A 288,358-nucleotide genomic window follows, 5' to 3' on the forward strand; every position below is an offset into this window, starting at 1 on the left:
GGGAGATAATTGAATTATGGGGGATAGTTCTGGGAAGGACCTAGGGGGAGATAATTGAATTATGGGGGATAGTCTTTCCCATGATGTTTTCTTGATAGTGAATAAGTCTCACGATATATTCACTATCTTACTATCAGGGGTTTCCACTTTTGCTTCTTCCTCATTTTTTCTTTTACAACTGCTATGTAAGAAGTGCCTTTCACCTCTTGCCATGATTCTGAGGCCTCCCCAGCCATGTGGAACTGTTAAGTCCAATTAAATCTCTTTTTGCTCCCAGTTTCACGTATGTCTTTATCAGCAGCGTGAAAATGAACCAATACAGATGGGGTTTCACCATGTTTCCCAGACTGTTCTTGTAACCTGAGCTCAAGTTATGCATCTGACTTAGCCTCCCCAAATGCTGGATTACAGGAGTCACCATGCCTGGCTTGTCAGTGACATTTCTTTTCTTTTTGAGAGGGAGTCTCACTCTGTCACCCAGGATGGAGTCTAGTGGCATGATCTCAGCTAACTGCAACTTCTGCCTCCTAGGTTCAAGTGAGTCACCTGCTTCAGCCTTCCAAGTAGCTGGGATTACAGGTGTGCACCAGTTTGCCTGGCTAATTTTTGTATTTTCAGTAAAGACAGGGTTTCACCATGTTGGCCAGGCTCATTTCAAACACCTAAGTGCTGGTATTAAGGTGTGAGCTGCTGTGCCTGGCCCTCAGTAGCATTTTTATACACCAATAATGTTCAAGCTGAGAGCCAAATAAAAAATCTATCTCATTTACAATAGCCACAAAGAGATTAAAATACCTAGGAATACATCTAACCAAGGAAGTAAAAGGTCTATAAGAAGAGAACTATAAAACAGTGCAAAAATAAATCAGAGATGATATAAATATATAGAAAAATATTTCATGCTCCTGAATTGGAAGAATCAATGTTATTAAAATGACCATATTGCTCAAAGCAATATTCAGATTCAATGCTATTCCTACTGAACTACCAACAACAGTTTTTTTTTTTACAGAATTAGAAAAAAACCATTTTAAAACTCATGTATAACTCAAAAAGAGCCTGAGTAGCCAAAGCAATCCTAAGCAAAAAGAACAAAGCTGGAGGCATCACATTACCTGACTTCAAATTATAATATATTGCTGCAGTAGCCCAAACAACATGGTATTGATACAAAAACAGACATATTGACTAATGAACTAGATAAAGAACCCATAAATAAAGCTTCCCACCTACAACCATCTAATCTTTGGCACAGTTAACAAAAATAATCAATGGGAAAAGGCACCCTATTCAATAAATGGTGCTGGGATAGCTGGCTGTCTATGTACAGAAAAAAAAAAGAAACTAGACCCCTACCTATCAGGATATACAAAAATTAACTCAAGATGAATTAAAGATTTAAATGTAAGGCCTCCAACTATTAACATCATATAAGAAAACTGATATAGTTTGGCTCTGTATCCCCACCCAAATCTCACCTTGAATTGTAATAATTCCTACTTGTCAAGGGCAGAACCTGGTAGAGGTAATTGAATCAATGGGGGTGGTCTCCCCCATGCTGTTCTCATGTAATGAGTGAGTGTCAGGACATCTGATGGTTTTATAAGCATCTGGCATTTCCTCTGCTCATTCTCATGCTCTCTCCTGCTGCTCTGTGAAGATGTGCCTCCTGCCATGATTGTAATTTTCCTGAGGCTTCCCAACCCATGCGGAACTGTGAATCAATTAAACCTCTTTTCTTTATAAATTACCCAGTCTTGGGTATTTCTTTATAGCAGCATGAGAACAGACTAATACAGTAAATTGGTACTGAGGTGGCAGGGCATTGCTGTAAGGATACCCAAAAATGTGAAAGTGACTTTAGAATTGGTTAACAGGCAGTGGTTGAAACAGTTTAGAGGGCTCAGAAGAAGACAGGAAAATGTGGGAAAGTTTGGAACTTCCTAGAGACTTAGAGGGCTCAGAAGACAGGAAGATGTGGGAAAGTTTGGAACTTCCTAGAGACTTACTCAATGGCTTTGACTAAAATGCTGGTAGTGATATGGGCAATGAAGTCCAGGCAATGTGGTTTCAGATGGACATGAGGAACTTACTGGGAACTGGAGTGAAGGTCACCCTTGCTGTGCTTTAGCAAAGAGACTGGTGTATTTTTCTTTTTGCCCCTGACTTAGAGATCTATAGAACTTCAAACTTCAGAGAGATTATTTAAGGTATCTGGAGGAAGAAATTTCTAAGCTGCAAAGCATTCAAGAGGAAGCAGAGTATACATTTTGGAAAATTTGAAGCCTGATGATGATACAGAAAAGAAAAACCCATTTTCTGGGGAGAAATTCAAGCCAGCTGCAGAAATTTGCATAAGTAATGAGGAGCTGAATGTTAATTACCAAGACAACAGGGAAAATGTCACCAGGGCACATCAGAGACCTTCATAGCATCCCCTCCTATCACAGGCCTGGAGTCCTAGGAGGGAAAACTGGTTTGGTGAGCTGGTCCCAGGGTCCCCCTGCTCTAGACAGCCTCAGGACATGGTGCCCTGGATCCCAGCTACTTCAGCTCCAGCCAAGGCTAAAAAGGGCCAACATACACTTAGGTCATTGCTTCAGAGGGTGCAAGCCCCAAACTTTGGCGGCTTACATGTGGTATTGGGCCTGCAGGTATGCAGAAGTCAAGAATTGAGGTATGGGAACCTCTGCCTAGATTTCAGAGAATGTATGGAAATACCTGGATGTCCAGGCAGAGGTGTGCTGCAGAGACAAAGCACTCATGGAAAACCTCTGCTAAGGCAGTTCAGAAGGAAAATGTGGGGTTGAAGCCCACACATAGAGTACTCACTGGGCACATACTTGTTGACCTGTGAGAAGAGGGCTACCATCCTCCAGACCCCAGAAGGCGGATCCACTGACACTTTGCACCTGGAAAAGCCACAGCCACTCAATGCCAGCCCATGTAAGCAGGTGGTAGAAGTGCTGTGCCCTGCAAAGCCACAGGGGTGGAGCTGCTGAAGACTGTAGGAGTTTTTCAAGGATGTGGGCGCCCACCTCTTGCATCAGTGTGACCTGGGTGTGAGATATTGAGTCAGAAGATATTATTTTAGAACTTTAAGGTTTAAGTACTGCCATATTGGATATCAGACTTGCATGGGGCCTCGGGCCCCTTTGTTTTGGGCAATTTATTCCATTTGGACAGGTGTATTTACCATATCTTTGTATGCCCATTGTATCTAGGAAGGAACTGATCTGCTTTTCAGTTTACAGGGTCATAGGCTAATGAGGCTTGCCTTGTCTCAGATGAGACTTTGATCTTGGTCATTTGTGTTAGGGCTGAGATTAATTAAGAATTTGGGGGACAGTTGAAAGGGCATGATTGTGTTTTGAAATGTGAGTACATGAGAACTGGATGGGGCCAGGGGTAGAATAATATTATCTGCCTCTGCGTTCCACCTAAATCTCACCTTAAATTGTAGTAATCCCCACATGTCAGAGCCAGGTGGAGGTAATTGAATCATAGGAGTGGCTTCCCCCATGATATTCTCATGGTAATGAATGAGTCTCATGAGTTCTGATGTTTTCATAAGCATCTGGCATTTCTCCTGCTCACACTCATTCTCTCTCCTACTGCCCTGCAAAAAGATGCCTTCTGCCATGATTGTAAGATTTCTGAGGCCTCCCTAGGCATGGGGACCTGAGAGTCAATTTAACCCCTTTTCTATATAAATTACCCAGTCTTGCATGTTTCCTCATAGGAATGTGAGAATGGACTAATGCAGAAACCTGGGGAATTTTCTCAATATCAGCTTTGGAATATAATTTATAGCTAAGTCCCCAAAAGCAATTGCAACAAAAACAAAAAGTGACAACTGGGACCTAATTACACCACAAGCTTCTGCACAGCAAGAAAAAAACTGTCAAGGGAGTAAACAGACAATCTACAAAATGAAAGAAAATATTTACAAACTGAGCATATGACAAAGGTCTGATATCCAGAATTCATAAGGAACTTACATAACTCAATAAGCAAAAAGCAACTAATCCCATTAAAAAGTGGCCAAAATACATCAACAGATACCTCTCAAAAGAAGACATACAAGTGGCCAAAAAATATATGAAAAAAATACTCCAGATTACTAATAATCAGAGAAAGCAAATCAAAATCACTATGAGATATCATCTTCTATCAGTCAGAATGGCTTGTGTTAAAAAGGCAAAAAATAACATGTTGGCAGGACAAAGAAGAAAAAGGGAGGCTTACCACTGTTGATGGAAATGTAAATTAGCTCAGCCACTGTAGAAGTTTGGAGATCTTTCAAATGACTTAAAACTACCATTCAATCCAGCAATCCCATTACTGCATCCATAAACAAAGGAAAATAAATTGTTCTACCAAAGACATGTGCAACTGTATGTTCATCACAGCACTATTCATAATAGCAAGGACATGGAATTAACTCAGGTGCCCATCAATGACAGACTGCATAAAGAAAATGTGATACATATACGCAATAAAATACTACACAGCCATAGAAAAGAATAAAATTATGGCCTTTGCAGCAACATAGATGCATCTACATATCATTATCCTAAGTGAAGTAATGCAAAAACAGAAAACTAAATATTCTGTGTTTACACTTGTAAGGGGAGCTAAACATTGGGTACATATGTACACAAAGATGGGGAAAATACACACTGGGGAATACAAGAGGAGAGAGAGAAGGAGGAGGGAAAAGGTTGAAAAACTACTTTTTGGTTACGATACTCACTACCTGGATGATGGGTGCTTCAGTTGTACTTCAGACCTCAGCATCACACAATATGCCTTTGTAACGAACCTGCACATGTATCCCCTGAATCTAAAACTTTTAGTCAAACTATTAAATTTTGTCAAAAAATTAATAAGTAAATAGGAGTGGTAAATGAAAATAGTTATAAGATAGTAATGACATCAATGAAGGAATAAAGATTCAAAGCAAATATTTTGGGCAAAGGTAATAAATTTCTATGTATTGAAAGCATCATGTCTAAATTTCATATGGCCTCAAGCCCTTTTGGTAGACTAGAATTATCCTTTTCAGAGAGTGTGGTGAGGGTCCCCAGTATGAACCCAGGTTTAGTGATTCACTAGAACTCACAGAACTCAACTCATGATTATGACATTACAGTACAGGATTGCCAAAAAAAAGCCAAAACAAACAAAAACATGGGGCAAAGTACAGAGGAAATCTGGTACCAGCTTTTAAGAGTCCTCTGCCAATAGAGTCACACTTCACACATCTAATTCCTCTAGTAAGGGGATTGTGACAACATATATAAAATATTTTCTACCAAGGAAGCTTACTAAAGACTCAACATCCAAGGTTTTCATTGGAGATGGCTCACATAGGCACCTTCTGCCTAGCAGATAACTACATTACAAAATCCCAAAGGGAAAGCATGTATTCAGCATAAACCACATTGCGTGTAGAAAATTTTTAGGTACAGTGAGCTATTAAGAAAATTTTATATCCATGTAGAAAACTCTTTATCAGCTAAGTTCCCAGATGTCAGCTTAGGGTCAATCTAGCAAGCAGGACTGTCTAAGGCTAGACAAGCTCAGGCCTGCTACATTAACTCTTTTCAGCACAAAAAGTCACTAGAAGAAAGAAGTTCATAATTTGTCTGGTAAAGAATATTGCCTTCTATATTGAGTATGAGATTCTAAGTGAAAAAGACATCCATATTTTATTTAATATATTAATTTATTCGATGTATGCTTGTGATATGATGGAGTTATCAAATCACAAGAACCAAAACTGATCTAAGTGTAGACTGTGGCTGAGGCCTTAAAGCTGAGAATAAACAGCTGCAAAACCCCCTGTCTTAGTCCATTTTGTGTTGCTGTAACAGAATACCTAGGCTGCATAATTTATTTAAAAAATTAATTTATTTCTCACAGCTTTAAAGCCTGGGAAGCCCTATATGGAAATGCTGTCATCTGGCAAGGGCTTTAGCAGTGCATCATCCCATGGCAGAAGGTGAAAGGGCAAGCAAGGGCAAGACGGAGAGAACAAGAGAGGGTTAAATTGGCTTTTTACAACAACCCACTTACAAAATAATGAACTAATTCCCAAGATAACAACATTAATCCATTCATGAGAACAGGCCCCTCATATCCTAATCATTTCTTACTGGTCCTAATTCTTAATATCATTACAGTGGCAATTAAATTTCCACGTAAATTTTGAAGGGACAGTCAATCCCCATAGCTCCCCCTTCATGTTCTTAAGTGTACTGCAAGAGATTCTTGCAAGCCTTGCAAATAGGGTGGTCCAAATGAATTGGGCAAACCTTAGTCTATCTCATACCTCAAGAACTGATACACATCAGTGTAGTGTGGGATGTAAACATAATGTTTTGTTTTGTTTTTAAAGGAGAAAGAAAGAACCTATAAAGTTTATTGGTAGAGGGTTTAGTGAGATTTGGAGGCTCAGAAGATGAGAGGCCTCTTTTTTTCATCCTCTGGGCAATATACGACTCTCCCACAGATGGCTAAGGAAGGATAATTTCCACCCAGCAATTATTGTGGTATTGGAGCTCACAGGTTTAATTCAGAAAAAATAAATGTAAGTGGGGTTTCTGAAACACCTAAATTTTCTGAAAGCAAATCCATATCTGGTACAGTGGTCTACAGGTTGAAGAGAAATCAGATATATTATGGAAAAAAGAATTGGTTGGCTTTGAAATATGCTAAAACTCAAGAATGAAATTGGTGAGATGAAAAAATAACTCTAGTAATGTTTTTAACTAAAATGAATGAATATATGACACTATAAATGCATAATTAATTGGTATGATGGTGTGCAGGGGAACCTCTTATGTTTAATAAGAATTACTAATTAAATGCATAGTTGCAGATATCCAATACTGGATTAGATTTGAAGGAAAGGCAGATTAGATTTGAAGAAAACGCTTTCTGCCTAAAAGTCAACCAACAATGGACACAAAAGTAAACACTAAATTTTAGTATCATTATATCCTACAGACTTGAAAAATAATCTTCTGAATCCTGTTACAGATTTGTGCTTAATTCATTTAAGGTTATTAATAATGTTTGCCAAATTTTCTTTTAGAATTATTCTAGCGCTTTTAAAACATTTTTTATTTTTTAACACGGAGGAAATTCTTACAAGCCTCAATAGGTTTAAATTGATGCATGACATGCCAGCCATATTTTTACTTAATGGAATTTGAACACAATAGATAGCAATATAGCTAATAGAATATTAAAATCGCTTACTCATATCTGACATTGTTTAAAAATTTCCTATCCTGGTCAAGATGGTGAAACCCTGTCTCTACTAAAAATACCAAAAATTAGCTGGGCATGGGGGCAGGCACCTGTAATACCAGCTACTTGGGAGGCTGAGGCAGGAGAATCCCTTGAACCCAGAAGGCGAAGGTTGCAGTAAGCCAAGATCACGCCACTGTGCTCCAGCCTGGAAATAGAGTGAGACTCTGTACCCCCTAAAAAAAAAATTCCTAATACATTTTATTCTTGGAGTTTTAATAGTAATAACACATTTCAATGTGGAAAAAAGTTAACATTTCCTCCTGGATGAAATAAAATAAGTGAATAAATAGTAAACCACTTACATGGGAATATTAGTGATAAATTTTGTTATGCCATGCTTCCACATGTCTATAACCTAGAAATTTAACAATAAAAGACTCTGTTGATGTTGTAATTATATAACCTTTCTAATTCTACTGCATATGATACTTTGTGTTTTGTATATATCTTTTTGTACATATATAATCTTTTGCATATATTCTTTGTATACAATATATATTTTGTATATAACATATTCTTTTGTACATAGCACATTCTTTATAATTTTGTATATACTATATTCTTTCTAATCCCATTACATATGATACTTTGTGTTATATATTCACATACATTTCTACACATATTAAACAAATATTTTTATTTTAATAAAAACCTGTATATATTCTTACAGACATATTCTGTTATCTAGTGTCTTTTATATTTTCCCCTGAAATAAAATATGCTACTAAAAGAAACAATCCAGAAACTCAATAATTTTGCATATTTCAGTTCATATATCTTCTCAAACATTAAGGAGGATGAATTAATACTATGTTTGAATACAGTTAATTACAGGTTTAATGCATCCCAACAATTGTTAAGCACTTTACATTTATAAATGCTCGTATGTAAAAATATTTTCATTACTTTGTTCCAAATATTTAGAATACTAGTAAAAGTTGCATCTCTATAAATTTGTCAAAAAAATGGCTTCTGCTTTCCTTGTTTTTATCATTTATACAGTGTTAAATCCATTATTGTACAATAATTATAGTTCTACTAAAAATATGTTATTATTCTCTCTAAAAAATAGGTGACCCCCAAAATAAAAAAAGGAATAAAGAAGCAAAATAAGTTAAAAAAGCTAAATTTATATCAGTAAAACAGGTGGTGTAGAGCAAAGCTTCTCTGTTTTTTTATTTTTAAATATTTTCCAGCCCTTTATCATGGTAGCAAGAACACTGATTTTGTGTGTGTGTCTTCCTTTTGCCAGGGACTCTTAAATTCCTGAATAATTACTCCTCTAAGAACAGAAAGATAAAAGTATAGGAACATTAAATGTCACAAACATTAAACAAAAGCTTAGGGCTGGCTGATATTATTTTCATTGTGGTATTCCTTTAAACATTTTTTTCAATGAAATCCTTTTAAGGAAGTCTTCATTCACCAATATCTCTCATTCAGGTCAGGTTCCTAGAGACAGGAGATATGGGGGGCAGCAAGTAATTGAACTCACAGCTCCTTTTGTACCAAGCACATCTAGACTTTATGATAGCTTAATGAAATCAAAACTTTGCAATATAGTCAGCATCAATCTAAGAGGGCAACTGGGCTTACTCTGATAGCTTATGAAATAACCTGAACTTCTAAAGTTTATTAACATTTATTGACCACCTACAATGTTACCTACTGAGCAAGGATTTGGAGTTTTAAAGATGACTCAAAATATAGCTAGCTTTAAGTTTTTTCCTGACTAGTGGGGAATGCAGACACATAACAAATCATTTCAGTAGGATTTTTAAAGTTTTAAGTATTAAAATTACCTTGTTTTTTTCCAAAGTCTTACCCATTTTAGAAAATGGTAATTCCATCCTTCCATTTACTCTGGTCATCTTGGACTCCACTCTTTCATATCCCTACATTCAAACTGTGGGTAAATTCTGATGACTCCGCCCCAAAATGCATACAGAATCCGGTCACTTCTGATTAACTTCAGCTCTACTCTTCAGCCCAATCCACCAACATCTATCTGGATTGTTAAATAAAATCCAGTCTGTTTCCCTGCTTCCACACTTGTGCCCTTTAACTCTATGTTTAACATGGCAGCTGTATTGCTTCTATTAAAATACAAATCTGACCACGTCACTTATGAAATTGTTGCGAATTGCCAATTGCTTTACATCTAACTTGAGTAGAAATGAAAGTCCTGAGAGTGATTGTCAAGTCCCGTCAAGACCTTTTCTCCCTCTGAAACTTTCTCCCTTCTTCCCCAGCCTCTTCACTAGGCACATGGCTTTTTTGTCTTTCTTTGAACTCAACATGCTCACTGCATACCTTCCCCTTATTTTCTTGTCTCTATCAGTACTTTACTCAAAAGTCATTTTCTCAGTGAGGCTTTTTTTTTGTATATCCTATTTAGAAATGCAATCCCCACAACCCCACTTCTCCTGCTTATTCTACTCCCTCATTTTTCTCTCTTGTAGTGCTTCCTGCCATGACACGATAACTAATTTGTTTATATTTTGTTGTTTGGTTTCCCTGACTTGAAAGCAGTGTGTTTTTTGTTTGTTTTACAACTTTTTATTTTCTTTCGTTCGATTCACTGCCATTTCTTTACCACTCAGTAGTGACAGACTCATAGTAATTGCTCAATAAGCGATTGCTGAATTAATGACTTTTCTTTCAAAAGTGCCCTCTGAACCTTTAAGGCAAACTGGCATTCTCTCTCAGTAATTATATATATATATAGTAATTTTTATGTTCATAAAAATTACTATATATATATATATATATATAATTTATTTGTTTTTATGTATGGCTGCATGACTGGACTCCAAATATAACTACAGGGACAGGGGCAGCTCTTTGCAAAGCTACTTACATGGACCTCTTCTAAATGTAGGTTGCATGCCCATAAAGTCAGTCCTGTATATCTTTTCATCTTCATATCCCAATAAGTAGCAACATCACTGGCGAATAATATTATATGTTCTCCATAAATGCCTGTTGACTGAATGCATATATCCTTATCTAGGATAATTTGAAAATATTCTACTTATATAGTACCATCTCAAAATAGCCCTGTTTTTTGAAGCATAATTAAAATGGGGAGCTTGAAGCAAGTTAAATGCTTTCGTGTAAGTGATACGACCATTTGACGGGAAAGTCAGAATTAGATGTTATTCTAGGTTCTAATTCATTGTTTCACTTCTGATCCAGATTAATTTTTAGGCCTTTAAAAATTTTCTATCTTTGACTTTAGAAAACAAGATTAATATGAGAAACATGTCTCTGATATATTCCATTTTATTTTGCCAATAAGTATTTATTATATTCAGGGTATAAAGCAACTTCCTTCAAAACAATATTCCCTAGAATCATAAAGGTGATTGATTCAGTCAGTGGTGCATACAATTTTTGAATTAACTGTATTAACTATGAATAGGCAATCTACTATATTGAGACCTTTTTGATGAAAATCAAATAAAATGTAATATTTATTTGATTAACATTAGTTTGGTTTTCAATTCCTATTAGAGGGTTTTTTGCTATCAGTGTGTTATTGTGACATACTGTAGAGAAAACAGAAATTTGAAGATGAGTTTTAAATCCTAAAAGAATATTTCCCAAAAATAGAAGATATATCTACTTGACATATCTAAATCTAAAAAAGATTGCATCAAAGAAAATGGTTATTGTATTTTCTTTTGTGCTGACATAAAAAAGTCCAGAAGTCTCTGAAACCTTCACTGTGCTAAATAGATGGATGAAAAGATGTATTATTGAATTCGTAAATGAGAGTGAGCTTTCTATAGGAGTTGGAGCAATGCAGGATCTTCAGTTAATCTATCTTTTCTTTACGTCCTCAAGGTCAAGACAGCCTTTTGCTATTAAGGGACAACAACCATAGTACCTCACATCTGTGTAGCACTTACTTTTCAAAGAATTTATTTTTTCACAGTAACATTGTTAGGAAAATAGGACAGATGCGTTACTTTTATATTCTTCAGAGAATTGTATCAACATGTATTGAATAAAATTTAAGGAAAAAGAGAAGGAAAAATGAGCTAGTAAAGAGTGTGAGATTTCAGTGTTTAGAATGGATTATTTTTGCTACAGTTAAAACTTAACTGCTATTTTAATATTATGTTATTGCCATAAAAGTATAACCAAGCCTTTAAGTTTATTATCCACTTTAAGTTTATTATCCTGATAATGTAAACATTATCAGGAAACACAGATAAATGATTTAGCACAGATGTTAATGTCATGAAGGTTTAATACAGATGTTAGTGTCATAAAAGATCTTTCTTTTAAATGTACTATAAAATCAGTATTGTTTTCTCAAGATCTGCAAATAAAAGGTACATGATATGATTGATTACTGAATTAGTATTTTCTGAGCATCCTATAGGTATTTTCTCTACAAAAGAAACTCAAAACATATGGTGATATTTTGAGTTTTGTAAATATGATGATACCCTTTAAATTCAAAAAATAAGGTGAAGTTCTGAACTGTAGAATTTAATATTTTGAAAAACAAATTAATATAATTTCATGAATGTTTAATTATAATATTCTGTAATTCAATATAGCATATAATTAATAATTTGAATAGATCTCTTATTTAATGCAATTCAAAACTTTTGGAATAAAATAATATAGTGTGATTATTTTAAGAATTAACTAGTTTCTTCTGAACAAATTGAAATCCAAAGGTCACATTTCTGCATGAATTATATTCTTGATGTGTTTGAAGAAACAAACTGTTAATAAGACCTGTAAAACCTGGAAGAAAAGGGAACAATAAGAGATCAAAATTTAATCAATGAGTAATTTGTAAAGTTAAAACTATATAGTCACCTAAATGCATATTGTAAAGGGAAAAGGAATCAAAATGGGTGAAAAAATTTCAGAGTAAGGTACATATACTTGTGAATAAGAAACCTGCAAAATGAGTCTTCAAGAATAACCCACCTGTTACCTAGTTCATGTATGGAGGAGAATAGGGAAAAACCCTTAGGCTTTAATTACATGAGCTATCACTGAGCTAGATGCCTTGACAAACTGCTGATGGTTTTCTTGTTGTTGTTATTTGGCATCTTCCTAACTATGTCCTTAAATGTACAAAACTCCTTCTTTTTGTTATAGATAATGAAAAGTGGTATGTAAAGGGCAGAAGATAAAATGGAGCATGGATATTATCCACTCCAGTTTTGTCTTAAAATATTCCAGCATGAGCACAATAAAGAATAAACATTTAAAAACAATGATACTAATGTGTATAAAGAATGTCTTGGTTTACTACCATTCTGAGACTACAATTGTTACCAGCTGAACATATGGAAACTTAGGTCAGGAGCTTCATAGATCAATGCAAAGTCAAATGCAAAACCCTTATCCCATCTGTCAAAAAATGCATTATGTATTTATTTTAGTGGTATAGTAACCACTATAACACTCTATTCACTCTCACTGTTTCTTTGAATCCATAGCCTGCACTTAATAGTCTTCACTGAGACTGGAGAATAGTGTCTTGAATCCTAAGTCTGCAGTTGTTACCTAAAGGTCATGGAATGTGTCTATTTTGCATCTCATTGTATATCAACATGACACACAATAAATGACCTCCTTCCTCCAAATACATTGAATAAGTCAATATATGAGTGAATAGTGGATCTTATGTCAAACATCTGGCTAGATTTCAGAAGTCTGCCAACTTGCAGACTGCCCAAAATGATGCTTTTACTGCCAATATATGAATATACATATACATATATATGTGTATATATACATATACATATATATGTGTATATGTATATATACATATAAATATATCAATACATCTATAGATTTATCTTTCTATCTATATAGAAAGAAAGATAAAAAGATAGAGAGATCAGTATTAGAGATCGCAAAGTAATAAAATTATTACCTCCAGGATGACCACTTATTAGCAGGCTCCACACACCTGGCTGATTAAGGGATCACCTATACAACTCTAGGGTGTAAAGAGTCTCAAAGTCCCGGCTCCTATTATATGAACTTATCTTATTAGGTCTCTACCTGATCGCTCTGCAGTCTATTCTGTATAACTTATACTTAATATTTTTCATTTTTCAAGTTAGGATCTTCACCGTCTTTGAAAAACGCATTTATGTAGTCTCACTTTGTTTCTTTCATTACACTCTACAATGATTTGTCAATTAAGTGATTTTTATCTTAGGCAAAGTGTGTATCTTTTAATTCATTAACTTATTAATTTTATAATGCAGTTTTATTTTTGGAAACAGAAATGTCACACTGTCCTTGACTGAAATCTTGTTTTTGGTTTCCAACACCATGATGAAACTCTTGCTTTTTAGGAAGTAGTTAGTAAATTCTGCATGAATTGTAATAAACATTAAAAAATAGATCTTTCCCTAAGAAAGAATGTTTGTAGCACTTAAAGTAGACAGATGCCTGTTGGGATAAAATCAGTTGCAACTTCTTTGATGTTAATTTTTTTCCCTGTGCATTTATAAACTATAAGCAAGTTAAGCGACAAGCAAATGTAATAATGACTAGTTTTAATGTGGAAAAATTTTTTTTTCATTTTTAACATATGGACAAAAACTTACCTCTGAAGTTAAAAGTCCAAAGTTAATTCCAATTAAAGTTAACACATTGACATTATACCATGTACTGATTTTATTTTCACAACCCTGAGGAAAAAAAGTTATTCAGATTGACTTAGAGATGGAAATGATCTTATACATAATTCTTTACACAAAATAAAAGGTAAACAGAGATTAGTAATTTACCAAAATCTAAATAGTAAATCAACAAATATCTAACTGGAGACTGGACTTTTAGTCCAGAAAGCTTTGTATGGCAGCAGGATACCTCAGTTGCTAATTCTAAAGTTGCTAAGATGTTATCATGTAATTAAAATCAGAACTTTATTAAGTTTTAAAAAGGGATTTTACTCTTCTGCAGACTATTGTAATTCATCAGGTTACAGTAGTCTCCCTGCTTACCCACCAGCAATACCCCCAATGGAGGCCTGAAACCACAGACAGTATAAAACTCTCTAAATGTATTATGTATTTTTCTAGAGATACATAATATAATAAAGCTTAATTTATAAATTAGGCACAGCAAGAGATTAAAAACAATAACTAATAATAAAATAGAACAATTATAACAATATGCCAGCATCACTATTCTTACACTTTGGGGTCACCATTAAGTAAATTAAGGGTTATTTGAATACAGGCACTGTAATACCTCAAAAGTCGGTCTGATAATGAAGATTACTACTAAGTGACTAAGGTTGGGTAGCATCCACAGCATGAATACACCGGACAAAGGGCTGACTCATGTCCCAGTGGAGACAGGGAAGAAAGGCACGAGATTTCATCATACTACTCAGAATGATGTGCAATTTAAAACTTATTTGTTATTTATTATTGGAATTTTAAATCTAATATGTTCAATGGTTGAACTTTCAGAACGTGAAACTGCAGATAGGGGTGACTACTGTATATACCATCACCTAAAATGGTTATTTCCCAAATAGTAGATGCTTTTAAAAAATGTATTTACCATTTATTTATTAATTAATTTTGCAATTGAAACAATACATCTTAAAATTAGGATAAGTCTAGCATGTAAACTATACAAAGTATTAGCAGTTCTTGGGAGGGAAATATCTAATTATCTATATTCCACACTCGTAAATCGCAGTTGCTCCAGAGAACCCTTTACTCTTGCTTCTGCCACACTTACCTGAACACATTCGCCATTGCTGGGACCCATTCCCTTCAGTTTTTGCTTACCCTTTTACTTCTGGCGTTATAGCTCCCTAATCAATCGTATGCACAAAGGCTTTGACAAAAGTGCCTCCTCTTTCTGCAGGGCTTCTCAAGGAAGACTGGGGAGAAAGACTGATGATATCCCAAGTTTCAAGAATACATAAATCATATATTCCCAGGAAGTTTATTTACTTTTTGTACTATACCTTGGAAATAACACTAAAATTTACCTGATTATGTGTTCAGTTCAAGGAAGTGGATTAAGAATGTAGCCACCACAAACAACACTATTTTTATATAAAAATTTGCTCGGAATTCTAAATTGACTTACACAGCAAACAAACAAAATACTATAAACACTTGGAGAAGCCTAGACTTATCTTTACCTCAAGATATGTTGCATTCAGTGGCTCATCACAAAACCATTTTCTTAGAGTAGACTTTGTGCAAGAACATGGCACCTGTCCTGGATTTTCTTTATTCTTATTCTTTATCCAGTCTGTGTAATTATGTTGGCCACAACACTGTAACTAGAAAAACGCTTATATAAATTTTAACATAAAATATTCAAATTATAGCTAGTTATATGAGATTAATATTAAAGTGGTTTTTGTGATGAAGATAACTCATTAATTTTCCCCCACGAATATGCAATGGATTAAATAAATAAGCATATTTGTGTTTATTTGCTTAATTCATTACTTTTTTTTCCCTGCTATTATTGTTGTCAACCATAGCTAAAGATCTCTGCTCACATTAGTGGCATATGGTTGGATAGAATTATTACATCTGAATTTTTAGGATAGAAGATATACTTGATATGCTTACATATAAATGATGCTTATCATCACAATATAAAACTGACAATCACCTGAGCCATATCTTCTTCCTTAACCATAGCAGTTCTCTTTGTATTTATAGAATATGCAGTCACAAATATTTGGCAAACTTGAAAAAAGATTCAGGGTAAGATCTACTTTTCTAGGATTAATGTGGGATGTCAACTTTCAATTTTGTACTGTGTGAAAATTACCATAAAGAACCAAAAGAGGATAATAAAAATAGTTATAGAAATGATCCAACTTTTAAAAAATGTCTCATTTGCAGTGCTGATTCTGGAATCCTATCAAGTAGAGTTAGGAGAATATGAAATAATCAGTTTACATATTTGTCACAGGAAATAAGAAAAAGGTGAAGTAAGTAATTGTTTTCTAAGCTTTTATAGGTAATGAAAACATTAGTACTGCCTATGTTTACAAGATATAACAGCAATCTTAGCACAGTTCTAGGAAATGCTGATAACCAAAATAATGCTTGAGATTTAGGTTAGTACTGAAAGTTAGTTTAAACAAACAGACCTACATATATTATCTCAGTTATATTAATGGCTAGTAACTGGAATTTGAAATTTCACTAATAGTAGTATGAGATACAGAATTGTTTTCATGTCATTTTCTGACCATAGGAAGGTTCAATCCTCTGCTGTAAGTTGTCATGCAGTCTGAAAATACAACGCATGTATGGATCACATATGTAAGGGAAAAAGACGATGAGTAAAAGTGTTTTTAAATTACATTTCAGTTCTCTTAAGATGATTTCCATTATTACATGTGCTAAAAATAATAACTATTTTTTGTGTGAGGCATGTAATATACCTGTAAAGGATACAGAATCTAGTGTCAGATTGTGTTTGTTTGAATCTTGGCTCTGACACTTATTAGCTGTGCAATCCTCATTAAATTACTAAATTTCTCAGTTTTTCATCTATAAAATGAGGATAACAGTTCCTATGTTTTATGGTTTGGGAGGATTGAATTAGCGAATATATGCAAAGCACTTACAAAAAAGTTTCAGACTATGTAAATGTTTGCTATTTTTTTAATTGGGCACTTACTATATTCCAGTGCTGATCTATTTCTGCAAACTATTTGTCTGACAATACCCTTCTCTTACCCTTCCACTGCAGCTGTCCAGAAAAACAACAACAACAAAAACAAAACAAAACAAAAAAAAAAAAACCCTGCACTGTGAAATAATAATCTTAATAAATTAGCTAAAAAGTATTAGTTGCATTTATGTCCTGGATCCAAGACTTTCTATATATTCTATATATTATTTCATTTGTTCCTGCCAACTGGAGGTAGGGGTTAATATGCCTATTTTACAGATGTGGAACTTGGGGTTTAAGAGGGTTACTTGTCCAGAGCCACAAAACTATTACACAGCAATCCTGGTATGGAGGCTCAAATGGTAACCACCATGCTGCCAGCAGAGACTACGCTTAGACTTATCTCCCATCAGGTGCAGCGGGACAGACTATCTCACTTGGCAAAAGACCACCAGCACTTTTCGAGGTGAAACCAAGTTAAAATGCACATCAGTTAACACAGAAAATAGGAGTTACGAAAGGAGGATATAACTCAAGATTTGTAAATGGGGACAATGCGCTTTTGACCAGTTTGTTTCAAAGAAATACAACAAACCCTCATTCCTCTGCCCCTATTCCCTGCCCCAAACTTTTCTCTCTCTGTCCCGCAGTGGTCAACATTGACATCAAATTTTTTTAGTTAATTTCATCTTACTGTTTTCTGTAAAGCATTCAGAATAGTCCACTTGGTTATATCTTCAGGCTTATCTTTAGATCCATAGTCAGAAATGACACAATCAATTTTATCATGCCATAGTTGCCAAACCTGTAGAAAATTGCATTAAAAGTGAAAATATCATAGAAATTTATGCATAAAAATTTCATCAAAATTGATAGTTCCTCAAGGGTACCATCATGAAGATAATATTCAATATTATTTTTCTGTTATCCATTTATTTCTTTTTAAAATAACTTTAACAATCTCAGTGGGTATCAAAGCATATGGTTTTTCAATTTGTAATTTATAGGCTCATTTTATGAGCAAGGAAGAAGTAATGTGCTCTTCTCTCATACTCAGAAAAACACTTTAAAAGTCTTTTAAACAAATCAAAAAGCAAAATAAGTGTCTTGTCAATGGCATCAAGCTTTTTCTGGCAAACTTCAACATTCCTTAATTCCATGGGAGGTCTGTACTATACATTTCATGGCTTATAATTTATTTTATCACTTTAAAAGTTGTAGAAAACTGTAGTTATGCAAATTCTACTTGGTCAGAGAAATAGAAATACATTTTTCTTAGTAAGGGTATATTTAATTCCTTCTCTCTCCAAGCCTGTTTTGCATCTATTAAGTGATGGCCTATATAAATGTCCTCTTTGGATTCTCCTTTCAATTAGTTTTTATATCTTACTGGTTTTCTCATTAATTAAGATGTTAAATAAAATAATTGACTTCTATCTACTATGTATTTCTAAAAAATGATTTTTAAATTTTAAATATTATCCTCTCATAATACTATCAGGGCTCAGAACACAATACTCCAAAATATAGCACCTCGGTATGCTGAATATTTTAAGCTCAAAGAAGTTGAGAAAACTACAGAAGCAGGAAGGTCACTGTGTATATGGGACCTTTCTTCTCCTGCCTTTATCCCATGAAGCAGGTCATAAAAGAAGTATCTGACCCATTTCCCCTGAAGGTATATCATAAGATCCTCATTCCAGAGGGGCCCTGTCCTATACCTAGAAGCCAAGAAGCATCTGAACAAACAGGCCTTGCTAAATTTCCCCCAGGTTTATTACCATTAGATTATATGCGTTTGCCCTCCAATCACACTTTCACATGACTGTCCACAGAAATAGTTTTCATTGGGTCTTTGAGTCTTTATGTTTTGGTTAAGTAAATTTGTTTTGCTTTTTCTTTGTTAGTTTGTCTTTGTTATAGGGATCTCAACCAAGAGCCTTGTCATGAATGAGATATAACTTTATCTCTCCTACAATTCTAACACAGAAATGATCAGATCTGAATGGGGAGAAACAAAATTCTGCAACCTCAAAATCCAGATAATGCAAAGGTAGAATGATTGTTGTAGTAACTTAGCATTTACAAATTTATATAATTTTTAGAACGAATTACTAATTTGGTCCTCAATAATACCAAAAGCTAGGAAGAATAGATATTATTCCCATTTTATGAATGGAAATACAGACACTCAGAGAATTTAATTATCTACTTTTGTTTACAAGAAGCTAAGACATTTAAATAAGATCATTTGAATACTAGTCTAATGATTTTTACTGAATCATGTTGTCTTTGAAAATAAAAACTAACTGGTGAGAATATTACAATAATTATAAAAGGCTTACAAGCTAAACTCTTACTCAGTTACTTATATATTTGCATTTTAATACATTTAAGAAAATTAGAATAATGTCAGGGAGGATTTAGACCTATTTTATTCTGCTTATTTTTAATTAGAATAAAAAAATATATAGTGCTGTTGGCAAAATTATAAAAAAAATAGTGCTGTTGGCAGTGTGTGGGGGATAAAACTTATGGCCTTGTATAGTTTCTAAAGCATTATTCGGGAGATCTAGACTACGAATACAAATGACAACTTCATACATAAGTACTTTCATGTATAACCTAATGTATAAGTAAAATTCTCTTACACTTACTCAATTTGGTAAGCATTGATTAAAGGCCTAGTGTATCTTCCACACTGAGTTAAGTACTGGAAATGACATAAAAGATTTAGAGGCTCTTAAGAACTTAAGCCAGTTTGAATGCAGAAAACAAACTGATGTCAACAAAGCTGTTAGCTCTGGGGTCAGCAAATGAGTATTTGAGTCCAGGCTCTGTCATTTGGTCATGAAATACTTTAACAAGCATTTCTCATCACAAAGCCTCAGTTTTCTCTTCTATAAAGTAGGACTTACAGCTTCTAGGCGTTGCTGTGAGGATTAATAATATGACGCCTATAGTGTTTATTACAGTCTCTGGCACATGGTAGTTATTCATTAGTTCTTATTCTAATATATAGAGAGATTCAGGAGTCTGTGCGTAACACTGAAGCAAATATGGGTAACTCTGATAAACTATATTTACCTATTGATAACTCTTATGTCTCATATTTCTGTTCTATCATCAGGTTCAAAAGTTTGAGGCTGAGAGATTGGGATTTGGTGTTTTGCCACCAAAACAGCTTTCCAAAACTTACCTGCTGTGGCCAAAATACTTTTAAAACTCCCATAAACACACACACACACACACACACACACACACACACACGCACACACAGATGATTAACTGTCCAGTAAAGAATGAAGTTGAAGGGCAATGGTGTCATACAGGAAAGATTTTTTTTTTGAACTTTGGCCATTGCAGAGGAATATAGATAGATATAAAGAAAATCTAGGAACCATATCAATTAATCAGAGCTCTTTTAAGATTAATTAAGGTGAGGAAAGAGAACTCTTAAGTGACTACTTTACAAATGCAACTTGATAAATTTTCAGTTAACGACAACTCTGTAAGGTAGACAGGTATTATATTTTACAGATGAAGACATTGGCTCAGAGCCGTAAAGCAGCTTGTTGATCTCTAACCATATTCATGTCTGTATGACTTCGAGTACGTGCTGTTTTTACTATAGGACATTAATCTCCCATGATACAAGACATACCTTCAATAAGCTGAAATATTGAAATGTCTTAAAGAAATTAAAATAACTGTAGGTTGTAATAGGTAAGTTTTATTGCCCAAAAGCTTTTTCAGGCTTATTGTATGCTTTTTTGAACTAAATTTGATAAACCTAAATCTTGCTCTAATTAATTTAATCTCTCATCACCCTACCTGTGGAAAATATAGGAATTATTTAGTATGTCTTAAGTGAATTGCTCAATTTCAAATTAGTTATAGTCTAAATTTGTTTCTTTGCAAAAACATAATACAGTGATTGGGTCAGTAGTGGTAGTCAGAGTTGGTAGGAGGAGAAGGGGAGGAGGATATAACAATTTGGACTCCTAAATCTCAATACCATTTCCTCTTCCCCAATACTGTTTGATATTTAAAACTACTTTTTAATCATATGCAAATGGAGTTAAAGGCAAGTTTCCCTATCTACCTCTTTCAATCTGACTCCTGGCCCCTTCCTATACTCTAGTACGTTCATTGAATATTATTTTCCCCTAAATACATTTACCTTCGACTTTTAATATAGGCTCAGTGGTCTCAGTACTCTAAGGTATCCAATTTCCTTTACAGTTCAAATAACACGATGCATTGATAAGGATTTGTTTTCCATACCTCCTCTTTCTTTGTGAAGATGAATGCTGAAAGTACAATCTGAACACCAAAAGCCCACGTTATCAATACTGCATACTAAAACAAAAGAAAAATAGGGATGATTACTATGCTTCTAATATATTTTGTATGCCCAAATAATGGGAAAATGCACACCACTGGAAATATGCAACCATAAACTATATATGGGTATTGTTGATGCTTCCTGCTTTCATAAATATGAGTGCAATTAGTGAAATAGCAAGGCAAAGTAAAAAAAAAAAATGAACATTTGTATAAGAATAAAACAGAAAAAGTGATAATAATTAATGAGCACGTTGGTCCAATACAGTTGTCAATGACACCATCTTAATTCAGTTCTAAAACTATTATAGAGTGATTTTAATTATCTTCACCTCACACTATTTTGCTAAAACTAGAGAACTACCAAATTCGTGACCTACTATTTAAACATACACGGAAAGTAGAAAGTATAACAAAAGCAACTGCAATAATAAACTTAAATCTGTATGTACAATTGGGCTATTTCCCGAAAGCTGAAAAAACTTCTATCCACACCAAATAAAATAATTTTTACATTTATTAGACTATTTTTTTAAAATATGGACACTTTAGTCAACCTAAAAAAAGCACAAAATAAAATTAAAGAATAAGAAATAAAGATTATCGTCCAGATTGCATGAAATGGCAAACTACCAGTTCATTCTGTGAGGGCAGGGTAGAGAGAGGCATTTAGCAGCAAAAAGGGAGAGATTTACATAAACTGCTTGGAAACAGAGTGTATTGGTTTCAAAGTTTCAAAGCTAGAGTTGTTGCCAGTTCACTGGTAGAGATGCCATGACTGGGCAAGGGCTCTTTCAAAACATCTGATCTGAGTTACTGCAGTCCTAAGGAATATCTAGTTATAAACCTTATCAAAGCAGGAGATGACTGAAGACAGTTTCTAGCTGGAGGTTTTCAGAAAGTCCTTAAAAACAGTATTTATTTCAGGCATATAAGCATGAGCCTCCTCTCTTTTGGGCTTTTCTGGCCCTGATTCTTTTTTTTGTTGCTGTTGTTCTAACAAAAGTGATTTCCTGCTAGTATCTGCAACTTTTACACAGCATATATTAATATATAAGATTTAGAATTCAGCTGGGCATGGTGGCTCACGGCTATAATTTCAGCACTTTGGGAGGCCGAGGTGGGTGGATCACTTTAGGTCAGGAGTTCAAGACCAGGCCAGCCCCCGTCTCTACTAAAAATACAAAAATTAGCTGGGAGGGAGTGGTGGCGCACACCTGTAATCCTTGCTACTCAAGAGGCTGAGGCAAGAGAATTGCTTGAACCTGGGAGGTAGAGGTTGCAGGAGCCGAGATCGTGCCACTGCACTCCACACTGGGCAATAGAGCAAGACTCTGTCTCAAAAAAAAAATTGAATTAATAGTAATTAAAAAAGTAAGTGGTCTGAATATTTACCAAGCAAAATGTAAGTACTAATGATTTACTGTTAGTATTATTTATTTACTTTTTACTTAGCTCTCACAGGGATAAAAATTATTTACACACATGTTAAACATTAAATAATTTAAAATATCAGATCAAAATCTTCTTCTTGGCATAAGTTATGTTTCCTAGTTTCAGGGAAAAAAAATTTCACAGACAAAAACATGGTCTTACATCTATTTAGATGTTTAGATTTTTAAATTCTAAATGCACTATCTCACTTAATCTTTTATATTAATAAGGGATTTGTAGAAGCAGGAAAAATTGTATGAAACTTTTATTTTTTTTTTTTTTGAGATGAAGTTTTGCTCTGTGGCCCAGACTGAAGTGCAGCGGCGCAATCTCGGCTCACTACAGCCTTCGCCTCCCAGATTCAAGTGATTCTCCTGCCTCAGCCTTTCTAGTAGCTGTGATTACAGGTGCCCTCCACCATGCCAGGCCAATTTTTATGTTTTTAGTAGAGATGGGGTTTCACCATGTTGGCCAGACTGGTCTCCAAGGACTGACTTCAGGTGATCCTCCCACCTTGGTCTTCCAAAGTGCTAAAAATGATAGGAGTGAGCCATTGCACCTGGCACATGAAACAATTTGTTAAATTACTGGTTATCTTAGAGTAGGTGTATGTAAAATCACCTTTAAGACATGGAATATTACCATGTCTTAATCAGACAATGGTAATTAGACAACTGGTAACTACCAATTAGATTGGTAATATTTGCCCATAAATTGACTGTGTGAATGAATTAATTTGGTTCAGGGAAAAATATATTCATCAGAAAAGTATTGGTTAATTCAGAGGAGAATAGCAAAAGTGTCACGATGGTCAAATTAGCAGTACCCTTCCAGGGAATGTCCAGAAGGGATGGATGGTGGCATCTTGGTTCCAGGCCCTAACCTGTCAGATCCTATGTTCATGTATATATCCTTATGATGGTGTCTATCAGGCTTTCTCATTCAGATTCCATTAATACTTGAATCATGTGAGGCAAAAACTTAGAAAATGTTTGTTTTTCTCCCTCTACTTTCCCCTTTTCTTTCCTACCTCTACCCCATACATTGTATAAGCAGTAGGCTCTGCATTTCCTTTGCCTACATGGAAATTTGTGACAAGAAGAAAAAAAACAAGATTTTCTTGCAAGCCATTTCTGTCCTGGTCACTATAATCAAATTCTGAAGCTCAGTGAGAAAATTAGGCTAAGGATCCTAGACAGAGAGAAAGATAAGGTTTGAGAAGAGAGGGTTGGCCTTGGAGGAGATTAAGAAGAGACAGTAAAATCTCTTCTTGGACTAAAAAGATTTTGAGACGGATTCTGGAAGTCTGTGGGTTTCCAGAGCAACAGAGCATAGTTGTTGGAATCCTGGCACTTCCCTGGTAAGGTGGTAAAGCTCCAGAGGGAAATCAGGGGCCATATCTAAAATGCCTGTGCCAGGGTAATATTCAAACAAGAGTAACTATTAATAGGCAGCAACTGATTCCTATGCCAGGTGTACCTCCTAATTGCTGTGCCATTAGGGAGGTCTGACTGTCTCAGGGAAGGAAGACTGAAGGAATGGAACTGAGGTACTGGTTATTTACCAATATTTCACAAAAGGGTTTCACTGGTATGCCTGTACTGGTAAATACTGGATGAATAGCAGGCTACCTTTGCCATCCACAGCCATTTAAAGAGCAGAGTGAGTAGACCTGAAGAGACCATGTGACCTGGGAAAGTTAGTGTGTTTGTTGTAAATGGCATAGACTGATAACTAGCATCCAGGGTGACTAACCACCCAGACTTTCAGTGCTCCACAAAAGCTGAGTATCTCTACATTCTTCCTGGTAAGGGACAAAATGACAGCAGCTGAACTTCCTATCTGCTTGGCTGCAAATTAAAATCAAGTTGATTTAGAGAAAAACGTAAAGGCTATATTTCATCTGAGTGTGTGAATTGTGATCCATACCTGCCATATGTATGGTAACTGGCTCATGTCCAGGTCAGTACTCTGAAATATAATTTGTCTTTTCACATCAAAAGCCTCAAGAGAAATAGTGTGCAAGCCAGATGCCAGAGTCTGCCTCTTTCAGTAGAGTTCCCATTTACAAATAAAAATTTGTGATCTCAATTATAAGTTACCTTTCATGGCAATGACAGACACTAGGAACTAATAAAGAGAGGATGGAAAGAGGGGGGCAAGGGTTGAAAGAGTAACTACTGGGTACTATGTTCACTATCTGGGTGACAGGATCAATTGAAACCCAAACCTCAGCATCGTGTAATATACCCATGTAACAAACCAGCACATGTACCCCTAATATAAAATAAAGGTTGAAATTATAAAAAAATTAATTCATGGGAGGCCGAGGCGGGTGGATCACGAGGTTAAGAGATCGAGACCATCCTGGTCAACATGGTGAAACCCCGTCTCTACTAAAAATACAAAAAATTAGTTGGTCATGGTGGTGCATGCCTGTAATCCCAGCTACTCAGGAGGCTGAGGCAGGAGAATTGCCTGAACCCAGGAGGCGGAGGTTGTGGTGAGCCGAGATCGCGCCATTGCACTCCAGCCTGGGTAACATGAGTGAAACTCTGTCTCAAAAAAAAAAAAAAAAAAAAAAAAAAATTCATGCATAGGTTACCTTTCCTCATGTAATGCCCACAGAGAGAAAAATATGCTGACTATAGAACATGTCTCTTTTACCCTGATTTACTACATTGCTCACTGACTTGAATAAACTTTATTCTAATTCTAGCCTTCAGATTCTTAAGTTTGGTGAATTGTAGTTTACCCTAGGAGATGGATTCCTATTAGGTCTGTGTTAAAAATGAAATGTTCAAATGTGCTGAGATACAGATTCAATTCGTAGAAAACTCACTAAGAAAATCATACCTGGAAAAGTGACTTTGTTAGAGGGAGGAGGGTGTGCTTCATTTGTATTACTCTAAGGACATACTCTACTGCAATGCCACAGTAACATAAATCATTATTCATTTGTGTAACTTAGATACTTAAACATCTAAGATAAAAATTCAAACTATTGATGTGAAATACGTACCATAATTAGGAGCCATCTGATTTTGTTGTGAATTCCTACGTAACCCAAAAGACAAAAAAGAACAGTAGAAGATCCCATTCCAATCAAAATTTGAGAAATAGATACTATAAGGTGATTATTTTCATCTGTGAAAAGCACAAAGTTACTTATTATGAAGTGGTATTTTTAAAAATTTTCTATTTAATAATAATTTCAGCGACCAAAAGTTTTTCTAAGCAGCTGTTGCCAAACCACTAGGATTCTCTCTCTCTCTCTCTCTCTCTCTCTCCTCTCTCTCTCTTTCTCTCTCTCAATTTTTGACCTCATGTACCACCTCTTACTTTTAGAATCAACTTTCTTCCTTTTCTCACATGAAGAGAATTTCTTAAATTTCAGAAGATCTCTTTACCCTTATTTTCCTTGTTTTCTATGACAGAAGAAAATTGTTTCTAAGATCTCCTCTATGTCTAATGTATATTCAAACATTCATGGATTTAATCGTTCATCAAAAAACTTTAGAAACTAATATGTGTGATTTAGATGTATACATCCTGAATTTATTGCTAATATGATCCCTTTCAAACTATATTTTATTTTCCCCCATCTAGAATGTGAGCCCTCAGTGCCAGAGATTATACATATTTATCCAGTCAACAGGCTGACTGCTGAATGCTTGGTGCTGTGGAATAGACAGCAGGACAGTAAATGCTCAACAAATAATTCTTTTAAAAAAAGAAGGATGGATAAATCAATTAAATATGTGGGGGGGGTGTTATGGGAGAACAGTGTAGGTGGTGGTGTGCTAAAGATAGCTTATACTGGCTCATAAAAGCCAATTGTGATATTTCCAGGAAATCTGAAAACCAACTGAATTCACTTTGACATCTTGAAATTGGCCATTGGGGAACTGTTTAAACCATGGAAATGGGCAGATGCCATAAATCAAGACTCTCCATTCCAGAACTGGTTGTTAAATGTTGGCCGGCATACTATAGGAAAAGAGGCACCTAAGCCAGTTGGGGAAGAAGGTTAGAAGGTTTGGGCAAGGTTGCTGGAAAAGGTAACATCTGAGCATAGGCTTTATTGATCATTGGAAATATCTAGGTTGGAATGGTGCAGCATTTCTGAGACATACAGCAGCATAGTGTGCATAAGAAACTCAACTTTGTTGGCACATACAGTTGGAGTCAGATGAGACTAAAAAGGTTTGCGGGGGTGAAATTATAGGCACTTTGTTTTTCAGTCTTCCTCACTGAAATAAAGCTCCATGAGAATAGGAACTTTATTTTGTTGTTCACTACCATATCCTCAGCTCTTAAGACAGTGGCTGACACACAGAAGATGCTAAGTAACGTTTGCTATATGAGTAAATAATGGCAATGGGGAGTCAGGTAAAAGCTTTTAATAGGAAAGTTACATGGTTAAAATTGCATTTAAAATTTTATTTTTAAAATGACAACTAATAATTGTACATATTCATGGGTGTTGTTTTGATACATATAATATATATAGTTGATCAGATCAGTGTAATTAGCATATCCGGTCATCTCAAGCATGCATCATTTCTTTCTGTTGGGAATATTCAATATTCTTCTAGCTATTTGTGACTATGTAATACATTATTGTTAACTACAGTCATCCTACAGTAATATAGAACACTAGAACTTTTTTCTCTGATCTAGCTGTAATTTTGTAGCCTTTAACAAATCTCTGCAACTGATTAAGACTTTCAGAGGGAATGCTGGACAACACTTAATAAATTCTAAGGAAATACTGCCACCTGCTGAATAAATTGTGTATACAACTGTTTAAAACGGAATGTCTATTTCACTGAGAAAAACAAAAATACATACCAAAAGCTGTTAAAAAATTATTTCTGTCTAATAAAAGCCATGCACCAAATCCCATGAATAAAAGTCCAAGAACCTAGAAAAAGAATGTCAATGCTTATTTTTTATAATTGCCTATAAATAGATTACATTTTCTTTAATATACAATCATGAAGATTCTTACCAAGAAAACTCCATTAATGAGATTAAGAAAGTACTTAATAATTATTGTTTTGTTATTTTTTAACATCTTTTTCTTCCAGGATACTGATGATTCTGAAAGACAACCACAACTTTTTTTTTATAAACATTTCACAAAACAACTTTAAGTATTTCTCCCTATTCATGTTCTTTATTTGCACATTTTTCTTCTTGAATCAATTATCAGTGTAGCATACTCCCATTCCTAAATGAAAGGAAATATTGAAGGTATCTTGAAACTGTATGTTTGTCTGCATTTTTTTGACTAGAGAGTATCTGCACTTAAAATAATAAAAATATATCTGCAATGCTTTGACTAGGCAATCAAGACTAAGAAGACATTTATATAAAATTCAATAAGCAGCTTTACCAAAAATCCTGCAGTTTTCAGAAAGTATATTTTGTTTTCAGTCTTATTGTATTTTTTAAATTTTTATTTTAATCCCAACAATTAGATGGCTGGGACATTTTCCATTTTAATACCTCTTGTTATCCTGGCTGGAAAGTTTTCCTCACTTCTGCCTGCCCTTTCCCTTTCTCAGAATAGTATTAGCTCCTCATTGAGGTGTTGTTTGGAGATCTTTCTCTAAACCCAATTTGTTGCCTCTCAAATTTCTCATTGATCTGTCTTCTTCCCCACAGAGAGTCAAGGGTATTTAAATGGTGAGATAGGCCTTATATACCATTGTAATCTCCAAGTTTAGTACACACTAGGTATTTTATATATGTTTGTTGAAAGTATGAATGGATAGATATATTAAATTACTTAATTCATCTATAATTTAGTTTGGTATGCAGTATAAAAAACTCAATTAAAGTAGCTTTCATTAAAACTTATTTTCCAGATAGCCAATTTTCCTAAAACTTTCATGGAAAAATACGTACTTACTCCATTGGGTTTTGGTGCTGTTTAGTAGAGATGAAAGTTTCAGATCTAATTGTATGTTCCAAGATTTTCTCTTTTCTATTTTCATTGTTTTAATTCTAACTAGTGCTATACTTTTAAACGTACTGAAGTATACAATGTTTTAATATATATGGTAGATGATTGATATGATAGAAGCAGATTTAGCAAGATTATTTTAAAGTTATTTGTACGTCCCTAATTAGGCAGAAAGTAATTTGTTTGTTGAATTGAAGGATGCTTTGAAAAGTAGAAAAATAAGAGATGTCTGCATTAGTCTATGTACTACCTTCCCTACTTTATCGTAAATCATATTCCTCCTAAAATCTCCCAGTGTTCTCAGTTTGAGGAGTCACTACAGGTTACATATTCTACCTATGTTTTGAATTCTTTTGCTGTCATCTGCTTTTTCTGCTTTCCATCCTATTGTCTTATTCCTTTATTCCTCTAATGTTTGGCATGTTTTGATGAGATACTCAGAAAGACTGCCTGATTTTTATTTCAGTTTATTTCAAAGATGCATTAAATCTACATTTTCAGTTCAAATTCTATTTACTGCAGCATGTGGAAAGCTCCCCCACAGCCTGAACAAAAAGATAGGCACAAGGTCTTGGCCTCTGTCTATGAACAAGAAAGAGAATGGAGATTAATGAACCAGAAAGCTCAGAAGTAACTCTGATGTGAAATATTGAAGGCATGGACTTGAGTGTTGATGTGGTAATAATTAGCATGTTAGGTAGGGTCAAGCTGAAATGCTTTATCAAAGGACCCAAATATAGAGGGAAACTTTTATTTATCCCTTAGTTCAAAGTAGGTGATCTATTCTCTTCTAGGAAATCACGTAGAAACTTGGGGCTAATGCCAGCCTGTTCAATATGTGCTTCCAAATTGTCTCCAGGTGGCATCTTTATAGCTAGCAGAAAGAAAAGGGGATGAGTAAACTCAGGGATGCATCTTTTAAGCAAGTCAGGTTGAAGTTGTAAACTTCTCTTCTGTTGATATTCCACCAGCACAGACTTGGTCCCACAGCAGTACTCATCTTCAGTTGAAGGCAACCATGTACCCCAAATAAAGAAAAGAAATTAATTAGAGTGGTGACAGTCAAACAAAATGCCAGTCAGAAAAGGGCAGTTACAAAAGACAGTTAGGAAAAAAGAGAGCTTGGATAAAGTTTTAATATGTTTTACTATAGAAAACAAAGACAATTAGAAAGATTCCTATAGAATGGGAAAATAAAAGAATAATGGTAGTCACTGGAAATTTAAAAATTGGGGAAATGGTTTCAAAGAAAAATTCATAAATTTAATATTTCACAATTGAATTTGAAGTGGTAAAGTATATGTCTCTTAGGCACTGTAAATGAAGTTCAGATAAATGGGTAGCATAGGCTATACAGCCTTGAAAGCCATGGAGAACCAATGTAATGGGTGTGAATAAAAGAGAACATGGATTGTCTATAGATGTAAATGGGCAGAGGTTTGATGGTAGAGAATGAAATGATACAATGAATAATTTGAAATTGTTAAAGCAGATTTTTACAAACTGAGAAGACAATCAAGGCATGATCTCATGGAAACCAATAGAGAAAGACATTTCTAGATCATGGTGTCATATCATGATGTTACATGATATAGAAGTCAAAAGGAGTGAGAATTTAGTAACATCAAAGGCAGGCAACATGGTAAGGAAGATGTTTATGGTAATTTAGAAATAGTAGGTCAAGGCTACAAAGTTAAAATACAACAAACTGTGCATCCAAGCAACAAGACAAAGAAGCCCATGACTATGTTTACAAAGAATGGTAACAAGAGATGGTCATGTGTTGGCTGTTTCAGCCATAAGCTCCACATACTAGAAACAATGTCAATGAGAAGAATGATGTGTCAACACAAAGATTCACAATATGTTAAATGCAGTTCTTATTTAAATATTTGTAACGTGAAAGATCTATATTTTCTTTTGCTATAAACAGAGATTTTGTTTCCAATTTAATTAGATAAGGTCCGTATGTGTCCTTTCTTTTGTTCAGTTCCTGACTAATTAATTGATGGTTCAACAGCAGAGATGCCATAGGAATGGACAACTTAGAATCATTAATCTATTCATAGGTATAATTTTTCCTTAATTTAATAAACTCTAATTGCTTGTTGTTATTGTTTTTTATATTCTTTCTAAGTTCCAAGAGATGGGAGCACACAAATGAATAACTCAGAGAACATCAAGGAGTCAAATATTAAAACCTGTGGCTGACTCTGAATTATGTGTTGAGGTGAGGACAGGAAATAAAGGAAACAGGTAAGTTTCATAGTGAAGATGATTTTGAGAGGACTCTTGAAGGAGGATTAAGAAGGTTCTAGTTAGACAAAAATGGGAGAGAGGTAGGAAATATTCAAGACAGAGGGAACAATGTAAAGTTCACAAGCTTTACAATGAGATGTAAGGAGGAACGGATCAGCGTGGCAAGAGATGAAAGATAAAGTAAAAGAAGTAGACTCAGTAAAGATTGTGACAAATCTTGTGTGCTTTACTAAAGATTTTTTTTTTCTGAAAGTAATAGGGAGCCATAATTCTGGAATAAATGTGGAAGCCAAATTAGAAAATACACTTAAGACAGGGAAATAATTTATAAAGCTAATGCATTAGGTCGTAAGAGAAAAATGTGGTCTAAACTGCAAAATGGCTACGGGGATGGAAACAGTATCAGAATATGAGAGATGTAGCAGGAAATAGGATTGCCAGCATTGGGAAAACCAAGAATCAAAGTTGGCACTTAAGTCTTTAGAAACTATATAATTAAACTCTGGGCATTATTTCATATACTTCAATGTGTCATTTAAATTGATTCCTTATTAGATAAAGACTCAGGAAGGCAAAATTACTTGCCAAAGGTCACTAAGTTAATAAATGGCAGAGATAAGATTTGAATCCAGAGATAGAACCCACACTCTCAATAACCTTCCCAAGCCCCAGTGTCATCATCTGTAAATGCAGCTTATAATAGTACATGCCTCAAAGGGATGTTGTGAAAATTGGATGAGAATATGTTTGTAAAGCACTTAGCCCAATGCCTGGCATGATGTAAGTTATGAATCTTGTTATACCATATCTCAGTATAGAAATACTAAGATTATACAAGAGTCATGCATGTGAGGATGGGTAATGGGATGGAAACTGTGGGAAGGTGATAAATTCTCAATTTTCTGTGAAGTAGTTGGTCACGACAGCTGCTGGGAGGAAGAACAAAGAGTTAGAGAATCTGAAGGCTTGAGACAAAAGTGGTACAAGAGAAGGAGAGGTCTAAGAATACAATATGAGGCACTATGAGGTAGATATTAAAGTATGTTTACTCAATAATCACTGTGCCTCAAGAAAATTAAACAAAGAAATATGTGCTATGCAGCTATTTTGAAGATGACAATAATATTCTGGGATATTTAAATTATATCACTGTCATATAAAGAATAAAGCAGTTGTTGAAAAATGGTATTAAACTAAAATGATTTCACTACTCAACATTTTCAAAGAAATATTATTCTTGTCAGATAACAAAGAACAATTATCTCTCATTCTTTCATTCTCTCAATAAATATTTATTATGTGCTCTCTAAAGGAAATATGTATTGTTTAGTCAATAGGGTATAAATCAACCACACCTACAAATTGTTTTCAAAATTTAAATAAAATGAAGTTAACATGTTCAAAAGAAACAAACTTGTATTCAGGTTAAAGGGTCATAGGCAAACTAGCATACTCAATCTGAAGTTATCAATCTGAAGTTGCCATTTCTAGGAAGACTGAAATCAAAATGGACTTCTAAATGCTACATGGTTGATAAACAATAAAGAAAAGCAACTAATGCATTATTTCCAAAATTATTTGATTACAAAAACTAGTTATTCAAAATTAATTTTGAAATTGATTATTAAAGAATTTATAATTTTTAGAAGTCTGAATAGTAATCACAAATAAAACTAATCTTAAGATTCTTACATGTGAACTTCAACACAATATGAAAATCTACTTTAGATGAAGAGTTTGAGGTTCCAACACAGTAGCTCATACCTATAATCCCAGGGTATTGGGAGGCCAAAGAAGGAGGATCACTTGAGTCCAGGAGTTGGAGGTTAGAGTGAGCTATAATTGTACCACTGCACTCCAGCCTTGGCAATAGAGAGAAACACTATCTCTAAGAAAACAATAAAAAATAAATAATTTTAACAGTCTATAAATCAGTAATAAAACCAAACTTAAAGAACAAATGCCATTTGAGCATGGACTATGATAATGAATATACTCTGAACTTAATTAGACCTGAAACCAAGAATAGTTTATTATTTTTTAAAATTATCTTTCTGAAAAAGGACCCTAATATGTGTGCTTTTAATATGAAAAGTCTATTAACTTCTCACTTTATATTATTAGTTCTTATGTTGATGCAATTCAAGTGTATTGTTACCAGGAAATGTAGTCTATTTTTTTTCCAGAGGCTCAATGGAATATTTGCTTTTAGCTTATTTTATAGCAGATATCTTTTACAATTATTACTACTTCCTTTTAGAATTTAATGCCTTGTTTGCAAACTTTAAAAGAAAATTAAAAACTGTTATTAATTAAAATGTCATTTTGTAAACTATATGTTTGCTCCACAAAAAACAATAAATTATGTTAATATTAAATAGCATGGCATAAACTTAGAAATTAAGGCTTTATATTGAAATACTATCTGTCAATATTTTTACAGTAAAATAGTTCCAGAAAATAATTTTTCAAACTTCACACCCACACCCCTTCAGTTAGAGGCTTTTGATGGGCACTGATTGATGATTGATTTTTAATTTAATTTTTTTCTTTCTTAAAAAGCTGTTGTCATAGAAGCCAAAAAACTTTTGCCTGCCCCTCTATACTTCTTCGCACAAATCACGGTTCAGGATTAAGGTTTTGTGTAATGTACAACTTATATACATGAGCAAATCACTAGGTGGAAAAATAAATATAGGTAGCTAAGAAACAATTTAAACAATTTAGAGATGAGGTTACATCTTCTTGGGTAATTATAACAAAATTTCATTTCATTAAATATTTTCCAAAAGCATTTAAATATTAAAATCTACCTGTAAAAACACTTAAGTTCTTCATCCAGCCTCTGAAATGCTGCGTTCAATTTAGAAGCGAGATAGTTTGTCCTTCTGGAGCACCTGTAAGGAAAAAACCGGTCTCTCTTCCTTGGGATTGGCTGTTGCCATGGATACTCTTGTGTTTCGAGGCTATGGGCGCTGTTTTACAACCAAGCTGAGGAGCCTTGCTGCTCGGGGGGTGAGCTGGGGCCCTCAAGACCGGAATTCATACTGAGGGAGGTGAAGCAAATGTGGGACCTCCGGCCGAGCCGGGACCCTCTCTGCCATGGTCAGGCTTCCGGGGAAAGGGAGAGACCGCGGCTCCGGGGAAGGCTGCGCGACTCTGCGAAGCTCTAGGCTCCCTTCAATTCCGGAGATTTTGGGAGCTCACTCAAAACTTAAAGGAGCTGTCTTGGCTATGTGGGGAGCATTCGATGGTTACTCACTCACCGTTCCCCACAAACCAATTGACATTCTTTTCCTTCCTTCTTTCCCTTCTTGTCTCCCTCCTTTCCACTCTTACTTTTTTTTTTCTTTTCTTTTCTTTTTTTTTTTTTTGTAATAAATAATGTACATGCCCTTATAAAGTAGATTTCTCTCCCATTTCTTTACAGGGGTTGAAGGGTGGAGTTTCTTAAGCTTTTCTACTTTTGACAGCTTTAGTCAACTCCAAGTTATTCGTTATCAACTTAGAGCACTTTAATGTAGTCTATTTATAACAGTGAGATCCATCCGTGGATGCACGTCATGTACAGTAACCACTGACTACAGGTGGCTATTGAAAACTTGAAATGCAGCTAATCCTAATTGAGATGTGCTGCAGGTGTAAAATACACAACAAATTTCTAAGAATTTGTGTGCAAAGAAAGAACGTAAATTTTTTCCATTGATATAATTAATTTTGTGATTACACGTTGAAATATTTTGGATATATTGGGATAAATAAAATATATTATTAAAATTAATTTCACTTGTTTCTCTTTTTAAAATGTTGATACTAGAAAACTTAAACTTGCATAAATGTTCAAATATGTAATTGGACAGGGGTGATCTAATGAGCCAGTAAATGAACAGTCATATAAAGGGAATGACTAACCTCCACCATACTCTCCTGCGTCTCTTTCTACATAACGTTTAATATACCTGTGTATTTTGCATTGTAGGCATAGAAAAAGAATATTTAACTTTCCTTGTAACAAAGCTTTCGAATTGCACTTAGAGTTCTGTTGCTGGATAACGTTTTGCCCCGGTTCTGTTTGAAGTGTCATTTCATTTTGTTTTTCTTTTCTCTCTTTTTTTTAATTTTTTTGAGTGACGAGGTTGTGAGTAGAATTTATTTTAAAATGATTGAGTAGAGTGAAAGAAAGAATTAATGAAAGGGAAAGAGGATGGAGAGAAGGAATGAAGAAAAGAAGATAGGTGGAAAGACAGGCCTTAGAGGAAATAAAAAAAAAAAGAAGTTTAAACCAGTGTCATGAAAAATAAAATGATAGCTAACTAATACTTTTTCAAATTTTTTGGGGGACTAAGACCAACAGTGAAAAACAACAAGCAGAACATTAGCGAAACACATATTACACTGCAATTCGTGCATACATGCATACTGAAATATGTGTACTAAAATAAATAACAAACAAAAATCTTATTAAACAATTCTGATGTTTATTATGTATGGTGCAATTATATAAATATATAAATCAATGAGAGTATTAGGGTACTATTCCAGTCGATCACTTCATAGTCAAATTTTAAAAAGAATGAGTGAAGAGATAAAACAATGTTTGGTGTAACCATAATAAGATGTGATAAAAGTTTGTTGAAACATGTTTACATAAATATGATGGATTGGTATGACAAATTAGAGAACATTTAATTTTTAGTGATATATGAGCCTCTTCATTTTTTAAGCAGTTCTGTGTTTTATTATAAAGAATAATGGATGACGATGATGCAAAGCTCAAAGCAGAAATAGAAGCTGAATTGGATAAACTCAGCATTTCCTCCTTGGAAAATGAGGACATTGAGAGTGAATCAAAATCAGAAACCCAGAGTGATGATAGTGATACAGTAAGTATTGCACTTTTGAACCTTTTTAACAGGAGTAGGGTTTTCAAGAGAAATATTACTTTCCTTAGGATGTTTTTGTATACTTCTCATTTTTTAGAAGCATTTTTATAAACAATTGATATAAATGTAAATTATATTGAATATATATAGTCACCTATAATTCCATGTTGCTAGATGTGCATCTTTGTAAAATTGGGATAATAATATATACATATTTGTATTTTGATTTTTGTTTTTACTTAATTATGAACATTTTAACATGATCAGGTTATGTGGAAAGAAAAATGTATATGATATCTTTTGACCTATCAAAATAGTTATTTTTTGGAATAAAACAAATTATCCTTTTATTTGTGTATTTTTACCAATGTTTATATGCTTATACAGTTTATTCATAGATTTCATCATTTATACCAATATCCTTAATCGAGTTGGAATTTATTCTCAGGAATTTGTGAAATGTAGAACTAATTTGAAAATCTTCTGCACATACTGATCTAATATTTCCAGTGTCTCTTGTTTAATAATCTACTTTTTTCAATTGATTTGTCATGTCTTATGGATAGTTATTGTACATATATTCTGTCCAAGGCTGTCTATTTTTTCTGTTTCTGTGTTCATTATTTTCCTACTGTTGTATATTTTTAAATATTGAATGAATCAAATTCTTCACATTGTTTTACCATTTTAAAATCTTAGCTAAGCTTTTTTTTTTTAAAAAAGCATTTTTTTAAAGATTTCATACAATAATTTCACTTTGTATTTTATTAGGATTGCACTAAACCTACCTATTGCTTTTAGAAAAATTAATTTTGTTACATTATTATGCCTTTTATCCAGAGTTAATTTAAATGAGAAACAAATCTGAAATTCTTTATTTGAATACGAAATCCCTCAGAACAATGGATTTTATTAAATTTTATTGTACCTCTTTATATTAAAGGAAGGAGAAAATTTTAAAGCCCTTCTCTTTCAATTAAGATAGCTCGCAATTATTTATGTTGCTTAGAATCAATGTAAATATTATAACCAGGGGAAGAAATTATTAACTAAGGATATAGAGATTATAAATTATATTTCACAGGACATAATAATCTGTATAATCCAGGTAGCTTAAAAGACTTCTTAAACAAGAAATAGAAATTTCAATGCAGGACAGATGTCATAAAAGTAGAATTGATATTTTTGTCAATATTTTTAATACACTACTGTATCAGGACTCATTTTATGACATAATTTTACATGCTTTTCTGTAGTACTAAGAGAAAGGTATTATTTTCTCATTATTTTCTGATGTTTATTCTCAAAACTAAACACTGAATTTCATTAGGATAGAGAAAATAAACTGGCTGAAAATCCTATTAAACACATGAAAACCCAGTATGGCAGAAACTATTTGTTTTTAGTTAGATAAAAGCAGGTGCATATCATGTTCTATATGGAAACATTCATTTTGTTTCATTCATGCCATGCTTGAGGTCCCTCAATGAAGTTTTGTAGTCATATAAATATATGCAGCTTCAAGATTATTATTAAAATCATTTCTAAATGCTTCAAGTATTTTGTTGTTATCAATATTATTTATTTGCATTATGTTTTCTAACTAGTCATGGTATTTATGGAGGAAGGAATTTATTTTCACACTTTGCATATCAATATATTTAGTTATTTAGAAAATTTACAAATTGATTTACATAGGCTATATTGGCAGATATTTTGTAACAGCTAACAAATGTGACTAAATTTGTGTATGATAATCACAAAGCCAGTTTTGAATGTCATAAATAATTATATCTGGTATTAGTTTTACATTAAATGTTTTGAAAAATAATCTTGCAGTTTCAATTAATATTTGATAATATTTATTTGAAGTTGGAATTAGTCTAAAACTATTGAGGGCACTGAAAAATAAACCGCCTCTAATAAAGTTAACGAAATTGATGTGTAGGTAACTCTTTTCATTTGGTTTCTTAGGGTTTTCTAGAAATGCACAACCACCTGAAAATTAAAAGCAAACTTTACCCAAATATGTTTGTCTGAAGTATGTTCTTTATATGGAACCCTTTGACTTCATTTACATGTTTTGGTCAAATTTTTGATGTGGAATAAAGGGTTAAATATTTGACACGTAATTTTGATAATAAACACTTTTACAATTTCTTTTATTATTCAATTTTTTAGAATTCAGTTAAATTACCGGAGTCAGTTCTTCATTGTATTAACATTATAAAGAACAGGAGTAAAACTGTTGAAGAGCTCATTCTTCAGGACTTGGAAGACACTGATATTTTAAGTAAGTACTGTTTTCATCTATCTGACAGATAAGCTTTCTGTAAGTATAAACAAATTATAATTTAGAAAACTAAATTGCTTAAAATTCTTATCTCTTACTGTGCACATGTGTATGCATTTAGTGTATTTCTAATATAATATCTATAGTGTATTGGACCGATGGGTTTAGTTCATAGAGTTGGGTTTAGTTCATTCTATACATAGTTCAGCCTATGTGTAGCCTAATTATGAAAGAAAATAAAAAATTCTTTTACTGTATTTCTTATGTCTTCAGTAAATACCATCAATTTTTTATTTCCCCAGGCCTAATTCATACCAGACATCCTATTACTTTACACTAAAGAATATAAAACTAATCATGAGACTCTTCTAGCAGTATCAGTATATATATCTTTTTGGAAAAAATATAATCATTTGTATGAGAAGCCCAAAAGCATTTTGCTTGAACTGTGCAAATTTGCCTCTTGGAATTATTCTAAGACTAATGGAAAGATCAAAGATTTAATTAGAATTAATCTTGGCTTGGTTTATATTGAGAAATGTCAGCAACGTAAATGTTCAACAAGACCTTGTTTTGTTGAATAATAAACCTATTTTTAAAAATGACTTAGATAAATATTTAATGACAAAAATATTCATGATATGTTAAAAGTTATTTTAAAATTAAATGGCATTTATGTAAATATTAGTATAAATTACAATGTAGATATTCATATTCATTCAACAAATATTGTTTTGTGATAGAATGTGTTATAGTCACTGAGAATACAGCAGTGAACAAAACAAGCAAAGGTTCTGCTCCTCTATTTTAATGTTCCAGTGTGGGGAGAAATATAATAAACAAATATGCAATATTTCAATAGTGATAACTGCTATGAAGGGAAAAAAATGTAAGGAGATAGAGACTGGAGTTTACTATTTTAAATAGTCAGGGAAGGTATTTGTGTCAAGGTGGTATCTGAGCAATGACTTAATAAATGTAAAGCTGAACCACGTGGTATTTAGGAAGCCTGTATTCTAGAAAGAGAGAAGTATAAAAGCCCACTGAGTGGGCTTAATATGTTTGAATTACATTAAGTACATGTTTCTGGTTGTATCTGAGAAAACAAGGGATTACATGATATAAGGCTCTTCTAAACCGTTTTGTGGACTTTGGATCCTATTTTCAGTACATAAGGGATTTTCAGTAAGCAATGATAGTATCTGACTTATTTGGAAACAATCATTCTGTTGACTGTGAAGAGAAGATGCCTTGAGGTAGTTAAGCTACAGGACTATTGCAATAGTGTGATTAGAGATGAGAGTGGTTTGAGTAGACATGAAGAAATATGGTCATATTCTGGAAACCATTTTAAGGTGAAAAGAAACAAAAGGATATATTGGAGGACTGGTACAAAATGAAGAGAGGAAGGTGGCTCCAAGATTTTTGTCCTGAACATCAGCATGAGTTGCTATATAAAGATTGACTGTATATTTTGACAGTGATTATCTGTGATTGAATTCTGAGGAATGTTAATGACATGATTTGTTTATTTTATTTTACTTATGGTTTAAACAAATAATATATAAATGCATTGACAGTGATACAGCCTATTTATAGCCTAATTATGAAAAAAATCAAAGGAAACACAATTGTAGAAATTAGTTACATCAAATTGGGATACAACTACAGTTATAGCAGTGGTTTAGAAAATTATGAGATCTTGTATATGACTCTAATCTAATTTGTTCTCTAACAAGATCAAATTAGATTAGACTTTATACAAGAGATTTGATAATCACAATAAAAAAATGATTTTCTCAGAGAATTTAAATTAAATGGTTAATTATTTAAAATTATTACATTTATATTAGTAGAATTATTTTTAAATTATAAATTATTAAAATTAATTCTTTTAATTTATCAAATTATTAAGTTAAAATAGTAATTTTTAATTAATTATTATAAGTTTATTTATTACATTATTTCTAATATTTATTAAATTTGAATTTATTGAAATTTAATTTAAATTATTATCTGGTATAATAATTTAATTATGTATGTATTCATTATTATATGAACTATTAATTTAATTTAAAATATTTATTACATTATTTATTACACAGGATGATAGATTAAATGAAATTAAAATTAATTAATTTTTCAAGGAAACAAATTATCAAAATTATTTGAAAAATTGAAAAAAATTAATAACATGGCAAGGAGGTGGAAAGAGATTTCTCAAATATTGCTAAACTAGGAAAGATTTTACAGCTGGATTCTTAAAACCCATTAAGGAGCAAAAATGCTTTATTTCTAAAAGCTGTATATTTTGGATCCCAATTGTACAAGCAAAGCATAGACAAAAGAAACTAGAAGATAGTTTCATTTATGAATATAGATGTATTCATTGGGGTTCTCAGTTGTAGAAAACAGATACTCTAGCTACTTGAGGCAGTAATTTTTTTTTTGTTTATTTTTATAAAGAGAGATGTTCTAAATATTTACTGCTGTGAAACAAAGAAAGTTAAAATAATTTATTATTATAATTTTGGTTCCCTTTGGTACACTGGGCTCACCTGAACAGTTCTTGCTTGGATTTTTCATGCGTTTATAGTCAGATGTTGATTAAGTCTGTAGTCATCTGAAGGCTTGACTGGATTAGAAATCCAAAATAGCTCATTAAAATGGCTGGCCTTTGATGCCACTTGTTGGCTGGGGAATTCAGATGTGGCTTTCAAGTGGTGGCACCTATATGTAGCCCCTCTCTTTGGCTTTTGCTCCTCAGATCATCTTACCTAGATTCTGAGGAGTGTTCTACAGCAAACTACCAAGAGACCAAGGTGGAACCTTGTAGGGCTTCTCATGATCTCTTCTCAGACATCATGCATCATTTCTGCCACATCCTGATGGTCATACAGGGTCAGCCTATGTTCTATGTGGGAGGGAACTATACAGGGTATGTATACCAGGTATGCTTCTTTGGAAGAAACATCTTTGGGGACTATCTGCTACAATAAATATCCGAATTATTATAATGAGACTGAAGAAACAGTCTCTAGTCTAAACATCTAAGGCGTAGAACAAACCCCACGCATATATTGTAAAACTGGGCTGCATCAGAAGCTGCTGTGTGCTCTTAAGAAGTTCAGAGACATTAATCCTCTACCATACATTCCTGTCTCCCAACTCAGAGCTCCTTCTACCACATTCTGGGGCATAGACATAAAAATATCATCACCTGCCTCTCTTTAGACATAATATTTTATGAAAATAAAGAGTTTATGTAAATATATTTATGAACATAAACTAAATCACTCTCAGAAACCTATCTGCAAAGGAATCTAGATGATGTCATTTTTTTCTTTTTGACCTCTCACACAGGAAAGCATGCCAGAAAGGTAGTGAATAGGTGTTCAAGGAAAAAAAATCTATAATATCTGACAAAATAGGTGTGAATAATCAGCCAGCAGAATGGTCCTCTGTAAAGTTAGTTTACTATTAGGAAACATCACCATGTTATAACATATTAATTGAATGAAAGAAAAGAAACATAATTACGTCTGCACAGTTAATTAAAAATTATAAAATTCAACAAATCATAAAATAAATATAATTTCTCTTCACTTAAATGGTAATAGTTATAATTTTAAAATTTAAATTTATATTTTTCTTAATATAAATTTTTTTTTCAATACCTTATGCAAAGTCATAATGCTGGTTTGTGGCAGATAGAGTTGAATTTTTGTTGATTTCTAATCAAGGTGTCATTGCACTGTCAAGCAAAGCATGATTCTTTATGCTTGGGAAATAAACTAAAGGCACTAGAATATGGGAAGTGATAAAGAGTCAAAGTGCTTTAGAAATTTATTACTTTTATTTTTAGAGTAAATATAACAGATTTCCTCTATTGTTTATTCTTTATTATTTTTCTGTTGTTTTGAGTTTCCCTTACTGATCAACAATATACCCTGATAGAATTTGAGATTAAAAATTATGAAAGGCTTTGAGATTTTGACATGTTGTATTGTACTTTAATATTTGAAGTTATCATTTTTTTCTCTAGGCTGTAGTTATGGAGCAGTTTCTAATAATCATATGCATTTAAGGACAGGACTATCAACTGAATATGAAGAAAGTTCGGAGCAATTAATGAAGGTATATATTCAATATTTGACTTAAAGTATTCACTATTGCAATTAGAAATTTTCTCTCTTAGGTTGATGCTTTGCTAATTTTAAGTTCATTGATTTAAATATTAAAAATTATTTTTTAAGCAAATCATCTTTGGTTTTATGTTTTTCTCTGGCATGTAATATAAAAACACTCATATTTCAATCTTCAAGAATATTGAAAGTGGTGACTTGAACCATTTATACCTGGCAATTTAATATGCTTGTAGATAAAACAGTAGAACTATATTACACAATTTTTGTTTTCTAAAAATTCTGAGGAAAATAATGAATATACTCTAATGTACTCCTTCTTAGGACTGTACTATGTTCCAGCAGAGACCTTACTCTGTAGAAAATTTAAATTTAGAATATCATATACTAATTTTTAGAAACAAATACAAGAAAAACTTACTTAAAACATAGGAGTAAAGGAGAGCCTATCATTTTATTAAGTTAAAACCCCACAAATGTATTTAAGAGAAAGTCTCTTGTAGAGATTCACTTTTTAGATTGATTTTTACCTCTCATTTTATCCAACTTTCTCTCCTTTTATCCAACTGTATCCCTCCTCCCTAACATGTTTAACATAATTTGAAAATTGCTTACATATCTCTCATTTGTTTTGAATGTTTTACTCTTTTGAATGTATTTTGGTAACACAAATTTGAAATATTAATTTTAAATTATTATACTGTTACTTCCTTGCAATAAATATCTTGTATCTTTCCAACTAAAGTATGGTGAAAATAAAATTACAGAAAAGTATTGATATAAATGATGTACATATAATTTAGGTTAGAGTATAGTTCTCTTTTTTATCATATGGAATATATAAAAAGTTTGTGTATGTGAACAGTCACTACAGTCAGAAAAATACAAATATATTAGAAGGAAAACATTACTAGAAACATTGTGAAGTGCTTATCAAACAGTTTAATTGAATATTGTAGAATAATATTAAATAATATTAAGACTCAGAGTTATGAAAAACAGGAAGAATTACTTATGCTTGTGTGGGAAAAATTTTTTATTCATTGCAAAGAGAATAATTATCAATGCGCTACAGGTTTTTATTTGAGAGAAGTCTGGAGTAAATTAAAATTCTTAGTATATACATAGAAATATTTAACGTATTGTTAAAATGACAGATTTACTCTCTATTTTGGTTTTCTTTAATCATTGATACTCATTTAATCTCCCAGATACTATCTGAAATAGAAAAAGAAGAATTTATTAGAAGTAAAACCAATTGTGCCAGTCCTGATTTTGTTCCTGAGCCGGATCCTGATGACTTGACTATGGATGAACATGTTTTAACAGGTAGATTAAATTGCTCAATGATGTGTTTTTTAATTTTTATGTGATTGATCATAGTTATCTAAAAAAACTGGACAGTTATTTTTTGTTCTTTTGATATTTAGAAAAACAATTACAATATTTTAAAATTATTGTGCCTTTGCTATACTTATTCAATTACATACCCTCATAGGCTTCTGTGACTTCTAAATTAACTTGATTTAAGTAATTTTTTCCACATGTTTGCTGATTGCAGTAGATATGCCTGTCCCTGATTTTATTTAGTATCTCTTCACTATCTCTTAACTATTTCTTAATGAGACACACACACACACACACACACACACACACACACACACTCACAAACTTTATTTTCATATTAAGTTTTGTGGAATATTTTAAGGAAAGTTATGTGACTTTATTTACTTCAGTAGAATTTCCACATATATTAAACAATGTATTTTATTGCTGCATATTATCATTTTGGGAATATGTTGACATTATTTTTTCCCTTTAAAATTATTTTTATACTTTAAATTGAATTAGTTTGACAGTTTTGATCTTACAAATAATGATGTTATTTTTCTTCATAAATGCAGATGATGCTGATATAAAATTTGGATACTGTGAAGTGGAAGAACAATGTAGACAGTCTTTTGAAGCTTGGCAAGAGAAACAGAAGGAACTAGAAGATAAAGAGAAAGAAACTCTTAAAGCTCAGCGGGATAGAGAAGAAAAACAGTTTCAGGAAGAAGAAGAAAAGAGACATTGCTGGATGGAACAATTTAAAGTTGAAAAGGAGAAATTAGAGAACATTCAGAAGGTATTTTGCTCTTGTTTTTCATACATTTTAAAAATCAGTAGCTACTTCTGAAGAATATTGATATTTGGATTGCGGTGTAGATTGAGCTTAATAGTATAGCTTTTAATTACTTTCTGATAGAGAATGAAATTGACTGTGAATTAACAGTATTTAATATGGACACCTTTATTAGTTTTTATTGACATTCATTCGAAGTTCAGACACACTTTTAATCTTGGGGACCAGAGGAGCCTATGAAGTTTCAAGGGTCATCCTGGATAGTCTGAAATTTATAATATAAACTGTTGTTTTTCTTTATACCATTCTAAACATTGTAAAAAACAATGAAAAATTATTGAGCATGCTTTTTCCATAGTGTGTCATATGCTACGTGGTCTGGCATATTACATATTATGTAAAACATATTTAAAAGTAGTTCGGCCATTTAGGTGACAGTCTGTGCCCCACCTTCATAATTAAGCTACTTTCTCCAACTGGAAATTTTTGATGTGAAGTTTTGTGCTGTTTTATTTCTGTTGCATGTGTTCTTGTTTTTTTTTCCCCCTGGGAGGTCCACACAATCATGTCATTGTAGTGGTGTATCGGTATTGAGAACCTGGTGGATTTTAGGACCCTAATTGCAGGTCATCAGAATATTTGGAAAATATCCAGAATATCTGGATAACAGGCATGACTGACATTTCTGTCTTTCATGATTAAATATATATTATCCAGTACTTGCTGGTTTTGAGTGTTGTGTATTAAGAACATTAGCTTGTTCAGCATTTTTTAGTCCTGTATGTTGAGTACATTTCATTTATTGACTACGTAAAAAAATAAACATATTAAAAGAAATTGTAATATTGTAGAACCAGTTATGCCATGACTATTTCTAATAGTAAGATATGAATATTTTCCTTTAGTTATGTTTTCTTTCCCATATATCAGAATGACATAGTCATTTCTGAATTTCAAAGCTTTTAAAAAAATATTCCAAAATAAGATTGGATATAATGATTATTGGAAAAGTATTTGCTGGTTTGTGTTAAAATACGTAATTGCTATTGAGTGTTAGTAGTATTTTCAGATTTAGAAAATATCTGATTTCAATCCTGTTCACTAGGGTTGTCATTTTTATTTGTTTTATAATCAAAATTTTCTGACTACCTTAAGGGGAAAGCATTGAACTATGTGCTTAGATGATGCAAAAGAGATCTAATACCAAATCTTACCCTCAAAGAATTATAGCTTATTTTTTGAAACACATTTGCAATCTATGGATAAAATTATGATTTAAGAAAATACAATATTGTTAGATATAATGATTTACTAAATATGTCCTTTATTATGCCTTGGAGCTTAAAAGTTTCCAGTAGGACTAGTCGCAATTTTATGATTGACTCTAAATATATAATTTACTTTCTTTCAGTAGTTCTTTCCTGGATTCTTAGCTGTCTCTCCATTTTCCAAAATAGCAATCATAAATCTCATAAGAATTATACCGAATTCCTCCTCCCTCATTATTATCAAATAATCACATAACATTTTTTTGCCTTAAGCTTTTGCAAACTTTCTTTTCCTTTTAATTCCACAGCTATTTAGTATCAACATCCATACTCATCTTCTTTTTAATTATTAATGGCCTTCCCTCCTATCTCAGAAAGAAAGGTTTCTTCCTTCTGCCAAAGTTTAGCTTTTCCTCCTTTACTTTATATTTTATCATTTTTCAACTTACCCCTGCTTTTTCAATATGCCGAGACACCCCTATCATCTTCTCCTTTTCTATTGTTCATAAGCATGTTCAGTTTTCTCCTATCCCAAAAACAAAACAACAGAATAATTATGAGATCATTCTTATATTTCTCTTTAGCTGTTCTTTGGTTGGCTTTTTAAAGGCTGTGTATGATAGGCCTCTTAAAGAGTGGTTATTTATACTATATCAATTTTTTCATTTCTCATCCAATTCTAATCCTATTTAAACTGATGACTGTTATAAAAACAGTGCTGTAATTATTTTCCTAGCTCAAACATGCTTAATAAGTGCTGAAAATATGTTTCTTTTCTTGAAAACATAGTCATTTCAAATGTAATATTCTTCATGAAGCCTTTCATGATCTAATTATCATACTCATAATTTTTCATATTTTTTCTCTTAGTAAACTTAGTCTGCTAAATTTGGGATAATGTGTAAATTTATGCTAGTGTTTTCACATGATCAGAAGAGTTTTTGAAGAAAGGGGTTGTATTTTACTGATCTTTATTTATTCTGAGGAGTCTTATCAAATGTGTTGATAAAGAGTTACTGAAAGAAAATCATTGCTTACTGAACTGATTCATGTGCGTTAAATGGTATGACGTGGTGAGAAAACAATTGTATACAAAACCCATTCTACAAACATTATTGTAATTTTTCTCATGCCCAACAGTATTTCAAGCCAATAAATTATATGCTGTAAATAAACATACTCAAATGAATATAACAACTTTCCCAGGTTGCAAACATCTTTATGTTCTGAGAATGGAAACTTTAGGTATTATTTATATGACACTTCAGTTTGAGATTAAAGTTGTTATTCCAGTAAAAATCAAAAGCCATTGGGTGTGTTATCATCTTTAACTATTGTTTACAAATATATTTTATGAGAATCATATATAATTAACATGATATATTTGATATTTGAGTATAGCCATATTTATTATTATCATATGTTCAGCAAGAACAGGACAAGATGAATGATGAACTCTCTAAGGAAGAGAAAATGTGGAAAGAGAAATTTAAACAGCATGAGGTACCTATTTGTTGTTTTTAATTTGCACATTAAACTTTGCTTATTTGAAATACATTACTTTGCTTGAAATGGTTATTTTTAGATAATACTGCCTAAGTAGCATAAGATTTAGTTTATTTAAGCATTAAAACTTTAGTAATCCTCAGAAACACTTCTTGAAATAGAATATCTTGAAAATGAGGGTTAGCTGGTTTAGTGAGTGTTGTCCATATAAAACTGTAATTCTAAAATTTATTTTAAGGTTTGAGGAAAGGTACCATTTTGAACATTTCTTTATATTGAAAGATTGTTATGAAAGCTTCTTTTCTTAAACACAATTTATTTTGTTTTGAATGTAAGATTATTCTGATGATACATTTATTGATGAAGTTTTAGTTTTTTTATTCCACAGTTTTATATACAATTATTTTAAGTAATTACAAATTTAAAGTATATATCTCCCATAAACTTGTTATTTAGCTAAACATTATCCTTTTTTGTATTTCTTTCAAATCTTTTTAAAAATTTATATTAATTCACTCCTGCAAAAGTAGGTTTCTGCTACACGTAGTCAAATTAAAAAGCTGGTTAAGCATGTAAATAGAGTCATATCAATGACAGGTGACAAAAAAAGACAATAATAGCTTGCTTGTATATAATTCAAATGTTAAATTTAATAGAGCTGTCAAAATACCTATAAATATAATCCAATAACAAAATACTTAAACAGGTTATGTGAAAAGAAACATAGCACGTATAATGAAGTACCAAGTGTACATTCTGGAGTTTAAAAAATTCAGTATATAAAATTTAAAAATTCAGTGGATGAATTTGATTGGACAAAGCAGATGAGACCATTAGTGAAATGAGACAGTTCCATAGATAATATCCAAATTAAAGCACAGAGAATAAAAAAATGAGAAAAGAGGAAAGGAGCTCAAGAAATACGCGATACATAGTGAAAAGACATAAAATTTGTATCATATCTTAAAAGGAGAGAAGAGAGGGATTGGAGCCGAAGCAATGAGGTAAAGAGACAGTGGTTAGGCATTAGGAGAAATACCTAATGTAGATGAGGAGGTGATGAATGCAGCAAACCACCATGGCACGTCTATACCTATGTAAAAATCCTGCACGTTCTGCACATGTACCCCAGAACTTAAAGTATAATTTTAAAAAAATTTAAAAAAGAGATAATGGTTAAAAAGGTTTCAAATTGTTTTTAAAAAATCAACCCGAATAGTCAAAGATGAAACATAATTTCCAAGTAGGATAAATACAAAGAAATTACCCCCTTGGAATAAATAGTACAATTATTGAAATTCAAAACAAAGGATAAACAAAGTCTTAGAAGCATCTGGAGGATAAAAGACACACCACCTAAAAAGGAGTAATAGTAAAACAAATAGCTGTCTTTAAGTAAAATGATGGAAGAAAGAAGACAAGTCAAATATTTAATGATAATGGTTTCTTTGTTCATTTGTGTCCTTTGAATCCTAACTCTTCTTCCAATTTTCAGACTCATTTTTTAATTTCCTGGAGTATACATTTAAATAGTTGTCAAAAAAATTTTTGGATGCTAGATAGTCTCAATCTTTGTTTGCATAGTTGAAAATATTATTATTTTACTTTAAAAAATTAATGGTCAGTTCCTTTGGGTGTGTAGAATACAGGTTTATTACCACTTTTAACAATGTAAAGATAAGACTTCATTGTATATTTTTGCCTATGCTATCTATGATTAAAAACTTGCTGCCTTTTTCTTACATTCTTTTGAAGCTTTTGGATTTTTCACTTTATGCATTCTTCCACACATATTTACTGGTTTTCTACTATGTCAGGCACTTCTCTGAGTGTTTAAGATATGGCAGTGTATAAAACTGAAAATAATATCTACTTTCAAAGATGATACTTAATTCCCAAGGAAGATAGATACAAAGAAAACCACATCTTGAAATTAAATAGTACTATTCCAACTGAAGACAAAATAAAATAAAGTGTTGATAAATAAAAAGTAAAATAAGAAAAAAGAAAAAGTGTTAGACACATCCAGAGGTAAAAAGAGACATATTACCTAAAAAGGAGCAACAGTAAAACTAACAGCTTCCATTCCTTAGAGTTCTGAAATATTGCTAGCATCTGTCTAAGTGTGTTGTGTATGTGTGCAGGCAATGTTCCGTTTTTCTCCCATGGCTTTTTGTTGTTGTTTTTAAGAAAATGTATTTTTCTATTATTTTCTTCCTTTCAGTTTTTCTCAGTTCTTTGTTTAGGAACTCCTACTAGTCATGTGTTGGAGTTTCTGTGTTAATCTTCTTTACCTCTGACATATATATTTTTTTATCTTTGTTATTTATTGTTTTGGGAAAACACCCATTTTTAAGTTTTTTTTTTTTTTTTTAAAGTAATCAGCTGTCCAGCCATTCTATTTTGATTATCTGTTTAAGTGAGTCATTTTTATTCAAACACTTGAAATATGAGCTTATTCATGTTTAAATATTTTTTCTAAAATATCTTTATTTAAATTTTTATCTAGTTTATTTTATAGTTCTATTTTCTCAGAAATTGGTTCTTCCTTCTGGTGATTAAAATATAGTCTCATATCCTTTGTATTAGTTTCCCTTAGATAATTGCCTAGTTTTGTTGATCTGCTTACTTTGGTTTCGGACTCTTGTGAAAATAATATTTTCTCACCTAACTCCAAATATCTCATTAAATGCAGTAGTATGTGGTTATCAACTATTTTGATCATTGAGAAGGGAGAAGATAAGCGAGTAGGTTTTTATATTGTTTGTATATAGGGACTACCTGGCTTTCTTGGTATCATAAGTTTTACAAAATAATTCCTATTTTTGCAGTCTCAATACTAGCTCTGAGTCTTCTTTATCAGAACTCTCAATCCAGAAAATTTGAAGTCCTCTTCTTCTATGTTTTTTAGCCTGTGGTTTCCCTTTTGTTGTTATTGTTTGTTTGCTTATTCTGTGTCTTTCTAATTTTATATGCTTTCTATCTTCAAGGAAATCTTCAATTTATTTCTGGGTGGCTTAGTATACACATAACATTAATGTATCAACTTAACAACATGATTCAATCTCATAAATATTAAAAAAGTAATACTCTTTAAGATAAATGACTTTAGCTTCACTAAATTTTATAGGAACTTTATTAAGCCTTAAGTTTTAGTATTTGTTTTCAATCTACATTTCAGATGACATTTCAGCAACATCACATATTTAGTTTACACTGACTACCATCTATCCTACTTTGTTTTAGGAGTATATTAGAAACTTGCATTTACAAATGGAAGAAGAAAGAACAAGATTTAAAGACCTACAAGAAAAAGAAAAAAATTATCTGTTAAAACAACAGAATAATGCAGCTGTTAAAATTCAAGCTAAATATAAAGCATTTGTAGCCTATAAAAAATATAGCCCAATTATAAAAGAGCAAATTGAAAGTAAGAAAAGGAAAGCACAGGAGTGGAAGGAAAAGAAAGCAAAAATACTACAGGAGGAAGAAGAAAAACAAAAAAGATTAGAGGAGAAACAAAGGATGAAAGAAGAGAGAAAAAAGCAAAAGGAAGAGGAAAGGAAAGGGAGAGAAAAAGAATATGAAGAAAAAAAGAATGTTGTGAAACAAGAAAGAGAGCAACTAATAAACAAGGAAAAAACAAGATTAAGAGAAGATGCAAGCCAACAGCTAATACTAAGTAGTACGTTAAAGAAGAGAGGATATATTAACAAACATTTAATTCATGAAGATATTTCATATAATAAGGGTGATATAGCCAAAAAGCTAGTGGGTGAAAATTCAAAGAAGCAGGAAGATGTTCTCCTTTGGCTGGTTGAAGAATCAAATAAGAAAGAAAATGTAGATAGACAGATTATATTAAAAGAATCAACACAAGTAAAATTAAAAGAATCTATATCAAGCCAAACAATTGTGGCAGATTTTAAAATTGAAGAAAAAAATGAAAACTTAGCAAAACAGCAATGTTCAGAAGAATTGGTCAAGCAAGCAAGAAAATATGAAAATATAGATAACAAAACTGAATTGGGAAACCTTGATCTAAAAGAAAATGTGAAAGAACAGTTTCAGCTGCAAGAAGTAAAGTTGGATATACAAAAAGAAGAAATCATGGAACATGTTGTAAATGAGAACATGGGGAAAAATACCCAAATAATATTAGGATATAACCAAGAAATCAGTGAGGTGAAAAACAATGAAGAACAGAAAATAATTAAAGATAATCAGCAGAAAAAGGTACAAATAGTAGAAAAAGAAGAGAATGGATTGTTATATAAAGATAAGGATACTTTAATTATTTCAATGAAACAAAAACCACTATCACTAACATCAGAAAATTCTGAAGATATAGGAGAAAACATACTACAAGAAAAAGAAATTGATTTAAAATTTAAAGAAATTGAGGAGAACCCAAAAGACAATGCATGGAATAGTGATGTGATTTTTAACACAATTGATACCATGACAAATATAGAAGGCAAAAGAAATGACCAAGATTATGTGTTAGGTACACATGCTCCTTGTGAAGAATTGAGTGACTGTAATGCAGAAAGCTCCATGGTGTCTAAAGAAGTGAACTCTCTTAAATCTGAGATTAAAGAAATTTCAGAAAAATGCCATGAAAATGGAGCAGAACCTGAAAGCATGACCTGCTCTGTACCAGAGTCAACCCTTCTATCTTCTATCGAAGAAAAGAGACTAGCCTGGATAAAATCATTTAAACCTTGGCTTGAAATTTTCAAGCAAAGTCAACAAAAGAAAATTGTTAGAAGAAAGAGACCTGTGAAATGCCCAGCCAACATGGCACCTGCTTTGGATACACTGGAAATTCTTCGGTGTGGCCCTTGGGATACTTTACAGCAGGTATTTCTAGTTTTATAATACTTTTTCATATTTAGTTACATTTAGCTCTTTAAAAGATAACTTTTCAGATCTTAGAAAAAGAAATATTTTATATACAAGAATTCTGTCTCTTGTTTAATAAAGCTAGGAATGAAATATTACCCAATTTCAGAGGGGATATATGTTAAAGATCTCAACTAAAATTGTTTGAGGCATCTTCTCTAAGTACCATTCTATAAAAAGCTTTGATTTGTATACTTTTTAATATCTTGAACCCTATGTCACGGGCCCTATGGTCAATATTTAAGCCTCTAAGAATAAAGCATCTAGAAATGTAGGGTTGGAATTAGAGTAGGCAACTCCTAAGTTAACAGTTTGCTTTAGACTTAAGCCACCACACCACCTAGTGGCTTCTTTTGGAATAAAGTGGATTTCCTGCCCATGACCACTGCTGTGGGCTTACAATATACAGGACCCTAGAATTCCTACCTAGAAACAATTATTTAGTCATGTGCTACTTAAAGGTGGTGCATATATGTCTAAATGTAAAATAGTTTTCATCAAATGTTACTGATTTTCTATGGTTATGGAGAACATAGTTTAAACCAAAATTAGGCACTGAAACTAACTTACAGAAAAACAGAAAATATTTTAAACACTGTAACACTAGAAAGGACTTATGATTAAAATACGTATGTTTAGTTAAGGACTGAAAATCAAATGTATTCAATAAAGTTTAGTTTTATGACAGGCTTTCTTACTAGACAGATGCCTAGGAAAAGGAGCAATCATGTTAATAGATAAACATTATTTTGTTCATTCACTCAGCAATATGATGAGCGAATTATCTTTCCAATATGATGATCAATATTTATTGGTGGACTAAATAAATAAAAATAAAGAAAACCTAGTCTTTTCCTTCACAGAGCTTAAACAAGTAAATATGCACATGAATACATTATTATGAATCTTCAGAATTGTTGTAAATAAGACTTCGGAGTATCCTGTGAGGTAATAATAAAATAGTGGGATTTTGAAGAGATCTGTGATATATGAAATAGCAATAAGAGACAAGATATACACTTTTAAATGTCTTTTGTTTCCTAGGTAATGTATTTGCCACATCTTTCAGGTCTTCAGAGCTGTATATAGAATCTTTCATCTGCTCTCCCCTAATTTTTTCCTTGGGCATGTTATCTCTGGAATTATGTTTTAGCACTTTTCTTTCTCTAACGTATTGCTACAGGCCTTCCAATATGATAACATCAGCAATTATTTAATTTTTCTCATGAATATCTGTTAAAGCTAGGCACAAGTGATGGCTTCATGCCTATAGTGTACTTGGTTGGAAAGTGAAAGTAAAGTTACAGAAACAGTAGTTTTCCTCCCTTTCTTTGTAGGTCTCTGTTCTGTCCAATGAGAAGGAAGTTAAGATATGTGAATCTTAACTTTTTCTCCTTGGCATTTCTTTTCCAGTCCACTCTCTGTTCCTTCTTTTGAACTCTTGTCAATGTACATAAAATGATAATTAACTCTTTCTTTTCCTTCTTAGACCAAGGCCTGGCAAAAAAATCTATAGAAAACCTGAAGATTTGTTGAAATGTGGATTCTGATTCAATAGGTCTGGGAATCCACCCATTCTGCATGCTTGCAATTATTCTAAATGATGATGTTGACACTAGTGCATGGACTAATCTGAGTAGTAGTGTTCTAAAGGGCACCATCATCCTCTCATCACTTCTTAAACCAACTATCGCAAGCTTTTAATTTGGCTTTGAAGCATCAAATAGAAAATATAAAGTTGAAAAATACATGTGGATGTGCCATATAGACACTAAAGTGTTAAGAAAATATTATCTTTTATTACCAGAGAACTCCTGTAATGATTGCATTTGGTAGATGGCTTACCCTCATGTCTTCATTCACCACTGCTACCACTGATCCATGGCTGGCTTTCTTTTTGACTTTATATTCTCTTAGCTTCAGATCTTTGTTCTTATCCTGACCACTCACTGCCATTCTTGGAATGTCCTTCTGGAGATAAACTTAGAAAAGTTTATTGTCCTCCAGTAATGCATTCATTTTCTTTATGTTAATCTCTCACTTTGAGACTTCAGGATATAAATCAGATCTTCTTTTTGTCAATACTTCTTTACACATTTCCAGGCAAATAAAGATACTCCTTAAGTTACAATTAGGTCACATCCAGATACACCTGCATAGTGTACAATTGGGCAAAATCATCTGGCCACATGGTACATTGTAGAGTATTTGTTGTTTACCCTGGTGTTGCTGACTGGGAGCTACAGCTCCCTGTTATTGCCTGACATTGTGAGAGATTATTATAATTTATATTGCTAGCTTGGGAAAAGATCAAAATTCACATTTGAAGTATGGTTTCTAATAAATGTCTGTTGCTGTCACACTATCATAAAATTTTTTAAAATTCTGCATTACACAATCTTATGTCAGGAACCATCTGTAGTGGCTTTCATTACCTGATTATAGGATGGATGGATGGGGAGATGAATAAATAATTCCAATTGAATGTTAATCTTATCTTCTCATTACTACCAGTTTCACAGTTTAGATAAAGGATATTGACTGAAGAAGAAATTAATGTAAAATTCCTATTGTTGGAGTGTAGTTTATTAGACTGCTAGTAAGTTCTATATTAAGACTGTTTCTAATTTCATTTCTGCCATTTACTGACTGTGTCACCTTATGCAAATGCTTGACTTCTATGAGCCTCAGTTTTGTCTTTCACAAACTGAAAGAGCACTATCTATTATATAGGATTGTCGAGTTTTAAAATGCTGTATGTAAAGAACATGGCCCAGGATTTCTAGTATCACTTGTCAAATGTGGGTCTCAAGCAAGCAAAGAAAAAGGCAAATGATTTTTTTTTGATGGCGGCTTAATAGCCTGTTTCATCAAAAAAGTGATAAAGTTGAATATACTAAACCATTGGGTTGTATGTAGTAATATCTCAAAAGAGAAAAGAGCAATAATTGTAGCTAATGAATATATTTTTATTTTTAAATGTTTTAACTATTTTGTCTTTTAATTTTGGCATTTTGCTACGAATAGTAACTTGTTTTAAGTAACAACAACCACAAAAAAGGGCACTGAGCTTAACGATTTTTAAGTATTGCTTTATACCATAACATGAATGATAATATTTTAGGTGTTTTTTAACTTTTAGATCAAGAAGTCTCACTTCTCTTATACAAAGTAAACTGTAATGTACTGCTATTAGAATGACAAATGAATTGTCTGAAATTATTGTGTAGCTGTTTTATTCAAGCCACAGATCATACCTTGGACTCGGTCCCTTTGCAGCTGGTTTTACAAACAGTATTATTTTTCCATGCTGAATAGGTTTGAGATTAGACCACTGAATAAATGTTCTGAAAAAGTAAAACAAAAAAAATAGACTTGTTGCTTTCATTACTTTTGTAATTAGAGTTTACCATAGATGACTGATACTTCTTAGGTGAACTCCAGAATAATTGAGAATAAAATCTCAAAAAAGTATATTGCTGTGTTAGGGAATTTTATCTACAATGGGCTGTCAAAGATTTGGGAAAATACTGATGATTAAGTAGAAAATTGATTTGGAATCTGTAATTAAAATATAATAAATGTTTCATAGCTTCTAAAGGTGGGATAGTTTATTTTCAAGTCATGAGACCTGAAAGTATAATTTTTAAGTGTTTTTACATAATTCTTTATAAGAAAAAGAAAGTATGAGTGCTATAAATATAGTTGAGTTTTGCCACAGGCCAGGAAAGTTTATTCATTTATTTATTTAAGAAATATTTACCCAACACCCATTATGCTCCAATTGCTGTTTTTCAAGTTGACCATGCAGTAATGAACATATATGATTACTAGTTCTATATTGACCTTAATTTTTGAAGCATAAAGTGATTTTATGTATGTGATTATTTTCATGCATGTATGAATAATTAATACAAACATTTATTTTGATCTCGTATGTTTGGAAAAATTATGGTCGAGTAGAGAATATATTGCTATAGTATAAAGATTCTTTTTAAATGTTCAGTGAAAAGGAGGAAGCTTCAATTAAAGAATATGAATCTCCTCATATTCAAAAGTAAGTACCACTAACAGGGATGCTGTAGCAGTTACTTCTGTGCTGTAATAAGATTAAAGGACAGAAATTGCCACATCATAAATAACTAGAACTTAATTGCTCTTGTATAGTTGATTGAAAGCAGCATGTTATTAAATCACACTGAATAATATAAATTATAAAGTTAAATAGCATTTGTTACTATACAGCTGTAATTGTTGAATTTTCCATTTTTAAGGACTCAATTCTAAATAGTGTTTTCATTTTTAATGTAGGGCCAGTTTTCCAATTACAGAATTTATATCTGTTTGTTACAGATTAAATAGGCAATACATAGAAGTTATCTCCATAGAAATTGATGAATATATTTTCTTTCTGAAAAGATTATTAAAAATAAATTTGTTTCAAAATTGCTTTAGATGATATATAATTAAGACATTCCTAATTGATTTTGAAACTGGTAGTCTTATTTATCTGAAGTTTTAATTATTGCTTTTGCTACTTAAAACAGAGTAGGCTAATTCTTTTCTTTATATTACCATCAACGCATGGTCCTTCAATTTACTTACATAAATATGTAAATTTAAAACTTTTAGTTAAACTTAGTGCACAGGAAATGTTCTATACAAAGAGGAGTTACTGCATTCTAAAATTTTGTACTTTTCCAGTGTTGTTTGAAATAATCTTCTAATTTTAATATTTTTATAATTTTAAGTATGATATATACAAGATTATTTCTATCAAGCTAATGATTTTTTTTCTTAATGTATTTATTTTTAACTTTTATTTTAAGTTCAGGAGTACAAATACAGGTTTGTTATAAACATATATTGTGCAATGCTGAAGTTAGGAACATGATTGAACCTGTCACCCAGGTCTTGAGCATAGTTCCCAATAGGCAGTTTTTCAACTCTTGTCCACTTCCTTCCACCCCTTCTTGTTTTCCCCAGTGTCTATTTTTCCTATCTTTATGTCCTTGTTTACCCAGTGTTTAGTGTTTAGTTTACACTTACAAATGAGAATATGTGGTATTTGGCTTTCTGTTTCTGTGTTAGTTGATTTAGGATAATGGTTTCTACTTGCAGCCATGTTGCTATACATGATTTCATTTTTTATGGCTATATAGTATTCCAGGCTATATATGTACTATCTTTTTTATTTATTTTTATTTTATTTTATTTTTTTGTTGCATTTTAGGTTTTGGGATACATGTGAAGAACATGCAAGATTGTTGCATAGGTACACACATGGCAGTGTGATTTGCTGCCTTCCTCCCCATCACCTATATCTGGCATCTCTCCCCTTGCTATCTCTCCCCAACTCCCCATCCCCCGCTGTCCCTCTCCTATTTCTCCCCAACAGACCCCAATGCGTGATGCTCCCCTCCCTGTGTCCATGTGTTCTCATTGTTCAACACCCGCCTATGAGTGAGAACATGTGGTGTTTGATTTTCTGCTCTTGTGTCAGTTTGCTGAGAATGATGGTTTCCAGGTCCATCCATGTCCCTACAAAGGACACAAACTCATCGTTTTTGATGGCTGCATAATATTCCATGGTGTGTATGTGCCACATTTTCCCTGTCCAGTCTATCATCAATGGGCATTTGGGTTGGTTCCAGGTCTTTGCTATTGTAAACTGTGCTGCAGTGAACATTCGTGTACTATCTTTTTTTAAAAAATCTAATCCACTGCTGATGAGCACCTGGGTTGATTTCCATGTCTTTGGTATTGTGAATAGTTCTACAATGAACATACTGGTGTATGTGTCTTTTTGGTAGAATAATTAATTTTCCTTTTGGTATATATCCAGTAATGGGATTGGTGGCTTGAGTGGTGGTTCAACTCTCAGTTTTTTGAGAAATCTCCAAATTGCTTTCCACAGTGGCTTAACTAATTTTCATCTACACCAACAATGAACAGATGTTCCCTTTTCTCTGTAACCTTGCCAACATCTATTATTTTTTAACTTTTTAGCCAAAGCCATTCTGACTGGTGTGAGATGGTATCTCATTGTGGTTTTTAATTTGCATTTCTCTGATGAGTAATGATGTTGAGCATTTTTTCATGTTTGTTGGCCATGTGTATGTCTTCTTTCAAAATATCTCTGTTCATGTTCTTTGCCCACTTCTTCATGGGGTTATTTACTTTTTCCTTGCTAGTTTAAGTTCCTTGTAGATGCTGGAATTTAGACCTTTGTCCAACATATAGTCAGCAAATATGTTTTCTTTTCCTCATTCTATAGGTTGTCAGTTTATTCCTTTAATAGTTTCTCTTGCTATGCAGAGAAACTGTTAATTAGAAACTGTTTCTAATTAAACTGAAGCTGGTGAAGAAGCATGCAGCGCAGCGGAGCACGGAGACCGCCTTGTACCGGAAAATGCTGGGCAACCCCAGTCGGCTGCCTGCCAAGTGCCCTGGCAAGGGTGCCTGGTCCATCCCATGGAAGTGGCTGTTTGGGGCGACTGCTGTTGCCTTGGGGGGTGTGGCGCTCTCTGTGGTCATTGCTGCCAGGAACTGACCGCCCAGGTGGCCAGCACCCCCTCTGCACACCATGGACCCTGCCCTGCGCTCCCCAACTCCCCCAGGCTCCCTGTCCACTGCCCTCCCTGGTCTGGCCCCCTCCTCCGGGTTGGGGGAGCAAGGATTGGGGGTCGTGCAGTCCAGCCAGCAGGAGGGACTAAGGCCCTCAGGAGGAAAGCCAAGAGGGAGGGGGCCCTCATTCCTTCAGACCCAGTTCTCCCCTCCCCTTACCACGCTGGGCTAGGTCTCCACCAGGGCCGGCCTCAGTTTCTCCTCAACAGGCCTGGGGGCAGCCCTTCCCCTGCCTCATCCCACCTGAGTGCCAGCCCTCCTGCCCCGCCTGCCGCCCCTTGTCCAGGCTCCCTCCCCGCCACAGTGAAATAAAGCCTCCCACCGTGCAGTCAAAAAAAAAAAAAAAAAAAAGAAACTCTCTAGTTTAGGCCCCACTTGTTAATTTTTGTTTATGATGCAATTGCTTCCGAGGACTTAACCATAAATTCTTTGCCAAAGCTGACATAAAGAAGGGCGTGTCCTATGAAAATTAATTTAAGATAGATGAAAGATTTAAATGGAAGGCCCAAATTATGAAAATTCTATAAAAGCTAATGATTTTGTTTAATTTTTAACTTTTGTGGGTACATAGTGGGTATTCATATTTATGGGATGCATGAGATATTTTGATTCAGGCATATAATGCATAATAATCACATTATGGTAGATGGGTTATCCATTATCTCAAGCATTTACCTTTTCTTTGTGTTACAAATAATCCAATTATATTCTTTTAGTTATTCTAAAATGTACAATAAATTATTATTGACTTTAGTCACCCTGTTGTGCTATCAAATACTAGATCATATTCATTTGTCTTATTATATTTATGCACCCATTCACCACCTCCACTTTCCTCAACCCCACCCCACTACCCTTCCAGCCTCTGATAATCATCATTTTACTTTCTCATCCTATAAGTTTGTTTCAACTTTTAGCTCCCACAAATAAGTGAGAATATGCAAAGTTTATCTATCTGTGCATGGTTTATTTCACTTAATGACTTTGAATTCTATCTATGGTGCTGCAAGTGGCAGGATCTCATTATTTTTGATGGTTGAATAGTAATCCATGGTATATATGTACCACTTTTTAAAATTTATTCATCTATAGATGAACACTTACTAGGTTGTTTCTAAATCTTGGCTATGTTGCATAGTACTGCAATAAACATGAGAGAAAGTACAGATAACTCTTCAATGTACTGATTTTGTTTCTTTCAGATATATACCTAGCATTGGTATTTCTGGATCATATGGTAGCTCAGTTTTTTGAAGAACCTGCAAACTGTTCTCCACAGTGACTGTACTAATTCACACAAACAGTGTATGAGAGTTCCCTTTTATTCACATCCTCTCCAGCATTTGCCTGACCTTTGCACATAAGCCATTTTTACTGGGGTGAGATGATATCTCATTGTAGTTTTGATTTACATTTATCTGATGATCAGTGATGTTAAGCACCTTTTCACATGCCTGTTTACCATTTGTATATCTTCTTGAGAAATATCTATTCAGATTTTTGCCAATTTTTAATTGAATTATGAGACATTTTCCTATTGAGTTGTTTGAGCTTCTTATATATTCTGGTTATTAATCCCTTGTCATATGGATAGTTTGCAAGTATTGTTCCCTTTTTTTGGGTTGTCTCTTCATTTTGTGGATTGTTTCCTTTGCTGTGCAGAAGCTTCTTAACTTGATGCAATTCCATTTGTCCATTTTTGCTTTGGTTGCCTGTTCTTGTGGGGTATTACTCAAGAAATATTTGCCCAGTCCTATGTCCTGGAAAGTTTCTTCAATTTTAAAAAATATATTATCAGTTTCATAGTTTTAGGTCTTAGATTTAAGTGTGTTTAATCTGTTTTGATTTGATTTTTGTGTGTGGTAAGAGATAGGGGTCAAATTCCATTTCTCTGCACGTGGATATCCAGTGCTTTCCAGTACCATTTATTGAAGAGACTGTACTTTCTCCAATGTATGTTCTTGGTGCCTTTGTCAAAAATGGGTTCACTGTAGATGTATGGATTTGTTTTGGGGTTCTCTGTGTTGTTTCATTGTTCTGTGTTTCTGTTTTTATGCCAGTACCATGTTGTTTTGGTTACTATAGCTCTGTAGTATAATTTGAAGTCCATACCACTTTAAAAATAAAAAATTGGTGAAAAATCAGCAAGTGAGCAAATGCATGATTATGTTGTTGCTTCTATGTGTCTTACCTTTGGACTTGAATTTGTCATAGATGGTTGCAATATTTTGTCCTTTTGTGTGGGGAACAAAAGAGACTAGGTAGCTTAACAAATTGAGTTGTTAATAAATGTAGGTTTCAACATAAGGTATTACTTTTCTTTTTTTCTTTTTGAGAGTCTTGCCCTGTCACCCAGACTGGAGTGCAATGATACGATCTTGACTCACTGCAACCTCTGCCTCTTGAATTCAAGCGATTCTCCTGCCTCAGCCTCCTGAGTAGCTGGGATTACCGGTGTGCACCACCACGCACAGATAATATTTGTATCTTTAGTAGAGATGGGGTTTCACCATGTTGGCCAGGCTGTTCTTGAACTCCTGACCTCGTGATCCACCCATCTCAGCCTCCCAAAGTGCTGGGATTACAGGCGTGAGCCACGACGCCCAGCCAACATATAGTATTAGTTTTCTTAAATGAATTTTTAAAACAGTTTTGTAAGACTAATATTGTTTACGTTCAGTTTTGTTAAATAACACCATACACTCAAATTTTCTTGATTCCTCTAGGTTACAACAGTTACATTTCAAGATTTGCCAGGTTGTGTTCTCTCTACCCTGGCAGAATGTACAAATCTTCAATTTCTATCCCTTCGACGCTGTGGATTAACTTCTTTGCACAGTCTGAGTAATTGTAAAAAACTTAAGTACATTGATGCACAGGTATGCTCTTTGCCCTACTGTTATTCTATAATAAAATACAAAATGGATTCATGTTTACATTTCAGAAATGACACTTTTGAAAAAATAATTACTAAACTAACTTGCAATTCAGGGTCTGAAGAGATCAGGTAGTATGCTAAAGTTTCTAGATGCAGAGAGAAGTGTATTGAATGGCATGACCTAAAATGACTTAACTTTTTTTGTAGCTAATACGATCATTGTTTCCATTACTTTTTGCTACACAACAAATGACTATATTACTTAGGAGTTTAAGCCAACAACCATCTTATTGTTCATGGTTCTGTGGGCCATTCATTGTGCCCAAACGTCGCTGGGCATTTTTTTCTGGTTTCTATTGTATTTACTGGGTCTCTTATGTAACTGCAGCCAGATGGAAGCTAGAGCTAGAATATCCTAAATCACTTACCTTATGTCTGCTGCCTTGGCAGGAATGTCTGGATATGGGAATCTCTCATGGCTATCTTGGGCTTCTTTCCAGGGTGGCAGGATCTCAAGGGCGAGTGTTCCTAAAAGACAAGCTGTAGTATGCAAGTGTTTATAAAGCATCTGCTTACATCACGTTGGCTAATGTTTTATTGGCTAAGCCCTGAGGTCATGTAGAAGGGGACTGTATGGATATCCGAATATTGGTTTGTGAAGTTTACTAGGAGCTACCAAAGTAGCAGCCTATTCAAACTTCTGCTCTGGCTGCTAATGACTCACATCCATCCCACATGCAAAACACATTCATATCCCAAAGACACCAAAGTATCATTCACTTAAGACATCAGGCTCAGGCTTGAAGCACAGGCTTTTCTCATCTAAATCAGATCCAGGTGAAGATGACGCTCATCAGGTCCAGTTCCTTGGATTCATCCACCAAAGTCAAGCTCTCTCAGCTCAGATATCTGCAATCTAAAATTAAAAATTATCTACTGCCACCCCACATACAATGGTGAGACAGCGCTTGATTAACAACAGTAGTCATTCCCATTCAAAATGGGAGAAAAAAGAATGACAATATATTCACTTTTTAAAACTTATATTGTTTAAAATACTTTGTTATCCTCTGTATTTTAAAACAGTATTTGTAAATAAATTAAAAATTAATTATTTATTAGTTTACTTAATATTTTCATCCAAATAGTATAACGGAGTTATACTATTTGCCGGATTTGCAGGATTATCTTAGAAATTAGAGGCTCAGATACTAATTTGGAGATCCTTTCTCATCTTTCCTCTTTTTGAAAGCTTTAAATATTTCATTAATAAGCCATTGAAATAAAACTAATTACATTTATTCTTTGCTTCAGGAAAACCATATTGAGGCTATCGACTGTGAAAATTTGGAAAATCTCTGTGTTCTTCTTCTTAATAAAAATCAACTGACTTCTCTTCATGGTTTGGATGGCTGCACTAATATTCAATGTCTTGAACTTTCACATAATAGAATTACTCGAATTGGTAAGAACAATGAAATTTTAATATTTAAACATTTATTTCTCATAATTTATTTTGTTTCATCACCAATCTGCATATTTTATTTATCTTATGCTTTTAAAACCTAGATTAGAAAAATAAAATTACTTTTAACATATATAAAGGGAATATGCTCTCTCACCACTGGGAACTCTGCAGTTGTTAGCAGGCCCCTAAGTTAGTATATTTACTTCTCTGTTTCTCTTCCTACAACCAGTAGTGATCTGAGCTCTACAGGAATATAACACCTTGCTATTATCATACCATGATGTTTCTATGGATCACATGCTTTCCAAATGCCCCAGCAATTTTAACTGTTTGCTGGTAAACCGTTTTCATCACCACTCTTCTTAGCTACATACCTCACTTGTACTAATCTTTCCTTCTTTAGATAAAGTTGCTAAACCACATGAAAGGGTTCATCAGGCTGAATCTCCCTAAACTTCTCAGTCCCTTCAGAGCTATATCTGCATATCTATGTAACTATGTTGACTTCCTTCCTTATATCCTATAATTTATATAGGTGGAAATGAAATTCTCTTTTCTTACTTAAAGACCAGTCTTTCTATTTTCTTTTTTTAGTAAATTTTTTGTGGACCCAAGTTTATCTTTTTTTTTTTAATTTTGTTTTTTTGATATGGTCTTGCTATGTTGTCCAGGCTTGTCTTGAACTCCTGGGCTCAACAGATTTGCCTGCCTCAGCTTCCTGAGTAGCTGAGACTACAGACATGTACCACTACAGTCGGCTAGTCCTATTTTTTATGAATATTCCCATCAGACCCTCTGGACCGTGCTTAATTATTTTTCATCAGCCTTCTGTCAAAATGTTTCTATTGCTGTGCCCTTTCTCTCACATTTCTAAATGAACATAAAAACAAAAAAAGAAAATGAAAGAAAAACCTTTCCTTTTACCTCACATTGAGTTCTATCATTGCCTTCTCTCTCTTCTTGCCCTTTATTGTCAAGTTTTGGTAAAGAAAGAATGTTTTGTGTTTGCTTTCACCTCTTATCACCCAACTTCCCTCTTCTACCCACTGAAATTCAGCTCAAGTTACTTCTGCATTATTGCCAGCGTGATGATTCTGAAACAAAAAATGTATCATATTATTCACCTCCTGGCTTGAATTTCTCTATTGTTTTTTATTATTTCATTCATTATGAAATTATCAAGGGCCTTGGTAGGTGCTTAATAATGGTTAATGAAAAATCAAGGATTGCCAAAAAGTTGGGGACTGGATTAAAACTTTACTTCATTATAGCACAAATGCCTGAAATATTGGACTCCCAGAGGATACCATACTGTTCACGTTTTCAGTCCTATAATCACTACAATGTCTAATCTAGACTGAAGTATCAGAGTAGAATGAGTATAGAGAGAGGAATAGAAGCAAGCCTAATTTCTATGTTTAGGCCTGGTTCTACTATTAGTTTTGCTTGCTTGCTTATATTTTGTTTTCTTCTCTTTTCATTGTGGAAAATTTCAAACATTTATAAATGTAGAATAATACATAGAAATTCCATATAATAATTACTTATATTAAACATTTACATCATCTTTACTTTTTTCTTGGTTTTGATTTTATTTTTTCTTTGATAATGCAGATCCCCAAAACCGTGTAATTCCAGTCCTTCATACTTCAGGAGAGAGTTTTAAATAATATGGCCCTCTCTTTCTTAATGCTAGTGCATTATAACACATAATGGAATTAATAATGAATATTTACATCAACTGACAGTACATAATCAAATTTTTCTAATTTTCTAAATGTTTGGGTTTATTTGAATCATAACATCAATAATGACTATATGTTACATTTATCTGGGTCTTTGAAGTCTCTTTAAATCTGCAGCAGTCCTCCCACCACTTTTTTTTTTCCTGCACCATTGGTTTGTTGCAGAATCTGTGTGAATTGTCTTACAGAATATCCTGCCTTCTGGCTTTGTCCATTTACTTTTTCTTAGTTTTATTAAAATTGTTTCATTAAGCCCTGTATTTTCTATAAATTGAATTTAGTTAAAAAAGGTTTGATTAAATTCAAAAGTAAGCTGCTTTCATAGGAATTCTTTATGGGCAGTGTTCTGTGCTTTGTATTTCATTACATCAGCATTCATACAGTATTCGACGGTTTACTTTTATTGATGGTACAATTAAGTGTTGGGTATAGCTGATGATAGCTTAAACACTCCGTTATAAAGTTCTCTATCAACCTTTCATCTAATGTTAATTCATTGATTAATATGACCTGGGTCAATTAATGCAGCAGCAGATGTGATTTGTGAGTTTTCTATTTGATCATTTCTTTAATTTGATTTTGTAAAATCTTTAATTAATCAGAACCATTTTGTTACCCTGAAATGGTTTGTAGCAGAATGACAGGCCTAGTTGCTTACTATTGTATTGACAAATTCTTAGAGTAAGGTCTTAGAGACCCTATTTACTTTCAGTGGTGCCAAATTTTTTGTTTGTTTATTTACTTTGTTTTATTACTTGTTCTAGTCTTCTCTCTCTCTCTCTCAATATTCTTAAGAAAATATAAATTTTTTTATAGCTCAGAATATTTCAGTCAGTTGCTTTGTTTTTCGTTTTGATACTCTAATTGTTTTGTCTTGTGTACTTGAATGGAAGATAGCATATATGCTTTAGATGTTATAGCGGTATTCATTTTTTTCTTCCACTATGTTCCTTGGTTTACAGCAAGATAATATAACCAGGTGCCTATCTTATCTATAAAATATCATTAAAACAACAATGCCACTATTACTATGGATGATATAACTTAGTAATTTTAAGATTTCTTTAAATTTTTTGTCCTTGCACTGTCCCAGACAGATGCAATTAAAACAGTATGTTATAAAATCATTTAGGGATATGCTATAAATTTGATAATTTAGTTCACTAAGTTAACTAATTTGATAAATTAATTCACTTTTCCTATTTGATTGTGTTTAATTTTTATGTGTAATACTGATTCATGATTCCAAAATTAAAACTATATTAAAAAAGCATACTCAGGATATTGTGCTTTAGTCCTTGTCCTTTTCACTATTCTCCCCATTTAGTTTTATATGTGGAAGTTTTATATAATATGTACATACATAACATATATCATATGTAAAACATATGTGTGTGTATCTACATATGTGCACATATCTAAGGAAATATATGTATGTATGTTAGTCCTCTCACAAAATGTAGCATATTTTAAGCTCTGTTTTTTATCTTGCTTTTTTTAACTTAACAACATTCTTTTGCCATAGCTACTTAATATTCTTGTGTGAAAGGACCAGAGTTTTCCCATTTTTGCTTTGCTGATGGATATTGCATGGTTTCCAATCTTCCACGTTACCACAATGAATATGACATCTATTTAATTTCATACTTGATCAGATATGTCTTCAGGTTAATTTCCTGCAATTTGTATCATTGGGCCAAAAAAATCTACAATTTAGGAAGATAGTGTCAGACTCCCTTTGTATATGTTGTGACTGTTCTCATGCTGCTAATAAAGACATACCCGAGACTGGGTGATTTATAAAGGAAGGAGGTATAGTGGACTCACAGTTCTACATGGCTGGGGAGGCCCCAAAATCATGGTAGAAGACAATGGAAGGGCAAAGGGACGTCTTCCATGGTGGCAGGCAAAGGGCTTGTGCATTTATAAAGCCATCAGATCTTGTGAGCCTTATTGACTACCACAGGAAGAGTATGGGGGAAACTTCCCATGTGAGTCAGTTATCTCCACCTGCGACCGCCCTCGACATGTGGGGATTATTACAGCTCAAGGTGAGATTTGGGTGGAGACACAACCAAACCATATCATTCCATTTAGTACTTTTACCACAAATACATGATAATACTAGTTTCTTGGCTTTTTTTTTTTTCTGTTTATTATGCTATTCTTTTCTAATTTTGAGTTAAATATTTAATTCAATTATTTTTAATTTTTTTCAATCTTATTGACATAAATACTTAAATCTATAGATTTTCCTCTGAGCAATGCTTAGTCTGTAACTTCTGACATGTAGATATTTTCATCATTTTTGTAATTTTAGGGTTTTAAAAAATATTTTACCTAAGATTTAAAATTTCCATATAAAGATCATTTTTTGGTGATTCTTTTTAGTTTTATTGCATTATAGCCAGAGAATAATTTTTGTGCTATTGGGTTAAAGAGTATATTTTGTATCTATATGGTCTACCTCACTGATTTTTTTAAAGGTGTTCTGTTTGCTTGATTTACTTTGGACTGAAGAAGTTGAGTTATTGTGAATTCGCCTGTTATTAATTACCCTATTTTTTGGTAAATCCTTTGGTTTCTGTTCTATGAAAGTTGCTGCCGTTTTATCTTTGACTATTATGTTTCCTTCATTTTCTTTTTAATGCCTTTGAAACTAAATTCTACCTTGTCTAATATGGTTTATTTTTATTTGTGTTTGCCTATCTGCCCATCTTTTTAATTTTTAACCTTTTGAATCAAGTTTAGACATTTACTTTTATACAGTATAGATTTAGGTTTTATTTTTGCTCTAAATTAAAATGTTTTTTTTCTCATATAAGCTATAACCACTGTGTTTATTAATTCAACTAATATATTTGATTTCAGTTCTATCATCCTACTCAGGGTATTCTCTCTTTCTGGAATAAAACCTTGTTGCCAATACATGGTGTCTGCCATCACTTGGGCACCTCCACTTCTTATCCCTTGCACAGGTCTGGATTCAAACTGGATTATGTTGGTCCTAGATATTACCTCACTTACAAAAAATTCAGATAATAATTTTATTATCTCCCACTTATAATGGAATTATAAATTGCATTTATTTTTTATTTTGTTACTGTTTATGAATTTTTGAAGGAGGTCTGGGGAGAATCGGATCTAGGCAGTAACCATCATCTCCTTTATTTTTTTAATATGGGTAAAATATAGCTGTTTTCACAAAGTAAGCTTTATTTTGCAACCATTTCAAGGCACACTTTTGAAAATATAACATACAATATGCTCTAATGTGTTTATTTGCCCATGTTCTTGTGCTGCCTGCTTTGGGATCACTATAACTTCTCCAATATGGAAATATAAATAGTTTTGGTACAAATATTTTTACTCTAAAATTTTAGTTTAAAATAATTTTGTTGTTGTTGGAGTGAAGGCAAGTGCATTGATAATGTATGTTACCATATTGGCACATGCTGAAGGAAACTTATAAAAGACAAAAAGGCTGTTTGTAAAAAAGAAATGCTTGCATTCACATTTACTTCATTTTCATTGCCAGCAGTGCAGTATGGGATTTTTTTGTAAGTAGTGGATTTCCTGGGATAGGATATCAGCAAGATTTATGTGAAAACTGCCATAGTATTAATTGACGAACCTGAGGCATCCTCACAGAGCAAACAAGGTAAAAGACTTCTTTGATGTCTGGTGGGTACTACAATGAAAACACTATTTATTGAGTGAGAGAATAGTATACATGAGAAAGTAGATTTTCTGAACAGCAGTTGGAGTCTGTTTTTTATCTTCAGGAACTGCTTAGAGATTCTGGTTAAGCTAAGTGAAAACCATAGATTTTGTCTTTCAGTGATATATTGATGCTAAGAACTCTTATGAAGGGACACAAAGATGGATTTGTGTTTATAAGGTAGTGAGTTACTATTCCATGCTATAATATTTCTTAAGGAGGTGAAATAAAATTGGAAGCAATACCACAGTATTTCACATTTGTAGTTTTAGGTTTAATTTGTTTCTAATTCTTACTGTGCTATAGTTATCACAGTAGTTAATATGCAATGCTAACTTTTTATTAGAATATATTAATGTATATTTTTATTTGATATATACTATTTGCATTTAAGTAAATGAGAATAATGAATGTGTCAATCTTTTTAAGGCAATTTATTTGAAGTTAGTTATGAGTGTTTTCCATTCTAATTAAACTATGCAGTTGTAAAATAATTCAGCACTTTTTCATAGGTTTGATTGCTATGTCATCGTTCATAGTGCCTAGAATAATTCTTGCTTTCAAATGTTTTTCAATCATTGGGAGGAAAAATAAATAAATCTCTAGACATTTTGCTTATAAGAATCTTTTTCAGTTACTTATTTAGTGATTTTTTTTTGACTCCACTAGATGGTGCTAGCTTACTTTTTAGTTTTGGAGGGCAATACAATGCTTAAGCTGAAAGGGGTCTTAAGTATCTACCAGTCTAGGCTGCTTAGTTTACAGACTAAAAAACACAGACCCTTGTAGTTTTCATCTAACTCATGGCAGAGGTAGGGCTGGGATCCAAGTTTCCTGATTCCTGTTTCAGTATTACTGTTTCTATACAACATGTATAATCCTGAAGTACTTTTGCCCTAAAATTCAAACGTCTCAAATGCGACTTATATATTAGTATTTTTCATGTCTGAAAAACCATCAGACATGGCAATCAGTGAATAGCTGAAGGAGCTTGATCTCCATCAAACATTTGTTTAGTGAAAAACCTCCAGCCTAATTTAACATTTTTAGTTTTGCTGTTCCTTACAGAATCTTCTCTCCTGTGGCGGGAATGTTTGATTAGACCATTAGCTCATTTCTGTGGGAAGAATTATTTGAAATTGATATTTGTAGAAAGTATGGCTGAATGCTAATTTTGCCAGGGGCATGGGCCCTTTGAAGAGTAAACACACTGAAGTTTTATTCTGTGAGATCTAGGTAGCTTTAAAAGAGCTTTTAAAAGAATATATTTAACCAGTAAACTAAAGAATATTTAAGCAAGCCTCTATATTTATTTTTATTATATTTAAGTCCTTTGAAAAGGCTCTTTAATATTTTTGTGTCTGTTGTTTGTTTTGCTTTGTATGGGGCAGGGGAAGAAATATTGAATATTTTAACTGGGAAAGAATAGTTTTCTTAGAGGTGTTAAGGAATTAATGGTATGCTAAGATAGGACTTGCTATAAGTTTATTTTGCTCAGTTGTCAGCCTCTATTTGACATAAAGAATGTTTAAAATTAGGACAGGTACGGTGGCTTACGCCTGTAATCACAACACTTTGAGAGGCCAAGCTGGGCAGATGGCTTGAGCTCAGGAGTTTGAGACCAGCCTGGGCAACATAGTGAGACCTCATTTCTACTAAAAAAAAATAATAAACAAAAAATAACCTGGGCAGGGTTGTGCATGCTTGTAGCTACACCTACTTGGGAGGCTGAGATGGGAGGATCACTTGAGCCTGGGGTAATCAGGGCTGCAGTAAGCTGAGATCACACCACTGCACTCCAGCCTGGGTACCAGAGTGAGACCCTGTCTCAAAAAATAAAAAAAATAAAAAATAAAGATTTTTTTAAGATTTAAAGGCAAAGGGTGACAACCTACTCTAACTTCATTAGTATCTAGCACCCCCTCGCCTGCTTTCATCCAAGTGCATTTATGGATTCAGTTACTGTTTAATTAGTTGTGAATAGACTTTTTTGAATGTATGTTAATATTCTTTTCCCCTTTAATATTTGACTTTAATAGCCCTCTTTTAAGCCTAATATAGTTACCACAAATTTATAGTTTTAAACTCCTTGTTTTATTAAGAATATTATTGAGAAATAATAATAGCTATCATTTTCAGTAGCTATCATGTGAAAATCCTGTGTATCCTACTTTAAAATATTATTTTTAATCCTCATAATGAGATGAAATCACCATCACTCTATAAATAATAGAGCTGAAGCTTGGAGAAGTTAAGTAACTTGTCTACCTTAAAATACCTAGTTTGGGAATGGGCCTGTTTTTTCAAAACTCAGGACAGCATACTTCAGAGCCTACATATTTTTGTTATGCTACCTGCCTGTTGATTAAGTATGATACTGATAATATTAGCAATGACTCTCATGATTATTGTAGTTCAATCTTTATTCATATACACATATATATATTCACCTTAAGTATTTTTGAGGGCACGTTGTTTGATGCCTGCAAATTTATAACTGTTGTTTGTTTCTGTTAATTGACCAATTTCATCATTTTAAATTGTCACTTCATCTGTAGTAAAGCTTTCTGCTTTAGTCTTCTGTGTCTTATGTAACCAATCTTTCTTTTAAATGCAGGACTGTTTTATAGTCTCAAAAATTGAGGACTTCTCTCAAATAACTTTTATTTTATGAGTTATGTCTAGCAATATTGCCAGGTATCCAAAAAAAAAATTATTTTTGGCTGGGCACTGTGGCTCACGCCTGTAATCTCAGCACTTTGGGAGGATGAAACGGGCGGATCACCTGAGGTCGGGAGTTCAAGACCAGCCTGGTCAACATGGAGAAACCCTGTCTCTACTAAAAATACAAAACTAGCCTGGTGTAGTGGTGCATGCCTGTAATCCCAGCTACTCTGGAGGCTAAGGCAGTAGAATCACTTGAACCTGGGAGGCAGAGGTTGCAGTGAGCCAAGATCACACCATTGCACTCCAGCCTGGGTAAGAAGAGTTAAACTCCATTTCAAAAAAAAAAAAAAACAACAAAATTTTTACGTTTTATTAATTCATTTAGAATTTCAAATGATAAAACCTTTACATTCACAAAAAATTTGTAAATCTTAATTCTATTTTCTAAACAAAAAGTTATAATGAGAAGAAGGGTATTGTTACACAATTTTGTAAATCCTTTTAATGTCTAACTTAACACAAGACATCTTGGTTCTCATATTTGCCTCTGCAGTCAAGTTGCTATAATATCACAAGTCATGCAGCTTCTGGAAAACTCCACTATACTCCCCTGAGCTAATGAGAGTGAAAAACATAAATAGCATCTTAGAATTGTTATGAAAACATTATTGACCTTACAGAACCTTTAAAAGCACCTCTGGGAGGTCTCTGGACCACACTTTGAGAACCACTGGTTTAGTGTTCATATGATATATCTTTTTCTATTTTTTTATGTAAAATATTTCTACAAGTTCTGTTTCCAGTTTGTCTCTTTTTTGTAACATGAAAATTTGTTGATTTTGTTGTTGTTTTATCTGTACTGGCTAACAAACTCTAGCTGTGATTTGTAGCCATTAGTCCTTAGCAATTAATTAGGTATAATCAGTAATTTTGTGTAATCATTGATATATTTGAGATTAAATCAACTCTCTTACTATTTTTTATTCTGATAGCGCTACCTTTTTAAAAATTTTCTTCCCCTTATTTGGTTTGATTGAGGTTTTAAATTATTTCATTTTTCCTCTTGAATTGCCAGTTATTTATTATTTTTCTATTTTTTTAGGTTACTATAGATATTTCATCAATAGTAATATAATATTACTGTACTATAGTTGTATTACTATGTAATACTATGGTATAAACTTTCCATTGCTCTTTATTTTGTCTTTCATCTACAATGTTCCTTCTGCCCAAAGGATGTCTAATAGTATTTTCTTTATTGTAGGTCTGCTGGTGATGAATTCTTTCAGATATTATTTGCTTAAATATGTTTTTAATATACACACACACATACCCACAAACACACATATATATGTGTGTGTGTGTGTGTTTGTGTGTGTGTCTATTTGAGATATAGACATATCATTTGTATTGCAATGTTTGCACTGGAAATATAGTTTATTGTATTCTAGCTTACCTGACTTAAGTTGATCCTTGAAATACTATTTTATTTTTCAATTTTTGAGATTTTTTCTTTGTCCATTTTGCTTACCTTAATATTCATTCTGTTTCGAATCATTGTGCCTCCTAAATCTGTGGCTCAGTGTCTTTATTCAATGTTGAAAAATTCCAAATATACATGTTTTTAATTATTTAATATATTTTAATAGTTATTATATGCAGCAATACATATTTAATGTAATACAGAGGGCATAATATATTTTATGTCTTTTATATGAGATGCGTGTCCTATAATTCTCTTATATGTGTATATTTCTTATAATTATACTCTTATAATTCTCTTGTATTTCATTTGTCTCTCCATGTATTTCCCTGAATATTTTCTTTTAACTCAACTTACAGTTTCCTAATCCTGTCCTTCAACTGTGTCTAATATAATGTTCAATCTAGCCATGAAATTGTTGTTTGCATTTGTTGTAGTTTTTTGGTTTTAGAATTTTTACTTGTTTCTTTTATTTAACATTCAGTTCACATTTTTTATAGTATCTAGTATTTGGGTATTTAATTTTAACTTTTTAAATATTTAACATGTTCATCAAAATTTTGTTATGTTCTGTGTCTGTAACTTCATTATCTGGATTACCAGTGGGTAGTTTCTATTGCTTGTGGTTTTTCTTTATTTTTGGTCACATAGTGTTAATTTCTTGCTTATTTTTTATTTTTTGGCAGACATAGAATACTGTGAATAAATAAAACTGTAGACTGAATTTGAGGCTAGTATATTATTATTTTCCTCTAGAGGTTCTTACTTTTTACTGAGGGCAATCTCTATGTAGTTTAATCTATACATTGATATATAGAAATTATTTCAAGTTTGGCTTCAGTCCCTCAGAAGCCATTCTATATTTGAATTATTCTTACTCTTTAATGGATAGTACATGCTGGTCCAAACCAATAGTATGGTAGGGTTTCCTTAGGCCTACTCTGCTGAAGAGGGCTCTGGAAGCCAAATTGTGACCTCTTAAGTTTGTAAGCTTCCTTTCTGAGAATTACTAGATATCCTGAAAGATGTGATCTTCTTACTTCTGGATCTTAATCCTATTATTCATTAGTACCATTTAGTCTTAATGTCTTGAGCAGATGTGTTTATATGTTTTTCAGTTTTTCTTTTATTATACTTTACGTTTTGGGGTACATGTGCAGGACGTGCAGATTTGTTACATATGTGTACATGTGCCATGGTGGATTGCTGCATCCATCACCCCATCATCTACGTTAGGAATTTCTCCTAATGCTATCCCTCCCATATTCCCAAACCCCTGCTACCCCTCCCCTAGACGCCCCCATCCCTCACCAGTGTGTGATGTTCCCCTCCCTGTGTCCATGAGTTCTCTTTGTTCAACACCCACTTATGAGTGAGAACATGCGGTGTTTGGTTTTCTGTTCTTGTTTCAGTTTGCTGAGAATGATGGTTTCCAGCATTACCCATGTCCCTGCAAAGGACATGAACTCATCCTTTTTTATGGCTGCATAGTATTCCTCAGAATATATGTGTCACATTCTTCAGTTGTTCTTGTTCTCAACAGATTAACTGTTCTTCATTACCTAGTCCGTTATTACTATAATCAGAAAGCCTGTGCAACGTATTCTATTTCTCCTTCTTCTCCTCTGTTGTCTTCCTTTGAATTGATGTTTTTTTTTCTTTCCTCTTTTATTCATCAATTCCTTTAGTAGCTATATACTTTATTAATTTAACAGTCACTACAGAAACTAAAAATGGACACTTAATTTAACTCAAGTTAATAAACATCTTTACCTCCTGTGTCCTTACTTAATTGTATGTGTGTTGTTCAGGATTTTAAATGTATTTTTATTTAACTTTGCAAGGAAAACATAGTGGTTATTTTATATAAAGCTTAATTATATTTGCTCACATTTATCATTTTTATGCCCTTTATTATTTCTTCTTCTCCTTCTCCTCCTTTATACTTCTTCTTCCTCCTCCTCTTCCTTCCTCTTCTTTTTCATCTTCTTCTTCTCCTTCTCTTTCTCCTCCTCCTTCTTTCTATTTTTTTTTTTTTTTTTTTTTTTTTTTTTTTTTTTTTTTTTTTTTTTGGTATCAGAGTCTCACTCTGTGGCCCAGACTGGAGTGCAGTGGTGGGATATCAGCTCACTGCAACCTGTGCCTCCCAGGTTCAAGCAATTCTTCTGCCTCAGCCTCCTGAGTAGCTAGGACTACAAGTGTGTGCCACCATGCCTGGCTTAAGTTTTTTGTATTTTTAGTAGAGATGGGGTTTGACCATGTTGGCCAGGCTAGTCTCAAACCCCTCATGATCTCAAGTCATCTGCTTTTCTCAGTCTCCCAAAGTGTTGGGAGTAGAGGCATGAACCACCAAGCCCAGCCTCTTCTTTTATTAAAATCTTGTATCACTTTTCTTCTTCTTAATATAGATCCTTTACATTTTTCTCTAGTAAGAAAATTGGTAGGTGGAAAATTCTACTGGATTTTGTTTGTAAATGTCTTTCCTTAACATTTATTTAAATCATAACTTAACTGGCTGTATTTTTCTAGGCTGAAGTTTATTTTCTTTCAGTAATTTGCAGATATTAATCTATTATTATTATTATCATTATTACTTTTACCAATGCTGTTAAGAATGCTGTCAGTTATTTTTGGACTTTTGAGGATATTTTCTGTCTTCTTCAAATATCTTTTCTTTGTCTTTGCTGTTGTGCACCTTTACATTGACGTGGCTAGGCATGGATTTCTTTTTGATTCATCCTGCTTGGGGCTTATTGCAATTCATGAATATGTGGATTGCTTTTTTATTGTATCTATTTTAGTCTGCCAGTATGTCTTCAAGTATATATTTTTTCATCTTGCTTACTCCTTCTGAAACATTATGTGATATATATATATATATATTTATATAAAATATTTATATATATGTATATTTTAGATCCTTGACCCTAGCCTTCATGTTTCCTGTATTCTTTATCTCTACCTCTTCTTGATGCCCCTAGAGAATTTATATGTATACATCTATATTCCAGTTGAAAATTTTGAACTTGCTCTTAATCCAGGTCATTGAGTTTTAAAGCTTCAGCTATTTCTGATTTCTATGTAGTTCTGTTTCTGTGCGTTTTATTATTTCTGCTAACATTTATGATACTGTATTGGATTGTGTATTTTTTGCCTTTCATTGTTTGGTTTTGGTTTTCTTGTTTATTGTTATCTTTTTATTTGCCCTGGAACATAAACGTGGTTATTCTTAGATTTGGAATGAATATTTTGTCTGTATAAAGAATTTTTCAGGTGGCTGGAGACACAAACGATCTACAGTCATTTCTGGTACATTTCTGGTGGTGGTTTTCTGATCACTATCTGAGCAAATCTGAGCTACAAACCTATAGGAGTGTCAGCTTGTGTTTATTATTTTAAAAAGGAGATTTTATCCCACTCTACCGAATATTGAGATTCGGGATAAGACATTTAATTTTCGGCAATGTATAGCTGATTGATGTTCCAGGTTTACGTGGGATTGTCAGTTATACCTGTCCACCTTAGGTGGATTTTGAATTTTGTTTCTTTAAGTTCTAAGGCTGAAAAAATGGCATGTCATATCCATCAATTTAACAATTTTTCTCACATTAAAAAATAGCTTTACTGTTCTGCTTATCTCTCTTTGCTTACCATATTTATTTAGATTTTTGAATGAGAATTCATTACTTTCATAGCAGCTTATTTGGAAATATTCTAAAAAATAATGACTATTTTTAGTTATTTTCAGAGTTAAGGATGATCAGGCTATCTGGCCAGCAATTTCTGAAAATGAATTTTAACTTTTTTCTAAGTAACTTTTTATCTACATAATTAATGCATGCTTATTGTCTAAAATTATACTGTAAAATGATGATAGTAATCCATAATTATACCATCCAGATATAGCCAGCATGTATGAACCTTCCAGATTATTTTCTGTGCATTTAAAAAATCACTGCTCTAATTATCTTAACAATAAATTGTATTTTTAGATGTCAGTAATTAAATATTTTTCTAGTTGAATTTATCAGATAAGAGATACTTGAAAGCAGAGATTCTCTCTTGTATTATTTTCTGTCTCTCAGTCAACATGACACAGTGCTGAAACTAGTAAAACCTAGTCTCTGATGAGTTTTATGTAAGGGTAAAGATATTTTTGGAAAAATGGATTTTCATATTTGTAAACATGTGGAGAATATAATTGTTTTATATTTATTAACATAACATTCTATGCCTATTATTTCAAAAAATTATAAACAAAAATTACATAAAACGATTATGAAAATAAAACTAATAAAAATAGCAAACACTTGAATAGAAATTCAATAATCTTTGAATATGAACAAATGTAAAACACTAAACAAAATACATTCATATATGAAAAAGACATAGCATATGAAGAAATGTTGATCAAAATAAGAAATTGTTTGGAATGAACATTGTAATTCAACAATGATGCCTACTTTTTCTATATAAATAAAGGTAGTTAGGATACAGTTTAATTAGAAAAAGTTCAAGTAGATAATTAGATAACTTTTCATTGAATGTTAGATAAAATTTAATAATACCTGTGATTGCTAGAGTTTATGTAAACTGATATGTTTTAGGGATAGATTTTATATTTTAATATTAAAGAAATGTTTAAAATTTTAGTACTGCTTTTGAGAAATGTGTTCAGAATTTTAACACTACTGAAACAGAATGTTGATTTTATTTTATTTATTTTTTATTTTTTTGTGATGAAGTCTCCCTCTGTTGCCCCAGCTGGAGTGTAGTGGTACAATCTCGGCTCACTGCAACCTCTGTCTCCTAGGTTCAAGTGTTTCTCCTGCCTCAGCCTCCTGAGTAGCTGAGGCTACAGGTGCATGCCACCAGGCCCAGCTATTTTTGTTGTATTTTTAGTAGAGATGGAGTTTCACCATATTGGCCAGTCTGGTCTCGAACTCCTGACCTCGTGATCTACCTACCCCAGCCTCCCAAAATGCTGGGATTACAGGCGTGAGCCACCGTGCCCAGCTCAATTTTAATTTTTTAAATATAAAATGAGGTTAGGCATGGCGGCTCATGGCTGTAATCAAGCCTATGATAGTAATATATTAATCTTTAATTTTCCCTTAGTTATACTCTCTGAGGATATTTTGTAATTTCTCTGGGATTGGCTGTAATATCAGGTTTGTTGTTTCTAATGTCACTTATTTGGAACTTCTTTCATTTTTTCTCGTTAATCTAGTTAGTAATCTATTTATTTTGTTTATCCTTGTAAAGAAAGAGGTTTCAGTTTTGTTTATTCTTTGCATGGATTTTTAGGTCTCAATTATGTTCAATTCTGCTCTGCTTTTAGTTATTTCTTTGTTCTACTTACATTTGGGGTTTGTTTGTTCATGGTTTTCTAGTTCCTCTAGACATGTGTTAAATTGTTAATTTGAGATTTTTCTAACTTCTCAATGTAGGCATTTAGTGCTATAAACTTCCCTCTTAACACTGTTAAATTTCTGCTTTAGTTTCATTGTTTACCCAACAGTCATTCAGAAGCCAGTTGATTTCTATGTAATTGTATGGGTTTTGGGAGACCAACTTGGTGTTGATTTGTATTTTTATTCTACTGTGGTCTGAAAGTATGATTGGTATGATTTCTGTGTATTTTATTTCATCCAGATATGCTTTATGGCTGAGTATGAATTTGATCTTAGCATATGTTCTGTGTGTAGGTGAGAAAAATGTATACTCTGTAGTTTATGGATAGAGCATTCTGTAGATGTCTATTAGTTCCAGTTGCTCAAGTGTCAAATTTAAGTCCAGAATTTCTTTGTTGGTTTTCTGCTTAAATGATGATCTGTCTAATGCTATATGTGGGAAATTGAAGTCCTCCACGATTACTGTGTGGCTAAGTTTTATTGTAGATTTAGAAGTACTCTTTTTACGAATCTGGGAGCTTCAATGTTGGGTCTGTATGTGTTTAGGGTAGTTATGTCATCTTGTTAGATTAAACCCTTTATTATTATGCAATGCCCTTCTTTGTCCTTTTTGACTGTTGTTGATTTAAAGCATATTTTATCTTACATATGCATAGTAACTCCTGCTCTTCTGTGTTTTCTCTGGCATGATAGACTTTTCTTGAACCCTTTACTTTGAGCCTGTATGTTTTATTACATGTGAGGTAGATCTCTTGAAGACAACAGACGAGTGGGGGCCTTGTTTTTATTCAGCTTCTCAATTTGTGCCTTTTAAGAGGGGCATTGTATTAGTTTATTCTCACACTACTATGAAGAACTACCTGAGACTGGGTAATATTTGAAAAAATGAGGTTTAATTGATTCACCATTCTGCAGGCTTAAGAGGAAGCATGACTGGGAGGCCTCAGGAAACTTAAAATTATGACAGAAGCTGAAAGGGAAACAAGCATGGTGGCAGGAGAGAGAGAGATAGCAAGTGGGGAACTGCCACATGCTTTTAAACCATTTGATCTTATAAGAGCTCAATAACAATCATGAGAACAGCATGGGAATATCTGCCCCCTGATTCAACACCTCTCACCAGGTCCCTCCCACAACATTGGGAATTACAGTTTAATATAAGATTTAACATTGGAGGCTGGTCCGAGTGCAGTGGTGTTTACAACTAATTGATCACAACCAGTTACAGATTTCTTTGTTCCTTCTCCACTCCCACTGCTTCACTTGACCAGCCTAAAAAAAAAAAAAAAAAAAAAAAAAAAAGATTTAACATTGGTTAGGGACACAGCCAAATCATGTAATTCTGCCACTGGCATCTCCCAAATCCCATCTCCTACTTACATTTTAAAGCACATTCATGCCTTATTAACCGCCCCCCAAAGTATTAACTCATTCTAGTATTAACCCAAAAATTCAAGAACAATGTCTCATCTGAGACAAGGTACCACCCTTCTGCCTATGAGCCTGTAAAATAAAAAACAAATTATACAGAAGATACAAGAGGGATACAGGCATTGGATAAATGCTCCCATTCCAAAAGGGAAAATTGGCCAAAACAAAGGGGATACAGGCCCCATGTAAGTCCAAAATCCAATAGGCAGTCATTAAACTTTAAAGTTCCAAAATGATCTTTGACTTCATGTCCCACTTTCAGGACATGCTGATGCAAGATGTGTGCTCCCATGGCCTTGGGCAGCTTTACGTCTGTGGCTTTGCAGGGTACAGGCCTCCTACCAGCTGCATTCATGGGCTGATGTTGAGTGTCTGCAGCTTTTCCAGGTGCACAGTGCAAGCCTTCGGTGGATCTACCATTATGGGGTCTAGAAGATGGTGGCCCTCTTCTCACAGCTCCACTAGGCAGTGCCCCCATGGGGAATTTGTGTGGGATCCCCAACCCCATATTTACCCTCCACACTCCCTTAGTAGAGGTTCTGCAGGAGGGCTCTGTCTGTGCAGCAGACTGCTTCCTGGATATTCAGGCATTTTCATACATTCTCTGAAATCTAAGCAGAGACTCCCAAACCTCAACTCTTGCCTTCAGCACAACACAGTCCCAAACACCACGTGGAATATGCCAAGGCTAGGGATTTGCACCCTTGAAGCCATGACCCCAAGTGTACCTACGCCCCTTTTAGGCACAGTTGGAGCTGGAACAGCTTGGGCACAACTGTATCCTGAGGCTGCACAGAGCAGCTATATCCTGGGCCTGGCCTACAAAATAATTTTTCTTCTTGGCCTTTGGCCTCGTGATGGGTGGGGGTGCTGTGAATGTCTCTGAAATGCCTTGGAGACATTTTTTCTCATTGTCTTGGCTGTTAACATATGGTTCCTCACAAATTTCTGCAGCAGGCTTGAATTTCTCCTAAGAAAATAGGTTTTTCTTTTGTACTACATTGGATACAAATTTTTCTAACTTTTGTACTGTGCTTCCCTGTTAAATATGTTTCACTTTCAGGTAATCTCTTTGTTCACTCATTTAAGTATATACTTTTAGAAGCAGCCAGGTCACATCTTGAGTGCTTTGCTGCTTAGAAATTTCTTCTGCCACATTTAAATCATCTCTCGCAAGTTCAAAGTTTCACCAGTCTCTAGGCCAGACGCAAAATGCCACCAGTTTCTTTGCTAAAGCATAGCAAGAGTGACCTTTACTCCAGTTTCCAACAAGTTCCTCATCTCCATCTGAGACCACCTCAGACTGGACTTCGTTGTCCATATCACTATTAGCATTTTGATCAAAGCCACTCAACAAGTCTCTAGGAAGGTGTCTTTCTGTCTTCTTTTGAGCTCTCCAAACTGTTCCAAACTCTCCCTGTTACCCAGTTCCAAAGTTGCTTCCACATTTTTGGATATCTTTGTAACAGTACCTCACACCAGGTTCCAATTGTCTGTATTAGTTCATTCTGACACTGCTGTAAATAACTATCTGAGACTGGGAAATTTATGAAGAAAAGAGGTTTAATTGACTCACAGTTCTGCAGGCTTAACAGGAAGCATGACTGAGAAGCCTTAGGCAACTTAAAATCATGGTGGAAGGCAAAGGAAAATGAAACACCTTTTTCACATGATGGCAAAAGAGAGAGATAATGAGGGGGCAACTGCCACACAGTTTTAAACTATCAGATCTTATGAGAACTCACTCACTATCACAAGAACAGCATGGGGGATATATGCCCCCATGAACCAGTCACCTCTCACCAGGTTCTTCCCCCAACATTGGGAATTAATTACTGATTATAGTTTAGCTCTGTGTTCCCACCCAAATCTAAATTCAACCTGAGATTTGGGTGGGGACACAGAGCAAAACTATAATCAGTCGTTAATTCTGTTTACATTCAAGGTTTGTTTTAATATGTAAGCTTTTGACCCTATTGTGAGGGTGTTAGCTAGTTAGTCTGTAGTTTATTTTGTGTAGTTGCCTTAAAGCGTCTGTGAGCTATATACATAGCCATGGTTTGGTGGTAGCAGTTATTATTATTTCATCCCCATGTTTAGATTTCCCTTAAATATCTCTTGTAAGGCTGGTCTAATGGTAGTGAATTCCTTTAAATTTTGTTTGTCTGAAAGAAATTTTATTTCTTCTTTGTTTATAAAGCTTAGTTTGGCAGGATATGAAATTCTTGATGTTTCTTTCTTTTCTTTGAGAATGGTGAAAATAGTCCACCAATATCTTCAAGTTTGTAGGGTTTCTGCTGAGATATCTGCTCTTAGCCTGATGAGCTTTCCTTTATATGTGATCTGACCTTTTGTTCTAGATCCATTTAAGATTATTTATTTAGTGTTGACCTCACTTTTTGACCATATGCCCTGGTGATATTTATTTTTTATATTATCTGGCAGTTGTCCTTTGGATTTCTTGGATCCAGATGTCTACCTCTCTAGCAAGATTCGGGACATTTTCTTGAATTATTTCCTTAAATATGTTTTCTAGGTTGTTTTCTTTTTCTGTTTCTTTCCCTGGAATTCAAATTTATAGGTGGGAAGTGACTGGTTTGTTTGCTTTAGATAATGACATAGTTCCTGGAGAATTCATTCATTGTTTAAAGTTCTTTTCCCTTTTTTTTTTCCTTACTGTGTTAGTTTGAATAACTTGTCTTCAATATCCAAAATACTTTGTTCACTTTGGTCTACTCTATTGATGAAGTTTTCAATTGTATATTGAAAATCCTTAAGGCAGTTTTTCAGTTTTATTGTCTCTGACTGATTTGCTTTTACAATTTTTATATCTGCCTTTATTTTCTTTATTGATTTAGAGATTTCTTTGCATTGATTTTCAACCTTGTCGTGGATCCCATTGGACTTCCCTGCAATCCAAGCTTTGAAATATCCATCTGTTATCTCTGAACCTCCATTTTGTTTGAGAACTATTGCTGAAGAGCCATAGTGATCCTTTGATGGTATCACAACATTCAGATATTTAATGGTGGCTGATTTAATTTGGCTGTGACTCCACTAAAATCTCATCTTGAATTGTAGTTCCTATAATCCCCACATATCATGGGAGGGACCTGGTGGGAGGGAATTGAATCATGGGGGTAGTTGCTTCCATGCTGTTCTCATGATAGTGAATGAGTTCTCATGAGGTCCGATGGTTTTATAAGGGTTTTTTCCCCTTTTGTTTAGCACTTCTTCCTAAGCACTTCTTCCTGCCATCATGTGAAGAAGGATGATTTTGCTCCCCCCTCCACCATTACTGTAAGTTTCATGAGACTTCTACAGCCCTGATGAACTGTGGATCAATTAAACCTCTTTCCTTTATAATTTACCCAGTCTTGCACAGTTCTTTGTAGCAGAATGAGAATGGATTAATACAGTAAATTGGTTCTGGTAGAGTTGGGTGGTGCTGTAAGGATAACCAAAAATGTAGAAGCAACTTCAGAACTGCGTAACATGCAGATTGGAACAGTTTTGAGGACTCAGAAGAAGAAAGGAAAATGTGGGAATGTGTGGAACTTCCTAGAGACTTGGATGGGTCAGAAGACAGGAAGATGTGGAAAAGTTTAGAATGTCCTAGAGACTTATTAAATCAATGGCTTTGACCAACATACTTATAATGATATGGACAATGAAGTCCAGGCTAAGGTGGTCTCAGATGTAGATGAGGAACCTTTTGGGAACTGGAGTAAATATGACTCCTGCTTTGTTTTAGCAAAGAGACTGACAGCTTTTTGCCCCTGCTGTAGGGATCTGTGGAACTTTGAACTACAGAGAAATGATTTGGGTTATCTGGTGGAAGTAATTTCTAAGTGGCAAAGCATTCAAGAGGAAGCAGAACATAAAAGTTTGGAAAATTTGCAGCCTGAAGATGCAATAGAAAAGAAAAACCCATTTTCTGGGGAGAAATTTGAGCCAGCTGCAGAAATTTGCGTAATTAACAAGGAGCTAAATGCCACCAACTCAATAGGGAAAATATCTCCAGGGCATGTCAGAGATCTTCAAGGAAGGCCTTCCTATCACAGGCCTGGAGGCCTGGAAGGGAAAAATGGTTTTGTGGGCCAGGCCCAGGGCCTTACTGCTTTGTGCAGACTCAGGACTTGATACCCTTGTCCCAGCCATGGCTAAAAGGGACCAACATACAGCTTAGGCTGTTGCTTCAGAGTGCAAGTCCCTAGCCTTGGTGGCTTACATGTGGTGTTGGGCCTGTAGTTACACAGAAACCAGGAATTGAGGTTTGGGAACCTCCACTTAGATTTAAGAAGATGTATGGAAATGCCTAGATATCCAGGCAGAAGTTTGTAGCAGGGGTGGAGCCCTCATGGAGAAGCAGTATCATGTGGTTGCATATCATGAGAAACATCTGTTTTGTAACTCTCCATTGGTGTGGTTTCAGAGCATAACATCATCACTCAGCCTGATGCAGACAGCTTTATTGCTCACCTGTTCTCCAGTGTGTCAGCCTTTCGCTTCTTCTCAAATGAGGGGTCTACCTTTGGGCCCATGACAGTGAGTGTTGGTTGTGGTGGTCTTAACTGGTTGTGTTGCCTGACATCAGACCCTGGGGGAAGTGGTCAGGGGCCAGAGGAGTTGGACTGGTGTAAGTATGTTACCCATTCCAAAGCCTCTAGATAGCCCTCTGAACAATGCATATTAGTCCTGAAGGGGCTGTACTGGAGTCAGGCTAGCCCAGAGTTCAGGTGATGACTGTGATTGGGGATGAAGGGTGGTCCCTAGGCCTGAAGCCATGCTCTCAGGAAGTGGCAGGCAGCACACTTAGGTGGTGGGAACCCAAGGGAATATCACAGGCCTGTGGGGGTTGGGTTTACAGAAGGCTTTGGGATTTAGGTGAAATATTTCAGGAGGGCAGGGTCACTGTGCTATGTGGCTTTAACTCTAGCTCTGACCTATAGCAGCATTAGATCTGTATGAAACTGAGTCAGTATGTTAACTGGCCTTTTCATTTCTTGCTTGTCTGAATTATGTAGTGTAGTTGAGCTTTTTATAAAACTTACTTTCCAAATGTGGTCTAATGGATGCCATATTTTTGTAATTCTTTCATGTTTGAGAATATCTGTCAGTTGCCTTTATACCTGAATGAGAATGTAGCTGTGCATTCTATTTTTTGGTCACACTTTCACTTGGTACTTCGTGGTCATTGCTACATTGCATAAATGATATTGTGTGTTGCCATGGTAATTCTTGAGGCTAACTGAATATTTCTCTCCTCATGATTGATTTCTTTCTTTATATTCAAGTACTATTTTCTTTGTCCTTAAATAGTAATTTAATCAATAAACATTTTATTGTCCACACATTCATAAAAGTTTTCTTTGGAAAGCAATGTACTTTTCAAACTATGGATTAAGTTTTTTCTTTATTCCTGTAAAATTTTGATTTAGACATAGTTGGAAAACTTTTTGGTTTGGTTTTATTTTTTAGTTATAAGTGATTCATATTTTGGTTGTATTTGTCTTTCATTCATGCATGTTATTATTTAGTTGATTTAACCTACGTCTTTTCTTTGTCTGCTTCTTCACTCTTAATTCCCAGTGTGATTATCTCCTCTTTGTGGACAACTCAATTCCTAGCTCTCTGTTCCATATATGTTGTTTCTAAATTATTTATTAGCTCTGTCATGGTGTTACTTTGGTACATTTGCTTACCTACATCTGTTGTTTTAATATCTTTGGACTCGAGTCATATTAAATTTTTTAAAATGTCCTTCTATAGCCCAAAGTATTTTCAACATTTTGTCTTTCTTGAGTTACGTTTTTTTCAGAACAGAGAATACATATTGTTTTCCTCATATATTGCTGTCAAGCAAATTACCCCAAACCTAAGCAACAAATATTTATTACCTAGCATTTTCTGAGAGAAATCTGGGAATGCCTTAGTTAGCTGTGTGGTTCTGGCTCAGGGTCTCTTGTGAGGTTTCATGTTGTAGCTGTCAATCAGGACTGTCATGTTCTTAAGGCTCAAAAAGAATCAAAAATTTACTTCTAAGCTCACTCAAATGTTTACAGACCTCAGTTTCACATATTTTAGATAATTTCCTTTTGAAGAAAAAACTAGGCTGACTTTACTAAAAGTTTGCCTTTCTTAAATGCACCTCCCTTCTCACTGTGATAGTTAGACCAGTGTTTTAGAGACCAAACTAAATCTTTTAAAAATATTTTTTACTGAATTTTCTTTAAATCTTTCATCTTAAAAATCTATATGCCTTTCTATGTAGCGAGTTCTCCCACTTTGGCTATATAACAAAATCATATGATAGAGAATAGCATCAGGTTTTCCTAAATTTTTGAATCGTTCAGTTCAATAACCATGTTTTGCTGCTGTTGGTGGTGGTGGTGGTAGTGGTCAGAATTCAATACAAAATGACAGTTCTTTTCAATACTGATCCTTTCCCCAAATATACTGTTTTTAAAAAACACTACACAAGAAGTTAATTCTCATTTTAAAAATATTAAAAAAGAGAAGTGTACAGAATAAGTGGTGAAACTTTATCTCTCATTTTGTAGGAGTGACCACTGTTAGCAATTGCTTGTGAATCATTCTAGACCTTGTCCTATGCAATACAATGAGAGATATGTAGATTTAGGTTAAGATTCATGTATATATTTAAATTTAGGTTTACTCGATAGCTAAAAGCCTATGTTTGCAACTTAGGTTTTACATACAGTAATATATCATGGACATTCTTCCATTTTAGTGCTGCTGCACATTGAAGACTATAAATATTCTTTTTTGATATACTCTGTAATTTAATTGTTCCCTTACTGATGGACATTTAATTTGTCTCCATTTTTTGCATTTAAATAATACAGGCAAGAATATCATTATATATTCATTTATATTGGTGTATCACTATGTAGTAGATTCATAAAAGTAGAAATGCTAGGTAAAATATTTCTTAATATTCTGAGGCTTGAAATCATGTTTATTCCATCAGATTGGAATCTCTAAAAGAATGTTGAATAGGTTAATTGTACGTTTCTTGTACATTGATTGAAAATTATGATGCCTTTAAAAATTTGATATTAGCAGATAATTCTTATTAATTCCTTCTAGACTAATATGTGGCACACTGATGGTTGTTTTTAACGTGTACAGCCCTAAGGTGGAAGCACATGTAGCAATTGTGAGGAAAAGCAACGAGACTAGCAAGTTAGAATGAACTAAGAAAAGGAGACAGTAGTAGAGGATGAGTTCAGCGAGATTGTGAGAGGGAGATCATGGAGGGTCATGTAGGCCACCTTCAAGGCTTTGGAGAACCTTCTCTTCATTATAAAAAATACAAAAAGTAGTCTACAATTATTGTCTCCACCTCTACTGCACTGTGGTTTTCATCCTTTAAGGCCTCTATTAAGCTGTTTTAAGCTTTTTACACCATTAAGGCCTCTAGTAAGCTGTTTCATCACTGTCAAAACACTGACCTCTTCTGATTCCTTGTCAACTATACCTGATACTGCGGACTGTATATAATTTCATATAAATAAAAATGCCTTTCGCAATACAATTTTATAATTGTATACTATTTTATGTTTATTCTTACTTACAACTTTCTTCATCGCAGAATTCCATTTGCCTTTTCCTTGTTTCTTCTCTCCGTTGTTCTCCTGCTTTACCTGCTTTCTTCTTTAAGCTTTCTTTGCCAAATCCTGCACCTTTCCTCATTATGTAACCTAATGTTTCATTCTTGGTTCTCTTCTTGGATAACCCTTGAAAAGTCTCACAAAATGTTCCCCATTCCAAATGACTTAATAGAAATTTCTATTTCAGATTAATTCTGGAAAACTTAAGAACTATGTATATGGTGAAAAAAATTAAGCCTATGAAAGTACATTGCTTAAGACATTTAAATATTTAATAAAGGATATTTCATTTTACACAACTACTAATCTGTATTAATCGGTATTTTCTTTTCCCTGGGCTATCTGCTTCAGTGGATTAATTGAGGCTCATCAGATATTATTGTAAGGCTTACAAAATTTCAATACATTTTCTGTTTTAGCAGACCTTAAATTACATGACAGCCAATATATATTTATTACAACATATAATAAACTATTTCTAATCCATTGACATTTATAATAAAGAATTGGTCTGTTTTTTCAACTCAGTCAAATATTTGATAAGGCAGAAACATTTATTCCCAGATAATAATAGCAATTTTCTCTAAGTCATATTGCTATTTTACATTACAGGAAAATATCATTTACATCAATAATAGATTCAAAATTTAAAAATGTGGGAGTACAGCCTGAATTTGGATTTCAGTTTGTTTTTTCTTCTATGAGCCTATTAAGCATTTTCCTGCCTTATTTGATATTACATGATTTATTTCTCATTATCGGAAAATTTACTTTTTCACATAAAACATGTTTTACCAGAAATTATATATATATAACATTGTTACTTTATTTCACTCAAACTGTTAGAGATACTGTAATCTTGAAATTTATTTAAGATATATCTTGAAATATATCTTTGTGAAATAGTTTATAGTGCACCCATTATCCTATTGCATTATCTGAATTTTCTAAATATATGCTGAATTAGATTTTCTTACAAGATTTCATAATATTCATTCTTTTATTCATTTATTAAAAGCAGACTGTTCACCCTTTTATTTTGTGAATTTATACATAATCAAAATAAATCTTGGGTTAGATGTTCTAAATTCCCCCAGGATACATATATTTCATAAATTCCAGATATCAATTTTTAGACATAATATTAATTTTGAAGATTATGTATCTCAATTAATTATCAAGTAACCTTTTTTGATTAAACAAAAACTCATGTTTGTGTCAACATTTAATTGAATAAAACTACTTTGTAGGAGTTTGACAAGAAAAACGGAATGAAGCACATTTCTCCAAAATGTAACCTCAGGGACTCGTGTACAGTTTTCACTGAAGACATTCTGCTTACCAGTGCTTACTTAAGACCTTAAACTTTATATCCAGTTTCTAGAATTGCTTCTTTTAACTAACAGAGTAACACCCACAGAAAAGATGAATAGTCTAGTATCTAATTTAAAGAATATTTTCTAGATTTGTAATATCTTCCATGAAACTTTTAGACTTGTTTAGCATATTTTTCTCATGCTAACTCCTGATGGCTGATTTAAACAACCTTCTTGGATTTTTTCCTTATGACCGCTGAGCTTCTAAGGCTCATCTAATATTTTTTAGATAGTATTATACTGATTTTAAGTTTCTCTGGTCAAAGAGGAGGTCCCTTATGACAATATTGAAATACCTGAAGAATATGCTACTAATTCATTCCTTCTGATATGATTGTACGTACTTCATTTGGGAATCTAAGGTAAGTATTTACATAGTAGGAAAAATGGCATTCTAATGTTATGCATGCTACCTGAAGCAAGGATTCAAAAATCAAAGGCTCTGGAAAGAATTGAAAACTATTCTTTTAATAAACAAGTCCTGGTGTTTATCCCTTGTTCCATTCTTATTTGAATATAAAGCATTCATTCCCAGAGTATGCCTTTTAGTACTGTGTGTAATTTTCAATTGATAGATAATTATGTCATTCAAAAATATGTCACCCAGATGCCGGTTTAAATAGTAACATAGTTTACAAGATATGTTTCACCAGGAATTTGGACTGAGTCCTCACTTGTAATTAATGATAATGAGAAATGCAAAGTTGCTATTATTTAGAAAAAAAAAAAAAAAAAAAAAAAAAGGAAAAATTCCTCTAAAGTCTGGAAGACTGTATGACATATGTAATCTTACAATTTTTTTCTTGTAGGTGGTTTAGAATCTTTGAAAAACCTTCAACAACTAATTTTGGATCATAATCAGTTAATTAGTACAAAAGGTCTTTGTGATACACCTACCATTGTATACCTAGATTGCTCCCATAATCATCTTACTGATGTTGAGGGCATTGAAAATTGTGGATTGCTCCAAATATTGAAGTTACAGGGAAATTATCTGAGTGAGGTAATTGCTTTGAATTAATTGATTTCTATGATTAATGCAACATTTTTCTTTTGATAGAAATGCCAATCACATTTTAAAAGCAATTTTGAGTAACTTTTTTGTTATTTTATTTCTCACCATGAAATAACCTTTATCAAGAATATTAAATATTATAAAGTTAATTAATTGAAACTTTATTCATGTTGTAAAAGTCTGTTATACTTTATGATATGCAGTTTATTCAGAATGTATTTGTTGTTAGTTTTGGAAGGCTTTATATTTTTTAATTGGGTTAAATGATAAAATATTTTGCTTAATATAAACTTATGAACCAAATTTAAATATAGCTTCCATACTTGGAGAATCTTGTTTTACTAAGAGAATTGCACTTGGATGATAACAGCATTTCAACTGTGGAAGCATTCTCTTCATACTGGCTGCCTTTACTGCAGAATCTTACTATCTCTCAAAACAGGTAAAGACATACTCTACTTATGAAATAAATCCAGTGAATGATTGTTTAAAATAAATGTGTGATGTTCATAAACTACCATAAAAGTTAGGATTCTTTAATACTTCAACGAGAGCACATCAAAATAAATTAGTAGATAAATTATAAAGATAATATAAAATTTTTAAAAAATTAAAATGATTTCTTGGCATACCCTATAATTTTAGTCGAATTTTAATTGTCCATTTATCTTTCTAATTCTACTTCTTCTCAAAGATGCACTTGTAGAAATCTCTCAGGGCAGATTAGTTTGTTTATGTTTATAAAGAGCATAGTCCTTGGAAAATACAGGAGGTAGTTAATTTAATTCAGAAGGATGTCTCATTCTCTCAAATGGTACTTATTAAGTCCTGGAAGGACAATTTTTAATCTGCTCTCAACTTGCATGTCTTTTTGTAACTGTTAGGATGAATTTAAATTTGATTTTCCTAAGGATATAAAGTAACACTTAAAAAAATACCTTAACATTAAATTGAAATGGGTACCTGCTTCAGAGATCTATTTGAGACCACCAGACATCTGGATCTTTGCTGAGAATAACTGGCTAAACCAAAACAGGAGCGCAATATGTGTATTTCTGTTCTGCTTAATATTTCATTGAAATCTATTCACTCTAATGTAATTAATTCTTCATCAAAGGCACAAGGATTAGGGGAAGGAAACCACCTTTAACAAGAAATTGTTTCTTTTAAGTTATGCAGTGCTCACAGAACACACGAATAAGGACAATATAATTTTTACATATATATCTATTTTCCCCCAAAACATATAAAATCATCTCTCAATCTCTTCCACAATAGTGTTCATCTTTTAAGCAGGTATTTACTAAATGACTTAACTTTCAGCTATTAAACTTTGGCATTGAAAACCAAATCTGTATTCTAAAATCTCCTCAAATTATTTTAATCCAATCTAAAATTTAAAATTTGACTTGAGTTTAATAGGACATTTGTTCCTAGAGCCAGCACCATCAGATAATACTGTGTAAGTAATTTAGGCAATTCACAAACTCATTGGATCTTTTCAGAATATTTTTCAGGTAAGAAATATACTTTCAAAATGAAATATTCAGCTATATTTTGGACATATGCAATAAGGCATTGAGGAATAGACATACCTAACATATTTCATAGAAATACCTAACATATTTCATAGAAGTGAATCTCAAGCCACATTAATGAGAATAAAATATTTAAAGAGATTTTAAAGAAAATCAATAAAATTTTTTGACAAATAATGCCTATAATTTCTTTGGCAATTTAAATTATCAAAGACAGTCTATTTCTAAAAATTAAATTTAATACTAGCTGATAGACTTTTGCTCTATCAGTATGATATGGCTTATGCATATTAAGCTGATAAAATGGCACTTATATAAACTAGAGAATTAAATTTTTTTTTAGAATTGATCATGATAATTAGAATGTTTTCTATTTATAATTTTCTTTGCCTAATATTAAAATCTTTGAGTATTGAGATGGGATTTACCATTTGGGGGATAGAAAAATGAGTAATATATGTCCTTACCCTCACAGAGCATTTTGGCATAAAAGAACTTAATTTTTAAAATTCATCTGTACCAAAAAGTAAAATTATTATATAATATATGTGATTTTGAAATTTTAAATAATATTGTCACTGATATTGGAATATATTTCTTCTGGGTCTCTCAGAGCTCCTTGTACATGTAACCTTCTACCATTTTTGAAAGGATGAAGGGAGAAGGTCCAAGAGCGTCAGGGAAATGTCATTGATAGCAATGGATATGTAGAATACTAAAATGATTTTGTAATATCATAGTGTAAAAATAGTCTTCAACCTTAGGCTATTTCACAAGTCTGTTTTCATTAATTGTGGAAATTATCTATTTTAGATTATGCTCTTACATGTTAATTGGTGTTTTTAGACCTGTATTAGGTTTGATAAAACTCAGTCAGCAAATCTGTGTTCAAATATTGAACCTATAACTTGAACAGTGGATGTTGAGCAACTCTGCCCTCACTATCTGAGCCTCAGTTTTTTTCTCACATGTAAAAGTGATAATGCCTACCTTATCTATTTTATGGGATTTTAATGATGATTCAAGAGGAAAAGGAGAACTTTAAATATGTGATATTTGGATTTGTGTTTTATAGGGATTTTTAAATAACATATCATTTCCTTTATTTTTTGATATTTTCATCACAAGGAAGACATTATTTGTCAATATGCCTTTCTTCCCCAACAAATGGAATACATACAAAGAATGATACTTAGTACATATTGTTTGAAATAATTGTTTTATCCTGACTTCTGTTTTAAATTTTCATTAAGACATGTGACTGTTTTAAGTTTGACTCAGTGGAGTTCTAACTAGATGACTCTCTTACTTTATAAGCCTTTTTACTTCCAATGAGACTCTAAATAGGAGCAGAAAGTGGAAACTATTACCCATTGGCTGTTCATTGTACAAATCTTTTGCTTTTTGTCGTCTTTGAAATTTATATCTTTTTAATGCCCAGGGCTAATGTGACAAGGTCAAATGGTATTAGGTTTTCACTAATGTCCTTTGTCTTTCTGGTTTGAATTTTCTTGGAAAAAATATACACAGAATGTCAGTAAAAGGAAAAGTTCTAGAGGTTTTTTTTTTTTTTTTCTTTTTTTTAAAAGGATTATACTATTAAGTTTCTACCATTCTAATGAATAGTTATAAAAGTGAATGAGTAGCCAGTTTTTCTTGATTAAAATTTCAGAAGAAGAAAACAAACATGATTTTAACAGCATGGTTATCTGAAAATATTAATTTCAATATTACAAAAAGATTTTGTCAAAACAGATATTTCTTTGACTTATTTTTGAAAGATTTATTGATTTTTAATTCTAAAAACTTCATTAGTTATTTTCATTTGAGGTCTTTTTGTAACCTATATGTTACCATATAACTTATTGGCTAAAAACATGAGATATTCTGAAAAAAGAAAAGAAAAACTGTATACTGAAAGGTTTAATATGTCATTACTACTAATATTTCAAAATCCTTTCACTAGATGGGTGAAGAGTTAGTATTAGAAATACATTAAAGGTAGAACACAAAAAGAATATTCGTGTTAATAAGTAAATTTATTAAAATTTTAATTTTATTAAATAATTTATATATATAGAAATTATAATTATTGCAAGATACATACATATATATATATATATATATATATATATATAAACTCACTAATTTTGTATAGATAAAGCTTGAAGTTCCTCTATCCCTCCATCTATCTCCACCCTTTTTCTCTTCCCTTGAGCTTTTTTTCTTTCTTTTCTTCAATATCCATGTGAGATTTCAGTAAATTTCACTGTTATGGAGTATATGTACAAATAATTCAGAGTATGTAATGGCCAATATTTTCTCACTTTTATTACCTTGGATAATCTTCTCCTGGACACTGCTTTTAAGAAGTGGCATCTTATATGTTTAATATGAATGGTAATATTGTATATTTAGGATTGACAACATTTAGAGAGATCTTCTCCCAGCTTCATTATATAATCTCCTTTTTCATCAGTAGAATATCTTCTTTCTCTCTGCTAATGTAGAAAGGGATAGTACAAGAGAAAAGTGAAGGTCAATACAAGGGTTAATCTTCTGCCAGACCCCGTGATGCTTCCAGTCACAGTGTTATCTTGTGAGCTTCTTATCTGAGAATCTAAAAATAATAGATTTTGTTGTTGGTGGTGGTGGTGGTGTTTTCTATGGCAGGGAATTTGTAGAAATAAAGAGGTAAAGGATCCTTCCAAGACAGCTGGAAAGAGAAAATAAAAAAAACACGAAAGCAATAAAAGTGAAAATTAGTGCATACTTATTTTGTACCAGAACCAAAGGATATTTTGAACAGTTATGGAATTCCGACATTTTATAGTGGGGATTAATTCTGAAGACTTTTCTAATTGTGACATATATATATGTGTTTCACAAAAGAGTTTTTATCTTGCTTAAAGATTCAGTTGAACTGGCTGAATTTTAATTTCCAAATAGCTACAGGTAATGTGATATTATGTTACAGAGTAAGTGTAGAATGTTCCTAGTTGCAATGCAAATCAAACGAGTTAATTTACCCTTTATAGCTTTTGTTTCCAATGACATGAGTATTTTGAATATCACAGTTTTTGTTTGAATATGGGTTTTTGATAACAATCATAACTTAGAAAACAATAAAAACCTTTAAATGTAGGAGGAAGATTTATTATTAGATTTAATATGCATAATTAATATTAATTTTAAATATCAATGTATTTTGGCTAAGTTTAAGTCCATTCTATTGAGGTAACTCATTTTATATTATTCTGTTCTTAGACTAATTTTTTAATATATTGAGTATATTTTCAATTTAAAAGTAAGTCCAGTTTAATTTTGGATACTTACAGTACTATAATACTTTCAATTAGTAAAGAAAATAATTTGAAAACAAAGCTAGTGCCTAGTCAGTTCTCCTGTTGAAAAGTGGTAATAAGTGATATTTAGTTTTTACCTTAAAAGTTTAGGTTACGTGTTTCGGGCGGGGAAAAAAATAAATAACAAATTCTTTGTGAATTTGGCCTTATATGAATACAAAACAACATAATTAGAACAAAAACACAGTTATTCTTATTTAAATGGCAAATACACTTCAAAGTCTATGATTTTTGTGATTGAAAATACTAATCTCACAATTTCTTTTTTTTTTTTTCCATTTATTAAATTTTATTGCATTTTAGGTTTTGGGGTATATGTGAAGAACATGCAGGATTGTTGCATAGGTACACATGTGGCAGTGTGATTTGCTGCCTTCCTCCCCATCACCTACATCTGGCATCTCTCCCCTTGCTATAGTAATCTCACAATTTCTTTTAAAAAATGAATAGAAATCTTCCATCATAAATACTTAGAAGTCTTTAAATATGCATTTTTAAAAAACACTGTTGGCAAATGCTATAATTATATTGTACAATTATAATTGTATATATAAAATTGCATAAAGTGTATTTAATTATATCATTGTATTATATAAATGCATTGTTACGTAGTTAGAATGGTGACATTAAGGACATTCCAATTTAGAATTTTGATGATGTTTATGTTTTTGTTTTCAGTTTAACAAAAATTGTACCACTTTTTCATTTTGTTTCATTGGAAAAACTAGATGTCAGCCACAATTGTCTTTCTGGTAAGTTTAGCATCATATACTATACATATATACTTTAAATAATAGACTTTTGACTTTCTGTTTCAAATATGATAAGGGGTTGTTTTAAATGCATAAGTTACCATCTAATAAACCTGTAAAATAAAGCTGCTGAAATAATTCACTTCAGATTTTCTCTTCACTTTTACAGTCATATTATTTCCATGTCTTTCTGGTAGGCCTAGCCTAAGTCACAATTATGTTTTTATTTAAAAGTCATATATCTTTTACTTATAAAATAAATAGCCTAATGAAGATGAGTAAACAGTGTATCTTTCTAACAGGTATAGAGTAGTCACCCATTAAAAGTTTATTAAAGAATCATGACTTGAATTGACTAACTCCTTTCCTCAAAATTTCCTCAGTCCCATTCCCAATCCCTGTCAGTCCATTCCTAGAGGCAACCACAGACTGAATTCGTCACCACAGATTAATTTTGTCTTTATATTAATAGGATCAAACAGTACATTCCTTTTTTCCATAGTTTCCTCTGTGTGATATTCATCCTACATTCCACTACTTTATATATTCATTAATGGATTTATTTTTCTGAAGTGTAATTTATTGTATGAATTTATCACAATTTGTTTACTCATTCCCCTGTTGAACATACTTTGTTTCTGGTTTGGGGCTTGTGGATACAAAGTTCCTGTGGTTCTTGTATGAATATTTTTGCCGACATAAGTTTTCTGTTCTCTTGGGTAAATGTGTAAAAGTGTAATTGTTGAATGATAGAGCAGGTGTAACTCTTAAAGAAACTGACATATTATTTTCCAAAGTAGTTGGAACATTTTACAACCCCATCAGGAATGAGAGTTATAATTGCTCCATTCCTGAGAGTGTTTAACAATTTACTGTGTTATCTCATTGTGGTTGTAGTTTGCATTGACTTGATGAATAAAGATATTGAACCTCTTTACAAGTGTTTATTGGTGATTTTTGCATCCTCTTTTGTTGTGTCTATTCAAGTGTTCACCCATTTTGAAAATTTGGTTTTTATTTTTCTTACTGATTTACAAAAATATTTACATATTCTGGACATCATTGTCTTATAAATATTTTCTTATAGCCCCTATTTTAGTTATCAATTTTCTAAATGGTATATTTATATGAGTAGATATTTTTAATTTTATGGTTATTTTTGTGTGTCCTTTGTAATAAGCTTTTCATTTCCAGATTGAGAAGATAATTCTCTATGCTTTTTTCTAGAAGCTTGTGTACTTTTCGTTTTTACTGTTAGGCCTATGATCCATGTCAGATTAATTTTTATGTATGGTGTGAAGTAGAGGTTGAGTTCATTTTTTTATATGGATATCCAGTTGTTCCAGCCACACTGATTGAACAAGCTTTTTTCATAATTGAATTACTTTGCCATCATTGTGCAAACATTGCTTTACATTTGGTTTTCTTTGGGATGTGTTTTCATTAATTGCTTTTCTCATAACTATGTTTTTTTTTTTTTTTTCTGTCTATTTGGATGTCTAGTAAATTTTAATTATATGTTGAACATTGTGGGTAATTCTACATAGAACATTGTAGATATTTCAATAAGTCAGGGTGTTGCTGTCTTCCATTAAAGGATATTAACTTTTATTCTTGCAGAAAGTTAAATTAATGATGAATAATTTTGTTCCTGCTGGGATTAGTTTTGTTCTATTTTAGAACAGGTCATTTTAGTTTTCAACTCTTAGTGCATCTCCCTACCCCAGGACATAGCCTTCAAGCCTGAGGCATAGTCCTGGATTCTAGCCAAATCTCCAAAATGCTCAATTAGGTCTCCTGTTGGCTGGGCTGCAACTCCAATATCTTGCATTGCTGCGTGAACTTTAGTATCAACTTTCAGGTTTTATCCCTAGGGCAGATGATCTCTGGTATATTATGCAGAGCCTTTTCCTGCCTGTGTAACACCTAGTACTTTTCCAAGGATCTATGGTAGATCCCCATATGGACTTTTTCCTGCTCCCTCCCCAACATACACAAATGCAGCTTCTCTGTACTTTTCCCCACAAATTTCAGCCTCAGTTTTAATCTTTGCCTCTTCAGCTCAGCAAAACAGTCTTTGTTTGGGCTCCACTTCGTGAATTTGTATAGAAAACCACTGTGATTATAGAGTGATTGCAAGCTCACCTGTGTGTTTTTCTTCTCTGAGTAAGGCTTGAAAACAAGTGCAACACATGGATGGATAGATGGATAGATAGATAGATAGACAGATAGTTCAGTTTTATGGTTATTTTCTGTGGGAAAACAATTCAATGTAAATTTCCCTGTAATGTACCCCAGATTTATCTGCCATATTACTCTTTTTTTTTTTTCTTGTTTTGAGATGGAGTTTTGCTCTTGTTGCCCAGGCTAAAGTGCAATGGTGCAATCTCGGTTCACTGCAACCTTCACCTCCTGGGTTCAAGCGATTCTCCTGCCTCAGCTTTCTGAGTAGCTGGGATTACAGGCATGTGCCACCACATCCAGCTAACTTTGTATTTTTAGTGGAGACGGGGTTTCAACAGGTTGGTCAGGCTAGTCTCGAACTCCCAACCTCAGGTGATCTGACCTCCTCGGCCTCCCAAAGTTCTGGGATTACAGGCATGAGCCATGCTCCTGGCCTATATTTACTTTTTTAAAGGTAAAAAGGTTCATGTAATTCTATTTAGGTATATATTTAATTTTACCACTTAACTATTACTTTATATTTCACTTCTTCAGATTTTTATCTCATTTAATCCTCACCCTGTGAGACAGATATGAGCCTGAATTGTGAAGCAGATTTCCATAAAGTTCACACAGCTGCTAAATGGTAGAAACAATATATGCTGATAATAGCCTATGTTCTTAATTCAATATAGTCATCTTTAAAAAGCATATAGTATTCTGCAGAAGAAATAAAATGCTGCTTTTCTTCAATAGCTAACCAGTAAATACAATGGTCATAGATGTATGATATTTGTTGTAAATCTTTGATACCTTTCCAAATGATGTTATTTATTTTCTGTAGATCTTACAAGTGCCGTAAAGTGGTTTGATGCATGCTATTTTCTCCGTGAATTGTCTCTTACTGGAAACCCACTTCTTCAGGAAACAAACTGGAGGTAAGGAAGCATTGTTGCACCCCATAAATATCCTTTATTATAGTTGCAGAAAAAACAATTTGATAAAAATTGTCCTATGAATAACAATTACCTGGGAAAAGTTAATTAAAAACTTAAAATTATTTTAAACCAAAAAAGTTTTGTAAAAGTAGTTTTAAAAATATTTTTATTCTAAAATAATTTTCTTGCACATGTGAATTAATACAAATTGAAATTAAAATTATAATGCAAACTATTCATTATGTTACAAGTTTAGCATGATATTAACTTGGGCTTTGTATTTATAGAAAATATATTTGTTGAGGATTTTTTGTTTTTGTCAGTCATTTAAATTACATAGCTTCCTACTTAAATTATTTCCTTTTTGAGAGTAATTTGGTTTTATTTTCCTAAAAGAGAAGGTTGGTGTGTTAAAAAGTTTGTGTTATAAGTATGTATAAATTCTTGCCCCTCTTTGAAATATTGCAATACCTAAAGCCTAATACCTATTGTAAACCAAGAAAAATACTTTGTAATTTTTAATAAAGTTTCATAGAAAAAAAATGTTCTCTCTCTCATGTACACCTCTAATAATATACTAACACCATTTCCCCCAAAATGACCACAAGCTTTTTTCAAAAATTATCTTTCTTGTGAGAACTTGCATATCATAATTTTTATCATTTTTATGAGTATGAATATTTTGTAAAAAACTGGACATTTTTATCATCTTTAAAAATACCTCATCCTTTTTTGCAATAAGTCCCTCCCCTAGTATTGTGAAAATATCTCTCCAGTCTCTATAGCTTTCCTTGTTTCTGGTGAGAAATGTCTGCTGACATTCTTGTCTTTCTTTCTTTGTCTATGGATGATTTAAAAATTTTCTCTTGATCACTGGTTTTCAGCAATTTGATTATGATATGCTTTTGTGTCGTTACATTTAGTTTACTTGAGATTTATGAATTCTCTTGGATCTGCCATTTTCATAAAATTTGGAAAATTTATGGCCATTTTTTTCAGATCTTTTCTTCTTGTTTTCACTACCTATTCTGTCCTAGTAGGACTCCAGTTTCAACAATATTAGACCATTTAAATTTTCCCAGAAGTTGCTGCTATTGTTTTCTTTTACTTCTTATTCTTTTTTCCCTTTTTGTGCCTTACTCTGAATAATTTCTATTGCTATGTCTTCAAATTCTCTGATATTTTCTGTTTAAATATCTACTCTGTGTTCAATCCCATCTACAGTATTTTTCATTTCTGACTGCAAATATATTTTTCATCTTTATAAATGTATGTATTTCTTAAACATTTATAATTTATCATCTAAGCATGCTCATGTTTTCTAGAACCTTATTGAACATGTGGAAAATATTAATAATGGCTGTATTATTTTAACATCCTTATCTGTTCTTTCCATCATCTCTATCATTTGAAGGTCTACTTGCATTGATTTTTTTCGCCAATTCTGGGTCATATTCCTCTGCTTCATTGCATGCCTGATCAGTATTGGTTATATTCTGGACATTTTGAATTTTATATTCCCAATGCTTAATTTCATTGTATTACTTTAAATAGCCTCCATTTTGTATTTGGTGTCCAGCAGCTAAGTTACTTGGCACTAGTGAAATACTTTCTAGGCATGTTTTTAAGTTCTGTTAGAATGGTCCACTTTCTGAGTATTTTTCCAGATGTATCATATACAGAGACACGCTGGTCTTGAAATCCTGGGCTCAAGAAATCCTCCCACCTCAGCCTCCTAAAGTGGTGGGATTACAGGTGTGAGCCACTGCACCCAGTTTTGTATGTATCTCTTTAACTTTGGCTGTGGAAACTAATATCATATGTCAGTTCCTATAGTTTTGCCTTAAGTTTCTGTTGGTTCTTTCTCCTGACCTTAGATGGGCTTTTTCTTATACATCAACAGCACATTACTGATTTGCCCAAGCTTAAGTGAATTACCTATCAGAATATTGAAATAATTTGCATATGTCCACTATGAAATTTTCCACTGTGGAATTGGTGATCATTCTACACTTTTGTCTTTTTTTATGCTCAGAACATTCATTTGTGAGATGGTTTCACATTATTTATTGTACATTTGATATTTTTATACGGTCACTTCCTGGCACATCAAGGCAGGACAAGCCAAGCATAAACAGGGCTATAATTTAGGAAAGTGAGTTTGGCAATACAAACATGCTAAGTATAGGGGAAGGCACACATTTACTAAAATACAGGTAGCAAAATATATATTGGGACCATTAGAGTTTAAATGAAGTCAGAAAAACTTGTCAACTTGTTCAGACAGTGAAAATGCATATATAGACAAAACATAGACAAAAAAAAAAATTGCTGTAACACCTGATCCTAGTGCAAAAGCTGTTGACTCTTTGCCCTGATTTGGTTTCTCTGCAAGGTGTAGTCATGTCCAGGAAGACCCTCAGATCTAACAACTTTAGAGGAGTAAAAGATACATTACAGAATAATTAAATGTCTGGTTATGTTTAAAAGTCCTGTATCTGACTTAATGTACCTAGAACAAGCTACGAGAGTCTGGGGAATAGTCTCTCTTCCCACTCTTGTCTGAGGCTACTGCTAACCTCTGATGCTCTTTCTAGATTAATTGGTTTCCTGGATTTGTTACTTGGCCTTTGGTTAAGAAGATAGAAGCATTTTTACACCAACTTAAACACCTGTGTAATTTACTGCATATTGGTATCTTGTGTATCTTAGAAGAGTTATCTTGGCCCAGAAAGCCCGTTCTTTCTTTTTTCTTTAGAGCTCGGTTTCCAAAAAAGTTTCTAATTGCACACTGTTATCTAGGGAAATCTGGCATGTTTCCACATGTTTTAGAAAAAAATTTGTCAACTTACTGTTTAGAAATATCTTTTCCATGTGCACATTAAGCTGTGTTATATTGCCTCACATATAGCACAGAGGAAAGCATATGACCTAGTACAGTGGTTCTCAAAGGTGTGACTCTTGACATCATTCATCATCACCTGGAAAACTGGTAGAAATGCAGAATTTTTGACACCATCAAAACCTACTGAATCAGAACCTTAGGAATGGTGTTCAGCAATCTGTACTTTAACAAGCCCTTTCGATGATTCTGATATATACTAAAGTTTGAAAATTGCCATTTTAAAACAAGGATATTCTATCCCTACACTATACTGTATGATCCTGGACAAGTAACATAATTTTCTTTTTTAGATATGGGGTCTTTCTGTGTTGCCCAGGCTGTCCTTGAACTCCTGGGCTTAAGCATTTCCTTTAACAAAGCATCCTGAGTAGCAGGGATAACAGGTGTGTGCCATCATGCCCAGTTCTGATTTAACATTTTTATGTCTCTGAATCCTCAGTAGTAAAATGAGGATGATCATCTCATGGGGTGGTTATGAGAATTGAATGGTATAATCCACATAATTTATTTAGAACAGTACCTAGAACTTGGTAAGCTAACAAAAATTTACTATTTCCCGTTACAATATTAGCCAGATTATACATAGGTTCTTGTTCAATCACCAAGTATTTAGTGAACTCCTGTGTGTAGTGTCCTAACATATGGGACATTATGAATGAAATTTAATGTAACCCATAATTTCAAGTCATTTTTCTAATCATGTTAGGGATACAAAATATATGACAGAATTGATAACCGTGAAAAATAATAATGATCAAATACACTAATATAACATTCACTCTATGCTTAACACTGTTCTCATTTAATCTATACAATATGCCTAATCAATATGTGTGTAACCCTGCATCCAATTTTATAATTGAGAAAACTGAGTCACATAAAGGCTAAATAACTTGAGCAAGGTTACACAGCTATCAAGTAGAGGAACCAGGAAATCTAACTGATGCAGTCTGGCTTCAAAATCTACACATTTAACTCTTAGATTTTTGTACCTAATAAAACACTAGTGTCAAATGATTATTGTAGACAACACATATGCTTTAGAAATTTGGAAAAATCACCTCAGTTTAGTGTGACCAGGAGAAACTGCCTTGGTTAAAGGGGCACATTTTGAGTTAAACCTCAAAAGTTTGCTAAGATTTAAAATCATAAAGAAATAATAAAAGTTCTGGTGGAGGAATATCCAAAAAAGGAAGCTGTGATATGTAGTTAGGCTCTGTTTGAAGCTAGTTGATTCAGATGTAAAGTGGGTATACTGGAGGGAGATGAGAAATCAAGTACTTACAGTGTGTCAGAGAATAGACCAAGTATTCTCTCTATATTACTTTATTTCACAGCAAGTTGGGTTCTGTAATTGTCATTCTCATTTTAAAAGCCTCAATACCTTATGATTTGAATAGTACTTATCTCGTAGGGTAATATAGGTTAGGCTTCATAACAAATAACCCAGAAATCTATGTGGTTCAATACAAGATTATTTCTTGGTTAAATTCCATTTGATGTGGGTTCAACCTGTATAATGTAGGCGGACTCAGAAACTCAGGCTGCTTCCGTTTTGTAGACCTGTGTCATATGACTTTAGTGTCACCTGGCTTTTGTAAGCAGTGGATTGTGGTAGGAAAGAGAGAAAGGGACCATAGGAAAGGTACTACTGACATATAACCACTCGGCTTTCAGAGGTGGCAGTGATCACTTCACTCATATTCCATTCAGTTGACTAGTTTCATTTATGTAACTAGTCATATCACCAAACTCACCGCAAGAGAGCCTAGAAAAGGTAAAGAACAAGAATATCAGCCAACACTAACAGTCTGGGTGAAGGCTAAATATGCTACCACATGAAAGCATGTTATAGAGTGCCTCTCACGTGGCACACTAAGAAAATATTAGCTATTATTCTTTCCATGAACTGTAGAAAAAATTTGAATATATGTGTGGTTATAAAAATGGTAGATTATATGTTTAGTTCTGAATATATTTCTGGCATCGTCCAGAATTATGTCTACCAGAAATAAGCATTTGGGGAAGATATTTTTCATCAGCAAACTGACAAGAATTAGGAAACAAGTGACCAAATTTGTTAATTAGAGTTCAGGGATTATAAAGGAATAAAATTCAGTAGTGGAAATTGCCCCAAATTATTGTATAGATTCTTCCAGAATGGAGCTGGGAGGGAACATATGTACCTTATACATGTATATGGTATTAGACATACATACATATATGTGTGTGTATATATATATATATATACACACACACACACACATACTCTTTCAATTTTTTAATTTTGATAATATATAAAAATTGAGGTGCAGAGATTAATTAGCATACATTAGATACAACAGGTTTGCATGCACAGTTTTCTAAAAAATGTCAAAATATCTAAAAAATAATTCCTAAAAACATCTAAAGTATAAAATTTTCCAGAGATGGAAAGGTTAAATAAATGTTCATTTTATTATGTCCTTGGATAGAAAATACTTCAGTTTTGTATAGGTTATCATTTCCTGAATAGCTGGACTACATTTTCTTAGCTTTGGATCTATTTTCTCTTAAAATGATTTTTATAGGGTTATATCCTTGATATTATTTCTACTCTTTTATTTACACACAGTTTTAAAAATCAATATTAATATTTTCAATTAATATTAAAGTTAATGTATAGACTATTTCTATACTTTTTATATTAATGGCATAAGAAATATTTTCTAACTTGGAATATATATTGTTTTCCCAGTCATATTAAACATATACTATTTTTTTCTCATGGCTTTCTTTTACTTTTTAAGAGTTTTGCTTCTGAAAGACAAAACAAGAAGAATTTTATGTTCTGAAATAATCTCTTTGGGCAGTGAGGTTTCTGTAGTTATAAAAATGACAGTTTACATTTTTAGTTCTGTATAGATTTCTGGCATTGTCACAGGTACTTCTTATTTCTACCAGAGAAAATTGGTCACTGCCTCAAGGCATGGGTTATTTTAGGGAAGTTTCTAATATTTTACGCATTCAGGTGTGATTTCAGGAAGGCAATTAAAAATACCTTAGTAGGACTCATGCAATGAGAACATACTCTTCCTCTCTCGTTCTCTTATAAATTAGATCTTTTAACTTACTAACTAGCACACAGGCTATCTTTAGGGCACAAAATCCCTGTCCTCCTAAATGTCCAGATGGCTTTTCTTCTAATCCAATTTATAATAAACTTATGGCTTCCCTCTTGCTTTTTTGCTTTAGCAAGTTGACATTTTGTTTACTCAGAGATAGATAGCTCTCTTCATTTCTTGGGGAAAGGATATCAATCATTTTTCCTTGCTAGCATTATACATTAATCTTTATCATGTGCCCTTTGGATGTATATGGTCAATTCTCAATCTGGAGACATTTGCAGCACCTTGAATACAAATTTTCAGACCAGTTTCCTTAACTTTTGTTGAATGCAAGAACAGAATTTTAAAAATAACAGAAGGAAGCATAATTGGTGATGATAGAATTACCATTCAGATCTTGGAAACAAATTCTGGAGGGCGCAATGGAGTATATTTCCTTTATTTTTTAAAGGGCATGTATTCCTTTGCACCGAGAGTTTAACAGCTTGATCTGCAGTACTGAATTGTGTAGACTGCACTTAGTTTGTCCATTTCAGGTGTGTGTGTGGTAGCATTTCACTGAGATCTGTTAAATTGAGAAATTTCATTTATATCCATTAATTTTCAAAATGATATAATCTGAAACAGCCAAGTGAAATGTTATATCCCTAATAGAAAAAAATTGTTTATTATTTTTCCTTCTGGTTACGTAGTACCAGCATAGTCCCTTATATATAATTCTAGACCTTTCGAGAGCTGGATGGAGGATCCCCTTATCTGAAATTGAAGCAATATTTCCACTTACCTGTAGTGGCGCAAGTTCTGAGGCTATCCTTCTTTTTTACATTGGGTTTAAAGTACTCCTAATCTCCAAGTTTTGGATCCTAATTTTTAGGAGCTAGATCTTAAAGTGAAACTTCTTATACAAAGTCAAGAATATGATTACATTTAAAAGGCACTGCTTAGGGAGGATCCAAGATGGCCGTTTAGGAACAGCTCAGGATTGCAGCTCCCAGTGAAAGCGCAGAGGGTGAGTGGACACCGCCTTTTTATTGCCCACAGACTAGGAAATTCCCAGGCGGAGAAGCTCCACAGGTCACCAGTGCGGCTGTTTCGGGCAGCGGGCTGTGCCGGCGGGTGCCGCTGCTTTGCCCCCGCGCGGCTGCTTTGTCAGCGCCCCGGGGCAGCGGTTCTCCGTACTAAATACGCCGGTCCGGGTGCCCTTTTGGCTGGCGATTGGAGCCACAGGAAGTCGCCCATTTGTCTGTTTAAAAAGGGGACTGAGCAGGGAAGCAGGACAGTATATTCCAGGGCAAAAAAAAAAAAAAAAAAAAAGCACCACAAACCTCAGTGCCGCTGTTTAAGCCAGCGCAGTGAGTGGCTGGCCACAGGGGAAAACAAACAGACCCCCACGCCTCTTCAACAGGCGACTGGAACACAAACTTAAAAAAGGCTCTGAGGCAGGGAGCCAGGCGATCAGGCTCGGCTGGTCCCACTCTCACAAAAGAACAGCAATCAGAAACTCTGGATTGAGAGTTTCACAGCAAGCGCAGCTGAACCCGGGACGGTCCAGCTGTGTGGGGGAGGGGCGTCCACCATTACCGAGGCAGCCTGCCATGACGGAGGTAGTCGGCCAATGCTGAGGCAGCCTGCCGTTGCCAAGGCAACCCGCCATTGCTGAGGCAGCCCGCCATTGCCAAGGCAACCCGCCACAGCAGAGAGACTCCACCTCAACAGAGGCGGGCCACCATCGCCAAAGCAGTTCTAACTATACCCATATAAACAAGACTGCAGGGAAGTTCACTCGGCAGCTGGGCGGAGTCCACAGCAGCTCAGCAAAGCCTCTACAGGCCCACAGTGACTAGGCTGCCTCCTTGCTGGGCAGGGAAGGTTTGAAGGAAAAAAAAAAGAAGGCAGCAGCATAACGGAAACTCATAAATAAAGCCCTAAATCCCTGCGAACAAAAAGCACCTGGGAACAAAAAGCAGTTTATGAGTTCTGCTGCAGCAGACCTAAACGTACCTGCCCAGTAGCTCTGAATGAACAACAGAGCTCACAGCTCACCATTTGAGCTCCTATAAAGAAGAGACCATCTCCTCAAGCAGCTCCCTGACCCCTATATATCCAGACACCTCATAAAGGAGAGATCAGATTGACACTAGGCGGGTATCCTTCTGGGACAAAGATAGCAGAAGAAGAAAACTGGTAACAACCCTTACTGTTCAGCAGCTGCTGCAGGTGAACCCCAGGCAAGCAGGGCCTGGAGTGAACCTCAGCAGACCTACAGCAGAGGGGCCAGACTGTCAGAAGGAAAACCAAGAAACAGAAATAACCTCATCATCAACAAACAGAACGTCAATCTGAAAGCCAGCAACTACAAAGTCGACAGGTGGATAAATCCTTAAAGATGGGAAGAAACCAGCACAAAAAGGATGAAAACACCCGAAACCAGAACACCTCTCCTCCTACAAGGGATCACAACTCCTCACCAGCAAGGGAACAAGGTTGGAGGGAGAACGAGTGTGATGAAATGACAGAATCAGACTTCAGAAGGTGGGTAGTAAGAAACTTCTGTGAACTTAAAGAACATGTTCTAACCAAATGCAAAGAAACTAAGAACATTGAAAAAAGATTTGACGAAATGCTAACAAGAATGGACAAAATAGAAAGGAATATAAGTGAATTGATGGAGCTGAAAAACGCAACACGAGAACTTCGCGAAGCATGCACAAGTATCAACAGCCAAGCAGAAGAAAGGATATCAGAGGTCGAAGATCAACTCAATGAAATAAAACAGGAAGGCAAGACTGGAGAAAAAAGGGTAAAAAGGAATGAACAAAATCTCCAAGAAATGTGGGACTATGTGAAAAGACCTAATCTACGTTTGATAGGCGTACCTGAATGTGACGAAGAGAATGAATCCAAGCTGGAAAATACTCTTCAGGATATTATCCAGAAAAACTTCCCCAACCTAGCAAGGCAGGCAAACATTCAAGTCCAGGAAATACAGAGAACAGCACAAAGATATTCGTGAAGAAGAGCAACCCCAAGGCACATAACCGTCAGATTCACCAGGGTTGAAATGAAGGAGAAAATACTAAGGGCAGCCAGAGAGAAAGGTCGGGTTACCCACAAAGGGAAGCCCATCAGACTCACAGCAGATCTCTCAGCAGAAACCCTACAAGCCAGAAGAGAGTGGGGGCCAATATTCAACATCCTTAAAGAAAAGAACTTTCAACCCAGAATCTCCTATCCAGCCAAACTAAGATTCATAAGTGAAGGAAAAATAAAATCATTTGGGAACATGCAAGTACTCAGAGATTTCGTCACCACCAGGCCAGCTCTACAAGAGCTCCTGAAAGAGGCTCTACACATATAAAGGAACAATAAGTACCAGCTCAACTAAAGGGCAAAACACCCAGCTAGCACCAAAATGGCAGTATCAAATTCGCACATAACAATATTAACCCTAAATGTAAATGGACTAAAAGCCCCAATCAAAAGACACAGACTGGCAAATTGGATAAAAAGACAAAACCCATCGGTGTGTTGTATCCAAGAAACCTATCTCACATGCAAGGATACCCAAAGGCTCAAAATAAAGGGATGGAGGAAGATTTACCAAGCAAATGGAGAGCAAAAAAAAGCAGGAGTTGCAATTCTCGTCTCTGATAAATTAGACTTTAAAGCAACAAAGATCATAAGAGACAAAGAGGGACATTACATAATGGTAAAAGGATCAATGCAACAAGAAGAGCTAACGATCCTAAATATATACGCACCCAATACAGGAGCACCCAGATACATAAGGCAAGTTCTTAATGACTTACAAAGAGACTTAGACTCCCACACAATAATAGTGGGAGACTTTAACACCACATTGTCAATATTAGACAGATCAACCAGACAGGAAATTAACAAGGATATCCAGGACTTGAACTCAGACCTGGACCAAGCAAACCTAATAGACATTTACAGAACTCTCCACCCCAAATCCACAGAATATACATTCTTCTCAGCACCACATCACACCTACTCTAAAATTGACCACATAATTGGGAGTAAATCACTCCTTAGCAAATGCAAAAGAACGGAAATCGTAACAAACAGTCTCTCAGACCACAGTGCAATCAAGTTAGAACTCAGAATTCAAAAACTAACCCAGAACCGCACAGCTTCATGGAAACTGAACAACTTGCTCTTGAATGTTGACTGGATAAACAATGAAATGAAGATAGAAATAAAGATGTTCTTCGAAACCAACGAGAATGAAGACACAACATACAAGAATCTCTGGGATACATTTAAAACAATCTCTAGAGGAAAATATATAGCAATAAGTGCCCACATGAGAAGCAAGGAGATACCAAAAATTGACACCCTATCGTCAAAACTGAAAGAGCTAGAGGAGCAAGATCAAAAAACCTCAAAGTCTAGCAGAAGACAAGAAATAGCTAAGATCAGAGCAGAACTGAAGGAGATAGAGACACAAAAAACCCTTCAAAAAATCAGTAAATCCAGGAGCTGGTTTTTTGAAAAGATCAACAAAATAGACAGACCACTAGCCAGATTAATAAAAAAGAAAAGAGAGAATAACCAAATTGATGCAGTAAAAAACGATAAAGGGGATATCACCACAGATTCCACAGAAATTCAAACCATCATCAGAGATTATTACAAACAACTCTATGCACATAAACTAATAAACCTGGAAGAAATGGATAAATTCCTGGACACTTGCCTCCTCCCAAGCCTAAACCAGGAAGAAGCCGAAACCCTGAACAGACCCATAACAAGGTCTGAACTTGAGGCAGCAATTAAGAGCTTACCACCCAAAAAAAGCCCAGGTCCAGACGGGTTCACAGCCGAATTCTACCAGACATACAAAGAGGAGCTGGTACCATTCCTTCTGAAACTATTCCAAACAATACAAAAAGAGGCAATTCTTCCCAAATCATTTTATGAGACCAACATCATCCTGATTCCAAAACCAGGCAGAGACTCAACAAGAAAAGAAAACTTAGGGCTAATATCCATGATGAACATAGATGGAAAAATCTTCAATAAAATACTGACAAGCCGATTGCAACAGCACATCAAAAAGCTTATCCACTATGATCAAGTAGGCTTCATCCCGGGGATGCAAGGCTGGTTCAACATACGCAAGTCTATAAACGTAATTCACCACATAAACAGAACCAAAGCCAAAAACCACATGATTATCTCAATTGATGCAGAGAAGGCCTTTGACAAAATTCAACAGCCCTTTATGCTAAAAATCCTCAATAAGCTAGGTATTGATGGAACTTATCTCAAAATAATAAAAGCTATTTATGACAAACCAACAGCCAATATCATACTGAATGGGCAAAAACTGGAAGCATTCCCCTTGAAATGTGGCACCAGACAAGGATGCCCTCTCTCACCACTGCTATTCAATATAGTATTAGAAGTTCTAGCCAGAGCAATCAGGCAAGAAAAAGAAATAAAGGGCATTCAAATAGGAAAGGAGGAAGTCAAATTGTCTCTATTTGCAGATGACATGATTGTATATCTAGAAGACCCCATCATCTCAGCCCCAAATCTCCTGAAACTGATAAGCAAGTTCAGCAAAGTCTCAGGATACAAAATCAATGTGCAAAATCACATGCATTCCTATACACCAATAACAGACTTAAAGAGAGCCAAATCAAGAACAAACTTCCGTTCACAATTGCCACAAAGAGAATAAAATACCTAGGAATACAACTAACAAGGAATGTAAAGGACCTCTTCAAGGAGAACTACAAGCCACTGCTCAACGAAATAAGAGAGAACACAAACAGATGGAGAAACATTCCATGTTCATGGTTAGGAAGAATCAATATCATGAAAATAGCCATACTGCCCAAAGTAATTTACAGATTCAATGCTATCCCCATCAAGCTACCAATGACCTTCTTCGCAGAACTGGAAAAAACCACCTTAAACTTCATATGGAACCAAAAGAGAGCCCGCATAGCCAAGTCAATTCTAAGCAAAAAGAACAAAGCTGGAGGCATCATACTACTGGACTTCAAACTATACTACAAGGCTACAGTAATCAAAACAGCATGGTACTGGTACCAAAACAGAGATATAGACCAATGGAACAGAACAGAGGTCTCAGAGGCAACACAACATATCTACAACCATCTGATCTTTGACAAACCAGACAAAAACAAGCAATGGGGAAAGGATTCCCTGTTCAATAAATGGTGTTGGGAAAGCTGGCTAGCCATGTGCAGAAAGCAGAAACTGGACCCCTTCCTGATACCTTACACTAAAATTAACTCCAGATGGATTAAAGACTTAAACATAAGACCTAACACCATAAAAACCCTAGAAGAAAATATAGGCAAAACCATTCAGGACATAGGTGTAGGCAAGGACTTCATGACCAAAACACCAAAAGCATTGACAACAAAGGCCAAAATAGACAAATGGGTCCTAATCAAACTCCACAGCTTCTGCATGGCAAAAGAAACAGTCATTAGAGTGAATCAGAAACCAACAGAATGGGAAAGAATTTTTGCAGTTTACCCATCTGACAAAGGGCTGATATCCAGAATTTACAAAGAACTAAAACAGATTAACAAGAAAAAAAACAAACAAGGCCATTCAAAAATGGGCAAAGGATATGAACAGACACTTTACAAAAGAAGACATACATGAGGCCAACAAACATATGAAAAAATGCTCATCATCACTGGTCATCAGAGAAATACAAAACAAAACAACATTGAGATACCATCTCACGCCAGTTAGAATGGCGATCATTAAAAAATCTGGAAACAACAGATGGTGGAGAGGATGTGGAGAAATAGGAACACTTTTGCACTGTTGGTGGGAGTGTAAATTAGTTCAACCATTGTGGAAGACAGTGTGGCGATTCCTCAAGGACCTAGAAATAGCAATTCCTTTGGACCCAGCAATCCCATTACTGGGTATATATCCAAAGGATTACAAATCGTTCTACTATAAGGACACGTGCACACGAATGTTCATTGCAGCACTGTTTACAATAGCAAAGACCTGGAACCAACCCAAATGCCTATCGATGATAGACTGGAATATTATGCAGCCATCAAAAACGATGAGTTTGGGTCCTTTGTAGGGACATGGATGAACCTGGAAACCATCATTCTCAGCAAACTGACAGAAGAGCAGAAGATCAAACACCGCATGTTCTCACTCATAGGCGGGTGTTGAACAATGAGAACACATGGACACAGGGAGGGGAGCACTACACACTGGGGTCAGTTGGGGGGAAATAGGGGAGGGACGGTGGGGGTTGAGGAGCTGGGGAGAGATAGCAAGGGGAGAAATACCAGATGTAGGTGATGGGGAGGAAGGCAGCAAATCACACTGCCACGTGTGTACCTATGCAACAATTTTGCATGTTCTTCACATGTACCCCAAAACCTAAAATGCAATAAAATAAATAAATGGGGAAAAAAAAATAAATTAATTAATTAAATAAATTAAAAAAAAAAGACACTGCTTGACAGGTGATATTATTTATAATGAAAATATCAGATGGGGTGTTTTTAGGTGAATTTTTTTCCTAGTAATTATATGGGCCAAGTCTAGATGACAAATAAAAATTAGCTTTTCCCATTCAGAGCAAGCCCTTTACAGGCCATGATTTTTTTTGTTAGGTGTTGGGCAAAAAGGACATGAATTATCTTGCTGATTTGGTGTCACTTTCCATCCAAATAGCTTTCACATTGCCAATTTCAACAACCAGAAACAAATTTAATGTCTCAAATAATCTTTCAGTGTGTCTTTTTTATCATTTTGTTTGCATGAAGCATGAACACTTATTTTATTGAATGAAATATGCTTGCAGAAAAATACATTGACATATTTTATTACAAATTTGTAAAGATAAATATTCACATTTTACTGCTTTTCCTAAGTTTATGTACTTTAGAGTTTTACAGAAAACATTTAATGAGAAATAATAATGTATGAAAATAGTATTTATATTATAGGTATGAAAAATTATTTGGCTATTATAATTTCTATGTTTAAATGAACTTTTCTGTACTACAGTAATTCTTACTTAAGAATGTTGGTTGTCAAATTTCATTTAGATCAGTTGGCCCATACTTTAAGAAATTCATTTATCTAAAGGGTTTTAAATCTGGAAATCTATAAAATATGGATTTATTAATCAGAGGATCAACTCAAACTTTAAGCAGTGTGTCCCGATGAACTTTACATAACCCCTTGATACCAACAAAAGGATTAGTTATAAATTTTCCCAATTGGCTTCTTACTTTCATGTCTAGCCAGTGATAACAGGGACAAAGCTGATGTACTAAAAAATCTTTTTAAAACTTAATCCATCGACTCAGTTTGAAATCTCCTTTGGGAATTTATTTCATTCACTAGTGATTAATAGAGTTTCTTAAGTGGTAGAATATTCACCAGGAAGCTTTCACCAAATGAAATATTGGTTCAACCCTTGATTAGGAGGAGCCCAGCTGGAAAAACTAATGTTGAGATCTCACTGTAGTCTTATACTTCATTTCCAACATTTATCAACTGGTGATAGCACTTTCTAATATATTCATCACAGACTCTTAGAAGTCTGCTTTTAGAACTTGAGGCCAATCCATGTGTTGCTCTATTATGCATTTCTGAGGATTGTTCTTTAATAAGCAAATAACATGAAGAAAATGTTTAAAATAAAACACCAACTCCAATCTCAATATTGATTATATAAGTCACAAATTTCAAGATATTGTTATAGTCTCAAAGATGCAAGCAAGTTAAATATATACATTTAAAAGAATTCCAAATGCGAAATCATTTGGGAACTTTTTATATAAAAGTGATGAACATAATATCAAAATATACCTAATATAAAAATTCAAATTCTGTTGATTCACACTGTCTAGAATTGTTCCCCAGACCTGAAATGTTGTATGTAATATTTATATCAGTATCTGTGTCCAAAATATAGTATTTCATGGTAAAGTCATTACTTTTTTCCTTGCTGATCTGGTATCAGTTTCCATCTGAACAACTATTGTGTAGTAACAGCTGCAACAACTAGAAACAAACCTATAGTTCCATATTATCTTTGAATGTATTATTTTTATTGTGTTTGTTTTTGGGAGTATAAAATATTTGTTTTATTAAATAAAATATGCTTGTAGTAAAATATATTTATCTGTTCATTCTTCTGATGAAAAAAATTCTTATATTAGATTATTTTGTTAAAATGGCTCTTCATTTTCTCATTAATTATTCTGCATAGAAGCCCAATGTCTCTATGTATTTGAAATGTACACACATTTTACATAAAGAGTATGAATACTCAGTATATATTTACATAAATATACACTGTTTTACATAAAGAGTATGACTGTGTCTTATGTGTCTTATCTGAAATGTGCACAAATTTCAAATAAGCCACATTTATGCTCTTTATGTAAAACAAATGTTCATTGCAGCAGTACTCACAATAGCAAAGACATGAAGTCAATATAAATGACTATCAATGATAGACTGGATAAAGAAACTTACCAGAAAGATGTGGAAGTAATATGACTGGACAAAGAAAATGTGGTACATATACACCATGGAATATATGCAGCCTTAAAAAAAAATGACATCATTTTTTTGTGGGAACATGGATGAAGCTGGAGGCTATTATCCTTAGCGATCTAAGGCAGAAGCCAAATACTCCATGTTCTCACTTATAAGTGGGAGTTTATAACATTATAAGTGAACAATATTAACCAGTGAACAAATTATTGTAATATAATTGCCACCATGCCACAATATTTCTTGTTGTACTTAGCAAATTCTTCTGATATCATTGATATATAAAGTATTGTACAAGTTCACAACTAAGCTTTTTTTTCTTGAAAATTTAAAACAGTGTTCAAATTATTAGAACTGCAGATTTTTCATTTAAGTTTCCAATTTAAACCGGGCATCTCTTGTTTCAGCATAACATGTGACAGTCTGTTTTCTTCTTAATGCAGTGGTTCTTATTCTTTAGTGTGCATAAAGAAGGCTATATTTTAAAATTACAGCTTACTCCAACCTATCAGCAGAGTTATTTCATATAATCAAAGACTGCATTTTTCTTTTTTTCTTTGTTTTATTTTAGGTTTGGGAGCATATGTGAAGAATTGTTACATGGGTAAACACATGTCATGGGGGTTTGTTGTACATATTATTTCCTCATCCAGGTATTAAGCCTAGTACCCAATAGTTACCTTTTCTGCTCCTCTCCCTCCTCCCACACTCCTGTCTCAAGTGGACCCCAGTGTCTGTTGTTTTCTTCTTCGCATTCATAAGTTCTTATCATTTAGCTCCCACTTATAAGTGAGAACATGGAGTATTTGGCTTCTGCCTTAGATCGCTAAGGATAATAGCCTCCAGCTTCATCCATGTTCCCACAATAGAAATGATGTTATTTTTTTTAAGGCTGCATATATTCCATGGTGTATATGTACCACATTTTCTTTGTTTAGTCATTTTACTTCCACATCTTTCTGGTAAGTTTCATTATCCAATCTATCATTGATAGTCATTTATATTGATTTCATGTCTTTGCTATTGTGAGTAGTGCTGCAATGAACATTTGTGTTCATGTGGAAAGACTGCATTTTTCAAAACATTCCAGGTGCCATTGATACAGTAGTTCATAAACAGTCATTTCAGAAAAACTGTCCTGCAGTGCTGGAGGCACACTGTAAGGATCTAGCCTTGAATTTCTGTCTCAAGAGATTTAGAGAGTGAATAAGAATTAGTTTGTTAGACCTTGGGATTATGGTAGCAGCCTGAGTATTTTCTTGCTTTGATGACGTCTCCTCAATCAGGCAGAATGAGACCTGAAAGACGGCTACTCAAAAGAGTCTCACAGGTGTTATTGCATTTGCACTAGCACTGGGGATCCAGGATCACTTTTCCTGGTGAAAAGTATAGAAGTTTCAACAGCCTACTGTTACTATTTAGCTAGAAATTATTAGACTATAGGAGAAGAAAAAGTCTGCTTTATATAACTCCTAAAAGATACAACTTAAAAAACAAAATATGCTTTATTAATTTTCCTTTTAAGAAATATCTGTTTCAAAGACTGGAACATGACATTAACAGACCTCCTTCTTTCATGTTCATTCAGTCAGGTCCACTCTAGAGATCAAGGTGTCAGACAAAAATCTGGTTGACATACAAAGAATTAGAATAAACTGTTGGTTATTCTCATGGGCTATTTCCAGCAAGTTGTTGAAGCTTTATGTTTAGTCTTCAAATTTAGGAAACTGAATCTTGAAAAATGTCCAGCAACAGAATCAGAGTATCTTCTTTCGATACTGAAGAGATGCATTGTTTACTGCCAGTACCCTTTATCATCACATCTTTAAAACATCATTATTTCATGCCTGACATTTTGTTGATATTGAAGTCATGCCTTTAAAAAAAAACTTGCATGAGTACTTTTATGGAGATTTAGAATACAATGTAGCTTCATTAGTAATAGAGTAAACAAGTTCATAAGGTGGGACATGGATAGCTGATTTCTTCATTTATTTTTGCTTATTAATAATTTTATTTTCAGAAAGTAACTTTTCTTTGTTTTGAAGAGAGCCCTGGTCAAAGATTATCCCTGATGATTATTTCTGACTATCTCATAACCTCTGTGATGAATAGCAGTTATCTTAATATAACATTTTGCCTTTGAACCATGTCTTAAAATTAATACAACCAGAAACACAATGTATGTTATTTATTTATTACTGGTGAATATTGTAGTTTATTATTTGGTAAACATAGGTAGCTTGAAGACTACTAAACAGATTCAAAATATATGAACTCATATTTTCTTACCTTGATCAAACTATTTATTAGCAAAGCATCAAGTTTTTATCTGCTTCATAATGTTGTATCTGATAATTACCTTGAAGAAACAAATCCAATTGCTTTTCCTCTTCCCTTATTTAAATATTGATAAGAAAAAGTTTTGGTTTCCTCTCAGGGGAGGGAGCAGAGTGGGGGTTGGGAGCTATTTCTATTCGCAGTACATGAAAAACTCTAGTGTTTTTTTTTTTTTTCTTTTATTGAGGAAACCGTATTTATCTCTTGTGATTATTTTTTATTTAATATTACTACCCAAACTACCAATATTATAACTATACACAGAGATACACAATTACTTTTGTTGTTCCTAGGCATTTTTGTCTTCATAGACAACTTCTATTGTAATATATATACACATGCTAAAATTATATTTCACAACTGTTTGTATAAATGAATATTACATCTCAGACTATACAGTCTAGGTAGAGATCTGCCTGAAGTTTTATTTCTTAAATCTTAACATTTTAATAATCTCACCTTGTCATTCTTCATTTAATGTTTAGAAACTATTAGTTTCTTTTTTTAATTAATAAAATTTATTTTAGATTAGTCATAGAGTAGCAGCAAAACTGAGAAGAAAGTACAAAGTTCCCACATACCTCCTTGCCATATGTGCATAACCTTCCCTGCTATCAACATTCTGCACCAGACAGGTGTATTTGTTACCATCAGTAAATCTATGTTGACATTGTCACTCAATGTCCATGGTTTACATTAGGGTTGACTTTTGGTGTTTTATATTCTATAAATTTTGACAAATGTATAATTACATGTATCCACTGTTATAGTATGATAAACTATAGTTTCACTGCTCTAAAATCTGTGCTTTGCCTGTTTATCTCTGCCTCCCACCAACCCTTGACAACTAGTGATCTTACTGTCTTAATAGTTTTGCCTTTTCTACAATATCATTAAATTGGAATAATATATGCATTTTTTTCATATGACTTCTTTCACTTAATAATATGTACTTAACTTTTCTCCACTTCTTTTCATGGCTTCATAGTTCATTTCCCTTTAACACCGAATAATATCCTATTTTCCATTTGTATCACAGTTTATTTCATTGTCTATTCACCTACTGAATGACATCTTGATTGCTTCCAAGTTTTAGCAATTATGAAGAAAGCTACTATAAACATCTGTTTACAGATTTTTGTGTGAATATATGTTTTCAATTCATTTGAATAAATACCAAGGAATATTATTTCTGGGTCATTTGCTAAGATTTAATTAGTTTTATAGGAAATTGTCAAATTTTCTTCCAAAGTGGCTGTACCATTTTACATTCCCACCAGCAATGAATGTGAATTTCTCTTGCTCTATATCTTCACCAGCATTCAGTATTGTCAGCATTTCTGGATTTGAGTCATTCTAATAGGTATATATTGATATCACATTGTATCATTGTTATTTTAATTTTCAATGTTCTAATGAATATCATGTTGAACATCTTATATGCTGGCTTGTCATCTGTATATCTTCTTTAGTAAGGTGTCTGTTGAGATCTCTTGCCCATTTGTAAATTAGTTTGTGTATTTTCTGATTATTGACTTTTGTTCTTTGATAGGTTGGATAACAGTTCTTAATCAGATATGTCTTTTGAAATGTTTTCTCAAGTCTGTAAGTTGTCTTCTCATTCTCTTGAGATTGTTTTCCATATAGTAGAAAATTTTAATTTTAATGAAATCAAAAGGAATATTTCTTTCCTTGATTATATCTTTAGTGATTTTTGAACCCTCCTTCCTGCACACTGACACACAGTTTGCTTTTTCTTTAAAAAGTAATCACCGTACCAAAGGTCTTCTAGATTTTCTTTTGTTATATTCTAGGAGTTTTAATATTCTATATTTTACACTTAGGTCTTTGATTTGATTCCTTTAGAGTTAATATTTTGTGAAAGGTGTAGTTTGTCTAGCTTCATGCTTACTTATGTAGATGTTGAGTTGTTCCAGCACCATTTATTGAAAAGACTGTCTTTGCTCTATTGTACTGCCATTGCTCCTTTGTCAAAGATCAGTTAGCTATATTTGTGTGGGTCTATTTCTGGGCATTCTATTCTGTTCCATTGATCTGACTATTCTTTCACCAATACTATACTGTATTTATTTCTATTGCTTCATATTTAGTCTTGAAGCCAGTTAGTGTCAGCTTCTAACTATTGCTTTCCTTCAATATTGAGTTGGCTATTTTGGCTCTTTGCCTTCTATATAAATTTTATAAACAGTTTGTTGATATCCACAGAATACCTTACTAGTTGGCTATTTTGGCTCTTTTGCCTCTCTATATAAACTTTAGAAACACTTTGTTGATATCCACAAAATACCTTGCTAGAATTTTGATTGGGGGTGAGTTTAATCTATAGATAAATATGGGAAGAACTTACATCTTGACAATATTGAGTCTTCCTATCCATGAACTCCCCATTCGGACATCTCTTAATTTATTTAGTTCCTCTTTGATATCTCTCATCAGAGGTTTATAGTTTCCCCATAGGAACTGTTGGTTTTAACTAGGGGATTAACTTTATTGAAGTTCACTTTGCTTCTATAACCATCAGCAGCCTGTTGAAGAGACCTACAGTCTCCTTGAGAAGGGTTATGGCTAGTATTTCTAAATGGCTGAGCTTGATGGAAAGCTCTTGCTGTCTGACATAGCTTTTTCACAGTATTAGTCTTTTTTGTTTGGTTGGTTTTTTGGTTTTTGTTTGTTTGTTTGCTTGTTTGTTTTTAAGATGGAGTCTCACCCTCTTGCCAGGCTGGAGTGTAGTGGTGCGATCTCAGCTCACTGCAACATTCACCTCCTTGGTTCAAGTGATTCTCCTGCCTCAGCCTCCTGAGTAGCTGGGACTGCAGGTGCACACCATCAAAAATTGACATAGACTTTTACACATACTTTGAAGATTTTTACCGTTATAATCCTTGGCAAGATTTAGGAGAAAATATAATTTTAAATGTGTCAGATCATGATACAGAGGGTAATATCCTACCTCTCTTGTTTCAGTCTGACTTTTACTATGTTTTACTAAGAGAAACAGTCAGAATTTACCTCTATTTCTGAAATAAAAGACAACTTTTAGTAAGTTCATTTTAGTTATCTTCTGTTTAAAAGTGTATCTAATATTATTATTCTTTTCATAATGCATATTTTTACACTCCAGATTTCAGCTTGAATTTCCAAGTTTCAATCTTTCATTTGTGTTTTAGAAGAAAATGGTTAAAGAACTAACTCGTAAAACTCGCTTTGTATATGACATGATACCATGCTTTTTAAATAAATGTAGCTCTATCATTTTCTCTACAGTCACATTTTGTGATTTATATATCCTATGCCTGTGTTATTTAAATGATCAGCAGATGGTTATTTAGATCTATACTTTCCTTATCAAGATCAGGATTATTAACTTTTTTGTTGTTTTCAATAGGTATTCTCTGCTTAAAGTGTTACCTGCTCTAAAAATGCTTAATGGCGATACGCTAAACCCTGATTCAGAAAGACACACTGAAGAACACAGTCAACTGGAATCAGCAGGTTTCCTGGTACTTTGTCAGTCTCAGATTCGAGAATTCAACTTGCTAATAGAAAATTATGTAACTAGAAAGGGGTAAGATTGTGATCTTCCCACTGTTGTATTTAAAATCAATAATGTAATTTATAAATATTATATAATTTATAAATATTAATTACAATTTTTTAAGTATTCTGATTAACACAATTATAATTTTTTGGATTAGAACAGTGTGTTTAGGGAATATTCTACCTTTGAAAAACTTTGGGCATCATATTTTATTCTTGAAATATATTAATATGTATTTTGAATATGATTCCAAATATTTAAGCTACAATATTTGATAAAGTAAATGAAAGCATGTGGCTATCATCAAGACAAGAAGGAAAAATTCAATTATTCAGTCATAATTTTATTCAGCAATTATTGTGGACAAGACTATTTATCCCCAAATAATTCACAAATTAACATAAGAGAAAAATGGGTAAACAGCTAGAATAGAGTGAGGCAAGTTTTACAACACACATTAATTATATATTAAAATACCATACATATACTTAGGTATTAAGGTAGTGTGGGAGAACAGTCCAGAAGAGCAATCAGCACTTGTACCCATTTAGAGGACAGAAGTTGACAGTAATCAGAATCAAATTTTGAAGAAAGAAAACTTCCTATTCCCCACCTCAAATTCTGAATGCATTATAATTATCTTTCTATAACCGTATTTTTGAATTTGCATTGTGTCAGAAAATATAAATTATAAAGGAAAATGATTCCATATTGTTTCACTTACAATGACTCTCCATTGTAACTGGAAAAATAACATGCACTTCCAAATGTCTTAACTTTCATACTAAATTATATTCTTAAACTATTTCTATTGATACTTTTATACATGCTTGTCTTATGTAAAGGTTGGTTTTCTGTTTAAATATTTTTGAACATAGTCTATTGAGATGAAAAACAAGTCTTACATTGTTAAAAATGATTTCAATTGTTATAAGTAATGTTTAATGTAACAAATACTGATTGTTTACATTTGTCTTTATGCAAATCTAAAATAACATTTATTTGTATTTGTGTGGTAACATACAATTTTGTATGTAAAGGTGACCCTTGACATTGCCTTGAAATCTAAATTTCAACCTGAGATTTTAAATGTAGTCCTTTGGACTATTTATTTCACTTCAACTTAAGTTTTATTTTAGCATTGAAAATGGAAAGACTATATGAAGAAAGAAAATTCTTACTTTATAATATGTAAAATAGGCTATATTATATGTTTAATGCATAAGTGGTGGTGAGTTCAATAAGTAATTATAAACATTGGATATCCTAATATCAAAATATTTTTGCATTATTCACCAACAAAATGAATGAAATACAAAATATAAAACATATATTAGATGAGCCTGTGCCAGTTTCTAAATTACCTTTGTGAATGTAGGAACTATCAAATTGTCTCTACATTTTTTATAGTAATTGTAACTTTCCTTTTGTTTGATGTGATTGACATTTTATTTTTTATATACTGTATTTTTTCAGAGAAAAATTAAGGCAATTTATGGCAATATATTAAATATAGCCAGGAAATGTAAGTTAGAAATAAGCAAATTTTTTAAAACACAAAACAAAAATAAAAAGATAAAATGTAGCCAAGAATAAGGCTCACACATATGCAAAGTCCTTTACATTTGTTATTGAGAACTTCAAATCTGGCCAACATTAAAACTTGATTAATTATGCAAGTTATAAAATTCAAAAGCTAGAAATCCAATAATTAAAGAGAATTTTAGCCATTTATGTCTTAAAGTACTTGAATTCTCTTTGCAATGGATTATTATTTTTCCAAAGATAAGTGGGAATAAAAACTTTCCCATAATATAAGTTCTTTGTTTAAAAGTCCAATACAAATATTTTGCATGGCAAAAGTCAATGTAGAAAGCACTTTAAACTTTATTTCATAAATAACTTCTCCAAATTTAGTCAGCCATGATTTCTCATGTTTATGGTAGTAAAAGCATGAATTTTTCTCATTCATTTGTACCAAAAATACCTAGAATAAAAATGGTCCTGAAATTTCCAGACATTTGGTCTGGACTGATGGAACTAAATTAACTAAACAAATGTTTTCAAATTTTATTATAATTGAGACCAATTTTTATATAAACAACTAGAAATACTGTATAATGCATGTTGTAGTGAAGTTTAATATTCATTTCAGGCCATACAGTAAAATTTACAAAACCTGTACAAGTTTTAATATTTGCTGATATAATTCTTAGTAAATGTCCTCATCATTTATTTGTTCAGGGATGCATTTACCTTGGATACTGCAGAAAATCTCTGTCATTATTTTAAAAAATTGATGATACTTAGTACTGAATACCGACATGCACACGAACGTGGGGATGTAAATATCACCAAGAAAGATGAATCAGAAGCCCAGAAAAGTCATTTGGCCCCTACAAACAGTGACAGCACACTGCAAAATGGAGTCTTCTACTCTTGTGCACATGAACATAATCCAGACTCATCAGATATTCCTGAGAAATGGATGGACTCTGGCTCCAACCACTCCCCGTTAAGCAACTCCTCCACATGTGAAGATATGGAAGGAAGACATCAGGAAAAATTAGTGTGTCAGAAGAGAGAAGACAGCAAGGCAAGCAGTATTCCCACTAAAATAATCCCATTTAAGGAAGTAGTAATGACAAATTCTCTACTGAGGAATCACCAAAATATTGAGCCTAGTGAAAAAATGTAAGTTATATAAATAATTTTTCTTTTATAGATATATATTTACCACTTTGGATGGATGGTGTTAGTCAATGGTATCAAATAATTTGCTGAAGGATTTAAATTACTATCATATTTTTTACTGATTCCATTGGTTATATTTTCATGTGATCCACAAATCATTAATTACAGAGCAGATTAATTTGACTAAATTTTGGTTTAATTTCCATTAGTATTTAAATAAGTAAATGTGAAATTTTTTCACCTTCTAATTCCTAAATCATGTATTTTAAGGAGAAATAAAATCCCACACTCTAAAAATAATAAAAACAATATTTTCTAAGTAATCAAATAATTTCATTTTTAAAAAATACACCTTTATACATGCCATTTATTTGCTCATTGATTTAGTACATATTTAATGAGCGTCTTTGCAAGTATTTGAATGTATGTGCTATTATTTTTGGCATTAATAGATCTATAAGGTAGGGCAATATTCTCCATGATTAATCAAGGAAACCCCTTATAACCATTAAATAATTCTAGAAAGCTAATGGCTAATTGTTTGTTAAACCAGCAAAGATTAGCTTACTTTGGCCTGTCAATTTATTCTTGTTCTTTTTACTTTTGGCCTCAGAGCCAAGCTAAGAAAAGAAAAATGGCTCAGATTTAGCTTCTTCTATAAATGACTGGTGCTGAGCAGGGCAGATGTCAGAATATCACAGTAGGTAGCTAATCTTGCTTTTCCCACTCTTCCATTTTTCAAAAGTTATCAGAGGAAAGTGTAATATTTTTTTCCTGAGAGCTAGGTTAATTAATTTGATATGCTGAAACGCATTTCCTAATGTAAATTTTTAGTATTTATCAAAAGTGGCTTTAATATTTTCTGATTTATGTTTTATTAATTCATTCACTTGATTGCCTTTGCCCCAAACACTTCAAATGTTGCCTATTGGAATTTCATATAAACAATATTTTGAACTTCTTAACCCTAAATAAAATAGCCAAATGATGACAATAAGTAAGGATGAAGAACTGAAAATATAGATAAACTAAAGACCCAAAGAATAATGGTGAAAAAAATGTATACCCACTTGCTGAATCTTAACATTCAGTGATTCAGGAGATTCACTGTCAATCGTATAAGTTTCCTAATTATTATTCACATGTGCCCTTATTCCAATGACACTTTTGACATTATCATTTTTACCAAAATGGTGATGATGATGATGTTTTTCTCAAACTGGAGTGCCCCCTACATTTAGGAAACCATAAAGTCAGCTTCTTTCCCTGCTTTCAATATAGTGAAAAGTAGTCCATGTTTGTGTCACTGAAGAAAATACCCCGCATCTACCTTTTGTTTTTGTTTTCCCTGGGGAATTTTGATGATATTAGACTGAGGAATTCATGCAATCAATGACTTTACAGGAAATTCACAATTACAGTCAGTGAAACTTGTATATGTCTATAAAGAAATACAACATACTGTCTCAGGTTTGATGTGTTTTTCCATAAGCCTTTTAATTTTGCTAGTTACATATTGCAAATGTGTTTTCTGATTCTTTGTCACTCAGAATGCCCATTAAAATGTTCTGAAATCCCCTAATCCGTTTTCGTTCAAAAGATGAATGAATGAATGAATTATTAAATAAATAAATGTGAATTATATCTTTATCAAAATTTACAAAGTTCTGTTTACCGTAGGAGGAGGAGTAAATGATTTTTGGAACATGAATATTTTTTCAAAGTATTGGGCATTCAAGTAGTTTATCTTAGACCATATATTTTAGCCATTAACTTCAATATCCTACTCATAGTAAAACAGACTGAAGCCTTCTACTGACTTTACATAAAATGGTGATGATGACAATAACAATGATGATGATAGTAATATGGATAATAAGGCAAAACAGCAATAGAAAATGGCTTTATAATTCCTTTCTAACTTTCCAGAAATGTATTGCTATGAGGGGAAAAAAATGTATGGTCAAGTCTAGCAGAATTTACCACTTCATTCCACTTTGCCTTAAACTAAATTGTATGAGGAATGAAGAAATTTCATTGGATTTGGCAATTATAAAATTATTAAAAATGATTTCAAGGGAACATTGGAAAATGAAGATAGGCCAAGAATTAATTCTCCTCTTTTTAAGCCAAAGTCAGGAATTTGAAAAGAGATTAAGACAGAATAGTCAGGACTTTGACAACACTCTTTACATTGATAATATTTCTCTAATAATCTATGTTGGGAATTGAAAACATTTCCGATAAGTAAGAGTTAAATTACTAAACACACTGAAAATACACTTTTATAATCAATGTACATTTTAATTCAAATATTGCTAATGTTGCTGGGCAACGTAGGGAGACATGAAAAACACATAGCATTGATTCATTCAGTGCCTGAAATTGGCAAATAGATCTGGACCTGAAAATTTTAAGTATTTACTACTGTGTCTCTAAGAGTGTAATTTAACTATTTGTGTGTGGGCAGAGAAGAAAGTGAAGCTCCTAAGCACCTGATAGGGTGCTTTCTCTTACAGTAAATTCCAAGGTTACTTCTCCAGAATGAATAAAATTTTACCCTCTCTTGCCAAGTCAACTTTAGCTCCTGTATTTGTCCTCTCTCTTCTGCCTCATCACTTTCTCTCTTGTCTCTGGAAACTCCGAGAGAAGAAAGGGTTACATACTTAGCAGAAGGAAGGAGTTTCAAATCCTGGCAGTCTACCACAGCGTTCACTTGAGACTACACAGTACTGCTTATGAAACGAAACTGGCAGAAGTTTTACAGATGAGAAAACTGAGTGTGAGCAGGGTGAAGTATATGGCCTACGGTTGCCCAGCAAGGACAAAGTGGACTAAGGGCTCCAATCCAGATCTTCCCCACTCTAAATTCTCTTTTGTGAGCATCTGTGGAGACAGCTATGCAGCATAAAGGCCTGCCAGGGACGTGGGACTGCACAACCCCAGGGGGCGCCATTCACCAAATCCACCCTCCCAGTATCATTCCTTTTTGCGAAGAGGACCATACATGGGAAATAAGAGCAACAGTGGGGGTGGGAAGAGCAAGGAGTCTGAAAGGTCTTCAGTAAAATGCGATATAACATGAGCTCTCAATGTGATAAAGTAATATTCATGGAAAAGCACAAGGACATCCCAACTTTTCCTGTGGCGAGCTCCGCGCAGGCATCAGTGGCAGTCAGCTCCAAGTATAACCATTTAAATGAATTTACACTGCTCCTTTATTTACTTGAAGAATAAAGTTGAAGAATAAAGAAAAAAAATGATACAAAAACTCTATAAATGATACAGAATGATACAAAAACTCTGTAAATTCCAGAATGATACAAAAACTCTATAAATCTCCCTCCTTAAAAGAAACAAATGAAAATCCCTTTTACTCACATACCCAACTACTGGCACATTTCTTTTCTTCAGATTGGAAGATTTTCTTACCATTTTTACTTCTATGACAATGATAAAAGAAGTGGTCTTATTTTTAAATAATACTTTATATGTTCTTTGTTTAAAGTATTGCTCATGAGGACCTTTTATCTACAACTGTGTATTTACAGATAATTTAAAATGTGTTTTGTTTTGTTTTTTTCTCCTTCTAATAGTATGGCAGCTGTGGTAATCCAGTCATACTTGCGTGGTTACCTCATCCGCAGACAGATTCATTTCTCCACAAGGCTACATACTGCTGCAACGGAAAGCCTGCTAAATTCTTCCATCAAGAATCAGACTATTTTAAAGAAAGAAAAAAGAGAAAGTATTGTGAATATCCAAAAACAGAGGGAGAAGGCTGCTATTCTTATTCAGGTTAACTTCAATCCTTGGTAACATAGTCACAAAAGATATTTTAGTCATCTTTCATGATTTATTCTGTATGAAAAGTAACCTCCAAATCTCAGTGATTACAGTTACGTAGATTTATTTCTTTTTTGCTTATTGTACTTTAGGTTCTAGGGTTCATGTGCAGATCATGCAGGATTGTTGCATAGATACATACATGGTAAGGTGGTTTGCTGCCTCCAACCCCCCATCACCTATATCTGGCATTTCTCCCTATATTATCTCTCCCTAACCTCCCCACCTTCCACTGTCTTTCCCCTAGCCCCCACCAACAGACCCCAGTGTTTGATGCCCCCCTCCCTGTGTTCATGTGTTCTCATTGTTCAACTTCTGCCTATGAATGAGAACACACAGTGTTTGATTTTCTGTTCTTGTGTCAGTTTGCTGAGAATTATGGTTTCCAGATTCATCCATATCCCTACAAAGGACACTAACTCATTTTTTTTGTGACTGCATAGTATTCCATGGTGTATATGTGTCACATTTTCCTTGTCCAGTCTATCATTGATGAGCATTTGTGTTGGTTCCAGGTCTTTGCTATTATAAATAGTGCCTCAATGAACATACGTGTGCATGTGTCTTTATAATAGAATGATTTATAATCCTTTGGGTATATACCCAGTAATGAGATTGTTGGGTCAAATGGAATTTCTGTTTCTAGATGCTTGAGGAATTGCCACACTGTCTTCTTCCACAATGGTTGAACTAATTTACACTCACACCAACAATTAAAAGTGTTTCTATTTCTCCATATCCTCTCCAGCATCTGTTGTCTCCAGATTTTTTAATGTTTACCATTCTAACTGCCCTGAGGTGGTATCTCAATGTGGTTTTGATTTGCATTTCTCTAACGACCAGTGATGATGAGCATTTTTTAATATGTTTGTTGGCCTCATATATGTCTTCTTTTGAAAAGTTTATGTCCATGTCCTTCACCCACTTTTGAATGGGTTTGTTTTTTTTCTTGTGAATCTGTTTTAGTTCTTTGTAGATTCTGGATATTAGCTCTTTGTCAGATGAGTAGATTACAAAATGTTTTTCCCATTCTATTGGTTGCTGGTTCACTCTCATTATTGTTTCTTTTGCTGTACAGAAGCTCTGGAGTTTAATTAGATCCTATTTGTTTATTTTGGCTTTGTTGCCAATTCTATTGGTGTTTTAGTCATGAAGTCCTTGCCTACACCTATGTCCTGAATGTTTTTGCCTAGGTTTTCTTCTAGGGTTTTTATGGTGTTAGGTCTTATATTTAAATCTTTAATCCATCTGGAGTTAATTTTAGTGTAAGGTGTCAGGAAGGGGTCCAGTGCTTTCTACACATGGCTAACCAATTTTCCCAACACCATTTATTAAACAGGGAATCCTTTCCCCATTGCTTGTTTTTGTCAAATTTGTCAAAGATCAGATGGTTGTAGACATATGGCGTTGCCTCCAAGGCCCCTGTTCTGTTCCATTGGTCTATATCCCTGTTTTGGTACCAGTACCATGCTGTTTTGATTACTGTAGCCTTGTAGTATAGTTTGAAGTCAGGTAGCATAATGCCTCCAGCTTTGTTCTTTTTACTTAGGATTGTCTTGGCTATGAATGCTCTTTGATTCCATATGAAGTTTAAGGTGTTTTTTTCCAGTTCTGTGAAGAAGATCACTGGTAGCTTGATGGGGATAGCATTGAATCTGTAAATTACTTTGGGCAGTGTGGCCATTTTCACGATATTCATTATTCCTAACCATGAACATGGAATGTTTTTCCATCTGTTTGTGTCCTCTTTTTTTCCTTGAGCAGTGATTTATAGTTCTCCTTGAAGAGGTCCTTTACATCCTATATTAGTTGAATATCTAGGTATTTTATTCTCTTTGTAGCAATTGTGAATGGGAGTTTGCTCTTATTTGGCTGTCTATTAGTCTGTTATTGGTGTATAAGAATGCTTGTGATTTCTGCACATCGATTTTGTATCCTGAGACTTTGCTGAAGTTGCTTATCAGTTTCAGGAGATTTTGGGCAGAGATGATGGGGTTTTCTAAATATACAGTCATGTCATCTGCAAATAGAGACAACTGGACTTCCTCCTTTCCTAATTGAATATCCTTTATTCCTTTTTCTTGCCTGATTGTTCTGGATAGAACTCCTAATACTATATTGAATAGTAGTGGTGAGAAAGGGCATCCTTGTCTCGTGCCATATTTCAAAGAGAATCCTTCAGTTTTTGTCCATTCAGTACAATATTGGCTGTGGGTTTGTCATACATAGCTTTACTATTTTGAGATACGTTCCATTGATATGTAGTTTATTGAGAGTTTTTAGCATGAAGCACTGTTGAATTTTGTCAAAGGCCTTCTCTGCATCTATTGAGATAATCATGTGGTTTTGTCTTTGGTTTATGTGGTGGATTACGTTTATAGACTTGCGTATGTTGAACCAGTCTTGCATCCCTGGGATGAAGTCCCTTGATCATGATGGATAAGCTTTTTGATATGCTATTGCAATTGGTTTGCCAGCATTTTATTGAAGATTTTTGCATCTGTGTTCATCATTGATATTGGCCTGAAGTTTTCTTTTCTTGTTGAGTCTCTGTCGGGTTTTGGTATCAGGATGATGTTGGTCTCATAAAATGATTTGGGAAGGATTCCCTGTTTTTGGATTGTTTGCAATAGTTTCAGAAGGAGTGGTACCAGCTCCTCTTTGTATACCTGGTAGAATTTGGCTGTGAACCCTTCTGAACCTAGACTTTTTTTGGTTGGTAGTCTATTAATTACTGCCTCAACTTCAGCCCTTGTTATTAGTCTATTTGGGGTTTCAACTTCTTTGTGGTTTATGCTTGGGAGGTTACAAGTGTCCAGGAATTTATCCATTTCTTCCAGCTTTACTAATTTATATGTGTAGAGTTGTTTGTAGTAATCTCTTATGGTAGTTTGTGTTTCTGTGGAATCAGTGGTGATATCCCTTTATTGTTTTTTGTTGCATCTATTTGATTCTTCTCTCTTCTCTTTTATTAATCTGGCTAGTGGTCTATTCTGTTGATCTTTTCAAAAAACAAGCTCCTGGATTTATTGATTTTTTGAAGGTTTTTTGTATCTCTATCTCCTTCAGTTATGTTCTGATCTTAGTTATTTCTTGTCTTCTGCTAGGTTTTGAGTTTTTTTGATCTTGCTCCTCTAGCTCTTTCAATTTTGACAGTAGGGTGTCGTCACTTCTCATGTGGGCATTTAATGCTATAAATTTCCCTCTAGACACTACTTTAAATGTGTCCCAGAGATTCAGGTACATTGTGTCTTCGTTCTCCTTGGTGTTGAAGAACTACTTCATTTCTGCCTTCATTTCATTGTTTATCTAGTCGATATTCAGGAGCCAGTTTTTCAGTTTCCATAAAGTTTTATGGCTCTGAGTTAGTTTCTTAACCCTGAATTCTAATTTGATTGCACTGTGGTCTGAGAGACTGTTAGTTATTATTTCCATTCTTTTACATTTGCTGAGGAGTGATTTACTTCCAATTATGTGGCCAGTTTTAGAGTAGGTGTGATGTGGTGCTGAGAAGAATGCATAGTCTGTGGATTTGGGGTGGAGAGTTCTGTAGATGTCTATTAGGTCTGCTTGGTCCAGATTTGAGTTCTAGTCCTGGATGTCCTTGTTAATTTCTGTCTCATTGATCTGTCTAATATTGACAATGGAGCGTTAAAGTCTCCCACTATTATTGTGTGGGAGTCTAAGTCTCTTTGTAGGTCGTTAAGAAATTGCTTTATGTATCTGGGTGCTCCTGTACTGGGTGAGTATATATTTAGTATTGTTAGCTCTTCTTGTTGCACTGATCCTTTTACCCTTATGTAATGCCCTTCTGTGTCTCTTTTGATCTTTGTAGGTTTAAAATCCATTTTATCAGAGACTAGGATTGTAACTCCTGCTTTTTTTTGCTCTCCATTTGCTTGGTAAATCTTCCCCATCCCTTTATTTTGAGCTTATGTATGTCCTTGCATGTGAGATGGGTTTTCTGAATACAGCACACCAATAGGTCTTGACCTTTCATCCAATTTGCTAGTCTGTGTCTTTTGATTGGGGCCTTTTGCCCATTTACATTTAATGTTAATATTGTTATGTGTGAATTTGATCCTGCCATTTTGATGCTAGCTGGTTGTTTTGCCTGTTAGTTGATGCAGTTTCTTCATTGTGTTGATGGTCTTTACCATTTGATATGTTTTTGGAGTGGCTGGTACTGGTTGTTCCTTTCCATGTTTAATGCTACTTTCAGGACCTCTTGTAAGGCAGGACTGGTAGTGATGAAATCTCTCAGCAATTACTTGTCCATAAAGAATTTTTTTTCCTCCTTTGCTTATGAAGCTTAGTTTGGCTGAGTATGAAATTCTAGGTTGAAAGTTCTTTTCTTACAGGATGTTGAGTATTGGTCTCCACTATCTTCTGGCTTGTAGGGTTTCTGCCGAGAGATCCACTGTGAGTTTGATTGGCTTCCCTTTGTGGATAACCCGACCTTTCTCTCTGGCTGTCCTTAGCATTTTTTCCTTCATTTCAACCCTGGTGAATATGACTATTATGTGCCTTGGGTTCCTCTTCTTGAGGAATATATTTGTGGTATTTTTCTGTATTTCCTGGACTTGATATTGACCTGCCTTGCTAGGTTGGGGAAATTCTCCTGGATAATATCCTGAAGAGTGTTTTCCAGCTTGGATTTAATCTCCCCGTCACATTCAGGTACACCTATCAAATGTAGATAAGGTTTTTTCACATAATCCCATATTTCTTGGAGGCTTTGTTTATTTCTTTTCACTCTTTTTTCTGTAATTTTGCCATCTTGTTTTATTTCATTGAGTTGATCTTCAATCTCTGATATCCTTTCTTCTGCTTGGTCAGTTTGGCTACTGAATCTTGTGTATTCTTCTCAAAGTTCTCGTGATGTGTTTTTCAGCTCCATCAAGTCGTTTGTATTCTTCTTTAAGCTGGCTATTCTAGTTAGTGTTTTGGCTAACCTTTTTTCAACGTTCTTAGTTTCCTTGCATTGGGTTAGAACATGTTCTTTTAGCTCAGATGAGTTTGTTGTTACCCACTTTCTGAAGCCTGCTTCCGTCAATTCATCAGACTCGTTCTCCGTCCAGCTTTGTTTCCTTGCTGGTGAGGAGTTGTGATCCCTTGGAGGAGGAGAGGCATTCTGGTTTTTGGTGTTTTCATCCTTTTTCCACTGGTTTCTTTCCATCTTCATGGATTTATCTACCTGTTGTCTTTGTAGTTGGTGACCTTCACATGGGGTCTCTGAGTGGAAGTACTTTTTGTGGATGTTGAAGCTATTTCTTTCTGTTTTTTAGTTTTCCTTCTAATAGGCCCCTCTGCTGCAGGACTGCTAGAGCTCCACTCCAGACCTTGCTTTCCTGGGGATCACCCACAGAGGCTGCAGAACAGTATTATAACAGATAACAGTTGTTATCTTCATCCCAGAAGGGCACCCACCAGATGTCAGCCAGAGCTCTCCTTCATAAAGTGCCTCTTTGGATATATGGGGGTTGGGGAGCTGGTTGAGGAGACATTCTGCCCCTTATCAGAACTCAAGTGCTGTGCTGGGAGCTCCATTGTTCTGTTCAGAGCTGCTGGGCTGGTACATTTGAGTCTGCTGCAGCGGAACTCATAACCACCTCTTTCCCAGGTGCTCTGTCCTGGGAAAGTAGGGCTTTAAGTTCCTGATGTGCTGCTGCCTTTTTTCAGAGATGCCCTGCCCAGCAAGGAGGTAGTCTAGTCACAGTCCACCAGCATAGGCATTACTGAGTTGCTGCAGGCCCTGCTCTGCTGCTGTGTAAACTTCCTTGCAGTTTTGTCTACAGAATTACAGTTAGAACTGCCTCAGTAATGGCGGACTGCCTCAGTAATGGCGGATTGCCTCCATAATGGTGGACTGCATTGGTAGTGGTGGACTGCCTCAGTAATGGAGGGCACGCTTCCCCCCACAGTGAATCATCCTCGGTCCAGCTCCACTTGTTGCAAAACTCTCAATCCAGAAAATTTCAAATTGCTGGTGTTTGTGGGGGTATGACCTGCCAAGCCAGATCACCTGGCTCCCTGCTTTCAACCCTTTCTTTTTCAGTTGAATGGGTGGCTCTGTCTCCAAGGCATTTCAGGCACCAGTTGAAACAGCCACCCAGATTTGTGTGAGTTTTTGTATGGAAACCCACAGTACTGGCTGAAACAGCTGTGCTGGAAATTCATGGTGCTTTTTGGTCAGGGAATCCCCTGGTCTGTGGTGGATAAAAACTGTGGAAGAAGCCCAGTATCTGAACCAGAGTGCTGGAGTGGATGGAAAAGCCCCTGATGGCCTCTGTTGAGTAGGGAGGGGGGTCCTCTGGGGATTGCAGTGCCCTACCCTTCCTCAGCTCGCCTTTCTTGGACTACACCCACTGTGCAAACAGTCCCTTGAGATGCCCCTGGTACCTCATTTGGAAATGCGGTAATCACTTACCCTCTGTGTTGCTCTGGCTGGGAACTGCACTCCAGAGCTGTTCCTATTCAGCCATCTTGGATCTCCTCATGTACATTTATTTCTTATTCAAGTGACATGTTGGCTGCAGGTTAGCTGCAGGTTGGCTGTGGCTCTGCTTAGTGTCTGGATTGAAGGAATAGTCCTTAAATACAAAATACCATTTGCATGACTGAGGGTCAACCTGGACCATACAACCATATTTAAAACTTCTCATCAAGGTTAGATGTGGTGGCTCAAGCCTGTAATCCCGGAACTTTGGTACACCAAGACAGGAGAATTGCTGGAAGCTAGGAGTTTGAGATCAGCCTGGCAATAACATGAGACCCCAAATCTATGAAAAATATAAAAATTTATGTGGGTGTGGTGGTACACACCTGTAGTCCTAGCTACTTGGGAGGCTGAAGCAGGAGGATTGCTGGAGCTCAGAAGTCTGAGGTTGCAGTGAGCTGTGATCATACCACTGCATACTAGCCTGGGTATAGAGTGAGACCTTGTCTCAAAAAACAACCACAACAACAACTTCTCATCAAATATGTCATTTGTTACATCTGCTAACATTTGATTAACCAAATCAGGTCTTGGCCTTGATAGCTATTTCTATGTGTTTGGAAATCTACCAAAATAATTGTTAAATTTCTTCAAATACTTTCATTTAAATATTCAGAAAGCAAATAGTTAATAGATTTGACTGAATCTCACTAAAACCAGGGTTTTGGTTTTTGTTTCGTTTTATCAGTGTAAAATATTACCCATTTATTATCTAAAAATTTCTGTAACTCAGAAGTCCAAGCACAACATGGATGGATTTTCTGTTCAATGTCTCACCAGTCTGATATCAAGGTATTGACTGGGGCCTTAGTTCTCATCTGGGGCTTGGGACCTTTTCCAATCTAACTTGTTGCTAGAGGAACTCATTTGCCCACAGTTGTAAGTCTGAGGTTCCCAATTTCCTCTTTTCTTTTGACCAGGGACTTCTTTCAACTCTTAGATGCCACTGGCAGTCCTTTGCCACATGGTCCCCACAGGCAGTTCACAAAGTATATTCCAAGACCAGGTCCTAAAATGAAGTTCATCTTGATCACACTCATTAAAAATTTTGTTACTCATCAATTTTTTTTAGAAGCTATGCCTTCTCAGGAATTGTTCTACGATCAGGAAATAAAATGTAAAACCAACACGATGCCTACCTTCATGGAATTTATCTCCTGGTGGAGAATGCAAATATAAACTAAATAAAATAAGATCTATAGAAATTCATCATATTGTACCTAAGTTAAATGATAGCAATTACACAAGATTTAGCATTTTCCTTTATTCATTCTGCAAATATTTCTTGCTACAAAAATCTTTCTAGTTTACATGCTGTTGGAACATGCAGTTAATAAATATATTAGCTATGAGAAATACTGTGGGTGAAAATATAAAGCAGGAAAAGCAGGATAGGAGTATCAAAGGGAAGTTTATCATTTTAGATAGGATGGATATGTAAGACTAGGAAATGTGACATTGGAGAGAGACTTAGCCATTAGATATCTGTGGGAAGAATACCCCAGGCAAAGGAACATCAGATTCTAAGGTCATGGTTCAGTAGCCTACCCACAGTGTTTAGGAAGTAGCAAGAGGCCACTGTGACAAAACAGTGATGAAAAGGAGAAGAGTAGGATTTATAAGTCAAAGGTGTTATATGATAAGGAAAGGCATTGGTGGAATTTGAACAGTAGATTGACGTGGTCAAGTTTACTCTGTGTCACAGTTATACTGTAAGAGGGCAGAGGCAGAAGTGCAAAATCAGTTAGCAGCCTATTGCAGTAATCCAGGCAAGAGATAATATGGGCATGGACCCAAGTATCAGCACAGGAGGTGGTAAGAATATCACATTACAGAATATATGTTGATTTTATCTTGAGAGTAAATGCCTTAGAGATAGAGGAATCAGGGATGTCTCCAAGGTATTTAGGAAAAGGAACTGGAAGAATGGCCTTAAAATTAAGAAAAAGAGAAATTACCTTTCCTCTCATGTTTCTGGCTCTTAATATTAAAGACATAATATTTCAAGAGAAATACCTCTGCTGAGTTGCTAATGGATGTATCCAGTATTTCTGTTTAATTAATTAGTCTATTCTGTATTCCTCCTGAGAACAATGCATAGGCAAAGCTGTTTTCGTTGCTTGCTAGGGGTGGGAGTGAGGAGACAGCGATTGATTCAAGGAAACTCTGAGAAAAAATAGAAAGAAACTTCAGTTACTATCTCCAAATGTTATTTTGCTACCTAAGGAATGTAGATGCCATGCATCCAAACTCCTGCCTGTCATCACTGGACAAACAATACATTTTTCAGTATTGAGAGGAAATAACTATTCAGCTTTTGCTTCCCTTCTCTCAACAAAAAGAAGATTCATTACTTTATCAAATAGTCTAGTTGTGGTTGATATCTCTGTTGTGAGTTCTTTGGTTGAGGTTCTTTGAAACATAACAAAAAGAAGCATAATTCAGTCTTTCTTTTTAACTTAATATGTCTCTTTTGTGCATCCTAGTACTTCAAATCATTGAAGTGTACTCCATTTCCACATCTGCTGGGAACAATCATCTATCTTCTTAAATGACTCATTGTAAAATATAAATCTTAGACTGCCTAATCATTCTAAGGGAGTAGAGCATGATATAGCAGAAAGAGCCTGGGCTTAAGAAGGATTGAAATGAAAGGTTTCACGAAGTATGTGCCAGAGTCTGCTCTTTTTTCACCAAAACCACATTCTTCTCTTCTTCCTAGCATAGAGCCAGATTAGATTTCCAAGCTTTCCTTGCAATTTATTTTGGCTCTCAGAGTTCTAGTCATTAGAATGTGAGTAGTAGACTGGGTGCAGTGGCTCACGTCTGTGATCCCAGCACTTCGAGAGGATTACTTGAGGTCCAGATCTCAAGACCAGCCTGGCCAACGTGGTAAAACCCCATCTCTACAAAAAAAAAACATTAGCTGGGCATGGTGGTGGGTGCCTGTAAGCTACTCGGGAGGCTGAGACATGAGAATTGCTTGAACAGAGTGGGGAAGAAGGTTGCAGTGAGCTGAAATCACACCACTGCACTCCAGCCTGGGCAACAGTGAGATTTTGTTGCAAAAAAGAAAAAAATGTCAATGGTAGATTTGTGCATCATTTTCAGGTCTACCCCATAAAATCTTCCACAGACACTCCTTCCTTTCGTTTTCTCTTTCTGGTTGGCTGAAATGCAGACAGCCTCTGGGGCATACTTGTTGAGATTGAAGAGTACAAAGTCTGGCTACTCGAGTCACCTAATGTTAAAGTGCTGTCCCATTGGCTTGTTTACTCTCAGTGTTTGTTATGTGATCAAGAGCTAAAGTATTGTTGTTGGATTATTATACATTTGTACTCTGTTATAACATTTATCCTACCCCACTTAAAGGGTATGAGCTACACCTTAAGGAATAGTAGGACTCAATGTAGATATGTAAGAGAAAGGAATTCTAGGCATAAAGGACAGTAGAAGTTAAAGAACATAGGATTTCATGTTACTAGAATAGTAGTAAGGTTCAGCACAACAAGAATACTATAAGAACTAGAATATTAAGAAAATGTAGGAATAACATGGTGAGAGACGTGTGCTGTTTCAACAAGGAGCAAGTAAGTATATAGTATACTATGGGGGGTAGGAGTTGATAATAGTTGGAAAACAAAAAGATGTTAGGTATGCCCAATAGAGAGAACTGTCAGCCAAGAGACTTGATTTCACTGTGTGAGAAAGAGAGATGAACTAATCATAGATAGATTACTAGGATAAAAATGTGACTTTCTCATAAATAAATAGAAGAAGAATCTGAACATTACTTACCAACATGTTTACATGACCATTATTTCTGATACTATATAGAGATGGCTGGGACTTGACCCCAAGTAGATTCATGAGGGAGATATCTGTCACACCAGAAAACACACACACACACACACACACACACACACACACACACACACACACACACTCTATGCATTTTATAGTGTGGAGCTTTGCAGAAGCCCTGACCCTGATGATTTGAGCAGGAGTCATTGTGAGCCACAGTGAATCAATCCTTTGGCTCATGTCATTTAACGCTGGATTGAAGGTTGCCCTTGCTAGTTTTTTTCACTAGGTCTGTACTTAATCTTGATATCATTATGTTGATATTTTTAAAAGGGAGGAAGTTTGGTAAAAAAAGATAAGATGACCTCAGAAATAAAGATAAGAGAAAGAAAGCATGTTTCCCTGATTCTTGGAACCTTCTCAGGACAGGATTGGGAAGGAAGGGATATGCAGGGTACTTCCCTAGCAGGAAGAAGCCACTTGGCCCATTTACCATGTTAGGGGGAAGGCATTCTGAAAGAAAGCAAGTAACCAAGAGAGCATGAATACCCAGATATGAAAATCTAAGGCCCAGCATAGTGGCACACACCTGTAATCTCAGCACTTCTGCAGCCCAAGTTGGACAGATTGCCTGAGCTCAGGAGTTCAGTACCAGCCTGGGCAACATGGCAAAACCTTGGCTGTACAAAAAATACAAAAATTAACTGGGTGGCATGTGCCTATAGTCTCAGCTACTCAGGAGGCTGCTGTGAGAGATCTCTTGAGCCTGGGAGGTCAAGGTTACAGTGAGTCAGGATTGTACCATGCATTCCAGCCTGGGTAACACAGCAAGACCCTGTCTCAAAAAAAAAAAAAAAAAAAAAGAAAGAAAAATGTTTAAAAATTCAAAAATCAGAGGTAAAATTAAAATAGTATTATTTATCTCTGTGGTAGCTTGCATGCATGTCATCCAGACCATGTGACATGCCAATCATAAAGAGGGCAAAGAGCTGATGGTGTTCTCCGTCATAAGTATGTTAAAAAGAGGAAGGCCAATTTCTTAATCAATGCTTTCAATTTTATTCCTCATTACACAAAGTTGTCCTCTCTGTTTTTTTTTTTTTACCACCCAATATTGTTCACGTTCTTGCCTCATATTGCCATCCTTTCTCCTTACATTAGAAGAACCTTAAACTCCCTGAAGAAGTTAGAATTTATTTATGAAACTTATGAAACAGAGGAACATTATATATATTGCAATTCACTGTTAGAGGTAAACATGATTAAAATTAATCAACTATATTTTTGAACATACAATGTTAAATATTACATGATTTTCTTATTTGTTAAACTAAGTTAATAAAGTTATTAGAAGTGTCAATGAAATTGGGGGAAATATATTTATTGAGTGCATATTATGTGATAATCATATGCCTATCATCATGTTTAAATTTTCTGGTTCAACCTACATGGCAATCCTATATAATTTTTATATTTTTCCTTTTACAGATAATTTTGACCTCTCTTGAAAATATTGATAACAATCATAATTTGAGTTAGAATTTTGTAGGTTGGTAAAAAGAAAGATGTATCAGTAAAAAGTAGAAAAACATAGTTTAGGCAATAAATCTACTACATACCACAGCGCCTGCTGGACTCTCAAACCAACTGCATGTTTTCCTGGAATGAGATGTCAGTATGTTTAAATGGAATCTGAAACCTGACACATAAGCAAGACCAAACAAATTGTAATTCTTCTGAGGGAGTGACAATATCCTAATATATTTCTTATTTCTGTAGTGAGGTTGCCTTGCAGAAAGCTAAAAAGGAGGTTGTTGAAATAGAAGGTGAAGTTTGATTGAAATAAATTTCTTCCAGGAAGAGAAAGTGGGACCATGAGTAGATGAAGTGGATATGTTTCAGGGTTTGAAAAAGGTAATTGAATTTTTAAGCCAGACATGTTGAATGTGTAAAAGAGTAGAGTTATGGGGAACTAGTCTCTTTGACACTGCTCTCTCCCCCACTCAGAAAGTAGGGTACATAACTATACCTATTCATAGAAACCCGAGTTTCTCACAACTTTTTCGGAAGAAGGAAGGCAACATTGAAAGGCTCAAGTATTTATCACAGGCTGGGAAAAGAAAATCTCTACTATACTGCATCAGATAAATCATTCTATTAATAAGCATAACTAAGGACTGGGCCCACCACTTGTGAAAAGATTGTAGATTCAAATACAGGATTATCACTGAGTCACGGAGTGCCTGTCTGTATCCGCATCTTTCAACTCCTGCTCAGGACCACAGGCTCAAGACTACTGGCAGCAGTAGAGGCTATAGCACAGCTTCTGATTTGAGTAGTGCAAGACCAGTTGGCCACAGAATGGGAGTTCAGGAATGCATGGGAAATAGCAGTTGTAGGCCACTGCGGAAACCTTGCTCTACTGTTTTAAGCAGAGCAAAGGTGTAAGGAAAACATTCAGGCTATTAGTTTTGCCTGCTGATGATATCTTTAGGTTGGTGGCTCATAGGATCCATTATGCATGTATATTCAAATGTTAAATAACAGGGGGAGGTTCTTAGGTTACCCTATTTAAAATAGCAATGCCTTCCCAATGCTCCCCATCTCTTGTGACTGTTATTTTTGTCCATAGCATTTATTTAGCACACAGTTTAGTTTTCTTACATATTTTGTTTATTTTCAGTCTCAGTCCCCTTTAAAATGGGAAGTCTATGCTTAGAGATTTTTTTTGTCTGTTTCAGTCTCTGCTATGTCATGTGTGCCTTTCATATAATAGATATTCAATAAATTTTGAAATCCATGCTACGTATTTACCCTCTTTGATTTGTATATGATAGTCTCCATGGAAGAATACTGTTCCTTTGCATTTACATCAAGAATCATGATCATATCCTTAATCATTGGAAATTATGAATGACAACCAGCAAAAGGAGCTTGTAAGGTCACATGAAGCTTGATTTCTGACTTGATATAACTATACTGATTGTAAGAAAAAGAATAAGTATACCATCTGTGACTTTCTAAACATTTAGTTATAAAACACTTCAAACATACAGAGAATGCCCAAGACCCCATATAACTACCTTTAACATGAGTCGAACTACTGGTCAATATTGATTCTTTTAAAATCAGCTCACATCTCCCTCCTCATCCACTAGATTATTTGAAATAAAGTATTTCCTTATAAATATTTTACCATGAATTTCTGTAAGACCTATTGCTTTGAATAGAGTTGCAATACATTATCAACCTTAAAAATAACAATTATTTTTCACTATCACCAAATATCATATTAGCATTCAAAATTTCTGTTCCATTTAATACACATTTGTTTACAGATTTTTCTTAATCAAAATATATCATCATGACTCAAAGTTTCATTTTATATGTTACTTAAGTCTTTTACTGTATAGCAGCTCCCTTCTTTTTCTTGCAATTTATGTATTGAAGTTAGCAGGTCATTTGTTCTGTAGGGTTTTCCAATTTCTGAATTTTGCCAAATGCATCCTCATGACATCATTTAACATGTTTCTCATCTCCTCGTTTTCTGTAAATTGATAGTAAGATACAATGTTTGTTCTGATTCAGGTTTGATTTTTAGCAAGAATATTTTATAGGTGGTGGTTGTACTACGAAAGTGAGGTACATAGTATCTGGTTGCCTCTCTTTCAGGAATATTACTGGACATTGATAAACATTGCCTAGATTAATTATTTTATTAATGGTTTGCACAATAGTGATATAGTGACTACTTTTTATTTATAAAGTATATAAAAATACAAAAAAAAATCTTTATTCAGTTATCCTAAGGCACAGTTCATATTGGAAAGGCAGGTTAAATGCTTGATATCAATAGTTTTTCTTTATTTAACAATTTTTAGATTAATGAGGTCTCCTAACATCCTCCAGAGGTCACCAAAATGAGTACTATGATAATTAACACAAATTTTAAAAATACAGGTTTAATTCCATTGCAGTTAGTATTCTTATTGCTGCTTAAATGGTGGTCTTTTATATGGCCAGTGGTAGTCTCTTCAAGTTCACTTTATGATACAATTTAGTAGTCTTTAAAATTGTCCTTGCTTTATAACATGACACAATATTCCAGGTTCATTTGGCATAGATTTTTGCCCAAGCCTAGAATCAGTTATTTCTCTAAAGATCCTTGGTTCCTTTAATGGAAATGATATATAGAGCACCCCGTGTGGATTTTAGGAATACTCATTGCTACTGGTGTGGTCATTATTTATATAAAGTACTTTCAATGTACTTAGTTTGTAAATAGATACTTTTAGAGAATATATGCAATGGGTGCATATTGATATTTTTAAATTATATTTAGGGCTATGGGATTTTTACTTATTTAATTGTATATTTGCATCTCTTTTCTGCTATAGGCAATCCTGGGTTTTACTGACATTGTCATAATTGCTTTTGTTCTCCTCGCTCTCCTATGTGTGCATATGTATGTGTATGTGGGTATGTACACACATACATATACAGTAGAAATAAAGTTGGTACAAATGAGAAAAAAAAATGTGGTACTCAGAGTATATGCTAATAAGGGAGTCAGCCATCATCACTTGCCTTTGGCATAGGCCCCCAAACAGGGAAGGGAGTGGGAAAGCCTTTAGTTGAAAAAGAGAAAGCTTCAGATATGCTCTATTGGAGGTTGTTGGCATGGGGAAAGTAGGTGGTGGCGGGGACTGGAAGTAGAGCATCTTATGTGATTGGTTTGGGAAGCATATTTGGCTTTCTCTGGTTGTTCCTGAGTTAGAAAGATGGGTCATAGATCAAGTTTTGACCATTTTTGGCTAATTGCTGCAGAGATTGTGACTTAGACTCTTGGATTATTGGCTGCAGAGGTGATGGTTTGGCTTCCTAGGCTGGCTGTTAACAAAGATTGTGGGTAACTGCTATTGTCATACATAGTTTTTCTTTGTGTGTGTGTGTGTGTGTGTGTGTGTGTGTGTGTGTACATTTCAGAAGGAAAATATCAAAATTATACTAACAATATGATTACCGAAAACCATTTTAAGATCTCTTTTATGGCCACATTTGTCTTTTGAGTATTTTTCACCTGGTTGTAGTCAAATAAATCTATTTTAAAGTCACTTTAAGTAACATTTTTTATATTTTAGATATTTCTTTCTATTTCATATTATTTAACTTTGTTTCATGATTCTCTTAAGCATGTGCATAGTTTGAAAGTCAAATCCATGCAAGAATTATTTAGAGAAGTCTGGCTTCTATTGCTATATATTCTACCTCGTTTGTTATGTTCATAGGTAACCATTATTAAAATTAATTTTATAATTTGAGCTTTTTAAAATGTGTATCTATACATATATACTTCAATATATATGCTTATGTAACATATATGTTTATATTTATACACAGTTTTCATAGATAAGCAGTAACATGAAAAACACTTATTTCTCCCATGGTTTTACACAATATAATCTGAAGCTCATTCCCCAGCAGCCTAAATATATTCTTTATATTTATAAATATAAAGATATTCATTTTTTATGAACTATATTTTTCTTTAGAGTTACAGCTATGAAAGCTCAACTTACTCCAGGATTATTGAGGAATCTGAATGTGTTAAATTCTGTTCTTTTATGTTTAATTTATTTAAAAATGAAATTAGTTTATTGTTATAGGCCATAATATTCCCTGTGTAATATGGCCTTTTATATATGTTGATGTTTTCATAATTGTACTTTATTTTATACATAATCATCTGAAAATTATCAAAATTGGTTTTCTTTTGCGTCTCTTTCTTCTTAGTTTAGGATGGGTCCTGGAGGAATTGTAAGATAATTGATTGGTTGACCTACATGTGCAGTTGAGGGAGTTTTAAAGATTCTTTTCTGCTTGCTACAAAAAAAGTCTCCTGAGATTCAGAACTTTAGACACATGCCATCATTTAATTTATCTTTCAGTTTTAAGTTTCACATAAAGTTCAAAAAACAGATTATTGTGTCATTAAACTTAGGTCTAAGATGTTTTATCTTCCTAATGGGATAACATAGAGAACCTGTTTTGGAGTTTGATCTATAACCTTGTATAACATACTTTACATTTTTGTTTAGGCAGTTTGGAAGGGCTTTATTTTGCGAAAGAAACTGACAACAGCTCTAGAAGCTATTAAGAATGACGAATCCGATGAAGAATACAGAGAAATAGATCTAGAGGATTTTGCATTTAATGAGGTAAGTACCAACTACAGTATGTAAATATTTTTCTTAAAATAGTTTAGTGTACTATTTCGAAGCTAAACCAGTTTCTAAGGTTTTTATCCTATTAACATTGTTACAGATCTTTTTCAAATAACACGTTAGAAAGTGTCCTACTACTTTTCCTAACATCATCTTCATTTATCCTACATGCTTGTGTAATGTGCAAAGGCAGCAGTAAAATATTTACAAGAGTGTCTTTGTGCCTGTCAATCATACACTCCAAGGTTAATACCTTATTTAACTACAATACGGTTACCAACATTAGGGAATTAACATTGATGCAATACAATGATCTAATCAACCTTATCAAATTTGTGAGTTGTCCTACAAATGCTCTATATTTAGTTTGAGATCTCATCCAGAATAAATTGCATTTGGTTGTCATTTTTCCTTTAGTCTCCTTTAAAATGGAACAGTTCTTCATCTTTTCTCTGTATTTTACAAACTTAATACTTTAAACAATTACTGAAAAATTATTTTGTAGAATATCTCTGAATTTGTGTTTGTTATATAGTTTCTTCTCATTGTATTCAGGTTATGTTTTTTTGGCAAGAATACAACAGAGGTGGTATTGCGTTCTTCTCAATGTATCATTGGAAGGTGATGAAGTCTCTTAGGACATAAAATTATCCTAAACTGCATTTGGCTTAGCTACCCAGTTATAGAAGCACTGCCTTAAAGCTTTTTTGTAAGTGGATGGGATATGAATTAATATAACTCATATAATATAAAGCAGATTTTTATATGATGTAATTACGTCATTTAAAAACACTTATCTTTTATGCTAGAAAAAAGTCTATGTCAAACAAACATGAATCATACAACTTTCTCTTTATTATTTGCACCTACCTATATGGTCATCATTTTTCCCAAGTTCTGCTTATCTTTCTTAAAACCTGTCCATGAAGTTTATACTCTGATCATTGTAATCACAGTAGTCTTATGTAACAGATGTGTGAATGGGGTTCTAGTTAAATTTTTACAACACTTAGCCAAGGCTCATGAGAAATGAACAAGGATGTGAATGTGATGGTGAGAGAGAAACCCTATGAAGAGTCAGTGGCTCATCACAACAGTGGAATTTCTAAGAGTGTAATAAACTGGGACGTGCTGGCATCACCTCCAAAGTAAAGGATGGATTGTTGCTTTGTGTAGTTTCTACCACTAAGAAGAATGTGTTGATAAATCTCTTTAGGCTCTAGAAACTGCATAGATCATACTTGGGAATACTGCTCCAGGTTTAAGAGGGTCCCAGAGCAGGGAAGATCTCTTCAGCAGGCCCAGACTATGTAACAAAAAGGACATCAAGTGTAGACATTCTGTTACTAAATTATTCAAAAACATGTGTAATGCATTTATTGTATCTTAATGAGCTTCAAGACTCTCTTACTAGATGCCATCTCACAATAACTCGTCAAATTTATTTCTGGCAACTTTCATATGTTGATAGAAAAATGAAATGCGAGTAATATCACCACATTCCCTAACTGCAAGAGGTAAATATTGTCTTATGGTTGCCTGTATGCATATGTGACATGTCAGTGAGAATTTTGATATTCAGTTTTATGGTATTTTTTGAATTTCAATTAGGAGACTTGAAATCTATTTTATGTATTTTCTTATTTTTTTCTGTCAAACGTAATTTACTGAAAGTCTCCAAATTTCATTGCAATATTGAATTACGAATTTATGAAAATATTTTCATTAAGACTATGGAGGTGAGGCTGTTGTAGAGACAGAGCACTATTGTCCACATCTGAATTATTTTCCTAGGCATAAGCATACCTTAATCAAAAAGAAGCCTTTAAAAATTTATCATTGTTCTATTAGGTTAGTTAAATGCTTTTTTGGAACATGCTGCTGATTAGCATGCTTCTAAAAATGTCAGCATTAGTATTCTTTAGTAGATATTTGGATAGTATAATTGTAAAATATACTACTATTTTATATTCTTTATCTCTCAAATCTTAAATAAATTGAACTGTTTGTTTCTTCAAATTCCTTATAAGGTCGGCTATTTATTCTTAGGAAAAACCGTGTTTTTACTTCTATTTAATTAAAAAACCTAGCTCTCATGGAAACAATTTAAATGCTTTTAAGATACACTTATCTCCAAAATCTTTCTAGCATACTCTCAATTCTAAATATATGTCCAATGTTTTTCAAAACTGAATTTATCTTATTTTTGAAGAAATTGAGTAAATTGAAGAGTGAGTAAATCAAAGGCTTCTTTTCTCACTTCAGTTTCCACAACTTCAGTATGGAAAAGTACTATTTCTTAAGGAATTGTGTTAATGAGAGGTCAGTTTCTGTTCTTTCTGATATGTTAGTACTGACTAAAATAAAATATTTGAAACTTTTTGGAATATCTACAATAGCAAGAAACCACGAAGATTTTGTTCATAGTAGTCTTGTACATATTTTTAGTTAGATTTGTTCCTAAGTATTTATATAAATATGTTATTTTTGTATATTGACTCATATTTAACCACTTTGCTGAAATCACTTATTAATTTTAATAGCTTATCTGTCAAATCTTTTGTATATACTGTATACACAATCGTATCGCCTGAGAATAACAGTTTTATCTTTTTTTTTTCTGGTTCTTATACCTGTTATTTACTTTGCTTGCCTTATTATCCCGATTAATACTTCCATTACAATGTTAAATAGTGGCGATGTTAGCAAATGTCTTTTTCTATTTCCTTGTCTCGGGGTGAAGGCTTTCAATATTTCACCACTAAGTTGTTTCCTATGCATTTCTTACAGAAACTCTATATGCTTTAAGGAAGTTAGCTTCCTTAAGTATCTTAGAGATTAAGATGCTTCTGCTGCTGCTGATGATGATGGTGACTCTATATATGATTTGGATTTTTACTTTTTAATGCATCTCACATTGACTTTCAAACATTAAACCTTGTATTTCTGGAATAAACTGACTTAGCTATAGTGCATTATTTTTTTTATATATAACTAGCTTGTATTTGCTATTATTTTGTTTAGGATTTTCTCATTTTATTAAAAAAGAAACTGACTATAAATTATATTTCTTATATAGCTCCAGCTTTGGGTTTTAGTATCATATTATGTTGGCCTTATACATTTGGTTGGGAAGTGTCTCCTCCATTTCTATTTTCTAGGAGAGTTTGACATAAGATTGAGGTACTTTGTTAAAATTTTGTCTCAATATACAATATATTTTTTGGAAATGTTCCATGTGAACATAAAAGGAGTATGTATTCTGTAGGTAAGCATATTGTTATTAAAATCTCAATTACTTTGAGTTTATTATGTTTTTTCAAAATCTTCTGTATCCTAAGTAATTTTCAGGAGGGGCATTCTAAAATCTCTTACTGTGATGGTGGACTTCTCTAACTTGGCTTTTACTTCTGTCAAATTTGGCCTCATACTTTGAGGCTGTGTTTTTGGGGCATACACATTTTGAGGCTAGCTTAATCATGTGTCACTGATCCTTCTATCATAACATTTTCCTCTTGAACAATAATTTCCCTCTTTAATTGTTTAGGAGCTATTTCCTTTAATATTTTTATACCTACGGCATCTTTCTTTTGGCTACTATTTTCATAATGTATATCTTTCTAACCATTCTCATTAACTTTCCTGTGATTTCAGATTTAAAATGTATCTTATAATAGCATATAGTTGGGTTTTACTTATTTTTATATTTTATTCTGGCATTATTATTTAGATTATTTTAATTGATTTTAATTTAGAATATAATTTGGTTTATATAATTTCCATTTGTTTTCTATTTGTTCTGTTGATTTTTCCCTTTTTTATTACCTGCTTTTGCATTTATCAAGTTTTCTTGTTGTTCTATTTTTTCCCTTTATTAGTTAGTTAATTAATTCTGTTTTGTTTTTTCATACACTTCATTCTTTTCTGCATTAACATGTTTCTATCTAGGATCATTTTCTTTTGCCTGAAAGACCCTCTTTGATAATTACTTTAGTATGGGTCAGTTTTTGATTGCTTGAAAATTCGTTTCTTTTTAAAATATTTTGGAAGGGTATCTTCTCTAAGTATAGAATTCTAGTTAGGCTTTCAATTTGTAAATATACCATTTTGTTAGTATTTCTGGCTTCCATAGTTCCCGTGGAAAAGTCAGTATTGTCTTAATTTTTCTTCTCTGAAGATATTGGCTTCTTATCCCATCTCCCAGGTAACTTTCAAGGTTGATTTTCTGTTTTTGTTTTTCAACCTGGGTATGATTTTCTTTATTTGCCCTACTTGGAGCTGGTGAGGTCATATAGCTTCTTGAATCTGTGGTAAATATCTTTCATCAGTTTTGGAAATCTATTGTCCAAATTTATTTCAAATATTTGTTCTTTGATGTTTGAAGTATATACACATTGTGAAATGCATAAATCTGGCTAATTAGCATATGCATTACGTCACACATTATTTTTATAGTGAGAATACATTCTCTCTTAACATTTTTCAAGAACACAATATATTGTTAGCTATAGTCATCATGTTACATAACAGATCTTTTGAACTTATTCCTTCTATCTAAGGGAAATTTTGTATCCTGTGATCAAGATCTCCTGCAACCTCCACCACCACCCCCACTGAGCACCTCAACCCCTAGTAATCATTATTCTATTCTCTACTTCTATGAGATCAAGTTTCTTAGATTCCCTGTCTGGGCAAATGAGGCATTCTCTTTCTGATTCCTGGCTTATCTCACTTTACATAATGTCCTCTACATTCATTCATGTTGCTGCAAATGATAAGGTTCCCATCTTTTTTGGATGAATAATGTTCCATGGTGTGTTTTCTTTGTTAATTTATCCATTGATGGACACAAGTTCATTCCATATTTTGTTTATTGTGAATAATGCTACAGTGAAGACAATGATACAGGTATCTCTTTGACATACTGTTTTTATTGTCTTTTGGTATACCAAAAGTAGTGTAATTGCTGGGTCATATTACAGTTCTATTCTTCTTCTTCTTCTTTTTTTTTTTTTGAAGAGCCTCCATAATGCTTTTCATAATGGCTTATACTAATTTACCTTTCCACTAATGGTGTGTGAAGTTTCCCTTTTGTCCACATCCTTACCAACACTTGTTATCTTTTGTCTTTTTGATATAGCCATTTTAACATGTGTGCGGTGATACCTCATTGTGGTTTTAATCTGCATTTCCCTGATGGCTAAGGATGTTAAGCATTTTTTCATATACCTATTAGCCATTTGTATGTCTTCTTTTGAGAAATGTCTATTTAGGTCCTTTGCTCATTTCCAGTTGCTTGATTTGTTTATTTGCTATTGAGTTGCTTGAGTTCCTTATGTATTCTGGATGTTAACCTCTTTTAAGATACATGATTTGCAAATATGTTCTCCCATTCTGGAGATTATCTCTTCATTTTCTTCATTGTTTACTTTTCTGCACTGGAACTTTTAAATTTGATGTAAACTCATTTGTCTATTTTTGCTTTTGTTGTCTCTTTGTGCTTTTGGGTTCATATTTAAAAAATCATTCCTCAGACAAATGTTATGAAGTATTCAAATTTTAATTTGGATGTTTCCTACTGACCTACTTTGTATTCCTTAATCATCCTCTATACCTTATCTAATGATGTTTTTAGCCTATCTATTGAATTCTTAATTTGTTATTCTATTTTTTAGTTTTAAAATTTCTACTTGATTCTTTTTTGTAAATTCCATTTATATGAGATTTTCTATCATATCCATTCTTTTCTTTAACATACTGAATATTTTATTTTCAAACATTTCTCATTTAATGCAATACCTGGATCACTTGTAGATTTCTTTCTATCAGCTCTTTATATTTTGATTTTTTTGTCAGCTAAAAAAAGAAAATATGAGAGAGAGAGAGAGATGTATCCCTGTATTGATCTGCTTTTCTAGAATGTAGTCTTTGATTAAGTACCAGACTTTATATGTATTAAAAGTATAAAGACCCTGGAAGATATTTTTTTTCTCTAAAGAAAATTTAATTTTGTTCTGGCACAGAAATATTCTACAGGCAGAGATCGTTTTGAGGCTTATATTCAAGCTTCATTATGACTAGTCTGTTTTTGCTTTCTCTTAGAGTTGAACCAATTTGATGTCTAACTGAAACCCTGCAGTATTTACTGGATTTCTTTCATATTGTTTGTCCCTGAATTCCCATTTCTTTCTTCACAGCACCAAGTGACTGAATAAATTTCTTCTTAGCATTTTTGACACCCATTTGTTGCTATTGTACCTTGATTTTAGTTATCTTGTCTACACATGTACTCCTTGGATTTGGCAAACACATGAAGGGAAATTGTCTACATGACTTTAAGCTCACATTTCTTTGGTTCTCTCCTCCGTGGGATCTTGGTATTACAATCCTAGCTGTCTTAGCATTTCTGCACTTCAACTCCTGTCTTGTCATGCCAGTAAAACTGCTATAAGCAGGCATCATATGTATGCTTGGCATTTCTTACCTGTTGTTAACACAATTGCAAATTGCCCTGAGGGAAAATGTGGAGGAAAATATAAGGTTTATATGAGCATGAGACACTATTCTCTGGGTTCTTGGCTGCTCTGATTGCTCTTGAGTGCCTCGAGCTCCTTTTCTTAGATATTGTTTTTCAGAATATTTGTACGTGTTCTGGGAAAGATCTTCATTCCAATTCAAGCTAATATCATTATGGCCAGAATTCAAATATTTAAAAAAAATTTTAAATTTTAGTTTCAGGGGTACATGTGCAGGTTTGCTATATAGGTAAATTACGTGTCATGGGGTTTGGAGTACAGATTATTTCATCATCTAGGTAGTAAGTAGGGTACCCAACAGCTAGTTTATCAATCCTTACCTCCTCCTGTCCGCCACCCTCCAGTAGGTTCCAGTGTCTGTTATTCCTTTCTTGATGTCCATGTGTACTCGTTGTTAGCTCCCACTTATAAGTGAGAACACGCAGTACTTGGTTTTCTGTCCTTGCATTAGTTCATTTAGATTGATGGTCTCCAACTCCATAACTGAAATATTTATAAATGAGTATTTCAATACTCAACAATCATTTTAGATCTTCTAGGCATTGTTCTTACCACTGTGAAGAAAAGAAATAAGATCCCCGACTTCATAGAATTTATATTTTAGTGGAGGTAACAGACAATAAATACATATATAAATATATATGTATAAAATAAGATGTTGAAAATTACTATAAAAATTAAGAAAATTTAAGGTATTGTGTTTAATTGATTGATCAGGAAAGGCCTGTATAAGGTATAACACTTTAATAGAGATATGAAAATAAAGTGAAGGAATAAGTTTTGTATAAACAAAACAGTATACTGTTTTGGTCTAAAGTGTAGACAAGTATGTAAGGCTTGAAATAGGAAATTGGTGTATTTAAAGAACAGAAAGTTTACAACAGGTAGACTGATCAGTAAAGAACAAAAAATAGAGAACAGAAGAAATACAAATGTAGCCAGGGATTAGTCCACATCAAGCCTAGGATATGATGTCAAGCACTTTGGATTTTATTTCAAATGTGATAGAATATTATTGAGTTTCAAGTAAGGGAGTTAAATATTATTCATATTTAAAGTGGATAACTTTGTTTGCAATGCAGAGATTATTGTTTAGGGAAGCTAGTGATTAAAGCCTGTACCAATAAGGAAAGTAATATTGCTTTGTCTTCCTTTAATATATATTTACCCCTTTTCCATTGCCATCACTTTATTTTAAAATCACCTTAAAACTTCAGATGATGTAATCAAATTGTCTTTTTTTTTGTCCTTGCTCCAACTTTACTTCATTTAAAACTTACTTGATGAAGATTTCCCTTTTTTCACTGATTTAGTTGAAAATATAGTTACCTTTAGGATTAAAACTTCTGGAGTTTTAAGACATATCCTTATGTAATTATATAAAATCTTTTCAAACTTATTTTTTTCTTTCCTGCCAACAATGCTTACAATATGGCAGACAGTATGCTTAGTCATGATAGGTAAATAGAATAAATATGGCTCTAGGTTTAAGGGATATCAGAAGTATATTAGAATAATTTTAGTTAATTATAATTTTTATAAGAGAAGTAAATATAAAATTATCTTGATAAATTAACCAGGATCCAAAAGCCTAGATCAACTGGCCATGCAATGTTTCCTTATATTGACTTGTTGCCTGTCTGAAATGTGATTTCATTTAGCAAGTGATTGACCAAGGAACACTAGTAACCAAGGGTCATTTTATTTTAGTTTTGTTAAGTATAGTTTACCCTAATTTATTAGTGCCAAGAACTATAAGTAATCTGAGATTTTTATCCTACATGAACTCCAACAAGTTAGGATGCTGATAGAATAAATGAAACTTCAAGTAAGAGACAGAAGCACTTATTACCTATGACAGCAGGCAGCAGGAGCTTCATGTACCAATTCTTTTCCTCCAAGTTCCATAAGAGGAAATATGAAGAATGTCTTACCAGTAGTCTTGAGCCTAGGATGTCCTGTACCTTCTAAAAGGCTATTAACCACCCTGCCCATCCTAATGCTCCAGAGAAAGTTGTTACCTTTATTAAACCAAACAGTAAGCAAATTTTTGCCCTCTACCCCAAAGGGAAACAGAGTCTCTGCCTTCCTATTCTGTTAGTTTCACGAACATCTTTGGAAAGATGGTTTGTAACAAAAGCTGTCATAAGTCATGCAGAATTGTTAGCGATCGTGGAGAATTGTATCCCAAAAATATCCATTTCTTGTTTTTACATGACAAATTTTATCGTAAGTATACAATTCCAGGGCTACCCTGAATAATCTGACAGGGGCTGGGACAAAAATCCATTAGATTTATCTCACGGTACATGCAATTAAGGTTACTATCAATAGCCCAGGTGGTTTTCTCCTTAACTTTTTTTATCAATCTTCCTAGTAGGCTTGAGACTTTAATCCAGCTATAGATGGACTCCTTCTTGTCCCTCAGGAAGGAAGTATAAGACAATTCTGCCATCCAAAATAACCCTGGTAGATGAGTTGAAGCTGACCTGAATGCTTTTTAGGGTCCTAGTGCTGTTGGCTTACCACTTAAAGGTATATTATGACCACCACACCTTCTAGGTGGCATTTGTCCACCCCATGGAATGGTTGATGATGGAGATGGGAAAAATATCCACATGTATTTCGCAAGGGAAGTACAAAATCTAGGGCCATGCCCTACTGTCTTGGATTTCTTAGTAAAGTTAAATTGAATTACTATCAAATTGTGTTCAGAGGCCCTGGAAAGGGATGGTAGATCCATTAGTAAGTTAAATGTAGATGCTTGCAGCAGTTTGAGAAAGTCCTGCAAAAGTTTTTTGTTTTGTTCTGGGAAGGATGCTATAGGGACAGTTCAAAGGACCAAAAATCCAAATGTTTCTTTCTCTTCTATGCTTCACAGGATTTAAAGTATCCCTTTCAAGCATTCTGGGTTTTTGTTCTCCATCTACTCCCTCAAAATTAGGGTGTTAAATTTCAGTAGCTATAATTTCACCATTTTTTCTAATCATTCTCTATTGACACTTAGACCTTTCATTTTGAAATTCAGGAACAAGGAACAAGTGCCTTTTTATGAAACATAACTAAGATTAATTTGAATACTCTTACTCCTCTTTTGGCTGGCTGTACCTTGTTTAATCATTTTGGCCTATACTTGCTATTAGAGAGAAAAGATACTCATCATACCCAGGAATGGTTAGGATAGAATCCTGAGTTGTCCAAATAGATCTATATTACCCTCAATGCATTTTACCAAATAATTTCTTAGGAAGTGGCTGCAAGAATATGATATTTTGGAGGGAGAGCCATGCTCACAGCTCAAATTGCTTTAACTAGGTGTGTGGATAGAAGGAGGTGGTAGAGGTAGGCACAGACTATCAGTTCAATGTTGATTAGCTTTTGTGATAACTACCACACTCAAATGGTCCAGAAAACTGAAAACTTGGGCAACTAATTTTAAAGGCCACATTTGTATGGCTAAATTCAGCTGATGGATAACCTAAAAGATAATAACAGTGGCAAAGATTTGAAGGTATAATATGTAGTCAATTTTCCAACAGGAAGGGGCGGGTGTCCACAAGATGATATGTCCTTCACTATAAGACAAATGAGCAAATTTTTCAGGAATCACAAGTCTGGTATAAAATAGTAGGCTCTACGTTAGAAATAAAGTTAGACCCAATTAGTGACTTAATTTCAGTCATTTTCATTAGAGAATGGGCCCTTACCATGGGCATCTGTACGAATAACACAGACAGTTCTATAGGCAGCTGTGATTTGTTTTTCCTGTTTGTGTGCCCAAATCAGGGGGTCTTTAGTTTTTCACATGGCAGTTCCAACTGTTAAGCCATTTGCAACAGTCCAAGAACCAGCTTGGTTTCAGCATAGCCAAACTATCATGGAACCAGGCCCAAGAATTTAGGAGAACTTAGATGAATTGAGGGCCCTTCAAAATGACAACTTTGGTTCAGGCAGTGAAATGTAGATAGGTTTTCCCTGAGAAAGAGAGCAGCTATTTTTTTTTTTTTTTCATGTATAGTGAATGCTACTGAGGCCGGCTGGCTGCATTTTTGAGTATACAATTTTCTTTTTACAAGTGAGGCCTTTTTGGACCTTCTCACATTGTTAGTCATTGAATTAAAATTTTCCCACCCAAAATAGGAATTATCAGGGCAGTGAGTTACAAGACCTCTAACTGCCAGTCATTTGGTTTCTAAAGGAATCAAGTAGAATGAAAATAGGTGCTTTTCCATAGGAGTGTACCTGTTTGCTGTAACAGAAAGGCTGCAAATCCAAAACTAGAAGGGATGTCTCCAGGAGAAAGTTGCCTCCATTGACAGAGGTTCCAATTGGAAACATCATCAGTTACAGGGACCTGTATTATCTAGTACTAAAGGGGTCTGATCAGGTGTTGAGTCTCCTTTTTCAGTAATAAAGGGCTAAAGAGACAGTAGTTTTTCTTTAGTTACTGGAGGGACTGAGCATTGTACATTATCTCACTAGTCTCAAGAAACTTTACTTGATGAACAGGCCCTGGAATTTTGTCCAGATTTATCAGCCACTCCTTGCTGGCAGAGGTGTGATAGCACCCACCCTAATTAGAATTGAAACTAAGATTTTTCTTTTTTATAAAATTGAGATATTATTTACATCCATTTTGACCTAACAAACTGGGTGTTCTTCAAATAGTGAAAGCTTTGGACATCAGATTATAGAGGTGCCTTAGGTGGCAAATCACAGGAAGGTTTGTCACATTAGAACTTCTCTGTCTGCAACTCTTCCTCTATTGGGATAATCTCCTCTAGTACTTAAGGAATGGAAAAGTAACGCATGTTAACAGGGCAAGTTCTACTATACATTCAGATGTAGAAACAACAATAATTGAATTGTTTTGAATTGTCCTAAAAGACCTCACATACAAGGTAACTAATTTCTTCCTCCACTGTGAACCATGCAGTTGAATCCATGTTCTCTTTACCCTAGAAGTCTTGATAGTATAGTGCCCTCTGCTATGGAGGGAAACCCTATCTCTGTCTTCCCAAGCTGTCAGCTATACAGACGTCCTTGAAAATATAGTGTGGAAAAATGCTGTCATGAGACATGCAGATGTGGGAGACACAAGGAAAATTATCTCCTACTATCAGGCTCCTTTTGTATACTGGTGATAATGAACTTCTGAAACAATAATGAATAAGACATTTCCTTTATCCTCAAGTCAAAATGTGTGACTTTTTTTTTTTTTTTTGAATACAGAGTCTTGCTGTGATGTGTAGGCTGGAGTATAGTGGTGCAGCTACCTCAGTTCACTGCAACTTCTGCCTCCTGAGTTCAAGCAATTCTCTTGCCTCAGCCTTCCAAGTAGCTAGGATAATAGTCGTGTGCTACCACACCTAGCTAATTATTTGTATTTTAGTAAAGATGGGGTTTCACCATGTTGCCCAGTGTGGTCTGGAACTCCTTAGCTCAAGCAATCTGCCCACCTCGGCCTTCCAAAGTTCTAGGATTACAGGCCCACTGCACCCTAATTTTAGCAGCAGTTTTTATGAACTAGATCCAGTCTCCTTTAGGGGGAAGCTTTACCACTTTGTCATTAAATATCTATAATATATTTAACATCTAAAATAACAGGTGTGAGTATTACAGGGCAGACAAATCTGCATAGGCACTTTCACTTTTCATCTTTTAAATTGTGAATTAGGTCATGCACAGTACTAGCATTTTGGGAGGCTGAGAAGGGAGAAAGTTTGAGCCTAGGAGTTTGAGACCAGCTGGGGCAACATGGCAAAACCCCCTCTCTACCAAAAAAAGACAAAATAGCCGGGTATGGTGGTGCATGCCTATAGTTCCAGCTACTTGGGAGGCTGAGTTGGGAGGACCTCTGGAGCCCAGGAGGCAGAGGTTGTGGTGAGCCGAGATTGTGTTCTTGTACTTTATCTGGCCTGGTTGACAGAGTGAGAACTCGTCTCAAAAATAAAATGAAATAAATTAAATAAATCAGTTTTAGTTAATGTTTTTATTTGTTGACTTAATTTGACAGACCTTATTTTTGCCTTTACTTTTACAGTATAGAAGCCAACATATAAAGAACCAATTCAATTGTCTTTAAATTTAAACAACCAATACTTCATGAGTCCTTAAACCCAGAGAAGGTGAGAAAAGCTATTAGCATACTATAAATGCAGAGAACCACAACATTCAAATTTTGATTTATTTTTGTCCCAGCCCAAAGTCAAATTCAATAAATTTGAAGGAATAATTTTTGAGAAGGCAGCAAAATATGTTAAGTTGGGCAACTTTTAGCTCTGGAGTTTATGTTTGGCATTGTCTCAAATTAACTTCTCAGAGTTTTACATACTATGGTACATAGAGGGAAAAACAGACAAACAAAAGTGAGCCAAAGGAAAAGACTAAAGAAAAGTGATATATTTGATTTAGTAAAAAGAAACATTAGTAGCACATAATGACAATCTCAAATAATATGAACAGCTATGCCTTCACATTGAGGATGAAAGAGTGGGTTTAGAAAGTGAAATTTCAGATTTATAATGGGCCACATTTCTGAACTGTAGGGATTGTGAGATTCTACAGAAAGTGCCAGGATATATTAGAAAGAATTATTTTTGCTATTGCAAGAGTCAACTTGAGTGGAAGAGGAAAGTGTTGGGCAAGTGGGAGGGATAATGAAGCAAATAGAAAAGAAATCAAGCTATTACTTTTAGAATTTCTAGGACCTATTCAACATAAGCATTGTGATTTGGGGCAATTTTGTGTCAAATGAAAGGCTTATATTAGATGGCACAAAAAAAATTGCATATATAGATGCACATTAACTTCTATGTTATTTATAGCTCATCTTTCTGATAGCCTTATTTGCTATTATATCAAAATTTGATTAGAACATTTTTCTCCTCTGATCAAAAGCTATAATCCAACTTTGATATAATAGAAAATATGTATATCTGATCATGTGTTCAACCCTTAATATACAATTACAAGTGTATCCAAGTTTAACTTCATTTTCAATATATAAGTAAATTTCATGATAATCCTCAAGTAGCCAGAAAGTTTTCCAGATCCTCAGTTGTAAGTTAAAAGAATATCTGAACAGAAGACTTTCTTTTTTAAAAAACAAAAAAAAATGTATGTATTTACTTTGCTTTTAGTTCGGGGATACATATGCAGAATGTGCAGACTTGTTACATAGGTATACGTGTGCCATTGTGGTTTGCTACACCTATTGACCTGTCCTGAAAGATCCCTCCCCTCACCCGTGAATCCCCCAACAAGCCCTGGTGTATGTTGTTCCCCTCCCTGTGTCCCTATATTTTCATTTTTCAACTCCTGTTTATGAGTGAGAACATGCAGTGTTTGGTTTTCTGTTCCTGCATTAGTTTGCTGAGGATGATGGCTTCCAGCTTCATCCATGTCCCTGCAAAGGACATGATCTCATTCCTTTCTATGGCTGTATAGTATTCCAAGGTGTATATGTACCACATTTTCTTTATCCAGTCTATCACTGATGGGCATTTTGGGTTGCTTCTATGACTTTGCAATTGGAAGTAGTGTCACAGTAAACGTGTGTGCATGTCTTTATAGTGGAATGATTTATATTCCTTTGGGTATATACCCAGTAATGGGACTGCTGGGTCAAATGGTATTTCTGGTTCTAGATCTCTGAGGAATCACCATACTGGCTTTCAGAATGGTTGAACTAATTTATAGTACCACCAACAGTGTAAAAGTGTTCCTATTTCTCCACAACCTCACCAGCATCTATTGTTTCTTGACATTTTAATAATTGTCATTCTGACCGGTGTGAGATGATATCTCATTGTGGTTTTGATTTGTGTTTTTCTAATGATCAGTGATGTTGAGCTTTATTTCGTATGTTTGTTGGCCATGTAAATGTTTTCTTTTGAGAAGTGTCTGTTTATAGCCCTTGCCCACTTTTTGATGGGATTTTTTTTTTCTTGTAAATTTGCTTAAGTTCCTTGTAACTTCTGAATATTAGACTTTTATCAAATGGGTAGATTGCAAAGATTTTCTCCCATTCCATAGGTTGCCTGTTCACTCTGATGATAGTTTTTTTTTTTGTTATAATTATTATTGTACTTTAAGTTCTGAGGTACATGTGCAGAATGTGCAGGTTTGTCACATAGGTGCACACGTGCCATGGTAGTTTGCTTCATCCATCACCCCATCATCTACATTAGGTATTTCTCCTAATGGTATCCTTCCCCTACACCCCCATCTCCTTCTATCCCTCCCCTAAACCCCACCCCATCTTTTGCTGAACAGAAGGTCTTTAGTTTAATTAGCACCCATTTGCCAATTTTGACTTTTGTTGCAATTGCGTTTGGCTTTTTCGTCGTGAAATCTTTGCTTGTGCCTATGACCTAGATGGTATTGTCTAGGTTTTCTTCTAGGGTTTTTATAATGTGAGGCTTTACATTTACATCTTTAATCCATCTTAAGTTAATTTTTGTATAAGGGGTAAGGAAGGAATCCAGTTTCAGTTTTTTGCATATGGCTAGTCAGTTTTCTCAACACCATTTATTGAATAGGAGACTTTTCCTCATTGGCTGTTTTTGTCAGGTTTGTTGAAGACCAGATGGTTGTAGCTGTGTAGTGTTATTTCTGAGGTCTCTGTTCTGTTCCATTGGTCTATGTGAGCAGAAGTCTTTATTAAGCAGTAACTGAAATTTGTATAAATCTGCAGTGGAAAGCATGATATATTAACAGACATTTTCACACATAGTGGTATGTTTATAACTCGTAGCCAATCCTCCTGAATTTTTGAGATTTTTATTTCCCTCGGCATACTAGGTAATGCCAAATCTATGTGATATCAATAAGCATGAACACATAACATATAAATTTATTCTCTTGGTAGTATATTTTTGGTTGTGGTTATGTAATTACCAAAACATCTTTAAAATTTATATAAAAACTTCTCTTTATGCTTCTAGAAATTTCTAAGAGACAGTAGTTGAAAAATTGTTCTGGAATTCTATAAAAGTTTCTATAAACTTTCTATTCAACCAAGAAAAGCTATTCTCAAAGTTTTCTGTACTTTTAGATATTAATTTTAAAATGAAAATTTTCATCAGACTTTATGTAGTCTTTCCAAGGAAGAGCACTCCATCAACATTTATATGATGTGGCAAAGAGGTTTACTCTGCTTTGTGGGATCTAGTCCTGCTGAAGAGCAAAAACAGCTGGATTTCCAGAGAATATTAAAAGAAGATGATTTGGCAGTTGTTTAAGAAAACAAAATAAAAGCTGTTTGTAAAAAATCAGCATAAGAGTCAGGCAACTTGCTTGACAATGATGGCCCTTTTCCATACCCACTCCTCAGGTGGCATGCTGCCTTTGTAATATTATCTTTTTCACATTTTCTCATCAATTTAGCAGTTTTCACCAGAATAAGAATACTAATTCAATTACAGCTGATATGCTGTGGCCCTTGATATTCCCTGAGGTATGACTGGATTTTCCTTTGTCATTCAAAACAAAAAAATTAAAACTCCAAGTTCTGAATCCTGTTTACAATTTTACATCAAATAAGAATATCCATTCCCCCTTATTTTAACAGAACAGTCATTAGATTTATTTGTCATTCATGATGAGCTAAAGAGAGAATTTTGATTGTATAAATCAATAGGAGTTTACTGAATTACTAGCCTGATTTAAGAAGCAATCAACATAAATGACTTAAATATATTAGAAATAAATGCTCATATCTTATTTTCCTATAATTTTCCAAATGTACCAAAGCATGTGTGCCTCCTTTTATTTTGGAGCCTCCCTGAACTGTAGCCATTGTTTCCTGACTCCCATTTTCAACCCTTTTCTTTCTGTGAGGATGAGAAGAAGAAATGCTTATGGCTCTGGTGAGAGAGTTTTGTCTCTCTAGGCTGCTGTCTCTTTTTCCAATAACACATTTTTTTTTTTACAAATATTGAATTATTTACAAATACCGAAATTTGAATATTTTAATTAACAAATACAAGTTGTATATGTTCATACATTGTATACATTAACATGTACACTACCTCACATAGTTACCATTTTTTTTGTGGTAAGAATGCTTAAAATGTATTCTCTGAATAATTTTCAAGAATACAATGTATTCTTATTAAACATAGTCACCATGTTGTTCAATAGAGCTCTTGAATTTATTCCTCCCATGTAACTGATAAATAGCAATTCTTCAACCAAATATGTATTTAAAGACATATATAACTGTGATATATACGTTAATGTTCACTATCTAGAAGGAACTTAACAATTGACCTGTCTAATAACTAACTAGAGGCGCACTATTTACATAACATTTAAATAGTGTGAGTTTGGTTAGGTTTCCTAAGACTAAATTCTATTAAGTGAAATTCTATCATTGCACTACCTGCCTGTAGTCAGTATGTCCCAGGCCTGCCTTTCCAATGGTCTTTCAGAAGAGGCAGTCAAGACATACTGTAAATGCATAAATGAAAAATTGCATTTACATCCCCTCAGAATAAATTATTCTAGTTTTAAATTATAAAATGTTCGATTATCTTAGAACCTTTTAAAAAAATAAATTGGTATTCTATGTATCTTTTTCCCAAAAAAAAAATGAAATGCAAAACCACAGAAATTGATTCTAAACCATATTAGATAATCGAGTAAAGATCAGATAATTACATCCTAAATTATGCAATGATAACCTAATTAGCAGGTTCCATTGTAGTAAGAGAGAATAAATTTAGAAATTCCATAAATTGAAGAAAGATGTTTTAAGGTAAAGAGAGAGAGAGAGTTTAAAATAGGAATTTCAAAATTTTGGTTTAAATTTATATTTTTGTTATTTGAAGAGTTGAATTAGAGAATATAAATCAGGGACCATGTTGCTTGTATTGTTTTATTCATTGCCACAAAATTTATTTATTTTTCTTCTATTCAGAAAATTTGCAACTTTTTTTTTAATTAAGAAAAAGCTGGTTTATAGACAGTTTATCGAAAAAGTGATACTAACATTAAAATACTATAAATTTTCAGTAGTGATGTGTGTATTTTTAAAGAGCTAAAAGATTACTTCCTCAGTTCCATCTATATTTGGCTCAGAGTCATAGTTACAAACAGTTAAATATACTGAATAGTCTGTACCTCATTTTTTAGAGCATTCAAATATCAAGTTTTCTCTTTATCCAAAGTGTAGGGATGAAAGTCTTACTCCATTTTTAGCATGTTTTCATTAAACATGAATATCATCTCACAGTAGTAAGTCACAAATTTTCTGTAAATAAAAATTCTGATATACTTTGTTAGCATTTATAGTTTATAAGACAATTTAAAAGAAACATTATAAACGTTATGCAAACTAAGTTATGTACATTTTAATATTATTTGTGCAGGCTGCCTTAGAAGAAGAATGGCTAGCTTTAGATTCCACCCACTTCCCTTCACAAACACTGCTTCCCTCAAACCAGCTGCATTGGCCAAAGGTAACATGTCATGGAAACTTCTGAGTGCTCCATCTTTGCTCATTTCTTAAGGTTATGCTATGTTGCAGTGATTAATAATACAATTTATTGACTTGAAAAACATAATTACTTTTAGAAGCCTCTGACTTCCTCCTCATCCCCAGATGTAATTTTTCATGTAGCTTTTCTTTCATTTGCTCCTACTTTTTTTCTTTATTTTGGATTTCTTTCAACACTTTATTTCACAGTAGCAAAAAAAAAAAAAAAATGAAATGCTTCAGCTGCATATTTGGCAGTAGACTAAAATCACTAGTTGACAGCACTTTAAAAATACAAAAATATGCATTAAGAGGGCAACAGCTGAAGATTTTCAGTCAGAGGTCAATGGACTGCAATATTTGTTATTTATTTGATAATCTTTGAAGTTTTAGTTTTCTGAGATTTTTAAAGATCTTTGCAATTAATCATTTTCTATATGAGAGCTATCCCAAAAAGCATAGCTTCCACCACTACAACAAAGAACATATATAATATTTTCCATAAATTTCATTTTATTAACATTTTAAATTTTATAATGAGTTTTGCTTAGGAGGCTATTTGGTAATATGTATGTAAAGTAATACAAAATAAATGAAGTTTTAAAATTTTTAAATTTACTTCACACTTATTTACTTTTTTTTTTTTTCTAAAAGATTCCTGGAAACTTAAAACGGGATGATACTTCATTTAATTTGCCAAGTAATCCAGCTCAAGCATGGCTATGTAATGACAAAGAAAATTTGTTTTCTTCAGAACACACACAATTTAATAGCAGGTAAGCTGAACTACTGTTTTAGAGAATCAACCTGTAAATGACAAGAGTATTACATATCATACAAAAGTAGTACTGTTATAAAAATAGATGTGAATTTACTTATTCAGAAAATGGAACATTTAGTATTAAAAACATCATGGTCATACAGAGTTTTCCATGTAAGGAAAATGTATGAAGTAGGTACCTTAAAGCAACTACAAAATTTATATGTCAGGGAAATAATGTAATTAATTATTATAAACAAGTAGATCTTTAAATACTGCTATATAGGTACAGATAAGGATTAGACTAAAAATTCCAGTGCTGTGTTACTTTTGACAAAGGAATTGAAATATGCTTCAAGTAATTGAAATGTAAACATTTTAAATTAATGGCAGACTTTTATTGCTTTTCAAGATAATGTTTTTTGCTAACTTAGATTTTATTTCCAAGTTTGAGACAACATAAATAGCTTGTAGTTTTAAAAAGTGCTGATATACTTCTGTGGTAAAGTGCTTTTTACTATTGCCAGATCAGAAAACAGAACTTCTTCCTGGACACCTGAATCAAAGACCAGTAGAAAGAGTTTGCTAAAATCTGAAAAAGAAAAGAAAATTTCAGAAGAATGGTATGTAGTCAATTTGATGCTAAAATATTAAATAATTGAGAGACTGCTAAATGTCCAAGACAAATATTTTTCAAGATTTTAAGAATACCTATATTAGTTTTTAAGAAACCATCCATCTGATTAATTTAGTTTCTTAAATGGGAATTCACATTTATTTTAGTATGCTATAATTCAGATATGCATGTATATATGTATGTGCATATCTAAATATGATCTGAATATTTGTTTTGCCTTTATTTAAACTTTTAATAGGGGCTTTAAGGATATTTCTACTGCTCAGCAAATGTTGAAGAGGGCACAGAAAATGAAATCAAAGAAACTAAAGAAAAATTTAGGTGAGTAGTTAATGTTCTTTGAATAATAACTATGTATGCAAAATTGAAGATAATTCTTTAAAATATATTTTATAAATTATGTTCAATAGGAACAGTATTCAATTCACAGATGTATATTTCTAAGATAATTACTCTGAAAAAAAATCTTAAAACCTAAGAGAAAATTATGCTATACCATTGAATGATTTATACTTTTAAACACTATTTTTACTTTTTTCGCCTCTTTCTTATATACTTCACAATTGATTATTCTGTCTATTTTGTACTAAGAATTATAAGTTGTTTTAAACTGGTTCATGTTGTGAAATGCTGATTCTAAAGAGTATCTGCTTCACTGCTTATTCTTTTGTGTTCTTTTAAATTGATTGATTTTTCAATAAATTATATAAATGTATCAGTTACATGGATTTTAGTTATGAAGATGTCACAATGTGAAATCTTGGAAAAGCACTGTTTATATATTTTGTGATTTTGTAGGACTTGGGAAATGTTAAAAAATATCTTTTATTTATCCCACTTATGAGGCTAGCCTTTAAATCATTTGTCTTTCTTTGGACACCTCTAATCATTTTAGTATAATTAACCTATGGAGTCAGAGAAAAAATAGGTTATTATAATATTTCTTATTAAAACTATTTAAAATTATTGAATATAACTTTGTATTTATTTATAACTGTAAATATTTACTCATAAATATAAGAACATGGTTATTTATACTGGTTTTGAGTTTTTTTATACATTACTTACTTTTAAAGTTCTTATTGTTAATAAAAAGTTTCCATAAAAGACCTGTTACTCCTGAGCAATGCAATAAATTTATACTTTTCCTATAGTTCTAGCTTATGTAATCATATGAAGGAGTATTTCATAAAATTATTTTTATGTTTTTATATTAATCATATTTAAATTTTTTCAGTAGAATTCTAAGAACCACATATAAATATAAAATTTTTAATCAAGTAAATATTGCAAAAGTGCTTTTGATTTTCAAGGAATAATTGATATTTATTGGCACATCACTTAATAGCCATTGATAAATTACTGGTGATTCATTTTTATATACAGAAGTGTTCAACTTGCATATCTTACTGTAATATTAGTGATATCATAATTTTTTACTTTTTTGTGATAACTGATTTTTAGTTAGTAAAACTTTTCAGATTTAAAACATTGACATTTCAAGCATTTTTAAAGAAAATATAAACACTGTGCTTTGTAATTTGTTTGTACCTCCTGCACTGTCATTTTGTAAACTCCTGTTAAGCTCATCAGGGTTCTCTGAACTGAATGCTATGTGATGGTTACCCATTGAAATAATAGCTCCAAACTCTTAATGGTAGTGAGACTCTTTCAGTTCTAGAGATATAGAATCTAGCAGTGTAAATCAGGTGGTTTGATAAACTCTATTATTGCTCTGATATATATGTTTCTACCCATCTTCAGCAGTATCAAAAACAGTCTTTAAACACCTGTTTTGAGAATAATAAAAATTTCTGAAACTCCTGGGGCAAGTTCAAGCATCAGAGGTGGTTTAATAACTGATTCAGCCAATATTCAACAAATAATTACAACATAGTTGTATTAAAACAATTTTGCTAGGCCTACTTTTAAAGGTATTTTCAGTGTTTGCAATAAATAGCTTTCAGTATGGAAAGCAGAGGAAAAGCTTAGCTTGTCAGACTTTCCATATGATTCTGCCTCTGGGAAATACATAGGTCTTTCTTGCTAACTCTTGTAATTGAGGGTTTTGGGGGATTGAAAAATTTTTGATAGAGCAGCATAGCAAGTGTTTTAGTAAAGGTTTCAGTAAGGAATATATGCTAATACATAAAAATTATTCGTTGAATGGCCATGACCAGATATAATTATCAGGCAAAAATTAAGCCTCTTTTTATCAGTCACAAGGGGGCATGGCAGGGTAACAAATGAAAGAGGATAACCAACTTAATGACCACATCTTTACCTTAACGTTTTGAGTTAGGTTAAAATCCTAAATGGCACTTGTGTAATATTTATGGGGATTATTATTCTAATAATATGATTATAATCTAAATCGCATTATTACTGTGTAAGATTTTGTTTCTCTATGTATCACTTTTGTTTTGCTTTTTTAAATAAAGATATTAGATTAATGAAACATAACATTTTATCTTTAAAACCTGAATGCTGCAATGTAAAATTTAGTGATAAGTTCTATATTCTTACTTTTTTCATTCTATTCTTTGTTCACAAGAGATATACAGATTAGAAACATTAAAGGGAAGATTCAAGATGAAAAGCATGAAAAAGAAAACCTGAGAGATTTTTTTCTTTATCACATGATGTATATCTTCTGTTCAGTTGATGATGTAGCATTATGGCATTTTTTTTATCTGTGAGTGAATCATTTAAGATTCTGTGCCTTAGGTTTTCTTCTTATAGAATAAAAAATGTTTAGTACTTTCTCAAGTTTTATAATTCAATCGATCTGTGTGATACACTATTAATTTGCATCTGTCTCAGATAATGACCATAATTTAAAATTTTTACTCACTAATGAGCTAAAACAATGTTTAAATATTTAAATTTGGTTAAGCACGGAAAGATTTACTAGTAATTTTTAAATATACTTGGAGATTTACTTCTTACATAGGCAACTCACCAACTTGAAATTTTTAAACCACCAGAGGGCAACATCGTCTATAAAACTGCTGTGATCTAGCTCTGTGGGGGTGGGGGGCATGGCAGGAGGGGTGACAGAGAATAGGAACTATTAACTAATATAATAAATTATGTCCTACAATCTAACCAAGTAGTAATCCTCAAGGAAATGGGGCACATTTGCATGAAGTATGGTGGGTTTAAGTCAAATTTCTGCCACAGAAAACCTTAGAGCAAGTTGCTCAGTGGCAAGCACTTAATATTTCCTGTTTGTATTGTGTACATATTTTTAACAGTCAAGGGATATGAGTCGATAATATTTGATTTATTTAAGATGAAAAGGAAAATACAGCAAAAAGTAGAGGGTCAATGAATTTAAGAAAATAGAATGTAATGGAATCAGTTGCAGAGCGAGGGGAGAATACTTATGAGGAAGTTCATTAATGAAGAAGCAAGAAACTGAGGAAAGATATGTTATGGGCAGCTATTAGAGGAGACTCAGTATTGATGACTTCTATTGGTATAAGTGAGGACATCTGATTAAAAGAGAAGGAGGGTGGAGATGGAGGAGGAGGGTGGAAAGGGAAGAAGAGGAACTGATTGGAAACCGCAGGGTAAAATCTAAAATTGTGAGGAGTTGTCATTATTTACAGTTTATGTTTGGGTTATGGTAGTTGTTTTTCCTAGTAATTGCTTTTAACCTCTTGACTGGCGTAAGCTTGAACCAATAATGACTGGTCTTGGTGATCTGTATTGAAATTTAGCAGATATCCAGGAAAGTATAGGACTAAGTCCTGCAGTGAAGAAGATCCTTTGTAAGGTGAGAGTTACTGGTTTATTGAAAACATGCAGGGTCAATAATCTAACAGTATTGAATATAACTGGTAACAAGACTGAGATGAGGTGGATGCAGAAAGGGAGTGGGTGTTTGGTTTTGACGTGGAGCATTCCTCAGAGTGCTCAGAGAGAATGGGGTCTGAGTACAGGAATTTTGGTAGAGAGTAGCTAGTAAGAGGTTTAAGGGCTGGGAACATAGGACAAAGACATAACATGGCTTTTCTGCCAGGAATTAAGCCAGCATTAAGAAAGGCTAATTTTTTATGTAAAGTAAGCAATTCAGGTTGCAGAATGATAATAAATGTATCTAAGGAATGTTAAGGGGGAGGGACCAACAGGGAAAAGTATAGACAAAACGCCACCAAAATGAAGTTTATTCAAGATGCATTTTGTTTACCGCATTAATTTCCAGAAAGATTTTACAAGAATTTTGATCAAATGTTACTGTGTTGTGCTGTCAACAAACAAATAATGAAACTTATTTGAATAGTAAGATCCTTGAGGACTGAAACACACTTGATATTTCAGACCTACTACCATGCCTAGCACCTGGTGGATATTCAATAAATGTCAATTGACTCAAAAAAACTAGATAGAAGTCACTAAAACTAGATAAAAGTCACACATTTTACAGTATGTGTGGACATTTTGGTCGTTTAAATACATGCTTATATTTGGGGAAGTTTAAATTACTAAATAGTACTTCTTGTAAGATGATGAAATATTGGTAGTTAAGCTTATTTTACAGCACTGCTATACTTGGCAGCTGCAGAAAATGGGCAATAATACCAGATTTATATGTGAGAAGAAAATACTAAAATAAAAGGGCGAGATAAGTTAGAATCATAGAAGTTAAACAGGGATTGATTATACAAGGAATTAAATAATATTTTGGATATTCTAATGCTTAACTAAAATTATATTATTTAAATGAAATACTAAACTGTTAAGTATAGAGACACATGCATGATAGGGACATGGTTACTTACCTAGAGGTTTCTTGAAACATTTTTTGAACGTCTGTTTAATACCTATTTTCCCAACGCTGGGAAAGTCATTGCTGGGGGATACAAAGATTATTTTTTAAAAATGACATAAACCTGCTGCTGATTATTACAGAGGAGTAGACTTAAGTGTACAAAACTGACTTTATAATGAATAAAAATGTGTCACAAATTATACTGTTTACAATTACCTTAACCCTTGGCTTTTTTAAAAAAAATACTGATCTTTCTTAGAAATACTGCATAATTTCACCCACACTCTCTAGCCAGTCTATATCATATGACTGATTTATCAATTTATGGCCTTTTTTAATATTTGAGGCGATACTATTCATTTTGTTTGGTTATAGGATCATTATCTTTACCTCAAGACACCATGGGAAAGTAGATATCTCTTTATAAGTAAAAATATCCCAAAACTTTGAGCACCACGTGGCCCATATTCTGTACTCTGTATATGCCCATTTGATTAAAGATTTGGAAGTTGCAACCTACTTAATGTGAAAAGCTTCCTAATTATGTGATAGAAATAATTTTCCTGTAAGTCTAAAAAGCAGAGCCAAAACTGTAGCTTGAGAAATGTTTATGGTAATATGAAAAACTAACAAGAAACCACAAAAAGCCATGACTATTATTTTTTTTCTCCCTTGGAAAAATCATTGCTGATCATCAAGCAAACAAACAAACAAAACTTAAATTAGCTAGAGTTTGTTTCTATTACTTGCAGCCCCAAACTCTTAGACATTATTATAGAATATTCTTTACTGGGATCAGCTTCTTCTTAAGATTCATTTCTTTCCTAGAACCTATAAATATTGTCTCTGCAATTGTTTATAGTTTTTACAATATTCTAATTATCTTCACACTTTAATGTGTGCACCTGGTCTTCACTATATCTACCTGTGAACAATGCTCTTCCAGAAATCCTTCCTGGCCTCTACCAAACAAAGTCACTTCCATTCTCTGCTCTTCCTCAACATTTTATTGGTAGTATAGTCCATGTTATGCTATATTTAATAAACAAATGTAACATCTCAAAAAAAAATACTGAGTTGTGTTTTGATTTATTAATTCATTTTTTATTGAGGTAAGAATACTGTCTTATTACCAGTTACTTCCAGGAACTATCAAAAATCAATTGATTTTTTTTTCCCCATGTAAAGTACTGTTTCTTGCTTCTTATAATTATCCTTTTGCAATTTGAATTAGTTCAAGATTATATCAATCTGTGCTGATGCAATCATATGTTTGAAAACAAAAAGAAATTGATAATGTAGCACTCTTTATTGCTCTTGGGGAATAAAATTATTTTAAGTAAATCGAGCTTGGTAACCTTTCTAAATATTTTAAACGTATTACATTATTTGGCCTTGACAATAGTATGAAGAAAGTATGATTGTTATCCCTATTTTACATATCAAGAAATCGAGTTTATAAAATCAATTTCTTGATTTTACAAATCAAGAAATATAAAGATAATTATTTCACCAAGGAAATGCCAAAGAACTTAAAAAATATCCATAGCTTCTGTTCAGTGCACTGTGTTGAATGAAATGGAACCAACTATGAGTCTATTTTTATATATTCCAGTAAATTTTATGAAAAATGTAAGTTTTTTAAAGAATATAAACTGGAAATATTTCATTGTTTATGTCGTAATTATGTCTATGAGCTGTTATTTGTTGAGAACCTACACAAATGTGGGCATGGGACTTGATGCTTTACACACATGATCTCATTAATTTGTATAGTAGCACTAATACTTCAAAGACAATACAGTATTATTTCTATTGGACAGAGGAAGAGGCAGAAGGTGAGAACAGTTTTTCCAGAGTCATACAACTAGTAAAAGTTGAAACTGGGATCTTACCCAGGTCTGTTGAATTGTGATGTTGCTGTCAGAAAATACATAGATCAAATGAAAAGACAAGAGCAAGAGAGTAGAGAGATGGTTATAAGATAATAAACAGGTTGTAAGCCCATGTTAATGTCTTTCTTCATTGACTAATGGTTCTTTGACATGCCATTTTTCTTGTAAATGACTTAAATGATATATAATACTTATTTTATGAAATATCTATACACTGATTTTTATCATTCTTACTGATAATTCATAGTGAATGCATAAGAAACATTTAACTACTATAGTACCTGAGATTCCATATATTAATATTTATGAGATGTACCTAAATATTGTCAAACATTTTCCCTAATCTTGAGAAATACAACCGTGGCAAAACTTGTAAATCATACTTAGTAAAGATGTGTTATTAATAGAAGACTAATGGAAATTGTCAGGTTGCTCATGCTGGAGAATAGCTATGCAAATTCTGCTTATTTTGCTTCTCTAATTTGGATTAAAAAATTCTACTTTAGCATTTAATTATAATACATAATTTGGTACTTGCAACATTAAAAATATTGTTTTTTAATTTAATATATATGATCTACATTCACTATCTTTTTTGTAAAATTAATAGATCTTGAATATTCTTGGCTTTAAATATATGGATAAAATTTATACATCATTGTTATCTGAAAATACATTAAGGCAAATGTATTTTAGGTGTTAAATTGATGAAATAACTTTTACTATCTGTTTCATATCCCATTAGTTGTTTTGCTTCCATCTTTTATATTCCAGTTCCCCATAGTTTAGATGGAAAAGAATTAGAGTATTTCAGTTCGTTTAAGTATTGGCAATGTGTTTAATTCGATAACCAATAATATGTACATGGTTGGCAACCTTTCCGTGTTATGAAGCTTAACATAACATCATCATCAATTTTAGAAAGCCTTATAGAGTGGATATTGCTTTTTTACTACCACAATATAGGAAATATATGGCCACTTAGAGAAGGAATTAACAAAAATGAACATTGTTCCTTTCTCGCTCATTTTGTCTAGATTCCACTGTGCGTCTAGCCTTATTCAAAAACAATGAAAATAAAGTGTCTGTTTCAAAATCACCAAAGAAGGCACAGCCCAAAGGAGATGGTTACTTTGAAGGTATGGCTTAATAACAGATATATAGAGAGGTAAATAAAGATTAAAAATTGTATTTACAATAAAATGTTTAATTCTTAATAAATCCTAAAGTGTGTGTGTGTGTGTGTGTGTATACATATATATATATATATATATATATATGAATTATGTATGACATATACTTGAATAACTCAAAATGTGGTTCTTACAGCTGAAGTACTAATTTAGTGTGCTGAAATATTAATATAGCAATTGAAAATTTGTAACAATGTTTACATAAATTTTATTTTTTTATTTGTATGTAAAAGTTTTATAATGCTATATCTTCAGAGACATTAATATTATTTAAATGTTACAGTGGTAAATGTATTAGCTTGTATCAGTGGAAGTGATCACACCTTGAAATATTCTATTTACTGCCAGTTTACACAATTGTATTGCCCCGTAAATTATACTCTGGAATTTAAAATATTTTACAATATTTGAAGTTTTGCCCAACTCACCGTTGGGTGAAGGATTTGCACATCTAGGTGGTGATAGTTCTGATTGTATCTCTGATTTCAACATTCAGAAGAATTAGGAACTTAAATTATTTAACAGAAATATTTAAATGTACTAAAGCAGCAAGCTTGATCCAAAACTTCATGCAGCGCATGACTTAAAACATGCCATCTGCTTTCCTTTTAATATCAACTTTTTTACTAAAAATTTACATGAAATATTTTTAGTATAAAATATTTAGTTTAAAATTTTTATTCTCGTATAAATTTTTTTCTATATTTTAACCTATAGTTTGAATAGTAATTTTAATAGAAAAAAGGAATCATATTTTAATGAAAAGGACCTATGAACATTTTCGATATTTTTATCTTCTATAAGATTTAAATAAATCTTAAAATTTAGGCATCTTCATAGCACAACTGAAAATGGAAACATTTTGATTTTCATTTCTGTTTTGTAATGTCTCAAACTAAAGAAAAGTTTGTTAATCACCTAATTTATACTATCCCAGAAATGCCTACTGAAGTATGTAGGGGTAGAAGTCACAGAGTGTAGAATTTTCCTTAAAGTAGATAGCAATGAAAACATGTATAGAAAGATAAATAAAGCAACTATGGGAAATTATTGAAATTGTTGGACCAATAGATGATGATAGTATGTAGAGGTTTGCTTTACATTCTTCTTTTATATTAAATATTTTCCATAGTAAAACATTTAAAAATTTTAGTACCCATTAACCCGGTCAAAACATAACATTGTTTCAACAAATATTTATGGTTTAATATTATAAAATATATTTCCAATTTAAAATAAGGCTTGGGTTTTAATCAGAGAGTATTTCCTTGTTTGTCTTAACTTTACCATTTCACTGTCTTTTAAAAAAAATCTAGAAATTCTGCTAAAATCACTAACAACTCTACAGATATTGTTTGTTAAATAGGAATGTTGTTACTTTAGAATAAAGAACTGCCTAGGAAGAAAGATAAGCAGTGTGTTTTTTTTCCTTTAACATGTATCTCAGACTCATAAATGATACATCTACCATAATAGGTTCTATTGAATCCTCTTTTCTTCTATTAAATTCGAAGATACATTATCATCTAGAATAGTGTAATATGTCTATGTATGATATTTTTATTGAATTGTGAACTGGTATAAAATATGCTGGGAATAGTTTAAAGTAGTTACAAAGACAAAGTGGCTTATAGAATATAGAACATTTCCACATAAGCTTTATGATGTGATGTTCTGTGATTTTGTTTTCTTTCTCCCATATGAATTGTGTTTAGTTTACTTTTTTTGTTGGAACCAAGTAAAGTATATTTGGCATTTCATAATTTCATTGAATTAGTTTTATGTATGTACCAGATTTTCTAATGTACTATTGGTTTTCATTGTTTGTTTGTTTGTTTGTTTAGGAATAGGCTTAGCAAAAACAGCTTTACATGGAAGATTTTTTTTTTAGCAGTTAATGTGTTTATTTGTGTCCCTTTTTTTTAGGGGGAAAAGAGTGAGTAAAAGTGAGGCAAAATAAATTGTTCATTGCTGGCCAAGTTGAACATCATGTTGTACAAATATTTATGGATTAATATTTTGATAGAATTAAAATATATTGTACAACATGGGATTCAACTTGGCCAGCAATAAACAAATGATTTTGTTCACTCTGGAATTACTCACCTCAGAGGCTCACAGATATTTTCTGATGCCATGGAGTGCAGCTTCCAAAGAAATATTCCAACTAACTACCCCTACCACCCAACAAAGGGTGCCTTCTTAACCCAATTCTTTAGACATACAATTTTCATATTATAAAATGCACCCCTTTTAAAAGTACAATTCAGCGAACTCAACTATATTTACAGTTTCATAACCATCACCAAATCTAAGTTTAGAACATTGGAAGACCTTTCATTCCTTAAGAAAAAAAAGAGCAAATAAAATTAGTAATTGGGCATCTGATGCCTCCCCAGAAAAGTGAGGAAGATCAAAAGTAAATTTTGCTGTAGGTTCATATTGAATGATTCCATGTGGGACAGTATCTCAGCACAATGGTATGCCACACTGTCTTATAATTTCCTGATTTTATTGAAATTGGAACGTACTATAGAATTGCTTGACTATTGCTTTCCAAATTCCACGTTGATTTTAGTAACATTGCATACATTTTTTTAAAAAAACAATATTACTTTCTATCTTCACTCTGCAATATTGACTATAAGGGGTTTCCATGATTCTTATACATTTGATTATTATTGCGGCTTTTTCTGAACATACCTAGCAAAAACATAAGTAGTAAGAAAGGATGGTAGAGATATATCTGTTTGTCTATGATTAAAAATATGCTTACATTTGAGGGATAGTTGATATTAAATATCAAATTATATTAAACAATATAATATAAAATATACCATTTTAACAGTCCATGTTTTATAGGGTATCCTTCTGTTTTTCCATATTCATAAAATGTTGACCATTTTTGTCAGGCTACGAGATTAAGATCTTTAACCTACAAGTCAGAGGAGCCTTTGACCACACCTGTCCCCAGAGTTACTTCATATATGTGCCATATGCCAGATATAAGCCAGTTATTCCTATGAGACAAGACTGAGAGCATGAACTCTTTGCATATTTAACATTGGCCTGTTTTATTTAATTGTTTATTTACATTTATTTTGAATCAGTTGCCTGTCTTTGTTTACCTTTGTTATCACCTGTAATACCTCCTTGGGTTTCATTATCCGGTCTTGTTTTAGAACTTGAAACAATTTCTTGAAGTTATTGCCTTGAAGATCTCCAGCCAAGTTTCTCTTTTTCTGTTTTAATTATTTAGTTTGGAGCTCTGACATCATTTATATTCATCACTGGCATAAGAGCAAGCCTAGCTTAATGGACATTAGTGTAGATTCTGGAGTTAGTCCAACATAGTTTGAATCTTAACTTTATTGTTTATTAGCTGTGTGACCTTAGGGAAGTTATTTAACTTCTCTGTTTACCATTATTTTTCATCTATAAAATTGGAGGCTAATAGTACTTAGGTATGGGGAGTATTGTCAGGATTCCATGAGATTTTTCTTGTGAGACACTTGAAACACACAATGTAAGTACATAGTAAGTGCTCAAAATGTAATCATTAGCAACAGTCATTTTAAAAGTATGGCATTCCTTTTTGTTCTTGTTTACAATTAGTTATCTTTATTTAATTTATTATTAAGTACTCTGCTAAGAATTTTATATTCTCTGATTCAATGCTTTCAGAAACTTTGAAAAAGGTATTATAACTGTCAACATTTTATAGATGATAAATGTGTAGTATTGAGAGATTAATAAGTAATTTGACCAAGGTTCCTACACAGAAAGCAGGTGGCAGAAGGCAAATGGTAATAATTTGTTTGACAAATAAAGGTAGCAAATCAAAACAAAATACAATTGACAGAGAACAAAGATTATCATATAACCCTGAAATTTATACAATTAAAATTAAAGTACTTAGGAAAAAAGTAAAGAATAGTTATTAAACTAAGATAAAATTCTGAGAAACCCATAATCAATTTTGGTTTTTATTCCTTTTCATAGTTGCATTAATATAATTTAGGATGTCATTTAGTGTCAACATGGTAGTAAATATTTTATTTGTGACCTAGAGTTAACTGCTACCTTAGATAATATTATTTATATTATTATGATAACCTAATATTATTAAATATTAAATCTATTAGATTCTTAGTAAAGAGTGACTGTTTTTAAAATAATTCAACTTTTATTTTAGATTCAGGGACAACATGGGCAGTTTTGTTACATGGGCATATTGTGCAACACTGAAGTTTGGGCTACAAATGATCCCATCACTCAGGCAATGAGCATAGTAACAAACAGGTAGTTTTCCAGCCTTTGGTTTCCTCCCTCTCTTCCAACTCTAGGAGATCCTGGGGCCTATTGTTTCCATCTTTGTGTCAATGTGTACCCAATGTTTAGCTACCACTTGTAAGAACATATGATATTTGTTTATCTGTTCCTGCATTAATTGGGTTAAGATAATGGCCTCCCTGTTGCTGGAAAGGACATGATTTCATACATTTTATGGCTCCATAGTATTCCGTGGTGTATATATACAACATTTTCTTTATCTGATCCACTGTTGATGGGCACCTAGGTTGATTCCATGTCTTTGCTATTGTGACTTGTGCTGCAGTGTACATACGAGTGCATGTCTTTTTGGTAGAATGTTATATTTTCCTTTGGGTATATACCCAATGATAGGATTGCTGTGTCGAATGGTAGTTCTGTTTTCAGTTCTTTGAGAAATCTCCGACATTTTGAATCACGTTTTAATTTTCAGATATATGAGAACCTCCCCCACACAGCCTATATTTTTGCTTCCTTATTCCTATTTTTATTTATACATAAGTCACTTGCCTGCCCTAATCTACTGAAACTTCCAAATTTGCTACTTCTAAAGTCAAGGCCAAATTCAGACTTCTGGCTTTGGTCAGGTAAGGAAGTTAGTCAAGTCAGAAATAAAATTTAGTCTGGCCCAACAACCTTCTCAGGAATGCCAGTTTATTCTTAGCTCCTCCATTCCCTGGGACAATTATACGTGATTTTCAAGTCAGGTTTTCTTAATTCCCACTCTGTTGCTGTCATCATTAACATACTTCCTACTTGTTCTTTTATAAAATAGAAGATTTACAGATAACTCATGGTTTTATAAACATATATTCAAGTATCTTTGTATTAAATGTTTAAACATTAAAGGTATTAAGAAACCTATAACTTCTATAATTTTTACTCCAGAGCATTTCTTTTGTAATGCTTTTTACTTTATGATTATAAGCATTTTCTCCTCCTGCCTTCTCCTTTTTAATTCCAGCTTAGAGAACAGAATATATTGTGTAGATTCTTTTAAAGTAGCTCTTGCATTTACCTAGCCGTATGTAGTACTTGCTAATATTGCCAATGACTATGTATTAAGAGCTGGCAGAATAAATGCCAAGGGCATAAGTAGGCAACAAAATACCTGAGGGCAGCCCCTTAAGAAGAGATGCTCATAATTTTATTCCACTGAGCAAGATTCAACAGTCAAAATTATTATGGATGCAGATTTATAAAATGTGATCTATCATTATGTCAGTCTCCAACAAACACTGTATTTTAAATTACTGTTTTCCTACTAAATTTTGAGCTCCGTGTATCCCTTTAATACTCCTGTCCCTTAGCATAATCCCTAGTGCATAATGAACATTTTGCATTATAAATATTTATTATAAATGCATAATAAATGTTTTTTGGTGAATAAATAAAAATACAAAGGACCCTGACATTAAAGAGTTTTAAATATAGATGGAGTTGCAAAATGCTTATATAATGTTTTTAATGTGCTGTTTCCTTTGCCAAATTAGACTCATCATCCTATGCAACCCAGAAAAATCTCTTCACTTGGCTAATTTGTATTATCTCAGGCACTTAATTTTTTAGGAAGACTTTTCTGATTCTAGTTTAGAACACCACTCACTGTGTTTCTAGGATATCCCTTTTGAACTTTTATATGCCATGTGTTTTATTAGTCAGGGTTCTCTAGAGGGACAGAACTAATGGAATAGATGTATATATAAAGGGAATTTATCAAGGAGTATTGACATGCACAGTTACAAGGTCAAGCCCTGCAACAGGCAGTCTGCAAGCTGAGGAGCAAGGAAGCCAGTCTGAATCTTCAAAATTCAAAAGTAGGGAAGCTGAAAGTACAGTCTGCAGTCTGTGGCTGAAGTCCCAAGCGCCCTGGCAAACAACTGGTATAAGTCCAAGAGTCCAAAAGCTGAAGGGCTTGGAGCCAGACGTTCGAGGGCAGGAAGCATCCAGCATGGGAGAAAGATGAAAGTTGGAAGACCCATCAAGTCTCTCATCCATCTCTTCCTGCCTGCTTTATTCACGCCAAGCTGGCAGCTGAATAGATGGTGCCCACCCAGATTGAGGGTGGGCCTGCCTTTTCCAGTTTACTGACTCAAATGTTGATCTGCTTTGGCAGCACCCTCACAGACACACCCAGGAACAATACTTTGCATTCTTGTGTCCAATCAAGTTGACAGTTAATATTAACCATCACAAGCCCACTCCTTGTCAACTTGAACCCATACACATCTTCTGAAATCATACATAATCATCAAATAAAGACAATAATAAGGTCATAATAATGTCTAACATAATACAGCTAGCCTTCATACAACAGGAAGCACACTAATCCTTAACCTAAATGCTATTAAATAAAGTTAACAACACTTAAATGATGGTAGGAAGTCAATAAATTTTTTGGCACATGATAAAGGAAAAAGAAAGGAAATAAAGATATTTTCTTAGTACAAGTGTATACATGCACAACATGTTCTTAAAAAAACAAGGGGAAAATACTCATGACAATCACAGTCCTCATTTTCACCACTGGTCACATGATCATAGCTGGTATTGATGACTACCTTCTTCTACTACCCATTCTGTATTCCCTTTGCCTTCAGCAAGCACCTCAGCATGTCATGGTTTTTTACCTGGTGGAGTGACACAAACCTTCATTCCTGAAGGGTCTGCACCATTTGTAGTCCTTCCTGGAGTGGGTTGTTGTAGTTTCCTATTGACCTTAATCACAGGGCATGGTAATACTAAGAGATGCCATAAGATAGCTCCCGTATTTCACACATACACTTCCTTACCTACATTATGAAGTAGTAGTCTTCATCTTGATAAGCTGGGCCAATCACCCCACCCAACACAGCAGCTCCCTTCTTAGCCTGTTGACTTAGAGGTAAGAGGAGCCCAAAGTGGCCAGGTGGCAATCTTAACTTCCAGTTTAATGGAATCATTGTTGCATCTGCTGGTGGCAGCATTCCTTTCTTTAGAACTAAGACCTCTAGGCCATCAGAACATAATGTCATAGGAACAGGAAGCAAAAAGTTTGCTAGTGGATCACTAGGGGTGATGATGAGCGGTACCACTTTCATCTCCACCACTTGATTCCTGGACCTGTGAATTCTGGCTACGGGAGAAACAGTACCATATATTGAATGCTGATTCAGGACATACAAAGCCTTCTGGAGAACTTCGCCCCAGCCCTGCAAAGTATTGTCACGTAGTTAGTGTTGTAATTGTGACTTCAAAAGATCATTCCACCATTCTATCAATGCAGCTGCTTCAGGGTGATGGAGAAGACCAGTGAATTCTATGAGCATGAGCCCGCTGCTGCACTTCTTTAGCTGTAAAGTGAGTGCCTTGGTCAAAGGCAATACTGTGTGAAATATCATGGCAACAACACATTATCACTAGGGTAAAAGTAACCTGTCACATGACACCACTCACTATGTTTCTATAGTATCCTGAGTAAATTTTCATATATCATATAATATAACAGCTTCCTTAGTGTTGCCTATCATTTGTACAAGGCACTATTCTAAGTACTTAATCTCTACTAACCAATGACATTCTCACAAGCAACTTTTGAGATAGGAGACAAAACTTCTCATTCTTTTTGGAAAAGATATTGTCAGTGGAAATATGCCTGCATTTCAGGGAATAAGAGATTAACTAGCAAAATCTTGTAATCTGATTTTTGCATGAGTTTTTTTTTTTTTCTCCATTTCTTAACTTGACTAGTAGGGAGAGAAGGACCTGGAGAAAGAGTCAGTAACAAAACTAAATAAAGTGGAAATGTAAGTTGGAAGCCCTTAGATAATTGAAGACCAAGAGCCATGTTTTGATTTTTTTAACGTAATATGGTAGCTCTTGATATAACTAAGTATCTAAAATCTTTTCATGGCCTCTTGTTGCCCTTTGAATAAAAGCTAGACTTTATATTAAATACCATGCCCTACCTGACTATAATTGTCAAGCCCTCTTTCTGTTCCTCAAGTTTGAAAGCCCTTTATTATTTTGTAGCTTTTGTATTTTATCCTCTTTCTGCTTAGAAACAGTGCCCTCAGCATTTTACATAAATGGCTTTCTTATTGTTTAGTTTCATATTTATCCAGTGTGAGAAACTTTTCCTATAACACTATTTCATGTAGGCTTTTCCTCTCTAACCAGCTCCTCTGTCTCACAGCACCTGTTCTTTTGGTGGCATTTATTTGCTACTGTCTCATTTATTAATTTAAACTGTTTACTTATATGTTGTGGTTCCAGTAATAATATGGAAGGGGAACCATGTCAGGGTTGTTTATTCTTATATTTTTAGCACTTAGAGCAGTGTCAGGAACATACTGGTTCTCAATAAATATATGATTAAGAAAGAGAATAAATGTATATGACATCTTATAATTAAACCTTTCTAAATATGTTCTAGGCAGTATCACACCATTTAATAATATAAGGTTTGAAATAAATTTCAATTTTCTACAGAAAAAAATCTGATTGGAGAATTTGGTCCAGGGAAGCATAAAACGAACTCTTAAGGTTTTAAAAAATTATTTATCTCTGGATAAGGCAGATTCAGGGAATGGCAATCTATGGCCTGAGAGCAGCCTATTCAACTATTTTTTATCCATGTCAGTTATAAATAGCTTGTTATTTTGTGTTTCCCCCATTCTGCCATAGTAGAATATTTGTATTCCAAAGTATATATTTGTATGTGCATATAATATGTATGTATATATATATTTAAATGCTATGAAGTCAATAAATCTTACATCACATAATAAAGGAAAAAGAAAGGAAATAAAAAGAAGATATTTTCTTAGTACAAGTGTATCCATGCACAAACATGTTCTTAACAAAATTAAGCTGTATATACTAAATATATACAAAAATATATTTTTTATTTAAAAAAGAGGTCATCCACTTCTCATGATAGAGGACTATGTAAATCCAATCAACCCTACATCAGAGAACAACTATAAAAACTAGAAATTTTTTGTTTTAAAAATGTCATTGAAGTCACTGGAAAACTAACAAACAATTATGAGTCAAGAAGGAAATCCAAAGGGCTAAGAAGCTGAGTGAAATGTTTGGTGTTAGTTGTCTAGGTCAACTGGAAATAGATTTGCTACTAGCTTCTTACCGGAAACAAACATAAATCATCTCCAAAAAATAGATAGCATAATTCTAGACTTCTTTTTATCTCCACATTTTTTTCATATAAACTATCTGACACACAGTGAAAAATCAACATGGAAAGAGATGAGATGTCATTATTGAACAAGAGAAATAACAAACAATAAAAGTAGAGCCATTAAGACTTTAGATAATGGAGAATTAAAAATAAATATATGTAATAGTTTGAGGATATGGAAGAGGAAGCAGAATTTCAGCAGGATATTAAATATATAAAAATATTCAAATCAGAAGATTAGAACTTAAAAGCACAACTGAGCTTAAAAATTCAATGGATGGATTCAGCTACAGATTAATAAAAACTGAAGAGAGAATTAGTGAACTGAAACACATTTAGAATCCAATAAAGAGAAGTGTGAGACAGTGGGATAGAAGTAATATTTGAAGAATTTATGCTTAAATATTTACCAAAAGTGAAGAAAAAACTGCAGTTGTAGATGCCAGAAGCTCCATGTGCATATAGAAAATATATGCCATAAAAAACACATCTTGGCATATCATCATAAAATTGCTAAAACAAAAGACAAAGAAATTTTAATAAGAACCACAGAAAAAGATACATTGTCTTCAAAGAAGCATCAATAATAAAGCTACCTTCTTTAGAGAAACAGTCAAAGCCAGAAGATAATTGTTATGGACTGAGTTTTGTCCTTCAAAAATTTGTAGGCTGCAGCCTTGATGTCCAATTTGACTGTATTTGGAGTTAGGAACTGAAGGAGGTAATTAAGGTTAAATTCAGTCAGAAGGCTAGGTCCATAAGGCAATAGGATGAATGTCCTTTTCAGAAGAGGAAGAGACACGAGGAGTGCGTGGGTACAGAAACAAGTACATATGAAGAGACGGTGGCCATCTGCAAGCCAAAAAGAGAAGCCTCTGAAAAAAACCTTCCAGCACCTTGATATTGGACTTTTAGCTTCAATAACTGTGAGCAAATAAGTTTCTGTTATTTAAGCATCTCAGCCTATGGTATTTTGTTATGGCAGCCCAAGCTAACTAATGCAACAATGGTAGTGGTAACTTCAAAGTACTAAAATGAAATATCTCCCACCATGAAAGTTTATATCTAGCAAAACTTCTTCCTTCAAAAATGAAAGCAAAGCACTCATACCACCCAGCTCCCCACTTGCTCCTTTTCTGGACAGCCACAAGGAAGAAGAAAGAAGCCACCTGGGTTCCTGAGCCAAAGCTTCACAGAGTAAGTAGGGAAGAATAGTAACTTTGGTGAAGTCCAGGGCACCTCTTTTTTATCTGTGTTGTCCCTTGCCCCTTGTAAGAAACTTCTCTGTTATCTGTATCAGGTACCCACCTACCTGCCTCATAGGACACTTTCTGTATTCTGAAATAGCTAGAAATTCTCTCCAAGTCTTAGAGAATTATTACAACATCTTGGAAAGTGTGTCACCCCCAAGAATATTATTCTTGCATCTAGCCTAAGCTACATGAAATAATGAAGTAATAATGGATTTAAACTGAGAAAGTTATGCGTTAAATCTTGCATAGACACTCACTAGCTGTGTACTCCATGCCCTGGTTTTCTCAATTGCAAAATCAAAATCCTAGCCCTTCTTCGAAGTTTTGAAAATTAAATGAGAATCTAAGGGCTTCTGGATAAAAATGATGTAGCTGAAAACCTCCGTAAAATACTTGTGTTGGTATTTTTGAGATATAGATGAGCAAATTTGGGAATACTGGGAAGGGACAACAGCAATAGAACTTTTTAGGTTAGAAAATAAATATGTGAGTAATAATGAGAAAGCAAAGCTTAAACCAGCAATGAGAAAATATGAGAACAGTCTCAGTGTCAAAGGTTCAGGAATTGATGGTATTAGGCCCTCTTGATATGAGATGAAGTGGATATTAAAATAAATATCTTTGTCTTACCTCAACAAAATTTTTAACATTAATTCTATAATTCTGTAAATTCTTTAAATTTAACATTAACATTAATTCTGTAAATACAGTCTTTGTATTTGAGAATACCAGGCTTATTTGAGGTTCTTGGTGTTTTGTTAAAACAAAGAATAACTGTAGGAATACACAGAAAATGTTAAGGCCCTAGGCCAATCTTCTAGTTTCCAGAATCCTGATATATGTGTTCTAGTGAGCTTATGCTCCCATAACAAAATACCGTAGTCTGGGTGCCTTAGACAAGAGAAATTTATTTCTCACATATCTGCAGACTGGGAGATCCAACATCAAGGTTCTAGCTAATTGAGTTCCTGATGAGGGCTCTTGTCCTGAATTGTAGAAAGCCACCTGCTTGCCATGTCCTTACATGATCTTTCCTTGGTGCATGCGTGAAATCAGAAAAAGAGAAACTACACATACACTCTTTCTGTCTCATAAACACCCCCCCCAAACATAAACACACATGCAGAAGTCTTTCTCTTCTTCTTCTTATAGTACCAGTAATCCCATCATTAGGGCTCTGCCCTCATGACCTAATTTAACCCTAATTACCTCCTTAAAGACCCCATTATAAATACCATCACATTGGGGGTTAGGGTCTCAACATATGAGATTTGGGGGTACACAAATATTTAGACCATAGCCCCATGTCTTTAGTCTCCAGGCAAGAGATTAGAAGAGTCTTTCTGGAGATTCTTATCAGTGGAAGGGAAAACATCTAAACATTGACATCAGTTGTTTCAATATAGGACTCAGCTAAGCCACCTTTAGGTGAAGCTCTTAGACAGTAGATTTTGCCCATTTATGCCGTTTCCTATTAACTATATAAACCCCCACTCTAAAAGATAAGTACACTAGATCATTTAAAGAAACTAAAAACATATAACATGAAAATTAGAGGAAAAAAGTAACAGACATAATGATAAACTTGAAAGAAAGCTGACAGATGAAAAACATCTTCAAGAATACCATAAATATTTTTATAGATATAAGGAAAGGGTATGTCCATGAAATGAGAATGAGATGCTATGATAAGAAAGAGGGAGATCAGAAAGCCAAAAATATCTCTTTGCAAGTAAAAACATGATAGCAGAAATTAAAAAAAACAAAACAAAACCTCAGCAGAAGATATTGTTAAATCTCTCAGAAACCAGAGCAAAAATACAAAATTCTAGAACACATAAAAGAAAATATAGAGACTTAGTTCAGGAGGTCCAACATCTGATAAATAATCAGAGTTCCAGGATGGGTGCAGTGGCTCACACCTGTAATCCCAGCACTTTGGAAGGCCAAGGAGGGCAGATCACCTGAAGCCAAGGGTTCTAGAGCAGGCTAGCCAACATGACGAAACCTCATCTGTACTAAAAATACAAAAATAAAAATAAAAAAGATAAAAAAGATTAGCTGGGCGTGGTGGTGTGTGCCTCTAGTCCCAGCTACTTGGGAGGCTGAGGCAGGAGAATCACTTGAACCCGGGAGGTAGAAGCTGCAGTGAGCCAAGATGGTGCCACTGCACTCCAGTCTGGATGACAGAGCAAGACTACATCTCAAAAAATAAAAAGAAAAAAGAAAAATTAGAGATTCAGAAACAGAGAATAACAGCAATGTCAACAACAAACAGAGGGAAAAAATTATTAAAGAAATAATTCCAAAAAAGCTTTCTTAAACTAAAGGATCATTTTCCGGATCAACAGGCCCACTGGATATAAGGAAAATGAGTGAAAATAAACCAATCTTTTTCGCACATATTTGAAAAATGTCATAAAACCAAGAACAAAGAAAACCTCAAAGTCCTCCAGAAGGAAGACCAAATCACTTGGAATAGATAAATTAACTTCCCAACAGTAGCCCTGGAACCTAGAAAACAATGGAACCCTATATTCAACATTCTTAGAAAAAGTTATTTCCAACCTAAAATTATATAAACAGGGAAACTATGAATAAAATTTAAGAATATAAAAGCATGCCAACTCTTAATTTATTTATCTTGCAACCTTGCTCAGAAAGCTACTGAGGAAACTGCTCCACTGAAGTGGTAAACCAACAAAAACGAATACATGAGATCCAGCAAGAGAAAGAAGCAAAGGAATTTCATGATAGTGAAAAGAAATCTCAAGATGACAGATCACACAGGCTTAGAGAATAAACATTCCATGATGACAGAAAACACCATAAGCAGTATCCTGAGCAGGGAGAAAAAGAGTATATTAGCTATCAATACATTCAAGCATGTCAGATCAATTCTAAAGTAAATACTAAAGAGTGCTCTTCAGGCAGAAGAAAAAGTCTTTCCAATAAAATCTTGGAGGTATAGGAAGTAATGAAGAGCAAAAAAGGGTTACTATGTGGTTAAATCTAAATAATCATTGGCTTGGTCCAGGGGCTTTAACAATAATAAGAATTTTGGATGGGTCTATAATATTTATAGTCATGGTAACAATAACATTATACTTTGGGTTTTTTAAACTATGCATCAAATTACTTATGCCTAAAATAGTTTTGGGTTGGTTTCTTTGTTTTGTTTTGAATGAGTCTCACATTTCTTTCTATTTTTGCTATCTATACAGCAGTGGTGGAAAAAAATCATATTCACTAAGTTGGAATTGTATAAGACTGAGGTTTGACTGGAGTCCAAAGCTATGTGATTTTGGTTAAGCTACTTAACCTTTCTGTACTTGATTTTCCTCATCAATTAATTGGAACAAACAATATACACCACATAAAGTTATTGAGTAAATTGAATAAAAATATGTAAAAGCTACAGAAATGAGCTCACCTTTAGAATGTGTTAACTAAGATTTAATTCCTTATCATCCCTATTTATTCTACCAGTGCATGTTTATAATTTCTACTTTGAGTTTGGCATTGTGGAAAAAGATGAGGGTACAGTGATCAATGACAGAAACACAAACCATGTGTAATAGAGTTCACTATCTAGAAGCAGGAGCCCAGGGGGCAACATAAATACTCAATGTAAGTGTATAACGCAACTGAGTAAAGCTCTGTGAAGGGAAGCTCATTATGAATCTAGCCCAGAGACACGAGGGAAGAAGTCACACTTGGGCTGAGTTTGAAAGCTGAGTAAAAGTAACTAGGCAAGGCAGGAGGTTGTGTAGAATGACTGCTCCAGACTAAAGCATGGTCCTATTGAAAGACTTTGAAGACACGGTTAGCTTGGACCATTCAAGGAACTGAAAGAAAATCGGTAAGAGAGTGAGATGAAGTTGTAGAAATTAGTAAGGGACAGAGCAATTTTAGTCTGTTCTCTTTAGTCCATATTGATTTGGCTTTCTATATTCCAAGGACAACAGCCACTGTAGGATTCTAAGCAAAAGATAAAATGGTCAGATTTGCTTTCTAGGTAATAATTATGGAACATATGGTATGAAGGATTAATAGGAAGGAAACAAGAGTGAACATATGATATGAAGGATTAATAGGAAGGAAACAAGAGTAAACATAATACCAGTCAAAAGATCATGGCAATGGTTCATCATAGAGATGGTAACTTAGACCAGGGAGTTTATTATTATTATGTAATAAATACAGAGATGTAGGTGGAAAAAGAGGAAAGAAATCATCGTTACCAAGTATGAGTATGTTCAACTTACATCTCACCTATGGAATGAGAAGAATAATACCTATCTCATGGAGTCATTGTGAGGAGTGAGATAACTGCCTAACCTAGTAAGCAGTACTCAGTATGTGACAGCAATTATTATTTTTATTTCCATTATCATTCCAAATTTTTCTGTAACTGTCTTTCCTTCGCTCTTAGCAATTGGTGTCCTATTTCCTTTTTATGGCTAAAATTTTCATCTTTCTTTAGATGTTATCCCACCTGATCCCATGATGATATTCCGTGGTGATCCCCTATTTAGTTACCTCCTCTCATTTGTTTCTTAAAGTTCTGTCTCCAGCATCCACCTTAGTTTCTTAAAATAAATATGTGGACAAGCTGTACTACTGCCGTTGAAAATATTATTCCACCTCCTCCTCAAACCACTATCCCATTCATCTGTCTTTTATCCTTGTCTACCTTCTTGGGCAGTCTAATCAGTATCTTTATCCTTCACCTTCAGTTATTTTGCACTTTTTATTTTTTCGAAACTCATTTTTGAGCTTTCATTTTCTTTCACTGTCCCTGAAATAGGAGGCACAAGTAAAAACCAGTTTCTACTTCAGAAGGTAAGCCTCGTAAGAGAGATGTAATAGATAAACTGAAATTTATCAGCTGATGTACAATCCTCTTAATGAAGTTATTCATGGTGTATATTTTACTCAGATTACATTCATTATAGTAATCAGTGTTAACCTCGTAGTTACTAAATTCAGAAACCTCTTTTCTGTCCTCATCCTACTCATCTTCTTCAATGTTTCATTCATCATTCTCCCCATAATTTATCTTAATCCCTTACATCTTTTCTTCCATTCTCTCTTCATTCTTCTATTTACCTGAGAATTCTTTTTAATTATCTTCTCCACCTATTCCTGTTCCTTAAATATAAATATTCTATAGACTTTTGTTTATATCTGACCTTATTCTCTACTCAATACACATTTACTTACTGATCCAGCAAATGTTTAGTGTGTCAGACATTACATTAGGCTCTAGGGATACAAAGAAGAATATAGGGTTACAAAAATGAGTAATATATAGTCTCTGTCTTTAAAAAAAAACAGCCTCTGAGACCAGTTGAGAAACCTTATGTAAATGGGCAAAACAAAATATAGTAGGAGTATAAAACACACCTATTCCCATGGCACAATGGAAAGATCAAGGTAGAATATCTAATTCTCTTATGTAACCTTTGGTTACAGGCAACAGCAACTGAATATCTACCTCCATCCTTCCTATTTTGATTTTTTCCTGGATACTCCAGTCCTCGTAGGTCTACCATAAAGTGTATTATATTCATTCCACTCTACCTACCTGTTTGATAATTTTTTTTTCCTTTATTTGTTAATAGTATCATTAGCCACTTACTCAATTTAGAAAAATCAGAATCATTCTTAATTCTGTTCTCTCTCTTTCTCTCTCATTCCCTAAATACAAGTACTACCTCCACATATCGCACTGACTTCAGTGTCTGTTGCTTTGAAATATTGTAATAGTCTCCTTTGTAGTATTCACACATCTCTCAGTCTTGCAAATGCTATCATCTACTTCTTTACTGCAATGTCTTTTCAAACCATAACACTGCTTATAGCACACTCCTGTTGAAAATTGTGCAATGCTTTTCTATTTCCTCTAGTATGAATTCTAGTCTTTCATATACAATGCCCTTCACTTACTGTTTCTAGTCTACTTTTCTACTGTCACCTTGTAACTTTCCTCCCCATCTCCTGAAATATCCCCTAATTATACTAAACTACTTCAGTATATCCCCAACTATGATAAATTGTGTTCTTTCTAAAACGTCCTACTCTTCAAACTTTTATGCTATCTCCTTTATCTGAAATGGCCCTCCTCACCTTTCCATCTGACACTTGCACTTATCCTTCACAATTCAGATAAATATCATTCCATCTACAAATCATTTTTAATACATCAAGCCTCCCACAGGCTTTTGTCTGTGTCTCTGTAATATTGTCTGTGACTATGTTTTTATCTATTTCCTCCCAACTGTTAATCTTTTTAAGGTCAGGGATCCAATCTTAATCATATTTCTGTTTCCTCCCATCCTCAGAACATAGTAACCGTATTAGATTCATCTATACTAGGCACTCAATAAGTGTTTGTTGAATTAATAAACATTTCTGACTTTAAAAAAATCTTTGGATTCTCAGAAACACTCTTCCTGCCAATTGCTATTACTCAAAGTCAGATACTGGCCTATTCCCAACTTAAACTTACAACTCATTCAGTGTTCACATTCAAGCTATGAGTTCCACTGTCTCAACCACCTCTGAGATCTATTTAGCACACTTTGGAATTTATTTAATCATTTCCTACTGAAACTCAACCAACTGTGAGGTTGTGGACGCTGAAAAACTTAATCATTATAAAGGTTGTCCCTTCATTTTAAGGTTTCATAGCTTCTGAAACATTTTTCTGAAAGAATAGAAAGAGGTATTATACTAACATCAATATATGTTTTTATGTTTCTCTAAAAACTAAATAATATTTTTCCATGAAAATTGTGTAGTACTTTAATAGAACTGAAGGATCCTACATGTTTTATCCAAAGCTTCAATACCTTTTGCAAGATTTATCAAGTTCATTATTTCAATAAAAAAAAAAAAGATAATTCAACCTAGTAGTTAGGAGAATGGGCTAAGGAGCCAGACAATTTAGGTTTAAATTTCAACTCTGCCTCTTGCTAGGGGTATGACTTTAATCACATCCATACATTTCTATGTCCGTTTCCTCATTTTTGAAATTGGCATAATGAGATAAAATAATGCATAACTCACAGAGTTGAGTAAATGAATTAGTACATGTAAAATGCTGAAAACAGCACCTAATGCACACAAGTTCAATGAATGTATTAACTTAGCTATTGCTGTTATCAGGAATAGTAGCTATTTGCAATGAAATTTGTTAAAATTTAGAATTTGATTACAGTAACTAGATATATTTTGAAATATTACATTTTAAAGTATGGTGTGTGTTTGTGTGTGTGTTGGGGAAATTTATTATTCTGCTTAGTCAATTAGTTTTCAATGGAAAGGAATTTTTTCGGTAATGGCAAATGCAAATGCTTGATTGATAAGATGTAGATTCTGGTAAATGATCTATTTTGCTCTAAATTTTCGCTGGACAAATTTGATAAGCAGGTTTAATCCACATGTCTCAAGGTGATGTCAATCAATCAATCAGTCACACTTCTGGCATTAACCTACCACCTCCAGTATATATACTATCCCGTGTCATTTCTTTTCCTCACCCTGTATAAGGTCTTGAACTTAGGTAGCCCATTGAAGCATGAATTAAAGAAGAAACCGATATCTTTAAACATTCCAGTAATAAATCTAATTATAAAAATTAACTTAGTTTTTATCCCTCACTTAGAGATAAAATATTTTGATTCAGATATTGATATATGCTTTATAAGATAAAATTTATATTGCAGTATATTTTTCATAAAGAATAGAAAAAATTAACCCTTCTAGGATTGCTGAGCTGGAAGAGTGAATATATTTTCTATAATTCTTATGATTCTAGGATATATAATTTTTTTAACAATTTTGAGCTATTTATCAATATTATAGAGAAATAAAATTATCTCTTGTAATTTCCCAAAACATATCCTATGGCTCTTTGTACCAATGACCTTAAATTGTATATGAGATTTTTCTATTTAAAGAGAAATGATTATATTAAATACTGTTTGAACATTAGTGAAGTGGGTTATTTTTATAAATAACATTTAGATTTAATTTTAAGCAATTAAAACTTATGTACCATAGAGTCAACATTTTATCATCACCCAAATGCTAAACTCAGTGTCAGTTTCTCAGAATTGCCACTTTTGAATGACACACTTATGTTCCAATGGACTTACCTGTGTTTGTGTTAGTTTATACATTTAAGTTACTGTCCTATCTCATTGTGAGGAATCTGTACATGCACATATATACATATTTCCATCTGATGAAATGAATACTTATTCTTGGCAAGAAAAGTTAAATTGGAATTTATACCTTTTCCTTTAAATTGCTTGCCTTTTTATCAGATTTTATATTGAAACCAAGATTCTGCATTAAAATATCTTTTTTTACGTATTTTTTCTACTATTAGAAGAAATATATTATTGAGTAAGCCTTTCTATTGTTATATGTGTCAGTAATTTATACACTTGAAGTATTTTAATGTTTAAAATATTTAAACATAACTCAAATGTTTATAATAAAAATCCCATTGCAACTGAAACTTTAGGTTCTAAACTATTTGAATATGTTCCCAAAAAAATCAATGAAAATCTTCCCCTTTTTTTTTTTCCCATTTCTTCAAAGAGGGGAAACAGTTCCTGTTTTAAAAAATATTGATAGTCTTGTTCAAAAAAGTCATCTAATCATCTCAGTTTGAAATAGTTTGAGGACATAAAAACACCTGAATTATTTCTCTACAATTCATCTCACCCAAGATAAGAAAAAAATGTGGAAGAAATAGAAACAATGACAGGGATTGGTAGATTAGAAGGAGAATAGACCCTTTCATATGTTTGTATTTGACTGTTAACTGAAATTGTGTGTGCCAAGATTTAGGTTAGTTGAAAACTCTACAAACTGGGCTTATGGAAACAGAAACTGAGCCTTCTAACATTTTGTTTTTTAATACACGATGAGAATGCATTTCCCCAAAAGTGTAAGATCCCTATCTTGAGATGTGATGAAATGTTTTTAAAAATTCTGTACTAAAGGAGAAACATCTTTCTTAAAATTCTAAATTATGTAGCTAATGTGAGCTCACACAATAGAGGCCTGCACATTGAAATATTTTCTCATTTTTAAGGGAATTAATGGCTCTCCACCAGCCCTTTAACATGTAAAATGAGTAGGTTACTTGTGTCCAGTACATCCAAAAAAGAGCCAGGATAAAATAAACATAAGGGGTTGGATATCTTGGAAAAAATCTGTCATGGGTTTGGGTTAATCATCTCCAGAAGAAATTCAACTTGATGCCTGAAATGTAAGACTTCTTGGAGAAAGCAGAAAGGCCCGAGGCAGTGTTGATCTGAAGGAGTGCTCTCCATGGGTCAGAGCTGCTCTGCTGGCAGAGTGCAAACCCAGTTCACAACCACAGCCTCTGAAAAGTTGTAAAAGACTGCAGGGGCCTTCCAGTGCACACACTCCAGCTTTGGTTACATAGTTTTAATGGCCTAGTTTCTTATTATAAAATAAAACTTAAAAATAAAATCTGTGCCTAATTTTCTAACCTTCTGTCCATCAATGACAGGATGCCTTCCTTCAACATTTGTAGAATAAAACAATTTCTTAAGTTTTAGTGATCCTATAGAAAAGTATTTGTAAAGATAGCACACTTTTGTTTGATGCAGTTTTCATAATGTCCTATTCATAGGCTTCTGAGCTTTGGAAAGTGAATTGTTTAAGCAGTACTTTGGATTAATTTTCTTCGATCACTTTTCATACATTATTGAAGTGTTTTCTCCAGTGATGGATTTCTCTTTGTCTACAACCCTTGACCCTACATGCCTTGTAGACTGAAAAAAAATTATCATTTTAATTATCAGTAATAATGGTGAACTCCAATGAAACCGATCTTACGCTGACTAGCTCAACTCAAATATTTACTCATTTTGCCACAAGTTCTCCTTGATTTTTTTAGTTCCTCATCATATCTAGAGTATAGTCACTTGAAATAAAACAAAGTGAATATAAAAATATAAAAAGAAACTCTCATGGGCTTGGGTTAATCATTATTAGTACAGAAATAATTATGTGATTTTATCCCGTATGAAAGTTAAATGTGTTGCTAAATTACCATAACAAGTTTTCAATCTACTTTAGAAGAAAAATGGCATAAAGAAAGAATTTTTAGTTCCCTTTGCTTTTATATATAATTTTATTGCACCCAACTGCCAAGGGAGTTAAACTCAGGTAAGTTGTTAATTAAAATACCTGAGCATGTCTTAAAGATGATTACTTTTTATAGACATGTAACATTGTTTGTTTATACTGTTTTACAATCTGTTTATATTCTATGTAGGCTTTTCCTAAAATTACACATAGGCATAACCTGACTAGTCCTAGTAAAGAAACTTCAAACTTTAAACAGCATAGAAGTCAATCATTTTCAATGAATAGAGTTCTAAGTGCTGAAGCATTTCAAATCCTTTTTCATTTGACCACTTGGTGACCTGATAACTATTTCCTGTCCCTAAATAAGGTTGTGACCCAGGTCTTAGAGTGCGAAACTCAGATAATTTTAGAAACAAGTCAAATACCATAGAATTGAAGAAGTAGAAGACAGTTTGAAATTCTTTCTTTGAAAGTGGAATAACTATCTAAAATATGTAAATATCTTGAAATGTATTAGCTTTTATTTATTCATCATATTTGAAACTATCAAATCATTGATTTTATCACTAAATGTCTCTAAAAGATTAAGTTGCAGTGCAGTTCCTCATTTCCATTCCTCTATGGTAACTGAGATTATAAAACAAATAAGTAAATACATCACTTGTAATAATAGTACTATTTGAATAACTCACAAATGTAGTTTGAAAACAAATGATACTAAAAATTATACATAAAACTTATACATATGAAAGTGTATGTGTCTGTGAGTGTAATAATCTAATTTTTATTAATATTTATAACTACAGCAAGTTGAAAATCATTAAAGAGCAATAACTAAAAAAGACCTGTCCATTTCAGACAATATGGCAGGGATATTTCTAGCCACCTATTTGAGCTGTTAAAATGCCTTTGGCAATTGGATTAGGAGAAGGAAGACTTTTACAAGTGCATTTTGATGATCTGAAAATGTAATTGACTATAATTTGTTTTGATAATTTTTTTTTGCTTTTTTATAAGTTGGATGTGAAATATAATGTTATGAGATGTTAATTATTTTAATGAGGTCAAGAAGTATTTCCTTAAAATAGCAGTTTTAATGTTTAACATACGTTTGATACGTTTTTCTCCTTGTACAGTTAATAAAGCCATGGATTAAAAATATACAAGAACTAAACTTAAAAATATGATTTTTAAAAAGTAAATATTAAGAAAAGCCTCTGAAATTGACACTTAGCCTGAGCTGTTTAACCTACGCTGAGATTTACACTTTTCATAAGGATCATATGGTTTATCAAACCAAAGAAATTCTCAGTGTTGATCTCATGCATTCTAAAGAATGATTATAAACTAAGCAACTAAAAACTATAGGGTTGACTAAAGAATGAGAAAGTATTATCTTAGAGATACTGTTTCAGAATGTGATATGTCATATTACTCATAAGGATTACACATTTTTATTGATAATATGCTAATTATATACTCAGAAAGAGTTTTCACTCTTCTTCAGTTGAATGTTGAACTATTTCCAATTCTACTCTTACAATTTTATAATTTGTTTTACTGTGTGTTTCATATGGACTTATATCATGGAAATGTATATGTATATGTGTTTAATTTAAATATTAAAGGTAAGGATTTTTCAAAAGTAAAATACAAATAAATATAAAATAAAACAAAGCATTAAACTCTTGATTTTCTTACTTCATAGTTTATCTGAACAAAAGGAGAGCCCTTAGAATATGTTCTAAGAGTGATTTGTGAAAATATATACAGAAATAAAATTTGTAACAAAATAATAATTTTAAAGTTTAAATATTTAAATTACAGCAATAAAAATATAGCATAACTAGAGATGTTTTAAACATTTATTATTAATAGCATGGAATTAAAGCATAATAAAGTTAAATTGTCAAGTGTGATTTGAGATTTCTGGCAAAGTGGTGGTAATTATTCAAAAATTTCAAATTATTATTAAAGTATGAGCTAATAATATTGTGCAATATCTGTCTAATATAAACATAAATACAATTTTATTCCCCACACATTTAATTTTTGTTCTTTGATTTAAATGAATGTTTCAGCTACTTGTTTAGAAACACATCTTTTGCTACACATTACTACTATTTATAAGTATTGTGTCTTTTATCAAAAATTACTTTTTTGAATTTAATTGCTTATATATAAGGGGCATGCTATGATATGTAAATGATAAGTAATTGATAAAATTTGAAATTGTTTAATTTGAATATAAAATTAAACTGTTTTCCCTGTTTAAGTATAATGCCCGTTATATTTAATATTATGAAGTTTAAATCATATTACCACTATAATCATAATTTTAAATAATATTTAAATATCATTTAAGAGCAAATAATAAAAATGCAATTAAGTTACAAATGCATACATTTATAAATGTTTCTTTTATTGTTGTTGTTAAGGTCAGACAACAAAAATTTATTAAGCATCTACTTGATCAAAAGAAAGTTACAGTTATAAGATTAAAAACTGTCAGGGATTAAGACTAGAAAGTAAGCTTTAAGTACCAGGAAAGTAACTTAGATTTAACCTACAGATGACCTGGACTTGTTTGTTCAGATGACAGTTCTAAAAGTGTATAGGGAATATTTCTATTTAATACAATTATTTGCTGCAAACCTTGACCTCAGTGACTGTCAGGGACCAAGTCTGAATTGGCCCATTCTCTGATATGGTGACATTGCTTCTGTTGCCTCGATTGTGACCTCTGATTGCATGGTACCCTTGAGAGTTCTGTAACAAGCGTAACTCCTGGTTCTTAGCCAGGAGGGTTGGTCTGCCTGCGTAGATTTGTCAGCCCCTTTAGTCTGAGTTACATATGCTATCTACCCTGCCATGGTATACAAGTTATTTTATTTATATACATCTCTCTAAGTACAGTAGCATTTCACAATAGTGAAATATGCAAAGAATTCTTCTTTTGATAAGAAGTCTGTGTAATTTATTAGTTCTTAGAACAAATGCTTATTTACTTTCAAGCAGGTTTATTGTCTTAGTGCATTAAGTTATATGTATGTAACAATTTCTCACCCACACACATACCTTTGCCTGCCTCAGAGCAGGCACATCTCTTCCTATCTCCCATCCCCTTAATCCTACAATATCTGGTATAAAGAGAGTTGATGTAGAGAAGTAGCATGGCGTAATTTGATGATGGTAATGATAATGATTAGAAAAAAATATGTATTTAAAAGTGGCTTAAAATTGCAGCTTCACCACTGTCACCATGGAAAACCACTTAGTTCTGAACCTCCATTTCTTCACTTTCGAAATAGAAAGCATCATTCAGAGTTTTAATCCAATTTAATTAATGTTCTATAAAGGGCAGATTACAACTTCAGAACATATTGTAATTATTATTATGATAATTATATTTTTCTATGCTTTTCAAAAAAGAAAAAAAACATGGGAACCTATATATCAGTAGATACAGGACAGTTATTAAACTTTTTTAATCACAGCATGGAACGAAGGATGTTGCATGCACAGCAGCCTGAACAGAACAATTTACATAGCTTTCCTTACAGTTTAACTAAAACCTAGGATCAAGATAATTTGGAATCATTTGTTTGTCAGTCATGTGTTTAGACTTGGTTTGATTATTTGAAGTTAAATTATAAATAGGCAGTAGAAATGGAAATTTAAACATTTTCATGCTGAGATTTAGTGCTTTGTCCACAAGATCAGTGGTTTTCTAACTTCATATTTTAGCAGAAAACCTCTCTTCACATAAAATATTACTCATAGTTCAATATAGGATGTAAAACAGCAAAGACTACATCTGCTGTAGTTTAGAAAGTGGGTCAGCTGGGCATGGTGGCTCATGCCTATAATCCCAACACTTTGGGAGGCCAAGGCGGGTGGATCACCCAAGGTCAGGAGTTCGAGACCAGCCTGGCCAACATGCAAAACCTTGTCTCTACTAAAAATAAATAAATATATAATATAATATAATATATATATATATATAGCCAGATGTGGTGGCTCAGGCCTGTAATCCCAGCTACTTGGGAGGCTGAGGCAAAAGAATCACTTGAACCTGAGAGGTGAAGGTTACAGTGAGCCAAGATCATGCCCCTACATTCCAGCCTGGGCAACAAAAGCGAAACTTCATCTCAAAAAAAAAAAAAAGAAAGTGAAAGAAAAGAAGAGAAAGTGGGTCTTATTTCTTCACCAAGATGCATTTGCAAAGCTTCCTAGGACTTCAAAGAGCACATTTTAAAACCCTAATTAGACCTTACCAAAGAACAATCCCATTCAAACACTCTCATTGCACCCAGTACCAACCTACATGTCCTTAGTGTTTATCACACACATTTAAAAGCTATGTCTAGAATGTCTTTATTATGTGTGTTGTCTGAACTTTTGGACCCTATTGGTTTACTGCTGGATCCTCAGTACTTAAAATAAGCCTGACCCATAGTAAGCACTCAGTAAAAACAATCCAGCAATTCATGCAAATACATCAAATTATAGTAACAACCAAAAATCATATAGCGTGATTCTTGTTCTGGTTAGGCTAATTTAATGACCCAAGATTGACTGGTATTATAATTACATTTTACATTATAGATTACAGGTATGATTAAAGTATTAACTATTTGGTGTTTCATTGATTATAAGATGTACATTTTTTTCACATTTTAGCCACCCTGAACACAGAATGCATAAATAGCATAATAAATGGCACAACTAATGGCAACTGAGTTGCTATCAATCAGGTGATGATAGTTGACTAATTATATGAAAACCTTTTATTGTTATTTTCCAGCAAAATCAAGATCAAAGCATTATAGATCCTATGAAATAATGTAGCACTCTAAAATTTGCAGAGTACTTATTATGGGACAGACTTAAGACTGACATGTGTGACTGAAACAGTAGTTAAAATATTGAAATACTCTCTTCTCTGATTGTGACATAGCTACTTCCTGGAGTCCTGTTTTCCCTACAGCAATCCCACCAACTATGACTGTCTTAGTTCTTCCCTTGAAAACCCCTCACAAGTTCACAATATTAAGTAACTGAAGGATTTACATCCTGCATAGCAGAGGCCCTTCAGAATTTTGTTCCTGTTTAAAGCCAGTGTCCTTTCTGATTGGTCAGTGCCATGTCATAAAGTTTAAAATTCTGTACTATCACCCCTATTACACATATAATTTTTGATATGATTCAACTCTGAGAGTGAGTCATAGGAATTATGATCCCCAAGTTTTATAGATGAAGAAATTAGGTTCAGCAAGACAATGTTACCTATCCAGTTCAGCAAACCTCACTTTGAACTGATGCCTTTAGTAACAGAGACTAAACAAGGCGGAGTATCTCAAATCCAAGCAGGTACAGGCACAAAACTTGATTATAAGTTTAAGTTAAAATAAGCAAAAATTCCAGGAAAAAAACAGTAACAGTTAGCTAATTCAAAGATGCAACTCCACCAGGGAATGCCAAGATAAGCTCCTGTTAGCAAAGAAGCTGATTTCCAAGAATGATTAGCTTGGGGCCTCCAGTTGAAAAGAAGAGAGCAAATGGCTAAATTCAATAGCAAGAGACACATTGCCTATCAGGCTTCTCTGGACAGCTCTCGCATTACTGTATTAATGAAATGACTCCTCGAAGAAGTACTTTTGCAAACAATAACTATGCTTCATTTACGGCTCTCTGATGTGGTCTGTATTCTTGCCACACTATGAGCACTGAGGAAAATACTCAAATGGAAAAAACAATACAGGTAAAGGTAGCGGAAAATAAAAGACCAGTGAAGGTTTCTTAAGAAGTATTGGGGAATTATGAGAAATCTTGAAAAGCAAAATAACAAAATTACATAGATTATAACATTAAGAGATTGAAAGCATAAATGTATATTCTGCCAATACTACTCTGAAAGTCACCATGAAAAGTATAAAAATATATACATTAGTGACTGGATAAAAAAATTAGTTTTGATACAAATTTTTTAGGTAATTCTTGACTATAAAAACCTACATATGGTACTGGATAAAATTAGGATAAAACTGTCATGTGTATCTGTATTAATTGTAACTATACAGTTATTATTAATGTAGATATATAATACAGTTATATATAATAGTGTAGTATTAATATAGATATAAATAATGCGTTTGTTGAAAACATCACAAATATATGTAGTTAATATACTCTTTAAAAATTAAACATGCCACAGATACATAAATTATGGGTTCTCTTTTTTAATACCACGTGTAATCTAAGCATAATTTTAGAACAGTTTATTATTATTCTACATATATTTTGTTAACACATTATCCTACAGTATATTCTTATGAATATCAAAGTCTTATGAATATCAAAGTCTATCTATGAACTAAATATTTTGTTTCTTCCAAAGTATTTCCATTTGTGCATACGTTCACAATATCCTACATTATTATTATATATAATATTCATAATATAATATTTGTATATTATATTATTCTGATTTATATTCCCTTGGGTATATACCCAAAAGTGGAATTGCTGAGGTAAATGATAATTCTATTTTAAGTTATTTCACAAATTGCTAAACTGCTTTCATATGCTACATTCAAATATAATAACCATATATTATATTATATATAATAGCTTTAACTACAGTTAATAATATAAGTAATTATGTCAAAGTATTTAATATTAATATAAATAGTATGTAATAATATATTTATATTATAATATAGTATTTGTATATGATACATAATTATATAATTTTATAGTTATATCTATTCATATAAATATGTGAATATATTATTTTATATATTAATCATACATATCATACTATTATAATAATATAAATACATAAATTATCTATATTATGTATATAACTATACAGTTAGAGATTCTGATGGGAATTTCAGACTAATTTTAAATTTGTAACTCTCCCACTTACTATGAGATGTTATGTGTAACCTCTCTGTGCTAAAGCATTCTTATTATTTAAATGGAAATAATCATGTGAGCCTCTCAGAATTTGAGATAACGTATTGGAAGTGTGGATACCACCCCTGAACATACAGTAAATCTTCAGTAGATGATAACTTCCATTCTTGCTAGAGTCTTTTATCTCTACCTCCAAATTTCACCTCTAGCCATATCAAACACAGACTTTCTCATGTATTGTCTCTGATATTGAGCTTCTGCTTCCACAGCATATGCTAAACAGATTTCTATTTCTGGCAATGTGGTGAATTAAATGTTCACATGCAGCTCACCTAAAAGTGCTGAAGTAAAAAAAAATAATATTTTTAAATAGACTCTATATTTACTATAGTTTAGGTCCAAGGCAAAATTTAGCAGAAAGTACAGATAGTTCTCATGTACTCCATACATGTACAGTTTCCCTGGCTATAAATATCACTTACTAGAGTGGTAAAACCTATGTTGATGCATCATTATCACCCAAAGTCCATAGTTTACATTAGATCTCACTCTTGGTGTTGTACATTCTATGGATTTTGACAAATGTTTAATGACATGTATCCAGCCTTATAGTGCCATGCAGAATAGATTTTCTGTCATAAAAATATTATATGTTTTATCTATATTCATCCTTCCCTCCCTGATTTCCAGCAACCAATGCTCTTTTTACTGGCTCCATAATCTTTCCTTTTCCAGAATGTCACATAGTTGGAATCATATAGTATATAGCCTTTTCAGATTGGCTTCTTTCACTTAGTAATATGCTTTTAAGGTTCCTCCATGTTTGGTCATGACTTGATAGCTCATTTCTTTTTAGGGCTAAATAGTATTTCATTGAATGGAAGTAGCACAGTTTATGTAATCATCCACCTACTGAAGGGCATCTTAGTTGTTCTGAAGTTTTGGCAGTTATGAATAAAGCTGCTATAAATGTCCATGTTAAAATATTTGTGAGTGCACACATTATCAACCTATTTAGGTAACAATGGCTACTGAATTGTATGGTAAGAGTTTGTTTAGTTTTGTAAGAAATGGCCAAACTGTCTTTCAATATGACTGTACTATTTGCATTTTCACCAACAATGAATGAGAGTCCTGTCATTCTCGTTGTTTTGGATATTTTCCATTATAATAGGTGTGGAGTCATATCACATTGTTGTTTATTTTGCAATTCCTTAATGACATACAATACTGAGCATCTTTTCATATGTTTATTTTCTATCACTGTATCTTCTTTGGTGTAGTGTCTATTCAGGTCTTTTGCCCATATTTAAATGGGGTTGTTTGTTTTCTAATTGTTGAGTTTTTAATCTTTTTTTTAAGTATTTTAGGTTCATGAGTATATGTGAAGTTTTGTTACATAGGTAAATTGTGTGTCAAGGGGATTGTTGTACAGATTATTTTGTCACCCAGGTAATAAGCATAAGTATCATAGTATCTGATATGTATTACAGTGTTTCAGTCCTCATCCACCTTCTGTCCTCCACCCTCAAGTAGACCTTGATGTCTGTTCCCTTCTTTGTGCCCAGATGTACTCAATGTATAGCTCCCACTTATAAATGAGAACAAATGGTATTTCATTTTCTGTTCCTATGTTAATTTGCTTAGGAAAATGGCATCCAGCTCCATTCATGTCATTGCAAAGGTCATGATCTCATTCATTTTTATGGCTTTGTACCCTTGCATTATATATATATATTTTGACACACACACACACAAATGTATATATTTTTTCTTTTTTTAAAAAACTATACTTTAAGTTCATGGGTACATGTGGAGATCCTGCAGGATTATTACATAGGTATACACATGCCATGGTGGTTTGCTGCATCCATCCCCCCATCATCTATATTAGGTATTTCTCCTAATGTTATCCCTCCCCAATTCCCCCACCCCCGCTATCCCTCCCCTAGCTCTCCTACACCCCAATAAACCCCAGTGCGTGATGTTCCCCTCCTTGTGTCCATGTGTTCTCATTTTTCAACACCCACTTATGAGTGAGAACATGTGGTGTTTGGTTTCCTGTTCTTGTGTCAGTTGCTGAGAATTATGGTTTCCAGTTTTATCCATGTCCCTGCAAAGGACATGAACTCATCCTTTTTGATGGCTGCATAGTATTCCATGGTATATATGTGCCACATTTTCCTTGTCCAGTCTATTGTTGATGGACATTTGGATTGGTTCCAAGTCCTTGCTATTGTAAATAGTGTCACAGTGAACACACTTGTGCATGTGTCTTTATAATAGAACAATTTGAAATCCTTTGGGTGTATACATAGTAATGAGATTGCTGGGTCAAATGGTATTTCTATTTCTAGATCCTTGAGGAATTGCCACACTGTCTTCCACAATGGTTGACCTAATTTATACTCCCACAAACAGTGTAAAAACGTTCTTGTTTCTCCATATCCTCTCCAGCATCTGTCTCCAGATTTTTTAATGATCGCCATTCTAATGGTGTGAGATGGTATCTCAATGTGGTTTTGATTTCCATTTCTCTAATGACCAGTGATATTGAGCATTTTTTCATAAGTTTGTTGGCTGCATAAATGTCTTCTTTTGAAAAGTGTCTGTTCATATACTTTGCCCACTTTTTGATGGGGTTTTTTTCTTGTAAATTTGTTTTAGTTCTTTGTAGATTCTGAATATTAGCCCTGTGTCAAATGGGTAGATTTCAAAAATTTTTTCCCATTCTGTTGGTTGGGAACTCTAATGATAGTTTCTTTTGCTGTGCAGAAGCTCTTAAGTTTAACTAGATCCCATTTATCTATTTTGGCTTTTGTTGCCATTACTTTTGGTGATTTAGTTGTGAAGTACTTGCCTATGCCTATGTCCTAAATGGAATTGCCTAGGTTTTCTCCGAGGGCTTTTACAGTGTTAGGTCTTATGTTTAAATCTTTAATCCATCTGGAGTTAATTTTTGTATAAGGTTTAAGGAATGGGTCCAGTTTCAGTGTTCTGTACATGGTTAGGCAGTTTTCCCAGCACCATTTATTAACCAGGGAATCCTTTCCCCATTGCTTGTTTTTGTCAGGTTTGTCAAAGATTAGATAGTTGTAGATGTGTGGCATTACTTCTGAGGCCTCTGTTCTGTTCCATTGGTCTATATCTCTGTTTTGGTACCAGTAATATGCTGCTTTGATTACTGTAGCCTTGTAGTATAGTTTGAAGTCAGGTAGCATGATGCCTCTAGCTTTGGTTTTTTTTTTTTTTTTGGTTAGGATTCCGTTGATGGGCATTTAGGTTGAGTCCATGTCTTTGTTATTTGAATAGTGCTGCAATGAGCATATGTGTGCATGTGTCTTTTTGGTTCTGATTTATATTCTCTTGCTTATATACCCAGAAGTGGAATTGCTGAGTAAATGGTAATTCTGTTTTAATTTACTTCATAAATTGCTGAACTGCTTTCCACAATGGCCGAACGAATTTACATCCCCACCAGCAGTGTATAAGCATTTCCTTTTCTCTACAACCTCACCGGCATCTATTATTTTTTTGACTTTTTAATAATAGCCATTCTGACTGGTGTGAGAATGTATCTCATTCTGGTTTTAATTACTATTTCTCTAATGATTAGTGATGTTAAGCATTTTTTCATGTGCTTGTTGGTCACGTATCTGTCTTCTTTTATCCATTCAAGTCCTTTGCCCACTATTTAATGGGGTTGTTTTGTTCTTGTAATTTTGTTTAAGTTCCTTATAGGTTCTAGAGATTAGAGCTTTGTTAGATGCACAGTTGGCAAGTATTTTCTCCCATTCTGTAAATTGTCTGTTTACTCCATTGATAGTTTCTTTTGCTGTGTAAAAGCTCTTTAGTTTAATTAGGCCTTAATTATTATTTATTTTGTTGTAATTGTCTTTGGTGTCTTTATCATGAAGTCTTTTCCAAGTCCTATGTGCCGAATGGTGTTTTCTAGAGTGTTTATAGTTTTAGTTTTTACATATAAGTTTCTAATGCATCTTGAGTTAAATTTGTGTCTAGTATAAGGAAAGGGGTCCAGTTTTAATTTTCTGTATATTGTCAGCCAGTTATCCCAGCACTTTTTATTAAATAGGGAAATCCTTTTCCCATTGCTTGTTTTTGTTGACTTTGTAGAGATCAGACTGTAGTAGGTGTGTGACATTATTTCTGGGCTCTCTATTTGGCTCCATTGGTTTTCATGTCTGCTTTTGTATCAGTATTATACTGTTTTGGTTACTGCGGCCTTATATTATAGCTTGAGGTCAGTTTATCAGTCCATTCTCTCACTCCTATGAAGAAAAACCCAAGACTGTGTAATTCAAAAAGGAAAAGTGTTTAATTGACTCACAATTTCATATTGCTGGGGGAGGCCTTAGGATATTTATAATCATGTTAGAAGGCAAAGGAGAAGCAGATGCCTTATTTGCAGGGCAACAGGATAGGTGAGTGAAAGTGGGGAAATGCCAGATGCTTATCAAACCATCAAGGAAACAGAACATAACAGTTTGAAAAATTTGTACCCTGACAATGAGATGGAAAAGAAAATCCCATTTTCTGAGAAGAAATTCAAGCAAGCTACAGAAATTTGCAGAAGTAATGAGCACCCAAATGTTAACCCACAAGACAATGGGGCAAATGTCTCCAGGGCATGTAAGAGATCTTCACAGCAGCCCCTCCCATCACAGGCCTGGAGGACAAGGAGGACAAAATGGTTTTGTGGGCGAGACCCAGGGTCTCCATTCTGTGTCCAGCCTAAGGATTTGGTGTCCTCTGTCCCAGCTGCTTCAACTGTGGCTGAAAGGGGCCAATGTAGAGCTCAGGTTGTGGCTTCAGATGGTGCAAACCCCAAGTTTTGGCAGCTTCCACATGGTTTTGAGCCTGCAAGTGCACATAAGTCAAGAATTCAGGTTCAGGAACCTCCATGTAGATTTCAGAAGATGTATGAAAATGCCTGGATGTCTAGGCAGAAGTTTGCTACAGATACAGGGCTCTCATGGAGAACCTCTGCTAGGGCAGTGTGGAAGGGAAATGTGGGATCAGAGCCTCCACACAGAGTCCCTACTGGGGCACCACCTAGTGGAGCTGTGAGAAGAGGGCCACTCTTCTCCAGACCCCAGAATGATAGATCCACCAACAGCTTACACAGTGTGCCCGGAAAAGCAGCAGACACCCAATGCCAGCCCATAAAAGCAGCTGGGAGGGAGGCTGAACCCTGCAAAGCCACAAGGGCAAAGCCACCTATGACCATGGGAACCCACCTCTTACATCAATGTGACCTGGATGTGAGATGTGGAGTCAAAGGAGATCATTTTGGAGGTTTGAGATTTGACTATCCTGCTGGATTTTGGACTTGTGTGGGACCTGTAGCCCCTTTGTTTTGAACAATTTCTCCCATTTGGAATGACTGTATTTTCCCAATGTCTATTCCACCCTTGTATCTAGGAAATAACCAGCTTGCTTTTGATTTTATAGACTCATAGGAGGAAGGGACTTGCCTTGTCTCAGATGAGACTTTGGACTGTGAACTTTTGAGTTAATTCTGAAATGAGTTAAGACTTTGAGGAACTGTTGGGAAGGTGTGATTAGTTTTGAAATGTGAAGATATGAGATTTGGCAGGGTCTGGGCATGGAATGATATGGTTTATCTCTGTGTCCCCACCCAAATCTCATCTCAAATTGTACTCCCATAATTCCCACATGTTGTAGGAGGGCCCTGGTGTGAGATAATTAAATTAGGGGGTTGTTACCCTAGAGTGTTCTCATAGCAGTGGATAGGTCTTATGAGATCTGATGGTTTTTTTAGGGATTTCCACTTTTGATTCCTCCTCATTCTATCTTTGTCTGCTGCCATCCATGTAAGACAGGACTTACTCCTTTTGCCTTCTGCCATGATTGTGAGGCTTCCCCAGCCATGTGGAACTATAAATCCAATTAAACCTTTCCCAGTCTCAGGTCTGTCTTTATCAGCAGCATGAAACCAGACTAATACAGAATTCCCTTAGCATTTGCTTGTCTTAAAACTATCTTATTTCTTCTTGGCCTATGAAGCTTACTTTGACTGGGTATGACATTTTTGGTTGGGAATTATTAAGAATTCTGAATATAGGTCCCCATTTTCTTCTGGCTTGTAGGGTTTCTACTGAAGGGTCTGCTGTTAGCCTGATTGATTGCCTTTGTAGGTGATCTGCCCTTCTCTCTTATCTGCTTTTAACATCTTCTTTTTCATTTCAACTTTGGAGAATCTGATGACTACGTGTCTTAGGGATGGTTTCCTTATGTAGTATTTTACAAGCATTCCCTGAATTTTGTGAATATGAATGTTGGCCTCTCTAGCAAGGTTCGGAGAATATTCATGGATTATATGCTAAAATATATTTTCCAAGTTGCTTGCTTTCTCTCCCTGTCTTTCTATGAAGCCATTGAGTTGTAGATTTGGTCTCTATACATAGTCTCATATTTATTGGAGGTTTTGTTCATTCTTCTTTATTGTTTTTTCTTTATTTTTGTCTGACTGAGTTATTTTGGAAAGGAGGTTTTCAAGCTCAGAGTTTCTTTCCTCAGCTTAGTTGATTCTGCTGCTAATATTTGCTATTGTATTCTGAAATTCTTGGAGGGAGTGTTTCATCTTTATCAGCTCACTTTGGTTATCTAGCCCCTCAAGGTTAGGAACCTGCTGCACTGGAACGGCTGAGGTGTTCCTGGACCACAGGCCACAACACTCTGAAAGATGGTGCCAACCAAAGCACTTGTCAGGCCATGGCAGCAAAATTCATGCTCATTTGCACATGCCAGCAGCAGCACTGGCTTATCAGCTGGGGCAGGACACTGGTGAGCCTGGGGCTGCCAACTTCCATATGGGATTTGACAGTGTTAAAGATGGCAGTGCTGAGTTGGGTAGTGGGGGACTACTGGGGTCCATGTGTGTGTTTGCATCTGTAGTAGTGTGGGCACATGGATCGGGTGCTGGCAGGCACTGGTATGTGCATTCCATCTGGCAGAGGTAGCAGCACAGGGCAGGGTCAGGGTGCTGGTTTCCCTGTCCGTGTTCACACCAGCGACAGTGAGAGTGCAGGGGTAGAGGGCATGGCCACTGGCATCTGGGTTTGTTTTTGTGCTGGCACTGGCAGTTCCAGTGATGCAGTGGTGGTAAAGGGTGGGTATGCTTTCATTGACAGCAATGGTACAGTGGGGTGCACACACACCACATGCAGGAATTAAAGGGGAGAAAAAAATCTGTCCACGTGTCCACCAGCAAAGCAAGGGGATAATGGGTTGGTCCTGCATGAATGCTTGCTGTCAAAGTGGCACAGAGGTGGGTGAGGTTGGAGAGGGTGTGGGTGAACTGTGCCTCCAGGACAGTACCACCCTCTTCGAGGTCTCTCACAATCAGGTGCATTCTGCCAGCAGGAACTATGATGCAGATCCCCAGGAGGTATCCTAGTGGATATCCAAAGCTGCACTACAAGCAAGCATGTCCAAGCCTGCGCCCCAGGGGAGGCCAGCAGACAGAGTGGCACTTGGGCCTGATGAGCCCCATTTCACAGGCAAGATTGCTCGCTCTGTTCAGGTCTTACTGTTCCCCTAAGGCTAGCATCTTCTAGGGGGGCATGGAGACCTTTGGAAGATGGACATTACTGGCCTTGCTTCCATGCATATGTTCCCACACCAAACCTTTGGAGCACCAAACAGGCTAGAATCCTCCCCCTACCACTTCTCTAGGCAGCTCTACCTGATAGTTCATGCCTGAGAGGATCGTGGAGTCTCCTGCTGCCAGGATTCCAGAGGTCTATGGCATGAGCAGGTCACTTCTCACCTGGTCTACTGACATTTTTCCCAGGCATTCTTGGGGACCAAAAATGAATCCCTATGCACATTAGCCTTGTGCAGAGTTCCCACATTCCACCCACTTCAGCTCAGCATCTGTGTCCTCCCTCTTTCCACTCTCTATGCCTTCCTTCCAATGATCTGCTTGGAGTGCACCAGTCTTCTACTGTTCTGGTCTCTTGGTGGCAGATGTTCCTCCTACTTTCATCTAGTTGGCCATCATGTGTCCTGAGGAAAAATGTATTGTTGAGTTTTAAGAGTTCTTTGTGTATTTTTGATGACAGTCCTTTATCAGCTGTATCTTTTGCAAATATTTTCTTCCAGTCTGTGTCTCATCTTCCCATTCTCTTGACATTGTCTTTCACACAGAATAATTTTTAATTTTAATGAAGGCTGAATTATCAATTTTTTTTTCATGGATTGTACCCTTGATGTTGTTCCTAAAAAGTTATCACCAAACCCAAGAACGCCTAGATTTGCTACTGTGTTATCTCCTAGTAGTTTTATAGTTTTATATTTTGCATTCGGATCTATAATTCATTTTGAGGTGCTATTTTGAAGGTTGTGAGCTGTGAGCTTAGATTATTATTGTGGGGATGGGGAGGCATGTGTCCAGTTGTTCTGACATTATTTGATGGGAGAAGTATTTTTTTTTAATCTATTGTATTGCCTTTTCTCTTTTGACAAATATCAGTTGACTATATTTTTGTGGATCTATTTCTGGTTTGTCTATTATGTTCCATTGGTCTATTTATGTATTATTTCACCAATACCCTTGCTGTCTTTTTGTTTTGTTTTATTTCAATACTCTTTATCTTAAATAATATTTAATTTGAATATGAAATATAGGTTCCTTTTTAGAGTGGTAACTTCTCTCTCATTTTTCTTTTTTTCAAATTTATGTTTTTAATTGACAAAGTTATACATATGTATACATATTTGATGTGTACAATGTGATTTTTTGAGGTATATATACATTGTGAAATGACTAAATCTAGCTACTCAACACACTATTTTGATTACCGTAGCTTATATAGTAGATCTTAAAGTTGGATAATATCCATTGTCAGAAAAAAGAAATATAAGTTGATAAAGAATTCCTCAGAACCCAGAAATGGCAAGAAAACAAATATATAGGTGTAGTAAGTTATAGCTGAGAATCATCTGTCTAGAGTAAGGAGGAATGTACCTCCAGGTACCTGACAAAAGCAGTTAAAAGGCTTTCTGAGTTGAGATATTTTAAATTCAGTCTTTTAGAAATTCACATTAATGCAGATATAAAGAATATAAATTAACTAAAAAAATAAGAAAACACTAAACATCTCAGGAGGCAATCCACAAGAGTGATGGTAAACAGAAATATAAACTACAAAATTAACCCATTTGAATATTTAAGATAGTAGATTGATCAAGTATAGAATATAAAATATATATCTTTAGTTTAACAATATGCATAAAAATTGATTTGATAATGTAATTAAGCAATAAGGGACCAATAAAATTAGAAAACTGAAAAAAAAAAACCAGAATAGTGATTCTAAAAATGAATACTATTACTGATATTACCAACTCAATGGATGGATTAAAGAAAATGAGAATAATGGAGTGTAAAAAATGAACCTGTTCTATTGTTACTATGCTTTACATATTAAACTCCAAAGATGACACATTTTATTTGGGATTGTTATTTAATGTTATAAATGACATTTTCTCAGGATTCACATGACCTAAAATACTAGCCTTTTTCTATAGAGACTTAAGAAATTCTTTCTGTCTTCTGCTGCTATTACTTCAACACATATATTAGCAAGCATTCTTGATTCCTATGAACACGTAGAGCACTCAGCTATGCTCTCAGACAACTTTAAACTCACAAGTTGCCTTAACATTGGCAACATAGTGAAAAAGGGACTAGTCTAAGATTTCAAAAATGTTTCTAATTTCCCACTAAACAGTTGTCGCATCCTGGATAAATCACTTAACTTTTATTACTCTCATTTTAAAATAAAATATCTCTATATTTGTTTGTTCTCATGCTGCTATGAAAAAATACCTGAGATTGGGTAATTTATAAAGGAAAGAGGTTCAATCGACTCACAGTTCTACAGGGTTGGGGAGGCCTCAGAAACTTACAATCATTGCAGAAGGGGAAGCAAACATATCTTTTTCACATGGCACCAGCAAGGAGAAGTGGTGAGCTAAAGGAGAGAAAGCACCTTATAAAACCATCGTATCTGGTGAGAACTCACTCACTATCAGAAGAACAGCATGGAGGTAATGGCCCCATGATTCAATTACCTCGCATAGGATTTTTCCTACCGTATGTGGGGATTATGGAAACCACAATTCAAGATGAGATTTATGTGGGGACACAGCTCAACTCTTTCAATCTGTGATTCTTCTCTTTATTTAAAAATTTATTTGTAAGTACATCTAAGTATAGCTATAGTAAATACCTAAAGTTGATTTTCCTGCCCTCAGGCTAGTAGTTGAACACTCTGATTAGAAGCTCTAGTAAATATCTGTACCTAAGAAACTGATGACTAAGATTTATTCTTAATATTTTGAGGTAGCTGCCACAGGGGAAAAGAGCATAAGATGCTATTTCTTGAGCAAAAAGAATATTATCTAGGAATTTTACATATCTGATTGTATCTTCACAACACCCATGAAAGAAAAATTACCCTCATTTTTTGGAGACTGAAACTAAGGTTTTGAGCTTATGTAAGAGTAACGAGAATTTGAATGTAGGTCTGACTCCAAAGCCTATGGTATTTCCCCTTCAACAAGAAGCCATATTTTTCCATGAGACTCCTCTTAATGTCATATTTCTGGAATGTTCTTAATATACTAGCTGTAATAAATAACACAGAATTTTTTCTGGATGACTTTAAGAAAATAAGAAATAATTTCGAAATACAGTTTTTCATATTTGTTCCCAGAGGAATTTATACATTTCTATTAAATTTATTCAAATATTAAATTATGAGAATGACAAAGCACAATGAACATTCCAGTCATAGGGTATTATGTATGAATTGGTCAAAAACCACAGCATTCTAAACTGCATATTTTTCCTATGGTAAATTCATTCTGAAAAATAGCTTTTCATACATTTGGAAAATAAGTATGTTTGTGACCATTTACAGCATATTTCTTGCCGATGCTCACTGAAAAACTAATATAATTTTTAGTTACATATATTTCTATGCTGAAAAATGATTACAAAACAGGATTTTTTTGATGTAAAAATAGAATTTGTTGGGTTTATTTTTCCATTGTTTTCTATTTTTAAACTAAAATGTAAATGTCTTGGTTTAGTTTCTTTAATTTTTTCTTAACTAGGAAAACAATTTTATCAAGAGAAAATTTTTACAAATTGAACACTCAGGATCACAGACAGTGAATAGATTAGTTAGATTAACTGAATCTATAGTGTTACTGTAGTCTGCATTTTAATAGAAGAAAAAGAAATAAATCATTAGTTTCATATAAAAATGTACTTAGTGTTGGAACACAGTTCTCCATAGAACCCTTTTGTTTCTGAACATTTTGGAAGTGTGGCATGTACTACCCTTCAGTTCTATACTATGTTTTAAAAAATGTTTGTGAGGGCCGGGCGCGGTGGCTCAAGCCTGTAATCCCAGCACTTTGGGAGGCCAAGGCGGGTGGATCATGAGGTCAAGAGATCGAGACCATCCTGGTCAACATGGTGAAACCCCGTCTCTACTAAAAATACAAAAAATTAGCTGGACATGGTGGTGCGTGCCTGTAATCCCAGCTACTCAGGAGGCTGAGGCAGGAGAATTGCCTGAACCCAGGAGGCGGAGGTTGCGGTGAGCCGAGATCGCGCCATTGCACTCCAGCCTGGGTAACATGAGTGAAACTCCGTCTCAAAAAAAAAAAAAAATGTTTGTGTACTGAACAACCTTAGAAGATAAAGATACTGTCTCCTCTGAAGCTAAGGACAAATCCTCTTGCTATTCAGCATTATAAGGATAATGTTTTCCTCTAGTGCAAAAGATAGGTTGGTTTACAAGCAGTTATAAAATATTTTAACTCCCTACCCTTGGAGTTTCTCAGCTGTGACACAAACCCACCATGTGCATGGTATCTACCTGAACTCTTTCACTTTACCTTTATAGAAATTGAAGGACAAAGGAGACCCACACAAATATGCTGATGCTCATATATCTTGCTGTGCTGTGAATAAAACTTTTTGCTCCTGAATTAGGAGTCTTGCTTCTTTTTCAGCACTTACAAAACAATGTCATGCTTACATCAGCCTGAAAATAGGATAAAAATCTCAGACCCTCAGAGGTCATGATATAGAAAAACTTTCATTTCCCATGTTATAGACACAAGAATGGATATATGTAATTATATAATGAATCATTCTTGCTTTATGAATTTTTTAAGCAAAGAGATGAAAAATTTCAGATATAAAAATATATAAAGAAAGTTAGAAATGGTTTATTATTTATTTTATTTATTTACTTTTCTTTGAGACAGGGTCTCCCTCTGTTGCTCAGGCTGGAGTGCTGTGGCATGATTATGGACTATAGACAAACACCACCCTGCTTGTTTTAGGTTTTTTGTTTTGTTTTGTTTTGTTTTTCAATTTTTTTGTATAGGTGTAGTTTCGTCATTTTGCCCAAGCTTTTTTATTGAATTTTGCCCAAATTCAATAGCAAATTTGCCAATTAATTATTTTTATTCCCTCTCCTGATGTAGATGACAGGTTGACGAATGCAGCAAACCACCATGGCACATGTATACCTATGTAACAAACCTGCACATTCTGCTCTTGTACCTCAGAACTTAAACTATAATAAAAAGTTTTTTAAAAATCCAAAAGGCAAACTTAAACTATAAAGGTACAATAGATTCTAAAGCAAACAAATGGAAAAAATATGCCACAAAAACACTAACCAAAAAAAAAAAAAAAAAAAGCGAATGTTCTTACATTTATATAAGAAAAAATACACATTAGACGGAGAGAAACATTACCAAACCTAAAGAGCAGAATTTCAAAATGATAAAAAGTTCAATTTACCAGAGAGATATGATACATTTAATAAACTAGTATAACACAACCTCAAAAATAAGGAAAATTTAATACTAAGAAGCAGCAAATTCCACAACTATATTGGATAATGTTTAGCACATTTCTGTCAGTAATTTATATAGCACATACTCAATAAATCAGTAAGTGACAGGCTTTGGTAAAGTGACTTAATAAAATTTGTCCAAAATACTTATACAGGACATTCAACAATTGGAAAATATATATTATCTTTAGGCCCACATAGGATATTTACCAAACTTGAATTTATACTGGTCTTAAATCAGGTATCAAAAAATGTCTTAAGGATTAAAATCTTATGCAGAGTGTCTTTTTAATACAATGCTGGTAAACTATACATCAATAAAACCAGTATAACTAGAAAATCACTTTATTGGAAGTTAAAGAACACTTAAAAACTTATGAGTTGAAGAAATCATAATGATTTTTAAAAATAACAATAACAAAACACTACATATTGTAGGGGAAAAATAATTAATGAAATAGAAAAATGTGGAATAAAATATATCAATAAGGCCAAAATTCTTTGAAAAGACTAGTAAATGTGATGCAACTCTTGCAAATTTGATAATGAAAATAAGAGAGAAAACACAAATATCAGGAATAGGAAAGGGGTAGATTGACAGATGTTACCAACTTTAAAGCTGTTATAAAATAATATTGTGAACGCCTTTATGTCAATATGTTTGAAAATTTAGAGGAAATGAAAAAAATCTAAAAAAAATAAAATTTGACAAACTGATCCTATTCTTAAACTAACTCTATGGATCAGTAATAAGAAGGAAAAGAAATGCAACCAGTAATAATATTTTTAATCAAGCTCTGAAGAATACATCTAATAAGAGATATGCAAGACCTTATGAAGAAAATCATAAAACTATATTAAAATGTTAAAGAAAAGATTTAAGTATATTTATGAATTGGAAGTCTAAAGAGTAAAGAATTAAGCCTTTCCAAATTAACTTATGACTACAATTTCAATTAAATCCCACACAGTGTTTGTTTATGGAAACTGACAAGCAGAATCTAAAATTTGTATGGAAATTCAAAATCCGCAAATAGCCAAAGCACACTCAACAAAAATAAAGTGGAAGAATTTGCCATATCAAACACCATAACTGATTATAGAACTGCATCAAATAAGACAGTGAATATTGTGTGATATGGGATGGTATGGTGGTAATTGTGAGGTGGATAGATAGGGTAGGGAAAGGTAGGATATATAGTGTAATAGCATAGAAAATGGCAACTGAAGAGCCAAGACAGAGGCCCATACATATAATGTTTAGTTGATACTGTAATAAAGGTTGCATTCCAACTCAGTGAGGAATAGGTAGGCTTTTCTAATATCTTATTTTAAAGTTAGTTGTCTATATTAAAATAAGTTATTCTGCCCACATTAAAGACCTAAATGTAAACAGAAAAAAAAATAAAAATCACCGAAGATAATATGGAAGAATATATTCATAACCTTTAGATATGCAATTATTTCTTCAAAAGTATGCAAAAAGTACTAGTCCTATTAATAAATATATATACATTATAATTAAGAACCCCATACATCAAAAGGTTTCATAATAGTAGTAAAATATTAGCCACATAGAAAAGGTATTTGCCACACATAACCAACAAAGCACTCATATCCAGAATATATAAATGATTCCTAGGAAGCATTAAAATACAGACAGTTCAAGAGAAAGATAACTAAAACAAGAAGTTTCAACAAATATTTCATAAAACAAATCCAAATAACTGATGAACATATAAACAAGTGCTTAATCTCATTTGCAAGCAGAGAAAGGCTAATTAAAACTGCAAATTTAAAGGCAAACGAACAACAAAAAAAGCAGCCTAACAAAACTTAGTGTTATAGAGGATGTGAACTAATGAAACTCATATTTTGCTAATTGGAGCATATTGTAATTTGGTGTAACCATTAGGCAAACAACTTCAACACTCCAGTAGAGTTGAAGGTATGCATATTTTATCATCCTGCAAGTAACACTCATAGATATTTTCACTATAGAACCCTTGTACAAGGATAGGGCAGTGTTGTTCTTCTCCTTTTTAGGTTCAGGGATACAAGTGCAGGTTTGTTGCATTGGTAGACTTGTGTCATGGAGGTTTGTAGTACAGATTATTTCATCCAGGTATTAAGCCTAGTACCCATTAATTATTTTTCCTGCTTCTCTCCCCACCCATCCTCCAACCTCCAATAGGCCCCAGTGTGTGTTGTTCCTCTCTACGTGTCCATGTGCTCTAATTTACCCCCTACTTATAAGTAAGAACATGCAGTATCTTGTTTTGTTTCTATGTTAGTTTGCTAAGGATAATGGCCTCCAGTTGCATCCATGTCCCTGCTGAAATGGCAGAAATAGAATGCAAATGTTGTTCTTAATAGCCCAAAACTGGAAACAACCAATGTGGCCAACAGCAGTGGAATGGATAAGCTCAATACATTCATATAGTAAAATACAGTACAGCAATTAAAAAATGAGCTATATCTACTCACAGCAACACTGGTAAATTTTACAAACAATATTGAACAAAAAATGAAAACAAAATAATACCTACAGAATTGTCCTATCTGTGTATAGTTCAAAAGCAAACAAAGCTACATTATAGTGCTTAAACATGTAGGTGATACACATTATAAAAGGAAATAAAGAAAGTCAAGGTTATAAGCTTCACTGTAGTAACTGCCCTTAAGAGAAAAGACATTTTAAAAAAAATTTTATTTTTAAGCTCTGGGTTACATTCACAGAACGTGCAGATTTGTTACATAGTGCCATGGTGGTTTGCTGCACTTATCAACCCATCTAGATTTTATGCCCTTCCTGCATTAGGTATTTGTCCTAATGGTCTCCCTCCTCTTGTCCTCCACCCCCAATAGACCCCTCTGTGATGTCCCCCTTGCTGTGTCCATGTGTTCTCATTGTTCAACTCCCACTTATGAATGAGAACATGCCGTGTTTGATTTTCTGTTCCTGTGCTAGTTTGCTGAGAATGATGGCTTCCAGCTTCATCCATGCCCCTGCAAAAGACATGAACTCTTTCTTTTTTATGGCTGCATAGTATTCTCTGGTATACTAGAACAGGCTTTTGAGCAGGACCTATGGTGTGCAGGCAGTGTTCTATATTTTGAAATGATCAGAGGACTATGTTTTACAACATTTTGTTTATATAATTATAATTTACATATAATTTAATATATAATTTATTTAATTCCTTATATTTCATAGTATATTTATTTATAAATCTTGAAATTCAATATAAACATACTATATGTAAAATTTTGTGTATGTGTTATATTTCAAAATAAAATGGTTAAAAAACCTTCAAAAATTAATTTTTATATGAGTAATAGTTTAAAGCTAAAAAGTAATTTTATAGTGTGGACCTATAATGCCTACCAATACTGACTCATTTCTCCACTAGAATATGAGTAGATAAGGGTTGCTTTTACCTAGTTTTAAATTAAACGTGAAATTTCTGTAAAAAAGACCCAATTCATTTACAAATGAAATTCTGCTACGTAAATTAAAAGTCTATCTTTCTAAAGATAGTACAATAAAAGATAAAACTTTGGCATTAATAAAGTATCCAACTGGAAAACTCTTAAATATTCAGCCAGCTATAGGGATAATTGCTTAATATGATTGCCTATGGACAGCAATAACTTTAGGGCCAGGTTTATTAGTTTCTAATATGTGGTCTTGCATATTGTGAAAGTTATTTTTAATTATTGCTTTGTATAATGCAAGCAGCACTTTCATATATATTCAGTATTTCATGTAAAGTTACCTCTGTATCAGAAACTTACCTATATAATTCAGTTTGACATATATAGAATTCATATGCAGAAGAGTATAATAAAATGATATAAATGCACATAATGGGAATTTCATTATGAACATATAGACATATGTGCTATAAGCATTTCTGTTATACAGCTATCTAATGATATAAAGTATATTTTATTGAGTTCTTGAAGCTTTTATCACTAATGTACCAATATAGTACACGTCTTGGTTTCTTCTGCAGTAAAACTAGTAAAGGAGATAGAACCACCTACTTGTTCCTCAATGAATAAATATACATAAATGAGTAGAATTAGAAACACATTTTCATCAGTGGGTAAAATCCTTTGCATAGAGCAGAGACTTGAAGTCAAAAGCTACACATAAATATATATATATATATATATGTATATATATATATATATATAATCCTTCAAGTAACACATATATATGAACACATATGTGTTCATACATACATATATATGTGTGTGACAATAATATTTATGTGGCTACTAAGACCATGCTATTCTGAAAGCCATACTGATATCATTAGTCGCTCCATTATTCTATTGAGTGGGCCCTAGTTTGGATGACCTACTATATTAACACTCCCTGAGGGAGTCTAGGTTGGATAGAGGAATATTTTTCAAGGATAATTAAATTGAGAGGGTGAAACAGGAGAGAATCATGTCAATGGAGCCTTCTTCATGGTTATTACTAAGCAATTGTTAAAAATTACGTGAAATAGCTTAAAATCAATCAAGACCATCTACTTTTCTTATCTTGTGGAAATTGGTTTTTCTTTTTAAAGACACATTAAAATCCTTACATATTATGAAATAAAATACATTTTAAAATACTGGTTACATATTTAGAATTCTGGTAAGGATTTCTTCCTGGACTCACCCCCAGAAAATTGTTCTGGTTAGTTTTGTGTTAATTCATGAATCTTCCCCTCCTGTCAGTGACCCCCTAGAACCCAAAAGTTGACCTGAATTTAGAGTAAGACCTGGTCTTTGGCAATTGAGATAGCATTAAGGCTTTGCATGATGGAATTCATTTTACATTTTTAAATAAAAATGGTAATATGGCTATTAAATCCTTACTATATGTTAGGAACTCTGTGTTCATTTTATATTATTATTTACATTTTAAGAGGAGAAAACTGAGACAGAGAAAAGAGAAATAATTTGCCCAACATTACACAGCTAGTAAGTGAAAAGGCCAAATTTACTATCAACGAATTTGTGGCTAGGCAGATACAAAGATGAGTAATGTACAGACCCTAGTTTTATGGACTGAATTAATTTATTCTATAATGAATTTCCTATAAGTCACAATTCCAGGACCTCTTGTAATGGAAAATGAGATAGTGTGACAACCTTATGGGAAACAATCATAAACTCCATGGCTACTGGGTAGTTTTAAAAGCAATAGCCTGTTAACATTTACATTGGTATTTCTCAGAAATGGATAAATAGAAGGACACAGACAGAATTAGTATTATTGATTTTTCCTTTTGCATCAGACTTCAATATAACTTGGCATAACACGGTCATTAGTCCTGTCATTTAAAATTTTGGTATTTTCTTTCTCTGAAATTTTTGCAATTACTTTTGATTTTTAAATATTACAATAAAAGATTATTTATCTTAATTACTGAGGTTTTTTGCACTTTCTTAAATGTTATGCATAAGGCAAGTACTTTGCTTGTCCCACTCACCTTACTTTATTCCCAGACCTAATAATAGCAAACACGAAGACACATTACATGTTAAGGTATGACTTAAGCAACTTAGGATTTTCCTGAGTTATGTGGTTCTCTTGAAAGAAACCAAAGCATCACCCTTTATATAGTATTCGGTACTGTACTATAAAGATATTAGTGAGGAAATGCAGCCCAACTGAACAATATACATGGCAAACATATTTCTTTTAATGTGAAATTGTGTATAAGTTGAATACAGAATATTTATTATAATTGGTTAATAAGTACAACTATATTCAATTTGTTAAAGAATGTTTCTGCTATTCTAGAGGCATTCAGTTAAATCTGGTAATTCCATAATATCAAAAAATGTGTCTTGCAAAATCTGAATATTCTCAAAGATATAAGTTAGTAACTCATCTTTATTTTTCTTTGCCTTCATAAAGGTCATTCATATACTTTATGTACTATCCTATCCCCCAAACGGACCAATTTTGATAACTAATTCAAATGTCAGAAACCAGCACACAACTTTCATTCTAGTTTTTTTTCCCCTCTCAGCCATAAAATATAGTGAAATATGTAAAGGAGTGATTGGTGCTGATGTTAGCCTTTGACCTTACATATAGGTTTGGCACTGTTCCCGAAATTTCTGTTTTTTAAAATTTTGAACCAACAATCCTCTTTATTCATGAAGTAATTTTTTTCTGAGTGATTAATTGCATATATACTTAAATATATTTTTAAAGAATAGGGATATTGCTTGTCACACACAAATGGCTCTTATAGAGTTACTGGTTTCATGCCAATGCTGTCAACTTTCCAACAACAGATTGGATTGGTTAAGGAAGAAACCATAAACAGTCTATCAACAAATATTTATACAAATGTTAATGAAATTAAAATTCTGTTAGTGTAACATTTATGCCAAATTCCATTTTTAGTTGTGCTTCATTTGTGAGGCATAATGTAATAACTTATTTTAATAAACACATACAGACCACTTTTGCTTTATAGTGTAAATAAAAAATGTAGTATTGCCCACATAAGATACATAGAATCAGCCATTTATCAAAGTTACCAAAAATATTTCCATTGCATGAATAAGTGTTTTTCTGAACCACAATTATGTCCTCCAAAAACTTTTGGTAAAGAAATGAACTCATCTCTATTCATGAAACCAAGAGTATTTTATTATATTACTGAGAAAAGCCATTAAGGGAAAAGAAAATAGTCATGGGAAAGTTGCCATACGTATTAAAAATATAAATAGCTAGCTTATTTTTCTGTGCCCTAAATGCTAATTGATTCTTAATCGCCCACAGTTTAGGATATTATGTTATATTGAAAATTTAGAAAACTAATTTATTTGAAGCATATGGGTTTAATGAACACTTTTGTTATGCTTTTCATGAAGAAAATAATATTTTCATTAATTTAAAAAGTACTTTATTTCTTTTCATGAACTTCTTAAAACTGCTTTCCTCTATGAATGAATTCATTTCAAACATTTTATAAAGTATCTTATATGAATGAGTAGTGTTTCTTTTTATTTTTCTTTTTGTGTTTTGTTTGTTTGTTTGTTTCATTATTGGAGTTGAAGTCTCACGCTGTCGCCCAGGCTGGAGTGCAGTGGCACGATCCTGGCTCACTGCAATCTCTGTCTCCTGGGTTCAAGCAATTCTCCTGCCTCAGCCTCCCCATAGTAATGTTGGAATTACAGGTGTGCAATACTATGCCCAACTAATTTTTGTATTTTCAATAGAGACAAGGTTTTGCCATGTTGGCCAGGCTGGTCTCGAATTCCTGACCTCATGTAATCTGCCTCCCTCGGGCTCCCACAGTGCTGGGATTACGGGCATGAGCCACCATGCCCAGCCTGGTTTTGTGTTTTAATTCCCTACCATTAGTTGCTAAGTTTTATCCCAATCTAACCCTGACTTTCAAAGCTGAAATTTCTATAATAATAATTAAGTGAATCATGCTTAGACATGTGTTTTCCTCCACAATATGCAGGTTTGTCCATATGCTAAAAACGTCCAAATTCCAGTTCTTTTCTTAGGGCACTGAGACAACATTAATCAGCTATGATGATTATTATTTTATTTCACCAATATTTTTGAGCACCATCCTATTATGTACCACTTAAGAAGATTATATTGTATTAGATTGGTGCAAAGGTAATTGTAATTTTTGCCCTAGATAATAGTAGGCAAAGCAGACACATAGATAAGAAAATAAAATGTAATGAATACTATCATGGGGTCTCTATAGGGTTCTTTGGAATGGGCATCCTTAACCTTATTTAAATAAGGAATTCAGTGTTAGATGATCAGGGAGCTTAACCCAAACAACGTAAGTTCTAAACTGAGACCTAAAGACCTGAACCAGGAATACCGTTGGCAAAGTGAATAGCTCCAAGCATAGAAGACAGTATGGGCAAAGGTCTGCAGTCAAAAGAGAACATTTGAGGTAACTACACTATGTCTGGGGGATTGAGACAGGAACCTAACAGAAATGTCTGAAGGTATAAACTAAGACCTGCGCATTATGCAAAAAATAAATAAATAAATAAATGTTATCTAAAGGCAGTGGAAAACCAGTAATTTAACCTATGAGATGGCACAATTAGATTTGTACTTTAGCAAGATCATTTGTAGTATGGAGATATATCTGTGGGAGCAGATATATGCCAATTAGAAGGCTGTTGCAGTAATTGAGAAGAAACAATGGTAGCCTGAATTAAAAATAGCAGCAGTGGGAATGGAGATTTGACAGATTTAACATAGACGGTAAAATATGCAGTTGGAAGGTGAGAAAGAATTCTGAATCAGTGCCACACTCTGTTTTCTCAGTTTTAAATTGATGATAGTGATAGCATTTTAGAAAATTTAGGAAAAGTTTAAATAATAAACATGAGTTCAATTTTTTGACATGTTTGGCTTGAGGTATCTACTGGGTATATAAGGGAGGGGCTTTGAATACATGTCTCAGAAGGAAATAAAGATGGCAACTGAAAAATTTGAATGGGTATCGTTTAACAGGGAGAGTATAGCCTAAAAGTAAGATGGGGCCAAGATAGAGCCCCAGGGAAGAATCCTGAGATTGAAAAAGATGGCAAGGGAAGAGGAGCCCTTGGAAAAGACTAGGGTTTAGCCATAGGATTTTGAATAAAAACGGAGAAGATAACAAATCCAGGGCAAACAAGCCTTTCAAGAAGGAGGGAGTGGACAACAGTGAATTATACCATAGAGAAGTTAGTAAGATATGTACTTCAAAATATCCCCCAAATTTAGCATTATGATGATTTTGATGCGCACAGTTCCAGTGAAAATGTGTTGGGATAAGCCGTAATGCAGAGGGCTGAAGCATGAATGGCAAGTAAGTCAACAGAGACTGCTCTTTGTCTACTAGTGCAAGAAGCTCATCTGATTAGAGAAGGAGAGACAGAGGAGTCACTGGAGGGAAATGTAAAAAGTCAATTTTAAGGGATACTGAAAACATAGAAGAAAAGGGAAACCGATGGCAAGGGATTCTAGATTATATGGAAGGATTGGGATCTGGAGCACAGTTTAAGGCATTGGGTTTAAGAGGAAGAGAACCTCTTCTATTGTGACAGGTAAGAAAGTTACACTTACACATATGTATGTCACCACATATGTATGAGCAACAGGACTGCTCACTCATCTTCAGAATGGGGCCTGAAGTAAAATGGTTGCAGTGGCAAAAGAAAGAAGGAACCAGATTAGTAGGTTACCCAGGATGTGGACTAGATCTTATTTCTGATTAGATATTTGTACTTAAAGAATGAGTAGCCAGTGTTGAGGACATACAGACCAAACTGAATTACTTCAGAATCTAGGGGGAAAAACATACTTTAGTAGGATGATGATGGTAAAGACAAGTTGTGATGTTGAAACTCAGGTGGAAATATGAGATACAAGAACAGGAATAAGATAGAGGTTGGTGATACCTAGTCCTCTCAGCTGCTAACCCCATGAGATAAGAAACTATGCCTATCAAGTTGACATCAGAAGCCAGCACAGTGCCAAGTAGAGAGTGGGGACTCCTAGCTACTTTCAGAATTGGGAGCACCAACATCTAAAGGAATCTAAAAAGGATCCTAAGAGGAGGGAATACTTAAAGTCTGGTGTCCCAAAGGCCTGCAGAAAAGAGTTATAAGAATCCAGCAGTGAGGTCAGTGAAGAGAATGAATGAATTAATATAATGGTTAGATAAGTCAGTTTCAGCACATCTTACAATATCCCTTAGTGATATTATTTGTGAAAAACAAAATATTGGAAAAGTGTCCAATTTGTCCCTGAAATCCTCTTATATCTCATGCAGTTTATAGAAATGGGAAATACAAACCTGTAAATTATGAAGGGAAAGTAGCCTATAGTTTAGAAGATTTTTGGCAAATATATAAATTTATATGCCCACAGAAAAAGAAAATTGCCCCTTTTGAAGATAGAGTAGAAACTAAAATCAACCAATGGTCAGGGGAAAATATTTGCACCAGTGATAACAGAAAAAGAATCATGAATAGTGGAAAACAAAAAAGAAAAACTAGACTCTAGAAGATAATTGAAGAAAACAAGAAAAATATATTACAGTGTATGAACTAAAATTATTAAATAATTATAGTGTTCAATTTTACTAGCAAAGATGTATAAATTAAGACCATTATTGTACATTAATGCTATCAAATTATCAGCTGTTTCGAAATATTTACTATTTTACTGTTGACCAGGGACTCAGTAAAGTAAGCAATCTCATACAGTATGTAGTAAATGTATGAGACCTTTTAAAACCATTTGACAATATAGATTATATCAAATTCTTCAAAATATTTATACTATTACACATATTACTTTTAATTCCATCTTTTAAAATGGATTAATTATTTATGTGGCCAACAAACTTATGAAAAAAAGCTCCTCATCACTGGTCATTAGAGAAATGTGAATCAAAACCAAATGAGATACCATCTCATGCTAGTTAGAATGGTGATCATTAAAAAGTCAGGAAACAGATGCTGGAGTGGATGTAGAGAAATAGGAACACATTTACAGTGTTGATGGGAGTGTAAATTAGTTCAACTATTGTGGAAGGCAGTGTGTTGATTTCTCAAGGATCCAGAACCAGAAATACCACCGGACCCAGCAATCTCATTACTAGATATATACTCAAAGGTTTATAAATCATTCTGCTATAAAGACATGCTCATGCATGTTACTGCAGCACTGTTCACAATAGCAAAGACTTGGAACCAACCCAAATGCCCATCAGTGATAGACTGGATAAAGAAAATGTAGGCACATATATGCCATGGAATACTATGCAGCCATCAAAAAGGATGAGTTCATGTCCTTTGCAGGGACATGGATGAAGCTGGAAACCATTATTCTCAGCAAACTAACATAGGAACAGAAATCCAAATACTGCATGTTCTCACTCATAAGTAGGATTTGAACAATGAGAACACATCGACACAGGGAGGGGAACATCACACAGTCGGGCCTATCAGAGGGCAGGAGGCTAAGGGAGGGATAGCATTAAGAGAAATAGCAAATGTAGACAAGTTGATGGGTGCAGCAAAACACCATGCCATGTGTCTACCTGTGTAATAAACCTGCACATTCTGCACATGTATCCCAGAACTTAAAGTATAATTTAAAAAGAGATAATTAAAAAGCTATTATACAATAAGTTGGTAGCTCATAGTATAAAACCATGAAAAGTATGTCTGAGTTTTCTATTCCATATAGTGCATTTATTATAATACTAACTGAAAATACAATATGAAGAATATATATAATTATAGTCGGTCTCTCATATCCATGGGTGCTGCATCATGGTTCAGCCAACTGCAGATAAAAAAATATTTTACAGAACGCACTTATACTGAACATGTACAAATTTTTTTCTTGTCATTATTTCCTTAGAAGTATAGCATAACATTTTATATTGTATTGGGTATAATGAGTAATCTATAAATGATTTAATGTATCTAGGAGGATGTTCACAAGTTATAAGAAGATACCATTTCATATCAGGGACTTGAGCATCTACCAATTTTTGTATTCAAAAAAGGTCCTGGAACCAATCCCTTATGGGTACTGAGGAACAACTATGTGTGTAAACTAAAGACTAAACAAAACAAAAAATGCAAAAACAGCTACAAGAAAATGCCTTTAAATATTCTCCAGTAGTTGTCTTGATAATTGTGTTTGCAGATTGTCTATTCTATGACTTTCTACTTTCTAAATTGTCTAATGAGTATGATTTTTATAATAAAATTCAAAAACTGTTTAAATAAAATTACTGAAGGTTTTGTTTTGAAGTAAAAAGCACATATAAACAGTAGAAACAGGAGAATAGCAAGAATCAAAGGATGACATTTTTCTTAAGTTGATGATACAGGGAATTAATTATGCAAGACCCAGAGAAGTAGCAAAGAACTGTGGGTAAAGGGATTAGAGTTCTCCAGGCAGAATGATGCTTCTTTAATATTGAAAGGAAGGAATTACTGGGCAGCCTAACTGGAAATTGTTAAGTATCCGTTAATTAATCCAAGTCATCCTTATTCTTCCTACACAAGTTGCTAAAAGGACGTCTGCAGGCTTCCAAGAATAAATGTTACTTTCCCTTCCTCAGTAACAGGAGTGATTCTGAAATAGTTTTGCTGAGACAGAATCATTCCTCTAGCATTCGAATTGCAGTATTTTCATGTACATCCAGCCAACTTTACCACTATGTTTGTTTTGTTTCTTAATGCTGAGCTCATGCCAATCTACCAATTCATGCCTTGGGGTTAAAATCGTTAATAATAATTGTATCCTTAGAATGAAATCTCTCCTTTTTACTGAGGAATTGTTGTTTAGAACTTTGGCTGAGTTCTGATGTAGAACCACTTAGAGTTTATGATGTGTTATTGTAGAATTGAGGAAAGCTTTTCAAAATGAGTACTATAAAAAGTGACTATTGCAAGTATATGCCACATTTTTAAAATGGGGAGACGGAGATTATTTCTGTTTTAACTAAACGTATACTTGTTACAAAAGGATTCTCTACATATCAAGAGTAGTTGAGGTTCAAGTCCTGGGCTCACTTAATCATCAGGATCGCTGAGTCATCACTGTTTTCTGTCACCGTGCTGTCCATCATCTGGCCCGGTCACTCAAGGAAAGCAGATCAGTAGCTGGGGTTTTGCTAGAAAAGAGACTCAATGAAGTGTATAGCAATGCCAGATCCTCCCTTTGTTTGAGTCTGTTACATAATTTTGTGCAATTATAAGGCTATTTATGAAAATGGAGCCTGCTCATGGATTCAACGGCCAATCCCCTCATGTGAAGTAATTGTTCTTCTAATTGTAGCAACTATGGAATAGTTGGCCTAAGTTCAGGCTTCTAGGGCTGAAGTCATTTTAGAAACATAAGGTGGCATAAGAACCAATAGGAACTTTACTGAGTAACAGAGTTTTAGATACTCAAAGCATCCAGATTTTTAGCTTTCCAGAGACATGGTTTCAACATCTGTTTAAATTGAAAACTAGAGTTATTTCACTAATTACAACAGTAAGTTTTAAGGAAGAAAGACATGTTAGATGTATCATCCTCGACATATTCTGAATGATACATGCTAAGCTTGTGTGTATGTGTGTGTGCACTTACATGCACAGAGCATTCAAAATAGGTTTTGCACCATGCTTTATTCATTTTCCAAACAACTTGCAAATACATAGACTTCTTATGTACAAATATCTATAATGAAAGAATATTTCAAAGTAATAAATTGACATTTTAAATATCAGGTTTTAAACCATGGGATTGTTCTGAGTTTAATTACTGTGACTTAGATTTTAAAAGAGGTCTCCCTTTGGTGTACTTTCAATCAAGTCTATGAAGCCAGCAATCCCCAAACCAAAAATGCTTCAGAACAATTGGTCTTCAGTGTAACTCTGAAATGCATGAAATACTATATTAGCTGACACAAAGCAAGCTCAGTTTTATGTAAATGAAAATTCAACTCCAAATACGCTCAATATAATTTATAAATTCTACATATGGGTAAGAGTGGTATAAGAACAATTAGACTTTAATCCCGAAAGTACAGATAGGGAACAGATGATTTTATATTAGAAGAATTCTACAGTCTACCAAAAAATAACTCTGATTTTTCTAATTAAAAACTCAAAACAAACCCTATAAATGGTGATTGATTTAAAATATTTTTTTAAAAAAATAGATGGATTTGAAACTTAAGCAGGAAAAATACTTAATCTGTGACTTACATTACTTTTCAAACAGATCATTTAGCTCATAAATTAGTCAATTTTTTTTTCTTTCTTTTGATAAAATGTTTAGCCTAGATGAAACTGGTTGGCCAAAGTTTGATCTCTTTAAATGACAAATTAAATGTTTCATATTTCTTTCACAGATATAGAAGAAGACCTTATCCACAAAGAGACCACTGCAAATGAAAAATTAGAAAGGAATCGAGAATATACATACCAATGGCTTCATACACAGGTTGGGGTTCATGAAACAACTAATTCCAGAAATATGAAATGGTGAGGTCATTTCCTCTAAATTAGATTTTTGTATTGTAAACACATCTTGAAAATTGAAACCTAGGTTAATTGTGCTAAAACAAACATGACTTTATAGCCAAAGGCCAATACACCACATTGCTAGGTTATGCAAAGGCCTTTCATACAGAATAGATTTAATTACTCCTATTTTTTACCCAGAAATGTTTGGGAACAACTCTATTCTGTAATGCTTCAAACCAACAGAAGAGCCACAAAATCATTCTATTCTTTAAGTAAAAAATGTGATATTCATTAACCATTTTTAGATATCATGTATCTTGTAGGCTGTGTTTTATTTTGCTTTATTTTTGTTATTTATAAGTTTGACAGTTAAAATTATAATTCAGCCTAGTGTCTGTTACTTTACCAGTCATACAACTCATTTCGGTGATGCCCCAAGACTTCAGTTTTCTCTTTTATAGAGAGAGAATAATTCTAACTCATGGCATAGGAGTGAGCTACAAAATTGAGGATATCAAATGTCTATATTCTGTAGCAACAAGGTACCTTAAGTCTAAAAGTTGCTTAATTAATTTTTGTTACATTAATGTATATACCATTTTACTAGGGCTGCCATAACAAAATACCAGATTGGGTAGTTTCAACAAGGGAAAATTATTTTTTCTCAGCTCCAGAGGCTACAAGTTCAATATCAAGGTGTTAGAAGGTTTAGTATCTTTGAAGACCTTCTCCTTTGTTTGCAGATGGCTACTTTCTTGTTTTATCCTCACACTGTCATTCCTTGGGCTGTGTTGTCTTTGTTCTAATCTTCTCTTTCTATAAGGGCACCCGTGATACTGGATTAAGGCACACCTATATGATCTTATCTATCTTAATTACCTCTTTCCAATCTCTATCTCTAAGTACAGCCATATTCTGAGGTACTAGAGGTTAGAACTTCAACATATGAATTTTAGGGGACAGAATCCAGTCCATAACAATATGATATAAAGCATACATATGCATCCTGAACCAAAGATTTAAGGAAATAAAAGTCCAGAGATGATATTTTTACATAGATCTTAAAGATTTTTGTTTTAGCTACATATATCCACAAAGGGGTAAAGGTGTTATTATAGGCATTTATTAAAAACATATGTCAATATTGAATAAAGTATAAAGACAATTTTAGAAATATTTCCAGGCATTGTGGGTAGTAACTGTTTCACATAAGTATCAAACACACAAACAAAAACCTGTAATTATTACAGTTAAAACTTAGTTTAACAGCATGTCAAAATGTTAAAAACAAATCTCTTTTAATAATATATATAAACAACTTTAATATGTGATCAATCTTATCTATTTAATTCATTTAGAAATGTTAAAAATCATATGAAAATGAAAATAAAACTTTATAGTCAGAATTATGTCAGATTTTAATGTGAACAAAAAAGTAGGAATAAAGGCATTGATATTTGAGAACTTTTATTTTACTAAGTATTAAAATAAATGTAAACACAATTTCTTTTATGTTGTTATTAGTCAATTTAATTAATACAGCGGTGTCTTAGTCTGTTTTTTTGTTGCTAGAATAGCTCAGACTGGGTAATTTGTAAAGAAAAGAGGTTTAGTTAGCTCATGGTTCTGCTGGCTGGGTTGTTCAAGGGACATGGTACCAGCATCTGCTTGGTGTCTGATGCTGGGTCATAACACAGTGGAAGGTCAATGGGGAAGTGGACACATATGAAGGGCAAAACTCAAGGGGTATATTGGCTTTTCAACAACCCATACTCATGGGAACTAATCCAGCCCTGCCAGAACTAATCCAGGCTAACAAGAACAAGAACTTGCTCACTGCAAGAAAGCACCAAGCCATTCACGAGAGGTATCCACCCTCGTGACCCAACCCAAATACCTCTCACACTAGTTTCCAGCACCCAACATTGCTACACTGGGGATCAAATTTCAATATGGGTTTTGGTGAGAATTATATCCAAACCATAACAGAAGGCACCCCTAGAATTATAAACAAATGTATGATAATAGAATGCATAACTTACTATCTCTATTAACCAGATATGAGGTCTTGTTCAGAAAATTAAAAACATTAGAACTGACGTAGTGTTAATAAGAATATATGAAAAATGTTTTAGGATGAAATTTTGATATACTTAAACATTTAACAGTATCCTTTACTCATAAATAAGTTATATATGAAATTTTAAACAATAAGCAATTGTTCATAAACCTTCTCCTTTGAAAATGTAATACATAAAAGAAATAGGTAGTTATATTTTAAGAAAAAAATTATTTTCAAAGACAAGAGTTCTTGAAGAGCCAAATATCATTGTTCTAGTTTTAAACATAATTTTATTTTTTACATAGTATAATGCTTAAAAAACACTAGAGCTATTTTAAAAGTAGGAAGCTTTACCTTTTTAAAAAGACAACTAAAACATGTAAGTACATACAAATAAAATATTTAAATTTTCGATAGTTTATTAAAGATTATTAGTAGTATTCATCAGTTTTGGCTCTTCGCATGTGTTTATGTTTGATAAAGAAGGGTGGTATTAAAGTGCTATTTAGAAATTGAAATTTTATCTCAAATTGATTTTTTAAACTCAGGAAGGATGTACACTTGTACTTATTTTTTGCTTATAACCTAATTTAAGAAAACTGATATTTCCAATTGTAAATAATGGATTTCTCTCAAGCTTTTTAGTTGGGCATTTCTTTTATATGCTTCCTCTACATTTACATTATAAAATACTTTCTGTTTTTGTCACTATGCAGCGATCACTTTTTGCCTGAGTTAGATCCAGATGTGCTTAATGGTGGAAGAGTTCAGCTTGTGGTAAGAAATGTGTTTAAAATTACAGAAAAATGTTGTAGACACTAGTGTTCAATAAATGACACTTTAAAATATGTTCATAATTAAACTATGAAAATATCACAACTGTATCTATTTGGATTAATCTCAAAATATGTGTTAAAATAATTACATCTTTTCTTGGCTTGTAATATAATTTAAAATATGACATTGCTTAAAAATATTAATTTTATATGACAGGTGTAAAAATATTAGCATCCTGCAACTTTAAAATAAAAATTACTCTAGGTGAGAAATTACTCTGAATGGAAAACTGAAACATTTTTCTTGGACATTTTAGAAGGGTAGAATTTGTAGGTTATAACTGGAGGAAATACCAAAGTATCCTCATTACTTGGAAAATCCAGCTATACAAAAATTAACAAATAATTGTGAGCTCAACCACTCTATGTAATAAAGTGTAAATTATTGGAGCTTTTAGGACAACCAGGCTGTAAACATAATGATCAGAATAAAGACTCTATGCAGTATAACTGTATGTGCATTGCTAAAGTCAATGGCACTATATGCTACTAGAAGGAAGACTATGTAAGCAGAAGGGGAATGGTCAATATGGAGTCTAGGAAAGTTGATTACACAAAACAACAATTTTTCAGTACATTTCCAGAAGTTTTCAGAGAAGAGAGTACTCTGACCAATAACAGAAGTGTGTGGCCTCCTTGGTAGGTGAAAATGTATGCATCAAGTGACCCAAAGTTTACAACCAATTACCCCTTGCTCAGATTCTGCATTCATCAAAAAACTGTTTATAATTTAGCTTGTCTTGTAGAATTTTATAGGAAAGGATCATGTGCTTTTTGAATGAAAAGAGTATTATGATTTCCAGAACATTTATCATTTTCTTGATATATTTATCATTTTCATGAACAACTCATGCAAGGAGTTTTCCTGAAAAAGAAGCAAATATTAAGGTAGTCTCTAACTAAAATGCATGTGTTTTGGAAAATATTTATGGAATCTATGCACAGATTTGAGATAACCACTCAACAGATATCTTCTTGCATTTTAATAGAGATCTCTCTTAAGAAAGTGGCCTGCAGATTATCCAAGGAAAATTGCCAATTTAGGCCGTTAACACCACACATATTATTGATTAATGCTTTGGCACAGATTGGTGAGTGACCACTTGAGAGAAATGATTCAGAACATAAGTCTGTCCAGGAATGCCAGGGTAATGAAATGTTATTATATTATGGTCAAGCATGGTGTCTCAGGTATGTAATCTTAGCACTTTTGTAGGCCGTGGCAGACAGACTGCTTGAGTTCAGAAGTTTGAGACCAGTCTGGGTAACATGGCAAAACCCCACCTCTACCTCCAAAAATACAAAAAAAAAAAAAAAAAAAAAGTAGCTGAGCATGGTGGTGCACACCTATAGTGCCAGCTACTTGGGAGGCTTAGGTGGGAGGATCATTTGAGCCCAGAAGATGGAAGTTGCAATGAGCTGAGATTGCACAACTGTACTCCAGAGTGGATGTCAGAGTGAGACTCTCTCAAAAAACAAAAAGGATTATGATATTTAATTTTCCACTTCTAAAAATGAATGGAAATTAATTGGATAGATTACTGATCATAATAGGTCTATGAGATTAATGATTGGATATTAATCCTTTTCCATACTCCATTTTCCACTACATACAAATAAATAACATACATTACAATGATACATTTTGTTTTCACATTGAAGAGATACAACTGAATGCAAAAACAAGGTAAATTGTAGTGGAATAGAAATATCTAGATGTCTTCTTTTTTAAATGAGTAGATGCAGGGAAAGGCATCAGTGGCTTTTATCAAAATAATACAGAGCTGACTAAAGGACTAGAGTAGAAATCAAGAAGAGTATTAAGGAAAGAAAATGCCTACTTGCCCACTTGTGCCAAGGAACTGAAGGCAGATTGTTACACAATTGGGACAAGGCCGTAACTAAGAGGAAAATGAAAAGTAAAAACAGAAAGAAAAAAACACAACTGTTACTATTATAAGATTCTTAAAAATGTAAGAATAACAACCATAATAAAAGGACAGAAAATTATGAAACAAAAGTTGTCAACTGTTAAGAAAGGACAGATGGGTATGCAAGTAAACCAATTATAAGCTCCAGAAATAAGAAAAATTAATTTATATACACTCTAGACTGGACAAAATAAAAGATAAAGTTAGTAAATCAGAAGATCACCCACAAAGGAACAATAATTAGATTGACAGCTGACTTCATACCAGAAACAATGAATGCCAAAAGACAATGGATTTTATTTCTTAATAATAGGGAAGAGTATCATTCAGAATATTCTTTAGTAACCATCACTAGTGAGGCAAGAATAAGGCATAATCAAACATTTAAATTCTAAATATTGAGGATGCTGGTAAATAATATCTCTGTCTTTCAAGCAAGAGCAAAGCATATTGCATGACAGGAATTAGAAAAATGGAAAGAAAATATAATTTTCTTTACATCCAAAAATATATCAGAAGACATGTCAAATATATAGACAATTTTATTGTTAATTGAATTAAATGGATTTCCCAAAACTCCAGAATTTTTTTGCAGAAGACAGAATTATAATTCAGGTTTCCCAGAAACATACTCTTAGTTTTATGTTTGAATGCAGGGAGTTTATTCAGGAGAGCTTTCCAAAATAACTCCTGTGAGAGATGAAAGAGGCAGAAATGAAGAGAGGGAAATGGCAACCTACAATAGAGGTGCGTCAGAGGAAATGAACTCTAGAGATGAGGAAGACCCTTTTGGGTTGTCCTAGTTTGAGGCAAGAAGACCAGGTTTTAATGTTCCTGCAGCTCCTCAAGAGAAGGTGTGACTTAAGTAAGGCAGTTCTCCAGCAAAGGACAATTTCCAGAGAGGGATTTGGCTGAGACCCACCAGGCTGCAATTTTCTCAGTGACTATCTCTGACTCAGTTGTTAAACATGATCTAGAAGAGTATGATAGTACTAAGGTAAGTTTAGTATTAATGAGTACAATAGCTTAGTATAGAAAATGTATAAATTATACCCAAATAAATCTATAAATTGGAATCTCATCCAATATTATAACAATTCTTGTAAGCCTGGTAAATCTCATCTTAAAATATGTCTTGAGGATTAAAAACCCAAGAATATGTGTGTCAACTTTGAAAAAGAAGAGCAAGTTGTGTTACAAGACATAAAGGCTTAGTACAAAGCTAAAGCAAACTTTATGGTTGGCATGGGAATCTATGAATAGACCAATGGAAATGAATAGCAGGGTCAGGTATAGATCTATGACTCTGTGTTATGAAGATTGGAAAGCTGAAATTATTTAGTAAATGGCATTGAAAAAATACAGGAATATGCATGCACACCTTTTACAACAGTGGACAGAATTCGTAAAGTTCAAAGATCCAAATATGAAAGGAAAAGCTGTAAAACAGGTAAAATAAGGAATATCTTTGCAACTTAGCAGTTAAAACTACATTTTTAAAAGGTAAAAATAGTACAAAATATATGGCAAAAATATCTGTTGACTGTTAAATATTTCTTTGTATTAAGGATTTTATAGAAAAGGTTAACAGGTATATGACTATTGTTTTCAGTGTCTAATTTAACAGAGCTTAATATCTAAATATAAAAAGATCTCTCTCAGGTAACCCAATGAATGTATTAGAAAAATAATATAAATATGTGGTTCACAGAGATGATGCCTAAATGGGCAAGTGTATGTGAAGAGATGCTCAGTTTCCAGATGAGAGGAATGAAAATGAAAATTAAGATGTCTTATGGCTATATCAATCAAATGACAAAAATTAAAAAATGGGATAATGCAAAGGGATGTCACCAATGTGGAAATTCTTACGTACAGTTGCTCAAAGTAAAAGCTGGTACAGTCATTCTGGAAAGAAACTTGTCAGTGTTTATTAAAGTAGATATTTGAATACCCTATTAGTCTACAAGCCCATTCTTGGAGGAAAAAAAGATACATATTTTTGGACACACACACACACACACACACAGATACACACACGCACAGATCCACACACACATATACATATACATACACATATATGTTTTGGTATATATATATTTCTGGGAATATATATATCTTTTTAATCTGAATATATTTCTGGAGATATATATATATATGTATGTATATATGTGTGCATATATATGTGTGTGTTTGTGTGTGTATATATATATATATATGTTTATATCCAGATTATTTTAAATACAGCCATCAAAGAATATATACCAAGAAGTTTGTTGCCGTATTATTAATACGCATTTAGAGGCAAATTAAGAACTTTTTAATATTAAAGAAATGAATAATTGGTTGGATATATATTATGGAACACAATTCAGGAGGCAAGAGGAACAAATTAAAACCAGGCAGAAAATGGATATATTTAAATGATATATTATTGAGTTTAAAAATTAATAATACCAATTAATAAATGCCAATTAATAAAATTAATAGCAATTAATAAAAAATAAAAATTAATACCAATTTATTTGTGTTCTTAATTGTTTCTGCTTTAGGCTATGACATATTAATTGGTATCAGACCAGTACTTCTGAAGAAAAACTTTTTTATAAAACCTGGATAAAATAAATCAAACAACTATTTTATAAGTTGGGAAACAGGCAGTACAGGACTATGATCACTGAGATAAAAGAAACACATGAATTTCACAGTCACTTCAGATAACAGGTTGGAAACACTTTCTGGACTGCAGCAGAGGGAAGGGAAGCCCAAAGAGAGCTCAATAGTTTCTCTGAGTTGAAAAGAAAGAGAGAAAGGAGTGTTCAGAGTTGCTGAGATAGCTGGTATTTACAGGGTAAAATACTAGAGGGTTGCAAAAAACGGCATAGTGGTCTCCTTAAGTCTTTTGGCCAAATACTAAGCTCTGTATATAGTGTACTATGAGATTCATTGAGGTCCAAGAGGGAACAGCTACGCGAAATATCTGAATTGAAAAGAAACTCTTGAGACCGTCCAAAACTGTGAAACATTGGAGTTCTTACCTGCTACAGTGGAGAATGTCCGAGACATTTAGTTAAGACCATGTCAAGTTAAATTTTAGGAAGGGGTGACTCTAGGCCTAGATTAAAAACTCCTCTAGATCTAACATAGTAAAACTTAAATCTAAGCCTCAAAAAGACCATACTAATCAACAACTGAATCAACTGCCTGTCAGAATAAAACCTAACAGAGTTTAAAGGATGCTAACAAAATCTACAGATTCAGCAAATGAAATTACAATGTCCAATGTTCAGTAAAAAGTTGCTAATCCTTCAAAGCAGCAGGAAAATGAGCCTTGTAAGAAAAAAAAAATCATCACTGTAACCAAATCAAGTAACCTTTTTAAGATTCTTGCCTGCAAATTATAACATCTATTATAAATACATTCAGAGATTTAAATGTTGAGGAAACAGATGGAAATCTTAATGGAGAAAAGAAACTTTAAAAAATAATAAAATCTAGACATCAAATAAAATCTAGAAAATCTAGAAAAGAAAACTATTTCACTTTAATTGAAAAAAATTGATGGCTGGACTTAATAAATTAGACATTTCAGAAGAAAAGTGTACTTAGAAACAAAGCAAGATAAACTCTCCAAAGTGGAGCAGAGAGAGAAAAATAACTTAAAATAAAAAAATCAAAGTTGGAGTCCTCTGTCAGACAATAGCAAGCAAGCTAATAAATACATACTTGAATTTCCAGAAAAGAGATTAGAGATGAAAAAAAGTGTGAAAACTAATCACTGAAAATACTTAAAATTTGGTGAGAAATATGAGACAACAGATTCAAAAAATTCAACGCAAAATTACACCTATGCACATCGTAATCAAACTGCTAAAAAACAATATGAAAGAAAAAAAATTGAAAGCAGCTAAAGCATACATAATGTACAGGGGGCCATTTGTAGGGATTATGTTTCACTATCTGTCATAAATATTGACATCCAAAATAAAGCAGAAGAACATATTCAATGCGCCGAAAGAAAAAAAAAGTCAACCTTCCATTCTATATCTAGTAAAAATAGAATTTTAATTTACCACATTAGCATTAAAAGGAGAAAAATTATTATCTCAATATATGCAGAAAATTTTTTACCACAAATTCAAAGGATTTATACAAAAATTTGTAGAAAATTAGGATTAGGAGAAACTTTCTTTACTTGATATACTTAGTGGTTAAAGGCCCAATGTTTTGTACCTAATATCAGGAATAAGACAAGAAAATCTGATTGGAAAAGACCATCTGATTTTCACAGATGACATCAACTTGTACATAAATGTCTTAAGAAATCCCCACAGTTATTAGGCATAAGAAGTGAATTTACCCAAAGCCACACAATAAAGATTGATTTAAAATACACTACATTTCTCTATATTAGCAATAAACTTTAAAAATTAAATTTAAAATGTTCATTCATGACAGTATCAAGAAATGTAAAACATTTAAAAGTAAATATTTACATTGAAATGCACAAGCCATCTACACTGATAATTGCAAAGCACTGCTTTAAAATATTTCAGAGACATATCATATTTATAAATAATTTGAAAAACTCAAATTGTAAGAAGTCAGTTCTCTCCAAATGTTCTGTAGATTCAAAGCAATCCCAGTAAGATTTTTGGTAGAAATATATACACTGATATTAAACTGTGTATGGAAATGCAAAGGACCTAGAATAGCAAATGCAATCTTGAAAAAAGAATAGTAAGACTCATGCTACCCTAAATTCAAGACTTGCTGCCAATACCCAGTAATAAAGACTGTTACTTATACATATATATATTTGTGCATATATATCTGTATATACATTTATGTATATATATTTATGTGTGTGTTAAGATACAAGACTCTATCAATGGAAAGAATAGGGAGTCCTGAAAAATATCCATACTTATAAGGTCAATTTATTTTCTATAAAGTATCAAATCAATTTAAGGGGAGAAAGGGTGACACTTTTTATACATAGTGCTGGACAACTAGATAATTACATGAAATAAGAGCCTTGATCCTACTTCTCATCTTATGAAAAATGAATTTAAGATGAATTATGAGCCTAAATGTAAAAGCCAAAATTATAAAACATATTGAAGAGGGCTGGCACGGTGGCACATGCTTGTAATATCAGCACTTTGGGCGGCCCAAGTGGGTGTGTCACACCAGGCAAGGAGTTGGGGACCAGCCTGGCCAACATAGCAAAACCCCGTCTCTACCAAAAATACAAAACTTAGCTGGTCATGGTGACACATGCCTGTAATCCCAGCTACTCAGAAGTCTGAGGCATGAGAATCCCTTGAATCAGGGAAGCAGAGTTTGCAGTGAGCTGAGACCACACCACCTGCACTCCAGCCTGGGCAACAGAGGCAAAGCCTGACTCCAAAAGAAGTAAAATAAAATTAAATAAATAAAAAATAAAACCTATTGAAGAAAACAGAAAGATACATCCACAAACCTGGCATAGGCAAAAAACCTAAACCAAAAAAGTTACAAATCAATTGTATTTCATATTTAAAAGCATTTGCCCTTAAGAAGACACAATTCGGAAAATAAAAAGAAATGAGAAGTCAAACCACATAATCAGAGAAGCATTTACATTCTCTTTCTGTCATAAAGAAATGAAAAGGTGTTCGCTTAGGAAAATAATTAAAGTCACTGTGTAATGCCATTCTACACTTATTATTAGAGTGGTTAAAGTAAAAAATACTGAAATTACCAAGTGTTGAGAAGTACGCAGAGCAACTGGATCTCTCATGAATTGCTGGTGAAAATGGCCCAACTACTCTGGAGAAAAAAAAACATTATAAGTTTTATAAGCTTGTAAAGACTTTGGTACCTTCAGAAGCTTTATAAGCTTCTTATAAAGTTAGATATACTCTTAACGTATGACCTAATGATTCTGATCCTGAGCATTTTTCCTAGAGAAGTGAACTTTATTCAAACAAAAACTGTACATAGATTTTCATAGCAGTGTTATTTGTAATAGCCAAAACTTAGCACAACCCAAATCTCATTGAATGGGTAAAAGAATAAAGAAATGATGGTATATACATGCAATAGATATACAACACACCAATGAAAAGCAAAAAAGTAAGAATGCTTTTGACATATACAAAAATTTCCATAGATCTCAAGAACATTATGTTGAGTTAAAAAGGGCTAATCTCAAAAGATTACATGCTATGTGATTTCGTTAATATAACATCCTTAAAGTCACATAATTATAGTAATAGAGAACACGTGATTAGTTGCCGTGCTTAGGCTGGGGATAGGATATGACTATAAAGGAGAACAAGAGAGTTTCTTTGGGAAGATGAAACAAATTTTTGTCCTAATTGTGATGATACGTGAATCTATATATACTAATGCCATACATAATCTATATGTACACATATGATAAAATATCATAGAACTGCAAAAAAGAAAAAAAATAGTGCACATGAAAACTAGTGAAGTCCTAATAAGGTCGGTAGTTTAGTAATAGTATTGATACAGTGTCAGTTTTCTGGTTTTGTGGATCATGATGTGGTTATGTGAAGTGTCATTGAGGTATGCTGGGTGTAGGGTGCATAGGGAAGTCAGTGCTATTTTTTTGTGACTTCTATGGGAATTTAAAAATTCTATGCGAGTAGAACTTCATGTTTAAGGTCTTTGCACTTTACTGCATGTACATTATGTCTTTTAAACATTTAAAGTGACTTCCCTACCCACATATGTTATATAACAAGACATCTGTCTTATTATATAAGAAAAAGAGTTTGTGCAAAGATGATGTATTACTAATTTAGGAGTATACATAATTTATTTTCTTTACATAAAGTTAAAAAGCTTTTAAAATCATTCATATGTCTAGATATATTACAAATGATTATGTGGTACATATATAGTATATATCATAATTTTGCCATAATTTGAAAAATATTCTAACAGTTAAATGAACTAAATCTAGATTTCATATATATAATATACAGTGAAAAAAGCAAGTCACAGAAAAATATATCATTTATGTTAATTTTGAAATAATACTCTAAAATGTTTAATACATATATAGAAAAACAAAATAGCATGTAAGGGGACTTCATCTTTATAAAACTTGCTTTCTCTCTTTAAAGAAATACCTGGGTAGTAAGTTCATAGATAGTTGCTATTATGTGTGCTGTTTTGTATATCTTCACTTCCAAAAAGACAATACTTTAAAAATTAAAATTAATATGTAATAAAATCTTGTTTATGAAAAAAATGTAGAAGAGGAGGAAATCGCTCTTCTTTAATGTATGAGAATCTATTTTTTAATTAAGTTGCCAAAGTTGGAGGTGAATTAGAATCCAACGCTTGGAAAGTCCTGTCCCAAAATGCGCATCTCTCATTTAATTGTGATAATATAGTGGGGGGCACAGGCTGCAAACCTTGTAGGTAGGGCTATAAAAGAGAGCTGTTCTGAAAACAAAGACCTAAAAGAATTTTGCAAAATCCAATCTAATAAGTGTTTGCCATTAAGTTGTATGTGAGAAAATTCCTATCTGACATTAACTTGAGACTGTTTATTATATTATAGTCATAGAAAATATTGCAGTATTTTAGAATCCAGCATAACTTTTTATAGAATAAGTGTTGAATGTGTGATTAGTTCTTTTCAGTTTTTTTTTTTTAAGTTGGCGCTCCATATCCATGGGTTCTACATTCACAGATTCAACCAACTGTGGATTGAAAATATTCAACAAACAAAAAATAACAATACAACAATAAAAATGATGCAAATAAAAAAGCAATACAGCATAAAAACTATATAACATTTACACATAGTTAGGTATTAGAAGTAATCAGAGATTATCCCAAGTATAAGTGAGGATATGCATACGTTATATGCAAATAATTCTCCATTTTAAATAAGGGACTTGAGCATCCATGGATTTTGTTATATGTGGAAATCCCAGAATGAATCCCCACAAATACTGAGGGACAACTATAAATACATTTTATATTATATTGAAAAAATCCGTATATTCTTTACAATTTCTCTGTTTTTTTTTTTTAAATAGTAAGCAGAGAGTGGTGTTTAGTTGGGAAGTCAATGTTTTCAAAAATAATATCTAAATATTACTGCATATGGGCTGTGCCAGATTCACTGAAAGACATCTAACTAGCCCATTTATGAAATTTTTAGGTTTGCTTTTAAGCTGCTAAATGGCATCATTTTGAAGCCATGTGTTTCTGATAATTTTACTTCTAAAGTTGATTTCCTATGTAATATGACCAAATTAGTAACTGACACTAGTTATTTTCTACTTTGGAAGAAATCATCTTTGGATGTTAATGACTTGGATGATAATAAAATTTTGGAAGTTGTTTATTTACAAATGTTTCCTTGACTGTAGGTTTTGTCTTATTTCAGGGATAGTGGGAATTCTACTTTCTTAATAGGTGTAGTGAAATTATGTCATTACATTTAAATAAATCAACCTCATTTTAAAATATTAAGGCTTATAGTCATAAAGCCTCTTTAGTCTGCAGGAGGATCGCTTATTGGGTTCACATTTTGTTTTTCTTGTTATCTAAGTAGTCTCACCAAAATTGTGGTATTGCTTTGATATTTCCCCTTAATTTTTGACTGGTCATTTTTAAGATTTACCATTGATTGAGCTATTCTAATGAGCTATTCTAATATTAGACATGTATTCTTACATACTATTGAAATACATTTCAAAAATAATGTATAACTCATACAAATCACAAGTGTAAATTCGAAGCCAATTTTTATTTATTTTACTTTAAAGTTTTCTACCAAAGTTTTTGACAATGTAATTATATCACTTAGCCAGTTACATTTAAAAAATGATTGACATTATAGAATAGGTTATATTCTGAACTCAGCAAGAGTAATACTTGCTTACTTAAAAATAGTATGTGAGGCATGACATATGTTAATTAGCTCACTTTAGCCATTCCACTGTGTGTTTATATTTTAAAACATCATGTTTTACATGATACCTATATACAATTTTTGCTTGTCAATTAAGACCAAATCGGGGAAAATATAAATAGATTTGGAAAAATATAAGTATATTAAATAAATGGAAGTTCATATGTTTAAGAGTAGAAAGAAGGTGGGAGGGGATGAAAGGGTGAAGGGCAAATATCTCAATTTTAAAGAGGATAATTTTTGGATTCAAGTTCCTTAAGTCTTTGTAGCTCATCATATGGTGACAGCTTTTTAACCATAGTGGTGGTTTTATGCTTGTATTTTGCTATGTTTAAGTTTTCTTAACATCAAACATTAAGAACAATGCTTTTTCACAGGATTTCAAGCATAGTGTGGTTTTGGTTAAATCCCAGCTACTTTGAGGCTGCTTTGCTTCCCCTCATGGCATTTCCCCCCATTTCAGAACTGAATCCTAATATATCTTTATGTAATGATATTCAACATTATGTACAACAATGTTTTATAGGTAAGAAGCAATTAATTTTGACTCTTAGATTCAGTCTAAGTAATAAAAGTTCAAAGGCAATTTGGGATAATTTAATTTTTATGTTCATTAAATAATGCCCTGAAATATCTATATATTTATAATTATTCCCAAATTAGACTTAAACATAATATTTAATATTGATAATGGTTGTAATGAGAAGATAAAGATTGTCTGTAGCTTTATAGTATGCAAGTATGGGATGAAAGGCATTTCAGAGAATTTTATTGATAAGACTAATACATATAAGTGGTGATATATAAATATTGCAAAAAATAACTGGATATGACATGTCTAACATTCAGTTAAGAATTAAATAGTATACTTGGCAAATAAATAATGTTAAGCTCTTTAAAGTTTCATCAGCTACCTTTGAGATTGATTTTCATCAAAATTACTGTACTAAAATGTTTTCTTTTGTTGTACAGACTCAAATAGCAATCCTCAATTTTATAATCGACTCTTATTTGCAAAAAATGCTTTGACATAGTGCATTTGTTCTGCCTGGGCAGCAATAAAGGATTGTGGTATCATTTTGAAGAAGGTTGTTTGACAGAGCCTGTTTGTTTATTTGGGGTAATGTGAGCTGCATTCAGAAAATGCCATATTTTGTTTCATGATTGTATACATTCTCTTCCATTGCTCCCAGGCAAGACTTGTAAGCAGAGAAGACACGGATTTAGACCTTTTTTCCATGACCAGTAGAAATGCTTTGTCTCTGTGGTTATGAGTTGTCTCCATTCCTACAGCAAGGAGTGGTTGAGTGAGAAGGGCGTATTCTCCAAAGAAACCCCACTAAACAAAAGCACATGGTTTACTGTGGTTTACACTCCTTAGGAATTTATCTTTAGAAAATTACGGTTTGAGTAACTGCTATTACTATTCTCTAAGACTATTCCAAAATAGACTACTTACATAGGAGCCATGCAATGTTCTCAAAACTGGAAGTCCCTTATATATTTCAGGGAAGTGTAGCTCTGGTATTGGAGCTGTTATTCAGCATAGCACCTGTTATTCAGAACCAAGTAAGGAACCTTTCAACACAAAAAATGTGGAGATATTCATACTTTATTGTCTTTTGCCACAACATTCTCATTATAGTGTCTTCTCATTAAAGGAAGAGAAAATCACAATAATGTGACATTTTCATATTACCAAGTTACTTACTTGGATTATAAATTTACAGTTTTTTATAAAATAGTAGGCCAAAGACATAGACAGGTAGTTCAATAGATTAGACACACAAACACAAATAGACACACACACACAGACACACACACACACACACACACACACACACACAGAAAGAGAGAGAGAGAGAGAGAAAGAGAAACTTTACCTCCTAATTCTTGCTACATTACCATTTATGACTACAAGTATAAATTATTTTGTTTTACTTTATGAATATACTCATCACTGATGTTTTATCAGTGAATTTACCTGCCCATTTTGTTGTCTTATTCTCCAAGCTTTCTGCCATCTGTTTCTAATATATATCTGCTGATACAGTTTGGATGTGTGCCCCTGCTCACATCTCTTTGAAATCGAATCCCCAGTGTGGGAGTTGGGGACTGAAAGGGAGGTGATTGGATCACAGGGGAGAATTTCTCACAGTTTAGCAGCATACCCTGTGGTACCATCCTTGCAATACTGAGTGAGTTCTTGTGAGATCTGGTCATTTAAAACTGTGTAGCCCCTCCCCCCTCACTCTTTTACTCCTACTCTGGCCATGTGACACGTCTGCTCCCAATTCACTTTTGCCATGATTGTGAGCTTCTGGTCAGGCCTCAAGAAGCTCAGCAGATGCCATCGTACTTCCTGTAAAGTCTGTGGAACCATGAGCCAATCCAATTAAACCTCTTTTCTTTATTAATTATCCAGTCGCAGGTATTTCTTTACAGCAATGTGAGAACAGACCATACATCTGTTTTGAAAAAGGTTTTTCCATATCTCCATGATGTTTAAGTACCATTTTGAACATTTTGGGAGCTCTGTTACTTCCTACTAGTCCTGTAGATTTCATAACTGAAATTTACAAATAAATTATTTGAGTTTTTTTCTCTTTTTTTAAATTTTGTGTCTTTTTGGGTTTTTTTAATCTTTTAATTTTTTTGCTTTCTTAAAAAAGAGGAAATTGAGTTTTGATTCATCTGTCCAGTAATTAGCATATTAATTTTACTTGTACATGGCCTTTACAAAATCCAAATAGTTATATAATTCTGATGTATTTTCCTCAGACATGATCTTAAAGAAAATGTCACTTAGCAGTCTTTAGTATTCTGTGTCTGTTTTTGCAAGGTTCAAAGAAGTCACTACCATTAATGTTTTATTAAAATATGTGTTAATGTAATACAGTAAAAATCATTCAAATATGAATATTCTTTGAACAACTTCAGAACTTCTGGTAATGTCAAGGTTACAAAGAACTTGAGGAGTGAACAGAAGATTAGTAAAGGACAGAAAAGTCTGAAAAAAACCTTTTGATAAAATTTTAAATTAGAAAAATCATGTTAGAGTTATAAATAATTTTATATGGAGAAAAATCTTTCTCTTCTAACTTATGAAAATTAAAAATAGTATTATTTTTTGCTGATACTTTTATTCATTTTTAGTTTCATAGGCCTTACTTCCGGGTAATATGCAGATAATATTACCTGGAAATATGCATGTCATTGAATCATAAAGTATACAAAATTTACCTTCCTAATGATTTTCTTTATGGTACTAATATATTATAGACACACTTTATTACAGAATATTAAACAAGATATTGACTTCTAAAGATAAACTTTAGTCAGGTAAAGCCAAGTTTTGATTATGTTACCATCACTTGGCTTTTATCTGAATAACCTACATTTTCACATTTTAAAAATGAGGGTGGTAGTATGCATCCTTTAGAATTGTAATAAAGATGGAAAGAGCAAATTTAAAGTACAAGCCAGAATCTGGAATTTTATTGGACCCTTAAGTCCCTACAATTTCATCAATGTGACATTTTCAGTAAAGTTATAAGAGTGAATTGACATTGGCAGAGAATTGAAGAGCAAATGGATAATGAGAAAATATGAGCAATAAGCACGTAATACTCTACTACAAGTCCAATAGATTTGATGATAAAAAAATAATTATTAAATGCAGAATAAAGATATTTTAAAATATATGAATTATAGTGATACTTTTAATTAATTGGCACATTTGTAAGTGATGTTATTCTACCTATAAGCTCTTTTAATAAAATAATTACTTGATATCCACTATCTATGTCAATTGTTGCAAAGTTTCTTTGGAGAAGTCAAAGCTTTTGTATTTCCTATTGAAATATTAAAGCTTTAATCCCACTCTAGATGTTTTATTTTTCCTCATATAAAAACAAGGAAAAGGTAATATCTTATAAATAACTGTGGCCAAGTTAAAATTTTTTGTTCTACACATAATGAAACCTGGGTCTTTTAAAATCTTCTTTTTCTTTTCAAATCTCCACTGTTCAACTTGAAGTAACATATCAGTAATCAAGTTATAGTGGCATCTCATGGAATTATTATTATTATCATCACTTTATGGTCAACAAGAGTTATTTTCTAACAATATTAAAATTTACATTTTATTAGTCTTTTAAATTATTGTTTAAACCACTAAGTCTGATTCTTGGACTGAAACTTTTGGCCAGGAATTTTGAGACACAGATTTGTTAGGTGTTTTTTTTTTTTTTTTTGGACCTGGACAATTAATTAAACAAAAACATTAACACTTCAGCTCTTAACTAGAACTAGAAGATGAAAATTAATTGCTGTTACACAAAGAGCACATTTACGTGGTTAGTGGACTCATCTAATATGGATTAATTTTAAAATCTACTTTTTAGCAGAGTAAACATATAATAATAATTGTTGATTTAATAATATCTTTTAACAACTTGTTATAATCCTAAGTAAAAAGAATCTAAGACAGTTTAATGAAATAGTCAACAATGATTCCAGGCACAGTTAAATATAACAGTTATTAGTAACTACAGAATAATATTTACAGAGCTAAGACAGTAGTTTCGACAGCAATTGATGTTATCCAGAAAAAAACAAATTTCATCTGTATTATGCAAGAGAACTGGTTGTACATATGTTAGCTACATTTATTCTTTGTTTAAAAAATTAATATTTTGATGACAGGATCCATGCATGCTCTATTGATAATACATTAAAGCATGATGTTTCTAACTGTAGTATTTTAGTTCTTATCCATTTAAATGTTCATTTTCTTTCTTTGTTTTACTCTGACTTGTATTTTTGTTATTATTATTTTTTCTTTCAAACCAATTTTTTACACTAGCTAATGTGCAAAAATAAATGAGCATGGTTAAATGTGAAATGCATTTGTCAGATGAATGAAACTGGAGTGAAATAATATAATAAATCCTCAGGCTAGTTATGTTTATTGTTGCCAAATGTCTCCCTGCTAAGAACTAATAAGCGTGAAAAGGGATAATGAAAGTTTCCATGAAAAATTTTTGGGAGATCTATCCACAAGTCTTCACTATCTGGGAATGTAGAAATAAGTATTTGTTTTATACAACTTCCATATGAAGATATTATAAAGATGCAATTAAGAAAATAGAGTCAAATACAAAGCAATTACATTATGACAGTTTCTAATATTATTTGGCTCATAGAAGAAAATTAACAGAAAAGTTCCATTGAAAGGAATAGGAAGATTTTTAATTAAAATTTTCAAAGACTCTAAGTGATCTTGAAAATCTAATTTGAGTTTCAAATGTTTACATTCTAAATGAAACTGCTCAATAATAAGCATTATCGAATTTACTAAAAATTCGTATTTTGTTAAAAATTTACTTTAGCAAAGTTAATATGAGAAAATATTGGGGGTAGAGTCTGAAATGTAGTGTTATATAAATACTGACTTGTTTCAAAGGAAGATGCATATTCGTCAAGGGTAAAAAGGATGCTCTCAACTATAAGCATCACTTATGCCATTGTTCTTTAATTACAAATATTTGTTGATGCTTTGTTGTAAATATAGTGAAACTGAATAGAACCCTGAAGAGGACATTTAAAAAAAATGATTGTGGAGTCTGGGTATAGATCTTTCTCAAACCGATCAAATAAATGGGACTTATATGACCTGATTTTCAGAATTCCTATTAGAACTGTGTGTAGTAAAAAATGTGGGACCTAGATAGCTTACGGATTGTTAAATTTCATTCTTAACCGTTTATTGGGTTACACTTTTGATTATCCAGTCAATTTAAAAGTTTAAACACCCAATAGGTATCAACTATTTCAGTGGGAAACCAGAAAACCACAATAATCAGCATTCCATGGAGTAGTTATCAATGGAAAGAAGGGTTTGAGTTAAGTTAGAGGCCACATGAAGGAAAGTCAATCTAGTTCTAAAACAAATCACAAAACCTGTTTAGATTTTATAACTAGAAACCACTCAGTTAAGGAATTTGAAAAGCCCTCCAAGAAAGAAGTATGAAAACAGTGTAAGAATGACAGAATTTAAAGAAGACATTATTTCTAGCACCACATTTTTGGTGCCACATTTCAAGCCATCATTATGCAAACACCACCATGCAGCATCTTTAAGAAAAATTTAATACATGGGTATGTTAAAAATAAAACCTGGGAAAACAGTGCATATTCAGTGCCTCAAAGATTTAAATGTAAAATATACATGATAGATAGTATAAAAGGTAAATAAACAGGCAAAATGCATGAATAAAACACTATACATTTATCAAAATGAGATTCCCAACCCAATATATGTATTAGCTTTTACAGTCATTGCGAATTATTTTTTCAAAATAAATATAGACAAAAACTGTATTACTCACATATTGATTTTTTAAGCATCTTGATTATTAACACCAGTAGTAATATTAGTAACAAATACTGTGAATATTTTTATGACTATCAAGTGTACCAAACATAACTGATTTTCTTATTTATATGCCTCATAAATTTATATGAGTAAGAAAAATAAACGTGTCATTGTTCAATTGGGATTTTGAGAAACAGAAATTTTATTAATTTTTGTAATGTACAAAAATACTTTTACTCACTGAGGAAGCTAAAAAGCAATCTCAAAAACAAGCCAAGTCACAATATTATATTGAGGAAATCCAAATATAGTATAAACAACCTGTTTGATATTTATTTTTTTTTTATTTTCAATGTTAGACTTTATCTACCTAAAGTGCATTTTAAATGATTCTTATAATTTAGAGCTGGACGCAGCAATGACCTTATAAAAAACTGTTATTTGAATATTGTAATATCTATCTCAAACTCAAACTTGCCCAATGTAACTCATTCACAGCACTTAAGTTGATGTAAACGCTTTGCTGCTAAAAATTGGTTCTGGTCACTTTCATTAAAATGTTTAATACTTTTCTCCATGCTTTACTTACGCTGTATCTGCTGTTAAGTAATAAAATATGGAAAGGATTTTGAAATAATTTCTATATCCAGACACATAATGTTGGGTTTATCAATGAAAATCCAATGACGTATTACTATACATCATGAAATTCCTATTTTGATCTTTTTAACAGTTTTTTATACATACCAGGACAGTCACTCAAAGCATTTTACATATTAAATTACTTATCAAAACACGGTATATATATAGACCTTGACATTTTTTAAAGAACCAAGGATTTAACAATAAAATTTTTTAAAGGACCAGAACAAATCTTGAGCAGAACACAGATTATGTAGCAAAGAAGTGACTTCTTGAAAAATAGAGCATACTCATCAAGACATAGATTCGACACATATATAAGCGATTGATTAGTTGACTTACATGCTCACCTGCAAATATGCACCAAACTGTTGTTAAAGAAACATAAAATCTATAACAATAATGTTGCAGAAAAGGGAAACAAATTGTCAAAGATTTGTTAGTCATACATATTTTTGTTCTAGGAGTCCATCAGTAGGTTTAGCTCTAACATCAATACTTTGAGGCAAGAGTCTCTTGCTATTTTATTTTCATATGGGTAATTTTAGAATGATTATACATTGACCATATTAAATTGCTTCTTTTTCACTTTTTTCATTTCTGGAGTAATCACAGGACAAAGTAATGACTTTGCAGTGAAGGCCAATATGTGATTCCCTCAGAGAAGTGTTATTTTACTCCTTAATTTATTCTTTATATATTTTGGGAATTTATGTGATAACAAAAAGTTCTCACTAAATGCAATGAGAGAATAAGCTGTATAAATTACTGCTCAAATTGTTTATTTACACATAGCAGAATAATACAAATCAAGCTTTTAATCACACCTAAAATATTGTTTTGACAAAACATTTTATATTCACTTAAGTGCTTGTTAAAAACTCATTTTCTATAGCATTTTCATTTCACTTCAAAATTGCCATAAAGCTGTCTTGTAATATTACACAATGTGTTTTCTTAAATTGCAGTTATTATTTGCTGAAGGAATTATACCAAACAATGAAAATCTTACAAACTGTTTTTTAAAATATAGGTTTACATTGTGGATAAGTACAAAAAGATTTGAAGAGTCATCAGTAGCTTCAAATACAACATAATAATATTAGGGGGGAAATTTTACCATATAGTAAATTTCTAGTCAATAGGAAAGTCCTTTAGAATGTAGAAACACTGTTAAGAATAAAAGTTTGATCTAAAGAAAAGCTATATACTTTAATGCAATTCCACCTATTTCATTTTGAAATATGTATTTTAGAAGCATTTGAAATTATATGTGTTTCAATACTTTACACAAAAAGTACTACCCTCACAAAAAGTACCACAAAAAGTACTATATATGTAATATATAAACATATAAGTACCACAAAAAGTACTATATATGTAATATATAAACATCCCATTTTGGGTTAAAGAAAAAAAAAGCTTATATTAAAAATAAAATCCTTCCCATGCTGTTAGTCCCAGCTTCTGGGAAGGCTGAGGTGAGATAAGATCTAATTCATGTCACTGCACTCCAACCTGGGTGACAGCAAAACAATGTATCATACTCATTTCTACTTATTACCTTGAATAATGCTTGGAAGGCACTTGATTTAGCTTTCTGTAGTGGAAAAAAAAGTTTATATTAGTCATTTGTGAAATCTGCTTACTGTTTTATTAATCTCTCTTTTTTATCTTAAATAAATATATCAAAATTATAAAGTTACTTCAGTATTTCATTACTCACTCTTCTCCCTCTACCCCCACCCTTGGCCCCAGCATTCTCCCTATATAAAGTGTTCTCATAAATACATATTTAGTATCCAGGAAATAGTTTATTTACAAAGTATTTTTACTGCTGAGGGTTTACTATTACTGTTATTGTTATTTAAAATGGACCAAAATGCATTCAGTTCTGTTATGTGGGGAAAAAAATTAAGGTATATCTTTCCAATATATAAATAGTAAGATGAAGGAGGATAAGTTTTTAAGAAGCTTTCTTAACGCATGTTAGGCCACTAGTTTGTCATCTAAGAAACTCTTGCTTCTATGCTTAGTAACATTTCTGTTGCTTGAAAGAGTTCTTGCAGTTTCTTGAAGGACTACTGACTGATTTACAGGGAATAGCTCAGCATAGGACAATTCTGGCTAAAACGCAGAAGTCAACTTCAGTAGGCATCTCTCTTAGTTGTTAGTCTTTCCACTGAGATTTGCCTTCACAAGTGCCAGCCGTGTAGGCCTCTAAATTCCTGAGCTATGCTCTGTCTCTAACTTGGTTACAGACTTGTGCCTGTAGACATGAGCTTGGTCTCTATCATGTCCTGCATGCTCTGTACTAAATCATTAGCCTTTAACTTTACCCTGCCTTTTAGTACTATGCTCTTGATGGACTAAAAGTAAACTATGTTCCCTTTATGGAGATTCATTAACTCCTTTGAATTTGTTTTCCTAATCATAATTTTAAGATTCAAAACTAAAATTCAGTATTCTGTATTTAAAGAGCTTCTAAATATAAAATGAACATTTACAATCAATATTCACCATCATATTGCATCAAATTTGAAATTACAGACCAATTTCCTCAAATGGTCTAATGTTTGCTGACTCTTCTGTTTGGATGTATATTTTTTACATATTTAAAACTTTAGTTGGAAAAGTAGTAATCTCGAAAAACATTCTATTATTTTTTTCTCTAACCTTATTTAAGTACAAAAGCATCACAGCAGAGAATCGTGTGGTTTCAACCTTTGCCTCAAGCCAGTACTGAGGAAGCCCTGGAATGCCTCACTCTAGTGCTTTCCAAACCCTTTCGCCACAGAAAGCCCTGTGCTCTTGCTTAATCCTAAGGGGATTTAAAGCAGAGGATTATACTTCTTTAATAGTATTTTTGATATGGCATCCTGGGGTCTTATCGAGTAAACATTCTTAATCCACTACCCATTCTTATGACTATTATTTGTTTTTCACCTTTCACAGTTGTAAGTCAATAGAAACTAATCTTCATCTACTAGTTCATGAAGCTCATCTGATTAGGGGAGGAGAGAGAAAAGAGTCACTGGAAGGGAATGTAAAAAAGTCAGTTTTAAGAGATGCTGAAAATATAGAAGAAAAGGGAAACTGATGGCAAGGGATTCTAGATTATATGGAAGGATTGGAATCTGGAGCACAGTTTAAGGCATTGGGTTTAAGAGGAAGAGAACCTCTTCTGTTGTGAAAGAAAGGTACCCTTACACATACATATGTTACCACGTATAGGACTGCTCACACATGTTCAGAAAGGGGCCTGAAGTAAAATGGTTGCAGTGGTGAAGGAAAAAAGGAACGAGATTAGTAGGTTACCCAAGGAGGTGGACTAGATCTAATTTCTGATTAGATATTTGTGCTTAAAAAATGAATAGCCAATGTTGACTGACTGACTAATCTGAGTTACTTCAGAATCCAAGAGGAAAAACATTCTTTATGATGATGGTAAAGACAAGTTGTTTTGTTATGTTGTAAATGGTAGTAAGATCTGTGATAGTGCTTTGTACATAATCATAAAGCCAGTCTTGACAGTAATCCTGATATGCACATATTATTTCTCTTACTTACAAAACTGATGTTCAGAAAGACTATCTGTCTAGTCACAAAGCTGTATTTTATGCAGCCAAAGTAAAACTCATGAATATCTTGATATTCTAGATCTAATACACTTTCCATTTTATCAAGAACTCCTTTTCCTGAAAAAGATCTTCACTCAGTGGGGCTATTTATAAGACAAATTAGCATGTGTTTTATTTATAATAATTTAAATAATTATAGAAATTTAAACTATTTATGAAAATAATAACAAATATAAATACCTAAAAACTAAGAAGATTTATCGTTTTATAGTTGTGAAATACCAACAAGATTTGAGTATATAGTAGGAAACTATTATATCTATTTAATATTTTTAGTCCCCTCCCTCTGTTTAACCTAAACACATATTATACCAATTTTGATTATACAGCATTACCTTGTAAACAAAAATAAGGTCAACAAAGATACTTCTGTTAAACTCCAAGATCATAGGCTTTTCAAATGCATGTTTTTGACTTAAATATATTTCTTACTTTAAAATATAATTTATTTGGTTCATATTAAGTGAAAGTACACATTTAATATCACTGTCTAGGTTGTTCAGTTAAGGGAATACCAATATCACCAATGATAACAAATACAAGACCTTCTAAAAAAGAACGTATATCATTCCGTGACAATCCTGTACAACTCAGTGGTGGATGGGGAAGTGGCAAAAAGAAGGCGAAAATTTCCAACTAATCCTTAAGGCTTCAGCATTCAAAACATATGGCAAACTGTTTTCATGAAGTCTGGATATCTAGTCATGTTACCAATTGGATACAAGGTTTTAGAGTACTGTATTTAATTTGGTTTATTATCCATATTTTATAATTTTGTCTTCTAATGGAGTTATCTTATTTCTCATCTGTAAAATGGAGTTTTACAGTTCTTCCTGTGTTCCTGTGAAATGGCCTCCAGAAAATTCTTGAGATATTGTAATGGAACTTGCATATCCAGTTTCTTTAATTTAAATTTTTATGAAACGTGTATTCAATATAGCTTTTGTTACCAATAATAAATTTTAATGCTGTACACATATATGAGAATGTAACTGTCTTATTGACATTGTTTAATGTAGCATTAATGAATGATTAATGTATTAATAAACTTTATTCTACCAGATTATTGTAACTGAGTATTTCAAAGATAAATTAATATATGGAATAATTGAAAATAAACAATGATAATGGCCTTTATTTTTTAAACTTTAAATAATCTTTAATAGATTAGAGAGTAATGATAAAATATATATTCAGTTTAAATTAAAATAGAATTTTAAGTAATTATCAATCGGATAATTGGATATTTTACCTGTAATGTCAGTTGTTTATTACCCTTATTTATAGAGGTAGATGCTAATTCTGGTTCATTAACATTATTCTACTAATTCAAAAAATACTCTATCATCATTTTAGTTTTTCTTTAAGGTACCTTAAAATTGTCATTTAAAAATATCTTTTCAAAATTCAAACGTATTTTTTAACATTAACCTATTTTCTAAAATGAGACCCATTTTATGAAAGTCTTACTATTGTGTGATTGATGTTCCACCATAGCATAGTAAACTCAGTGTACAAAATAGTGTGCTTAAACTTAGTTCTCATAGATCTATTACTCTCCTGAGTCTGGAACTTTTTTCATAAAGCTAAATTCATAGTTTTTCAATTACTTTCCATAGCTATGTTGCTCAACAATAGCATCCAGTGAACTTTAGTGGGGTTTTTTTGTTTGTTTTTCCTGTATTTTATTAAAATATTTCATCTAAAGATGACTAAAGAGATATAGAGATTTGTATTAATTTGTATCCCCCATCTATTTTTGGATTCCTATTGCATTGCAAACCTGTAAATCTTTTTAGCTTGATTGAGATAGAAACGTTAATGAAATTTGAACTGTCAATCAATAAAGAAAATGTAGATCGTATGTGGTGTCCTAGAATTTCCACTCCATGTGTAGTTGTTTTATGAACATGCTATTATGTCATCCTTTTAATAACAACACCCACAAATCAACATACTGTAATGATGGAAAATATTTATCTGAGCTTGTTGTGTGCCCTGCAGGAGAAAAGCCACATTAAAGCTGATATTGATGGTGTTTTATGGATTATATACTGAAATCAAATGAAGCGTAAAAGCTGGTATGAGAACAGAAATTCTTATGATTGAACTGTTTCAGTCCCTAAATAACTTTAATCCATAGTTTCTTTATTCTGTAACCTGTGTAATTGTTTCAGAATATTAACTTTAAGGACGATGATTGGTGCTGATGTTCCTAAATTTGTAGGTGATTATTGATATATATGTCAATAAAATAGTTTCCTAATTATGGTGTGAAATTGGAAGTTTTTTATATTGTTTTGTTTATTGTGTTCAGCCTTGACATTATTATCTTTAAAAAATTCCTTCAATGCTCAAACGTATCATTTTGTAGCACTACTTTGTGTTCATGGAAATAGAAAAGTTAAACTGAAATTTTAAAAATTGGATAAAACATGACAGAAGTCAAACTAAGAGATATTCTTTCTCCTGTTTCCTTGAGTCAATTTTTTGACTAATTAGTGTTTTTAAGATTCAGGAAAGTAAAAATATAAGCCTGTCTCTTCATTTAGTTGGCACTGAATTTTTGGATGGACAGTGATGGACCTAGGCAATGTCATTATTCAAATGTGTGACCTACAATGACTTTTTGTCCTCTTCTGTTCTCTATATCCTACCCCCAACCTCTTCCAAATTCAATTCTCACCTTTCTGTAAGTACACCATCCTAGTAATGTAACATTCATCATCACTGACTTCTAGCTAGTAAGAACAGCAAAATGAATAGCTAATCACAAAAAGCTTGGTAGAAATGCTAGGTAGGGGTGTTTGGAGATTTCAGAATATTTTGATGAGTATCAATTGCCTTGGTTTGTGGAGGTAGCTCCTTTCCCGAAGTCCAATCCACCAACAATATATTTGTGTACATAGTACGTAAAAGAGATCATATTAAGTGTTTTGGGAAGCACATTGCTAGATGTGGCTCATAATTTCTTTCATTTACTTTTTTTTTTTTTTTTGATAGTCTTGCTCTGCTGCCCAGGCTGGAGTGCAACGGTGCAATCTCAGCTCACTGCCACCTCCGCCTCTTGAGTTCAAGCGATTCTTGTGCCTCAGACTCCCTAGTAGCTGGGATTACAGGCACCCATCGCCACGCCCAGCTAATTTTTTGAATTTTTAGTAAAGGCGGGGTTTCATCATGTTGAACAGGCTGCTCTCAAACTCCTGGCCTCAAGTGATCCACCAGCCTGGGACTCCCAAAATGCTGGGATTACAAATGCGAGCCACCCTGCCAGCCTGGCTTATAATTTCTTATTGTGTTCATAAATTAGTTGAAAGGACAGCACTCCCATTTAAAAAAAAAGAAAAAAATAAGAATAATGTTTTTTAAAAAGGCAAAGCATTGTTTAGGCGCTGCTGTACTTTAGATGCAAAAGAGAATACACCAACATTCTTGGGCAATAGGTTGAGTTTTTCTTTCTTGGGGAAAACAAGGGAGAGCACATTTTAACTAGAAAGAATATGTTGGAAGGCAGAGTGGGTATTAAAAGTTTTCTGAAATTTGAATTGCAAATGGACAATAAATATCAGTCTTTTAAGATATTTTTGTGTACTTTTACATCCTTGTAACATTAATATGTTTTAGTTCTTATATTTCCTGTTTAGCTATTAAATTAGTCATTTCCATGAATTTTCTCTTTATTAGTAATTTCCTCAGATTTTTTTCTCATTTTTGTCTAATTTGGGTTATATTGATACAAAGTTTAGACTAATAACATTAAACAGTTATGATATGTTTTGATTATAGTTTAGTATGCTATAATAAAAGTAGCTGTAATCCGTTTCATAGGAAAGAGAAACATGGTGATGTCATTAAACTGGTATTTATTATTATTTATCATGTAGTTAATTATTCATTATCTGGATTTATGACTTTTATGACTGCACTGAGAGGAAAGTGAGTTATAATTAATATATTTTAATTTAAGGGAAGAAGACCCCTAAGGAGTCTATAGAATTGCAGTTGCCAAATCTAATTTCTAACTAATCACTAATATGAGATGTAATTTTATTGTTCATTTCAGGAAACAATGAAATCTATTATCTTCCATGATATTTTTGCTTACCTAGATGGTGTTGTTTTTGCTCTGATGATTGTGAAATTCAGAGAAAGTTTCTTTCTGAGCAGCAAAAGAACCGTAATCTAGATCTACGCTGTGCAACACATTAGCCACCAGACAATTATGATTATGGTGTACTTAAAAAATGGCTAATCTCAGCTGAGGTAAAGTGTAAGTATAAAATTCATAATCAGATTTCAGATATTTCATATAAAAATATAGAGTTGCCCAATAAGATTATATTAGTTAAAATAATAGTATCTTGTTTCTTTTTTTTTTTCAATGTAAGCATTAAAAAATTTTAAATTATATATATGGTTAACATATTTCTGTTGGACAATACTAACCTTGAAGCTGTTGTGTAAAATAATGTAGAAAGGTGTTTTATGCAGGAAATAATTGGTAAGATATTAGGAGAGAAAAAGACCACACAAAACAGGGCACACAAATCCTAGTTTATAAAACAAGAAAACTTAGATTCTGCTAAACATAGTGAATCTTATGAAATAAAAAGTGGAAATAACCCTCCATTGTGCTTCTAGATTTTAAGGTGGCATAATTGAATTTAACTCTTCATTTCCTGTACTTATTTGTTTTTAATCAAAGGCCATCCTACAAAGTCAGGATACAGTCTTTTATAGTTATTAAAATATCTGTTGTAAGAAATAGGATTAGCACCTGACTTGTAATCTATTTTATATCAGGTTTTACATAGATATAGTTATTAATTTTTCAAATAGCATAATTTGTAATGTGATATGGATTCTTTTAATGAGAGCCATATTATATTTGACATCCTGTTGGATCATAAATCCAGTTTTAACCTAAAAGACACAAAATACAAGAGTCAACAACAGTTGCATAAGTGAATATATTTGAAAGATAAAAATAAACACAGTGCATTTATAACTTCCAAGAAACATATGATTATGCTTTATGTGGCACTTCCTGACAACCACTCACCCTTCCTTTTCAAATATGCAGTTCATCTACATCACTAGGAACCAGAATTTTACCCAAACCAAAATTAAAGTGAAACGCTTTATGTGACTTCTCTATAACTTACATCCCTGTCAGCACTTCAGTGCAAGGAAGCAAATAAGTTTCGAGAACCTCCTCCAGTGGATCTGGAATAACACCTGTAGGAAAGGATCATGAGGCTTCATTAGAATTTGGTAAGGATGAATACATTAAGGCAGCACAGAAGAGTCACACAACTGGCAATGTCTGCTACAGCAGTGGGAGGTTAGAGTGAGTGAGGCTTATTTGCCAGTCATCTTTGCTGTAAGGCGATAACGAGCCAAGGTGCTACAGGAAGATTCTTCGACACTTTTGAGAGAAATGAACCGATTCAATTAATAATACAACAGGAAAATTTTGCCTTACATTTCATGGTTTATATTTGTCACTACTGACGAATATAATCTGCACATAGCATTCCTACATCTTAGGAGGTGTTGTTATAATCACATTTACATTGCATGAACAGAGGGGAGAAACTACTTCAAGTCCATAATTTCCTTATGGAGGCCTGAATGCAGCCACCAGTGATAACCAGACAAGTAAATATAAAACTATTTTTTAAAATAAATATGTCTGAAAAGTTATTTTCTCCTGCAAAGTCTTTAATAGAAACTTTTAAACTTTTTTTTATGATCCCCATAGGATTGATCTAGAGCAGCATTGTACAATATAAATATGATGTGAGCCACATATGTAATTTTACATTTGTAACAGTCACATTAGAAATGTAAAAATAAATTGGTAAAATTAATTTAATACCATATTTTATTTAATCTAACGTATCCAACCTATGCCTTTTATTGAATAGAATTATGAGGACATTGTCTTGTAGGAGAAAATTTTAGCTATATTGGGCCCTAAAATTAAATGTCATAAAGAAAACAAAAATGCATAAAAATAAGGTAATATTAGATTAACATCTTATGTATGTAGCTGTTAGTAAATGGTAAGACATATTACAAATCAAATGATAAATGTCAAATTGATACTTTAAACTTTTATATGGATGTGAGGCTTCTCCCAAAATTATTGGATTCAAGAGTTCTCCACAAAAGTTAATGTATCAGTAGAAAATTACAAGGAGACTTGGTAAGGGTGAATCTCTTTCTCATCTTTCTCCACATCATTCAGATCTGATCAAACCATGGATTTTCTATTAACTTCAAAATGAAACCAATGCGATACATAGAAAAACTCAGTGTGATACATAGACAAAGTAAGAAATCAGCACAGCAATTTTGTTCTGCTAAGTACATATTTTGGTGAGAGGCATATGGAAGAAAGTGAAAAGAACACTGTTTTCTTCTGTAATCCAATTGTGCTGTGTTCTAATCCTTGCTCTGATGGGCACCTTGAACAAGTGACAAACTCTCTGAGATTGTTTCCTTACCATTAAATTCAGATTAATGTATAACTCATAGGGTTAAGTGACAAAGTATAATGAGAAGCCCATGGCCTAGTATCTTGGTTTTAATAAACATTCAGCAAATATCAACTTGACACAATAAACCTTTCCAAAACAATATTCCAAAATTAACCCAAAATTTCTCTGAGCTGATTAAAATTGGATCAATTCGACATACCATATTTAGGAAATATTTCCATGAAATGATGGAAAATTTCTAAAAAAAAAAAAAAAAAAAAAAAAAAAACTTTGAGAACTGATTCCTCTAGATTTGTCTTGAAATGAAAGTAGAATTCAATGCTTTAAATACATCAATCTTAATCCTCTTCCATTGTAAGTGTGTAGAATCTTTGGAAATGTAAAAGGTGTACATTTCTAATAGCATGTTAACTTATTTTTTCACATGGGCAAATACAAGATGCATTTCTAGAAAATAGGTGGAAATGTCAACACCAGAACTCTTTACACAATGCTCTGTATTCCAAAATGCACCCATAAAATATTTCCTCTACCAGGGGCCCAAAATGGATGCCAGATAATTAATTAAACTGACTCATTTGCTCTGTTTAATAAGTTAGTAAAAATAATTCAATACTATATTTTATTTAATGTATTCAACATGCACCTCTTATTAAATAGAATTATGAGGACATTGTCTTACAGGAGAAAATTTTAGCTGTATTATCCCATAAAATTGTATGTCCTAAAGAAACCAAAAATACATTAAAAATGTAATTTTAAATTATTAACATCTATAAATACGTAGCTACTTTTTCATCCCTTTTCCTTCAAAGGGATATATAGGCTAATGGTCTTTCTAGAGAGACGAAGAGAAGGATATCCATCACTTTGTTTTGTTTCACTCTTAATCAGTGTTGAAAATGTGCAATTATATTTTCTATTGAGAAAAAAACTTTTTTTTGTTTTATTATCTTCACAAACTATTTTTAAAGTGTTAACCTAGACCCGATAAACAACACTATAAGGAACTTATAGTTTAGTATCCTAAGGGAGATTAAAAAAATATTTTGGAGTTAGGAAGGATTGGTTCCAAATAATAATGAACAGGGAGCAGGTGTTTCCATATTCTGTTTAAGTGATCTTAGAGGATAAATTAAGGAAAGCATTTTAAGCAAAGAATACAGCCTAAATAAATACCTGGAGACAGATAACAATAGTGTTTCCAGGGAATGGAGAGTAGAACAAAGCAAGGACTGGATTATTGGACAGAACAGAGACAGCTTGATGAGAGAGGCTGGAAATTAGTGGGAAATGAGAGTGGGAAATCAGGTGTTGATACCCTGATACCTGTCCAACCTGTAGGCCTTAGGTTATTTGTATACACTTTAGGTGGAAAACTGCTATGTGATGGTTTTCAAAATAGGAAGGCAATAGTATTATCAGATAATGTTATTACCAATAATTACTGGTGTATTTTGAAATAAAATTAGACATTATTAAGGGAAATAGTAATTTAATTCAAATATGAAGAGATAACAATCAAGTTACCCACAGTGAAATCTCTACTTAAGGGGTACATCAATGTATTAGTATTGTTAAGTGGAAGAAAACTTGATCTACAGAGGTATTGGTGTTTCATTCTGTTGAAAGTTGACTTTTACATATGCTGATGCATCTTAAATCTGAGTTGGAGCTGCTTTCAGGAATAGACATTGGTAGAACCATTTGTAAATACTTTCCTCACAAGGATATTTATATAGACAGTGATTTCCTAAACAAGCTAATCTACTCAAGGGTTTGAGTTCCTTGAGGCCTTCCAGAGTGCTATTATGAGTCTTCTAAGTCTAGTATTGCCTGGAAAAAGCTAGAATTTCTAATATTATTTATCTGGAGTACATTAAAATCAAAGATTTGAAATGCCTTTCTATCTTAGACAGCTTGAGCTCCTGTTACAGCGTACCATAGACTTGGTGGTTTAAATAGCAAATATTTATTTTTCACAGTTCTGGAGGCTGGAATTCTGAGATCAGGGTGTCAGTTTTCCTGGGTTCTTGATTAGTGCCTTCCTTCTGGTTAAAGAAAGCCATTTTCTTGGTATATCTTCACATATTTGAGAGAAAGATCTTGTATCTCTTCATCCCCTTTTAAAGGGATTAATCCCATCATGAGGACCCCACCCTCATGACCTAATTAATGTTATTACCACCTAAAGGCCCCATCTCTAAATACCATCACATGGAGGATTAGAGTTTCAACATAATGAATTTTGGAGGAACATGTCCACTCATAGCAGCATCTTAGAGACCATATAGTTTAATTGATAAGAATTGTATTTCTAATAAATTGTAAAAATACATAACTTTACAATTAGAATATTTTAACAGGAGAAGCTGAGACTTTAAAAGGTAACTGCACTTGTTTTAGCTTATACAGATCGTTAATTCGTTAATGGCAGAGTTAGAAGTAGGACCCCCATCTCCTGAGTCACAAAAAATCATGGAAAATTTATGTTAGAGGCAATACTTATGTTTATAGCCTAACTGAGTAGTAGTTTAGGGTAAACATATTTGCCTTAATGCAGTAAACACACCTCAGGACCTCCTAACTTCGTAGAGATTTATTTCCCGTATGTGATCCATTTTCTTTCCATCTTCTACAAATTATAGTTATATAATTCATATTCTTAATGTAAATAGTTGAATCTGTTTCTGCTTTTTGAATCACTTTCATTGCACAGCACCAGTTGTTAATTATTTTTTCTAGGTCCATATTCCTTAATAAATGATTTCACATTCTGAATTTTAAAATATATAACAGCAACAAACACATAGTGTTTATTTTACCAGGCACTGTTCTAAATGCTTTAGATACATTAACTTCCTTTATACTTATTCCTACCCTTGGAGATAAATAGCCTTCATTAGATAGAAGATAATGCTGAATCAGAATATCAGCATCCCACAGCCAGAAAGTGGTAGAGCTGGACATAACCCCAGTGGGTCTGAATTGAGTCTCTACATTATCACGTTTTTGGTGTTATAGATGAAATAGATATGCATCTATTTAGATGAAATAGATGAAATAGATATACACGTTATGATACACGTGTATAACCAGTTAGCCAAACTTGCTTATCTGCATAATAAAAACATAGGCTACAATATATACAATAGTTATTTGACAGAAGACACTTGTGTTCTAAGTTTAGTCTTTAATTTCAGCTTAAAGCAAAATAAAAGAAATTATTTTCTTTTCCTTAGAGAAAATTAATCTTAATTTAGAAAATAGTAGTACTATAACGTATTTTTGAATAAACTTCAGATATGTAAACAACTGTGAGCATTAAAGACATCATTTGGGAGCTTTGATTTGAAAGAGACTTGCATGATGGGTTTAACTCTGTGACACATCTTGTTCAGTGCAACAGAACCTTCAACTTTTAGAATGAGCCACTTTAGTTATAGGTAATTTTTATTGTTAGAAAGTCTTTTGCTTAAAAAAAAAATTTTTTTTGAACTCAAGTCAATCCGCTTAGTTCCACCACTGGGGCAAACCTAAATAAATTTAATCACTCTTTCTTATGTCTTAGCTAAAATTCACCAACTCTTATAACCATTCTTTCCTGTGATATGGTTTACAAATCCTTTTTGACTCAGCCACTGTATACACACACACACAAAACCTTCATATTATTATTCTTTCTCTATAAAAATAGTTTCCAGAGCACTTCTTAACTTCTTAGATTTCTTCATAGTTCAGCGTATATTGAAAATCTGGTCTTCCTTGATGTGTGACTGCTTTATTTCTGTTATTGAAGCTAATTTTTTTCTTAGCTTCATTAGCCACTAAGTCATGCTATAGACTCAAAAGTATCCTCTTGCTGTAGTCTCAAAACTTGAACCCCTATAAGATTTGTTTCCCTTCTTTATATTTTTAAACTTTAATTTGCAATTTTGAGTTTGTGTCCATTAATTTAATTCTATCATTCTACCTTTGCCTAAAATATCTGCATCCCAATTGTTGTGGTAGTCTAAAGATTTAGCTGGCCATCCTAGGAATGCATAATTTGTAAAACATAGTAAGTATAAAATATCTATATTTAAGTTTTTGGTGAAAATATTGAATACAAGTACACCTTTAGTGGATGCTACCTGAAGAAAAATTTTTTAAAGTGATCTACAGGATTCCATGGCGTTTACCTGTAGAACTAAAAAGTTACATAATGTACTATAGAGACACTGTTATATCCTATATGGTTTGCCTCAACTATGATCCAGTAGAGATGCCCAGAGAAGCTAATATGCCTTAAATGAAACAGCACATATAGATTTACTTTACTTCATTAAAAAATTACTTTAGTAAAGCTTATTTAATTCATTTTGCCAAGATTTATATTTCTTTTTAAATTTTAAGCCAAATATTCAGTTTTATTAACATAAGAAAGAACACAAGATTAAAGGGCATTTCTACTCAAAACAGAGTAATCAATTATTTAGATTTTGCTTAATTGAATTGAACTGAATTGAATTCATTTATTGAGCAAAAATTGCTAATGAGGCAAAGGAGTGTATATCTCAACCCAAAAGTAGCATATGTGAATCAAATACAATGTAAAATTTAAAAATTCAATAAGAACCAGAAATGAATTTTATTGGAATTATCTGGTCTCCCTGTAAGTAACTGCATTAAAGAGATTTCCTTAAAACAAGTTCTTTTTAAAATTAAAGTCCTTTTTAAATATTTAGTTTATAGTAATTTTAATACTGAAAAAAAGTGTTTGAAGCCTCACAAAGAAATGGAAATAAATGTTTTATTTAAAGGCTTTTTTTTTCTTTTTGTGACTTAAAATATTTAGTAGAATGGCAGTAAACATTTTAATTGCTTATATTTGAACTGTATTAATTAATTGTTTGTTCATGAAGCTTTGTGAACTGAGAGAGCAAGTGTGAAGGTGAGAACGTGTTTAATTGTTTTAGGATTTTATAAGGAGGTCCATTTGGGGGCATCTGATGTTGAGAACTGAAAGATGATGTAACTCCATGAGGTCTCTGAGGCTTCTCAACAGACGTCTTCGGATGCCCTGGGCGCCACCCTGCTAGAGGTAATGCGTCAGGTTTGTTTCATTAAAAGGACGTAAAAAATCCAGTAAAGGTTAAGAAATTTTTACTGTGGGACAAGATCTTAAGAAGAGACATTACCGTGGCTTGGCATTGAACATACTGACAGTCAGGCTGAAACCTGGCATTCCTTAGCGATGGAGTGGATCAATACTTGTTGAGGACAGGTAGTTAAGAGTGGGATGTGAGCTACTTTCACGCGTTCTCCCCCCCACTCCCACCACGTCTGTGTGTGTCCGTCCCACCACGTCTGTGTGTGTGTGTGGGGGGTCTGGGTGTGCAGACGTGCTCTTTCTACTGTCAGAGAGCTACTGTCTCTTGACTTAACTCCTCGAAATCTGCCGCATTTTGCGATATGGATTAATTCTCATTGTCAACATGTGAAACAGAAAGGGCACTGTCCTTACCAAGGGACTGCTAGATGATCTATTTGCCAACATCAATATTTGGATGGAAAGCTTAAAACACGTTGTTTTTCCAAGAGTTAAACTTTAAAGGGGGGAAAGCACCACTGATGAAATATTAGTAGCAAATCGGTTAACCACTAACTCCCTTCCATATTCTTCGTTGAGGCTCTTTTAAATTTGCATGAGAAGCGAAACTTCATTCTCTTTGCTCAGAATAGAGACTCCTCCACCTATAGGCGCTTAACCACAGAGTGGTTCCGATGGTAAGGGACTTCGCCCACTGCGTAGAAGTGGAGACCCGGCCCTCATTCCAGACATCCCGCGCTGCAGTCGCTCAGGGCTCCCCCAGGCCGAGAGCCAGGAGGGTGGTCCTTCACCGAGGTGCGCACCAAGTGGCGGTCCATCCAAGCAATGGGGCGCACTAGTTTGCCTCCAAAAATTTGCAGCGCACACAACCTAACCTGTCCACAGATCTTGATCAGAAAGGACTAGCGGAGATGTTCATCTACAGCCGTAGCCCGGCGAGGGCTCAGGCTTTGGGAAGTGGTTCGGCACAAGCAGGGACGCCGCTTGCAGCCCTCGGTCCAGCACCCCCAGGAGGGGCGTCCCACAAGCTCGGCTTTCCGTCTGGGAGCCACAGAGAGCTTTTTGTTGCGAAACTAGGATGTTAAAACTCATCAAAATTCACATCAGGAATCTTTGTTGCTCGGGATAGGCAAGATAAGTTAGGAGGAAAAAAGTAGTGCATATTAATCCTCACCTCTCTGTAAAGTTATTTGATGATTTTCAAAATAAAGAGCTGGCGCTCTCTCTTCCCTCTTTCTTTCTCTGCAATAATCCTTGATGTGATAAATGTGTGTTTTTTCCTTTCTGTTGAATTTATAAAACACCATGGGAAAGAAGATACGCTAGATTTCAAGACGTTTTCATGCCCACAATGAGATTCATTCTAAGCTCACCACCTTGGCGTCCAAACCCTGGCCCCTTGTCCCGAGATAAAGGGTATCAGTGGGTATGGAGGGGGCACAGTAGGTGGGGGAACTCAGGGGAAGCCAATCTACTTCTCTGTTGGACGCGCTTTGATTTTGTATATTGGCTATACTCTGCTGGGTTTGATTAATGAGCACGGACTTCACACTTGCCTTGTATAATTCCAGTCTAAAGGAGAAACATCCGTCATTTTCTCTCAGTTATCTATACTGAGATTTTTCTTTAAGGAAGTCTTTCCCTGAAATGGGAAAGCTCAAGGTGTGACTATGCACGCACATCTTTTGAAAATAAGCAGCCCTGTCTTTCAGACATATCTAGTAACTCAGCATGAAAAATTGCATTTAAATATATCGAATAGAATTTTAACAATTCACTTATCAAATAAAATAGTGGAAAAACGTGTTACAGATATGATTAATAATTTGCTAGTGAAATTCCAGTCTAAGAATTAAATACAGTTTAGCTTACTTATATGCGTCATAGAGGAAGTCTAACTTTAATGGTCTTTATTATATTCAGAACTTCCTGGAACAATGACAGCCATAGAAAGAAATAAAGGTGACTAGATTATTGCAGATGAATTAGTTTTAAAGTTTGGAATAAAATACGTTTTTATAGTAAAAGCAAACAATATCTATAGTAATGTATACACATACGCTAGATAAATCAAGATAATTATACCAAGGGCAAAGAGTCATACTGTATTTTTACATTTAAATTGGGTCCTTTAGGAGAAAGGAATTTTATTTCTCTCTCTTTTAAGAAAAAGACAACTTTGTGAAAAACTATTATTAAAACACATTGATACTCAGAAACAAGCACCACTTTTTGAAAAAAAACAAGTTTCTGAAACACCAAAACATTTAATACTATTATTACAATCAGTGTAAAAACTTAATTCATTATACTGGACAGGTTCGCAGCAGCATAGTTTAAAGATTTACAAGATCGATTAACATCTGTGTAATTGTTTTTTTTAAAGGCAGAAACTTCAAAAATGTCACAAAATTACACTTTGGTCTGTAGGTGTGTTTTTTGGAACAGATGATGGTGGATTGGGCATATATTTTAAATAAAATCCTAAATATATCCTTGTGTGTGAGCATATTTTTATTTTGATGAAAACCTCTTGAGCTGCTTTGGTGCAAAATATATTTCAGTATCTGTTATGTCTGCAGATCTGTGGGAAGGCAGAAGACGAAGCCAGGGAAGGAAAACAGCAGCAGAGCACACACAAACACGAGGTCGCCTGGCATCTTGCCATGCTACATGACATTCAATTATTTTAGAAACTTTTCATGAAAGTTTCTCTTCACCAGCTCCTCCCCTCTTCAGACCATTGCTTTTTTACATTTGGCATAGTTCGCCTGATTCAGCACACATTTCTTCCCTTGCTCTACTTACAATAAACCTCAAACTCTCACTGCAAAAAGGAAGTGCTAAGAATCTTAGCAATTCTAGCTTGACATTCTCACTATTAGTATGTAAGTGTGACGTTTCTCTCAATAAGTTGAAATCAGAAGAAACTGGAGCAGTCTATGCATTTCTTCTACCACCTCTTTAATGATGCATACATATATATTTTTCATTTCCCAAAACATATTCATAAAGGGAAGAGGAGCTTTAAAAGCTGCTTTTAGTCTGTGAGGTTTTTTTTTTTTTCTTTTCTTTTCTTTTTAAATGAGCCTTAATCTGAGAATCCTTTATCTGAATTTTACTTTCTAATAAAGCACTACTTTGGGGGTGAGGGAGTGTCAAATAGTCATTTGAATGGACTTTCTAATGATTTTAACTTCTTCCATTATTTTAATTCTAGGCTCTAAATGGGAATTAAAGAAAACTTTTATAAAATATCCCAAATCACTATTTGGGCAAGGAATAATGTTAGATGTCACTTCAAATGGTAGCATCAGTCATTTTTATCTTCACAAAATAGCTTTCTCCCCCTCTGTTAGGATCCCTTGGTGCCAGAGGAATTATCTAGTTTGCTCCAACACATCTCAATTACTAGAGGAGAAAGTTTTTCTGAGAGGCTGAGACTTGAATCTGTAATAGTCTTGTTAACCCTCATTATTTCTTCCGATCCCAACCCCACACCTCACCAGCAGGCACTCACTACTCCTCATCCCCATGAAGAAGAAGTGGAGAAGCATCACCAAACAGTGAAGATCCAAAAGTGCTGGAATCCTAGGATGTCTTACATTTTTTTAGGCTTGAAAAGAAATCAATTACTCCCCACCTCTGTTGCTCTCCTACCCCCTCTCTCATCCCACCACTTCCTGCAAGCCTTGGTGCCCATCAGGAAAGCGAGATCTGAAGAAAGCAAATCAGAAAAGGATGCACAGCGGCTTATTCTAGTTAGATGTCTTGACTGACATCAAAGAAGGAGGGCTGAATCCTGGGTTTATATCCTGAATATGGAAAGAGATGAACAATACTCTCAAAGGCAAAATTGGTGGGCAAAGAGAACTGACACCTGGGGTTGATAGGCTGAGCCCTCAGAAGATAAATCCCCAACTAGAACCTGACAATAAACCCATATATACATATATCTATATCTATATCTATATTATATATATAGATATATATCCAGCTGATTACCCCTCAGAACACTTGCCCCTGGGGCCTGGGCCAAGTTGACTTGTTGGAATCGAGGAGGGTTTTTTAAAGCATACTGTAGGAGCAAAGCTGGATCTGGAAGGCTGAAAACATTTATCAAAGTACTATGGTCAATTTCCAAGAAGGTTATCCTCAGAGCACGGTGGAGAAAGCCCAGGTAGATAGCAGGGAAAGTGAAACAGCCTTCAATCTAATTTCTTCTCCCTTCTTGTGACTTTTAGGAATTATTGAATTATTATTGTTTTAATTAGTATCATTTTCAATGTATTGGTAATGCCCCTATCTCTAGAGCTGTGTCATAACCATAAACACCATCTCAACCTCGCAAAATTCATGTAATGCAGCTGTTGGCAACCAAATACCCAGCTTCTTGCCAAAAACTGCAGATTAAAACATTCGTTATGGGAGTTTGCCATTAGCTGTTCCCTATGTTATGGGCACATGTGGTTACATGTCACAAAACACACGGGATTCCGTGTAGTATATTTGCGTTTCCAGGAAGCTCCAGGAATATTATGTGGGTTTGGTGACACATTACACCCCATCCCTCCAATCACTACCATCAAAGTGCATTTGGGTAATGGGGTAGAAAGGGGTTTACTAGGCAGCTCTTGTCCTCAGCTACCCTTTAGTTTCCTCTCTGAGTTGGACCTTTATTGGCATACTAGTACCCTAAAACTTGCATCATATGTCTTTTATTTAAAAGACACCGATTGTTTTTCCGGAAATTTGGGGCTCTTAAGATATATATTTATAAACAAACTGACAGAGCTTTACGAGATATCTTGGTTTATAGCTAGTTTGTATATTTCCTCAAGTCAGCAATAGGAATTGCTGCTGGGAATTTTTGAAAAACATGTTAAACGACAATTTTCTTATCTTTCCCTGTGTTTATTAGAGAAAGACTTTCAGAATACCTGAAGATAAGAAGGCACCAAAGGGGATAGTAAAGAATCAAAAATGGCCAACCGAACAGGAGTGAGTAACTCAACACTCAACGTTTCCACAAGGCTGCCCGGGAGCCAGCTAGAAAGTGTCCAACAAACAAACAAACAAAAAACACAAAACAAAACAAAACAAAAACCGTAGAGCTGAGGCTCCTGCTCACGCAAGGACGGAATGATACAGGACACTTTATGGAGAGCGTATCAAAGGCTTCTTCAGACACCTGACACAGACCTAGGGAAACCTAGGTCTGGCCTCAGAATGCGAGGTTGTCTGGTTTCGAGTTCCTGACGAAGCCTGGCTTCATGATGAAGCGCAGTCCTCAGTGCTTTTCTTTGACCTTGCTCCTCTGAAATTTAACAATCTGCAGTTGTTGCTGGCAGCACTTCGCCTGAGAGAGTAATAATAATACAGCAGAAGCTAGTTATCCCAGGAACAGAGGCCACTCGCCTGAATCTGAGTGCGCGCTCAGCCCCACACTGAGCGAGGCTCCAGGTGAACTAAGCTTGTGCGCCTCCTCCAGACAACAGTCTGGGTTGGACCCGGGCCGGGAGACCAAGGCTGCTGCTATCCCCCGATCTGCTCTGGTTCGCCCGGGATCTGGGCGCTTAGGGCGGACCCCGCCTTTCGGGCAATACTAAGAAGCGGCGATGGGGTACACAGCGCTGCCTGATTGTTGCTCTCTGGCTGAGGCCTGGTCAGGCCTCCAAGAAGTTCTCACTAGAGAGGCGTGGGTCAGCCAACATCCTCGCAGAAGGTGGGACTCTCAAACCCATCAGCATGCCCACAACAGCTGGGCTTGGCCTCGCCATCCTTAGAGTCCGGGCTGCTCGGCCTACCCGAGGCCTCACCATAATTGCCAGGCTTGCCTGGGCACATGCCACAGCCGCCGCGGGTGCCAGTGTTGACAAAGGCTGTGTCAGGGCGCGGCAGCAGAGCCCTACCTGATCTACAACCTGTGGGGTTTATTTTCACCAAATCTGCTAGCTTAAGGTGCCCGATGCAAATGCGTTTTTGTGCCCAGGGCAGCGAACGCATTTGCCCCAGACGTGGCGGGCTCCTAGGAAGCCAGAGTCGTGCCGAAAGTCACACAGAAGGGCTTTCAATCTAGCAGTGCTGTCCTGCTCGCCCTACCATCCCCTCCGGCGGAAATGAAGGCCTTGGACCTGCCAGCGCCCAGGGCGCCTAGCCGCGCCGCGAATGCGCCCAGCTCCGCGCGTGCACCACTCCCAGAGCGCTTTTCGGAGTAACTCCAAAGCGACTCTTTAAAAGTAATTTCTGTGAAACTATGCAGAGCTTCCTCCTCTTCTTCATAAACCCATTTTTGTAATAAGCCTCCCTTTGGCATTAGAGTAAAAGCCCTTCAAAGGCATTTATCTTAACGGATTTTCTTAAAACAATTTGGGTCTAATGATAAAATCCTAGACCTAAGGGAAGGGTGGGAAAGAGAGTAGGGAATTGGTTGGTATTGGTATAATAGCTTCATTGCCTCTTGCTTGGCTTCTCTCTCCCACCCATCGCCACCGCGTCCACAAGCCGCCGCATTCCAGAGAAAAAGAAAAGACCACGGCCTCGTAAAGGGCCCAGCGCTCCCGGACGCCGAGATCCTCCGGGTTAGAAGCCGAAGCCGCCCCTCTACTACTGCCGCTGCGATTCATAACTGCCAATGCATCTGGTTTCTTGGGCTTCGGATTAATGTGGATCTTCCACGTAAACGATTTACGGATGAAATAAAAGCCCTTTAGAGCAATACTTCCTTTCAAGTTCTTAAGACGCCTCTAAATCTTTCTGATAGTGAGTGGCCGGCGTGGGGGCGGGGTGGGGACGGGTGTCTCAGGAAGGCGCAGACAGCGGGGAGTGGAGGTTTAACTGCTTTGCGATCTCACCAAGATCTTCCGAAATGCCAGTCCACTGTCACGGCGGCAAAGTATCTGGGTGTCGGGGGTCGTCTCTCCTGGCATTTCTGAAATGGAGCTGTCTGTCTATCCTAGGCCTGGACGCGCCCTGCCCGGGTAAGTGGGGAAAATGGGGGTGGGGTGGGGGCGGAGGGGGAACCCGGGGTGGAGTTAGTTGCCTGCCTATTTTCATATTCATTAGAACTGGGAGGTTGCCCGAGGAGCCCAGCTGAGTTTCAAGATATAAAAGCAACTTCGGGTGCTCCCTTTCCAGCCGGGACGTATTAAAGGGCCCGGAGCAGGGCAGCTCTCGGCGCCTCAGCGCTCGCTTTTCCTTCCCTCCTCTCTGGCCCTCCCTCCTCCCGCCCACTGGCTCCCTCCCCCAGCGCTCTCCAGCTTCTGCGCCCCAGGAGCTACGCGACAGCCTTCCAGGATTATGGAGTTTCTGAGCGAGAAATTTGCCCTCAAGAGCCCTCCGAGTAAAAACAGTGACTTTTACATGGGCGCAGGAGGTCCGCTGGAGCACGTTATGGAGACGCTGGACAATGAGTCCTTTTACAGCAAAGCGTCTGCAAGCAAATGCGTGCAGGCCTTCGGACCCCTGCCTCGCGCCGAGCATCACGTGCGCTTGGAGAGGACCTCGCCCTGTCAGGACAGCAGCGGTGAGTCCCTAGCGCCCCAGTCACAACTGCCACAGCTTTTTCCGCAATCCGAAATGCGGGATCGGTCAGATCCGGCAGCGAGGGAGGAAGGGGAAAAGTGGGAGCCAGGGAGCTGGAGGGCAGAGGAGGAAGGCCGTGGAAGGGTGCGCGCTCTGCGAGCGGTGTTACCGCAGCAGCAGCCTTTGGGGGCGGGGGGTGGAGGGAGGGAGAGATCCGGCACCGGGTTGCCTCGGAGCGATTCTTCTTTCGCTGTACGGTCTGGTCGCCTAGGGATCCCTGAGTCCCTCTGTAATACTGGCTCCTGGAGTAAACTGATAGGGCGCTGAATAGAGCGTAATTGAGTCAAGACAGAATGCTTCCTCTGCGAGCCCGCCTCGCTGTCCGGGCGGGAGGAACTGAAATCGATCACAGCTCGTTAGAGTACGTCACTGTCGTCACGAGTCAGAAAAACAAACAAAACAAAAAAGAAAACCCTTTGAGCTCCTTTAGGTAAAAACAAATCTTTTTAACTTTCCAAGACGTGGCGATGTTTCTTCAACGTTGGAGGATCCCTAGATTTCTAGCGTGTGTGAATTTGTAATTTCTGCTTCTTTGCGTTTGCAATACAACACGCGTTAAATTTTTGTTGCAGACCGAAGCACTTTAAATAGCTTCGGGCAAAGCATCTCTGGTCTCATCACTCATTCTCAGATTCTACGTTTTCTGTTTTTATGACTTCACATTAAAAGTCAGCTAAGGAGTCTTCGGAATGCTTCTGGCTGAAATCTTCAACTTTGAATCTATCTCCAAGTCAAAGTGTTATCAAAACAAACCATCTATCTTTTCTATCTTGTAACCTAATACGAATCTATTATTTTAGAACGCGACAGCTAAAGCACGTTTACAATTCCAAGAGAATTTTTCCTTATCATTGTATATATTCCACAGTTAAGCTGTAAAGGGCGGGTTGCTTTAAAATAACAAACGGATTAAGGGTGAAATATTTACAACAAGCCCCCTGTCCCCTATTTTATAGAGATTCAAAATCTGACAAGACACTGGCTTGTAGAGGCTCATTTTCTAAATATTTTGAACACAAGTTTTTTTTTTTTTAATCTCATATTTAATTAATTTCATTTAACGCACCAAATAAGTTTTGACTAAGGGTAAGTCAAAAATAAACGCGCAAATGATAAAAAAAAAAAAAAAAAAAAACATCAGCTAAGTCGTTTCAGTCATTTATTTAGAAAGATGCGAGCAAATGCTTTTCATTATTCTTACACTGAGTAGTTGGTTTTCTGGCTGCATTTCAGACCTGGTATATGTGTTTGTGGAATTCTTAGCTGCATGTGTAAAGTTATTTGAATTGACAGGTCTTTCTTTAATGATTTTGCAATGTTTTGTATTCACTCTGGATGGACTTGATCATAGTATTTTATTATAAATAGTCTGGAATCCGAAATAAGAGACATAGGTCGATTTTTGATGCGTTATCAACTTTTAACGAATATCACACTGTTAAGATGCTTTATAACAGAGAAGATGAACATAGGCAGCCATCCACTTAATTTAGGAGAGAACCTGTGTTTCTCTTGAGATGCCTTTAGCCTCTCCGCTGCTTCCCCTCCCCCATCCCTAATTGCTGCAGTTCCCGATTTAACTTTGCCCAAGGAGACAAAACCGTATTGTTAATCAGTCACGGCTCTTCTTTATATTTAGTTTAACATCACATCTTCCTTTGCCTGAAAACCATTCATTTTTAAGAATTGTTATATATTGAAAACTTATAGTTGTATATATTTATTGGGTACAAAGTAATGTTACTTTTTTGAATACAATGTGGAATGATTAAATTAAGCTAATTAACTTGGCCATCACCTCAAATATTTGACATTTTTTGTAATGAGAATATTTTTGAGAGTTACTCCGTTAGTGACATTGAATTCAATTATTAGCTATTTAAGTTATATGCGCATTAAAGTTGAATATATTTGTATAATGATGAAAAGAATTATTAAAATGCATTATGGTGTTAATTTTAAAAAAGAAACAAATGAAAAGAAGTATGATCATCTATTGGAAATTATTATTCTGGCTGGATTGACTTTACTTTTTAAAAAGTGCTTCCCATTTCGTGATGTGCCTCCATTGCATTTGTGGGTGTGTGGCATTATATGATATATTTTTGTTTTATATCATACTGCAAGCATGCAATAAAATCTGAAGAAAATCACTGAAATTAAAAACCCCTTAACAGAATGCTAGATGCCATCTTCCATAATGTTTTAATAGGTTTTAATTTATGTGCTTCAACAGAGAAAAAAGTAAAACTTTCAAGCCTAAAACATATTTCACGAGCTAAGCAGAAATATGAAAATTTTTAAAAAAGTTTCATAAGTTTTTAGGTAAAAAACGCTGGTTGAACCTAATTTCCTATAGAGAGCCTTTTCAACACTTGACATGAAATTTATTTTGTCAATTTAGTAGATCACTTTTTGAAGAAAAAGTGTAAATGCAGACAACGGTATAAACTTGAAATATTCAAAATTTAGTGGAAATAATACCACATCTTAAGTCTATCATCAGTACATTTTATGTGGAGGGGGACAATAACTTTTGGATATCAGTGCAAAGGTATTATTTAATCTTAAATAATTTTCCTAAGACACATTAGTAACTTGATTTTATCTACTGTGAAAAAATATTTGACATTAAATTTGCTTCCGTTTTCAAAATTCATGAACACTTAGGATTTTTCATGAAACACCTAGATTATTTTTTAATTTGAGTAAGTTAATTTAGATTAAAAAATATGTTCATTAATATATAAATCCTGTAAAATAGTCCAATTTCTTGAAACTCTCAATTACTTCTACTTACTGATTTAATTGAGATGTGTTTCACAATCCTGAGAGCTGTTGTTTTTTTCCCCTCTGAGTGCAGTGAACTATGGGATCACTAAAGTAGAAGGACAGCCCCTTCACACCGAACTGAATAGAGCTATGGACAACTGTAACAGTCTCCGAATGTCTCCCGTGAAAGGGATGCAAGAGAAAGGAGAGCTGGATGAACTTGGGGATAAATGTGACAGCAATGTATCCAGCAGTAAGAAGCGAAGACACCGAACCACCTTTACCAGTTTGCAGCTGGAGGAACTGGAGAAGGTCTTTCAGAAAACTCATTATCCGGATGTATATGTCAGAGAACAGCTTGCTCTGAGGACAGAGCTCACGGAGGCCAGGGTCCAGGTAGGAGCCAAAGAGATGCCTTGATGGATGGGGCAGGAAAATACATGGTGTTAGAATAATTAAATAAGTGCATTTTGCCACAAAGAAACAAACTGATTCCCTAGCTCAAGATGAGGAACAGTGTAATATATATATAAATGAATGTATGTCCACTAAAATTATTGTTTTAATTGCAAAGGTTTTGACAACTCACATAAAATGTAAATAAAAGAACACTTGAGTTATTACATAGACATAAAAATTAACAATCATTCAAACATAGCAATGTGATCATATATCTCTGATTTTTAAAAAGCAGTTTTTAATGGGTGTAAAACAGAATCATGCATATTTTGTAATTGATATATTTATTTTTTTTCTGTTTTATTAGCCATTGAGGTTCTTTTTAAAGTTACATATCAGGTATTTGTAAATTATTTGTATAGTAGGCCATACATCTATAATTTTACTAAGGTTGGAGGCATAATAAAAGGAAAAAAAGAAACAATCCCATGAACTCCCAATTGTTACATATACCATTAAATGTTTTCACTATGGATAATTTTTAAAAAATCAAATAGTTCATTTACATTTTCTGGTTCTAGTAGTTGTCAGTATGTGCTATTCCATTATAATTTTTAAAGTCTAGATAAATTATATGAATTTTGCATAGGCAATAAAAGTAATGGCTTTGAAGTAAATTTTTGCATACACTCAATTATATTCATAAAATATATTCTATTTATTAAATTGGATGACCCAATATGCTTAATTAAAAAAAATGATTTGAGAAAGAAAAATTATACCAGGTAAAATTTTACCTTTTAGGAGTACTTTATTTTGACTACATTTGATATTCTTAAACTATATTTTACTAGTTTCCAAGTAATAAGAAAGAGTTTAAAATGCAACAATAATTGAGGATAATGGCCTTTGTCTTTGTGTGTGTTTTGACTCCTCTATGAAAGTACTGATTTTTTGCAATTCCCATAAACTGCTAAAATGGAGAAATGAATAAAATAGTGAAAATTTTTATTCTAAATCAAGTGACAGTATTTCTTCTTACCATTAAGCCATTGTACACCTCTTACATCATTAGAGACAACATCTGGTGGTGCACGTATAACAAGGAGCAGATTTTTACTCAAGTTTGTGGAAGTAAATGGTTACTTTATCTCGGTTCAGGTAGTAAATATGTAGAAAGTTCATGCTAACAAAGAATTTTAGTATTGTCAAGTATTAACACCCACCCTGTATGTTTGAGATGTTTTCTTTGTCTATATTTAAATTAGTTATACTTTTAACTATAGACAAATATGTTTGCACACAGAGTGATCAACTGTACAAAATGCACCTTTTCCCTTTAACATTCACTAAGTCTTGATTAATTTTTGTCTAAGAACATGCACAGAGAGCCAAACTGAACTTAATTTACTCAGGTCATTTTCTTTCCTACTTTGCACATAAGAGTGGTAATTGGTACCCATTTTAAGGAAATTGTCAAGGTCTTTTTGTCAATTGTTTTGTTGTTGATGTCTTCAAGCCTTGGGCATAATGGATAATATGCATTTTTCAGCAATGCACTGTAACTATAATGAACATGTAGCTCTCTGGCTTACTTTAATTGCTGAAAACTCTTCAAAGTGCCATGTTAACTTTGTAATGTGTACTTAAAAATTAAGCTCAGTATTAATATGATGCCCTAATTGTGAAGGTAAAGATATACAGATTAGAATTGAGTATGAAAAAGAGTGAAAATTTCAAGTAAACTTCAACAAAAGGCTTCTACGACATGCATTTTTTATATTTGGTTCCTAGCTTTTTTCTTAAACATCTTATGTTCTGAACGTAGTTGTGTGAAGACTAAAGAAATTCCCAAAAGCTACTCCTATAATGTTCACTTAAAAATATCAAAATATACATATTGAATATAACCTTCTGCATCTCCCTTTAATATTAAAATGAAGATCTTGGAGCATTGCAAGTATGAATTAATGAATATCCCACCTGCTGAGGAAGATGGTTCTTAGGATAAATACTTCTAATACGTAATTAGAAGAATTGTGGAAGATAGCTTAGTGACTTGGTAGTGGCCACACTAACTGATAGACTTTCTTGACACTTGATTCTATCTGCCTTATTTATTTTATTATTTCCATTAGCTGTGCTTTAAATTAGAGAAATTATGTAAAAATACCTGAGCATTTTCATAAGGGAAAGTAAGTGGCATAATTTATGTAATAAGCACATTCATGTAACCATAGTTGAACTTTAGATGATTCAATTTTACCTATAATTCTTGTCATACTTATTACAGTATGTAATCTCATCTTTTTTCCTATTTCTAGATAATCATGATGTTCCTGCTGCTGCCATATATTTAGATATAATCTTTATGATTAAATGTTTTAACGATTATGTAATTATGAGCATAATCCAGAAGAGTCTTCCCTTTTTTGATATATTTTAAGGGTAATTTTTTAATAGACTCAGATATTAATTTCCTTATAGATTCGCCGGGTTTATGTTGTGGTATATACGTCTTCCAGGCTTGCAGCATTCTCTAAAAGGAGGCGTATCCATGACAATGTGGAGATATAAGGAGTATTCAAGATCAGATCATCTAATTCCTTTTTGTTTTTCCTAAATGAGAAAACAGAGGCTCATACATATCAGATATATTTGCCAAAAGTCTCCTACCTCTTTTTATTAAATTATTTTGCCTCATGGGCATATCACTTACCACACCAAAATACAAGAAAAAGTAAAAGCTGTATATCCTTTTCTAACATATATTTCCTTTTAAGTATTTTTTTTTTTTTTTTTACCGGGTTTACCTTTCTGGTTTCATGTCTTTTAACATCACATTTGCTTTACCAAATATTCCTTAGCTGAAATTCTACTTTTTATTAAATAATTAGGTTTGGTTTCAAAATCGAAGGGCCAAGTGGAGAAAAAGGGAACGTTATGGCCAGATACAACAAGCAAAAAGCCATTTTGCTGCCACCTATGATATATCAGTTTTGCCAAGGACTGACAGCTACCCACAGGTATGGTAAACTATACAGAATATTGATCAAGAATAGCAGATTTGGTTTGTATATTCTTAAAAGGGTTAGCATAGGCTTTATTATATCTAATATAACAGTCAGGAATGAAAATTTAACCTCCAGAAAACATGCTTCACGTTTGCTAAATTATTTATATTCTTATTGCTTTCTTTCAGAGTCATTCATTAAAAAATGTTTCAAAGTTTTTTTTTATTTGAATTTTTTTGTATATTGCAACAAATGAAATAGCATCATTTAATGATACAGGTCTTTTAATTATTCTACATTCTAATTATTCAGATTATCTTCCTTTGTTAACTTTTAAAAATACTGAAAATAGAATGTTGCCTGGCATGCAATTTCTGTGGATATTGTTTTATGAATTAGACTAAAAGCTGATGCCAAATATGGCCTAGGTTTAAGACCTTAACTCCACTCAAAAAATGTGTCTGTTTTTCTATTTTTTTTTTTTTTTAGATTTCAAATTGCTTGTTCTCTCAAGGTTCACATTTGGTCCTATATGACTTAAAACAGAGATAGAATTAGTACCAGACATAATTTGAAAAATTAATCATAGATAAGAAATAGCTTCCCTTTATAATGGGTGCTCTCTTACATCTTTCTGAAAAGTGTTCAAAATTATTTTCCTTTTCGTTTTTCCTTTTCAGTAGAGACTGCGTATATATTTCTTTTTCATGCTTTGTAACGTATGTAAATGTTCTTTCTAATTTATTTTATATTACTTTTTCTTAACACTTAATAATTACATTCAGAACTGTATTTGATACATGATAAAGAATACCTGTGTTATAAGGACCAAGCTATGCATTATTTTGTTATTTGTTATTTAAATGATATGCATTGTAAGAGACCACTGGGAAAACACATATGAAACATGTGTACTGGAGAAATACCTTGATAGTTCAATAACTAGATGATCTGAATCCCAAAATTGAATATTCACTTTCTTTACCTGTAAATTCATACACTGTGAGTACAAATTCAGTCTTTTAATGTTGTTCTTTCCTTGTGTTCTTATGCCTTTTATGATTTTTAAAAACCAATTTTGGAAACATCAATCCTCCAGATAAATCTTCCAAATTCATTAATGTAATATCATATGTTAAATGAAAAAAAATGTCTTAGAGATCACCTTGCTCAACTCCTTCATTTAAAAAAGTTATGAAGACAGGCTGAATTGAGTTAAGAAATTGGTTCGTGATCATACAAGTGGTTTCCTACATGACAGATTATAAAGGTCTGCTACATCTAAACCTTTACCCAACAGTTTACTAGAAGACTATTGTTCTGGATGCCTTTTGAATAAATGCCCCCTATCTCCCTGTCAGAGCAAGAATCTTGTTTCTTTTTTAAAATTTATCTTAAACAGGTTACTTTATATTTTCTTCTATTTAAAAGCATGAGGATACCTCTGGTTACTTATCATCGTAGGGCTAGTGAAATTTTGTTTGCCAAATATTTTTGAGTGCCTTAGTTGGGTTAGTTTGAGTGCCTTTCTTTCTAAACGAATTCTGTAGAAATGTTTTCCCTCTAGGTTGCAAGCTCCATGAGGACAGGGACTACAGTGTCTTCATGGTTATTAACACTACTGGTACCCCTTACTGTTTATCTGGGCACTGTTCTAAGCAGATTACATAGATTATCTCATTTAATCCTCACAACAACCTTATGTGGCATGTGTTATTAATTATCTCCATTGCTCAAATGAGAAAGTGGTAAGATGAAGTCCTGATTTGACCAGAGACAATTTGGTTTCCACTTGCAAGATTATAACCTGACAATAGACTCTCTCTCCCAGGAATATATTTAATGATACCAAAGGAGCATAAGGCTGGAGCTGCATTATTCCAAGTCTGTGGTTTAGTTTCGGGGAGCCACAACCAGTGAAATAGCAATAAAAATATAGTAAAGATGGAATATAGTTTATATCATTTTGAACTACTTGTCTGTGGTGACTTTAGACGTAATAAAGTAATAAATTGTGAGCTCTTTACATGGATTTTAAACAGTCTTACTAAGTATATTCCATATGCTTAACTATGACTGTTTTTTTGTGTGCATCTTATTCTTCCAGACTTCATTCCTTTCCCTTCAAACCCCATTTCTGTCTGTTTTCTACTTTTCTTTCCCTGCATGTTGGTTGTTTTGACTCTTGCTTCTTCTTTGGTATATGATAATACATTCAGAATAGGGCCTAGCACAGATTAAGACCTGTATAAAGGATGAAGTGTTCAGAATAGGGCCTAGAACCTATTCTGATTTAAAACTATACAGTTTTGAAACCAGTATAAAGGCTTAATATGGCTCAATGTACTCTGACTAACCATCTCTTGCTCCTGAGATTATCTTGACGTGTTATTGCACCTCAAAACTTTATATATTATCAATTAAAAGAATGAGGTAACCTAGACACTAAAGGAGGAAAGGACATGGTATACCAAATTATATATTTGATAATGTTTTCACTCCAATGGGAAATTAATTTAAAAAATTTCCCCCCACAAATCATAGGAATCTTACACTAATTATTCCTCATAATTTGTATACATTGGCTATACCACCTGATAATTTAAGAATGGAGAACATACGTTGGAATTATTTTAATAGTGCCAATCATGATTAATAATAAAAATTAATACCATGAAATCTGTAGTACTTTCCTGTATTAGTAAATCATTTAATGTTTGGTTACCAAAATTTCAAAAATTAAGTGGCTGCAACTCTGTACTGTAGATACTAAATAGAGCCAGGGGGAGTTTTTATTTTAACTTAAATATATGCAGGAGACTTTTTTAGTTTGTTTGAAAAAAATAACTGTGCCAAGATCATGTCTCCCAAGAGTTGGCCTAAAGGAAATACTTTTTATCATGGGGCTTAAAAATAGAAGCTTATAATGGTAGAAATAGGAACAGAAGTGGAATCCAATAACTCAGTCCAATAAGACATTGGATTTGGTGACTGTTACTAATTAAAGAAAAAAATATTAATTTCAGAAAAGTTGGAAACTAGAAAATGTTAGAGGCAGGACAGAAATAAAGAATTATCAATTTGGAAGGAAAGAAAAACCCTACATAGAAATACATGAAAAACAGGTAATTTAGAAAATGATCTCCTCAAGCCTGCTTAATGTATGTTTATTTCTATGTAGTAATTAATACTTTCTAAGATGATCTAATAATGCTTTGTATAAACTCATTTTCATTTTACTGTAGTAACAACAGTTGTAACAATAAAAATAATTACTAATAATTGGGGGCATATTTAAAGCCACACACTGTGCTTCCTTCTTGTATCCATTAACTTGTTTAATTTAAGCTCTGGTTTTCTGAGCTCAGGAGCCCAGAGACCTTTATGCAACATTATCTCTTTAATTCATCATTGAACAGTGAAATAAGTCAACTTGAACCCTAAAATATCACATCATTTTTGGAAAGCAAAAATGCTTCTGTTTTTAAATTTATAAACATTTAAAAAGCCTAAACACCTCATTGACTGTTTTAAGATTTTTTTCTTAAGCTTGCTTATCTGTCACTGCAAACAAACAAATAAGAAAGTGAGAGATGTGATGTTAATAGTAACATATTTTAAGATAACATGTTTTGATGTACGGACAGTAGTATCTTTTTTTTACATTCTTTATTTTGGCCCAAGATATCAGTTGGTGTTTGGCAATGCTATGATTTAGCTAAATTAATCTATTCATTTTTCCTCAAGAGGTGACATTTTGAAAGCAGTCTCTTTGCTTAAGATGAGTCTGTTTCCTCTATTTTGAATTAATCTACCTTACCTAAGCAGTATTTACTCCATGAAACCTCTGGAATCTGCCATACATCTGCACATCACTTTCTCACAGACATTTTGGTGGCTTGAATTAAAGCTCTGATTTCCCATTTACAGTGTAAAATATTTAAAAGATGACCCAGTTATTAGTCACCTTTGTATCACCAAAGGTGCTTTGCTATGAATTAAGCAAATTACATAGATATTGGATAGCTGTAATAAAATACAGATTCACTTCTATATATTAATTAGTATATATATCATAAACATAATCAATTCTCAGTAAAACAGATAGTTTCTGAATTTGTTATTAACCAGCTTTGTGATGTAAGCAATTAACTTTTCCTCAGTTTCTTTCTCTGTTAGAAAGAATAGGGCAGAATGATTTTGCAGACCCTTTACAGCAACTTTTGTTCCAAATTTATTTGCATTTCAAAACAAACACATGCTATACACTGTTGCAGGCATCAGGGACATATGAATGACCTAGACAAAATTCCCTGCTTTGTAGAAAGACTACAAACTACGTAATACTTATACTAAATTTGCAAATGTTTCTTGGTGCAAACTAGGCCCAAGAAACCATACAAACTAGGTGCAAACTAGGCCCAAGAAACCATACATCTAAATAATTTTGGCCTTAAATTTAAAAAGTAAGCAAAGATCTATTAATATTAGATTTTTAGCTTGTTTCTAATATAGCAAAAGCAAAGCATTTTAAAAATAATTATTTTAGTGAATAAAATATTTCATCTTAAGATATAAGTATTTTCTAGAGAATTATAATAAGCCTTCATTTCTTACAAGGAACTTCACATTTTCATGTTCCTAGGTCTGGATTACATGAGTGCCTGACATCATTTACTAGATACATAACTTTGAGTAACAACTTTAAGTTGATCTTTGGATTCTTTATTTGTAAAATGGAAGTATTGTTGGTGTTAGTGTTGGTGGTATGCATAGTGTAGATGATGAAGAAGATGATGTTTTTCTGTTATTGTGAAGACTAAATAAATTTCTGAATAGGAAAGCCCCCTTGTTTATAGACTACATAGGTGAATCCTGGGATTTGAAGAGGACCAGGGGTTAACATCAATGACTATGGGATTCCCAGTCAGGGAGATGTGGATTCAAATTTTGGCTTTTCAGCTTAATAGCTTTTAGACCTTTGGCAAATGAATTAACCATGAGAAGCAGTTCTTTTCATTTATAAAATGGGGGTGAAAGCTCACATGCTGTTTGTGAATGTTAAAAAAAAATTTTATTCAAATTACAGCATTGCCTAGTACAAAAGTGAACTTAATAAGCAGTAGGAATTCTATCATTGCCATTAGTCATTATTAATTTTGTTTTAAAGTACCTGCCTCTCTAGACAGCTAAATTACTTGTTATCTTATGTTGTAGCACTTAAGCTAATCCATTCTGTGAGTAAATTTACGATTTAGGGATCTAGGGAAATATTAAATTCAGTTAAATATACTTTTCTTTTTAAATTGAAAACCAAATATGACAACTTTAGAAAAGTTTAAGTATGTTTTCAATTCATCAGAATTATTTTCTTATAAATATTTTCATCACAGATTTCAGAAAAATAATTGAAGTGTTTTTCCCACCAAAATTTTGAATGAGGTTTCATTGAGTATTGTGAAGTGAAAACCATCACTAAATCTATGCTTACCAAATGTACCATGGAATCCACACGGTATCTTGTTTTCTGCTGCATTATTGAGGACTTCATAAATATATGCCACTTAGAATTTGAACATACCAAGAGGTAGATTCAAGTAATACATAACTTGTAGTCATTTTGATAATTTAATACATAGACGAAAGGTGTAAAACGTTTTAGTTTAACACATCCTATTTTAAATATTGTAATTATAGTAGTTTCCATATAATATATTGTAGACATATTGCTTATGTACCATTCTTTTATCAGCAGTTTCTATATTAATCTTAATGGTTATCTTAACTTAAGCTACTTAAGTAACATAGAACTAGTACCCTTCAACGCTGTGGTTTACAATTAAAAGGCATATGTAGCAATTTTTACCTTTGGAGAAAGTATAATTTAATCACTATAATTTCTATTTTTTCCCAAATATTTGAAGTAACCAAATAAAAATCTTTTAAAAATATTAATAACATATCAGTAATTAATACGTGGTATAATGAATGCTTTTACATCCCTGAAACAACCAATGCAATGGTCATACAGTGATAGAGTGAAAATTTTTATATGGCTTACGACCAAAATGTTACCACCATTTTCAACAAATAGTATTGCTATTGCACAGTTTGTCATTGATTATAAACACAAACATTTAAAGTCATAGAAGAAATATAATGATAATCTACCTTACTAAAATATAGTTTTTGCAATGAGTAAATATGCTGATTTAATTAAATTTATATAGTTTAAATAAATATATCTAAAATCATTATTATGTATGTGTGTGTGTGTGTGTGTGTGTGTATATATATATATATATATATGTATTTAAAGTTATGTGTAGCATGAGACAAATTTTCTCAGTATCCATTAGGTGAAGGTACAGCTAGCTACAGTGAATTGTTTTCTTAATTTTTATTCTGTTGAAATATTTTGATTTTAATGAAATCAAATTCATTTAATGAAAAGAAATTTTAATAAAATGAGACAATTTTTATTATAATTTTAGTTAATTTTTATTTTGTTGAGGATACAAAAACTTTAAAAAGGCAAAGGATATCATCCAAAAGAAGCAAACTGCATTCATATCAATTATGAAAATAATTAGGCCTGTTCTATTGAAAATGTAATATTCTAATGTGACTGTACACAATAAATTTAAAAATTTTTTAAAATAAGTATTTTCCTATTTTATGAAGAAAGTAAATCAGTAAGTTGAATAGATAACCAAATAAATAAGAAAAAATTAAAAATAAATGTTGCAGAGTGCCAATGTTAGCTTATACATATAAAAATCTCACAAGAAGATGGAGAAATAACAGGCAGAAAATTAAACCATCAAAGCTGAAGCAGTCTATGAGCACAGACCTGTGGTTTAAAATCTGCAGTTTATATTATTATTGTTAGTGTGAAATTTGTGATATTCTTTAATCCAGAATTATATGCATGCCATGTTTATGAAGCCTCATGCGTCTATGGATTTTCTTATTTATTCTAAATCATGGACATTAAACAGGCAAACTTTCATACAAACTCTCAGGTGATTTTTAAAATCACAAAAGTAAAATTTTGACATTGTAGTTAATACAAATAGGAGATGAGTAAAATCAATAGCTTTACTCAAGATTTTAAAAATAAATTCAAAGTTCATATATGGCTCTAAACAAGATGTCTAAAATTTAAAATATTCTATGCAAATTAATCTATTTGCATATTTTATTCATGTTCTAAGCTATTTAAGCATAAAAGCTTAATTTACAAACTTACGTTTTTATCTTTGTTTTTTATGTTGTGAATTTTGTTTCTGTAGGATAATTTCATCACTAAAAATGAATCAGACATTGATGAATCAGCAATAGCTGTTATGCATGTGTTAAAATACATGAAAGATAATGTGACAAATGTTTGGAAAATCCTCCATATGACCATTACTGCTTGATAGTAATAAAACAGCAAAGGCTAGGTGTTACCATTTTATTTCCTCCTTAAATTAGTTGATTTCAAAACTTTCATTTTAAATCAATCGTGAGAGTTTCTACAAATCTTCTCTTTAAAAATCACTTAATGTGGAAATGAAGAATGCAGCCAACATCAAAGAAAAATTTTCTTAATGTTGTGTCTTAGACTTGGAGCATTTTTCAAATATTATTTGAATAATGAAAAATGTAAACACATTTATATGATGTCATGCTGAAAATTTATAGACATTAACATTTCTTATGAAGCTTTGTGCTTTTAATTTTTGTACTGCAAATAGACATACACATTTATTTTTCTACTAAGCAGTTTTCCTCTTAAATTATCAGTCTCATATGGGTGCTATATTTTATGGTGATTTTTTTAAATGGAAAAGGCTCCCTTTCTTGTACCAAGTCTCTGTATACATTTCTAAGATGGAATTTTACTAGAAAATAAAAGTGACAATTAGTATTTAGTATAGGAACTGTTTCTGATGAATAAATGATTTCTAATCACTTTAATAATAATATATATTGAAAAAGTACTTTTAGAATTTTTGAAATCTCAATTGACTCATCAAAATCTAAATATTTTATATATCATCTTAAAACATTTTTTGGTGAAAATTAGACCTAATGAGTAGATACTGTGAAATTGTACCCTCACTTTTACCTTAGGTAGTACCTAAAAAATACTCAGATTGATCTTTCCATTGCTTAATTAATTCAAGTTGGGATTTTTCTTTTTTTTTTTTAGGGTAGACAGAGTCTTCGTGTGTGTTAGTCACTGGTGGCAAATTCAGTATTTAAAGATTCACTTGTACTCTTTCTTCCTGCCAGCAACTTACTGATGTAGTAAATAGAAGAGTTAATGGGATTCTAAAGTTAGCCAACAGCTAAAAATATCTGCATGTTTCTAAGCATATAATTCTTATTAATATTTTGTCATGTAAATGTTAAAGGAAGGGGCATACTATTGAATTTCATAATAGTCTCTTTAAAAATTGATCATTTTTTGCAGAAATCAGTGTTTTCATTTTTAAGAATATAGAAAATTCAATTACATAGTGATACTGTGCTAATAAATTTTTATAGTAAGTATTGAATGATGTACGGAAAAATTGATAAATGTAAACATGGTGACAAAAAGGAAAACCCAAATCAATTTTTGGATTTTAATGTAGAGAGATAGTGCTGTAACATCATCACAAGTAACTCTGTGAATCTCTGATTTCTGTCTTCTGAAGTACCCTCTAACTCTCACAGGAAAGTGCGTGAGCATATGATGCAAGAATTGTGAGAGTGTGCACATGGAGTGTGTGTGTGTGTGCATGTGTGTGTGTGTGTTTATGCAAGCAAATATGATGGATGTTGCTGGCTGGAGGTAGGAGCAGTCTATATATAGATGAGAAGTAGTGTTAAATAAACTTATTTTAGTAGAAAAAATTACTTATTAGTTGTTTTGGAGATGCTTTAAAATTAAGAGAATGTTCTTATGTATTTTCGTGTTTAATATTTCTATTAAATTTGATAGTGCTGTTTCTTCTAAACAGCACTAATATTGACTATAAAATGCTATCATGAAAGTAATTGATTTTTTTTGTTACACCGTGCTATTTTACAATTAAGGCAAAAACTAACAAACTTACTTTTCTTTGAAAAGGCCATTTTAGAAAAATATATTAAAAAGTACTCACTATATAAAATCAGTAAATGTTATAGAAATAGAAACCAAGGTGAGAATAAAATCTACTTTGTAGTTGTGATTACAAAGAATATTCATATCAAGGTTCTATGGTAAATGAAATAAATACTTCTCTATCCATAATCTACTGTAGTACTTGAATTTATTACAAGTATATATCTACAGTAAAGAACTCTTAGTATTTATGTTTATATTAATATGTATTTATGTATTTTCCCTTCTTCCTCTCTACTGCTTTTAATTCCTTGGAAGAAAAATGAATATTAAATAAATTAAGCTCCAGTTTGGAATAACTAAGACAAAAATAAAACTTTTCTTTAAAATTTCAAAGTAATGGGATAATTAAGTGTTAACTTTTATTTGGTTGGAAAAACATGAAGGGGCAAATGTTCAAAGTGAAATGCAGTAAGTCTGCTGAACTTCCATTCATGCTAATGGGAGGCAGTTGGCTAAGTTCCCTGGACAGTTCTTTGAACACACCCCTAAAATTAAAAAAAAAAAAAGTTTCAGAGCACATTAAAACATGAAATGTTTTGCGATTATCCACTGTTTTTAAAACACAACAAAGAAAAGAAATGTAAAGGCAGCCAATCTTTTTTTTCTTTCTAAAAAACACACATGTAAGAAGGATATGGGAATTGTTTGTTTCTGGTTTTAAAGCCCTTGAATATTGGACAGAGGCCTACAGCAGCACCCTAAAATTATGTGGTTCCAGCTGTTGTCATTGTAATATCTATGAAGTAGTTCAAAATAAGAGTGGTTATCCTATTTAGGAAAAAACTAATATATTTTTTAATTCCAAAATTAATTTTAGACCAATATAATTTTTCCATTAGTGTATCAGAATGTGATTTTGATGGGCTTCCCAGTTCACAAAAAAGTAATATGCACTTCTAGATAATGTGCACATGGATTTATAGATTCCAGGACGTAGTTTAAAAATTACTGCCCATATGAGAATATATTGGTGGAGGGATGGAGGAACAGGTGAGTCCAGCTTAATAGTACTGTAGACAACATAATCTCAAATAACGTTATTATTGTTTAATCAAATCTAGATAGCCTAGAACAAAAATGTTAAGTGCCAGTTTTTTCCTACAGCAATCAGACGATATGCAGCACATGCTATTCTGGTGTAGATGCCATGTGTTGATAGGGGTGAAGGGTATTGACATCCTCAAACACATCCAGAAGGACATGACCAGAATGATACAGCATTGAGAAGCCAAGTCATGAGGAATGGTTAAAAGAACTGGAGATGTTTACCTGGAGAAAAAAAGACTTGGGGATTGTGTCATCATTGCCTGATGACATTTTAAGATTTTAATATGTAAGAAAGATATTTATTTTGCATCTTTATAGGGAACATAAATAGCAACCATAGGTAGAGGTAAAGGGATGTAACAGCTTACTTTTACAGAACTCTCCAAAGGAATGAAATGATGGTTTTAAACAGGTGAGCTTCTTGTCACAAGAGGCAAACAAAATTGATGTATAAGGAGTTTTTCATTTGGAAGGAAGTTGGACTCCAGTAGTGTTTCCTAATTTCAGCTGATTTTCAGAATTCCATGTGTATTATTACCATGATTTTAATACAGATCCCCTGAGCCACACTAAATGAAACAGAGTCTCCAAGAATATGTATCTGTGGTGGAGAATCAGTGTTTAATAGGAAACAAAAATAAAGAACTTTCCAGGTAAATGCAGTTAGCAAGGCCTAGAAAGGTAATTTTCATGATTTCTGTTAAGATTTTTGAGTATAGTGATTTGGGAATTCATATTATCAAACAAAAATTTTGATATATTAACATAAATTGTCCATAAAATTTTGATATAACTGCAAGATGGATCAGTCCATATTTTTCAAGCACTTAATAAATTTGTTTTAAGGACTCATTTACTGTGTTAGCCCTGAGGATGACAAAACAGTTGTGACAAATAATTGTGGGTTTTTCCTTCAGAGAGTAGAGACTATGAACCTCCACAAAGTAGGGATCATGAGTAGATTAATAAGTAATTTCAACTCCTAAAACTAGCCAGTATTACAGCATTTCTAAGATTTCCTAGGTTGAGATTTGACCTCCACCATTGGAGTAATGCAATCTTGGGTGATGTTCTCCAACTCTGTTCTGTAGTATTACCTACTGTCCTCAAAATGGGGATAGCAAAAGAACAGGCTGGCTGTTTAGTGTATTGAAACAATTAAAATTGATCATAATGTATTTAACATAATGTATTTAACATAATGCCTGACACATGGTTATTAATTGATAACCATTGGCTATCATGATCCTGGTCTTGGGCATCACAATCAAATGTTGAAACACACAAAGGGCATGCTTCAGAGAAGTAAAATCACAGTTTACTGAGGATACTATCTTTTATAATTTTCATTTAAACAAATTTACAATGTGGAAAACAACAATGTTTCTAAAGTCAAATAAAGGTATGTCAAAAAGTTTAAAAAGGAAAGATCAGCATTGGGGCTGGGGAAGAGGAAGAAATAGACATTTTGAAAACAGGATATATCAGTAAAAATGTGTGAGAGCATCTCTACCCATGGGAATAAGACAGTCTTAAATTTTAGGGTATCTTTTCAAGCCCAACTAAAATATTACTGTCATATTTACTTTACCAGTCTGTTCTGCCCAGAAAAACATGTCTATATGTTAGAAATTCTTTCATCAAAAGTAATGCATTTAACTTGGTTGATCATTCCAGATAAGAAGTTTTGATCAAAATAAAATTTGCTTATGTCATGTACTCTACAGAATATTTTTCAATTTATAGGTAGATTTGTGTTAATTGTTAGACAATATTTTCCTAATTAATATTCATAGATTACTTGTCTTGCCTTTACCTTTCTGACATTAGCTTTTTTACCTAGTTGGTGAATATATCTCTGTGCATTCGGAATATAAATGAATTATTTTAATCAAAAAAATCAAGCAACTTTGTGTATAAATCAAGCAATTCCTTAACAAACAAAATATAAATAATCTTTCTCTTTCATTATCTTGTCTTCCTTTTCTTTTTTCAAATAAGCGAGCAAAGTTCACTTTCATTTCTGAAAGCTCTTATGTCAGACATGTGACTGTGTTTTTTGCCGAGTAGCACAATGTGTGATTGAACGTCAGAGGAAAATCACCCAAAGTTAGAAGAGGTAGTTTGACAGAGTAATGATATTAACAGCCTTCTTGTTGGTTTGTGGTACCTAACTAAGCAATCACTGGTACCAATTACTATGTTTTGGCTATAATGGAATACATGTAGTAGAATGAGCCAGAATTAGAACATAGCCTGAGACAATTTAAGCATTAACAAAATATGCAAATCATATAGATACATGTTTAGATATAGATATGTAGATCTCTCTGACTCTTTGTCTCTCTACATATATATATATTTGACAGGTTTAAAGCAGCTTATACATATATTTATATAAGGAATTATTTTTTTAAGATAACACAGACATATAAGCACGTAGACAATCAGTGAAACCCCACCTAAAGGTTGAAATTACTTATTAAGGATTTTCTCTTCCACTTTGAAATGGGTTAATCAGTCTTTTCTTGAGTGACAGAGTACGTTTTTTTACCAGTGTTATCAAGAAGATTTACTTTTTGCCATTAAAGGAAAATTAGTTGTCATAGAAAGTACAATTCAAGCATGAATATTCTAAGACTACACCAGATGCTATACGTAGGAGCCTGGAATCTTTATGTAAAAACAAATATAGGAAAATATATGTGTCCTACTTATTGATGATTCTACTCTTACAATCATGATTTACAAAGATAAGAAAGCCAGATATGATTAACATGTGTATTGCTGCTATGTTCTAGTCAAAATGTATTATAATAATGTTGCTAAAAGCATTCAGTTTTATTTCATCTTCAAAGGCCTGCATCATAGTCTTACTATCCCATGCAACAATTTTTTTTTTCATTTTTCTTCAGTTTCTGCCATTTGTCATGATTTTCTCTGAACTTCCCAGTAAGGTCTGCGGTTGCTGTTTTTGTTTAAACAGCTTCCATATTGATTGAGATATGTCCTACTTAAAATTCATGTTATATAAGTCCTACTTCATGTTTCTTTTATATGCTAGTAACTTTAGATAAATTTGTACTTGTTGTTAATATTCCACTGAAATGTTTTCTGCGGAGATTTAATAAAATGAAATGTGAATATCTTGGATATGAATGATAATGCAGATTTTATTATATAGGAGTACCCTATAACATAAGAGTAACTGCATTATACTCATCTGATATTTTTGCTAAATAGTTGCATATCTTTCTCAATTATGATTCCATTATTTGGTAATAGCCCATGTTTTAAAGTTATAACTTTGTTTTACATGTCACATGTCTGTTTGGAATTCATTATATGTATATACATCATAGAGTAAATTTTTAAAATATGCATATTTACATA

General features: G+C 33.5%; 3 protein-coding genes across 3 annotated transcripts in view; 2 read left to right on the forward strand and 1 right to left on the reverse strand.

The window, feature by feature from the left end:
- Positions 1–11,852: 11,852 nt before the first annotated feature.
- TSPAN19 (tetraspanin 19) lies at positions 11,853–33,882 on the reverse strand. Its single transcript, XM_032286462.1, has 9 exons — positions 33,814–33,882; positions 27,782–27,873; positions 27,622–27,694; positions 25,790–25,914; positions 21,274–21,348; positions 17,681–17,791; positions 15,485–15,628; positions 13,923–14,006; positions 11,853–12,090 (listed from the first exon to the last, which is right to left on the reverse strand). The coding sequence occupies exons 1-9, from the start codon at positions 33,836–33,838 to the stop codon at positions 12,022–12,024; spliced, it is 798 nt and encodes a 265-aa protein (XP_032142353.1). The 5' UTR covers positions 33,839–33,882; the 3' UTR covers positions 11,853–12,021.
- Positions 33,883–33,919: 37 nt separating this feature from the next.
- On the forward strand, positions 33,920–240,009 carry LRRIQ1 (leucine rich repeats and IQ motif containing 1). The gene is made up of 26 exons (XM_032297035.1): positions 33,920–34,015; positions 35,725–35,883; positions 38,065–38,176; positions 42,222–42,313; positions 43,533–43,650; positions 44,226–44,449; positions 47,143–47,217; positions 50,467–52,083; positions 61,479–61,631; positions 62,945–63,095; positions 89,382–89,575; positions 89,902–90,029; positions 95,169–95,242; positions 98,250–98,343; positions 119,660–119,839; positions 122,057–122,506; positions 126,103–126,304; positions 142,754–142,873; positions 160,791–160,880; positions 161,552–161,673; positions 162,185–162,280; positions 162,533–162,615; positions 170,004–170,105; positions 224,851–224,983; positions 227,744–227,804; positions 239,122–240,009. Exons 2-26 carry the CDS (start codon positions 35,752–35,754, stop codon positions 239,164–239,166), a joined length of 4,848 nt encoding a protein of 1,615 aa, XP_032152926.1. The 5' UTR covers positions 33,920–34,015; positions 35,725–35,751; the 3' UTR covers positions 239,167–240,009.
- Positions 240,010–268,143: 28,134 nt separating this feature from the next.
- ALX1 (ALX homeobox 1) overlaps positions 268,144–288,358 on the forward strand; it is a 21,393-nt gene continuing 1,178 nt past the window's right edge. The window contains exons 1-3 of the mRNA XM_032297050.1: positions 268,144–268,529; positions 271,452–271,756; positions 274,657–274,785. Of these exons, the coding sequence (XP_032152941.1) occupies positions 268,304–268,529; positions 271,452–271,756; positions 274,657–274,785 (660 nt within the window). The 5' untranslated portion in view covers positions 268,144–268,303. The remainder of the gene's footprint in view (positions 268,530–271,451; positions 271,757–274,656; positions 274,786–288,358) is intronic.

The sequence above is a fragment of the Sapajus apella genome, unplaced genomic scaffold (genome assembly GCF_009761245.1).
Source record: "Sapajus apella isolate SASKATOON/1434 unplaced genomic scaffold, GSC_monkey_1.0 scaffold2, whole genome shotgun sequence".
Lineage (NCBI taxonomy): Eukaryota > Metazoa > Chordata > Mammalia > Primates > Cebidae > Sapajus > Sapajus apella.

Excerpts from the sequence above, each read along its gene's own strand:
- TSPAN19 (XM_032286462.1), bottom strand. The coding sequence starts at position 33,838 with ATGAAGAACTTAAGTGTTTTTACAG. Across the intron at positions 25,915-27,621 it reads TAATTTTTTAACAGCTTTTG|ATGAAAATAATCACCTTATA; the intron begins GTATGTATTTTT and ends TGCTTTTCACAG. Across the intron at positions 17,792-21,273 it reads TCTTCACAAAGAAAGAGGAG|GTTTGGCAACTATGGCATGA; the intron begins GTATGGAAAACA and ends AATTTTCTACAG.
- LRRIQ1 (XM_032297035.1), top strand. The coding sequence starts at position 35,752 with ATGGATGACGATGATGCAAAGCTCAAAGCAGAAATAGAAGCTGAATTG. Across the intron at positions 35,884-38,064 it reads AGAGTGATGATAGTGATACA|AATTCAGTTAAATTACCGGA; the intron begins GTAAGTATTGCA and ends TCAATTTTTTAG. Across the intron at positions 43,651-44,225 it reads GGATGAACATGTTTTAACAG|ATGATGCTGATATAAAATTT; the intron begins GTAGATTAAATT and ends TCATAAATGCAG.